This window comes from Durio zibethinus, chromosome 2 (genome assembly GCF_047325235.1).
Source record: "Durio zibethinus cultivar Kanyao isolate XHJ-2024 chromosome 2, ASM4732523v1, whole genome shotgun sequence".
NCBI classification, from domain to species: Eukaryota; Viridiplantae; Streptophyta; class Magnoliopsida; order Malvales; family Malvaceae; genus Durio; species Durio zibethinus.
The window spans coordinates 8,437,207-8,708,764 of record NC_143163.1 but is presented as its reverse complement, the minus strand read 5'-3'; the positions used below and the strand labels follow the sequence as shown (position 1 = coordinate 8,708,764).

The 271,558-nt window shown below is 31.5% G+C and overlaps 32 protein-coding genes, 1 long non-coding RNA gene, 1 other non-coding gene and 6 pseudogenes across 54 annotated transcripts; 20 read left to right on the top strand and 20 right to left on the bottom strand.

The window, feature by feature from the left end:
• Positions 1-21: 21 nt before the first annotated feature.
• On the bottom strand, positions 22-1,338 carry LOC111308410 (uncharacterized). The gene is made up of 2 exons (XM_022906735.2): positions 858-1,338; positions 22-712 (listed from the first exon to the last, which is right to left on the bottom strand). The coding sequence occupies exons 1-2, from the start codon at positions 1,233-1,235 to the stop codon at positions 203-205; spliced, it is 888 nt and encodes a 295-aa protein (XP_022762470.2). The 5' UTR covers positions 1,236-1,338; the 3' UTR covers positions 22-202.
• A 4,213-nt stretch (positions 1,339-5,551) lies between these two features.
• Positions 5,552-8,496, top strand: LOC111309222 (Metal-dependent phosphohydrolase). Of its 2 annotated transcripts, none has more exons than XM_089749567.1 (7): positions 5,552-5,730; positions 6,031-6,061; positions 6,149-6,167; positions 6,373-6,470; positions 6,688-6,786; positions 7,119-7,291; positions 8,195-8,496. In XM_089749567.1, the coding sequence occupies exons 1-7, from the start codon at positions 5,566-5,568 to the stop codon at positions 8,231-8,233; spliced, it is 624 nt and encodes a 207-aa protein (XP_089605693.1). In that variant the 5' UTR covers positions 5,552-5,565; the 3' UTR covers positions 8,234-8,496. The 2 variants fall into 2 exon arrangements, with proteins under 2 accessions (XP_089605693.1, XP_022763934.2); XM_022908199.2 differs by lacking the exon at positions 8,195-8,496 and adding an exon at positions 7,434-7,844.
• Positions 8,497-8,599: 103 nt separating this feature from the next.
• Positions 8,600-11,244, bottom strand: CYP86B1 (cytochrome P450, family 86, subfamily B, polypeptide 1). The gene is made up of 2 exons (XM_022906734.2): positions 9,920-11,244; positions 8,600-9,166 (listed from the first exon to the last, which is right to left on the bottom strand). Exons 1-2 carry the CDS (start codon positions 11,156-11,158, stop codon positions 8,762-8,764), a joined length of 1,644 nt encoding a protein of 547 aa, XP_022762469.1. The 5' UTR covers positions 11,159-11,244; the 3' UTR covers positions 8,600-8,761.
• Positions 11,245-36,936: 25,692 nt separating this feature from the next.
• On the top strand, positions 36,937-41,615 carry LOC111308408 (serine carboxypeptidase-like 35). 2 transcript variants are annotated; one of them, XM_089742669.1, is made up of 8 exons: positions 36,937-37,377; positions 38,903-39,010; positions 39,081-39,296; positions 39,422-39,510; positions 39,652-39,933; positions 40,017-40,153; positions 40,979-41,071; positions 41,163-41,615. In XM_089742669.1, exons 1-8 carry the CDS (start codon positions 37,095-37,097, stop codon positions 41,419-41,421), a joined length of 1,467 nt encoding a protein of 488 aa, XP_089598795.1. In that variant the 5' UTR covers positions 36,937-37,094; the 3' UTR covers positions 41,422-41,615. The 2 variants fall into 2 exon arrangements, with proteins under 2 accessions (XP_089598795.1, XP_022762467.2); XM_022906732.2 differs by having other exon boundaries at positions 36,940-37,377; positions 39,108-39,296; positions 41,163-41,614.
• A 21,123-nt stretch (positions 41,616-62,738) lies between these two features.
• LOC111308407 (C5orf35) lies at positions 62,739-65,496 on the top strand. Its single transcript, XM_022906731.2, has 4 exons — positions 62,739-62,884; positions 63,160-63,254; positions 63,341-63,600; positions 64,359-65,496. The coding sequence occupies exons 1-4, from the start codon at positions 62,855-62,857 to the stop codon at positions 65,162-65,164; spliced, it is 1,191 nt and encodes a 396-aa protein (XP_022762466.2). The 5' UTR covers positions 62,739-62,854; the 3' UTR covers positions 65,165-65,496.
• A 7,433-nt stretch (positions 65,497-72,929) lies between these two features.
• Positions 72,930-77,596, top strand: SCPL34 (serine carboxypeptidase-like 34). Its single transcript, XM_022906730.2, has 10 exons — positions 72,930-73,451; positions 74,832-74,939; positions 75,066-75,161; positions 75,250-75,342; positions 75,524-75,612; positions 76,181-76,468; positions 76,579-76,715; positions 76,840-76,932; positions 77,038-77,146; positions 77,250-77,596. The coding sequence occupies exons 1-10, from the start codon at positions 73,157-73,159 to the stop codon at positions 77,397-77,399; spliced, it is 1,458 nt and encodes a 485-aa protein (XP_022762465.1). The 5' UTR covers positions 72,930-73,156; the 3' UTR covers positions 77,400-77,596.
• Positions 77,597-77,997: 401 nt separating this feature from the next.
• On the bottom strand, positions 77,998-78,070 carry TRNAE-CUC (transfer RNA glutamic acid (anticodon CUC)). The gene has a single exon. It is a non-coding gene; the product is annotated as a tRNA-Glu (tRNA).
• Positions 78,071-81,116: 3,046 nt separating this feature from the next.
• Positions 81,117-84,457, bottom strand: LOC111309219 (porphobilinogen deaminase, chloroplastic). 2 transcript variants are annotated; one of them, XM_022908194.2, is made up of 5 exons: positions 84,110-84,457; positions 83,007-83,412; positions 82,508-82,714; positions 81,607-81,784; positions 81,117-81,485 (listed from the first exon to the last, which is right to left on the bottom strand). In XM_022908194.2, exons 1-5 carry the CDS (start codon positions 84,319-84,321, stop codon positions 81,373-81,375), a joined length of 1,116 nt encoding a protein of 371 aa, XP_022763929.2. In that variant the 5' UTR covers positions 84,322-84,457; the 3' UTR covers positions 81,117-81,372. The 2 variants fall into 2 exon arrangements, with proteins under 2 accessions (XP_022763929.2, XP_022763930.2); XM_022908195.2 differs by having other exon boundaries at positions 83,007-83,417; positions 84,110-84,249.
• Positions 84,458-86,504: 2,047 nt separating this feature from the next.
• On the bottom strand, positions 86,505-87,473 carry LOC111309221 (nicotinamidase 2 pseudogene; annotated as a pseudogene). The gene has a single exon (XR_016330803.1). The product of XR_016330803.1 is annotated as a nicotinamidase 2 pseudogene (transcript).
• A 5,999-nt stretch (positions 87,474-93,472) lies between these two features.
• Positions 93,473-94,431, bottom strand: LOC111308405 (nicotinamidase 2-like). The gene has a single exon (XM_022906729.2). It carries the CDS (start codon positions 94,240-94,242, stop codon positions 93,637-93,639), a length of 606 nt encoding a protein of 201 aa, XP_022762464.2. The 5' UTR covers positions 94,243-94,431; the 3' UTR covers positions 93,473-93,636.
• Positions 94,432-96,579: 2,148 nt separating this feature from the next.
• Positions 96,580-103,930, top strand: LOC111309218 (thioredoxin-like protein YLS8). 3 transcript variants are annotated; one of them, XM_022908192.2, is made up of 3 exons: positions 101,794-101,933; positions 102,199-102,256; positions 103,459-103,930. In XM_022908192.2, exons 2-3 carry the CDS (start codon positions 102,236-102,238, stop codon positions 103,765-103,767), a joined length of 330 nt encoding a protein of 109 aa, XP_022763927.1. In that variant the 5' UTR covers positions 101,794-101,933; positions 102,199-102,235; the 3' UTR covers positions 103,768-103,930. The 3 variants fall into 3 exon arrangements, with proteins under 3 accessions (XP_022763928.1, XP_022763926.1, XP_022763927.1); XM_022908193.2 differs by lacking the exons at positions 101,794-101,933; positions 102,199-102,256 and adding an exon at positions 96,580-96,823; XM_022908191.2 differs by lacking the exon at positions 102,199-102,256 and having other exon boundaries at positions 101,664-101,933.
• A 469-nt stretch (positions 103,931-104,399) lies between these two features.
• LOC149519965 (receptor-like protein 15) lies at positions 104,400-107,684 on the bottom strand. Its single transcript, XM_089752041.1, has 2 exons — positions 107,339-107,684; positions 104,400-106,446 (listed from the first exon to the last, which is right to left on the bottom strand). Exons 1-2 carry the CDS (start codon positions 107,682-107,684, stop codon positions 104,522-104,524), a joined length of 2,271 nt encoding a protein of 756 aa, XP_089608167.1. The 3' UTR covers positions 104,400-104,521.
• Positions 107,685-109,087: 1,403 nt separating this feature from the next.
• LOC149519964 (uncharacterized) lies at positions 109,088-111,384 on the top strand. Its single transcript, XM_089742668.1, has 2 exons — positions 109,088-109,480; positions 109,604-111,384. The coding sequence occupies exons 1-2, from the start codon at positions 109,114-109,116 to the stop codon at positions 111,382-111,384; spliced, it is 2,148 nt and encodes a 715-aa protein (XP_089598794.1). The 5' UTR covers positions 109,088-109,113.
• Positions 111,385-114,088: 2,704 nt separating this feature from the next.
• LOC149519963 (chaperone protein dnaJ C76, chloroplastic-like) lies at positions 114,089-116,027 on the bottom strand. Its single transcript, XM_089749507.1, has 4 exons — positions 115,671-116,027; positions 115,312-115,568; positions 114,898-115,069; positions 114,089-114,829 (listed from the first exon to the last, which is right to left on the bottom strand). Exons 1-4 carry the CDS (start codon positions 116,025-116,027, stop codon positions 114,203-114,205), a joined length of 1,413 nt encoding a protein of 470 aa, XP_089605633.1. The 3' UTR covers positions 114,089-114,202.
• A 182-nt stretch (positions 116,028-116,209) lies between these two features.
• On the bottom strand, positions 116,210-120,663 carry LOC149519961 (porphobilinogen deaminase, chloroplastic-like). Of its 2 annotated transcripts, none has more exons than XM_089749542.1 (2): positions 120,044-120,659; positions 116,210-116,346 (listed from the first exon to the last, which is right to left on the bottom strand). In XM_089749542.1, the coding sequence occupies exons 1-2, from the start codon at positions 120,253-120,255 to the stop codon at positions 116,328-116,330; spliced, it is 231 nt and encodes a 76-aa protein (XP_089605668.1). In that variant the 5' UTR covers positions 120,256-120,659; the 3' UTR covers positions 116,210-116,327. The 2 variants fall into 2 exon arrangements, with proteins under 2 accessions (XP_089605668.1, XP_089605665.1); XM_089749539.1 differs by lacking the exon at positions 116,210-116,346 and adding an exon at positions 119,229-119,356 and having other exon boundaries at positions 120,044-120,663.
• LOC149519962 (succinate--CoA ligase [ADP-forming] subunit alpha-1, mitochondrial-like) lies at positions 117,262-119,160 on the top strand. Of its 2 annotated transcripts, none has more exons than XM_089749512.1 (4): positions 117,262-117,665; positions 117,992-118,201; positions 118,483-118,651; positions 119,020-119,160. In XM_089749512.1, the coding sequence occupies exons 1-4, from the start codon at positions 117,393-117,395 to the stop codon at positions 119,079-119,081; spliced, it is 714 nt and encodes a 237-aa protein (XP_089605638.1). In that variant the 5' UTR covers positions 117,262-117,392; the 3' UTR covers positions 119,082-119,160. The 2 variants fall into 2 exon arrangements, with proteins under 2 accessions (XP_089605638.1, XP_089605636.1); XM_089749510.1 differs by having other exon boundaries at positions 119,017-119,144.
• Positions 120,664-122,419: 1,756 nt separating the features above from the next.
• Positions 122,420-123,352, bottom strand: LOC149519960 (nicotinamidase 2 pseudogene; annotated as a pseudogene). Its single transcript, XR_016330775.1, has one exon. The product of XR_016330775.1 is annotated as a nicotinamidase 2 pseudogene (transcript).
• Positions 123,353-129,373: 6,021 nt separating this feature from the next.
• LOC149519959 (nicotinamidase 2-like) lies at positions 129,374-130,566 on the bottom strand. The gene has a single exon (XM_089749520.1). The coding sequence runs from the start codon at positions 130,146-130,148 to the stop codon at positions 129,543-129,545; it is 606 nt and encodes a 201-aa protein (XP_089605646.1). The 5' UTR covers positions 130,149-130,566; the 3' UTR covers positions 129,374-129,542.
• Positions 130,567-132,550: 1,984 nt separating this feature from the next.
• LOC149519956 (thioredoxin-like protein YLS8) lies at positions 132,551-152,417 on the top strand (annotated as a pseudogene). The gene is made up of 2 exons (XR_016330790.1): positions 132,551-132,810; positions 151,874-152,417. The product of XR_016330790.1 is annotated as a thioredoxin-like protein YLS8 (transcript).
• LOC149519958 (thioredoxin-like protein YLS8) lies at positions 138,749-141,041 on the top strand. Of its 2 annotated transcripts, XM_089749528.1 has the most exons (3): positions 138,923-139,044; positions 139,310-139,367; positions 140,570-141,041. In XM_089749528.1, the coding sequence occupies exons 2-3, from the start codon at positions 139,347-139,349 to the stop codon at positions 140,876-140,878; spliced, it is 330 nt and encodes a 109-aa protein (XP_089605654.1). In that variant the 5' UTR covers positions 138,923-139,044; positions 139,310-139,346; the 3' UTR covers positions 140,879-141,041. The 2 variants fall into 2 exon arrangements, with proteins under 2 accessions (XP_089605651.1, XP_089605654.1); XM_089749525.1 differs by lacking the exon at positions 139,310-139,367 and having other exon boundaries at positions 138,749-139,044.
• On the bottom strand, positions 141,619-144,879 carry LOC111309216 (receptor-like protein 15). Its single transcript, XM_022908189.2, has 2 exons — positions 144,455-144,879; positions 141,619-143,515 (listed from the first exon to the last, which is right to left on the bottom strand). The coding sequence occupies exons 1-2, from the start codon at positions 144,798-144,800 to the stop codon at positions 141,633-141,635; spliced, it is 2,229 nt and encodes a 742-aa protein (XP_022763924.2). The 5' UTR covers positions 144,801-144,879; the 3' UTR covers positions 141,619-141,632.
• On the top strand, positions 146,198-148,255 carry LOC149519957 (receptor-like protein 14; annotated as a pseudogene).
• A 436-nt stretch (positions 152,418-152,853) lies between the features above and the next one.
• LOC149519955 (uncharacterized) lies at positions 152,854-156,161 on the bottom strand. Of its 2 annotated transcripts, XM_089749484.1 has the most exons (3): positions 155,816-156,161; positions 153,737-154,876; positions 152,860-153,550 (listed from the first exon to the last, which is right to left on the bottom strand). In XM_089749484.1, the coding sequence occupies exons 1-3, from the start codon at positions 156,159-156,161 to the stop codon at positions 153,006-153,008; spliced, it is 2,031 nt and encodes a 676-aa protein (XP_089605610.1). In that variant the 3' UTR covers positions 152,860-153,005. The 2 variants fall into 2 exon arrangements, with proteins under 2 accessions (XP_089605608.1, XP_089605610.1); XM_089749482.1 differs by having other exon boundaries at positions 152,854-154,876.
• A 108-nt stretch (positions 156,162-156,269) lies between these two features.
• On the top strand, positions 156,270-160,224 carry LOC111309217 (uncharacterized). Of its 2 annotated transcripts, XM_089749495.1 has the most exons (4): positions 156,270-156,410; positions 156,936-157,158; positions 157,669-157,958; positions 158,096-160,222. In XM_089749495.1, exons 3-4 carry the CDS (start codon positions 157,877-157,879, stop codon positions 159,874-159,876), a joined length of 1,863 nt encoding a protein of 620 aa, XP_089605621.1. In that variant the 5' UTR covers positions 156,270-156,410; positions 156,936-157,158; positions 157,669-157,876; the 3' UTR covers positions 159,877-160,222. The 2 variants fall into 2 exon arrangements, with proteins under 2 accessions (XP_089605621.1, XP_022763925.2); XM_022908190.2 differs by having other exon boundaries at positions 156,936-157,958; positions 158,096-160,224.
• Positions 160,225-162,588: 2,364 nt separating this feature from the next.
• LOC111308404 (chaperone protein dnaJ C76, chloroplastic) lies at positions 162,589-164,642 on the bottom strand. The gene is made up of 4 exons (XM_022906728.2): positions 164,211-164,642; positions 163,853-164,109; positions 163,439-163,610; positions 162,589-163,370 (listed from the first exon to the last, which is right to left on the bottom strand). The coding sequence occupies exons 1-4, from the start codon at positions 164,565-164,567 to the stop codon at positions 162,744-162,746; spliced, it is 1,413 nt and encodes a 470-aa protein (XP_022762463.2). The 5' UTR covers positions 164,568-164,642; the 3' UTR covers positions 162,589-162,743.
• A 1,137-nt stretch (positions 164,643-165,779) lies between these two features.
• On the top strand, positions 165,780-170,276 carry LOC111309215 (succinate--CoA ligase [ADP-forming] subunit alpha-1, mitochondrial-like). Its single transcript, XM_022908188.2, has 7 exons — positions 165,780-166,202; positions 166,529-166,738; positions 167,020-167,190; positions 167,933-168,056; positions 168,216-168,277; positions 169,351-169,432; positions 169,875-170,276. The coding sequence occupies exons 1-7, from the start codon at positions 165,936-165,938 to the stop codon at positions 170,012-170,014; spliced, it is 1,056 nt and encodes a 351-aa protein (XP_022763923.1). The 5' UTR covers positions 165,780-165,935; the 3' UTR covers positions 170,015-170,276.
• Positions 170,277-173,353: 3,077 nt separating this feature from the next.
• Positions 173,354-183,213, top strand: LOC111308098 (lysine-specific demethylase JMJ29-like). The gene is made up of 13 exons (XM_022906432.2): positions 173,354-174,660; positions 174,767-174,882; positions 175,126-175,225; positions 175,318-175,462; positions 176,184-176,247; positions 176,356-177,112; positions 177,575-177,904; positions 179,107-179,601; positions 180,160-180,232; positions 180,321-180,406; positions 181,274-181,393; positions 182,127-182,188; positions 182,818-183,213. Exons 1-13 carry the CDS (start codon positions 173,728-173,730, stop codon positions 182,843-182,845), a joined length of 3,309 nt encoding a protein of 1,102 aa, XP_022762167.2. The 5' UTR covers positions 173,354-173,727; the 3' UTR covers positions 182,846-183,213.
• Positions 183,214-186,625: 3,412 nt separating this feature from the next.
• Positions 186,626-190,272, top strand: LOC111308403 (protein TRANSPARENT TESTA 16-like). Of its 2 annotated transcripts, XM_089749451.1 has the most exons (8): positions 186,626-186,715; positions 186,897-187,152; positions 188,398-188,464; positions 188,581-188,745; positions 189,035-189,076; positions 189,180-189,221; positions 189,328-189,538; positions 189,949-190,272. In XM_089749451.1, exons 2-7 carry the CDS (start codon positions 186,965-186,967, stop codon positions 189,523-189,525), a joined length of 702 nt encoding a protein of 233 aa, XP_089605577.1. In that variant the 5' UTR covers positions 186,626-186,715; positions 186,897-186,964; the 3' UTR covers positions 189,526-189,538; positions 189,949-190,272. The 2 variants fall into 2 exon arrangements, with proteins under 2 accessions (XP_089605577.1, XP_022762460.1); XM_022906725.2 differs by lacking the exon at positions 186,626-186,715 and having other exon boundaries at positions 186,848-187,152.
• A 20-nt stretch (positions 190,273-190,292) lies between these two features.
• LOC111308402 (Pentatricopeptide repeat (PPR) superfamily protein) lies at positions 190,293-192,009 on the bottom strand. The gene has a single exon (XM_022906723.2). It carries the CDS (start codon positions 191,932-191,934, stop codon positions 190,492-190,494), a length of 1,443 nt encoding a protein of 480 aa, XP_022762458.2. The 5' UTR covers positions 191,935-192,009; the 3' UTR covers positions 190,293-190,491.
• A 1,853-nt stretch (positions 192,010-193,862) lies between these two features.
• Positions 193,863-197,413, bottom strand: LOC111309214 (E3 ubiquitin ligase BIG BROTHER-related-like). The gene is made up of 7 exons (XM_022908185.2): positions 196,966-197,413; positions 196,483-196,858; positions 196,353-196,393; positions 194,625-194,666; positions 194,428-194,549; positions 194,245-194,353; positions 193,863-194,173 (listed from the first exon to the last, which is right to left on the bottom strand). Exons 1-7 carry the CDS (start codon positions 197,167-197,169, stop codon positions 194,126-194,128), a joined length of 942 nt encoding a protein of 313 aa, XP_022763920.2. The 5' UTR covers positions 197,170-197,413; the 3' UTR covers positions 193,863-194,125.
• A 1,475-nt stretch (positions 197,414-198,888) lies between these two features.
• On the bottom strand, positions 198,889-201,751 carry LOC111308097 (uncharacterized; annotated as a pseudogene).
• Positions 201,087-205,166, bottom strand: LOC111309213 (Tetratricopeptide repeat (TPR)-like superfamily protein). The gene has a single exon (XM_089749435.1). It carries the CDS (start codon positions 204,919-204,921, stop codon positions 202,360-202,362), a length of 2,562 nt encoding a protein of 853 aa, XP_089605561.1. The 5' UTR covers positions 204,922-205,166; the 3' UTR covers positions 201,087-202,359.
• An 8,043-nt stretch (positions 205,167-213,209) lies between these two features.
• LOC149519954 (uncharacterized) lies at positions 213,210-214,194 on the bottom strand. Its single transcript, XR_016330735.1, has 3 exons — positions 213,776-214,194; positions 213,574-213,654; positions 213,210-213,510 (listed from the first exon to the last, which is right to left on the bottom strand). It is a non-coding gene; the product is annotated as an uncharacterized LOC149519954 (long non-coding RNA).
• A 4,696-nt stretch (positions 214,195-218,890) lies between these two features.
• Positions 218,891-221,187, top strand: LOC111308401 (sugar transport protein 10-like). The gene is made up of 4 exons (XM_022906722.2): positions 218,891-219,234; positions 219,340-219,665; positions 219,759-220,388; positions 220,500-221,187. Exons 1-4 carry the CDS (start codon positions 219,102-219,104, stop codon positions 220,959-220,961), a joined length of 1,551 nt encoding a protein of 516 aa, XP_022762457.2. The 5' UTR covers positions 218,891-219,101; the 3' UTR covers positions 220,962-221,187.
• A 672-nt stretch (positions 221,188-221,859) lies between these two features.
• On the bottom strand, positions 221,860-222,497 carry LOC111308400 (thioredoxin X, chloroplastic-like). The gene is made up of 2 exons (XM_022906721.2): positions 222,165-222,497; positions 221,860-222,066 (listed from the first exon to the last, which is right to left on the bottom strand). Exons 1-2 carry the CDS (start codon positions 222,495-222,497, stop codon positions 221,860-221,862), a joined length of 540 nt encoding a protein of 179 aa, XP_022762456.1.
• Positions 222,498-238,841: 16,344 nt separating this feature from the next.
• Positions 238,842-243,263, top strand: LOC111309211 (E3 ubiquitin-protein ligase RING1-like). 4 transcript variants are annotated; one of them, XR_002692378.2, is made up of 3 exons: positions 238,884-240,054; positions 241,184-241,320; positions 243,017-243,263. XR_002692378.2 is itself a non-coding variant. In XM_022908180.2 (2 exons), exon 1 carries the CDS (start codon positions 239,033-239,035, stop codon positions 240,047-240,049), a length of 1,017 nt encoding a protein of 338 aa, XP_022763915.2. In that variant the 5' UTR covers positions 238,842-239,032; the 3' UTR covers positions 240,050-240,054; positions 243,017-243,263. The 4 variants fall into 4 exon arrangements, 2 of the variants coding, with proteins under 2 accessions (XP_022763915.2, XP_022763914.2); XR_016330731.1 differs by lacking the exon at positions 243,017-243,263 and adding an exon at positions 241,490-241,565 and having other exon boundaries at positions 238,915-240,054; XM_022908180.2 differs by lacking the exon at positions 241,184-241,320 and having other exon boundaries at positions 238,842-240,054.
• A 1,043-nt stretch (positions 243,264-244,306) lies between these two features.
• Positions 244,307-246,366, top strand: LOC111308395 (uncharacterized). 2 transcript variants are annotated; one of them, XM_022906715.2, is made up of 3 exons: positions 244,307-244,542; positions 244,852-245,016; positions 245,680-246,366. In XM_022906715.2, exons 2-3 carry the CDS (start codon positions 244,911-244,913, stop codon positions 246,027-246,029), a joined length of 456 nt encoding a protein of 151 aa, XP_022762450.2. In that variant the 5' UTR covers positions 244,307-244,542; positions 244,852-244,910; the 3' UTR covers positions 246,030-246,366. The 2 variants fall into 2 exon arrangements, with proteins under 2 accessions (XP_022762450.2, XP_089605550.1); XM_089749424.1 differs by lacking the exon at positions 244,307-244,542 and having other exon boundaries at positions 244,691-245,016.
• A 9,918-nt stretch (positions 246,367-256,284) lies between these two features.
• On the top strand, positions 256,285-258,422 carry LOC111308399 (transcription factor TCP21 pseudogene; annotated as a pseudogene). The gene has a single exon (XR_016330728.1). The product of XR_016330728.1 is annotated as a transcription factor TCP21 pseudogene (transcript).
• A 2,323-nt stretch (positions 258,423-260,745) lies between these two features.
• On the top strand, positions 260,746-262,536 carry LOC111309209 (prefoldin subunit 5-like). 2 transcript variants are annotated; one of them, XM_022908177.2, is made up of 4 exons: positions 260,746-261,177; positions 261,290-261,395; positions 261,516-261,593; positions 262,118-262,536. In XM_022908177.2, exons 1-4 carry the CDS (start codon positions 260,981-260,983, stop codon positions 262,199-262,201), a joined length of 465 nt encoding a protein of 154 aa, XP_022763912.1. In that variant the 5' UTR covers positions 260,746-260,980; the 3' UTR covers positions 262,202-262,536. The 2 variants fall into 2 exon arrangements, 1 of the variants encoding a protein (XP_022763912.1); XR_016330727.1 differs by lacking the exon at positions 260,746-261,177 and having other exon boundaries at positions 261,260-261,549.
• A 2,404-nt stretch (positions 262,537-264,940) lies between these two features.
• On the top strand, positions 264,941-267,579 carry TRM11 (tRNA modification 11 protein). Its single transcript, XM_022906718.2, has 6 exons — positions 264,941-265,265; positions 265,357-265,568; positions 265,772-266,089; positions 266,211-266,285; positions 266,390-266,464; positions 266,913-267,579. Exons 1-6 carry the CDS (start codon positions 265,040-265,042, stop codon positions 267,456-267,458), a joined length of 1,452 nt encoding a protein of 483 aa, XP_022762453.1. The 5' UTR covers positions 264,941-265,039; the 3' UTR covers positions 267,459-267,579.
• The last annotated feature ends 3,979 nt before the right edge of the window (positions 267,580-271,558 follow it).

Below are 271,558 nucleotides of genomic sequence, written 5' to 3'. Positions count from 1 at the left end.
CAATTAAACAAGAACACCAAATTGGAACAACTCTACTTTGATTCTAGAAGACATTGACCCCACATTTTCATAAAAGTTTACAACTAAATTTTCATTGCTATAATTTACACAAAATGCCCTTCAGGCTCACTATAGCAAAACATATATAGTTTCGTCTAATGTGCGCATCAAAATCAAAAGGAAAATTGTTTGTACAAAAGTTTCATAGTGTAATCCGGTGGTTCCTCTCAAGCAACCCCTCCAACACCACCTTCTTTTTGTAATCCTCCGAATCCAAGTCTAAATCATTTGAATTGGCTGTGCTTTTAACAGTAGTGTCATTATTGTTAATTGTGGGCCGAAAACTAGGGCAGAAGTAAAACCATGCCGACGTACAAAGAATGGCACATAATCGACCCCAAAGTAACATTATTATCAAGGTCACCATAATAATAGACATACCCATCATGGAGTCCAATTTTTCAACCACCTCGTTGTTTTTCCGTTGGAGCTCCTTTAAGTTGGTCCGAGCATGAATCCGGGGATTTCCCACCCGTTGGTTCCCTTCTAGGACCGGTGACGAAACCGTGTGGAACAACTTGGTTTGAGTTTTGGGTTGGGGTTTGGTCTTGAACATTTTCGGTGAACCCGGTAGGCTTGACCCTGTGCTCGTTGGGTCCAAAAGTTTCCTGTTTCCGGGGATGATATTCGGTTCAGGTCCCTGCAGCCTTGTCTGAAAATAGTGAAATCCAAAAGTAGAAATGTAAAACAAAAAAGTTGCAAGTGACGACATAGATGACCTTTTTTGCCTACATAATAATGCTAAAAGTGATATTTAGCTAAAAGAAGCTTAGGATTTCAACACTTTTTACACTAACCTCTTTTGGTGTCTCTCTCGCAGCTCGATTGGAGGACGTCAGTTGCTGTTCAGCTTTGGAATTTTGACGTGAAGGTTTATGATTGGTAGGGCTCTGAGGTTTAGAGGAGAGCTTACCATCCGATTTCTTCTTGATCAGCTTTGGTGTATGGCTATGATCAGCCTCCGCCTTGTCGGTGTTATCCACAGGCACGGTTTTGGTACGGGACTTCCTCAAGCTCAAACGAAACATTGGCCAAGAGAGCGAATGGGGATTCTTTTTGGTACCGGTTTGGATGGGTTTTTCGACGGGTTTTTTCTGGCCGGAAAACCCAAAACAACCGAGAAAGCAACTGCTTCTGGGGTTGGTTTGATGGGTTTTCTTTAGGGGCTCGGCCATGGAAGAGAGAGAGGGGAGAAAGTAGGCATGGAGGACTTTCAATACCCCAATGGTTGGCTCTCTTATTGGGTCGCTATTACTAAATAATATAGTAATGACAACTATTATTCTATTCATAAGAAAATAAACTTACCCTTTGTTTTTTTTTTCCTCATAAGTAATTTAGGTTTGATTTGGAAAGAAGACCTGGACTTCGTGGCCCAGTTTTTGTTCTTACACGTTTTCACCTTGTTCACGCTTTCACCAATTCCACTACCAGCTTCCTTAATACACAATACAAACAATATGTCATATTGATTTAATAATAAAATTTTAAAGGACCAAAATCAATTAATTCATTGGCTAAAAGTAATATTTAAATAATTTAAAATATATAAAAATTAAAATTAAATAAAAAATAATTTTCATTCATTTTTAAATATTTCGAATTGAATTAAGTTGAAACTAAACTTCAAATCTCTTATCTAATATCTTACTTGAGTTAGATTAAATAAATAACGTAATTCTTAAACAGATTTATTTTTCTGGTGACAAAGGTACCAGATTGAATGGAAGGCTTTTCATCTTTAATTTTATTTTATTATTTGGTATTTATCCATTTCCTCTAATTGCCATTGATTTGACGCATGCGAAATTAAGCCATATATATAGGTCACGTACATAGGGCGACCACCCTAAAATATATATAGTTAATTCTTTTATGAACTTAAAAAATATATAGTTAAATACTGTATCATTAACTGATCAATATATAGTCATCAGTATAGAAATAAAAACATTGATGAAAAAATTTATATAAATTCAATTGAACATCTCTAAAAGCTCGTAAGTTGAATTAATTAAAGAGATTCAAAACCTAACTTTAATTAATACAATTAATTAAATAAAACTTTATAAGCCGATTAAAAGAGATGTCGTGATGGTAGCTAGGTTATCATATGCATGGCAGCGACGTACGTGATCCCCTATTTAATAGTGTGGGATTAATATGCTAGGTGACATAGGAATATACAGCATGAATAATATTAAATAATGGGACGGATATTTATCCAATAATAATAATTGATAAATAATGAAGCCTGCAGATATATGCATGTTTTATTTTAATTTCCATTTTATTAGGTTTAATAAGGGAATGAAATGTATTTATATTCATTTCTTTTTGAACTTTAGTTCTTTTCAAGTGACCCCCCTCTCTCGCTAGCTAGCTGAACAGAGATGATTAATTTAGATAGCCAAAATGAATCGTCAAGTATCATCCATGCATTAGCTTATGGTAGATTGACTGATTATGTGAAAAATATTATATATATTAAAATTTTAATATCTGAAGCTTATAGTGGCCAAAAAAAATCTGAAGCTTATATATAGTTATATATTAAACCTCTTAAATATTAATTAGTTAGACCAAAAACAAAAAAAAAAATGTATATATATTTATATATACTGAAGATGGTTCTTTTAATTTTCTTGATTGAGAATATAAACTTAATTTCCTCTTCATGGAAAAATATAAAGATAACAACAATCTTCTGAGTGGACTCGACATATACATAAACACGCGTTTTTACCTGCTCCATGCTACCTTTGTTTGCTTTTATTCAACTCTTGACTTCAAAATTTTCTCAAGTCTTAACCTTCTATATATGTATACATGTTTTTATATTTTTAATATTTTTATTTAGGCCCTAGTATTTTTGCATCAAAATAATAAACAAACTAAAATGGAAAAAACAAAAGCAAATGAGTTTCCATGGTTTCCTTAAAGATGAAATATAGATACCAACAGCATAAGAGGTTAGTCTAGTTAGCAAGGCGAAGAACTCTTTTTCCTTATCAATCTGATTCTTATGAAAATCTCTCTTTAAATAGAACCCAAAATACATTAGATTAATACGGGAAGTGCACTCTTAAAATGGTTGGGAGAAGAAATTAGACTTAGATAAAGCCTGGAAACCCCCAGCATTTTTTTTTTTTTTTTTGTAAAAATGAGGAATAGTTGTAACTAATGAAGTCTTGTATACGCATAAGTGAAACCAATTGCTTTATATAAATAAGGGAAGACTAGCTTTATTAATTTGGGATTTCTAATGTTCACAATTAACATACAGACTTATAAAACTAACGAAAAAGCCATAGTAATTGGATCGAAATTCAAATGATCTATCATCCATCTAGTCTTTTAAATGTAGACGCTTGTAATGTATAGTAAAATTTTGAGAAGTTTCCTACGAAGGTTTATCGGATGGAGTCTTTTTAGAAAATTATGAAATTAAAGCTTGTAAAAGTACTAAAAGAAAATGTACGCACCTTTGAGGCGTGCGTTTTCCTAATAAATAATCCTGATGGCCGCAAAAATAGAAACCCAACGTCATGATTCCCATGTTCCTATGTAAAAACTTACATATCATATATATTTTGATCAAATATGAAAACAGTTACTCTATATGTGAAAGAATGTCTAGTGCAGTTGAAGTTGCTTCCATGTTTGAAAGAGAAAGGGATAGCGATCAACTAGTTTTTGATGCCAAGAATTTGCTATGTACTTTCGCAAAAATAAACTGGTCCACCTAATTATTTTTCTAAAAAAGTATGCTCCCTCTTTTTCCTTGTTTCCTTACAAAATTGATTTAGGAGTTCAATTAAGGGCTCTTAAGAATTCAATCATAAAATGCACGTATTGATATCAATTGGAATAATTTAAATTTTTAAGCTACTATAAATGTAAATAAACTTTTAATAATTTACTTTTTAAAGCTACTAAATTTAATTTGCAACGCGGATTAGCAGTCATCTTCTACAATATATAGTTATTGTGGATTTGGAAACTTTTAAATCTACATTTATACACGCCTATAATATTTGAATTAGGAATTACAACAATGCGCATGCATGATCAGTGAAGTCAAGAGCGTGGATTCTTCATGAAATTCATACAATGTACACAGATTAAATTGACGATTATCGGCTAATTAATTAACCTTTAAATGTCTAATCATGATAAACTGTTTATGTCAATATGTCATCGTTGACAATCAGTGAAACATATGTTTGAAGTTTAATTAGGTAATGAAACTAAAATGTGCCCTGTTAAAGGTTGAAAATTTCAACCAAAATAATTTAGTTGTGTTTAATTTTCATTCGTTACTTTGACTCTTAAAATCTCATTAGAACCTGCCGATTCTATAGTTGGATGTTAGGGGCGGCTTAGCTGAGACATTAATGAAACGAAATTATTAAAAATTGAATTCTGATTATTAATATTAAAAATTTAATATTTTATCAAGAGATTACATGACTGTTTACAATGATAATGATAAAACATTTTGGATCCACCTTTTGTCTTTTGTTCTTAGTTGTCAATTCCAAATTTACAAAACCCTCCAAAAATCCAATTCCTCTAATCCCGGAAGCAGTTGCAATTTAAGGATTTTTCTATTCAAAATCACTTTAAACAGCTTCTATATGTATTAAAAAAAAAAAAAGAGAAAGAGAGAGAAACAAAGAAATACAACAATTAATCATTATTATGTTATTTAAATATCTTCCTCTATGGATTGATGCCATTGCCAATGATGGTATGGCTATAGATAACCTGCAATTGGAGGAAAGCAAATCAGCTATGACTTCATGGTCGGATACATAGAGAAAAAGGCAAATCCTTATTTGTTTGTATTTGCTATATTCTTTCAAAATTTGAGTTTTGCTCCACAACTTATTTTCCAACACGTTGCACTGGTTTTCGATATGTAATCCATTTGTTTACAACATTGTTAGTTGGTCATTTTAATTTAGTGAGTACTGACGTATCTTGAGTTAAAAGCTGTTGTTTTTCATTGGATTATATTTGATGTGTTTTTAATTGAGTATTATATCAGATTTGATACAAAAAGCAGATTTTGCTGCTGTTAAGTTTGGACAGTTCCCGAAGGACCAAATGAAGCTGCCAAGTAGAACTGGTCGCAACACAGCCATTTGGATTCGCATTGTGATCAAACACTCAACAATGAATCGTTCACTGTTTTAATTTTTTTTTTTTTTGAATGTTTATTTATTTATAAATTGAACCATCTAATGATCTCACATTAAAGTAGTTGATTTCTTTTTTTCCCAAATAAAACCGTTGACTAAGAAACCTGATAGCTGGTTTGGGTTTATGAGATTTGGTCCAATTGCTTTGTTTTACTCGCAATTCAGTGACCACTAAGCTATCATAAAGCCCATCTCAAACAGAGTTCGACCCACCACTGGCCACCCTAAAGACTGAAATTACCAATTACAATGTATATATGACAGCCAAGATTGGGCAGTTGGGTAATCGAGGGAGGGAATGGCGGGCGGAAACACGGTGAAAAGGGCAGAGCAGCTGGTGGAGAGAGCAATGAAATGGAACGATGCCTCCCATGATGCCTCGCACGTGTGGAGGGTCAGAGACCTCGCCCTCTCCCTCGCACGAGAGGAAGGCCTCTCCTCCAACCCTGACTCCATGGAAATCGTAAATGAATATATATTTTGGTTTCCAGTTTACTTCCCTCTTTGTACTGAAAAAATTAGTTCAAGTCTTGAAACTTATTTTTGAGGCTCCAAACTCTGAGCTATTTCTCTGAACTGAACAATTGATTGGGGATTCTGCTCTATTTTATTTATTTGATCTTCTACTGGAGTTTAGAGGCCTTAGAATCTGTTTCATGTGTTTAATTCCAAAGCTAAGGTCTTTCACTGTTCTTCAACTTTTCACTTCCCTTCTGTTGATTTCCTTCTAAATTTGTCTTCTGCCTTTGATTTTGCATGGCAGGTAGAGCTAGCTGCACTGCTTCATGATATAGGTCCTCTTCTATTCCTATTCTCAAAACCCTTTTCGTCCCCAAAATTTACTGATCATTAATAAATGTTGGTTTCTTGTTCTGCTACAGGTGATTACAAATACTTGAGGTTTGTATTTCTAATATTTGCATAAGTACCGCGTAATGTGTATTAATTAACTCCTATCTGGCATTAGAGTTGCTTTTCTGTTTCCTAAATACAGTCCATTAGTGCATTCCTTCTTCTAGTTAAGTTAGCTTTAGTATTGCGCTACCCAAAGACTGTTTTCGTTTTTCATTTGCTCTGATGTTTGAGTTCCTTCATTGGCATGCAGGGATCCATCTGAGGAGAAACTTGTTGAGAATTTTCTTGAGGAAGAGGGCATCGATGACAGCAAAAAGATAAAGATATTAAGCATCATAAAGGGAATGGGTAAGTATGAGGATTATTGTTTAGCTAATCTTGTGCCATTTCTGCTTTCATATATGTGACCCTACTATCTTAGTCACTAAAGTATCCTCATATCAATCCTATTCAATAATTGAATGTCAAGTAGGCTTCTCCTTGTACATTACCAGTGTTCTAAGTATCCTTTATTATGAGCTCCTTGGTTTAAGAAATGAGTATGACTGATGTCCTGTTTTTTCAGGGTTTAAAGATGAACTTGCAAGGCTAGGAAACGATGATTTTCCCCCTGAATTTGGGGTTGTGCAAGATGCTGATCGTCTTGATGCAATCGGTGCAATAGGTAATTTGTGTGTTATTTACCTTGTTTTATTCAGTTTGTGTGTTAGCTTCTGAAGGAAAATTCCTCACCCATGATCTGATACGAATGTTATAAGCTCGAATTTTAAATAGTTTCATAGTGTATACTTGGCTGACATGAGAAGAAATTATGTCCTCAACATTTCTTTTGCCTGTAGGGTGGTTTATATAACACATTGCTGGCATAATTGCTCATATGCATGCTCACATAAAGATATCTGTACCTTTTTTATGCTCTTTTCTCCTCTACGAATGTAGCTCACACAAATAAAATACCCATAAGTCTTGTGCTGAACTCAAGTTCTTTGATTTCAGGAATTGCTCGCTGCTTTACTTTTGGTGGAAACAGAAACAGAGTGCTTCATGATCCTGCCATCCAGCCACGATCAGACTTATCCAAGGAACAGTACATGAAGAAAGAGGAGCAGACTACTGTGAATCATTTCCACGAAAAGCTTCTCAAGTTAAAGGATTTGATGAAAACTAAGGTAATCAGATGTGTAAGGCAGTCCTTCTAGCCATAACCATGATTGGGTGCATGATATTACTTTAGTTGTCCATATATGTGCTATCGCAAGTATTCTTAGCATCTCTTGTGCCATTGAGTTTGAGAATTGATGGAAATTTCAGGCTGGGCAAAGTAGGGCTGAGAAAAGGCATAAGTTCATGGAGGAATTCCTTAAAGAATTTTATGATGAGTGGGATGGGAGGGCCTGAATGAGGTGATTTCCAGCACCTAGATGCAGTATATAATTGAAGAGAGAAAAATGAGAACATAAAGGCACAGAAATTACCTTATGAATTTTCTGTTTCTTACTAATTTAAATTTCAGCATTTTTCTTCTAGTTAGCCTGCTACAGGAAGCTGGCTTGTACTATCCTACATTTCAAAATTACTTGTGACCCATGAACAACGTTTTGTGGGAGGGCTATTTTCATTTCTGAATGGACCAATATATCTACTGATAATGTGAGCATGCTGTACCTTATTAAACAATAAACAGGTTGTTGGTGAAGTCACTTCTATGTAACTATTTCCTTATTTTCTATCTTCAAATCATGTTGAATGCCTATTTATACCTGAGCCAACACTTATCATTGTTCCGAACTCAATTATAGGATGTCTATTTTGATAAGGCTTTCATGCTTTTTTTCTACGATATGTATAATGTTCAAGCTCATATTTGTACCGTAAATATGTCAGATAATACATGGACAGGCTCTTATGCAGCGGTGCTGTATATATTATTCTTACTCATTTCTTTTGCCATATTTCTCACCTATACCTTTATCATCCACCAAGGACAATGTGAGCCTTTCTTGTCCAATTCTCACCCTAGTCAATATTGCTGATTTTGAGTATGTTGCTCGGCCTTGATGAAACGTGTGTAGGTGATTGGAGGTTCAATTTTGTTCGTTGATTTTGATTAGGAATGAAACCATTCAGGTTTGATGAGCGATCAGGGCTAATCCAATAATGTTTGGATAAAAAAGCAGCGCGGAAGATAATCTGCTTCTTGCCTCCAAAATGGGCAGATTTTCAGCCTCTGAAGCATCGTGAATATTGGTAATCCCAGAAACCTCATTTGGAAAGCAGAACATGTAGGACTTTTTGCAGTAAAAGTGATGGAAGGATTGACTGAATCTTTGATGGACAATGAATTTTTAATGGGAAGGCAGTGTTTTTACAGGCCTTGTTACTTGAAACAAATGTCATGTTTGATTTATTCATATGTAGCTTTAATGGCTCAGATGACCGTAGAAATACTTACATAGATCAGTAGTTACCAAATAATGAACAATCCAATATATATATATATATATATATATATATAACAAATCCATTATTGCACCATCCTAAACATAACCAAATGTATATGGTTCAATAGCATCAGTGCATCTGGAAAAAGAAGAAGACTGAGGAAACATAATTATTAACAGAAGGCTTATTCAATATATTCAAGTATGCGTCTTCAGGTAGTTTTGAAGCTCTGATTCGTGGCGCTCGATTAGGTTCACCTTAAGGCCATGCTTCATGTACATGGTCAATGCAAGTTTTGGTGCAACAAGATGATCTTTCACCACCTTCACGCGGTAACGGTATATGATTGAGGCAGCAGCAAACTTCATCTGATAATAAGCAAAATCTTTTCCTAAGCAGAGCCGAGGACCTCCATTGAAGGCAGTGAATTTGTAGGCCGACTCACTCATATACCTGCCATCTCTTAGCCATCTCTCTGGTTTATACTCCCTGCAATCTTTTCCCCATATGGCTTCCATTCTTCCCATTGCGTAGATTGCATAAATTACTTTTGTTCCTTTTTTTAGCACTGTTCCATCTGGAAATACTTCATCTTCAACAACCTGAATGATCAATAAATCAATGTTTAAATGACAGAGGATAAGTTAATAATTAAGGGGAAATAGGGTTTAGAGAAATAGGTAGAGTTTCAGTCACAAGTTTCTAAGTTTTTTTTTTTTTTTTTTTTTTAATAAAAAACCACGAAAGAAAAAAATTGTGAGTATTGATATTTGAATTTCAATTCTGCTAAATATTATATTTTAAAGATAATTATATAAATCAACCGAATTAAATTTCGTTTTAAACCTCATATAGTCTTCACTTAAATCTAGGTGATCAACTTATTATTTCATTTTAACTATTTGATACTCCTAGGTTATGTGTCTTGACCATAATGTGCGGTTAGGTGAACAACAAACTCACCAAAATCATTCCTAGGCCACGACAAACCAAGAGATTAGCATGAAAATAATGTAGCCTAAGCTTTGATGATCTAAAACTCAGAATATAACTCAATTAAATTATACAATTATTATTAAGAAGTAGTATCTTGTAAGTTTGAGATTTAAATTTTAATATATGCAATTCCTTACCCTATCCCAAAGTATGGTCTCTTCCTTAAAAAAGAAAGTTTTATGATTTAATAAAAAAATAATAGCACTAAAGTAAAATTGCGGTAACTTGAATAGGAAGAATTATGGCAAAAGCAACCTGAACATAGCTTTGGTTAATTTCATATTCCGATCAAAGAAATTAGTTATGCCAATAACCCGCCAAAGATGAAAACTAATCATTGATGATTAAAAGGTAGATACCTCCTTGTGATCAACAGGGACGGAAGGATACAATCTCAAAGCCTCTGATAATGCAGCTTGCAAATAATCCATCTTCTTTATCTCCTCTGCTCTAAATATCAACGGCCCGTTTTGCATCTCTTGTCTCTCATTAATAATTCTGCATATCTCTTCAAGAATTTTTTCCTCCACCATTGGGTTCTTTTCCAGCAACCAGAAAAACCAGCTCAATGCCACCGAAGAAGTATCTCTTCCGGCAAGTATGAAGTTCACACAAATATCGCGCAGGAACTTGTCTGAAAATGGCTTTCCTTGTTCATCTTTCAACCTCATAAATACTGTTAACAAGTCTGATCTCTGCTTCTTCTCTTCTGTTTGTAAGGACAATTCCTTTTTCCTTGTTCTGATAACTTCTTCAGCAAATTGGTCCACGCCCTTTATCGATCTTTTCAGCTTCTTTTCTGTTCCCAAATCAAGGAACCTCATGGTTTTCCATATACATGTTGGCGTAACGAAACGTAGCAAAGTAGCCTCAGTTGCGTCCTCAAAGGCTCTGGCGAATGGTATTTCGGGCAATCCAGGACGTAGACACCCGGGGTCAACCCCAAAGGCTATCATGCAAACATTATCAAAAGTTAACCTCAACAGGACATCTTGGAGATCAATGGAGATTGATTTGTTCACTGCGTTTTCCAAGACAGGCAAGAGCCTGGCATGAACAAGCTCGAGCAATGAGTCGATGGTCAATTGCCTGAACTTAGCCGAATGGAACTCAATGCTAGCTGTTTTCCTCTGTCGTTGCCAGGTATCATCATCTGCACTAAATATCCCATCTCCGAGGAGATCACGAACGGTGTCACGGAAATAAGGCCCTTTGGGGAAAACAGAGAATTTGGTCTTGAGAAGATGCTCAAGGTTCCTAGGATCAGCAGTAACCACGCAATTGAGACTACTAAACCATGGACCTTTGAACTTGAAAGTACCATTTTGCTGGCAAAGTATATCGGAAATCCATTCGTACATGTCGGATTGAAGACCGGACACTAACGATGGTAGCATACCTAGGAATGGCCACACAGGCAGGCCATAACGTCTTTTTTGCCTCAAGGAATTTATAGTAATAAAGATGATAAGCGAAAGAATTAGCTCCAAAACTTGAAGATCTCGTAAGAAAAACAGCCGCCCGGAAACAAAGTTTCCAAGAAAACTATCATCGGAGGAAGAGGAGGAGGAAGTTAGATTGCTGCTAGGGTTGATCATGGTTTTTGGATGACAAGATACGAAAGGAAAATTGGCTAATTTTGCATGGGGGAGGGGTGGGGGGCAATGCGTTATAAGGGATAGGACATTTGTTTCTTGGCGTGCATGTTTTGGCCCAATTGGTTTGATTTGGTGAGCTGAAATTTTTGTGTAGCTGCTTCACCCAATCTGTGACTCGTAACAAATTCTTGTGAGCGGGCAATTTCTTAAAATTGGGAGTTTTAACAAAATCCAGGGCTCATCCGGAAGTTTCTCCCGCTTATGGAATGTTTGGGCAAAGAGTAATGAGAATGGGAACAACGCTACTTGGTTGAGTGTCAAAGGCGAGTTTCTACAGATACAATTTACAAATGTTTTGTGAGATGGGGTGCAAATTTGGAGCATGATAAAAAGTGGGTGGCGACGGATAACCTAAATGCAACTATTTTTCGCAGGTTTCTTTTAAGGTTGTTGCTTGCAAGCTGATTATAATAAAATTGAATAATCGTAGTGTGGCGTCGGTAATTTGGTATGGTTACTTATCTACTACGCCTAACCATAAATCATACCACTTGGCAAACAACCTAGCCAATATTTTGATTACTTGAAATAGTGCTTTACGGTGTTTTGAAGCCTTTTCTTCGAAGAAAAAAAAATGTTGATTTGGCTGATTAATCTTTCTCGAACTTTAATCCATTATTACACTTTTTTTTGAGAGATGATGTAATTCCACAAAATTCGATTCTAAAGTTTCAGTTTGTTTATAAAGGGATTAATTAGCATTAAATTACATATGGTCAATATTTTAATTTTAGGTTAACTTTTTTAATATAAAAGAAATTATATTCTAAGAATTAAAAAAAAATACAAAATTAAGTTTTAAATTTTAAATCTGTTTGATATCACATTTTAAAAATATTTATATGAATCAATTAAATTAAGTTTCGAATTCATTTTAATTTCACGTATATATAAATCAAATTTAATTACTTTATTTATTTAAAAATTCTTTTCATGATATTGAAATGATCAAATATTGAAGTTCAAGCACATGATATACCTCTTATTAAATTATCGTTAAGTTGTTTCTGACTAGCTAATTTGGTTACTTTCATGAGATATTGAGAAGGAAATCATTGGATCAACTTGGAGTGAAAATTATGGTCAATAAAATTTGTATTGGTATGCTAGAGGTGAAATGCTCTCTTTTTAATTAGCTTGGTGGCAAATAAAATAAATATTATTATAAAATTATAAATACAAAACGAAAATATCAAATTCAGTACCGTGCTCCACCAAAGCTCCGCCCAAAATTTGACATGTAAAAAGCCCATTGAAGATTAAGCCTCATTATGAAAAAATTGAGCCTCAGTAGAGGTGAACAAAAATTGATATAAATTGATTAAATCGATTGAAACAGAGTGAATTTGATTGAATTGATTGAATTTATTTAATTTTAATTATAATTGATTTTTTAAATTGATTAAATTAATTAATTCAGTTGATTTTAGATTTTTAAAATTAATAATCGTATTGATCAAATTAATCAATTTTTTAATAATTAAAAATAAAAAAATTGAGATAAATATTTTTATTTTTTATTTTTTGTAAAATATTGTTAAAATTATTAAATTTTTTAGTAATTTTGTTTGAATGATACTAGAGTTTGAATTTTATTGAATTAAATTTATGATTAAATAATTATTCATAATAAAAAATAATAATAAAAAAATATGTTATTTAATCAAACTGATCGAATCGAATCGATTTTAATCGATTCGATTATAATTAATTATTTAATAATATTCGATCAATTCAATTATTTGTTAAATAAAAATCGATTAAATCAATTATTAATTTTTTTAAATCAAATCAATCATTTACTCACGCCTAATTAATAGATCATTCTTTAACCGGAGTTGCTCTTTGGCTCTTGCTTCGATTGTATAATTCGTATTGCTGTCGTCACTTTGTTTAATTATTGCATCGTTAAAGATTTAATCTCAAACAAATGCGATGACGTAATAAAAAATTTTCATCCACAATTCAAATGAAACCTCTGTTATTACATAGTTGTGGTTTTTTTGGTTTTATCAAATGCATAGTTGTGGTTAAATGCAGCTTCAAGTTATTAACATTTTTGGTTTTTTTTTTAATTTAAATTTGAATCTTTTAAAAGGATGTAGAAAATAATTTTTTAAAAATTCATTAAATTTGATATAAATAAACTTGTACCAACATGAATAGAACATTTATAATATAATCATTTTTAGTTAAATTGATAGCACTTAACATAATGGGGCTACACCATGTCCCATCGTTTACTCTAAAATCACCTCATCATGACCTTCCACTAAGGTGTATTTGTGAATAGCCTTAATTTCAATTATTTATTTATTTCATTCTATATTTTTTTAATCAAATTATGTCATATGTCTTTGTATTTTTGTTAAAATTTAAATTTTAATAAATATACTTAATTCATATAAATTTAATTTTCATAGTATTTTGATTTAATAATTTTAATTAAATCATTACTTTTGTTAATTTTCTACCTATAAAATTATTGATTTGATCGTTGACTTAATGAGATAAGCATTGACTTTGTTCACATGATATTGGCTTTGCTAACATGATAATTTGGATGAATAAAATTAATTATTAAATTATGCAAATGACCCTACACTTTTATGAAATTTGAAATTTAGTTCTTATATTAGCACAAAATTTAAAATTTAATCAGTTAAATATAAATTTTCAATATTTCAAAATTTTTTTATAAAATTTCTATATATTTTTTAAATATTAAATTTATTTTTTAATATTTTAATATTTTAATATTATTTTTTGAAAGTTTTTGAAAATTTCAAAATTTAACATTTTTATTTAAATAAAATATTTCATTTTATTATTTTTAATTTTTTAGAATATTTATAAAATTTGCTAGATATTTTTAGTTTTTTATTTTTTTTTATAAATTTTTATACTATTTTATATTTTTAAAAGAGTTTATAAATTTTAAAAACTTTTATTTGTTTTTTTATCTTATTTAAGTGAAAAATAAATCGAAATTTGAAACTCTTATGGTTTTGCTATTTCTCTATTTCACTTCAAATTTTTATACTTTTCCATCTCAAATATATCAAAAAGAACAAATTCTAAAAACTAACGTCTTCTTTATAATTTATTTATAAATTTTTATGCTTTTTCATCTCAAATATATCAAAAAGAACAAATTCTAAAAACTAGCATCTTCTTTATAATTTATTTATTTATTTATTATTTAAACATTAAAAAATTAAAAAAGTAAAATAAAAAAAAATAAATTTCATATTTTTCAAAATTAAAAAATTTCTTTAAAATTTATAATATTGTTTATATTAAAGGAACTAAATTTCAAATTTCTAAATTTTGTATGAATATATGGATTAAATTTGAAATTTCATTTGAATACATAGACCATTTGCATAATGTAGCAATTGATTTTACCACCCCAGTTGTTACGTCAACAACTTAACGCAATGTTAATAAAGTCAATACTCACGTTATCAAGTTAATGGCTATGTCAATATTTTTAATAATATAAATTTGATAAAATTAGTAATTGGACTAAACTTATTAAATAAAAATAATATGAAAACTAAATTGGTATGAATTATAGTATAAAGACTAAATTTTAAATTTTCTAAAAATATAGAGACTTATGGTATAATTTGATCTTTTATTTATTTTCAATTTAATTGCATTATAATCATTATTATACATTATTTGTACACAAAATCATTTTTAATGTTACTATAAATTTTTATCATAATAAAAATGGAAGAAAATTTTATTTATTTGATCCTTTCTTTTTTATTTTTTTATTTAATTTTAGTGACATCGATATAAAAAATTACAAATAATTTTGAAATAACATATATAATTATATATAATTATTTTATTTTTTAAAAATTAAATATAGTCAATTGATCTCAACACACAACGTGCCCTTATTATTATTATTATTATTATGGAAATCACTTTATTTATTCTGAGCCTTTCAATCTTTTACTCATTGCATCCCCCACAAATTAATTTCTCCTTCGTTTTAATTAGTTTTCCTAGTTAGTGACACTATAATCATTATTATAGCATGGTTTGCACCCAAAAATGTATATCTACTCTTATATAAATATATAAAAACCAAAATTTTTAGCAAAAATGGAAGGATTCTACGTGAACGGCTTAAAATATTGACATATGAAAAGTCTTAAAAATCACCATGTGATATTTAATAAATGCATTTTATTTTATTTAATACATTTTTAATTTAAAAATAATTCAAAAAACTAAATTGATTATATTTATATTTTTATTATTAACCTTAAATCATTCTCAATTCAATTTATATTAAAAGTACTACAATTTTAAAAATTTCTTAATTTGACAAATTAAATCAATCAATATATAATTAATCAATTAATAAATACTATAATTACAATTATAAAATAGTTGATTTTTTAATTAATTATTTGATATATTTATATTTAATTAAATATAGTATCCATTTGAGTAATTGATGTATTTCATATATAAATATATAAAGCAAATATATCAAATTAATTCTCCATAATTAAATTAATAGAATAAAATATTTTATTATTTTATATTTGATTGATACATTTATATTTCATTAAATATGATTTCATTTGATTTAATTTGATAAAATATTAATACACATTGATTTCATTTGTTTTAATTTGTAACATTTTATAATTTTATTATTTCATATTAATGCATGATGATTGTAGACACCCAATTAGGTCCAGGCCCAGATCAATTGGGCTTGGCCCAAATGGGTAAGGTCCAATCCAATTTTATCCTGTATTATTATTATTTTTTTTCTCTTTCTTTTGTATTTTATATATTTTATTATTTATTATTATTATGTATTAATATATGTATATATTTATTTATTTATTTATTCATTAGATTAGATTTATATGTATTTTATTTATATAGTTATATATTTATTATTATATTATTATTATTATTATTATTTTGTAATATATTTTTGAGTTTATCTTATTTTATTTGTTATTATTATTTTTTAAATTATCTGCCAATTTTATCTGATTTTTTCCCGATTATCAGATATTATTTTTTATTTTTTTTATATATAATATCTTTTGATTTATCTTTTCTAATTATCTAGTATTTTTTTTATTTTGATTTTATTTTGGAGGGCTAAGATTAAAAGTTGAAGAATCCCACTGTGGAGGGAAATTCAATCAGAAGAGTCTAATTGGATTCAAAGATTGAATCCCCGTCCAAGGAGGAATTGGGATTGATCAGGAACTCCTGATCAACCCCTATAAAAAGCACATCCTGGAACAGATGAAAAACAGAGAGAAAACAGTAAGCAAAGCTACTGATTTGAGAGAAAAGGAGGCGTATAGGAAGCTAAGAAAAGTTTAGGAGTGTTCTGGGAGTGAGAAAAAATTTTTAGAAATTTTTGGCGAAAATTTTTTTTGAAAATTTCTGGGAAATTTTCAGATTCCGGTGACTTTTCCGATGAGGGTTGAATTTTTCGACGAAAATTTCGGCCAACCTTGAAGTTTCCGGCGACCAACCCAGTTTCCGGCGAAGAATCCCAGAAACCGGTGATCTTCCGACCAACTTCCGACTAAATTTCCAGATTCCGATGACTTTTTTCAGAATTCGACGAAAATTCCATCGGTGTTCTTCAGTTTTTAGAGAGAAGGGAGAGAAAAAAAGAAGAAGAGAGAGAGAGAGGAGAAGGGTTCTGCCGAAAAACGAAGGGAACTACCTTTTATACCCTTCCAAAACAACGTCGTTTTGGCTTTAAGTTAATCAGAGGATCCGCGCGTTTTGTCGAAACCCGACCCGAGCGTCGACCCGCTTCCTGACCCGCGCGTGCCAGCCCCCCTCCGAGCCGAGCCGAACCCAGCCAAGCTGCCAAGCCGCTCCCCCGAGCCGTTTCCCTGCATTGAGCCGAGTCGATAGCCGAGCCGCTCCAGGTTTTTTTTTTTTAAATTAATTAATTTATTTATTAGATTAAGTTTATTTAATATTCTTTTTATCTTTATTTTATTTTATTTTTTTACTTTTCTTTCTTTTTTATTTTATTTTATTTTTATTTATTTTTTTATTATTTTATTTTCTTTAAATAAAAAAAAATTCCAAAAAAAATATTTTTAGGGAAAAGTTGAAACTATCAATTTTCCTTAAAAATAAATTTCAAAAAGGGTTTTTGAGGAAAAGTTGAAAGTATCAATTTTCCTTAAAAATAAATTTCCAAAAAATATTTTTGGGGAAAAGTTGAAAGTATCAATTTTCCTTAAAAATAAATTTTCAAAAAAAAGATTTTTGAGGAAAAGTTGAAAGTATCAATTTTCCTTGGAAATTAAAGTTTCAAAAAAATAATCTTTGAGGAAAAGTTGAAAGTATCAATTTTCCTTAAAAATAAATTTTCAAAAAAAAGATTTTTGAGGAAAAGTTGAAAGTATCAATTTTCCTTGGAAATCAAAGTTTCAAAAAAAAATATTTTTGAGAAAAAATTGAAAGTATCAATTTTCCTTAGAAATAAATTTCAAAAAAATATTTTTGGGGAAAAGTTGAAAGTATCAATTTTCCTTAAAAAATAAATTTCAAAAAAATAATTTTTGGGGAAAAAGTTGAAAGTATCAATTTTCCCTACACAAGAACAATCATTCTTTCCTTCTTTTCTATCTTAATTTTGATTTTGTTTTTTTTCTTTAAATAATCCGACGACGGAGCCTCTGCAAGTGAAACAATAGTTTTTCTTGCATACTCTTGAGGTGAGGGAATTTTTTCAATTTTCTGCTAAAATTATTAGAGTCAATTGAGAAAATTTTCAATAATTAATTACTTGGTAAAATTTTAAGGCTTTTGGATAACACAAATTTAAGCTGGTACCATCTTTTGATTGGTGTTGTGAGGGTGCTATAACCTTCCTCACACGTAACCGAACTCCCGAACCCTGTTCTGGTTTGTAGACCTGAACCTATTCTTCTAGGGACCCTTAAACTTAGGTGTTCCCTAAAAGGACAGATTCCATAGGTGGCCAATCGCACCTAAATAAAAAAGATTGGTGGCGACTCCCTTAAAAGTCAATGTCTAGCGATAGATCCCTAGATCTAGACGTTATGACAGCTTGGCGACTCCACTGGAGACTTTGAGAGTCAGGCCAGCAAATAATTTGTGTTATCCAAAAGCCAAATGAAATTGAACCTTGTTGTATATATGTGTTGTTATTCATTCATGTTTTATTTACTTTGTTAATTATGTCATTCATGTGCATGTGAATAACATGAGCTCTACACCCGAGCTCCGTCCCTCTAGGAGGGAGTAAAGTACCTATTGCTTTCGTGAGGTCTAATGCCTCCGCAATGGCTAGCGAAATAATCCCACTCAAATTGAACCTTTTTCGCTTGTAGCCTATAATGGGTGAGGATTAGGGTGCCTTACTAGTCTGTGATGGACAAAGATGTAAGGAGCAATTTGAGAACCTTTAGACTCTGACCTTAAAACCGCATATAGTGAACCTTAAGAATGCCTAACCCATAGATAGAGCCATCACTCTTCCCTGATAGAATTAACCAAAAGCATAGGATTCATCCCTTTTACTTTGTGTGATGTTTAAATTTATTTAGTTATTTACTCTTTTTCTGGGTATACTAACCTTTTTTTTTTCTTTTGCATTGGTTCATGCGCATATCATAAAGTTGCATAAAGAACATTTGCCAGAAAAACGATCTTCAACAAAATTTTTTTCATGGACACCAATGAACGCTTAGTTTACTCTTCATTAGTATTAGTACCCTGTAGGACACCTAATGAAGTAAGGGCCCTGTCAGAAAAGACTCAACTGAAGATGGGAGATTACTTGCCAATTGGGTATGAGTCTACTCTGTCTCAAGAAACATCTATCCTCATCAAACAGAATAATTTAGAAGATTTAGTGCATATCTGGAAGAAGATGAGTCCGTCAAGACAAAAGCAGTTTTGCCAGAAACATGGGCATATAGCACACCTTCTAGCAGTGGCTATTGATGATCAACTAATTAGAGCTGCAACACAATTCTGGGATCCTGCATACGAGTGTTTCATCTTTAACGAAACTGATATGACTCACACCATAGAAGAATATTCGATCTTATTGGGTTTGCATCTAAAGACTCCTGACAAGATATATGTTAAAAAATATAAGTCAGGATTTCGTAAAAGTCTGGCTCAACTTATGGGGATAAACAAAGAAGTTGTGGATTCTCATACAAAGAAGAAACAAGAACAGGTTTGCCTACCTTGGAAGTTCTTTCATGAGTTTTTGATGCAACACGTCAATAAAGAACGGGGGTTAGACATATTTGCCTTGGCTATATACGGACTGGTAATCTTTTCAAAAGTTTTGGGATATATTGAGATAGCAGTGGTTGATTTCTTCGAGAGTGTGATCAATGGCTGTAATCCTTCAATGGTAATATTAGCAGAGACTATCAGATCTTTGAGTTATTGTCATCGGAATGGAGGCCGCTTCATAGGATGCATACAGTTATTGTACGTATGGATGAAAAGTCATTTTGAACAAGGAAATGGTGCTTTCTCGAAGATTTACATCCGTAATCATTTTTCGATCAAAGAATTCTATAAAAGTGGGTGGTCAAAGCGAAAGTCTAAACAAGAATGGATAACTTTCTTACAAAAATTAGAAACTGCCAGGGTAAGATGGTTAGCCCCATGGATGAATCGTGAGCCTATGTTATACCAATGTGGGGATAGTACAGTGGTTCTGCTTCTGGGTTTATGGGGAGTGACGAATTATGCACCACTCCTAGTGAGAAGGCAATTGGGAGGAGAACAGTTCATTCATATGACTTATGGGCTTCATCAGTTAGATTTCTCTTACAGTGAGCCTAAAGTATTTTAGAGGATGAATGAAATGATCAAAGCATGGAAAAATCCCCAAAGAGTGAGTCCTGGACCATTCACTGAAAAAGTCACCCTAGGTTACTTGGTTTGGAGAACAAAGAGAAGATAAAAAATGGTATTCACTTATGAATCTCTCAACCACCAACAGAAGAAAAACTTAAAGAGACACCATCAGAGTTAGAGCTGGCAATAAAAGAATTTGAATTTGAAAAGATCAAGTTAAAGAAAGAGATTCAAGAACTTCAAAAAGAAAAAGCCCAGTGGAAAGGTAGAGCTGAAAATTATGAAGTTAAAGTTCATAAGATTGCTAGAGAATGAGATACAGCTACTGAAGATCTAGCAAGGTTACACCAGGAGCAGAAGAGGCTATGTGTGAGAGAAAAGACCAAAGAGATAACCATTGTCGAGCTGACTGAGGAAAATACAAGACTGAAACAAGAGTATACCGAGTTGGAAGAAGAAAGTATTGAAGCACAGGCAGAGATTAACATGCTAAACAGTTATTTGAGCAGGCTAAGTCAAAGGTTGAAAGAACAAGGAAACCACATCGCTGCATTGGTTAGAGAACATAGAGAATTATCATACCAAGTCTGATGTGGTAAAAGAGAGAACCTAGGAAGGCAGAAATACATTGAGCACTTAACAAGTCAAATTCATAAAGGGGTGTATAAGGCAAGAGAGATGGTGGAAGAGGCAGAGGCATTAAGACAAGTGGTGGCCCTAGTAGGAGAACATGGACAGCATCTCTTGAACTTCATAGAAGAAGCCAAGGCCCAGTATGAACAGATCAAACAATTTTATGGCTATAATGCTAGGATGATAAACTCAATGTAGATCAAAGTTTTTTAGAATAAATGAAATTTTTTAGTTGAATACCGTTTTAAGGTAAATGTTCTTTGCATACATGTATTTTTCATTCATTGCATTCTCATTCATTACACTTAACAAAATAACCATGTGATGATCATGTAAATTTACTAATTCTAAGATATGGTACTCAAGGTTCCAGGATAGCTCCATCTAGCGAAAACCCTGCTCATCCATACAACACAAGATTCAGAGCAAGGCAAATGGAGGAAAAAAGTTCCCATAGATTTGAAAAACTAGAAAAAGCACAAGAGAAGATTGAAAGTGAGCTGAGCAAGATTCTGGAGGCTCTTAATAACATGAATAAAAGAAAAAGGAGTTGAAAGAAGTACAAGCCAGCAAATTTCCCCATTACAAAAAATAGCTGACCCCCTGTACCCTCCAGGTTTTGGCCCACCTCAAGCTCAGTCTGCTCAAGAGGTCCCACCATAACACTTCGCATATCCAATATATCCTGGAATGCCATCAGCTTTCAACCCAGGGTAATATAATAGCTATATAAATCTTGTCTTCACTGAAAAGACAGCAGAACCAATTCCTGATCTAGATGATTTAAAAAAAAAAGAAAAGGAAAAGATAAGGGTGAAAGCTGAGGAAAGTTCCAAGATTAGCATGCTAGAGCAAAGGCTAAGGGCTGTGGAAGGATTTAGCTTTTATGGGTCAGTTGATGCTGCTGGGCTTTACCTAGTTCCTGATGTGGTTATCCCCCATAAGTTCAAGGGACCAAAATTTGAAAAATATGATGGTGCAAAGTGCCCCAAAACCCACATCACCATGTATTGCAGGAAGATGGTAGCTCATGCACAGGATGAGAAACTCTTGATGCATGTTTTCTAAGACAGTCTTACTGGCTCTACTGCCAGATGGTATGTTCAGCTGGATAGGACTCGCATTCGCTCTTGGAGCGATATGGCACATGATTTTATCAACCAATATCGACATATCATCGATTTGGCTCCTGATCGTTTGTCTTTGCAGAACCTAGAGAAAAAGGCAAACGAGTCTTTTAAAGAGTATGCCCAAAGGTGAATGGATGTTACTTCTCAGGTACAACCTCCTCTGACAGAGAAAGAAACTACAGTGCTGTTTGTTAGCACTTTAAAACCTCTCTATTATGAAAAGATGATAGGGAATGCAACAAAGAATTTTACTGATATGATAATCTCGGGAGAGATCATTGAGAGTGCCATCAAGAATGGCAAGCTAGAGGGAAATGAAACATCTAGCAAAAGAATCCTGAAGAAAAAAGAGATTGATGCTCAGGCTGTGAGCTTTGATAGACAGCAAGTTAGAGGTTATTCACCCTACCACCCACCAGAATATCTGCCATATCATCATGCTGTAAATAATACTTCCTTTCACCCATATCAACCATTTACACAACCACCATACCCCCAAACATATCAAACCTCTAATAGACCCATGTACAGTTCTAACACTCAACCTAACCCAAGACCCCAAAATCGCCCAACTAACCCTATTAGTGGCTCGCGAGAGTAACGAACCACTCGTGAGAAGCCTATTTTTGACCCTATTCCAATGACCTATACAGAATTGTATAAAGAGCTCTACAACAATCATTTGATTGCTCCAAGTAAATTAGAACCCCTTAAACCACCTTACCCCAAGTGGTATGATCCCACCGCTCACTGTGACTACCATTATGGAATTGCCGGTCCCTCTATCAAAAATTACACTACCTTGAAATACAAAGTGCAACGGTTGATCAAGGATGGGATGATTTGCTTTGACACTGGAGGGATAATTGCACCAAATGTTAGTGGCAATCCTTTACCAAATCATAATGTGAATACTATAGGTGAAGAATGGGAGCGCCATGTGAAGAAGAAAGTGGTAGATATTAAAACACCTCTCGATCAATTGTTGGATGTCTTACGAAAAGCAGACATGATACAACTGGTAAGTCCACACAGCTATCATGAAGCATATATAGTTGGTACTAGTTGTAAGTATCATAGTGGGGCAAGAGGCCACTCCATTGAGACCTGTAAGCCGTTTCACCGAGAGGTGCAAAAACTCTTGGATTCACATCAGATGGAGGTCTACGAAGAAAAAAAAGGCTTGAAGAATGCTGAGGTGTACATGACTGATAGGCCTGAAAAGTTGTTTCTCAAACCAGTGACAATTCGATGTGAAAATAAACCAAAATCAGTCATAGACAAGCTCTTCCCTAGGCCGGTAACTTTTAAAGTCTCGACTCCTTTTCCATACAAAGATGATAAAACTATGCCCTGGAGATATGGATGTGACACTGTAGTGCAGGGGCAAAAAGAAGAGGTCTCCAAAACCGATGCTTCCAATATTACTGGTGTAGGAGGCATTACTCGAAGTGAGAGATGTTACACCCCAAAAAATTTTAGAGAAAACTAGAAGAAAGAAGGCTAAAGAAAGAGAAAGACAGAATAATCCAGAGATAGAGCCTGAAGAAGATCAGCCAAAGCCAGTATCAAAAAGGAAGGTTTGTGAATTCCTGAAGCTGGTAAAACATAGCGAATATTCAGTTGTGGAACAGTTAAATAAAATGCCAGCTCGAATCTCATTGTTATCACTGTTGCTGAATTCAGAGCCACACCGAAATACCTTGCTGAAAGTGTTGAATCAGGCATACGTGGCACATAACGTGTCTGTCGAATATGTGAATCACCTGGCTGGAAACTTAGTCATGCCAAATCACATTTCATTCAGTGATGATGAGATTTCTTTGGAGGGAAAGAGAAATGCTAAGGCTCTGCATATCACAGTCAAGTGCAAGAGTCATATCATAGCTAAAGTCCTTATCGATAATGGTTCTGCCATCAATGTCATGCCTATGTCAACTTTGGTAAGGCTACCCATCGATTATTCTCATATGCGGGATAGTCAAATGATTGTGAGAGCCTTTGACGGGACTAGAAAAGAAGTCATGGGGATATTGAGATACCCTTACAAATTGGGCCATGCATCTTCAATGTAAAATTTTAAGTGATGGACATCTCTCCGTCCTACAGCTGTTTATTAGGAAGACCATGGATTCACATGGCAGGAGCTGTGCCCTCTACTTTACATCAAAAGATCAAGTTCAATGTAGAAGGTCAATTGGTAGTAGTAGTTGGAGAGAAAGACATGCTGGTGACTCAACCATTGAACACTCCATATGTAGAGGCTACTGAAGAAGCATTGGAATGCTCCTATCGATCTTTTGAATTGGTCAATACTGTAGGTGAAGGAGTTCAAAGTCAACCTTTTTCAAAGATAGTGGTGAGCCAAATCATCAACAAAGGTTAGTATCCAAGACTTGGGCTAGGCAAAAATTTACAAGGAATTAAAGAACCTCCGACAATAACGGACAATAGCGACAGGGTGGGCCTAGGCTATGAGATGGCAGAGTGGGAAGTCAAAAGGAGGCCATCAAGAAAGATGCCAAGACTGATGTTTATTCCACATTTATATGAAACCTTCAGACTTGGAGGATTCATGAACCCAGATGCAAGGAAAAGTGTGGAAGATGATTTTGCCCAGTTAGCCATTAATGCTATTGAAGATGAAGTGAGGGTTAATCAAGAGGAGTGGGTTTGCCTTTGTCTATCAGATTATGAGCTGAACAATTGGAGTGCCATCAAAATACCTTTGACTTTTGATTTTGACACAATGTAATTGTAACATCTCAATAGCTTTTGCCCAAGGCTATGGGGTGATCCTTTTTGTTTGGGCCATTCATCATTTATTATTTTTAATAAAAAATAGAAAGGATGCATTTTCATTCATTTCTTCTTATGCCTTCATTATTTCCATCTTTCCAAGCACATCTTGCCAACATATCCCATTTCATTCAATTTCAGGTCTTTAAATGAATATGAAGATAATCATGATAACAATCAAGAGGTTAGCTTTGAGAATTCGATTAATACTGATAAACTTGACAATGAAGAGAATTCTAAAGAATATGTTATGCCTCCGGACCTAATGAGGATAATTGAGCAAGAAAATAAGCCAATTGAGCCTCATCAAGAGGTAGTGGACTTAGTAAATCTGAGAGATGAAAAAAATAAGAAAGAGGTCAGAATAGGTACTTCACTTTCGTCGGGAGATAGGCAACGATTGGCAGACCTACTTCGAGAATTTGTAGATATATTCGCTTGGTCTTACCAGGATATGCCAGGACTGAGCTCAGAGATAGTAGAGCACAGATTACCCCTAAAGTCAGAATGTAAGCCAGTTCAACAAAAACTGAGACGGATGAAGCCCGAAATGCTGCTAAAGATTAAAGAGGAGGTGAAGAAACAATTTGATATAGGTTTTTTACAAGTGGCTAAGTATCCAGAATGGATAGCCAATATAGTCTCGATTCCTAAGAAAGATGAAAAAGTATGAATGTGTGTGAACTATCGAGATTTGAATAAGGCTAGCCCAAAGGATAACTTTTTTTTGCCTCATATTGACACACTGGTAGATAACACAACTAAGCATTCGATTTTCTCTTTTATGGATGGTTTCTCATGATATAATCAGATAAAGATGGCTGCAGATGATATGGAAAAGACTACTTTTGTGACTATGTGGGGAACCTTCTGCTACAAAGTCATGCCTTTTGGGTTAAAAAACACTGGGGCAACATATCAAAGGGCCATGGTAACACTCTTCCATGATATGATGCACAAAGAGATTGAAGTATATGTAGATGATATGATTGCAAAGTCTTATGGGGACAAAGATCATGTCACCAGCCTTAAAAAGTTATTTATGAGGTTGAGAAAGTTTCAGCTCAAATTAAACCCAGCCAAGTGCACCTTTAGGGTAAAGTTAGGAAAGTTGCTAGGCTTTGTGGTCAGTGAAAGAGGAATTGAAGTCGATCCCGATAAGATACAGGCCATCCAGAATTTGTCACCTCTCAACACATCAAAAGAAGTTCGAGGTTTTCTGGAGAGATTGAACTACATTTCTCGGTTCATCTCTCAGCTTACTTACAAATGTGATACCATCTTTAAACTTTTTCGTAAGAATAATCCTGGGAAATGGAATGAAAAATGTCAAGAGACGTTTGATAAAATTAAGCAATATTTATCAAACCCTCCAGTATTGGCGTCACCTGTTCCAGGGAAACCTTTAATCTTATACTTAACTGTATGTGAAAATTCAATGGGATGTGTGTTGGGGCAGCAAGATGAGGCTAGCCGAAAGGAGAGAGCTATTTACTATCTGAGTAAAAAGTTCACGGAGTATGAATCCAAGTATTCTTCATTGAAAAAAATGTGTTGTGCATTAGCGTGGATTGCCAAAAGACTCAGACAGTATATGCTCTATCACACTACGTGGCTTATAGTGAAACTGGATCCAATTAAGTATATCTTTGAGAAGCTTTCTTTGTCTGAGAGAATCGCTAGATGGCAAGTAATGCTCTCGAAATATGATATTATATACGTGAGCTAAAAAGCAATAAAAGAGGGCGCTATAGCAAAATTCCTTGCAGACCGTGCTACTGAAGAGTATGAGTTGATGAAGCTAAAATTCCCTGATGAAGATCTAATGACTATTTCTCAACCAGAGGAAGGGGAGTATGTAGAAAAATGTTGGAAAATGTACTTTGATGGAGCTGCTAATGCCTTGAGGTATGGAATTTAGGCAATTTTGATCTCTCCAGAAGAACAATACTATCCTATAACAGCGAGGTTAAATTTTAATTGCACAAATAATATCGCTGAGTATGAGGCATGTGTCATGGGCCTGCAAGCTGCTATAGATAGAAGAGTGAAGTACTAAAAATGTTTGGAGACTCAGCTCTAGTCATTTATCAGTTGAAAAGAGAATGGGAGACGAGAGACTCAAAACTCATTCCATATCATAAGTATATTCTAGAGTTGATAAAATAATTTGAAGATGTCCAGTTTGACCACTTACCCCGGAAAGAGAATGTGATTGCTGATGCATTGGCTACTATGGCTGCAATGATTCAAATTAATGATAATACCGACATTTAGCCTATCAAGTTAGATGTTAAAGATATACCAGCGTATTGTTTTAATGTAGAAAGGGAAGAAGATGGAAAACCATGGTATTATGACATCTTACAGTATGTCAAGCAGCAGCGGTATCCAGTTCATGCAATAAAAAATGATAAAAGGGTCATCCGAAGATTGGCTATGAGCTTTTTCCTGGATGGGGATATCCTTTACAAAAAAAGCAAGGATCAAGTACTATTGAGATGTGTAAATGAGACTGAAGCGAAAAAAATCATTGAAGAGGTGCATGATGGAATATGTGAGGCACATACTAGTAGACATATGATGGCAAGATAGATTATGAGAACAGGATATTACTGGTTGATAATGAAGAATGATTGCATTAACTATGCTCGTAAATGCCATAAATGCCAGATATATACTGATAAGATTCATGCTCCGCCGTCTGCTTTACATGTTATGGCACCACCATGGCCATTTTCAATGTGGGGCATGGATGTCATTGGTCCAATCACCCCAAAGGCTTCTAACAGGCACAGATTCATTTTTGTGATGATAGATTACTTCACAAAATGGGTAGAAGCAGCTTCATATACAAATGTGACACACTCCGTGGTTTGCAAGTTCATAAAAAAGGGAGATCATCCGTAGATATAAACTTCTAGAAAAAATCATTTCAGACAATGCCAAGAATCTAAATAGTAAGATGATGCAAGAAATATGTGCTCAATATAAGATCAAGCATCATAACTCGGCACCATACCGTTCGAAAATGAATGGGGCAGTTGAGGCAGCTAATAAGAACATAAAGAGGATTTTGAAAAAAATGACCGAGACTTACAAAGATTGGCATGAGAAGTTATCATTCGCATTGCATGCATATCGAACGTCAGTTCGCACCTCTACTGGGGTAACCCTATTTTTTTTAATTTATGGGATGAAAGTTGTACTACTAGTGGAAGTAGAGATCTCCTCTTTGAGAGTCTTAAAAGAAGTCGAGTTGGAAGAAGCCGAATGGATTCATGAACGTTATGAGCAGTTAAATTTCATAGAAGAAAAGAGATTGACTGCACTGTGCCATGGTCAACTATATCAAAGGAGAATGATGAGGGCTCATGATAAGAAGATTCGACCCTGTTGTTTTCAGGAAGAAGAGTTGGTCTTGAAAAAAATTCTCCCAATCTAACACGATAGTAGAGAAAAATGGACTCCGAATTGGGAATGACCGTATGTGGTGAAACGAGCTTTTTCGGGTGGAGCACTGATACTAACTGAAATGGATGGAAATGATTTACCCCATCCTATAAATTTTGATGCTGTGAAGAAATACTATGCTTGAAAAAAAATGAAAAAAATGAAAAAAAAAATGGAAAAAAATGGAAAAAAATGAAAAAAATGAAAAAAGAAAAAGTGAAAAAGGAGGACTCAAGGCGAAAACCCCAAAAAGGGCGGTTTGAGTCATAGGGGGTTTGTCTAAGTTGAAAACCTGAAAAGACGGCTTAGATAAGGAGAATACAGCATCGAATTTAAAAGTTCGCTGATATGAAGGCTAGCAAATTCGGAAGAGTTCCAAGTTGTTAAATACATCAGAGGGTTGGGTTTTCAGAAAAGACTTTGAGAGGTGTTATCATGATTATCTGATTGATCATTTTGGGCTTTGTCCCCATACCTATCATTGTAGTTCTTTCTTGGCCAAAGTTTGCCAATATTTTGCTAATAAAAAAACATTTTATCTCATTCTTTGTGCCTTTTTTCGATGCTTGTTTCCCAACCATTCATATTCCTTTCTTCTTAGCAACCCACCATGAGAGAAATATGCAAATGCATTCTTACTTTTTGAGTTTGAAATAATGATTGATGAATGAATAACAACATAAAAAGATCTTTACATTACATTGAATAAGTCAAAAATGAAAAAGGCAGAATCGAGATGTTCAGCTCCTGATTAGGACATTGAATCTGGAAAGAGATTTTTAAGTGGAAGAGACAATTGAGAGCTACACTGGTTCAATCTTAGAAGAACAGTGTAATTAGATCTCTGAAGAATAGAAGGGCTTGATGCCTAGAAAAAAGCTTGAGAAATTTGAGTACCATACATTGAACAGGAATTAATTGACCAACATTTGTATAGCATGCATTGAAATTCATATGCATTTGCATAGCATACACTACTTTTAGGAAAGTATAGTGTATAAATTCAAGAAGCAATGGTGTTCCAACATCCCACATGGAGAAGACAGATATGAAGATATTTTACAGAATTGAAAGAAAAAGCTTGTCAGATAAGTTTCTAATCCTTGAAATAGGATGTCTTTTGGTATCAGGGTTGATTTATAAGACCTTTGGGCATAATCTCCTAAAATTCCTTCAAACACAACTTTCAAACTCCTTTGGACATGATTGTCAAGGAGCAATTTACTTTTCAAAGTCGTGGTGCCTCTGTTTAGATGAGCAATTTACTTTTCAAAGTCGTGGTGCCTCTGTTTAGAGGAACAATTTACCTTTCAAAGTTGTGGTGCCTCTGTTTAAAGGAGCAATTTACTTTTCAAAGTTGTGGTGCCTCTGTTTAGAGGAGCAATTTACTTTTCAAAGTCGTAGTACCTCTGTTTAGAGAAGCAATTTACCTTTCAAAGTCGTGGTGCTTCAGTTTAGAGGAGCAATTTACTTTTCAAAGTCGTGGTGCCTCTGTTTAGAGGAGCAATTTATGTTTCTCAAAGTCGTTGAGCCTCTGTTTAGAGGAGCTTTGGTAAAAAAAAAAAAATAACAAAAAAAACAAAAAAAACAAAACAAAAAAAAACAAAAACAAAAAAACAAAAAATGACAATGTTGAGTTGAGTCTTAATTGGGTGTCTACGTCTTTGCGTAATTTCTGTTTCATAGAAAATGTGCAAAGAGGGGCAGCTGTAGACACCCAATTAGGTCCAGGCCCAGATCAATTGGGCCTGGCCCAAATGGGTAAGGCCCAATCCAATTTTATCCTGTATTATTATTATTTTTTCTCTTTCTTTTGTATTTTATATATTTTATTATTTATTATTATTATTATGTATTAATATATGTATATATTTATTTATTTATTTATTCATTAGATTAGATTTATATGTATTTTATTTATATAGTTATATATTTATTATTATATTATTATTATTATTATTTTTTGTAATATATTTTTGGGTTTATCTTATTTTATTTGTTATTATTATTTTTTAAATTATCTGTCAATTTTATATGATTTTTTTCTGATTATCAGATATTATTTTTTATTTTTTTTATATATAATATCTTTTGATTTATCTTTTCTAATTATCTAGTATTTTTTTTATTTTGATTTTATTTTGGAGGGCTAAGATTAAAAGTTGAAGAATCCCACTGTGGAGGGGAATTCAATCAGAAGAGTCCAATTGGATTCAAAGATTGAATCCCCGTCCAAGGAAGAATTGGGATTGATCAGGAACTCGTGATCAACCCCTATAAAAAGTACCTCCTGAAACAGATGAAAAACAGAGAGAAAACAGTAAGCAAAGCTACTGATTTGAGAGAAAAGGAGGCATATAGGAAGCTAAGAAAAGTTTAGGAGTGTTCTGGGAGTGAGAAAAAATTTTTAGAAATTTTTGGAAAAAAAATTTTCTGGAAATTTCTGGGAAATTTCCAGATTCCGGTGACTTTTCCGACGAGGGTTGAATTTTTCGACGAAAATTCCGGCCAACCTTGAAGTTTCCGACGACCAACCCAGTTTTCGACGAAGAATCCCAGAAATCGATGATCTTCCGGTCAACTTTCGATAAAATTTCTAGATTTTGATGACTTTTTCCAGAATTCGGTGAAAATTTCACCAGTGTTCTTCAGTTTTTAGAGAGAAGGGAGAGGAAAAAGGAAGAAGAGAGAGAGAGAGAGGAGAAGGGTTCTACCGAAAAACGAAGAGAACTACCTTTTATACCCTCCCAAAACGACGTCGTTTTGGCTTTAAGTTAATCAGAAGATCCGCGCGTTTTGTCGAAACCCGACCCGACCCGTTTTATGACCCGCGCGTGCCAGCCCCCCTCTGAGCCAAGCCAAGCCGAGACGAACCGAGCCAAGCTACCAAGCCGCTCCCTCGAGCCGTTTCCCTGCCTTGAGCCGAGCCGATAGTCGAGCCGCTCCAGGTTTTTTTTAAAAAAAATTAATTAATTAATTTATTAGATTAGGTTTATTTAATATTCTTTTTATCTTTATTTTATTTTATTTTTTTACTTTTCTTTCTTTTTTATTTTATTTTATTTTTTTATTATTCTATTTTCTTTAAATAAAAATAAAAAATTCCAAAAAACATATTTTTAGGGAAAAGTTGAAAGTATCAATTTTTCTTAAAAATAAATTTCAAAAAGGGTTTTTGAGGAAAAGTTGAAAGTATCAATTTTCTTTAGAAATAAATTTTCAAAAAATATTTTTGGGGAAAAGTTGAAAGTATCAATTTTTCTTAAAAATAAATTTTAAAAAAAAAGATTTTTGAGGAAAAGTTGAAAGTATCAATTTTCCTTGGAAATCAAAGTTTCAAAAAAAATATCTTTGAGGAAAAGTTGAAAGTATCAATTTTCCTTAAAAATAAATTTTCAAAAAAAAGATTTTTGAGGAAAAGTTGAAAGTATCAATTTTCCTTGGAAATCAAAGTTTCAAAAAAAAATATTTTTGAGGAAAAGTTGAAAGTATCAATTTTCCTTAGAAATAAATTTCAAAAAAATATTTTTGGGGAAAAGTTGAAAGTATCAATATTTCTTAAAAAATAAATTTCAAAAAAATAATTTTTGGGGAAAAAGTTGAAAATATCAATTTTCCCTACACAAGAACAATCATTCTATCCTTCCTTTCCATCTTAATTTTGATTCTGTTTTTTTTCTTTAAATAATCCGATGACGGAGCCTCTGCAAGTGAAACAGTAGTTTTTCTTGCATACTCTTGAGGTGAGGGAATTTTTTCAATTTTCTGCTAAAAGTATTAGAGTCAATTGAGAAAATTTCTAATAATTAATTACTTGGTAAAATTTTAAGGCTTTTGGATAACACAAATTTAAGCTGGTACCATCTTTTGATGGGCGTTGTGAGGGTGCTATAACCTTCCTCACACGTAACCGAACTCCCGAACCATGTTCTGGTTTGTGGACCTGAACCTATTCTTCTAGGGACCCTTAAACTTAGGTGTTCCCTAAAAGGACAGATTCCATAGGTGGCCAATCGCACATAAATAAAAAAGATTGGTGGCGACTCCCTTAAAAGTTAATGTCTAGCGATAGATTCCCGGATCTAGACGTTATGACAATGATTTAATTAAAATTTAATTTGTTTTATTACCATCATTAAATATAATAATTTTATTTTATTTTATTATTATAAATTAAGGGATCTCTAAATGTTAATAACAGAATAAAATATTTCAATATCAATCAATTTGTCATTATTAGACCATTATTTACTCATAATTTTTATTATTTCAATATTAACTTTCATAATTTAAAATTATCTTATTAAATGACTATATTTATATTTTTATTATTGACTTTAAATCACTCTTAATTCAATTCATATTAAAAGTATTAAAAATTTAAAATTTTCTTTATTTGACAAATTAAATCACTCAATATATAATTAATAATTTAATAAATACTACAATTATAATTATAAAATAATTGATTCTCTAATCAATTATTTGATACATTTATATTTGATTAAATATAATATCCATTTGAGTAATTGATGTATTTCATATGTAAATATAGAAAGTAAATATGTCAAATCAATTCTCCATAATTAAATTAATGGAATAAAATATTTTTTTAATTTATGTTCCATTGATAGATTTATATTTCATTAAATATGAGTTCATTTGATTTCATTTGGTAAAATAGTAATTTGTGTTTAATTTCATTTGATAAAATATTAATACACTTGAATTTCATTTGATTTCATTTGTAACATTTTATAATTTTAAAATCTAGATATTAATACACATTGATTTAATTAAAATTTAATTTGTTTTATTGTCATTATTAAATATAATAAATATAATTAGTTTTATTGTTCTAAATTATGAAATTTTCAATTGTTAATGGCAGAGTAAAATATTTTAATATCAATCAACTTGCTATTATTTGACCATTATTTACTTACAATTTTTATTATTTCAATATTAACTTTTATAATTTAAAATTATCTTATTAATTAACTTACAACACACTTTTTTTTTAAGCAGCTCTAGGTTAAGTATAATGTATCTTTAATCACTTTTCACTAATTTTATATCCTTTGACCACTACTCAATTTTATTTTAATTTTCTCTTTAATTTTCACTTTGCATTATTTCTTGATTTGTGCTGCTAAAAAGTTATTCTCTTTTTATACTTATATTTTATATCTCTGTAACTATGATATTAGTTTTCTTTTTTTAATATTTTTTGTTGATAATTGATTTAAGGATGATTGGGTATATACAGGGAAAGTCTTTCACCAATAGAGTCATTATCATAAAAGTTGATATCACTTTTGGTTGATACTATATGTCATGTGAGTGTAACAAGAAACTGTATGAATTTATGAGAAATTTCAATGTTATTCCTGCAATGTTGATGTCCCTAATCCAACTCAAGATAATTAGTATTTATATTTTTTTTATTTGATACATAAAAAAATTATTATTGTATGATGATAATAAAATTACTTTAAATTATTATATTATATTTATAATAATATAATTATATATTTTTATAGATAAAAGTTGAATATTGAGACATATGATAATTCTAGAAAGACGATATTCGTACAATTTAATATAAAAGCTAAAGATTTAATTAATAGAGATATTGATGATCTTTATGAAATATCTGTTAAAATATTGAGTTAAAAATTATTTTAATATTATTTAATATTTAAATTAATTGAATGATATATTTACACATATGATTTAGGAAAATGAAAATTATAAAATCCAAAAGATATTTGAAGATTTCAAAGGTAAAATTTGTGTATTTGAGATGCGGGTAATCAAGTATAATCTTGAGAAGTAGTACTAAACTTACAATGAATAAGGTGTATGATTTTGATCATAAGCTTGAATGTCAAAAATTATTGGAAGAGGTATATATAAGCTTATTATAATAATTATATTTGTTATAAAGTTATATAATTTAGATTATAACTCAACTATTATCAAATTACAAATGGATGTTTTATCTATCTCTTCATCTCAATCTATGAAATCTATTAGCTTATCAAGTAAAATGATACCCGCTTCAAAGATAGCAAAAAATACTGAAAAATCAATTACAACATCTTCACTTCAATAATAACTTATGAAAGAATCTATTGTATGCGAGATTGATTTTAAGAATAAAATTTTTAATTTCTTGAAATCGAAAACATTATTGTTTTTTGTTTAAAGATTGTTTGGATTTAATAAATTATAGTTTGAGTTTTCTTTAGAACTGATGATAATTGTATAAGTATATTTAATATACTTATTAATTAATATTATTATATTAAAAAATATAAATTTAAGTAAAAATGATTATATAAGTTATAAGTTGTTTATAAACTTAATAGCTTATATTATCATTTAAAAAAATTTATATTTATATAAGATTTATTGATATATGAAATATTTTTATACATCACATAGGTTTAAAACTAATTTATTAATAAATTTTATAAACATTAAATAATTTAAAACTTTTATTATATATAATTTTTAATTTAATATCTTTAATTATTATTATTTTTTCATTATAATTCATTTCATTGTCATCATTACTTTTGTATCTAAATATATATCAAATCACTGATTTTAATCTTATAGCAATACTAACTAATCTCACATCCGATTTTGTTTTTAATCTCACTGGAACTAATCTCAACACTATCCAAATGGACCCTTAATATAGCTTATAGAGTTAATTGCACCCGTGATTTCTAAACTTTGAGGTAAATTTTATTTTGGTTTCTAATCCTTAAAAAGTTCTAATTAGATCCTCAATTACTCAAAATTATTCTATTTTAGTCATTCCATCTATGAAACCGTTTAAATTAACGGTAAGTGCCAATTGATGTTACGTGAATGGCATCAGCTAGAATCTTACGTGACAAATGAAGGAACTAAAATAGAATTTCACTCAATGTTTAGGATCAACGATGCTACTATCTTAAATTTTTATATTTCAAATATATTTTATAAAAATATTACATTTAATATAATATTTTTTTATATTTTTATTATAATTTAATTTAATAGTTAAATATTTTTATTTTAATAAAAAATAAATTTCAAAAATTAAAATAAAATTAAAAATTTCTAAATCCTTTTCAAAACATATCATTTTAGAACATTAAGAAAAATTTTTTATATCATTTTAAAAATTAAATTTCTATATCCTTTCATCTTTTCAATACTTATATATTTCTTGGAAATAAGCAGAACCGACCGTAATAAATTGCGATATGGTCCACAAAGAACAGTCCAATTGATAAAGAGGAGAATTTCCTTTTTTTTTTTTATTAATCAAAGTTTGATTTTTTAAAATGTGAGAACAAAATTATGAATGTACCAAATTGATGTATTCATTTTTAACATTTCATAAAAAAAAATTAGGTCTGAACAAAGAGTTAGGATACTTCTAACCACATAATAATAATAAAAAAAATCATTCTTGAAAGCTATTCTTAGAGAAGGTAAAAAAATCCATAATCGACGGGTTTTAATTTGACCCGATCTTTTAGAGTTGATTTTTTTTTTTGAAAATCGGGTATCGGGTCGGGTTTTAGGCAAATCCGATCCTATCCGACCCGATATATATAAATATTTTTTTAATTATTTATTTAATTTTATAATTATTTTTATATATTTTTATATATTTAATTTTATATTTATATTAAAAATAATATTTTATTAATTTTGGATCAAGTCGCGTCGGATATGATTTTATATAATGTCGGGTCGAGTTCGAGTATAAAAAATAATAAAAAATTTATCATGTCGAGTCGGATCGGATATGATTTTATATAATGTCGGATCGGGTTCGGATATAAAAATAATAAAAAATTATCAGATCGGATCAGGTTCGGGGCGAGCAAAAACCCGACCCGACCGACCCGTTGTCATCCCTAGCTATTCTAGATATTTCGATTTTGTTTTCTAAATTAAACAGTTAATCGGAGCAACAATGAATGAATGATGTGCCTCAACAAGACCGTGGGAGCAATATACTAATATATTGCAAGCCTGAGGATCTAAATCAATTTTCAATTTGCAAAAATCTTTTGACTTCAATATGCAAAAATTAACAAGATCCTAAGAGCAATATATAAACAAAGTAATTAATTCTAACTAATTCAACGAATTTTGATTTGCAAAATACACTTTTTTATATGCAGATGATTTAACTCGAACATATGCACTTTTCAATTTGTAATAATTATTTAACTAAAAAGCCACTCAATTAAATAGCATGTTACTCATTCTTTAATTTAAAAAAAAAAAAAAAAAAAAAAAAAAAAAAAAAAAAAAACTATGCTTTTCACATCCCTTACATAAAAGAAGGCCTTGCAAAAGTATTCAAGTTGCCAAATTCCCCGCAATGTTTCACAAAAATAAATATAATATTTAGTAGACTTTGACAATTGTTATATTTTTATCATGTGAAATATTAAAATTTATATATTTATATTATATTTTATATAAAAATTATATATTATAATTCGTATTATTATAAAAATATAAAATTTATTTATTTATTTTTATTTAAATTTTAAAAAATTTTATTTTTATTTTTTATATTATTTTTATATCGCATCGTTATATTATATTTTATATTATTAAATCTAATATTTAGTAATAGTAGTTTCAACCTTATATAGTAAAAAAAAAAATAATAGTTAATAAAAAATTGAAAACGACCCAAGAAAATAAAGGACAATAGTATAGTATTAATATTGTGCCAACCAAACATAAATAATTAGTGCTGAGTTACCACGCTCATGGCTCATTGGTCATGGATTCAGGATCTCTTAGCCATGCCCCTAACACTCTTATATAAAAAGCGTACCCGCTTTTCTACTGGCTCACCTTCTTTGTCTTCTCTGTCTTTTTTTTTTTTTTTTCACTATTAGGAAAGTTCCTTAATTCCCTTGCAGCTGGTTCCCAAGCAAAGCTTAACTTCAATGGCAAAGCGCCAGAGCACCTGTTTTTTCCTATGCTGTTTTCTGTTCATTCTTGTTTACACCTCTGCCCAAAGCAGACAACCTTACGGTGAAGAACAGGTGGTACGGCAGCAGCAAGAGGCTGACAGAGTCACAAACTTGCCTGGACAGCCAGCCGTGAAGTTTAGGCACTTTGCTGGGTACGTGAAACTCCGGCCTCAAGACCAGAAAGCGTTGTTCTACTGGTTTTTTGAAGCCCAAAATGGGGCTGCTCGCAAGCCTCTTGTTCTTTGGCTTAATGGAGGTTGGCATCTTCTTTCTATGTGTCTCTTCAACGTTTTTTTTTCCTCTTTCTCTTTCTCCGTAATTCACTTGTTAATTGCTAGCAAAGACCAAAAACGAAACAGATTTCAAAGTATTTTTGTCGTGTAAAAACCCTTGACAGGAGCGGATGATGACTGGTCAAATTTTTTCCACAGTAAGGGATGAGAATATTTGAACCGTCATCACTTTTCAACGGCTAAGTGAAGAAAAGAAAAAACAAAATATTTTAGGGAATGTATGTGACACTGTACACTGTACATCTACACTGATGTTGCTTCATATAAATTTTTTTTAAAGTTGATATTGTCTAAATTTTAAATTTTATATGTTATTTTTAAATTACGATCTTTTAAGAAAAAACTGCGCTGTTTTTTCAGGGCAATAATCATTTGTTCGTTTGTGTGCCGAAAAACTTTAAAAAAAAAAATACAATTAGTTTTGGCCATTTTTGTATTTTCTTTTATTTTAGTTTGAATGTACAAAATTTCTGCAACCTTTCTATATCAAGTATTTGATTGCTTATTCTTGCAGGTATATATTTGTGTATTTATTTATTGTTCAGTTTGTCACTTCATTGAGAGGATTTAAACCTTTCAAAATTGGGTTTTTTATGCATGATTTTCATGATTTGTTAAACAATTTCAATTTCATTATCAGAAACTACTAATAATGAATGAAGATAAATGACCCATACAAAATTGATTGCAAGAAAATCTATGGGTCACATAAATTTCGATAATTGACTACAAAAATTTTCCCTACCATCTGTACTAATACGTATTACACTAATACAAGTTTGAATTTGGCCCAAAATTTTTGTTAATTTGAAAGAAAAAAGTCGCGTGCATACATTCGTTGCACGCCTTGACCCTACCTATGACCTTTGAGACTTTAACTGGATAAGGACATCTACTATTGCATCAAGAAATATCAGCCGTCTAAACAAGGGCCAACTTGTGTGATGCATGCTTTCACTCTTCTTCTGCTGCCCTTCTTTTCTTTGTGAAATTGCTTCTTCTCTTTTGCCTAGGAGGACAAATTAATTCTGGGTCCCCTGCTTGCGCAACCTGACGGACAATTCTCTCCTGTCAAAATTTCGGGTTGGGACCCAACTGCTCCTCCAATTCTAATAATGCATCAGCCGTATTCACTTTTTTCCCCACTCGTTCTTTTCTACACCACAGCTTTCATCTTTTTTTAACAAACATCTGTTTATTTATTTATTTATTTTTTAAAAGTTATAGCTTAGCGACAAAGAAAGAATTATAAATATTAGAATTGAAATGTTTAATTTATTAAATATTTAAAATTAATTGAATTAAATTTTAAATTCATGTCAGTTTACGTTTCATAGAATTGATTATTTTTCTTGCAGATTAACTAGACAAATATGGATTAGAATCAATAATTTAACATAGTTTAGATCAAAAGTAATTTTAAGGATGAAATGGTTATTTATTTATACTTCTCTATACCATTAGTAACCAAATTGACAATGTTTTTAGGACCTGGCTGCTCATCAGTGGCCTATGGAGCTGCACAAGAACTTGGTCCATTCCTTGTTCGTAGCAATGGCACTCAGCTTAGATTTAACAAATTCTCTTGGAACAAAGGTAGTCAATTTGCTACAATGATAAAGTTTCATGTACTTCCATTCAGATATATTCTAAATCTCGATTTCAGATACTCACACCTCGTTGCTATGGTTAGTTGCAAATATACTGTTTTTGGAGGCACCAGTTGGAGTGGGATTTTCGTACTCCAACAATTCTGAAGATGTACGTAAACTTGGTGATCAAATTACAGCTGCTGACTCTTACACTTTCTTAATTAATTGGTTCAAAAGGTTTCCAAACTTCAAGTCCCATGAATTTTACATTGCTGGAGAGAGCTATGCTGGTATGGGTACCTTTAACTTTGTGCTAAATGTCCTGTCATTTTCCGTAGATTTCTGGTCTCCTCTCCTCTGGTAACTTTTTTCTTCACCATAGATGAACATGCACTTTTTCTTTTGCTTCTGTCAGGTCATTATGTTCCCCAGCTGGCTGAACTCATTTTTGAGAAAAACAAAGGATATGGGAAAGACTCCTACATTAATTTCAAGGGATTCATGGTATAAAATTGTTGTTCTCCTATGTTCCCCAGCTGGCTGAACTCATTTTTGTTCTGCTAGTAGTAAATGCTATTTGTAAACTTTTGAGATATTTCAACATGAACGGTACCGCAATGATTAATTCTTTTGGTTAAAATCCAGATCGGCAATGCTGCCATCAACGAACCAACTGACACCATAGGCCTTTTTGATTATGCTTGGAGTCACGCGATCATTTCAGACCAACTCTATGATAACATAAACAAGGATTGCGGTTTTAAAGAAAGCAGTAACCAAACTGACCAATGCGGACAACATTTGATGAGATTCATGGAAGCTTATTCTGACATTGACATGTACAGTATCTACACTCCCGTTTGCCTTGACTCCCCCGGAAGAACCTATCCCAAACTCCTAGTTGCTCCTCGTCTCCTCACCCAATATGTAAATCCCAACAAATTTTGTTATATTACAATTTTTATATGCACAGTAATTTTGCTAACTTAATATAACTTGATTTGATTTAGGAGCTTTGGCATAAGCTACCATCAGGCTACGATCCCTGCACAGAAGATTATGTAGAAAAATATTTCAACAGAAAAGATGTTCAGAGTGCCCTGCATGCTAATCTCACAAAGCTTCCCTATCCCTACGCTACATGCAGGTAAAACTAGACTACCCCATCCATATTTTAAAATTAATCTCTCTCTCTATATATATAAGATTATTGTTTGTGAAACATAATTACTCTGCTTGACAATTTCGTAATTTACTTTCAAAAATGTGTCAAATTAACTAACCTATAGTACATGACAATTTCAAATTTACTAGTACTACTACTACTGTACCATATTCGTTCTGCTCTATGTAAAAAAAAAAAAAAAAGCCTCTTAGTGTACCCTGAGAGAGAGAGAGAATGGTGGCCAGCGAATCCTGGAACTTTCGAGCATTTAATGAGAGCATGTGTCAAATCATCCAAGTCGAGCTTTCTTTCTGTTAGCCTGCCACATAAAATTTAAAGAGTGAGAGACAACAGTGGGATTTTTTACCTTTCCTTTACACTTTTTGTTTATGGCACCCAAACTACTCCTCTCAATCGTTCAGTCTGTTAATGCCCCAAACACCCCCCCCCCCCCCCCAAAAAAAAAGAAATATATATATATATATATTCAAACTGTTAGAAAGTAAGAAAAACACAAAAAAAAAAGTTAAATGGTTATTCTATGCTAGAACATAAAGTTATATGTGGGGTCAATGGGTGATCCTTGTTCATGGGAGAGTTGAATTTCAAAATTTTACCTTCGGTTTTTCATTTCTCTAATCCCAAATTTCAGAACCGTCAGCTTTTATATGACATTTTGGATTAATATCAATGTCTCTCATGGCACTTCAACCAAAAGTAAAATTAATTTTATTCTATTTCCCATCACTCTATTTATCAAACCCGAATACCTAGAGTATTGACTTTTCTGTAACTAAATATGGGCAGTGATGCAATCGAGGACTGGAATGACTCTCCCAGTTCTGTGTTGCCCATCATCCAAAAGCTCCTCAACGCTGGCTTTCGTATTTGGATATACAGGTACATCATATGTACAAACATTTTCTTTCCAAGCAAGGTAAACGGAATTCAGTCAAGTTTGGGTGTGATCTAATGTAATTTGTGGTCGCAGTGGTGATACTGATGGGAGGGTGCCAGTCACATCAACGAGGTACAGCATAAACAAGATGGGGTTAAAAATTAAAGAAGAATGGAGGGCATGGTTCCACAAGAGCCAAGTCGCTGGATGGGTAGAGGTGTACGAAGGAGGCCTGACGTTTGCCACGGTGCGCGGTGCGGGTCATCAAGTCCCGATCTTCGCACCTGATCAGTCCCTTTCTCTACTTGCCCATTTCCTGACTGCCAACATCTTGCCATCTTCACGTTTCTAGCTACCCGGCTGCTGCCTAGCTTAGACTATATAGCCAGTAGGGCAGTAGCTAGCCATTTGTGTTGCTGCTTGCCATTATGTTCAGCATAGTTTGGATGGTTCTATCATAATTTTTCTTAATTTCTAAAAGAATTTCTATAGTAGATATCTTTATATTGCCTTACAAAAATAATCAAGATCAAGTAAGCCAAGAAAAATCATTAATGACTTTTTTTTCTTTTCTTTATGATTAATTAAGTTAAATATGTAATTTAGAATTAATTGATAATAAATAAAAAAATTAATTTGAATATAAAATTAAAAAAGTTTAAGATTTAATAAATATAAAATAATATCATTTTAACATACTCCCATTTACAGATAATAAATTAAAAAAAATATAGGCAGTAATTTTAACAAGCCTCCATCAATAAATGTAATTTTCAAGAAGAGATATAAAATAAGACATTAACAAAATAAAACCAGAACTTTAATACCGAATTAATTAAGCATCCATCTTATAATAATACATGGCATTGAGCTATCGTTTTCTTTAATCCTGATCCAGGGTGGGCAGATTTTGTCTTCCACAACAGGTTAGATAGAAGACAGTACAAAGTGCAATGTCATATTTTAGCAAGCTGCGTAAAGTAATTGAGGGGATTTAGTAAGTAGTGGGTGCAGCAATTTTTAACATTGAGAAATGCGTAACCTTATCCAAATAATGAGAATACTTCCCCAAAAGCCATACTTTTATGACAAAATTGGATGTATAATATTGTCATGTCTGAATCCTGATACGGCAAACTCTTTCTTATTAACAATCGCAAAGCAAATGAGGTTATATAAATATTGGAAAACCTCATCACTTAAGAAAGATACCATAGACAGTGATATTATCTATTGCAATTGTCGAGCTTTCTTAGTTGTCGGATTGAGCTGACTTTTGTCTCTTTTTATGATTTTTATGCATTTGTTATAACTCTTGCTTAGACAGGTGAAGCTTTTCCTTGGGTAATATGTCGTAATGTTCATAAAAAAATCTAGATGGTAAAATTTGTTGTCGAGCTTTATTGGCTATCGGATTGAGCTAATCTTTGTCTCTTTTTATGATTTTTATGCATTTATTATTACTTGCATAGACAGGTGAAGCTTTTCCTTTGATAATGTCATAATGTTCATAAAAAAATCTATATGGTAAAATTTGTTGGATAAACTTTAATCGTTCCATCATATATATATATATTCACCCATCTTGAGGTAGCATTAAAAATTCCTCATTTTCTTTGACCATTACTTGATCTTGCAACTATACACATCTCTTTAGAGAAATTAAAAAAAAATCTTTATTTTTTATTTAAAATTATCAAAATTTATACCTTAATATAAAAGATGTTCCCGTTTGGTATTGAATAGACAGATAAGCAATGTAAAAAAAAAAAAAAAAATTAAGGGATAATTTTGAAAAAAATTCTCCAGAAGGTTCCAGTTTGGTCAAGCTTCTGGAAGCTTCTCTAAAAGCTACCGGACGATTCCCACATAAAAACTTATCGGCCACCCACCAAAACCCATTCAATTACCCTCAACCCTGAGCCCCCTGCACCTCAGCCCATTCCCCTCACCATTGAAAATCCTTAGCCCCTCAACTACCCTAAACAACCTTTTCTTTCACCATCATACCTGAAACCAGGCCACCCTAAAACAAACCAAAGTTGTCAAAGAGGAAGCTGTAAAAAACAGTTCAAAAAAATCACCTATAAAAAGTAGGAAAAACCATATCCCCAATGTGGAGAAACAGTGCCATAAACAGCCAATAGGAAAAAAAAAAAAAACAAAAAGTGTGAAAGGGTGTTAGTTTTGAGGATTTTTGGGTGATTTGGAGATATTTTGTAAGAAAAGGAAAGTGAGGCCATTTTTGGATCGCAAGCAATGGCACAACCCACGTGAATTTTTGGGGTGATCGGGAACAGTGAAAATGAAGAGTGAGAAGAAAGTAGCAATATACTAAAATTTTAAAAGAATCATATTAAGAAAAGAGGATATTTTAAGGCTTAAAAGTTTAGGTTTTAATTTCAAATCTAGGCTTTTAGGGATTTTTTTGAAAAAAGGGAGTTAAAAACTGTATTAAGGGGTTGAAACGAGTCGAGGGTGAAAATTTGGGGGGAAAATGGTGCCAGTTGATAGCGGCAAGCTTGCCAGAATCTGGGTCCGGTGAAAGCTTTTATTTTTTTTTAAAGAGAAAAAAGTTTTTTTTTTTAAAGAAAAAGTAGGAGAAATGAAAAAAACAAATTGGGTTTTATAAAGTGTTAAAAAAAAAAACCCGACCTAAATGCCTCTTCCTCCACAAGATTTTTTCTTTTTTTACTATTGATGATATTAATAGGTTTTCAGATCATGTGACATTGCATGGAGATAAGAAATGACATGTGTCATGTATTTGTCAGAAAAATAAATAAAAGAAAGGAGTAAAAAGTTCGTGATCTTGGATTTCTTTGTGAAGAAACCTTTGGATTATCGTTCAACAAAACTTCTATAAAACACTCGGTAAATATTTTCAATGGATGAATCTTTCATGTATTTTTATGCAAATGGATGCATGCTTTCTGGAGTAATTTAATTATCTATGATTCTGTGTGACTTTACTGTAGGTGGATTGATCCTCTTAAAGCCTGATTGTGGTTGACCACTCCAGTTTGCAACAATAACATCTTTCTTGAGTAAATTATACAACGACTATCTTACTCTTTTTCGTAAATCTGGTTGGAATTGTACCAATGATGTTTTTTTTTTTGAAATATTACAGACCTTTTCCACTTCTCATGCAAGTCGATGTTGGCCACTGGAGTCAAAGAGATTCATTGCAGAAAACAAAAGAAACTAATCACTCTGCTCTTTTTTTGTGCAGAACATTGTTGTTTTTAGATATGTTTGTTGTTTCATCAATTGTTTCTGTTTCTCATGCATTGTTAAGATTGCTGGTTTTAGTTGTCATTGGGTTTTATGGATATCAATTTTGTGTTTGATTTTTTTTTTTTTTGGTTATGCATGATGTGTTTTTTTTTGTTAAGCTATTTTTTTTTATATGGGTTAGTAAGTGTCAGTTGTGAATTAATGGAAACTATTAATTTTATGTTTAATTTTTTTTTCATGTATGTTGTTTTATGGGTTTTGAACTGGTATTATTGTGATGGTGGCCAATGTTGTGTTTGCTAGAGTAATCTAAAGGCATAGTAAGATAAATTGTGATATTTGTTAGGGGGCCCTTAACTTTAATTAAATATGGTTGAGAAGTTTGAACTCACATTAATTGAGATAAGTTAATTTCTCACATGTAAATGATTGTATTTTATTGAAATTGACATCTATTAATATTTTGTTGTATTCACATACTCATGGTATTAATTATTTTTAGTCATTTGCTTATTTGGTAATTAAATATTTTTTATTTAATTAATTGCTATATGATATTGGATGGAAACGTTTAATGTGCAATTGGATACAAAATTGGTTATTTGCTTTTATAAGAAATGATTTTAATAGAATAATGGAGTTTTTATTGGCTTTTACATTATTTACTAATCTTATTTGCTTTTCTTCTTAAGATTTGTGTGGATTTTGTGATTTATAATACTTGAATGAATAGCATATATGTTTTGCTAAAACCTATTTACAGTTTACATGTTTAAATCCCTAATGATTTGCTAAGGTGAAGACGGGATGTTAAGTAGGGTTTTTGTATCCAATGATGTTATGTAGTTGCTTTTTGTTGTTTTAACTAATCTGGGTATTATGCCACCTAATTGGAGGCCAATTATGGATAAAATGAGGAGGAAAGGATTGAGGCTTAACCATTGAATGGTTCAAAGTTCAATGGTTTACTGGCAGACCCATAAAAAAAATTCAGGTAGCTTTTGCAATTGATGGAGTCCTATTCCTGACTACACTTTCCATTGTCAAAGCACTTTTTCTAGTATTATCACTTTATCATTTCCTACTTTTGTATGGTTAAGATTCTATATAATACTGTTGTCATAATATATAGATCAATAGATCTACTGTTAAATATATATTTTAAGAGTCATCATCAATTTTATTTTATTTAGATGTAATTGGTCATCTAACTGAATCTGTTTTATTTTAAAGAGAAATCTCAAACTTGATTCGAGTATTTTTAAAAGGTAGATTCTAGTATATAAAACTAAATTTTAAGTTCAGGAGTGTGGTTATATATGAAGAAAGTTATAGCACATTCTCAACACCCATCTAAAAGATAGTACTAGTTTGATTTTAAATTATCCAATCCATAAAGTCTATTGTAATTTCACCAAATAATTTAATTATTGAAAATTGATCTTAAGATTACTCTAATAGTTTAGTAGTAATTTAAGATAATTTTTTTACTTCAGGAGTGTTCATGGAGACTAGTGTTCCACTTTAAAGAAGCTCCATTGTCATATTCATTTAATATTTTTTGTTGTTAAAAAATTTTTAGTTATGAAAACAATTTATTCTTAGAAATATCTTTCAATATGTTGGTAAAATTTTTTGTCAAAAATTATCCTCCAATATGTTTGTAGGATTTGAATTTTTTTTTGTGAAAATAATTTATTTCCAGAAATATCTTTCAATATGTTGGTAAGATTTTTTGTTCAGAATTATCCTCCAATATATTGACAGGATTTGAAAATTTATTTTGTCAAGAAAATTCATTAAGTCCTCTAATAGTTTGATAAGACTTAATTCAATATTTAAATCCTTCAATAATTTGGTAAGATTAAAAATCATTTTTTAAAAACCATTTTTTAAATTTAAGATAAAAGAAAAAATTAAAATAAACTAAAATTATCATGCAATATTATGCAATAATATAGTATATCAATTACAAATTATCATGCAATTAATTAATAATCATGCAATATCATGCAATAATATAGTATATCAATTATAAATTATCATGCAATTAATTAATAATCATAAAAAAATAATAATATTATTAAAAATAAATAAATAAACAATGCATCATAAATAATATTACCAAATTTTCTTTTTTTTTCTTCATTCCTTAATCTAATAATAATAATAATAATAATAATAATAATAATAATAATAATAATAATAATAATAATGAAAGACATAAAAAATCAAAAAATGAAAATATATAAAAAGAAAAAAAATAAAAAAATCACAAACAAAAATAAGAAAAAGAAAAAAAGAAAACCTGCCAATTAGGCTAGTCACCAATCAGGTCAAGGCGCGGATCCACATGGGTCAAATGGGTTAGCTCGTTTTTTCCAAACTGGTGTTGTTTTGGTGCTATTATAAAAGTAAAAAAATTATCAATTTCTTCAGATGGCTTTGGTTCTCTCTCCCTCTAACTTAGTTTTTCGTTAACTTTTTTCTGTAAGTTCATTAAAAAATCATCCAAATGCAAAATCCGGCTAAGAAACCCAAGTTTTGGTGCCAAGATATCCAACCGACATCGAAAAAATTGAACTTTTCTAGAAATAGCTCAAAATCCCAAATTCAGCCTACTGTCCAATCTTTCAGCCACCGTGAATGTTATAATGATTTTGAGACTATTAGATGTTTAATTTTAAAATCGAAAAAAAAAAAAGAAAAGTTACCACCAATCTTTTTGTCAGGTGCGATTAGTCACCTAAAATGTTTATCTTTTTAATAAAATGATAAAAAATGGATTTAAAGCTTATCAAAAAGATAATTTTTTATGTACGAAAATAGAATTGGGTTTAAGAATAAGTTACGTGTGAGGAAAGATTAGCACCCCTATAGCGTCTTTAAAAATTGGTACCTATTAATCATATCTTATCTTCGAGGTTTAATAAAATGGTTTTGACTTAAACTTTAATAATAATTCTCTTCATTTTTTGAAAAAAAAAAAGAAAATTAATGTTACTAGTCCTATATTTAAGAGTATTGCAAAAAAAATTTTAAGTTAAAGAATTATCTTTGAATCCTCCAATATATACACAGAGTTTAAAAATAGTTCTTTTCACCTAAGATTTATTATAACATTTTTTGAAAATAAAAATAACACTTTTTTAGAATATAATTGTTGGTGACTTTCCAACATCTAGGTAGAGTACCAATAATTATTCCCTTCAAAATGCTATTTTTGTCTTATTTTATAATTTCACATTTTTAAACTACATTTAAAAAAAATAAACATTTTTATGCAAAAAAATTGATGATGGTACAATTAGCTAGCAAACGATAATTAAAAGTGTAAACATGTGAAACAAGTACAAACAATAATGAATAGATGCATGTATGCCAATGGATGTTATGCAAGATGATGAAATGCAATTTTGACATTGAGTTCTTAAATACAATAAGACCAACCGGGCTCCCTAGCCTCTAGGTAGAGTTTGAGTGCAATTATTTAAATTTAAGATTCTACTATTATTTTTTTCTTTTATTTAATCTCATTATTATTGTTGGTTAAGGACTTGTATGAAAAACTTAATGAAATAAAATTTTCTAAATACCCTATCTTTTAGGTAGTATTCGAGAAGAAATTACTTCACGTAAGATTTTCAAATGTATCTGTAAGACTTTAGGGATATTTTGGATATTGGTTTAGGTCAAGGTTTTAGGGTTTGAATGATTTTCGGGTGATGATTTTAGGTTACTAGTCAAATTTAGGGTTTGGGTTAAGTTTAGGGCCTTGGTGGATTTTTAAGACATAAGGTCTTGTTTTAAGGTTTCAAAGTTTTAGGATTTTGGGTTTTATGGTCTTGAGATTTATGGTTTAGCGTTTTGAGAGTCTTAAAGGTTTTGAGGGTTTTGGGGGTTTTAAGGATTTTGAAGTTTTAAGATTTTAAGGTTTCAAGGATTTTAAGGGTTTTAGGGATTTTGAGGGTTTAAGGTTTTGAGAGTTTTGAGATTTTAGGTTTTTAGGGTTTCAAGAGTTTTGAGGGTTTTACGATTTTAAGCATTTTAGTGTTTAAGATTTTAAAGATTTTAAGGTTCGGAGTTACAGGGATTTTAAGGTTTGGAGGTTTTTTTTTCTCGACAAAAATGAGAATCCTTGATAACTCAAACTTCATCAATTATCCTCAACATTTAGGCACACTTTCAAAGCAAGTTTGATTTTCGTAATTTCCCTTTTCCTTTGACAATTTTATATCGATGCAATACAAAGCAAATAAATTATACACATGAAAGCTAAACTAAAACAAAATAAAATAAAACAACCAATTTAATCAATTTTTTATTATTTTATTCCTTTTTTTTTTACCATTTTTCTCTAAAAATTAAAAATGGAATAAATTTCACTTGTTATTTAATTTACTTACAAAAATTTTTGCCCTATATTTTGGATCCTAATTTAATTTAACTTAAGTAAAATTTTTTATATATTTTTTATTCCCCAATAATTATTTTTTAAAGAAAATTTTTTTAAATAATAAAATTACTACCTTTTACCTTTTGTTTGATATCCATTTTTAATTTATTAAATTATCCATCAATTAGCTTTCAAAAATATACCTAGATGTATTTTACACTAAATCCAATCATTATTTTTTATAATTTCTAGGACAATATTAATAAACATGGACAAGCATAAACATATTGAAATATAATAAAATAAATAGAAAAAATAAATAAATAAATAATTAATTAATTAATTAGAGAAAGAAACATTCCTAATTGAGGTTTCAGTAACAAAGTCTAAAAACCATACTCAACTAAGCCCAACAAACCAATTTGCTAGGCTAAAAACTTGAGCCCTATAAAAAAAGAGTCAAGTGTGAATTAGGCATGGATTTCGTTTATAGTTGCAAGGATGGTTGTGTTTTGAACTGGGTTAAACCCGATCCACCTTTTTTTTTTTTTTTTTTACAAACTATAAATATAAAAAAAATTTAAAAAAAATTCATTTCATTATCCATTAAAAAATCATTTTCTTCTTAAAAAAAAAAAATAGAGCCCTTACAAATGCCCAGTTTTTGGCAGTACGCTACCACTATCACTGTCATTCCATCACCTGTGCCACTGTCAATTGGTGGTTTTTCGCCCCCCAAATTCGAATCACAACTTCCTCTTTTTGCCCTTTTAACAAATTTAGCCTTCATTTTTCACAAAAACATCGTAAAAAACCTCAAATCTGAGCTAAAAGCCAAAAATTTCAAGCCATTCAAAATCACAACCCCACTGTCAAACCTTCTAGTTTTTGTATATATTGTTCATTTTCTTCTACCCTTGCTTATCACCATCATCGTTCACCTCTTTTCTTTCATTTTTTTATATTTTTTTATGAAATTGATTTTTTTATGACATAGTGCCGTTCCTTCAATCATCGATTTAACCAAAGCTTGGGCCACTGCTCGCGTTGCACCTTTTTTCCTTTTTCTCTTTTTTTTTTTTGCTAAATGGGTTCTTTTTTTATTTTTTTATAACCCAAATCTGACCTTTATTATTTTTTCTTTTATTTTTTAAAGTCAATCTTGGCACTAGGTTTCTCACTAGATTATGGAGGACTATAATTTTTTTTTTGGTTTTTTTGGTTTCTGATTTGGGTTTTTTTTTTTTTGGTGTTGGATGGTTGTCTGGGTTTTTTTGCTTGTAAGGTTGGTAGTGGGAGTTTCAGGTAGGTTGAAGGGTCGTGAGTGTTTAACGGGTGGTGCTTGTGTGCTTGGCACTAAGTTGTTAGTGTAGTTTGGGATGTGGTTGAGGTGCTTGGCTAGGTGGTGCTGTTGTTGCCAATTTAGGCTCTTAGAGGGACTGGGTATCAAGTACGTAGTGGGGATTGATTTTTTTTTTTTTTTGCTTGGGTTGATTCTGGAGGTGTCTTCTTTCTTTTTTAGTTAAATTGTTGGAGGTGGTTTTGTAGCAAAGTCAAGATGGGGGTATTAGGTTATTTTTCCTTTGTCCATCATTGAATTTTATTAAAAAGGCGATTGAGGTTTTTGGTTGGTTATGGCAACAATGGCTGTTGTGTTTCTTAATTGATGGGTTTAAATCATTCTTTGCAATAGTGCTGGAAGTAAAATTGGAAAGGTAAAACAGATTAAGTTAGAAATGGGGTTGACAATTTGGGGGGACGAAAAAGAATTTAGGGAGAAAAGAAAGTGATAGGAGGCTGTTGTCCTGGCACCAACCCTCTAATCCCATTTTTTAATTAATTTTTTAGTTTTTTTTTTAATTATTATTTGAATTAATTAAGACAATCAGATTAATCATGAAAATGAATAATTTGGGATTAAAGATCAAATTTTAGCTTTATGGGCCTTCAATGCCCCAATGACCTAAATTAGGCTTCAAGAAAATCGAACTCATAACTGGACTTTAGGCCTTTTAATTAGGCCCTCCAATTTGAATTCAACATTAAGTTGATAACTGAATTAGACCTAAGCTTACATAAAAATAATCTCAAATCAACTAACCCAAATGGGTTAAATCAAATTAAACGTAAAAGTCAAGCAAACTCAAATTGACTAGGACAGAATTAGGTGTCTATAGTGAGAATTGTCATAAAAATCAAACATTTAATCGAAAATTTTAATAGAACCTAGAAATTCAAACATTCAAACTAAAACCAAAAAATGTTCAAAACAATCAAAAAATTCAAATCGAAAACTCTAACAATTCCATGATTAAACAACCAACCCAAAACCAAAAAAAAAAAAAAAAAAAAAACTCAAAACAAATCAAATAAAAAAAAACCAAAATTTAAAAGACACCCAAAATCAAGCCCAGAAACAAATTCTAGCTAGAAACTGATTTCAATAATACCAAAAACACAAATCCAAAACCAATACTAAAAAAAACTCAAAATCTTTTTTAACACTCAAATTGATTGTTGTGATTCCCCTTCCCTTACGCGTGCTTGTTCTTGGTTTATATAGGGATTTAATCCCTTTCAATTTGAAAAATTCAATTGGTTAATTTCATTGATTTTTGGGATTTGATTTTTGAAATTTTGATTTTTTGTATCTTTATTTTTTCATGAAGATTAAGATTCTCAAAATCATTTCATCATAAAATCCATTAATCTACAAATTTGATGTTAATGATTTCTTAAATTTCAAACATGTTTTTCCTTTATTTATTTTTTCTAATTTTCCCATTTTTTATGAGATTTTTGACTTTTTTTTTTTTTTAACTTTTGACCCAATTAGATTAAAAACAAAATAATATCAAAATTAAAAACTTAGGCTTTTATCTTATTAGGCCTAAAGTTTCCCAATCGAGCCCATTTTATAGTTGAAGGCTGTTTTCGATTTTGAAAAAAATTTTGGACAAAATGGGGTATCCACAGTTACTTCTTATTGCACAATTTCTATAAAATAAAAATTATTCAAAGATATAGATACCCATTACATATGGGCCCAAATTAATCAATTTTTTTTTTTAAATAATCCTCTAAATAAAGGCATGCGACTTTTGAAAAAAGAAAACTTTCAAATAACTCTTTTAAAAAGAGGTTCAACAATTTTAAATTAAGAAATGTCTTCCTCTATATAGAGGTTAAACAACTTTAAAATTTTTAAATAGGAAATGTTAAAAGACATCCATTTTGCTTGAGTTCAAAATTTTTAGCTTGAAATCTAAATATTCACAATTTGAAAATTCAAATGTTCACAAAATTACAAAGATACGCTAGGTTCCATAACAAAAATTAAAAAATTCCAAGACTCCAAGTTTCACAAAAAATTTGCAAAATTTTCAAAATTCACAAAAAGTTAAGATTCACAAAAGTTTGCAACAATTCCAAGTTTCGCAAGGATTTCAAAAGTTCATAAATAATTCAAGATTATCGGAGGTTCTAGATTCACAAAGATTTCAAGTTTTGTAGAGGTTCTGGATTCGTAAAGGTTCCAAGTTTCACAGGGATTCCAAATTCACAAAGGTTTCATGTTTTGCAAAGATTTCAGATTCGCAAGGTGTCAACTTTTGCAGAGGTTTCAAATTCACAAGGTTCCAAGTTTCACAAAGATTTTCAGATCTGCAAGAATTCAAATTCGTAAGAATTTTAGTTTTGCAAGAATGAAAGATTTGCAAAAATTTTATATTCGTAAAAATTAGAACTTTGTCATTGCCAAAATTCCTAGATTCAATGATTCGTAGTCAATAGATTTTTATTAGTGGTTCACATCAAAGGTTTCGAGGCTTACATTTAAAATTCATAGATTCTTATTCGAAAAAATTTTAAAGATTTACATCAAAAGGTTCTCTTTTAAAAACTTTATGGCTTCACATCTAAAATTTTAAATTTTAGAGATTCTTATTCGAAAAATTTTAGTGATTATGCTCGGAGGTCTTATAAATCGTGATTATTTTGAAAAAGCTCATTTAAATAAAGGCTCTATAACTTTAAAATTTTGGAATGTTTTTCTTGTCAAGAAAAGTCTCATCATAAAAGATCTTCCTCATTCAAGGATTTAAAAGTTAAAAATTTTTTCCAATCAAAGTTAAATTTTGTATGCAATAAATGTCAATGCAAATGTTTTCTTCATGTTGTAAATGTAATAATCTAGAATCTCACTAAATAATGCAAATGCATGTCTTAATCAACAATGCAAAAGCCATATCATGATTCAAATATTCATTACATGATACAAATATATGCCCCAACCATGATGCAAATGCAATTATCAAAACAACGATTCAAATGTACTTATTCAAACAACAATGTGAACACAATGTATGTAATGTAGATATCACTAAATTAATACCATGAAATTTCAATTATGGTAATAAGATTATCAAGACTCTACCATCTCATATATTCCTTCTTAACTCCTCATCATTAATGATCTCAAAACAAATTTTGTAAACTGATTCATGTTACTTTTCTCATTTGTCCCAACTTATAAGTTATATTAACCAATCCATCATTGTGTTTATCATTGGATCACCTTATTTGCCCCTTTTAAATCATTTTCTCAAGCTTATTTCATTTCTTTCATTTTGGATTTCTTTCAAAAGAATAGAAAACTTTTTTTATGGACATTGTCTTTCACTTATTTATCACCATTCTAATTCACAAAAAATATGATATATTTTCTCAATTCATTTAGGGGATACACATTTAGTAAAGAACAAGAAAATTTGGTATTAAAAAAAACAAATAAAAAATAAATAAAAACAAAATATTGTGGCTATTTAAATGAGGCATTAATTTATAAAATCTGACTATTCAAATAATTTTGAATTCTAACTCAGAATTCTTTCTCAAGAACACATTCCATTGATATTGTCAATCCATATTCTTGATATTATTAAATGAAATTGTTTTTTCGAATCTTTATTTTTACTTAAACTGGCCTTTCGAGTTTTTAATTTAAGTTTTCTTTTTTTTTATTTTTTTGTTTTTTCATTTTTTTGCACATCTTTTTCTCATCATTTCTTTTTTTCACTTCATCTATCTGTAACACTTTAATAAAAAACTTAAACAATTAAATGGTAAATCTATCTTAGTTCAATTCATAATTCTTCAATTCGAGTATTTATATTCGATCAAAATGGACTTTGAAGAAACATAACGTAAGCTAAGCTAAAGGCTTATGAAAGAAATGGATAAAACAAGTCCAAACTATGTTTGTAGGATAATCAAACTAAAGATCATTTTGTTTCATATAGAGCACCTTAACATCATTAAGGATCTTCACTTTTCAAGTTTTTCAAACTTTGCTCCTAAATATAGAGGGTGATCCTTAGTTAGGATTACTTCAAAAAAAATTTTAACAGGCTCAAATGAGGTAGCAAAGGATAATTTTACTTTTTTTATGAATGGTACAAGAAAAATGATCAGTTTTCATCTCAAATATGAATATTTTCAATGAAAAACATTCATTAACTAAGAAACAAATATCACATTTTGCATCAACTCATCTTTTATATCAAATATGAATACTCTCAACAAAAAAACATTCATTAACTAAGAAACAAAGATCACATTCTGCATCAACTTCATCTTTCAGTGAATGAATTTCTTTACCATATTTATCTTCTTTTATTCAACAATCACAATGAATCAACAATCTTAATTTATCAACATGAATGTCCTTTTCAAAATCAAATCCTGAATTGTTGTCATGATTATTTGAACACTCATTATTTGGAATTTAAGAATGGATATAAAAAAAGATGTAAGAAGACACAAACATAAAATTATTATTCACACAAAAAAAAAAGTCCTAAAAATGCATCATATATGCCACTTTCATTAAAATGATAAAAAATAAAATGAAATCCTATTACAATAAAAGAAGTTTATTATTTTTAAAAAAAATCCTAAAATGACAAACAGTTTCAATCAGCCTTTTCGTATCCTTTCCAAAATTATTTCTCTGAGTGATCAAGTTAAGGGCCTTTATGGATTCAGCTCTTCTGATTTATTGAAGATCATTAAGTCTGCTTGAATCAAATTTTACACCTTATGCTTGAAAGCAGGGCAAGTTTCTATAGATGATCAACATTCCTATTATGGTAATCATATATGGCATTAACATTATACCATTTGGAATAAAAAACTTTGGTGGTTCCAAAAGAACTGGTGATACCAGGTCATTCTTTATCAATTTTGGGAAAAACTTAGTATAGGTTATGTGAATAGAATCAATACGAGCTCTCTCTTAGTTGCCTTGAATTTTTTCAAATCACTCGCTTGATTGTTAGGCTTTGAAACTAGTGTAGTGACAAGATTAGACCCATATACAAGTGCTTGAAAAATTGGTTGATGAGGGCTTGTGTAAATGTTATTCATGGATGGGTAAATATGGCTACTAAGGAAATTGTACAATATTATTGATTATAGGGTAATAAACAGGATGAACATATGGTGAATATAAAGCATAACCTCTGAATTGTTACCCTTTAAAACTCACGACTCGGGTTTCAACTTTTTTTTTGACATCCTACCTTTTTTGGTACTATTGGCTTCGTTTTCCATAAGCTTGCCACTCTTAATAGTATTTTCAATAATCTCCCCTAAAATTATCATGTTAGCAAAGTTTTTTATTATGTTCCCTATCATTTTCTCATAATATGGTGCTTTTAGGGTGCTAATGAACAGTACTGTCATTTTCTTCTCAGTCAATGGTGGTCAAAATTGAACAATTATATTATGCCATCATTGGACATATTTTTTAAAAGATTTCATTACCTTCTTTTTCATGCTTCATAAATAAAAACAATCAAGAGTCAAGTCAATGATGCATTGATGTTGGTTGATGAAAGAACAAGTCAAACTTTCATGATTATGTATGAGTTCTGTCCAACTAGACATACCACCTTACAATGGTTACTAGTCAAACTATCTTGAAATACATGCATAAGCAGTTTCTCATTACTGATGTAAATTATCATCTTATGATAATACATTGTAACATGTATGATGAGACATTTTCTACCGTCATATTTCTCAAATTTCAATACCTTAAATTTTAAAGGTATAACCACATTTGGAACTAGACAAAACTCATGGCATCTATGGAACCTTAAAAATCAATACATTCTATAGCTCGCAATCTTTTTTTTTTAATATGTTCATCTTGTAATCAACTTCAGAGTCCTCCAAAGACTCAGCCACCTTCAATTTTAGTTTCTCTTTTGGGTCATTCTAATTGGAAACTTAGACCAATTCAACTACCCTTTTAGTGAATACATGATTAGCAAAACTTTGAAATTGCCCTTGAGTTAGTGCATATGGCATTCTTGTGTAAGTATACCCTGTAAGAAATATGAATTGTTGTGATAAAGTGCCTTGAATGGACCGGGCCTAACATAGACCATAACTATGAAGATATAAAGGGTCAATAATATCCTGCAATAGATGATCTTTAGGTCTAACATCTACTTCTATAGTATTTCTTTATTCAATTTGCCAAATGCTTCAAGGATTTTGTTCAACTCTTATTTAGTTTCCTTTTGAGCCCTCCCTAACTTCTTAACGCAACTTACATTATCTTGTTTCATTCTTCTGGCTTGGTCTCAAGCATTATTCTTGTGATAAGTTGGTGAGCTATCTTTAAACCTAGATTTATCACAATGAGGATGCATGTTTAGAATGATGTTCAGGAAACCAATAAATGATGCATAAGAATAAATATAGAAATGCATAAATATAACAAGGAGAATTTACTACATAACAATTGTTAACAAATAAAATCTTTATTGAATTAAAAGTTATTCTAACCAAATCCAATATTATATCCATGAAAAGACTAGAATTTATTGAGGAAAGAAATCTCTAATTTGTCGATACTTGTTTTGTGCTTCATTAAGAAAATCTAGCAATTCTTAGCTATGTGCTCTCACTGGTGTCACCCTTGTTTTCCATTCTTCAACCCTTTCTACCATTCCTTGGTTTTGTAAGCAGCTATAGTGACTTGGTCAAGCAAGGATTCCAACCGGTTATGCTTTTTCATATAAACCTCATTTAATTGCTCACACTCTTCATTCACAACTCTCATTTGTGTTCCAACTTCAATCATAACTCTATTCAACATTTGAATATACTTTTATGCCTCAGAGAGCGCTTTTTCTTTTTCTTATAGCTCTGTTTACGACTGTCCATTTTCTCTCAAAGTTAGGTCAGTTCTTGATTAATGGATAATCGTGTTGTGTTAGGATCAGTGAACAAATTCTTCCATTCATCTTTTTCTTATTCGAGTGCTTGAACTTTCCTTTTTAACCTTTTGTCAACAAGTTTTAACTCTTCATATTCCTTTTTTAAACTAGTAGAAGACTTTGCTAAACCCTCTATAGATGTAATTGAAACTTTTCTTATTAAAATTATTTTATGGCAATTACTCTTTATGATAGATCCAATTATGTGAATGCATGTATAGTAAAACAAAAAGGGTTAATAGACATATAATATATACAAGGAAAATATATAAATACAAAGAATAATATAAATGGTTAGTATAAAAAAAATAATACATAAATTTACAAACAAAATAAACATCACATCATATGTCCTATTTAGGATTTTCTAACACAAATGAAGGTATGGCTCTAATATAGGTTCGAACCCTTAGGGTTTATTTACATGCTAGGTTCAAAAGTTTGACAATTTAAGGGTTCTCAAATTATTCCTTACATCATTGTCCATTACAGACTAGTAAGGCACTCTAATGATCGCCGATTATAAGCGAAAAAGCGAAGACATGAAATTTCATGAAAGCATAGATACTTTACTCTCTCCTAAGGGATAGAACTCGGGTGTAGAGCTCATGTTAACATATATGAAAAATAAATAAATAAATAAAATACAAACAAGGGAAAAAAATCTTAAATTAAGTTAGGCTTTGATAACAAAAAATCATTTACTAGCCTAACTCTTGATCTCTCCAATGGACTCACCAAACTGTCATAATGTATAAATCTATGGATCTACCCCTGGACATAAACTTTAAAAATTATCACCAATCTTTTTTTGTTTAGATACGATTAGTCACCTAACTAATTCTATCCCATTTTAAAGAGAAATCTCAAACTTGATTTGAGTATCTTTAAAAAGTATATTCTAGTTTATTAAATCAAATTTTATGTTCAAAAGTGCGGTTACACATATTGAAGGTTATGACACCCTCACAGTGCCTATCCAAAAGATGGTACCAATTCGATTTCAAATTATCAAAGCTATAAAGTCTTTTTGTAATTTTATCAAATAATTTAATTATTGAAAATTGATCTTAAAATTACTCCAATAGATTGGTAGCAATTTAAAATAATTTTTTCACCTCAAAAGTATTCATAAAGACTAGTGTCTCACTCTGAAAAAGCTCTATTATCGAATTTATTTAATCTTTTTTGTTGTTAAAAAAACTTTTATTTGCGAAAACAATTTATTCTCAGAAATATCTCTAATATATTGGTAAGATTTTCTATCAAAAATTATCCTCCAATATGTTGGTAGGATTTGAAATTTTATTTTTTTGTGAAAATAATTTATTTCCATAAATATATTTTAATATGTTGATAAGATTTTCTATCAAGAATTATCTTTTAATATGTTAGTAGGATTTGAAATTTTATTTTTTCAAGAAAATTCATTAAGTCCTCTAAGAGTTTGGTAAGACTTAATTCAATATTTAAATCTTCTAATAGTTTGACAAGATTAAAAATTATTTTTTAAAACCTTTTTAAATTTGAGAGAAAAGAAAAAATTAAAATAAACAAAAATTATCATGCAAATAATATCATGCAATAATATAATATATCAATTATAAATTATCATGCAATCACATAGTAAATTAGTTATAAATTATCATGCCATTAATTAATAATCATGCAAAAAAAAAAACAATAATAATAATAATAATATTATTATTATTATTATTATTAAAAATATTAAAAATAAATAAATAAACAAAACATCATAAATAATATTACCAAATTTTATTTTTTTTTTCCTCATTCCTTAATTTAATTAGCAATAATAATAATAATAATAATAATAATGACATACATAAAATAATCAAAAAATGGAAAAAATAGAGAAAAAAATCAAAAATAAAAATAAAAAGAAAATGAAAAAAGAATAACTTGCTAATCGGGTGGGTCACCAATCGAGTCAAGGCATGGATCCATAAAGGTCAAATAGGTCAACCCGTCCTCTCCAAAATGGTGCCGTTTTGGTACTACTATAAAAGTAAAAAAAATTTCAATATCCTTATATGGCTTTGGTTCTCTCTTTCTCTAACTTAGTTTTTCTCTAACTTCTCTCTAGAAGTTCACCAGAAAAATCATCCAAATACAGAATTCGATCAAGAAACCTAAGTTTGGCATCAGGATATCCAACCGGCATTGAAAAAACCAAACTTTTTCAAAAATAGCCTAAAATCCCAAATTTAGCATGCCGTCCAATCCTCTGGCTATCGTGAGAACCACTGGAAAAACCAAGCATTTAACCGAAAAATTTTGTAAAACTTAGAAATTCAAACATTCAAACTAAAACCCAAAAATTTCTAAAAGAATCCAAAAATTCAAATAGAAAACTCTAACAATCCCAGGATTAAACAACTTACCCAAAACCCAAAAAAAAAAAAAAAAAACTCAAAACAAATCAAATAAAAGAAAAACAAATTCTAAAAGACACCTAGAATCAAGCCCAAAAACAAATTCTAGCTAGAAACTGATTTCAATAATACCAACAACACAAACCCAGAACCAATATCTATTAAAACTCAAAATCTTTTTTAATGCTCAAATTGATTGCTGTGATTTTCCTTCCCCTTGCGTGTGCTTGTTGTTGGTTTATATAGGGATTTAATATGCTTCAATTTGAAAAAATTCAACTAGTTAATTTCATATGATTTTTGAAAATTTTATTTTTTGTATCTTTTTTTTGGTAAAGATTAAGATTCCTAAAATCATTCCATCATAAAATCCATTAATCTGCAAATTTTATGCTAATGATTTCCCAAATTTCTAACATGTTTTTTTTTCCTTTTTTTTCATGTGAATTTTGACTTTTTTTTTTTTATTTTTTGACTTTTGACTCAATTGGATCAAAAATAAAATAAAATCAAAATTAAAATTTTAGGTTTTTATCGTATTAGGCCTGAATTTCCGATCAAGCCCATCGAAAGCTCATTTTTTATTCTGAAAAAATTTTCAGACAAAATTAAATATCTAACAATTGTTTTTACAATATTATAGCATTGATAATTGCATGATATGACATTACATAGGACATTACCTTAAATCTATCATTATTATCATTTCTTACATGATGGAAATCAAGCCAAGATATCAAATGATTAAGATTCAATCAATTAAGAGCCTAAATCAAATCTAAAACATTATTACAGAGTTGGATTAAGTTCCTATTGTTTAGGATTGACATTTCCAACAATATTATTTTTCGTAAATTATCTTCAATTTGGTTTGATTATGAACATAATTGCCAAAGATCGAAATGATAACAACTATTTGATAACAGGTAGTTTACAACTTTAGATGTGCTTTGTTTGTGGTTATCCTACTTTTTCGTGTGATTTGGGTTGTTATTTTGTATTTCAATGTACTGAAAATTATTTTAACTAGGGTGAGGGTTCTTTTGGCATTACCAAGCCAGTGACATTACCTCATCATTGGGTAAAGGCTAAAAACTAAAAATCTCTTTAAGATCTTGGAAGGATTACGGTTCCAACATCTAAAAGATCTACAAACTTTGGATTTATTCTGTTTGTTCATTCTTCGTACACCTAAATTCTCAATTTTGTAATTTGTTAATAGTATTGTTATTTGTGATGACCAGTTCTATAGCAATTTCACCTTTTCAAGTGGGTCTCTAATAATATTGCTATTTGTGATGATTAGTTCCATAGCAATTTCACCTTTTCAGGTGGGTGGTGTGTGTTGAAGATGGACCATCATTGTGTGGGTTGTGAATTGTGTTGGTGCATTAGATTACAAGTATTTCCTTCTTTTTTTAGTATGTCTGTTTTATTTTCGAATTAGTTTCTTAACCATTTTATGTTTTACAAGTTCTAATTACTTTGTTCATCTTAGACTCTTTAACTATTTGTACTATTTTCATGTCTAATGTTAGCTATATCATTGTTTTGATGTAATTGTCAAGCTTGCAAGATCTCATTAAGGGTAGCCAATTATATATGGAAACTTGGCTTAATATATAAAGTGGAAGTCTTTCGTAGAATTGTGAGAGTTTAAATTTAAAGCATAGAAGCCGAATTTGACTTTAATAAATTTATATACTAACTTCTTATATAATAGTTAAATTTGTAATCTTCTTATTTACAAGTACGTCGGAATCTATTTATTTAATTTATTTAATATCAATTTAATAAAAAATTTATTTTCTGTGTATTGTTTGTATGATTGGACATTTCATCTCTGGGTTTGCTGGATTTCTTCATTCTGTGATTTGGGATTGAGTTTAGAAGGCATTGAAATTGATTCTTGATAAACTTCAAAAGTGACTCTTGAACCTTCTTTTCTCTCCTCTCTGTTTGTTTTTTTTTCTTCTCAACTTAGTGTTGGTTATTCTGAGTTGGGTGTAAATTGCTGCAGGAAAGACACTTATGGTGTGTTTGCTGAATCTGTTGATCTTGAGAAGCTAAGCAGCATTTATTGAGGAAGTGCTTTTGGAGTTTGATTTCATTTATCTTAGTAAGTTTTGAAGGGTTTTGCAGCTTCCTGATTACCATGATGTAATTGAGCATCCAATGGACTTTGCCACAATGAGGAAGTCGGGCAATGGGATATATTCTGCACTGGAACAATGTGAGGTATATAATGATGTTTCTAACAGGCTTGGTTTATGTAGTTGAAGTTTTCTTGGGGTAAGGGGTTTTTCTTGGGATAATTCCAAAGTATATTTCAGATGTTTACAGTTTAGTTTTTATGGTATTTCATTGGTTTCGTAATTCCATTTTTCTTGTGACTTGCATCAGTGCTTCTAAGGAAGTGTTACTTTCTTTATCAGCTAAGGTAATTAATTGTAAGATGCTCTTTCTAGAAGATAAAATATCAAAAAATCTCACCACTTTATGTATCAATGTCAGGTATTTGGGGTTGCTCCCACATACACCTGCCTCCCCCTTCGACAAAGACGGCCTCCCCCAAATTTCTTGACACCAATCTCCTTGACGAAGAGACCATCGAGATTGAGACAGTAATCTTTTTTGCTCACCTTTGTAAGAGCTGTGTTGGAGATGACTTTGTAGATGGGGCCATTGATTGCAAAGTATATGGGTTTTGATGGGTAGTTGACGCTCGTTGATTGCAAAGTATATGGGTTTTGATGGGTTGTTGACGCTGAATTCGTAAGTCTCTTGCTTGGGTGTTAAGTCAAATCCATTGAAAATTAGGTTGATGTGGCAAACCTAGAACCAAAGGAAAATAGTGAAGAACAAGATCTCGGCAGTTTTTAACGCACCCAGAGCCAAAAAAATCTGCTTTACCTCGCATTTTTTTGGATTAGTTTCAGATCTTCTGAGTTAAAAAAGTATAATGAGGATTGTAAAATTTTGAGATTTGAAGGTACAAATTTTTTTTATATTTTTCATTAGATAGCAAACACAGAAAAATAACTTTCAATGAAGTTACAAAACTATAGATTTTTTTTTTTTTGTCTAAAAGTTCATTTCCATTAAAAATATTTTCTATTCGGAAGCTCATTTCCGGTTACCAAACTGAGCCTTAATTGTTATGCTATCTTATCTTATAAATGAAGCTCTGGGCCTCCCCCGAGCCCAATCCGCTTTAATGGAGCTGAAATGTCATGCCATTGAAACCTAAGTTGAAAGCTTATTATCCCTGACAGCCCAATCAAACTTAACCCAACCCAAACAAAGCACAAACCTAAATGCCCCAAAATTGGCCGACAGACTTTCCCACTTCGACTTCCTTCCGCTTCTGCGTCTCTAATCGGAAAACAGGGCATAGCCAAGCTGAGCAAGGCATAGAGAGAGAGAGACTCAGGGGGGGATTTGTTGGCAGCTGCTTTCTCAATGGCTTTTCTTTTCAACAAATTCCAAGATGTAAGTACCTTTTCTCTCCTACTATCCATTTTTTATTTCCATTTTTCCCTCTAAATATACCTTCTCCATTTCAGTGTTCTTTCATTTTTCTTCATTTTAGCACGTCAAGTTACTGAATATATTACATTTTAAGCAATTATTTTTGCAAATGGAAGATGATATAAAACCAGGATTTATGTCAAGTCATTTGTGAAATTGGGTAATGATGAATCAAAGGTGGAGCTTGACTCAGGCCATTTTATGCATAAAATAAATGTTTCTTATTGATATTCCAGGCTGTCAGAACCCTTGCAAAAAGCCCCACTTTTGCTAGGGACCCAAGGAAACTCCAATTTGAAGCTGATATCAACCGCCTTTTCCTGTATACCAGGTTGGTGGTCTCCGATACCCATACCCTTTTTCTCATTCATCATCATTGTTTTAGTCCAATAATTTGATTTTTTGTGCAATGTTCAGTTACAATCGCTTGGGAAAGAATGCTGACGAAGCTGATGCGGAGGAGATCATTGACATGGCTAGTAAAGCCTCTGTTGCTGACCAACAGAATCAAGTGCAAGAAAACATTCATTATCAAATTAAAAACCTCTGCACTTCTATGGATGGAATTCTTCTTCCTGATATCAATGAGCCACAGGAATTGCAATCGAATGCTAATCCTTCCCGAAGTGGTCTTAGTTTTGCCGTTGGAAGGAATGGCCCAATTACTAACCGTCCTGGTAAGGAGATTTCTAGTTTATTTTGTTTTCAGTATAATTGAGGACTGCCTGTTATGTATCATCTATGGGATGTTTGGTATCTTTAAATTTTTATCTCTTGAGCTTTCTCACTATCAGGTTTAAATTACTGAGTTTTGTTGAGTAAACAACCTACATTGTCAAGGAAATTGGGCTTTCACTGTGTTTATAGGAGTTTGCTTTGTTCTACATCTTACTGTATTGCGACTGTAATTTAATGATTTTTGGTTTTGGAAATAAAAATGTGAATTAGTTTTATACTTTCACTGCTAGTTTCAGTTGCAATACAATTTTTTTTGCTTGGCAACCTTCACTTAGGTAGGAGAATGGAGTCAATGCTCACAGAGGGACCAATTTTTTTTTCTGTATTACTTTTTTGATATGGCTTTGTTTGTTTGTTTTTGTTTTAAGAAAATTGTGGTAGTTACAAAATAAATACATTAAACATTGATCTTTTTATAAATATTATGAAAAGATAAATAGGTAATTGCTAATATATATTATTATTATAATGAAATACAGACAATTTAACTGAACATTATTATTGATGCTAAATTTGTGATGAATCTGTACAAAAGCAACAAGTGTTTGGACCATGAATCTTTTGATCCTTTATTTGACTTTGATGGCATATGCCTTTGCTCCCTAATTTCTATTTTGTGCCCGTAATAGTAGATATAAATGGAAGGCCACTGATAATCTCCTTCTCAGTTCTAAGTATCTATGATTTTTCAGTGCAGCTGTTCCCGAGACAAGGCCATTAAAGCGCTCTGAACTCTCACAGAGGTTGAAGGATTCCATTGGCTACACCCTTGATGTCAAACCATCTCAAATACCCCACAGTGAAGCTGGACAAGGCTTATTTTTGAATGGTGAAGCTAATGTTGGTGCTGTAATTGCCATATACCCTGGTGTTATATACTTCCCAGCTTATTACCGATACATTCCTGGATACCCAAGAGTTGATGCTCAAAACACTTATCTGATCACAAGATATGATGGGACTGTCATCAATGCCCAGCCTTGGGGTTATGGGGGTGAAACACGTGAATTGTGGGATAGCTCCACAATGGAAGATATGAGGCCCAACACAGATGTGACTGAGAAAGGTTCAGATCGGCTCTGGAAAATGCTTAGTAAGCCTCTGGAAAGCTCACGAGTGGGGAGTGGTGGGGAGATTTTGGAGCGTAGAAACCCTTTAGCTTTGGCACATTTCGCTAATCACCCTGGTAAAGAAATGGTGCCAAATGTGATGGTTTGCCCTTACGACTTCCCACTGACTGAAAAAGACATGAGAGCTTACATTCCAAATGTATCATTTGGAAATGCAGAAGTAAACATGAGGCGATTTGGCAGCTTTTGGTTCAGATGGGGTTCAAGAAATAGTGGGACAGATGTTCCAGTTTTAAAGACTCTTGTTCTGGTGGCTACTACAGCACTTTGTGATGAAGAAGTGCTGTTGAACTACAGGTTAAGCAACTCAAAGCGAAGACCATCATGGTATACTCCTGTAGACGAAGAGGAAGATAGAAGGAGATGGAGCTAAATTCTGATAGCTGAGGTATTGAAGGTCAGACACCTAAATGGAAGACCAGTCAGTGTAGATTGGATGGTGAAAATTGTTTTGAACCATGCAGCTAATTTTCAACACATGTTCAATGCATTCCTTGGAAAGGAATTTTCTTCTATTTTTATTACAACGCTTTTAAAAACCGAATGCCTTGACCGAAGTTAAGGTCCCTACAATGTAAAGCACTAGAATGTGCTATACTTTGGTCATTATTTTTAGGGAGGATAAAAGTGTAATGGAGTTGACGAATTTTGGTAACATCAAATCGAATTTTGGAGTCATGAAAAAAAATGAGGGAAAATGAGGAAGACAGGGAAATGTTCCATTATTTTTTGGTATCAGACGTTCAGACTGAAAATGAGTTTGTTCAGACATTGAAGGAGTGCTATATTTCTCGTCCCATGAAGGTTGTTGTTTTACGTTTTCTACAACCTGATTGGTCAAGCACAATGCATTAATCTTCAGAAATTGTAGAAGTTAATTTCGAAGAGATCATATATTAAACCCTTTAGCCGTCTTGGACGTGAATCAAACTTGGTCTTACAATCTCAATATTCGAATTTTAGCAACTCATCCAATCTCCGCTGCTATCTTTAAATAAATATTGATAACATGACATTAAACAAAAGAAAGTATTCAAGGACTGACGTGAAAACAAACCAATATTAATTGCAAGTCCTCAAGCAAAATTTTCTCGTTCCCATTTTCTGTTATCCTTGGTTGAGGTTGCATATGCAATAACCCTGCTTTTAAAAGCCAAATGGATTACAATGTCCGTAGCTGCAATAGTTTCCCTTTGTCCAGCTTTTAAAAAGCCAAATGGATTCTATCCAGTATTACAGTCAAATTTGAAAACAAATTTTACCTGCTTCTTTGGCAGCATATATACAACATACTCAAAAACTTTTGTTATTATCTATATTTTTGAATCACTAGTAATGATAAGGTTTAAGATTATTATTATCTTATCTTATATACCAAACATAATCTTAAAATATGATCAAATATTATAGCATTACATAATTTGTTGTTTCCAAAAATGCATATTATAATTGCTAATGCATGCTTGCTTATGTAGGAAGAAGGAAAAAAAATGGACAAGTCCAATATTTCAGAGCCTTCCAAGAACAGACAGGATTATTGGAAGAAAGCCTTCATTTTCTTCATCTTGCTTGCTTCCGATTCATGAGACTTGACTAACTGACAGGAGATAGAGAGTGGAGATGGAAGTGGAAAAAAGTATACATTTGCTCTAAAATTACATTGGCAGGATTATATATATTGCTCAAACCTCTTTTCCCGAAAAAAAAAAAAAAAAAAAAGCAAGAAAATATATATGTTGTATGTCCAATTTAGTTACCACACTGGGAAAAGAAAAACTTACAGAAACTCATATCTCAATCCTAGTCAATTTCTTACTGTCTCCATTTCTTGCATTACGGACATCAAATTTTCTCTAATTGATGACTTTGTTTCAAACATGATTTTCTTATGAAGATCATTGAAGATGTGTTATTGCTAGTGCAGTTAAAATCGGTTTAATACAATTCAATTTGAACAGTGTAAAATTTGACGTTTACAGAAGGCAACCCAAGATTCATTAAAACCCAGCGAAGGAAGTCTCGATTAATTCGGTCATAGTCCTTTCATGGGTCCACTTGTTTGCCAATCCTACCACTCTCGTTCCTAAAAGAATGTACATCTTCCTCAACGATAACAATATGGATCTTTCTATTTCCATCCAAAAAATACTGATACAAGTCTCATCACTAAGTACACCCCACATTTAAAACTTAAAATTTAATTTTTATTCATTACACTCACTCAAACCAAAAAAACACATTTTCCGCAAACACCTCTCACACTTTACTCCTAACCCATTTCAAACCCTAAAATGACTCACCCAAACCCTGAACTCTTACCTTTTTTAAAAATCTTTGATTCATCTTAAAATCAATCATATTAAAATCACTAAGTTTCAAAACTAATCAAGCCACCAAGAAATAAATTATATTTGATTTTGTGTGATTTTGGTTAAATGCTAGTTAAATTAAAATTTGGTAGAGTATTTTTTTCATTATCAATTTTAGATTTTAATTTTTGAAAGTTTGAAAAAAATTTCGATTTTGTAAATTTAAAAAAAAATTACAAACTTTTAAAAATCCAAATCTTCCAGTTTGTACTGTTGTTTCCTATTGTCTCGACCCTCGTTCCCTCTAAAGAGCCCATTAAATGGCAAGCACTTCGGACACTATAATGACCTGTTTTTGTGTGATGCCATACCAGGATGTCTGGGAGACCACTGTAGCTCACTAGGATTGCTAAAATATCCATAATTGTTTCTGCATCAAAATGTTCCCTCAAATTTTCCTCATCCCAATAGTTTAGCTATAGTAGGTCAGCAACAGATTCAAGCCTTGGGTTTTAGTTTTCCTTTGGCTTCGGTTTGAAACAGCCCTCCTTGGGATCCAGTTTTCTAACCACGTGTTGATACTTAGTCCATTGCCTACCCGCCACCTGGTGCCTAGCTGCAACACTTCCTTTACCATCCAAATACTTATCCATGTAAATGAAGGTGCCTTCCCCAGCTTTGCTTCTAGAAAAAAGGTATTTGAAAAATTCTTGGCCTGGATAACTCTATGCATAAGAGAAGTCCGGTTGTGTAGGAGTCTCCGTCCTTGTTTTGCAAGCAATGTTTTGTTAAAACACTCTATTTCCCTGAAACCCATGCCTCCAGCCTTTTTAGCCTTGCACATAAAATTCCAGGATTTTCAGTGTATTGCTCGTCTTTCACTTGACCTTCTCCACCAGAACTTGCTAATAATCATGTTAATGTTGTGGCATAGGCCTTTTGGAAACAGAAAACAATACATAGCATATGAAGAAGCCACCTACAATATTGATTTTACAAACACCTCCTTCCCTCCTAGGAACAACCATTTGTGATTCCATTTCTTTATTCTCCTTTCTATGTTTTCTAGTATTTCTCAAAAAGCCTGTTTTTTCCTCTTCCCAATAAACATTGAGGGTCTCAGGTACTTCTCCGAACTTGTGGTTACTTGTATCCCGAATTGCTTTTTACCATCTCTTTAGCCTCTAGTTTGGTATTTGTACCGAGAATAAGTCAGACTTGTCATAATTTATTTTCGACCTAGAATCTTCCTCATACCAATTTAGCAAGTCCCTCACTTTTTTTGCTTTCCTGTTGGTTTGCTTTGAAGAAAAGCAGACTATCATCAACTAAAAATAAGTGAGTGATTCTAGGACCCTGAACACTTGCCCTTACTCCTTTTAGCAAGCCCTCTATTTGCATTTTTGTTAATAGTGTCGACAAACCTTCAATACACATCAGAAATAGATATGGGGATAGAGGATCCCCCTGTCTCAGCCCCTTTTCCGGATGAATAGTATCGCAATCAAACCATTGGTAACCACGTTGTATGTAACAGACTGAATGCATTTCCTAATAAGTGAAATCCACCTTTTATCAAAACTTATTCGCTCCATTACAGCACTTATGAAAGGCCACTCCACTCTACGTAGGCCTTGCTCATATCTAGCTTTAAAGCACACCACCCATCTTTCCCCGCGTTCTTGTGTTTCATTGTATACAACAGCTCATAAGCTATAATCACATTATCATATATCAAGCGTCCTGGAACAAAGGCACTCTGACTTTCGCTTATATACTTTGGTAAGACCCGTTTCAGTCTATTAGCTATGGTCTTCGGAATAAATTTGTACAAAACATTGCATAAGCTAATAGGCTTGTACTAAATAATTTTCCTAGGTGTTTTGTCTTTTGGGATGAGAACAATATAAGTATCATTAATTCCCTCCAGACTTTCCCTTCCGTTTAGAACCTGAAGACAGAGCTCGGTAATATCCATTCCTACAATATCCCAAAATTTATGGAAAAATATAGTCGGCATACCGTCGGGACCAGGGGCTTTTGTAGGATGAATCTGTTTCATGGTACTGTGGATTTCTTCCACTGTAAAATCAGAGATAAACCCGAAATGCATGGAGAAATTGACTTTATTATCCTGTCCAAATTTGAAACACCGTAGGTTTTGAACAATTCTTTGAAGTAATCCACTGCATGTCTTCGAAATCTGTAAGTCATTTTCAAACCACGCCTCATCTTCCATCCCATATATTCTATTTTTTTCTTCTTCTTTCAAAAGCCTGACTATGGAAAAACCTTGTATTTTTATCGGCCTCCCTAAGCCAATTTGTACGTGCCCGTTCCTTCTGATCTAAGAGGGCATTTAATTCCTCTTTTAGCTGTAATTCTTTTATCATCACCACCTCACTTGTGACCCACTTTTGTACCATACTCAGGTCATCATAAAGTTTCCCAATCCTTATGCTAAGTTTGTGGACCTTACCTTTACTCCACTTTTTTAAATTGTCCAGCACGTGTTCAACCTTGCAACGTATGGTATTGTCATCCCCTATTATCTACCTTTCTTCAATAGTTTTTGTACAAATGGGTTTTGCTAACCACGAGGCCTCCAAAAAACTTCATGTCTTCTTATGCAACTGTTGCCTTTTTGGTTTTATCCCTCTCGTGTCCACCATTATGGGGATGTGATCTAACACTATACTAGATAAATGTTTTACAAGGTGATATGGAAATAACTCGCACCATTCCTCAATTGCCACTAGGTAAATGTTTTACAAGGTGATGTGGAGCTCTGATTCCAAATTGGTGTTGCTTTATTCTTATGCAAGCCTCCCACATTTTCGTACCCACCCTTTACTTTCTTTAGTTAACTTTTTTTTTTTTTAACTTCTTGGTCCATCCTTGGACCTGGGCCCCCCAATCTATAACATCTGCAGCTGCCCCTTTATTCCAATCCATCCCTTTTGGCCCAAATCATTTTCCCCTACAGGTACATATCAACCTCAACTATGGGCCCAAGTCTATTCTTATTAGCGACAGCTCCAGTCATGCAGACCGCTCCTTTACACGATTTTTCTTGTGTGTACGTTCTCAAATTTGGTCCCTGACAATCACGTTGCTTTGCATATAGTTTGCTTGCTAATCCGTGCCTGTTACTCCCCTTATCTCGAGAATCTTGCATGTGATAATTATCCACTCTTCTTCCATATCCAGCTTCCGTGCTGCTCCTTCACCGGACGCCACCGTTCCTTCGGATGCTTGTTGCCCGAAGAAGAATGCTATTTGAGATAAAAATTAAATTCGCTAGGTTGACAAATGTTTGTATTAACAATCATCTTATCAACAATCATCCCGTTTAATCTAAACGCATTTATTTGTGAAACAAGAAGATAAGGGATTACGACTTTATTTCTAAGTTTTTTTTTTTTTTTGATATATGTATAAAGATATTGATTTTATAATTTAAAATATTTTGAATTTTATGTTGAATATAAAAATTCATAGTCTTATGCATATATTTGCATAAATTGCTTATGCATATTTAAGAACTTACTAAATAACACATGTTATTTCAAAATTGTTCACATGCCAATTAACATATAGTATAAAACGTGATTAAAATGATCACATTACTATATATGTATATTCGGTAGGTTTTGTATATTTTTGGATATACATTTTCAATAAATTTTTTATGTTATCGAATATGCTAATATGATAATATATTATTGTTTTCGAATATACATTTTTAGTAAATTAAAATACTTATCATATATGTATTTTTAATAAATTAAATAATTTATCAAATATGTATATCTAAAAGTCACTTTATATTTTCAGATATACATATTAGATAATATAAAGAACTTATTGAATGTGCATATCCGATAATGCATTATTATTTTTGAATATGTTTATTTGGATGTTTTGGGGTAAGAGAATAGAAATGATATATAAAAGGCAAAAAAGAAAATTTTTTAAAAATAATTAAATAATTTCACTTAAGGTATTTTTGTAAAGAAAAAGAAAAAAGTGTAAAGAGTTTCAATGGGATGCATTTAGAAATTCCCTAACAATCTATCATTAATACGACGCCTATGAATGAAACTACGTTAAGGCTGTGTATCAACCGTAACGCACCCTAAGAGGTACAATTGCTGTAAAAAATTGTGCCAGTTGTAGCTTTAAAATCCAAAATAAGGTTATGTTGCGGTGTGATTTTTTGTCGATTAATCAGTGAAGGTTGAAGATTCCAGTCCACCATCGCATTTCCTTTAATTTTCTTTTATTCTTCTTTTTTTTTTCTTCAAGTTAACAACTCCATGTCATTTTTTTTATTCATTTTGATTTTTTATTTAAAAATTATTAAGTAATTTTCTTAATTTAATGTATGAATAAATATTATATATAATAAATTAATATTTAAAAAAGTATTATTATATAATAAACTAACAAATAAATTTTAATTCTTTATTAATAAAACTATTATTTACACTTTTTCTTTTATTTAAATATTTATGCTCTTTAATTTAAATAAAAGCAATAACACTACAGGATAAACAAATATTTATTAAAGGTCTATCTGATTTCGATTTACTTTTTTTTTTCTTTTGATTTTTTTATAGGATTTGAGAGAATTTTCGGTTACATAGAAAATCTGGATGTTATTTGGTTGAGTACAATATTTAGATTTTATTTAACTTTTATTTTAGATAAAATTTATATATTAGAATGATCAAATTTGATATACTTAACAAATAAATAAATAAATAAAACTAATTAATAAAGTGCATATTAATCAAAATTTACATTAGCATGTGAAATTTGTTTCATGTAAAATATATTAAATTAACAAAAACTTTATAACTTTTTAAGGTTAATGGTGAAAATAAAAACTTTAAAAGATAATTCAATATAAACTTTAACTTTTTTATTATCAAATAAATCCATTTACATTTTAAGATTAATAAAAAAAATTACAACTTTGAAGATAAAGAAATTCAAAGTAAACTTTAAGTCTTTTGTATTAATTATAAAAAAAATCTATTTAACGAGAGTCTTTTAATAAAATTAGAATTCTTATTTATAAACGGAATAAATTATATTAATAATAAAAAATATTTACAATCACAATTTAAAAATATAGTAAATAATAATATTTTTTTGTCTATTCAAATTAGAGTTGATAATTTTTGTGTTCGTTTATGTAAAATATTGATAATTTATGTATTTATATTGTATTTTATATAAAAATTATGTTATAATTTGTGTCAATACGAAAATATAAAATATTTTTTATTTTGTTAAATCTATATATGATTTATATTAAAATTTTAAATCGCATCACTTTCGTATTTTTTTTCATGTCATATTTTAGATTATCATATATAATTCAAATCAAAGTTTTGTTTGTCAAAAAAAAATTGCTTTTCTATAATAAAAGGTTATTAGAGCACCTGAGATATGGGAAGATGAACAAATTTTGAGCCCTCCTCTTCCAAATTTTTGTAAAAAAATTTATTGAAACTCTTTCTCTTTTATATTTGTATAGCAAAACCAAAAAAAAAAAAAAAAAATTCTCAAGTTATAAAAATGGCAAAAAATTTATTGCAGAAAATTAAATGGTAGGTTCAACGGCAATATATTTTATTAGCATATTAGTTTAGCTTCTACGGAAATCACAGATCCTAATAAGGAAGGGTTATAATATACAGTGGCAAAAGGCTGTCAAATGTTCCTATCCAACGCAATTGACCAAAAATCGGCCCTCTTTCCTTCACTGCCAATTATATCCTATCCATTTTCATTTTAACCCCAAAATTCTCGTCAAAGCAACAAATATACTATTGAAGTTCCTGAGAAGTGGAAAAATAAAATCATATCTAAATTATAAGATTATTCACATCTTTTTTTATTTTCATTAAAAATCTTTTAACTAGTTACAGATTATTCTTATCAGTCCTTGATTATCTGAATATCATTCGTCCTATATATATATACACATCTTAACACCACACAGGATACATATCAAGAGAGGAAGGAAGACAGGAGAGTCTCCAATGGCATCCAATGCAGCTCTTTCTTTGAGTTTTCATTTTCTTTTGCTTAGTATAAGCGTAGCTATGGCTAGAGTAAGTTTCAGTACCGGCCATGGTGGTCAGCTGAGCCGCGATGTTTTGGCTCGACAAGAAGCTGACAGGGTCATCAAGCTTCCAGGTCAGCCTCCGGTGGATTTCAAGCAATATGCAGGGTATGTTACAGTGAATGAGAGTCATGGAAGAGCCCTGTTCTATTGGTTTTTCGAAGCCACAAGCAAGCCTGAGAAACAACCTCTCCTCCTCTGGCTCAACGGAGGTAATTAACTCTTAAATCCCAGAGTTTTCTCTTTCAATTCTTGTCTTTTCTGTTTACCCTCTGATTGCCAGTTGCTGTAGAGCTGTTTTGGATTTTTTTTTTTTCCCTTTTATCTTCAATCATTTATCCAATTCCAAGTGGCTAGTAGGGAGAAACAAAGTCAATTTCAGACTTGAGAGTGAGACAACGCGTTATCGTCGGTTTACTTGGTTTTCGCATTCATCACCACTCCTTTTCATGTCTACGAGCTTGGCCACGCCTGGCCCATAACTTTCTTTCACAACATTACTATATGAAATATATATATGGAGATTTTATTGCTTTTGGCCATATTCACATTGTTCCGAATTGTCATCCTCACCTTTTCCTCCTACAGCTTTGTCACTTCTTTTGTTTTGAAGAAAGTTGCCTTTTCCTTTTCTTTTTCAATGATAACCAATCTAAGTACATCACATTCATCTATTTGTATTTTTTTTTTTTTTTCCTTTCAAATTTGTCAAATTTTCTTCTAACGTTTTTGGCTGATCTTAAGTGTCTCCTCTAATTACATGGATCATCTTAATTAAATCTCTTATGATGATTACTTTTAATTAATAATAATCACCACCGTCACAACCTTTGTCAATAAATCATAACATAATATTTTATTGTATTTTTTTTTTTTTTTATACTTCGAATTTCAACAGAAACAGATTCTAGAATGAATTATAAAGATGCATGCCTGGTTGGGTAAGTTCAAAAATGCAATATAATAATGGGAAGAATATGTAGGTGTAACTGCCTTACAAGCTGTCAAACCAAATTATCATGGATTTCTTGAATATTAATTAGATTCAACAACCCCTATAATAACCATGATGACTTCTACCAATTTTGGATCCACCATTGATTTACTTTTTCGTCTTCTATCACACATAATTTGTTAATTTTACAAATTTTTTTATATAGTCACCATCCAAAATTAAGGAAATGGATTGGAATTTAAATCTTAAATTTGAATTTCATCTTAAGAAATTGAATGAATCAATTAAATTAAATTAAATTAAATTTTAAATTCAATAGTTTATAATTTTGAAAAGCAGTATCTTTATATTATAGTCAAGATTATTATTGCTACCCATTTAATATGTTGATATATGCCATTTTTTACCATTTAAAACACAAATAAGGTAAATAATTAATTCCGACGTATATGGAATGCAAAAAAAATAATTACCAAATACGATTTTTCAAGTAAAAAAATAATATCTTAATGCACAAAATTTGGTGCATGCACGTGCATTAATTGGAAACTGTAAATTCGATGACATAATATAATAACTAGATTGTAAAGCATGACCAGTTAATTTTTATCTAATCTTAAATTAATAAAAATTGCAGGTCCTGGGTGTTCATCAATCGGATATGGAGCAGCAGAGGAGCTGGGGCCTTTTTTCCCTCAGAAAGACAAAACAACGCTAAAGCTTAACCCACACAGATGGAACAGAGGTATATATAAACAAGTAACCTGTTTGACTTTGTGGTTTCAATAGTTTTATGTTTGGATTCGGGGATTGTATTTCTTCTTTGACCAAGTAATATGAGAGTTTTCCGTTGTTTTGTTTTCTCTTCCAGCTGCCAACTTGTTGTTTGTTGAATCTCCCGTTGGTGTTGGGTTTTCATACACCAATAATAGTAGTGATATCCATCAACTCGGTGATGAGATTACAGGTAAAAAAAAAAATCCTTCTAATGCAACAAAACTTCAAAGATAATTCATCTCCTTTCCTGATCATTCCTTGTTTTCTTGAATGATTAGCTAAGGATTCCTACTCATTTCTTGTCAACTGGTTCAAAAGATTCCCACAGTTCAAGTCCCATGACTTCTACATTGCTGGAGAAAGCTATGCTGGTATAACAAAATTTCCCTTACACTTCCATATTTTCCTCCTCAAACCTTCTGTCTGTCTTATCATTTATTTTCTTGGGTTTCCTTTTATTCTTCTGCCTATCACTTTTGTGATTTGATCCAGCAGTTCTAATAGTACTCTCTTGATTATACATGTTTATTCGGTTTTTAATGAATTTTTCAGGCCACTATGTTCCACAGCTAGCCGAGGCCATCTTTGACAGCAACAAGCATGTTCCCAAGTCAGATTACATAAATCTAAAGGGATTTATGGTAAGGATTTAATTGCACTAACATTATTTTCTGTAATTAGACCTTTTTTTTTTTTTTAATTTGGATACATTCAGTCTGTTTTTTTATTACTTCATTTTCACAATGCACCTGTCATTTATTAGCTTGCCCGGTCCCTTATTTTCTATTTACAAAGAAGGCCGCCCTTTAAGGAATAAGCGTAAAAATTGCATGTATTTGAATTTCAGATTTGTAGAATATCACCTTTTAAAGTTAGTTGCATTAACAAAAAGAGCTAAACTCTCAGTTTATCGTGCCTTACATTTTTAAAATGAGAGGATTTGACTTTTAATAGTATACGGCAGCTATATATATATTTTTTAGCTTAAACCTTAATCAACAGAACTTGGAGTTTGCCAGCTTTTGCTTGATCAACAAAGCCTTTTTAAATGCTTTGAAAAATCATTTGTGTACCCAAAAAAGCTTGCACAAAACAGTTTAGATGGAAATGAAGTGTTTGATTGTTGATTAATCTGGCAATTCTGTTTAACAAAGAATACATAAAATTATAATTAACAACATAGCTCCTCTGCTAATGAACTTTATGTAGATTGGGAATGCATTGTTGGACGATGAAATGGATCAAACAGGAATGGTCGATTATGCATGGGATCATGCAGTGATATCTGATCGAGTTTACAACGATATTAAAATCAAATGTAACTTCAGCAGCCCACAGCCAACTAAGGATTGCAACATAGCCCTCAGAGCTTACTTTGCTGTGTACAGAATCATTGACATGTACAGTTTGTATACTCCCAGCTGTATTAGTAACTCCAGCAGTAGCAGACAACGCCTGGCGATTCAAGGCATTGCTCCTCAGATATTGTCCAAATTTGTAAGTTCTTTGCAGACTCTGGATTTCAGCAACTAAATCAGGATTAATTGCTTTTAATGCGTTTTAATTCAAATTGAATCCGGCCTAAACTGCTATCTGATTTTCTACAGGATGGATGGCTCAAGAGACCAGCAGGATACGACCCTTGTGCATCAGACTACACTGAGGTTTATCTTAATAGGCCCGATGTTCAAAACGCACTTCATGCCAATGTTACCAAAATGTCCTATCCATGGACTCATTGCAGGTCTTGAATTCATTACCATTGCCAAAAATACGAATTTTAAGCCCTAGTAAAATATGACTGTTTTGGACATAATCAACAACCATGTGAAAATACGTGCGTATGAGGTTGTTTTTTTGTTCTCCAGTGACACTATCTCAATTTGGAAGGATTCACCAGCATCCATGCTTCCAACAATTAAAAAGCTTATAGCTGGAGGCATTCGCATATGGGTTTTCAGGTAAAACTCTTACAAACATTATTTTAAAAATTAACTTTCTGGTTGAACTTTTGAATATAGACGTTTCATTTGTCAATTTATTATTATTATTTTTTCTATTTGCAGTGGAGATACTGATGGGAGAATTCCGGTTACTGCAACTAGACTTACCCTCAAAAAGCTTGGATTAAAAACAATTGAAGAATGGACACCTTGGTACACCAACAACAAACAGGTGATGCTTTCGCCTTTGTCTTTCTTCACGCTCCAGTTATTTAACATGAAAATATATAGTTTCAGTACCCTTCTCTAAGATTTTTTTTTTTTTTTGTTTACAGGTTGGTGGGTGGACCATAGAGTATGATGGGCTTATGTTTGTCACCATTAGAGGAGCTGGTCATGAAGTTCCAACTTTTAAACCAAGGCAGGCTCTTCAGCTTGTTAGGCATTTCCTGGCCAATAAGAAATTGCCACCTAAACCATTTTAGTTATTGTTAGATGCATTTTTCTTTGTTCTTTTCACAGGCAAATTAATTGGAAGAAACTTTTTTTATCAGTTCTTTTGTAATAAACAATAGCTAAAGCATCTGTCAGGATTCTTGACAGGAAATTTGTACAGCATTGTTTCATTTATCGCAGCACCTTTTAGAACGAATTAATGCTATGTTCAGATGCCACATCATTTGCATGATATATGTCAACAATCCAGAAGTTGATCGATTGATGAATTGAAACTGCATTACCAAGAACTGTGAATAGAAAATTGAAATTTGATCACAATGAGGGTGTTTGCAAATTGCAATTCGTAGTAATACTATAAGGTTTATATATAAATAATTAAAATATAATTCTAATTGTTCACCTTCGTATTGGCGATGCTCGAAAAGAAATTTCTGCCAATTTTTCAGTTCTTTAAAAAGAAAATTGTAAAAAAAATTGTATACATCAACAAACAAAGCAGACACAGCCCAAGAGCTAAAGGCCTATCAATAAAAAGGCACAGCCCAAGCTCCAAAGACCTAAAAAGATCTATCAATGAAAAAAGTCCAAGTAAAAAAAAGAAAACAAAAAAGGCCTAAAGCCGGCTTCCGTTGCCGGGACTTGAACCCGGGTCTTTCGGGTGAGAGCCGAATATCCTAACCACCTAGACTACAACGGAAATTGAGAATTGCGAAATAGATTTTTATTGTTCAGTCAAATTGAATTCAATTTGGTTTTTTTAATAACATATAGTATTATAAATTTTTAAAATCAAATCGATCTTCTAAAATCATCCAAACAAATTTTATCACTTCAATTCATTAATTTTTAAAATTTATTTTTTTATATATTATTTTAGTATAATTTTTAATATATTTATATATAAAATAATTATTCTTATTTTATAAAAATTTAAAATATATCTAAAACCTAATAAAAATAAATAATTTGATTTAGTTCAATTTTTTTTTTTATTCCAAATTAAATTCTGATTCAAACTTAATAAATATATTTAATATCCAACCTTGAGCCGAATTGAATAATAAGAAAAGAATTGATTTTATGGTTTTAAATTAGTTTCAATTTTCTCGATTTTTTATCTCACCGCTACCCAAAACCTTTTTTTTTTTTTTTTTTATAATTAGGGATGTCAATAAATAGGTTATAGATTGAGTAGAATATTTTCCATCCTCATCTTTAGTTTTTAATATTACATCCATCCTTATACTTATATTCAACGAGTATTTCATTCTCATCTCTATGGATATTTAATAAGTATTAGTAATCCCTATACTTATGGCTTTATAAAAAATAAAAAATAAAATTTATTTTTAAAATTTTTAAAATTTTATTTTTATCTTAGATATTTAAGTAATTTTTTTTATAAATATGTATATATATTTTTAAATATGAATATATTAATTATAATAAATCTAAAATAAAAAATAAATTTTAGTTTTTTAGTTTTTATTTTTTTATTTTTATCTTTCACATTTAAGTAATTTTTTAAAAATATATATTTTTAAATACAAATATACTAACTATAATAAATCTAAAATAATATTGTTATTATTAAATAAAAAATAATTTGTTAAATATATAAAAGTATATAAGGTACAAGTACAGAATGAATGCTATATTATTCATTTTCATATTCATATTCAATAAAAAATTTTAAATCATATCTATTCTCATCTTTGTTTTCAAAATTTAATATCTATTTCCATCTTCATTTTCATTAGAATAAAAAATTAAATTTTTCATTGAATTTATATAAAATTGACATCCCTGGGATAAAGACCCAACTAGTAAAGGATATGGCGTGAATACATTAGCACCTTTATTGAGGACAATTTTAACTGCAGGAGGTGGATCATAAAAGACATTCAAATCAGTAGGTTGATCGAGACTCCATTTGACCATCCAATCTGCAACAAAATTATTTTCTCTAAGAACATGATAAATAATCCATTCCCAGCAACCTTTGAACACCTCTTCAATGGCTTTCCAAATTTACCTCATCCAAACAAATACTTAACAATTTAATTCATTTAATAATATAACCAACTATTTCAATTCACCAACAATTGAATTACTATACTAACAAACATTCAATTCATCTAATAATCTAACAAATATCGATCATTTGATATCAAATAGTGAACAATACCAATCCAACACAAACAAAATTTACTCCAAGTAATAATAATACAAAAATCTAACACATTTTTAACTTATTATTCAAGCTTTTATTGATATAAAAATAAATTTTCTTCATTTAAAATTAAGGTTTATTTGATTTGATTACAAAACTCTTTTATGTTTACTATTTTAATGTTTAATGGTTGAGGAAGCTACGAGCTCGGTTTGTCATAAAACAAAAGCAAAAATAACTATTCATTTCAACCATCAAGACTAGGGCATTAATTCCATTATCCACTAATTATTAAAATTGTGAAATTCTCTCTCCAAATATAATTTATAATAGTTTAATTTTCATATTGTTTGAATTTGATAACGTTAGTTTAATTTCAACTCGTCAGTTAATCTATGTGATTTTGACTTTAATGTTGTGGCATTTATTTTATTGATTTAGTAAATAAATAGATTAATGAAATTTGGTTATGATTGGACCAAATGCTTTTACAAACATATCAGACACTGCACCATCATCTTTACATAATAAACCATGTCTTTTAAGTTTTTAATTTGGACTGCATTTCTAATGTTATTCAATTTGGTCAATATTCTAAAAAGATCATTTTGATCACACTAGTTTATATATGAATCTATCACAAAGAGTTTTAAAAAGAAAAAAAAAATCTATCACAAATCATTATTAATTAATTGAGTTTACTTTAAAAAATGATTTAGTGTATATATTCTACATGAGAGTATTTTGACATGTGATTTTATGAATATTATTATATTTTTATTTTTGAAGTTACATGTACAATTAGATTCACCATCACAACCAAATAACTCTTAACATGTAAGACATTATTACTATTACAGTTTGTATGAAAAACTAAGATGAAGTAAACTATATAATTAATAACTAAATAAATTAGACTATAACTGAACTAAGTTTAGCTCAAAATTAGATCAAATTGACACATAATGTGACTTGAAATTAAGACTTAAATGTTTTAGACCTTCTTGTTTGATTGTTGATTGTTGTGATCTATGTATCAATTATTCATGTTTGTCGTTACCTCGTCTTTCCTTACACATAATTTTAATTTTAATTTTAAGTGATGCTTAAGTTATTTATCAATCTCATCACTTATTTACCAAAATTTAATGGATAATTTATTGATTTTTATAGTAAAAAAATAGATTGTAGATTTAAAAAAATTTAATTAGTGTTTTACTTTTACATGAAGATTGAATAAGAATATTGACAATCCTGATGCCCAAATATCATCTCTTATTAATTTTAATTAAATACAATAGTTTAATTACTCGTAATCATTTGTTCAATTATAAATTAGTTTTGATAATTTTTTATTTTTTGTTAATATCAATTACATATCACTACAACTCAAAGCAAAGGGAAATATTTTAGAAAAAAAAAAAACCCTTTCAAACATAGATTAAATGTTCCACTAGCTGAAATATATTATATATAACATTAATTTAACTTAATTTTATTTTTTAAGTAATGTAAATAATTATCTATACAGTTTATGTTTTACATTAAAAGTTATTTTTTTGCCATCCCATTAAAAGTTATTTACTATTATTACTTTTTCGTCCGCATGCAAAGCACGCACAACAAAGACTAGAATAATTAAAATTACACGTAAAAAATCCAACCTTCTCACATCATTCACCAAAAATTACCAAATAATAGCTATTCCTAGAAATACAACAAGCAATGACTCAGAAGAATGAATGAAGTTGATTAAGACAAATCCTAAAAGTAAAACCAGAAGCCTCGAGCTTTCCTCTTTTTACCCCGCATTGTTGTCAAATTACTCAAGAATCAAAGAAGCTTGGACCTGCCCTAGACAGAAGTTCCTTGCCAGCATCCTTCCCCATCATAACCATATCTTCAAAAACGTATAGGCCTTTTCTAGATGTTTCAAGCACTGGAATATGTATAGATAGGGAAGAAATGACAGCGTTAGGAGGGAAAGCAAACAATGTGATTCGCATAGCAGAAAGAAGATAAACAGAAATTTAGGAAATGTTTGAGAGCAATGGTCATACCGCGTGCTCCATCAGGAGACGCCACTAATCCTTTAAATATGCAATTACCATCCTCATCTTTGTAAGCATAGCCAGCAATAGGAGTACGGCACGACCCATCCAATTTCTCCAGAAAGGCCCTCTCACATGCAACTGCCAGTCGTGTTTCCTCATGATTTAATGAAGCTAGGTAATTGGCCTATATAAATTAGAACCAACCAAATCAAAGGATGAAGAACAATTGGAGATCAAAAGCGATTTGCAGAACCACAACTTAAAGTGATTGTTCAGATACTAATAAAATTTTCAAGATTATATCTGACATAGAAGACATAAATCATTGGAGAAACTTTAATTCACAGACATATCCAGAACATATTCAATTGTCCAAGAGACGCTTTAGATGAGCATCTGAACCAAGGCCCAAATAGGCTGTCTTAAAATTAACAGCATGGTGTTCTAATCTTCAATTAAATAAGAGATCCTTGCATCAGTATTTTCTGTCCTGCAACACTATATACCTCAAGTTTCTGACTTTTGGCTTTTTAAGCATTTCTAATACCAATTACCAGGTTGCAAGATTCAATTTAATCCGTCCAACCCAAAAATGGGAGGAAAAATTAATTTGGCCAGCACTAACATCAACGGACTGTAAAACTTCTTGAGCCAATGGCATTTTTTTCTTTTTTGTTTCCCATAAATTTTGTTTTTTATTTTTAATGCCATCATTTGTTAATCTGATGATCAAAAGTACCATATTTTCTCTGTTATTAAGCTCTTCGAGGCCGCAGGTCACAAAAATAACTCCAGGGTGTGATAGAAATTTGAGGTCAGACAGAATAAAAATAAAACATACCATTTTTTCATCATTGCTTCGACATGCAATTCCAATAGCAAAATCAGAATAAAAATAAAAACATACCATTTTTTCATCATTGCTTCGACATGCAATTCCAATAGCCCCCTGTGCAACTGCTGGAAGCATTTCATCAATTGAAAGAACCGAAGTAACGTTTTCTGTCATGCTCAAGCGTCTGAGTCCAGCTAATGCTAATAAAGTAGCCTGGACCAACCCTTCATTAAGTTTTCTTAATCGTGTCTGTACATTGCCCCGGAAATTCTCCTCCACCTACAAAATGGCATAGAAAATTATAACTAATTTGGAATAGAAAAAGATATGAACAATTTTGTATGTTTGAATTTTAAGCCAATGTGCTCTGTTGATCATGGCTGTGACATTGACATTTTAAATGCAATGCACCAATAGATCCGACTTTTTAGAAACAGAGTCATTTTCATATCTCAAGTCAATTGTATAAGATCAGCACAGAAGGAAAGTTATATTTCCAACAAAGAGTATCTTAAATAACACTGCTAATTCTTCTAAGAATATAATCAGATAACATAGCAAAGTAACTTACCTTGAGCGATGGATATCTGTGGAGTATTTGTGACTTTCTTCTGAGTGATGCAGTACCAACAACACTCCCAGCAGGAAGCTCAGCCAAGGAAGACACACTCAATGAAATAAATGCATCACGAACATCCTCACGTTGAAGGTTGCAAGGTAGAATCGTCTTCTCTGGTAAATAAGTCGGAACATCTTTCATTGAGTGGACAGCAATGTCAATATCACCATTTATTAAAGCCTCATCAATTTCTTTTGTGAACAAGCCTTTCCCACCAATGTCTGCAAGGGGCTGACTCAGTATTTTATCACCAGTTGTTTTTATTACAACAATTTTGATAGCCCCTTCTTCAGCTAATTCTGGGTGGGAAGCCATGAGTTTGTCACGTGTCTCGTGAGCTTGAGCGAGTGCCAAAGGGCTGTCCTACACATGGAAAGAACATAAATAGCAAGAAGAGATTCAAGATATCTTTCACAAAATATAAACAAGAAAAAAAAGAAAAAGAACAAGAAAAAGTCATGTTAAAAGTGATGGATACAAAAATGCTAAAATAAACTGAAGGCTATGCATCAATATTAAAGAAATGAAATAAGTTTCAGTTCTTCTACAAAGAAAGTCCCTAAAATTGTTCTGAATTTTTCCAGGAAATGAATTGCAGTAATCTTAAAATGATATTTTTTCAGCCAAATGAAAGAAGACCATCAATTCACTACACTGCCTAAGAAAGACAGCAAGTATTTTAAAAGAACAACTGAAACTAACAAATATTAAACAACAAAAAGGCCAATGACTGATGGAATGAATCAGAGTCAAGCAGGCTATATTTACCAATCAAACTGAACATTGAGGAAGAATGCATGTATAATACTACAAAAAATTACAAATTAGATTAGTAATTTACAGAATTTTCCAAAATCAAAGCTAGATTTAACATATCAAATTAAACCAAGAGAAAACCACCCAAGTATTCAAACAAATTAAAAAGATTACCACTTTCCAGCATTGAAATCCAAACCCATCTGAATTCAACAACCAAGGGCATCAATGATCCACATTACTAAGCAACAATTCAGAAACACGCTAGAGGACAAACAACAGAAGGCAAAAGAAAGTACCTTCCTCTAGTGCCAATTCTGAGAAGTGCAACTTCTGTCTTGGCAACAGAAGCCTTTATGACCCCAAAACTCTGCCTTTTTTTAGAATCAGGAAGGGGTTGAGTCTTGAGATGTTGGAGAGGGAAGCCAAGAACAGCGACGGAGCCACCGCCACAAAAATTGACTAGGCCGCCGCCGTGGGTTGCGCATAAAGAAGAAGATAGAATCTCCATTGGCAGCTTGAGAATTCGATAGGGAGGGAAGGAAGGAGTGAGAGAGAAGAAGAAGAAGTCAAAAGCAAGACAGAAAGATTGAATTGGCTTTGAAGGTATTGTTGTGCTGCTAGAAAAGAAAAAGAATTGGGTGAGAAAAGAGCAGATACTGGATAGGATATTGGGATTACAAAGGTTTTGATCCCCTACAGTTTCCTACCCTACAGTTCTTTACCACTCTTTTGACTTTTTATTGTCTGACTGCGCCGATCTTTTTACCGAGAATTTGAGAATTGGAAAATTTATTAAAAAAAAGGACTGTTGACTGTTGTGTTAGTCCATCAAGAAAATGTAAGGACTCGTTTGGTAGTTTCATTTTTTTTTTATTTTGTTTTTGTTTTGTTTTAAAATTTTTAAATTTATAAAATATGTTTTGGTACGTAATGTTATTATATTTTTAAAATAAATATTTAAATTTTTGTAAATATAATATTTTAATAAATAAAAATAATAGTATTTATTAAATAAAATTCAATTATTTAAGTGACATTATCTACATACTATTATTTAATAATACTATGTAATAGTAATATTGTTATTTAATCATATTCAAGTTTAATAACATTTAAATAATGTTATAATTAAATAATGTTAAGAAATTAATTAAATTATTATTAACAAATTTTTTATCTTTTAATTGATGGATTCTACAAAAAGAATCGTAAATTAGTAAGTATATTCATTAACAAATCATAAGAGTTTAAACAAAATGATAAAAAAAATTTTACAAATCGATGAATTTTTTTAAGAGAAGCAAAATCTTGATGAAAATTGAAGAATTAAAAATAGGTCATTTTTTTGAAGGTTTCCTTATAAAAACTTTTGGAATATTAACAACATTAATCACTAAATGTATAATAGATTAATAGAAAAATGGTTAAATAAGGAAAAAAAGATATTGCATCATTTTTGGATTGAATAAATTAAACTTTTCACCTTTTTTTTCATAAACAGATTAATTGTGATATTGGAGTAAAGAAACTGATAATTGCTGAAATTGAATGCATTGTGATTGGGACATTCTTTCGGAAGATTAATCACTAAATGGGTAATAGAATGAAAGAAAAATGAAAAAGATTTTATTATCTTTGGGTTTAATAAATTAAATTTTCACTTCCTCTTCATGAATGAAGTAATTATGATAATGAAGTGAAAAAATCAATAATTGTTGGAAGAGCACTTTGAAATGCAAATTTTAATTTGTCAGTTGAAATGTCAAATTAAAATTTGAAGTTATACAATTAAATAAATAAAAAAATTTCCTCAAAAAATGAGAGAATAGTTTATTTATGAAATTGACACATGGTGACTTCTCAATTAATTGTAAGTTCAAATAAAATTATGTTAGGTTGTAGTATTATTATTCAATCATAATCGAGTTTAATAACATTTAAATAATATTATAATTACCTAAATTATTAAATAATATAAAATAAAATTAATTAAATTAATATAAAAAATTATTATCATATATAGAACTTAAGTATTTTAAAATAAATACCAAATTTTTAATTGAATTCTGAATATAATTGTCTGGTCTAAAACTTCATAAAAAGTGATGTTGGAATAAAGCTGTGTCATCAAGAGAATCTAAAACATTGTTTGACAATTTTAACAAAGATGTGCTGTATACGTTGAAAAAACCATTTGGTAGTATTTTAATAAGCTTTTAATAAATAAAAAAATTAAAATAACTAACTTTATCGAATGAAATCTCAAAATTTTAGATAAAAAATAAATAAAAGAATATATTTTTGTTTATTATAATAAAAAACAAATGAATTCAATAAAAAAAAAAAAAAAAAAGCAAAGCCTTCTAATAATTTTGTGAATTATTAAGAGTAAAGTAAAATATTAAAAAATTCATTAAATATTTATTATTATAATTAATATCTTTAAAAAATTTAATTTATAACTTTATATAAAAATTCAAATAAGTTTTTCATCTAAATAAAAATTTTTAAAATTTTGAAAGTTAAACATCTAAGTTTTACTTTTGTCATAAATAATTTTCTTGTAATAAAATGAGCCAAACACTAATTACGTCTGTATGATTATTTTTAAAAATGAAAAAGAATGTTTCTCTTGAATTATGAGTAACGCGCTCTAATGCCAATATTATTTAAAAAATGAAAATGACAAAATAAACCAAACCAACTAATTATCATTCAAAACCTCAACACACATATATTTACAGAAGTGATAGATAAAAAACAAAAGGAAAAAAAAAAAAAAAGGACAAGCAATATTGACACCGATTACTACTAGTAACATGCAATTTCTTAAACAAAATTACTTTATCTAGTCAGGGAATAACCCCTGCTGAAGCCTCTTGCAGTCGATGAGGTAAGCAAACCCGAAAGCCATGTTCTTCAAAGTAGCCTCATGCAACTCCAAATCCAACGCTGCCGTAGCATCCGTTGAAAAAAACACCCTAAACCCTTTCCCAAACGCATCACGCGCCGTCGTTTCGCAGCACACGTTCGTCGTAACCCCCGTAATTATAACCTCCTCCACCCCTTTCTCCACCAACATCTCCTGCAGGCGCGTCTTCTCAAACGCACTGTACGTCGTTTTTTCCACCACCTCGTCGGCTTCCGCCAGCCGTCCGATCTCGGGGATTAACTCGGAATCAACGGTGCCGTCCAAGACGATGTCGTTGTCCCACCACTCCCCCAGCATGCCGCTGTCGGCGGGGGACTTGAGGCAGAGGCGAGCGAAGAAGACAGGGATTGAAGCTCGTCGGCAGAGGTCGATGGTAGTGATCGTGTTGCTGAGAATAGGGTTGGCGTAAGACGAAAATTTGTTTTGCATGTCGATTACTAATAAAGCAGAGGTTTTGGGGTTTGGTTCTCGCTTTCTGATTTCGTATTTCTTGTATGAGGAGCAATTTAACGAGGAATCCATTGATTTTGGTTTCCGAGAAAGATTTTGAAATGGGGTTTCTTCACTTTATCTTTTCAGAGGAAACAACTATATATATCCAAAAGAAAAAAAGTTGGATGCTAAGGAGAGGCCAATCAGATGTCTACATCTGTGTAACAAAACAAGCAAATGGAGCAGAGTTATGGACGGTATTGGCTGGCTTCTGGGCCGTTCATATTTGAAGATATCGACTGCTATGTCCTTTCAAAACTTGTTCAATTATTTTGTGGCAGCTTGTAATTTTCACTTGATCCAGGGGCCCTTTTCTTTATTTTACTATTTTTCTCTTGGGAAATTAATGTAAGTAACAATACTCTAATTTTTTTTTCTTCTAAAGTTTGATTGCAAGCATGTTCGTTGTACACTAGCGAATATATGGAAATTGGAAACGTCAAAGTTTAAAATGAATTATTACAATTTTATCAAAATTTACACTGTTTTTATTGCTATCCTTTTTTTTTCTTAAAGGTGCTTCTGTTTGCCTTTTTTTTTTTACATTTATTTTTTTATATTTAATATAGTATTAATATATAAATTTTATATATTATCAGTAAATTAATTGATATATCTTATTAATAAGATAAATTAAATAATTTTACTTCATTAATGAGTAAAATTTTTATAAAAAATTAATTTTTTATATATTTATTTTAATAATTGATATTCACTTCATTAATAAAGTGATATGATTAATTTACTAATAATATAAAAGATTTATATAATAATAAAGAATCAAATGAAAACTCCACCTTTTAAAATTATCTTTAAATTGAATTATTTAATTATCCTTTTTCATATCAATTTTAAAGTCTTTATATATACATATTCAGTAAAATTTATAACTATTCAATAATTATAAAATTTATCGAATATGAATATTTAATAATTTATATAATTTATTAAATTTTTATATTTGATAAGTTACATTTAGGGTTTTGAGAAAAAAATTAGTTAAAGGGAACATTTCATAAAAATTTTCACAATATTATAAAGAAAAAGCAAATTTTGATTACAATAATTATTAGCTCATTTATAAATTGATCAACAAAAACTATGCATGTGGATCTGTAGATTCTTTTGTGATTTAAATGATACGAGACAGAAATTTTTAAAAGTTTTTAAAAACTTTTGAATATATCCAAAAAAATTTTAAAAGTTTTTTGACTTTGTAAATCCAAAAATTCAAAAGTGGAAAGTAATTTAAAATAAGGAAATTAAATAATTTTATTTAAAAATTATTTTTAAAATGTATAAAAAATGAATGCAAATAAAAATTCTTTTTCTTTCATATTAATAATAACGTCGCCCCACGCTAAAATTGAATTTTGAACTTTTTATCCATTTAAAAAATATATGTTTTTTAAATAGATTTAAAATTTCTATAATTCTTTTTGTTGATTGATAGTAAGCGCTAGGGGTGTAAATGATACATTAGTACTCGCAAGCTACTCGGGTTCGATTCGAAAAAAACTCGAATTCGGTTCGATTATTGTCGAGTCGAGCTCGAGCTCGAGTAGCTCGACTTATCGATCGAGCCGAATTCGAGTATTCTTATATCTGACTCGAGTAGCTCGCGAGCCTAATCGAGCTTTTATATTTAAATATATTTTTATTTTTTTTAATTAAAAAAATATTTTGAATCCGAGTTCGAGTTCGAGTTCGAGCATGAATAATCGAACTCTTGTCGAGTATACAAATCGAGCTTATTTTTACATATTAATCGAGCTTAACCGAGCGAGCTCGAGTAGCTCGAATTCGATCACGAATCGAGCTCGAGCTTGAAAAATAAAACTCGATCGAGCTCGAGCCGAGTATCGAGCCCCGAGTTGTGAGTCGAGCTCGAGCTCGAGCTTCTCACTACTCGGCTCGGCTCGGCTCGTTTACAGCCCTAGTAAGCGCTACTTTAACCTAAAAATTTTGATTTGGCCTGGAAAAAAAAACCTAAAAGATTTGATCTAACAATTATGAAAATGAAAAAAAAAATGAAACAATTGTAATCTTGATTAGAGGTGTACGTATAAATGAGCAATTTGTCGATTCGATATATTTTTTAAATTAAAAAATAATTGAAACTAATCATCCATTCCTAATAATAAAAAAATAATGAACCGATATAGATCAATTGGTATCAAAAACACCATTTTTTAACCACCAATTTTGCAATAAGTTTCGCCTAATAGAACTCACCCAAAAATTTTGCCCCAAAGTCATATTTTGTTATTTTTAAAAATAAAAATAAAAATATTTATTTTATTATATATAATATATTTAAAATTTTATTTAAAATATTAGTTATTTTTAATCAATTCAATTATTAATTTTAGACACTAAGAACCAATTGATTAGTTAAAAAAAAAATTAAATTCCAAGATATTGGTTAGTAGTACCACAAGTAGAATGAATTTAAACTTTTATTATTAGACACTAATAATAATAACTCAATTTTGAATTATTAACCTTTAAATACTAAATTTAATTGGTAAAAATAAATTATTTTTATGTGTCTATTAAATATTAATAAATTTTATTTAAATTTTAGAAATTAGTGTGATATATTACATAAGGTGGATGAATTTTTATACTTTTAATAGAGTTTTAAATATCTAAAACAATGAAACATAATAAAACTTTACCTATGCAAATATAGAAATAATGACTCTTCAACAAAAAGGATTGGGATCTCTCTTATAAATTATGAATATAATAAACACATGGTCATAATAACACTAAAAGCAATTATAAATCTCTTACAGAAAAATAAATAAATATTATATGTATTATATATTCAATTATAATATTAAAAGTTTGGTTTAATCTATTGATATCATCAACTTAGTTAAAATTTTAAAATATATACATTAATTGAAGGTTTAAATAGAAATATATCTTCTTATATTCGTAATATTTATTATTATGAAAGGTTAAAAATTAAGCACTAATATTCTAAATTATGAGAGATTGTTAGTAGTTTAAAATATGATGCATCTTACAGTGAATAGAAAGATTTAATTATTGATAAGTAAAATTAATTTTCGTATTAATTTTATTTATATTTTAAATAATTATATTTAAATAAAAATAATTATCATATGACAAATTATCATAATTATTTAAATATTAATAAAATATTATTAAAAAAATTATAATTATCTGAATAAAAATTTATATATATTCATTTATTATAAATAAATATTTCAATATAATTATTTTTATTATTTTTAATTAAAAATTTAAAAATTTTATTATATTTTAAAAATATAATTACTTTTAAAATAATATTTTTCATGCTTCAAAATCAATTTTTTTTTATTATTTCTTTTTTTTAATTATTTTTCCTAACAGTCCGATCTCGGGTATTAACTCGGAATCGGCGGTGCCGTCAAAGATGAGGTCGTTGTCCCACTACACCGCCACCATGCGTAGTCGGCGGGGGACTTGTGGCAGTGGCGAGTGAAGAAAACAGGGATTGAAACCCGTCGGCAGAGGTCGATGGTAGTGATGACGTTGCTGAGTATAGGCTTGGCGATAGACGAAAATTGATTTTGCATGTCGATTACTAATAAAGCAGAGGTTTTAGGGTTTGGGTCTAGCTTTCTGATTTCGTATTTCTTGTATGAGGAGTAAGTTAACGAGGAAGCCATTGATTTGGGTTTATCAGAAAAAGATTTTGAAAGAGGTTTTTCTTATCCTTATTCTTTCTCATAAGAAATAATTACATCCAACCAAAAAATAAAGTTTGGATGATAAGGACGGCAACCAGATGTCTAGTCTGTGGGACAGAAGGAAGAAAGTAAATGGTGTGGGGTCCTGCGGGGGAGTAAATTACACAATTGGTGACCGAACTCTGGGCAATTTTAGATTAAGTCACTAAATTTTAATTTATTTTCTTAAATTATTAATTTTTTTATTTCAAAATTTTGTTTTTGTTTTGTTTTAAAAAATTTTAATTTATAAAATATGTTTGGTAAGTAATGTTATTATATTTTTAAAAAATATATCTAAATTGTAGTAAATATAATATTTTAATAAATAAAATTAAATTAAAGAATTAAATAAAAATAATAGCATTTATTAAATAAAATTCAAATTTTAAGTGACATTATATATAACATTAAAAAACTAGTATTTAATATAGTATTATTTAATAATAGTATTTAACTACGTAATTTCTCGCATGTTGTTGCAGTTTAACAACAAAACCAATTAAAAACACAGAAACCATATTTATTGTAATGATATACATCTAAATATAAATGTAAAAATCCGTCGTAAAAAATTAAAAAAAATAACTTTGTTTCAAAGTTTTAATCTAAAACTTTAACTTCTACTAAAAAAATTAACATAGTCATAATATTTTATCTATTTTCTTAGGCAAATTGTGGCTAAATGCATTGTGATTACAGAGATTCTATAAATTTTATCAAGAATGCAAGTAAAAAATGAGTTATCATATTATAAACTTACCAGTCATATATGGGATTGTCCATAAACCTACATTCATATTTGATTGTTAGTGAATTTATTCTTTTTTTCTAAACAATTATAAATTTAAAATGAACAATGTTATTTTGAAATTTTTTTACCAAAAAAAAGAATTGAAATGGATTAAGAATTTTGTAGCACAAAGCAACAAATCCATGATCACATTCTTTCAATGCCTTTCGAATTTATAAGTTAGGTTTTTAAATCGATGAATTTTGTAAAATAAAATTGTAAATTAGTAAGTATATTCATTAACAAATCATAATAGTTTAAATCAAATGATAAAAAAATTACAAATCAGTGAGTGTTTTTTAAAAGAAGCAAATTTTGGATGGGAATTGAAGGATTAAAAATGGGTAATATATTTTAAGGTTTCTTTACAAAAGCTTTTGGAATATCAACAACATTAATCATTAAATGGATAATAGATTGATAGGAAAATTATTAAATATGGAAGAGAAAGAGATTTTATTATTTTTAGGTTTAATAAATTAAACTTTTCACTGTCATGAACAGATTAATTGTGATAATAGGGTAAAGAAACCGATAATTGTCAGAATTGAATGCTTTGTGATTTGGACATTCTTTTGAAAGGTTAATTACAAAATTGATAATAAATTGACAAAAAAATGGTTGGATATAGAAAAGCAAAAGATTTCATCATTTTAGGGATTAATAAATTAAAATTTTCACTTCCTTTTCGTGAACGAGATAATTGTGATAATGAGACAAAAAAATCGATCATTATTGAAAGAGCACTTTGAAATGCAAGTTTTAATTTTTAAGTTGAAATGTCAAATCAATTTATTAAATTGTACAATCAATTAACAAAAAAAATTTTCAAAAGTTGAGAGAATAATTTATTTATGAAATTAACACACGGTGACTTCTAGGTTCAAATAGTATTATATTAGATTGTAATATTGTTATTTAATCATATTCAAGTTTAATAATATTTAAATAATATTATAATTAAACAAATTATTAAATAATATAACAAAAAATTAATTAAATTAATATAAAAAATTATTATCATATATAGAACTTAAGTATTTTATAATAAATACCAAATTTTTAATTGAATTCTAAATATACTTGTTTGGTTTAAAATTTCTACAAAAACGGATGTTGGAATAAAGCTGTGTTAAAAAGAGAATCTAAAATAGTATTTGACAAATTCAATAAAGACGTGTTGTATAATGTTGAAAAAACCATTTGGTAGTATTTTTATATGTTTTTAATAAATAAAAATATAAAATAACTAACTTTATTGAATTAAATCTCAAAATTTTAGATAAAAATAAATAAAAGAAGATATTTTTGTTTATTATAATAAAAAACAAATGAATTCAATAAAAAAAAACAAAGTAATTTGAAATAATATAATCCTCCTAATAATTTTGTGAATTATTAAAGAGTAAAGTAAAATATTAAAAAATTTATTAAATATTTATTATTATAATTAATATCTTTAAAATTTTTAATTTATAACTTTATTTAAAAATTCAAATAATTTTTTCATCTAAACTAAAATTTTGAAAGTTAAACATCTAAGTTTTACTTTTGTCATAGATAATTTTCTTGTAATAAAATGAGCCAAACACTAATTACGTCCGTATGATTATTTTTAAAAAGAAAAAAAAAATGTTTCTCTTGAATTATGAGTAACGCGCTCTAATGCCAATATTATCTAAAAAATGAAAAATGAAAAAATAAACCAAGCCAAATAATTATCATTCAAAACCTCAACACATATATTTACAGATGATTATAGATAAAAAACAAAAAAAAAAAGAAAAAAAAAAGACAAGCAATATTGACACCGATTACTACTAGTAACATGCAATTTCTTAAACAAAATTACTTTATCTAGTCAGGGAAAAACCCCTGCTGAAGCCTCTTGCAGTCGACGAGGTAAGCAAACCCGAAAGCCATGTTTTTCAAAGTAGCCTCCTGCAACTCCAAATCCAACGTTGCCGTAGCATCCGTTGAAAAAAACACCCTAAACCCTTTCCCAAACGCATCACGCGCCGTCGTTTCGCAGCACAGGTTCGTCATAACTCCCGTAATTATAACCTCCTCCACCCCTTTCTCCACCAACATCTCCTTCAGGCGCGTCTTCTCAAACGCACTGTACGTGGTTTTTTCCACCACCTCGTCGGCTTCCGCCAGCCGTTCGATCTCGGGGATTAACTCGGAATCAACGGTGCCGTCAAAAATGATGTCGTTGTCCCACCACTCCCCCAGCATGCCGCTGTCGGCGAGGGACTTGTGGCAATGGCGAGTAAAGAAGACAGGGATTGAAGCTCGTCGGCAGAGGTCGATGGTAGTGATCGTGTTGCTGAGAATAGGCTTGGCGAAAGACGAAAATTTGTTTTGCATGTCGATTACTAATAAAGCAGAGGTTTTGGGGTTTGGGTCTCGCTTTCTGATTTCGTATTTCTCGTACGAGGAGCAATTTAACGAGGAAGCCATTGATTTTGGTTTCTGAGAAAAGATTCTGAAATAGGGTTTCCTTTACTTTATCTTTTCAGAGGAAACAATTTTATATATCCAAAAGGAAAAAAGTTGGATGTTAAGAAGAGGAAAACCTGATATCTACATCTGTGGAACAGAAGAAGCAAATGGAGTGGACTATTGGACGGTATTGGCTGGCTTCTGGGCTGTTCATATTCAAAGATATCGATTGCTATGTCCTTATTTTGTGGCAGCTTGCAATTTTCACTTCATCCAGGGGCTCTTTTCTTCATTTTACTATTTTTCTCTTGGGAAATTAATGTAAGTAACAGTACTCTAATTTTATTTTTTAAGTTTGATTGCAAGCATGTTCGTTGTACGCTAGTGAATATATGGAAATTGGGAAAGTTAAAGTTTACAATGAATTATTACAATTTTATCAAAATTTACACTGTTTTTGTTGCTCTCCTTTTTAAGGTGCTTCTATTTGCAATTTTTTAATATTTATTTTTTTATTTATATTTAATGTATTATTAATATATAAATTTTATATACTATTAATAAGTTAGTTGATATTATCTAATTAATAAGATAAATCAGATAATTTTATTTTATTAGTAAGTAAGATTTTAAAAAATATATTAATTTTTTATATATTTATTTTAATAGTTAATATTCACTTCATTAATAAAATAATAATATTACTAATTCACTAATAGTATATAAAATTTATATACTAATAGAAAATCAAATGAAAACTCCATCTTTTTAAGTTATCTTTAAATTGAATTATTTAATTATCTTTTTTCATATCAATTTTAAAGTCTTTAGATATGCATATCCGATAAATTTTATAAGCATCCAATAAGTTATAAAATTTACCGAATATGAATATTCGATATTCGGTAAGTTACATTTAGGGTTTTGAGAAAAAAATAGTTAAAGGGAAAATTTAATAAAAATTTGCACAATATTATAAAGAAAAAGTAAAATTTGATTACAATAATTATTAGCTCATTTACAAATTGATAGATAAAAATTATGCATGTGGATCTATAGTTTTTTTTTTTTGTGATTTAAATTATATGACACAGAAATTTTTAAAAGTTTTTAAAAACTTTTGAATATATCAAAAATTTGTAAATCCAAAAATTTAAAAGTGAAAACTAATTTAAAAGAAGGAAATTAAATAATTTTATTTAAAAATTATTTTAAAAATGTATAAAAAATGAATGCAAATAAAAATTATTTTTCTTTCATATTAATAATAACGCCCTACGCTAAAATTGAAATTTGAACCTGTTAATCCATTTAAAATATAAATGTTTTTTAAATAGATTTAAAATTTCAATAATTCTTTTTGTTGATTGATAGTAAGCGCTACTTTAACCTAAAAATTTTGATTTGGCCTGAAAAAAAAAACCTAAAAAATTTGATCTAACAACTATGAAAATGAAAAAAAAAAAAATGAAACAATTGTAATCTTGATTAGAGGTGTACAAATATATAAGATGAGCAGTTTGTCGATTTATTTTATAAAAAAATAAAACATTAAACTAATCAATTTAAAAAAAAAATCGATTGATATAGTTTTAATAATAAAAAATAATTGAAACTGAATCATCTATTCCTGATAATAAAAAAAATAATGAACCGATATAAATCAATTGGTATAAAAAAATTTTCACCATTTTTAAACCACCAATTTTGCAACAAGTTTCGCCTAATGGAACTCACCCAAAAACTTTGCCCCAAAGTCATATTTTGTTATTTTTAAAAAATATAAATAAAAAATATTTATTTATATTATATATAATATATTTAAAAATTTTATTACAAATGTTAATTATTTTAATTAGTTCAATTACTAATTTTAGACACTAAAAACGAATTGAATTATCCATCTAAATCATTTTCTTTAATAGATCATTGTCAATCATGCTAATGTAATGAAATCTAATCAATTTCAATATTAAAACCGACTTGTAGTCACCCTTATATAAGTAACGCTTGTTAAGCTTTCTTAAGCCCTAATCTTAGGGAGCTCATCCATATTTGTCCGTCGATTTTTAATTTTAAAATGGTACTTAATATATTTTAGAATGTAATTTTAAATTAAATTTTAATTAATCAAAATAAAACTTGGGGCCGCACTTAGAAGTGACTAGAACTTAATAATGGTCCTGAGTCAAGCACATTTATTGGGAGATGCGAATAATAAGTTAGACACGTGGCACTATTTTAGTGGGGGGAATTGGAAACCATTTTGCCAAATCAGCAGAAGACTCGGGGCCTTTCCAGAGCCTTCGTCGCCGTCCGCCATTCTTTAAATCATTAAATATCACTAATAACATCAACCTTCTCCATCTACTGTTAGATTCGTTTCGGCTTCAAACCTAAAGCAAGTTCGATGCAAAGGCAAAGGGTAGAGAAGCTGAAAACTTAAAAGCAAGAGAGAGAGAGAAGAGGACATTTCTTACCTGTTACCTCACCTGCACTCTGGGAAGGCCGTCGATCAGGCCATCCTCGCAGAAGAAGAACGTGTTGTTATTATCCGTTTCGACCGTGATTGAGAGTTTGAGACGAAACTTGCATGCAGGTACACAACTACTCATGATTTATTCTTTTTTTTTTCCTTCCCAAAAAATTTTAAGTATGATTTAAAGTACCTTTGCTTGGATAATAAGTTTAATTATAGTTATATTTAAAAAAAACGATAATGAATGTAAAATTAATTATTATAATTGTGAGATTAAATATTATGATGAAATTAAAATTATAGATGAAATACATATTTGAATAAAAAATAGAGATGAATTGTAATAAAAAATTTATTATTAACAAAAATTTTAAATTATTTAATACTTATAAAATTAATTAAAATTTTATTTATTTATTAATTTGTAAAATTATTATGTATTTATATAATTATATTTATTTATATAAAACGATCCTTAAAAACCTTTTTTTTTTTCCTTGTACTGCCTCTCTTCTGTCTCTAAACTCTCACTTTCATTTTCTTGTCGTCTCGCGGCATAAACTTGGTCAACGATAGAACATTAGCTGACGGCTCCTTATTATTTTATTTTTTTCATTCCGTTTCTTTGTTTCCTAAACATTAAAGAACTCTCCCACTACACATTTTTGTGCTCAAAAAAAAAAAAAAAACTCAAAACTCATAACCACCACCGTGCTATTAGAGGTTGCTCCAATGATGGTTTCCCTCTCTTAGTTTTTCTAATCAAAGAGACTTTGAAATTTCCCTTTTACCAAACATCTCGATTTACCTAATTAAACCCATCTTCACCAATATTTTTGTTTTTTTTTTTTTATTTTGCTAGTTTTTGGTTTTTTTTTTCTTGGTTTATTTTGAGATGAATTCTTTTTTTTTTTTAAATTTTCTTAGGTTTTGGAAGTTGTGTTTATAGAGTTGGAATTTCTCTAAATTTGGTTTTTAGTTTTGGTTTGGATTAAATACTCCATCCCTTGTTAAATATATTTTTTGTAAATTTAGTATGTAAACATTTAATTTTGTCAAAATTAATTTAAATTAATTTAATTTTCAAATTTAATCTAAACATTTAGATTTATACTAACTTAAATATTTTAATTGAATTTACTTAATTAAGCTTGATTTGATTTTGTTTCAGATTAATCATTATTGGACCATTTTCTCTTGAACTTAAGCTTAATTCAATTAAATTATTGAGTTAATTTTGAATTAAGATTTGAAAGTCCAGTTAAAAAGCCAAAATCAAGTCACTTGGGCTTGAAATCCAATGAAAGTCCAAATTTAATTTTAAAGTCCATGTCCATTTTTAAAATGCAAAAAAGATAAGAGTTGATTGCTATAGCAGGCTTTCCTCCCCTAAATGACGAGATCTTTCCCTCCATACTTCCCATTTATAGCATTTTTTTTTAGTTCTGCTTTTACCTTTTGACCTTCAACACAAATTCATCAAAGGTTCTAAACCCCAAATGCAGTAAGCCATGTTGTCTTTGTTGTTACAAAATTCCAAAAATCAAGTCTTTAAAAAATTTTCAAACTTTCCTAATAAGAAGAGAGCTCTATAATAATTGGGATCCTTTTTATAAAGGTGAAGAACTAGAGGATAAAAAGGAAAGACATCACCATGGGGCAAAAGGGAGCCAATTTTTTCACAAACTAAGATCTTAGGAGCTCCATATAGAAACTACCTAAGGCTATCGCCAACCATCATCAATCCAACACCAAAAGCCTAAACTTCACTACTCCAACCTTTGACCAAAAATTACCAAAAAAAAGAAGAACAGGACCAAAAGCCCAAAGCCACCTTCTATTGCCATTCCCACCGAGACCATTACAATCACCCATGAAACACCAAAGCCCCGTATTATTGCCTAGAGTCAAAACGACACCCCAGCCGAGAACCTAAACCCTTTTTTCTACCATTTTTTACTTCAGCCGAACCAACTACCTCCCATTTCCCTTTCCATTTTCTACATGTCCAGCTTAACCAGCATCACCATCCCTACTTCAACTTGCCTTTCATGCCTAAGCCATAACTATTTGGCCATCCCTACTACCATCCACCAACTGAACCTAAATAGCTTTTCCCTTTAACCATCATTAAATGACCCACCATAACACTAAGCCCATTTTGCCTTTCCTAAATTGTCATTCCTAAGTATAGGGAACACAACGTAAAAAAATAACAATAAATAAAGTTACAGTTTTCATAGATTGTGAGGAACCCAGCAACAAAAAAAGGTAAAAAAAAATGATAAAGGCGGTTTGCTGAAGTGGGTTTCGGCTAAAGAAAGAAAAAAAAAAGGAAAAGAAAAGAGAAAAGAGTGCCGAAGCCACCTGCAACGGTGGCATGAGAAGGTTCAGTTTCGACTGAAGAGGAGAAAGGAAGATGTAATGATGGGGAGAGATGACAGAGAAAAAAAAAGAAAGGGAGAAAAAAATAAAAAAAGCTTTGGTGGCGGACGGCAAGGTGTGACGATCGACACGGTGCAACAGTTGGCACGATCATGAAACATCGAAATTTGGGTTGACAAAGACCTACCATTTTTTTACTTCAAAGAGACATGGTTTTTTTTTTTTTTTTGGTTTGAAGGGAATGAAATGAATAAAAAAATTTAAAGGCTTTCTTAGGTGAAAAAAAGGCTTTTACCCGTAAACTTGTCTACTCAAACCAAATATGTTGACGGGTTCGCTTCTGTACCAACCTGGTCTAGATCAAGCCCAATCAGCAGCCCACTAAATTGGTTCCACTTGGGCATTAGGCTTTACTTTGGATTCAAAGCCGAAAGCTTCATTTAGATATATCTCTTTCTTGTATGGCTATTTATTTGTTACAATTTGTATTTAATTGTTTTAATGTTTGTAATTATAATTTTATTATTTAAAAATATGTTTTTAGGAAACAATTGTTTATGAATATTTTTATTATTGTAAAATTGCTATTATGAAATATTAGTAATTGAAAATAAATAGAGATTTTTTCAATTATGGGAATATGAAAGTTCAAATGGTGATTCTAACGTACTTATTAAGTGAAAAAAATCTTTTAAAAAATTTTAAAATATTGAAATGTTTAAAAAAAAATTTTAATACAAATATTTTTATTTTTCTCTTAATTTGAATAATTTTTAAAAGAAATAAAAACATAAAATATTTATAAAATATATATTGTAAAAAGATAAATTAATGATTAAATTTTGAGCATCATATTATATTATTATATGCATTATAAATATTGATTTTAAAGATAAATATGAATCTTGAAAAATTTTAATAGTAATTCTTAAGAAATTTTTAAATGAGAAAGCACATTTTAATATTATCAAAGTATTGAAATATTTTTAAAAATTTTTTAATATGTAAAGTTCTTATTTATCTTTCAAGCAAAAGAAATAAAAGATGTTTTAATTGCAATAAATTAAGAAAATCATTTTTAAATATCAAAATTAAGATATTTTTGTCAAAATTAAAAGATAACATGTGGTTAATTGGTACCGTTTTTAAATGGATGTTGTAGTTGTGTTAATCATTCATTACTCGTAATCATACTTATGAAATAGAATTTGATTTTTGTAAATCAAAATTATCTTTTTAATAGATTGTAATTAATTTTAAAGTTTTATTAAAAAGATAAAATTTTTAAATGATAAATCACATCTAGTTAAAAAATATTTATGACGATTTTTTTATTTGGATATTTTTAAAATTTTCGTCTAATAATTTTTAAAATTTTTATGACATAAATATTTAAAACAATAAAATTGTCAATTTGATGTAGACCTAGCAATTAGTATATTCATTTCATGTAGAATATTAAAATTCATTTATCCATTTCATATTTTATATAAAAATTATATCTTACAATTCATGTTAAAACAAAAATATGAAATATATATATTTTTTAGTTTTATTACATATATATAGTTGTTATTAAAATTTTAAGTCATGTTATTTTTGTATTTTATTTTCATATCGTATTTATGTGATGTCATTGTATCGTATTTTTTATTATCAAATCTAATTTGATACTCTCAATTTTTATTTCGTCATCCACTTTAATATTTCGTATTAATGTCGTGAGTTCACTTGTTAATGTGACATGAAAATTCCATAAAATGTTAACATTTATCAAAAAAATATAGTCAACATTATATTATCAATAATCACGTTAATATTAAATGAAAATTTTTAAAAAATTAAAAAAATAAAAATAAAATATTTAAAAATTTAAAAAGTCTAAAAATTAAAAAAAAATCCAAAATAAATTGGTAGAATTAAAAAAAAGGAATATTTGAATAAAAATAAAATTTTGTTAAAATTCAAAAAAATTCACTAGAACTTAAAAATCTAAAATTAAAAAATATTTTAGATTGCTAAAAATTTATAAAATTTTTTAAAATTTTGTTTAGAATTTTGATTTTTTTAAAAATTTCGATGTTGTATTAATAATGTAATGTTGAGTGATTTTTTTTTTTTTAAATGTGTCAATAGTCTGTATATTAATATTACATCAATAAATTAATTAGTTGGATAATAAAATGGGAATTAGAGTACCAATTTTTTTCTAAAATTTCAAATTGATAAAAAGTATATAGGTTAAGGGGAAATATGTATTTATTCCTTTTTGGTTCTATTAATTTTATAACTTTTTCTTTGGGAGGTTTTCTGATGTTTTTTGTTAGTGGTAAAACTGATTGTTGGATTTTTTTTTTTTTAATTCTTTTTGTTTGCTACGAAATTAATTGTCTCGACGGTGAAATCTCGTGCAATAGGGTTTAGGGTATTGGTATTGAGCATGTCCAGTTTATTGGAGGACCCATGAGCCATGAGGCCCATGACCCATCAAACCCAGGAGACTGAACGCTTCGTTTTGATTGGCACGCACCTATCCAATTTGCTACTCATGCTAGCTATATGGCGTTGCGTGTGGTGAACGCATGGCCAATTTACTGAACATTTCCAGATGTTTGGTTTATAAATTAGGGTTTGAGAAATAAATTTTGTAGGGATCTAAAGCATTTTCATTAGCGAAAAAAGGAAATTTAAATTTCAGGGGGAAGTGAGGGGTAACGATCTAACGATGTCGTATCTGCTACCACACCTGAACACGGGATGGGCTGTAGATCAGGCCATCCTGGCGGAAGAAGAGCGTCTCGTGGTCATCCGATTCGGCCACGACTGGGATGAAACTTGCATGCAGGTGCTGTGCACTGCATCGTTCTCCTCTCTCTCTTAATCGCTTATATTTTAAAGTTTACTTTGACCTGTGGAATTCCTACCCTTCCTGGATCTTCTGTTCATAGTATTTATTTCAGGTTTCATCACTAAAATTTTGAGCAGTATTTAATGGACCCTATGTTCACTATAGATTTTGAAAATTTTCATCAAATTTAGAACAGAGCATGATTGAAATTTGAGGAGAACATATTCTGTTGTGAAACTGATTATTTCTTTCTCGTAATCAGCAACTTGTCAGTTGGGATATTCTTTAACTAAATTTTAATGGAATCGAGACTTTCACAGGTGAGATAGGTCTTTCTAATATACTACTGTTAGTAGGGTGGTTGTTTTCAAATGCTTTAATTTGCTTTGTTATACCTTCTTTGTAAATTTTTCAACAAAAGCCCTGCCTTGGGCCTGGTCTTCAATCCAGTTGAGCTGCTAGCGAGCATCCTTTGTTTTTTTTGAAGCGTTCATTGGTTACAAAGGTGACTTGGTTCAGAAAAGCTTTTTGATCTTGGTTCTTAACGATGTCTTGAGCCCCCTTTTATGTTTTTTGTGTACCGTAGTCCGTAGGTTGCTAGTTAGCTAATTTCTTTTAAGTGTTTTCTTAAGTAGAATGTCTAATATTTATTATGTTGCTTTTCTGACATTCTTGCTCAGTTTTGATACCTTATGAAATTACTCGCAAATTTTAATGCTAGATGAACTATTTTCTGAATAAATTTATTCTTAATTGTTGCGAGTCAAATTTAAAATATTTGGAAGTAAAACAAAAATTGATACTATATTTGGTGTTTCAGTTTGAACATGGCTTGTGAAATTCATTCTGTCATCTTCCTGTTCAGCCAATGGTTTAGCTGAGTAGGAGGTTAGAATCTTCACCAAGTGAGCAAAAAAAGGAAAGATGGCCAGAGCTTTTGATAATGACTTACTGTTTTATATTCTGAAGTATTGTTCCATTTACTGAACTAAAGTTTCCACCTGTTCATTGAACTTGAATGATAATGAAGTAGTCAGGAAGTTCTATTTTCACTTTTTAGTAACATACGGGCTTTCTCCTTATTTTTATGCCCTCTAGTCAAGTCCTTAAAGCCCGAATATTTTTTTGTTCCAACTTAAAGACTGAAATTATTATCTTACTTGGATGAGAGTTATATTTGGTGGCTGTTTAATAATGACTTTAAGTGGATTGTTAGGTTGGGCTTATTCACATAATAGAAAAACAGTTTTTGTTTTGCTAATATTCAGGTTGTTACCTTTGGGGTGTGTGTATGTATGTACATGGACTTGGACTTTAATAGCTTTTTGATAGCATTCTGCATTTTTCCTTTTTCTTTGGAGTCCTGCATATCTGGAAGCTGCAATTTCTGTCATTCTGTATTCAATATGAAATGAATGATTTATTATTAACTTGCTTTTACTTCCTTTGGAATGAAAAGAGTGTTGTTGTTATACTTATACTTAATCCATGGTTGGTTAGTTAATTTGATTTATGTTTTCAGATGGATGAGGTGCTTGCTTCGGTTGCTGAAACAATAAAGAACTTTGCTGTGATTTATCTTGTGGACATAACGGAAGTACCTGATTTTAACACAATGTATGAGCTGTACGATCCATCCACAGTCATGTTCTTCTTCAGAAACAAACACATCATGATTGACCTTGGCACTGGAAATAACAACAAGATTAACTGGGCTCTTAAGGACAAGCAGGAGTTCATAGACATTGTTGAGACTGTATATCGTGGGGCAAGGAAGGGTCGTGGTCTGGTAATTGCTCCTAAAGATTACTCTACCAAGTATCGCTACTGAGTATTCTTGCAAGCAATTGTTTAATCAGGAAGATTTCTGAACATCTTCTGCAAATTTGATGCAGACTATTTCATTAGAAATTATTTTGATGCTTATATGAATGTGAAGGATACTCGACCTTTAGCAATATTTGAGATGAAAGTTTCAAACATATATTTATGTATTTGTGATGCGTGTTTACCCAAAGCATCTTGCACTTTAGACACTTGAGTGCTGCATTGCTACCAAACTATGGTATGGTTAAATGTTGGTTCTGTTGTCGCTGGTGAATATTAGGCCGATAGGGCCCGGTTGTAGTACAATGTGAAAGATATTTTGGAGATCATGTCTGTGTGCAAGCTTTCATTTATAAGATCATGCCTGCTTTGTTCTAGGATTATTTTCTCTCCTTAGATTCGGAAGTCAGCTTTAATTTTCAAATTTGAAGTGTAAAAATAATTCAATTGGGTGAGCTGGGAATGTTTATTTCGAATGGACCTGAAACCGAGGCAGAGCATGAAATAAGAGCAACCAAACTAAGGAACAGCTACTTCCGAACTAGATCAGGTGTCGAATAGCCCATTCTGCTGAGTCAAACTTCTTGTTAATAATTATTAATCACTCTGTATTTGTTGATGGGTATATTTACTGAATATGAAGCCTAAATTCTTGTAATAAAACTGGAATATTCGCTTATTCATCTGATAAGTTTACATGGTTCTTAGATCCATGAATCAACGGAAAAAATGAAGCCTATGCAGTTTCAATCGTACTCTTAATAAAGAAAAAAAATGACACACCAAAACAGCAAAGTATATCCAGTAGCAGTATCTGTGAAGAGACAAACTGATGTTTCTGCACTTACGTAAACTGGTGCTGTCTCGGCGCATTGCCTTCCAACCGGAAGGCCGCAAAGGCCTGGATTTCCTAAATAACTGTCACTTGTAAATGTTCCAAATTGGGCTACTACTGGTATCATGCCTGATAGATTGTTGAAAGAGACGTTAAAAAGCGCGAGAAATTCAAGAGTAGTTAGTTCTAGGGGTAAACCACCGAAGAGATTGTTTTGTGAAAGATCTAGGCTTTCTAGTTGTGCCAAGTTTCCGGAGGGTGAAGGTATTTGACCCGTGAGAAGGTTGTTGGACATGTTCAGAAAATGAATCATCTTCAATCGTGTCATTTGGACGGGAATTTTACCAGTTAGTCTATTGAAAGATACATCTATTCCCATAAAATCAAAATTGAGAGCCTCAAGAGTAACGGAGAAACCGTTGATTATGATATCAAAAGAGCTCCGGTGATCATTTAGAAGATAAACACGGTAAGAACTATCTGTCCAAGAAGTAATGTTGCCAACACAGTCGGGAATCTCACCTGAAAGACTATTTCTCGAAATGTCTAAAAGTTGCAAATCCCTCATTTGGCAAACTTGCAGTGGTATTTGCCCGTCGAAACGGTTTCCTCCGAGGAGTAGTGCTCTTAACTGAGGGAGCACAGGCAAGTATAATGAAAGCTCACCTGACAAGCTGTTACGCCGAATGTCAACAATTTCCAAGTCCATGCTCTTCCCGAGGGTATCTGGGAATGTTCCAGACAAGTAATTTTTGTTGAGATAAAGCCATCTTATCTTAGGTAAACTTGAATTTTTGGGAAGTGCATCTCCTCTCAGATTGTTTCCGGATAACCTCAAATATTCAAGAGAAGTCATATTTCTCGTCATACTATAGGGAATTTCTCCTTGGAACTGATTGTTTGATAAATCCAGTTCTCTCAGAATTTGGCTACCAAGGGATTGGGGGAGGTTGCTATTGAAGCTATTCATGGAAACATTCAAAAAGCGCAATCGTGGAAAATTCAGGTCGATATCTTTGGGTAATGGCCCATGCAAGAAATTGTCAGAGATGTCAAGAACAGTAAGTTGAGAGCTTATGTTTTGAAAAGTCCTGGGGAAGGAACCGGACAAGTTATTGCCTCGTAGCCGTAATTCTGAAGTAATATTGCACAGCATCCAAGAAATGTTCCCAATGAGTAAATTGTATGATAAATCTAGGGATAGAAGGTGGTGCTGTGTTGAGAGGAAGCTCGGAATATTCTTGAGGTCACAACCACTTAAATGTAGAACATTTAGGTTGAAAGATGGAGACCAACTTGGCGACTCTGTTTCAACTTCCAAGTGGTTGTATGAAATGTCAAGGCAACGCAGCCTCGACAAATTGGCAAAAATGGAGAGTGAAATCATGCCTTTGAACTCATTTCTTGATAGAATAAGTGAATCAATACTTGTCAGGTTGCTGATTAGCTTAGAAGGAAAAGAATCATTGAATTGATTGCTAGAGAGATCCAGATGTTTGAGTGAAACCATATTACCCAAACATGAACCGATGCTGCCATGAAGATTGTTATCAGACAGAATCAATTCTTTGGAAAAACGGTTGTCACACAGGCATTCTGGAATGTTACCATCTAACTTGTTACCAGACAAATCCAAGGAATAAAGAAAAGGAAATTTCCTTGAGCAGAGACCATCAGTAGTAAACTTGTTATAGGACAGATCTACTGAGTAAATGGATGGAAATTTCCCCCACCAGAGATTAGAGCCATTATGTATGGAATTGTCATGGAGATTCAACTTCCGAAGACGCTTGAGTTTTATAAATGCTGCGGAGATTTTTCCAAAAAAAAAAAAGTAGGTATTTGATTGTTTACATTAATTAATTAGTAGGTTAAGCTGTAAAAGAAAAAAAAAAAGCTAGTGCATGATAAATAGGTTTGCAGGGAGGGAACGAGTAAATCCACCTCACCTTTTTTCTCTCTATATTTATTTTTTTTTAATTATTTTTAAGTGAAATTATTTTAATATTATTTTTAAAAATCTTCTAATATTCATATCAAATAAATTTTGTAATTTTCCGAAAATAAATTTTAAAAGTGTTTTGATTTTTCGAAAATTCATTTTCAAAAAATGCAAACTTTTCAAAAATATTTTTTTAAAAAGTAATAACACTTTTCGACAATATATTTTTTTATAATACTTGGCGTGAAGGTTTGTGAAAAATTTAAAAAAAGAATTTTGTTAAAATTTTTATTAATTTGTGTAATAAAAAAGTTATTATTAAAAAAATCATAAATTTAAAAATTAATAAATTTTAATGAAAAGTATTATAGTTTTTTAAAAATTTATTTTTTTAAGAGTCATTATTATTAACACTTTCAAAAATACATTTTTAAAAAGTATTAACACTTCTAAAAAATGATTATATGTATTTTCAGAAGTGTTATATCTTTTCGAAAATGTATTTTACAAAAATGATAAAATTTATTGGATATGTTGAATGTTTGTAAAAAAAAATGTATTTTAATAATTTTACTTATAAAAATTTTTGAAAAAAGAAAGTATGTAAAGAACAAAAATGAAGGTAAATTTAAAAGCATTCTTAAGTGAATCAAACTTAATTTATATAATCATTTTTACAAAATTAACACTCTTTTAAATTTCAGCATTTTTAACCTTTTTTCTTATCTTCCACTACCACGTTCTACATAAAAATAAATAAATAAATAGGTATGGTAGGAGTGAGGTAACACTGTTTACCATGAGGTGAAATGAATCCTCCTATCTGATTCCCGGGCAGTTCAAGTTCTTGCAAGTCCTTAAACTGAGCAAATAAAGTAGCGTTTGGATACCACAAATCAGGCAAGCTCCGATCCCTCCAGTAGTGAAAGAAGATCTTACTAATACGATTTGTAGATGGATCACATTCAACTCCCTCCCACTGGCAACACTCTTGTACATACCAGTTTGAGAAAGCACCTGGATCTGGACTGTTAAATGAAGCTTTGATTTTTAGAAGAGCATCTCTCTCTTCCTCCAAGCACCCTTGGCAATTAAAGCATATAAGCAAAAGTAAGAAATATGTATAGAAAGCGGTAATCTCCATGGTGAGCCTAGCTGCCTTGTGTTTTATTTTATCAATGAATTAGCTGCAATCCCTTTGGAATTTATAATTGCCATTTGCCACCGCTGCTTTCCACGGGACAAGTGAAATTTCTTCACCATGCTTGCAAGAGCGCTGAAGTTTCAGTTGTCCGTAACATGGTCCACATGAAAAGAGGAGGAAGAAGAAGAGAAAGTAGTGTATACCGGATTGTCGTCAACACTCAACATAACCGTTCCAACACGATAAAAGGTCGCTATCAATTGATTCGACGAATTAGTTTGTTTATCTGTTTGAATCAGCACTTTTTTGGTCTAACCGTGTCGCAGGGATTGGTGGAGTTATTCCCACCGTGTCCGTCTGGGTTCCTGCTTGAACCCTCCAATGAACAACCAAGGGTTTTTATTCTCAATTTTTTTCTTAGAGCACTCAATTGTTCTCGACCATATCACTATTTTTTACTATTTTTTTCATCCAAATACATATTTCATTAATAATTTTATTCTCATTAATATAGTATTTAATTTTACTAAGATAATTAATCTCATCATTATCACAATAAAAAATTTTACTATCCATTCAAATGAATCATAAATCAAAAGTACATTGCAAATATTTGCATGCATATTAGTATATCATTGAAAAATTTTAAAAAGAAAATTTTAATTTTTTTCACTGAAATTAAGAAAATTATTTATTTTTCTAATTATATTTCAAAATTATAATTCGTTCAATGTTATCAATAATATGCAACGTATATGACCATTTTTGAGCAGACATATAGGCCACTTTGCTTTCAAGAGGGATGCAACGTAGACCGGGATTGCCTGAATTGGTTGAAAGAAAATAAGGATTTGGATGGTCTATTTGCTTTAGCACTGAACTTTCGGTTGTCTGTGTTAGATGCAGTTGGTCAAGAGAGGAAAGTGAGAAAACGTTTTTCGCACCAGAAAAAGAACAACTTACTCTACCGCCAAGTAGTAGCTAATTGCTGAACTTGTAAGTTCGACATGGAAAGTTTCCCAGCAAATTGACGTTATATATATTTTATTATAATCAAAGAGACATTAATGGCAAAGAAATTCAATTGGTAAGGGAAATTTCTTGGGTGTTCTCTCTGATCGTACCCCATAGCACAGGTTTAACTTTGACTATGGAAGTTTTTCTTGGAAAATTGTGTGTAAGTAGGACTACAAGTTGGTGACAAAGTATGTCTGTGAACAGGATGCCATTTGTTTTGTTTTTATTTTAGTTCATGGACCGTTGTTTTGAACAATTAGGGTGCTTTCCAATTTCAAATCTCACAAGTTTGCCTTCTAGGCAAATTCAATTAGGTTTCATATGCGAGATAATACAGAGTTGAAACTTGAAACTTCCTAAAAGAGAAAACAAGTTACAGAATTTAGTTGTTAGAATAACTGGGCACATCAATATGAACAATTTCTCTGCTGATAGCGGCATGCTGTTTTTGCTTATAACCACGATAATCTGCTGCAACTTTGGATGCAGCCAAGGTTGTCTGGATGATGAGAAGACAGCTCTTCAGCAAATAGGACAATCTCTGGGCTATGGATATGAATACTTTTATCCAGGCAGCTCTGATGACTGTTGCCGGTGGGATGGGATTTACTGTAGCCCCACAACCTCTCATGTGATCAGAATTTTCTATGACTATATCAAGGAAGATGAAGATCCAGGGTTTCCTGTCTTCCTTGATATGAGTTTGTTTTCTCAACTCAAGGAACTGCAGGAATTGCATCTCCGAGGGAATAATATTGGTGAACTGACTAATCCCGAAGGTGAGATTTTCGGTCCTGCTTTACGTTAATCTAAGTCTTTGCTGCCATTGAATTAATGGCTATATATATATATATATGTATGTATTTGATAATTTCTGAAAAGGGTCCTGGCTTGTCATGCAGAAATATGTAAACTCGTTCACTTACAATGGCTGGATCTTTCAGCTAACTCAATTGAAGATGCTGTGCCACCCTGTTGGGGCAATATGCCATCGCTCAGAACTCTGAACTTGTCAAAGAATAGATTTCAAGGAAACCTTACCTCCTTCCTTGCTAATCTATCAAAAATTGAGTCTATTGACGTTTCTTATAACCTTTTTGAAGGTCTGCTGTCTTTTTCTATCTTTGCAAATCATTCAAAGCTCAGTCATCTAGATCTTTCCTACAATTACCAATTAGAAGTTGAAACTGAAAATCCAACTTGGCATCCTTGTTTCCAAGTACAACATTTGCTTTTGGCTGGATGCAACCTCAACCGTCAGGGTGGTCACATAATTCCTAGGTTCCTTTCTATCCAATATAACTTGCAAACCCTGGATTTATCCAGCAACTTACTGGTTGGCAGCTGCCCAACTTGGTTGCTTCATAATGTTTCTTCTGTATTGAGCCTGAGAAGCAATTCTTTTGTTGGTCAATTTCCTCAAGGCCACCAAAAGAAATCTACACTGTCTAAGCTAGATATCTCTAACAATCATTTTGATGGGCATCTACCCATAAATATTGATCTATTCCTCCCTCAGCTGAAAGGATTCAATGCTTCCTCCAACCAATTTTCTGGTAACATTCCCCCTTCTGTAGTTAAACTGAAATATGTAGAAAGCTTGGATTTGTCTAGCAATCTCCTCTCTGGGGTAGTCCCAGTTGGTCTAACCTACAATTCACCATTATGGTACTTGAATCTGTCAAACAATAGCTTGGATGGTGAGCTGCTTCCAGAAAACTGTAGTATGCCGAATTTGACATGGTTGCTGCTTCATCATAATCTCTTTGTGGGGAATATTCCAGCTTGCTTATCCAAAAGTTTGTCTTTGAAGCTGATAGACGTTCGACATAACCACCTGTCAGGAACCATCTTAAGTCTACCTGTTTTCATGCAATTAGGAGCCCTTCTTTTAGGAGAAAATCAATTTAGAGGACCTCCTCCCCGGCAATTATGCCAAATGCAAATGTTGCAGTTCTTAGATTTCTCAAATAATAATTTTTCAGGGAACATTCCTTCTTGTCTCAATAACAATTCAGTCTGGAGAAAGAAGTTTCAAGCAAACTCTTGGGTTCCGGTTGATTTCACCACCAAGGGGAAATCATATTTGTACCAGGGTATCCCCCTTACTCTCATGACAGGGATTGATTTTTCAGCTAACATATTGGCTGGTTTCATTCCAGATGAAATTGGTGAATTAGCAGAACTGCGTTCTTTGAACCTCTCACAAAACCTTTTAACGGGTCATATTCCAAAATCTTTCAAAAATCTCACAAATTTGGAGAGCCTTGATCTCTCCCACAACAACCTAACAGGACAGATACCTCCTGAAATTGTCCAGATCGATTTTCTCACAACTTTTTTTGTTGCTTTCAACAACCTCTCAGGGAGGATCCCATCTAATGAACACTTTTCAACAATATTCTCTGAAAGTAGCTTCGAAGGCAACCAAGAACTTTGCGGAGAACCATTACAAAGAAAATGCTCAGGAAATGACAATGAAGACGATGGAAGAAAAGAAAATCCAAAAGAAAATGCAGAGGAAGGCCTCGTTGATAAACCCTTGTTTTTCTATTCATTTGTGTTTGTATCATATGCTGTCGGATTCTGGAGTGTCATTGCACCACTTTGCATCAGTGCAAACTGGCGAAGAAAATACTTTGCCACCATAGATGGATGGATTGAATATCTTTTGACAAGATAAGGTCCTTAGTTTACCCCAAATTTTGTTTCAACTTATAGTCTGTAACTCGTCAGTCATCAATGATGAAATATACTCAATAATGAAATGTTGTTTCGACAATTTTCACTTTTCATTTCATATCAATTCGTGTTGCTTTGCCTTTGTTTTTTACATTAAAAGACTGTTGCAGCAGCCAAGTATTAAGTCAATCACAACTTCTAGCCAGAGAGAAAAAAGTCATGAATATAGAACCCAAAATCCATCTTTGAAGTTACATTTTCCATTAATAGCTTGTTTAGAGTCCATGCACGTTTTATGGGCTTATGGAATTGAATAATAGCTTGTTTAGAGTCTATACACCTTTTTCATTTGTCACGTCCCGAGATCAAGATCCAACATGGTCATATTATCTTGAAAAAAACTCCAAAGTAATATGAAGCTTTCTTTTTTAATCATTCTAAAATTCTTTTAATAACCTGATATAGTCTGTCAAGTAAAATTCATATTTTAAATCCAACTGATGATGCATCTTTATATATCCAAATATAAACCATATAAAATATAAAATTGTCTCTTAAGATCTCATTGACCAACATATTCTTCGACGACTAAGTAATATTTCTCATTTCATCTTCTAGCTTTATACAAGACTAACCAAACTTATCACTTAATCATCTATAAAGAAAAAGTAAAAAGAGAATGAGCAAACCACAACTCAGTAAGTATAGGCTCACATACTTTATCGGATCAAGCATAATTTTCATACATATCATATAAATTATTCCAAACATTCACCAAATCATAATGTCAAAACATTTCAACCATCATCTTTCTATTAAACATTTCGTAAATTCATAAATCATTGTAAAATATATTACTATTCAAATATCATAATCAAACCAAATAATGGATCAATCATTAAAAATCATTGTAAATCATCATTATTATAAATTATCATTATAATTCGTTTATCATTAGCTACAGTCATTACTATAATCCGTGATATTAGCCGTATCGACAATTTCATCATTATGATCACTGCTAACTATTATAACCCGCTAGTCAGAGCCTTACGCTAACTAATAGAACCTATTAGCAAGATCGTAGAACTAGTTCTGGTGTCGATGATTTCACTTCCCAGGGATGTAAAAACGTAGCCATCACAAAATCATTCTTTAAACATAAATCATTTTCTCATTTTATTCATAAGCATTATCCATCATTTATATAGAGAAATACAAAGTAATCATATGCTTAATCCTATTTTCATACATCGAAAATAATGAAATAAAATATTCATTCATTTAGAAACATACATATATACATAGATTTGGAAATAAGCAAAGTATGTGAGATTCTACTTATCTCATTCCGATTCCACCACCTAGTTTTTCTCCCTCAATAATTAATGACTTATTCAAGAAAATTTCAATATAACAGTAATTAATCAACCCATTTGAGACCGTTTATACTAAAACAATTAAGCTAAACAAGAAATAACTCGAGTAACTAATTTTGACAGCCTGCATTACTTTTACTAAAATGACCATATCTCAATATATCCAACTCGAAATTAAAATCTTTTTAATGCGTTAGAAACTAGACTCGACAAGCTTTCTAACCATATATGGTCCATCTCGTGATTCCTTGTGGATTAATTATAACAATTTTTGAAATCCACATCATATGTTGTTGCCAGACAGCCTGTATACCTTCTCCTAAAAATCATGTATTAATTCATAAGAAACTCCAAATTCAATTCTGCTTGCTCTGTTAGAAAGCAGACTCAATAAGCTTTCCAAACATATATGGCTTAATCTGTAATTTCTTGTATAAAAATTAAGACAATTTTCGTAATTTAACCCTGATGCTTTTACCTTACAGCTTGCATATCTTTAAAGTAAAAATTAGACAACTCTTCATAAAAAATTTGGATTTAACTTTCATTTATTTTATTAGAAACTAGATTCAACATGCTTTCTAAAGATATATAATAATCACAGCAATAATCTATCTATTAATACAAAATTCTATTTTAATTCATTATTACATATCATAATATCTCATCTAAAAATAGAATTTCTCATTTAATAATTAAAACTAAAATCCCCACTTTTAGCTTTTAAACTTCATTCAATAATCATCAATAAATCTTAAGAATATGAAATAAACAAAGCTCAATAATTTACCCAAGCAGATCAAGAAGATTAATGACAGATTTCATAATTTTTCTTGATTTTGCTCTCAAAACTTCAACTCCAAATAATAGTAATTAACTTGGTATTTCTTCTTAAATAAAAAGAGAACATATACTTAACTTTAAGGGATTAATTTGATTGTAGCATTTGATTTTGAATTGCCAACTTGATTTTGAATTGCCAACTTGATTTTTTATATTCTCTAACTCCAAAGAAGATGAAGAAGAAGAACTCTCATTTCCTTTTTGTTTCTCGATGTTAGGTTGTTTCTCATTTAATAACTCAATTTCTTTTTTTTTTTACTAATCAATCTTTTAATAAACTGATGTATTTTGCTATTAGTCTAATCCAATTATCATTTGGGCCGGGGCACTACACCATTAATTTCTCTACTACCAGAAAAATCAGATTGAGCAACTCTCTATTTATTTCTCCTTGTTCAATACTGATCTTTCAATTCCCATCCGCATTAGAGAATAAAAAAGGTGAAAAAGAAATGAAAAGCTATTTATAGGGTTCGTGCAGGCTGAATAAAAATGTATACAAATTTATCAATATCAAATTTTTATTATACAAACAAACTATTCGCCCATTTTATATATCAATCAATGAAAATTTCCTTTGTTTTCTGTGTAACTCTCTCACCTATTCCTAATAAATTCTATTAGCTCCACCATTGCAGATCCAATTAAGTACCATGTAATCCCTGCTAAAATAACCTGTAGCCAAGCGCTATTAACCATTGTTAGTGCCAAAGAGCCGCCTACGTGTTCTGTGATTTCACCAACCACTTTGTCTCCAACTTGTAGCCGAACTATAGCAGCAGCAATTGTTGCAGCCACCACTGGAATTCCCCACTCTATCCAGTTCCTCTTCCTTCTATATATTTCATAAATTTGGTCGTCTGTTTCCTTCTTCTCATTAGTTTGCAAAGGCTTTGAGGCAACTCTAGAGCTGTAGCTGTTATTACTTGAAGCTGGAAGAGCTTGTCTTGATGGGATCCAATACTCATCATCATACATATAACTTGATGGGATACGAGCGCCAGTGATTCTTGAACTCTCTCTTACCTGTTTTCTAGCAGCAGCAGCATCACGGAGCTTGTTAATGTTCGGTTCTGATGACTTACGAGAAATGTGTGTCAAGTTTCGTTGAGACTCCCCCAGTGGTGCTCCTGCATTGGGTGATTGCGCCCAATACCACCATTTTGAAATAGATTTGATCGCGAGAATTGCTGACATCCTTGCTTCCCTACGGAGCTCTGCCTCCTGACATGTGACAGCAAAAGTAATTCAAAAGATTCATTTCTATAAAGAGAGTCTTGATAGGCTCATACCTTGGATTCTTTGTCCATGGCATCAACAAATCTCGTTTGAAATTTCTTAACATCAACAAATATGTTTGAGACTCGTGCTCCCACCGTGTTGCCTACACCAACTCTAACATTGCCTTGAGGTTGCTTGGACATTAAAAATTCCAGCGCCGCGAGGTCTGACCTCTCCACAATGCTGTTGTTAAATGATATTCCACAGAAACAACAATGAAAACTAAAGAACTAAACTCTCAAAAACTGAATAAATACATGATAATCCATATCAATACCATCCCCTGTGGTAACAATATTGTCATTTTTCCTGTCAGTTATCTTTCTTATTAGTATTAAGACTTATAGATTGAACTGCAAAATTTTGAAGCAAGAGTAAATCGATTAGTGCTATGCTAAAAGCAAGATCAGGTTCAAGATCCTTACGAAATGCAATCAACAGGGCAAGCTTCAATAGCCTCCAGGATTTTGTGTTCAGAATCAGCCCATTGAGCCACAACTCGAGCTCTTCCATAAACAGATTCGATAGCAAAAGTCTTGTCCGCAAACAAGGCACATTTTAAGCAACCAACACATTTGACTTCGTCTACAAAAACTGCTCGTTGCTCAGTTTCTGATCCAAGCCACACTGAATATAGAGGTTTCCCTGTATAACCCCTCAGCTCTGCCATCTTTGCTTGTTCCTGCACTTTTCATTGATTCCCAATCAATTTTTCCTCAAGAAAATTATGCCGTCTTAGGATTGGCAAGATGTGAAGAGAAATCCTCGAAATTGGGTAACTAACCTTGTCATAAGCCATACGAGAACCAGTGTCAGATAAAACTGAATAAGCTTCATTGAGAATGATGGCCATGTCATGCCCTGCTGGTCCAGCAATGTCAGGGTGGCACCGCTTTTGCAAGGCACGATAAGCTGTTTTAATCTGTGATTGATTGGAGGAGCTATCAATGCCTAGAAGATCATAGAGGTCAAAATCCGTGATGGAAGAAGAGGGCGAAGCTGAAGCTTTGCATGTAAATGAATGGTGATATATTGGCAACTTCTTAGAAGTTGAGGTGCTGAAAGAGGAAGGTTTTGGGGTTGAGCTTTTGGTTATGATTGAAGTTGCAGGTGTGTACAAAGGGAAACATGTTGCAGGCATTTTTTTAAAAGTTTTTTTTCAATTGGTTTTCCCCTCCATAGAAGTATAAGAGAGGAAGATGAAGTTTGTGTCGTGAAAGAAGATATTTTATGCGTAGAAGTGGACATGGATAAGATATTTTTGGTATGAAAATATTGAATTTGGAAATTTCAAAGTCTCCAAGCTTGTTGGGACCTGGAAGAGTCGTGCAAGGGATCCTCTCCAGTCGCCAGTTTAACACTCAACCTCAACCTGCTTCGAATTGATTCACCTGGACCCATGGGCCTACTCCTTTGTTTAGGAAAAATATGGATCAAGAACTCAAGATGGCTTCAATGGCCTACAAAAAGCACTCCACTCTATTTGCTTGCTTCGTTTGTTTTAGAAAATGATGCATTTTAATGTTGATGGATAATACTAGTTTTGGAGTAAAAAGATAAAATGAAAATAAATGTACTAAATTTCTTTAATGTTAAAATATTAATTTATTTTAAATAATCTTTTTTTTCTTAAATAAATTTTTATAATTTTATTATATTCGAATAAATTATTATCCTTTAATTTGTATACAAATAAATATTTATTTCAAATGAATGATTGATTTATATTAAAATTTTATTTTAGTATAAATTAAAGATAAAAATTTTATTTTAATAAAATTGAAAATTAAAAAATTATTGGAAGTGTAAATTAAAAATTAGTAACTTATTTAAGTACATCAAAAACATAAAAAATTATCTAAATAAATTAAATTTTAAAAACTTTTTTGTTGTTTTAATCATTTTTAAAGTCACAATAACTACTCTTTTAAGTAAAATTGAAGTGTGCAAAAATAGATAGAGAAATTGGAGATTTTCCAAAAGAAAGAAAATGCAAGTAATTTCTCTGTCATTACAGTTTCATCTCAATTTTTTTTGTTTTGGTTCATAACAATTGGCTAGAACTATATTTACCAAACAATATTTTCTACTAATAGAATTAAACAATGCCAAGGATTATAAATCTGAGTAATTCTCCACTTAAAAAGTATCAACCATTATTATTATATATTAATTGTTTGAAACATTGCTTTTTTTTTTAAGACAACATTAGTTGTTTCTAATATTTTATTTAATTTTTAATTTTTTATCATAACTTGGGTTCTAGGGGATACTTTCGGCTGATAGCCCCCAATTTAGACCCAAGATCTGGTCCATTAAGAAAAAAAAAGGAAATGGAAAAATAATTAATACAGAGAAAAATTTTGGAAAGAAAGTGTAAAGCTCTAAGCTGGCCAGAATAGGTTTTGGTTTTTCTACAGCAATATTTTGGTGGAGCATATGTTTTTGCATTTTGCAGCGGAAGAGGCAAAGGAGATCCGATACTGAATCAGTAGCAGCAGTAGCCATGACTAGACGAGCCTCACGACTCATCCATTTTTTGTCTTCCAAGATTTCTTCTCACAAGCTCCAAATATCCCCACTCAGTCTCTTCTCCTCCTCTTCCTCTTCCTCTTCCTCTTCTTCTCATTTTTTGACTCAGTCACGGTCTTTCTCGGCCGCTCCAGCGCCTCCACCTGCGGTTTTCGTAGACAAGAACACTCGCGTTATTTGCCAAGGCATAACTGGAAAGAATGGCACTTTCCACACCGAGCAAGCCATCGAATATGGCACTAAGATGGTACTTCGAATTTCTATTAAACTTTCACCTCCTTTTTTTCATGGATTTTTTTCTGAATCTGTTAAATGGGGTCTCTTTGCTTCACTGCAATACCTGATTGGTTATTGAGAAAATCCAGGAAAAGTAAGAACTTTATATGATTTGTTTATATATGTCAGAGAACTGGGTTTCTGTTAGTTTTGTAAGATTTTATGTGAATTTCTGCATATCATAATGTTTACAATTGTCGATTGTGTCTGCATGAACTCTGGGATTGATTCAAGGTTGCTTATTAGTCATATTTTCTTTTTTAGTCCTTTAGTTTTGCCTAATTTTTCTTTTGATAGGTTGGTGGAGTTACACCAAAGAAGGGTGGCACAGAGCACTTAGGACTTCCTGTTTTCAACACAGTTGCCGAAGCAAAGGCTGAAACCAAGGCTAATGCTTCTGTCATTTATGTTCCTCCACCTTTTGCTGCAGCTGCTATCATGGAGGGTATGGAAGCTGAATTGGATCTTGTTGTTTGTATCACGGAAGGGATTCCTCAACATGACATGGTAAACGAATCAAAGGCACCTTAGAAGGAAAGCTGTTTGTTTAATTGTGTGTTTAAATTTGTAATTCTGCTTCCTTATCTCTCGGAATGAATTTGTATTGTGGTTTTCATTTTAGAAGTGATTTTAGTCAATGTTATTTGCATTATGTGCATTTCCAAGGTAATGACTGCAATAAGCACACTTGGGCTGTGTCGCTGTTACTCAAATTACAGTTTAGTTCTTCCTTCCAAGTGATTGTTGTTTATCTTTTTGAGATCAAAGCTGATATTTTTTTACTGCAGGTTCGTGTGAAGGCTGCCCTTAATCAGCAATCAAAAACTAGGTTGATTGGTCCAAACTGCCCTGGGATCATTAAACCTGGGGAATGCAAGATTGGAATTATGCCTGCATATTCACAAACCAGGTCGCATAGGAATTGTTTCTCGATCGGGCACTTTAACATACGAAGCAGTAAGATCTTTTATTGTTCTATGTTTCCTTCATTTGACTTTCATATTTCTGTGTATTAGTCAGGTTTGTTGTATCTTTATGCCTGATGGTACATCTTCACATGCTTGTTTTCTAAACCTCCTAACTCCTACCAGGAAAAAGGCATTTTTTCTGTTGTCAACCTTTATTTTTGGACTTTAGTTTTGGACTTAGACAATGTCTAGGCACTTCAATAGTAGCTACTGCAGTTAGTTTTTTCACTAGTTCTATTTCTCATAGCTTGAACAAAATTGTGCAAGATGGGGTTTTGATCTTCTGGCATAGCGTGTTGGCAAACTACATGTCTCTCTAATTTTCTTGTCTCTGTTCCATTCACATGGTCCCAGCAGGAAGCTCAGCCAAGGAAGACACACTCAAGGAAATAAATGCATCACGAACATCCTCACGTTGAAGGTTGCAAGGTAGAATCGTCTTCTCTGGTAAATAAGTCGGAACGTCCTTCATTGAGTGGACAGCAATGTCAATATCACCATTTATTAAAGCCTCATCAATTTCTTTTGTGAACAAGCCTTTCCCACCAATGTCTGCAAGGGGCTGACTTAGTATTTTATCACCAGTTGTTTTTATTACAACAATTTTGATAGCCCCTTCTTCAGCTAATTCTGGGTGGGAAGCCATGAGTTTGTCACGTGTCTCGTGAGCTTGAGCGAGTGCCAAAAGGCTGTCCTACACATGGAAAGGACATAAATAGCAAGAAGAGATTCAAGATATATTTCACAAAATATAAACAAGAAATAAAAGAAAAAGAAAAAGTCATGTTAAAAGTGATGGATACAAAAATGCTAAAATAAACTGAAGGCTATGCATCAATATTAAAGAAATGAAATAAGTTTCAGTTCTTCTACAAAGAAAGTCCCTAAAATTGTTCTGAATTTTTCCAGGAAATGAATTGCAGGAATCTTAAAATGATATTTTTTCAGCCAAATGAAAGAAGACCATCAATTCACTACACTGCCTAAGAAAGACAGCAAGTATTTTAAAAGAACAACTGAAACTAACAAATATTAAATAACAAAAAAGGCCAACGACTGATGGAATGAATCAGAGTCAAGCAGGATATATTTACCAATCAAACTGAACATTGAGGAAGAATGCATGTATAATACTACAAAAACTTACAAATTAGATTAGTAATTTACAGAATTTGTCGAAATCAAAGCTAGATTTAACATATCAAATTAAACCAAGAAAAAACCACCCAAGTGTTCAAACAAATTAGAAAGATTACCACTTTCCAGCATTGAAATCCAAACCCATCTGAATTCAACAACCAAGGGCATCAATGATCCACATTACTAAGCAACAATTCAGAAACACGCTAGAGGACAAACAACAGAAGGCAAAAGAAAGTACCTTCCTCTAGTGCCAATTCTGAGAAGTGCAACTTCTGTCTTGGCAACAGAAGCCTTTATGACCCCAAAACTCTGCCTTTTTTTAGAATCAGGAAGGGGTTGAGTCTTGAGATGTTGGAGAGGGAAGCCAAGAACAGCGACGGAGCCACCGCCACAAAAATTGACTAGGCCGCCGCCGTGGGTTGCGCATAAAGAAGAAGATAGAATCTCCATTGACAGCTTGAGAATTCGATACGGAAGGGAAGGAAGGAGTGAGAAAGAAGAAGAAGAAGTCAAAAGCAAGACAGAAAGATTGAATTGGCTTTGAAGGTATTGTTGTGCTGTTAGAAAAGAAAAAGAATTGGGTGAGAAAAGAGCAGATACTGGATAGGATATTGGGATTACAAAGGTTTTGATCCCCTACAGTTTCCTACCCTACAGTTCTTTACCACTCTTTTGACTTTTTATTGTCTGACTGCGCCGATCTTTTTACCGAGAATTTACAATCGAGAATTTGAGAATTGGAAAAATTATTAAAAAAAAGGACTGTTGTGTTAGTCCATCAAGAAAATGTAAGGACTCGTTTGGTAGTTTCATTTTTTTTTTATTTTGTTTTCGTTTTGTTTTAAAATTTTTAAATTTATAAAATATGTTTTGGTACGTAATGTTATTATATTTTTAAAATAAATATTTAAATTGTTGTAAATATAATATTTTAATAAATAAAAATAATAGTATTTATTAAATAAAATTCAATTATTTAAGTGACATTATCTACATACTATTATTTAATAATACTATGTAATAGTAATATTGTTATTTAATCATATTCCAGTTTAATAACATTTAAATAATGTTATAATTAAATAATGTTAAGAAATTAATTAAATTATTATTAATAAATTTTTTATCTTTTAATTGATGGATTCTAAAAAAAAAATCGTAAATTAGTAAGTATATTCATTAACAAATCATAAGAGTTTAAACAAAATGATAAAAAAAAATTTACAAATCGATGAATTTTTTTAAGAGAAGCAAAATCTTGATAAAAATTGAAGAATTAAAAATAGGTAATTTTTTTGAAGGTTTCCTTATAAAAACTTTTGGAAATATTAACAACATTAATCACTAAATGTACAATACATTAATAGAAAAATGGTTAAATAAGGAAAAAAAGATATTTCATCATTTTTAAACTTTTCACCTTTTTTGCATAAACAGATTAATTGTGATATTGGAGTAAAGAAACTGATGATTGCTGAAATTGAATGCATTGTGATTTGGACATTCTTTTGGAAGATTAATCACTAAATGGGTAATAGAATGAAAGAAAAATGAAAAAGATTTTATTATCTTTGGGTTTAATAAATTAAATTTTCACTTCTGAATGAAGTAATTATGATAATGCAGTGAAAAAATCAATAATTGTTGGAAGAGCACTTTGAAATGCAAATTTTAATTTGTCAGTTGAAATGTCAAATTAAAATTTGAAGTTATACAATTAAATAAATAAATAAATTTCCTCAAAAAATGAGAGAATAGTTTATTTATGAAATTGACACATGGTGACTTCTCAATTAATTGTAAGTTCAAAAAAAATTATGTTAGGTTGAATATTATTATTCAATCATAATAGAGTTTAATAACATTTAAATAATATTATAATTAAATAAATTATTAAATAATATAAAATTAAATTAATATAAAAAATTATTATCATATATAGAACTTAAGTATTTTAAAATAAATACAAAATTTTTAATTGAATTCTAAATATAATTGTCTGGTCTAAAACTTCATAAAAAGTGATGTTGGAATAAAGCTGTGTCATCAAGAGAATCTAAAACATTGTTTGACAATTTTAACAAAGATGTGCTGTATATGTTGAAAAAACCATTTGGTCGTATTTTAATATGCTTTTAATAAATAAAAAATTAAAATAACTAACTTTATCGAATTAAATCTCAAAATTTTAGATAAAAAATAAATAAAAGAATATATTTTTGTTTATTATAATAAAAAAAACAAATGAATTCAATAAAAAAAAAAAGCAAAGTAATATAATCCTTCTAATAATTTTGTGAATTATTAAAGAGTAAAGTAAAATATTAAAAAATTCATTAAATATTTATTATTATAATTAATATCTTTAAAAAATTTAATTTATAACTTTATATAAAAATTCAAATAAGTTTTTCATCTAAATAAAAATTTTTAAAATTTTTAAAGTTAAACATCTAAGTTTTACTTTTGTAATAAATAATTTTCTTGTAATAAAATGAGCCAAACACTAATTACGTCTGTATGATTATTTTTAAAAATGAAAAAGAATGTTTCTCTTGAATTATGAGTAACGCGCTCTAATGACAATATTATTTAAAAAATGAAAATGAGAAAATAAACCAAACCAAATAATTATCATTCAAAACCTCAACACACATATATTTACAGAAGATGATAGATAAAAAACAAAAGGAAAAAAAAAAGACAAGCAATATTGACACCGATTACTACTAGTAACATGCAATTTCTTAAACAAAATTACTTTATCTAGTCAGGGAATAACCCCTGCTGAAGCCTCTTGCAGTCGATGAGGTAAGCAAACCCAAAAGCCATGTTCTTCAAAGTAGCCTCATGCAACTCCAAATCCAACGCTGCCGTAGCATCCGTTGAAAAAAACACCCTAAACCCTTTCCCAAACGCATCACGCGCCGTCGTTTCGCAGCACACGTTCGTCGTAACCCCCGTAATTATAACCTCCTCCACCCCTTTCTCCACCAACATCTCCTGCAGGCGCGTCTTCTCAAACGCACTGTACGTCGTTTTTTCCACCACCTCGTCGGCTTCCGCCAGCCGTCCGATCTCGGGGATTAACTCGGAATCAACGGTGCCGTCCAAGACGATGTCGTTGTCCCACCACTCCCCCAGCATGCCGCTGTCGGCGGGGGACTTGAGGCAGAGGCGAGCGAAGAAGACAGGGATTGAAGCTCGTCGGCAGAGGTCGATGGTAGTGATCGTGTTGCTGAGAATAGGGTTGGCGTAAGACGAAAATTTGTTTTGCATGTCGATTACTAATAAAGCAGAGGTTTTGGGGTTTGGTTCTCGCTTTCTGATTTCGTATTTCTTGTATGAGGAGCAATTTAACGAGGAATCCATTGATTTTGGTTTCCGATTTTGAAACCGGGTTTCTTCACTTTATCTTTTCAGAGGAAACAACTATATAAATCCAAAAGAAAAAAAGTTGGATGCTAAGGAGAGGCCAATCAGATGTCTACATCTGTGTAACAGAAGAAGCAAATGGAGCAGAGTTATGGACGGTATTAGCTGGCTTCTGGGCCGTTCATATTCGAAGATATCGATTGCTATGTCCTTTCAAAACTTGTTCAATTATTTTGTGGCAGCTTGTAATTTTCACTTGATCCTGGGGCCCTTTTCTTTATTTTACTATTTTTCTCTTGGGAAATTAATGTAAGTAACAATACTCTAATTTTTTTTTTCTAAAGTTTGATTGCAAGCATGTTCGTTGTACACTAGCGAATATATGGAAATTGGAAACGTCAAAGTTTAAAATGAATTATTACAATTTTATCAAAATTTACACTGTTTTTATTGCTATCCCTTTTTTTTCTTAAAGATGCTTCTGTTTGCCTTTTTTTTTTACATTTATTTTTTTATATTTAATATATTATTAATATATAAATTTTATATATTATCAGTAAATTAATTGATACATCTTATTAATAAGATAAATTAAATAATTTTACTTTATTAATGAGTAAAATTTTTATAAAAAATTAATTTTTTATATATTTATTTTAATAATTAATATTCACTTCATTAATAAAGTGATATGATTAATTTACTAATAATATAAAAAATTTATATAATAATAAATAATCAAATGAAAACTCCACCTTTTAAAATTATCTTTACATTGAATTATTTAATTATCCTTTTTCATATCAATTTTAAAGTCTTTATATATACATATTCAGTAAAATTTATAACTATTCAATAAGTTATAAAATTTATCGAATATGAATATTTAATCATTTATATAATTTATTAAATTTTTATATTTGATAAGTTACATTTAGGGTTTTGAGAAAAAAATTAGTTAAAGGGAAAATTTCATAAAAATTTTCACAATATTATAAAGAAAAAGCAAAATTTGATTACAATAATTATTAGCTCATTTCTAAATTGATCAACAAAAACTATGCATGTGGATCTGTAGATATTTTTGTGATTTAAATGATACGAGACCAAAATTTTTAAAAGTTTTTAAAAACTTTTGAATATATCCAAAAAATTTTAAAAGTTTTCTTGACTTTGTAAATCCAAAAATTCAAAAGTGGAAAGTAATTTAAAATAAGGAATTTAAATAATTTTATTTAAAAATTATTTTTAAAAGTATAAAAAATGAATGCAAATAAATTTTTTTTTCTTTCATATTAATAATAACGCCTAAAATTGAATTTTGAACTTTTTTAATCCATTTAAAAAATAAATGGTTTTTAAATAGATTTAAATTTTCAATAATTCTTTTTGTTGATTGATAATAAGTGCTACTTTAACCTAAAAATTTTGATTTGGCCTGAAAAAAAACCTAAAAGATTTGATCTAACAATTATGAAAATGAAAAAAAAAATGAAACAATTGTAATCTTGATTAGAGGTGTACATATATATAAGATGAGCAGTTTGTCGATTCGATATATTTTTTAAATTAAAAAGTAATTGAAACTAATAATCTATTCCTAATAATAAAAAAATAATGAACCGATATAGATCAATTGGTATCAAAAACACCATTTTTTAACCACCAATTTTGCAATAAGTTTCGCCTAATAGAACTCACCCAAAAATTTTGCCCCAAAGTCATATTTTGTTATTTTTAAAAATATAAATATTTATTTTATTATATATAATATATTTAAAATTTTATTTAAAATATTAGTTATTTTAATCAATTCAATTATTAATTTTAGACACTAAGAACCAATTGATTAGTTAAAAAAAATTAAATTCCAAGATATTGGTTAGTAGTACCACAAGTAGAATGAATTTAAACTCTTATTATTAGACATTAATAATAAAAACTCAATTTTGAATTATTAACCTTTAAATACTAAGTTTAATTAATAAAAATAAGTTATTTTTATGTGTTTATTAAGTACTAATAAAATTTATTTAAATTTTATAAATTAGTGTGATCTATTTCGTAAGGTAGATGGGTTTTATATTTTTAATAGAGTTTTAAATATCTAAAACAATAGAAACATAATAAAACTTTACTTATGCAAATATAGAAGTAATGACTCTTCAACAAAAAAGATTGGAGTCTCTCTTATAAATTATGAATATAATAAACACATGATCATAATAACACTAAAAGCAATTATAAATCTCTTATAGAAAAATAAATAAATATTATATGTGTTATATATTCAATTATAATATTAAAAGTTGGGTTTAATCTATGGATACCATCAATTTAATTAAAATTCTAAAATATATACACTAATTGAATGTTTAAATCGAAAATATATCTTCTTATATTCATAATATTTATTCGTGTGAAAGGTTAAATATTAAGCACTAATATTTTAAATTAGTGAAAGATTGTTACTAGTTTAAAATGTGATGCATCTTACATTAAATAGAAAAATTTAATTATTGATAAGTAAAATTAATTTTTGTATTAATTTTATTCATATTTTAAATAATTATATTTGAATAAAAATAATTATCATATGACAAATTATCATAATTAATTGAATATTAATAAAATATAATTAAAAAATTATAATAATACAAAAAATTATAACTATCTGAATAAAAATTTATATCTATTTATTTATTATAAATGAATATTTCAATATAATTATTTTTATTACTTCTAATTAAAAAATTAAAAAATTTATTATATTTTAAAAAAATAATTACTTTTAAAATAATATTTCTCATGCCTCAAAATCAAATTTTTTTTTTATTATTTCTCTTGTTTTAACTATATTTTCTAACAGTCCGATCTCGGGTATTAACTCGGAATCAGCGGTGCCGTCAAAGATGAGGTCGTTGTCCCACTACACCGCCACCTTGCGTAGTCGGCGGGGGACTTGTGGCAGTGGCGAGTGAAGAAAACAGGGATTGAAACCCGTCGGCAGAGGTCGATGGTAGTGATGACGTTGCTGAGTATAGGCTTGGCGATAGACGAAAATTGATTTTGCATGTCGATTACTAATAAAGCAGAGGTTTTAGGGTTTGGGTCTCGCTTTCTGATTTCGTATTTCTTGTATGAGGAGTAAGTTAACGAGGAAGCCATTGATTTCGGTTTCTCAGAAAAAGATTTTGAAAGAGGGTTTTCTTATCCTTATTCTTTCTCATAAGAAACAATTATATCCAACCAAAAAAAAAGTTTGGATGATAAGGACGGCAACCAGACGTCTAGTCTGTGGGACAGAAGGAAGAAAGTAAATGGAGTGGGGTCCTGCGGGGGAGCAAATTACACAATTGGTTACCGAACTTTGTGCAATTTTAGACTAAGACACTAAATTTTAATTTATTTTCTTAAATTATTAAAAATTTTTATTTCAAAAGTTTGTTTTTGTTTTGTTTTAAAATTTTTTAATTTATAAAATATGTTTGGTAAGTAACGTTATTATATTTTTAAAAAATATATCTAAATTGTAGTAAATATAATATTTTAATAAATAAAATTAAATTAAAGAATTAAATAAAAATAATAGCATTTATTAAATAAAATTAAATTTTTAAGTGACATTATATATATAACATTAAAAAACTAGTATTTAATATAGTATTATTTAATAATAGTATTTAACTATATAGTATTATTTAATAATAGTATTTAACTATGTAATTTCTCGCATGTTGTTGCAGTTTAACAACAAAAACAATTAAAAACACAGAAACCATATTTATTGTAATGACATACATCTAAAAATAAATGTAAAAATCTGTCGTAAAAAATTAAAAAAAAATAACTTTGTTTCAAAGTTTTAATCTAAAACTTTAACTTCTACTAAAAAAATTAACATAGAGTCATAATATTTTATCTATTTTCTTAGGCAAATTGTGGCAAAATGCATTGTGATTACAGAGATTCTATAAAATTTATCAAGAATGCAAGTAAAAATTGAGTTATCATATTATAAACTTACCAGTCATATATGGGATTGTCCATAAACCTACATTAATATTTGATTGTTAGTGAATTTATTCTTTTTTTTTTTTCTAAACAATTATAAATTTAAAATAAACAATGTTATTTTGAAAACTTTTTACCAAAAAAAAAGAATTGAAATGGATTAAGAATTTTGTAGCACAAAGCAACAAATCCATGATCACATTCTTTCAACGCCTTTCGAATTTATAAGTTAAGTTTTTAAATTGATGGGTTTTGCAAAAGGGAATCATAAATTAGTAATTATATTCATTAACAAATCATAAGAGTTTAAATAAAATGATAAAAAAAATAATCACAAATCAGTGAGTGTTTTTTAAAAGAAGCAAATTTTGGATGGGAATTGAAGGATTAAAAATGGGTAATTTTTTTTGAAGGTTTCTTTATAAAAGCTTTTGGAATATCAACAACATTAATCACTAAATGAATAATGATTGACAGGAAAATTATTAAATAAGAGAAATAGATTTAATTGTCTTTGGTTTAATAAATTAAACTTTTCACTATTTCTTCATGAACATATTAATTGTGAGTATGGAGGTAAATGATACATTAATATTCGTAAGTTATTCGAGTTCGATTCGAATAAAATTTGAATTTGGTTTGATTATTATCGAGTCGATCTCGAGTTCGAATAGCTCGACTTATCGATCGAGTCGAGTTTGAGTATTCTTATACCCGATTCGAGTAGCTCGCGAGTTTAATCGAATTTTTATATTTAAAATTTTTTTATTATTTTAATATATTAATCGAGTGAGTTTCAGTAGCTTGATTTCGATCACGAATCGAACTCGAGTTAGAAAAATAAAATTCGATCGAATTTGAATCGAGTATCGAGCTTCGAGTTGAAAATCGAACTCGAACTTTTCATTGTATCAATTCAAATTTGAATCGAGTATCGAGCTTCGAGTTGAAAATCGAACTCGAACTTTTTATTGTATCAATTTGATTCGATTCAGTTATACCCCTAATTGTGATAATAGGGTGAAGAAACCAATAATTGTCATAATTGAATGCTTTGTGATTTGGACATTTTTTTGGAAGATTAATCACTAAATTGATAATCAATTGACAAAAAAATGGTTGGACATAGAAAATGAAAAGATTTCATCATTTTAGGGATTAATAAATTAAATTTTTCATTTCCTCTTCGTGAATATGAGATGAAAAAATCGATAATTGTTGAAAGAGCATTTTGAAATGCAAGTTGTAATTTGTCAGTCGAAATGTCGAATTAATTTATTAAATGGTACTGTCAAATAAATAAAAATTTTTTCAAAAAATGAGAGAATAATTTATTTATGAAATTAACACATGGTGACTTCTTAGTTAGCTGTAGGTTCAAATAGTATTATATTAGATTGTAATATTGTTATTTAATCATAATAATATTTAAATAATATTATAATTAAATAAATTATTAAATAATATAGCAAAAAATTAATTAAATTAATATAAAAAATTATTATCATATATAGAACTTAAGTATTTTATAATCAATACCAAAATTTTAATTCAATTCTAAATATAATTGTTTGGTTTAAAACTTCTACAAAAACGGATGTTGGAATAAAGCTGTGTTAAAAAGAGAATCTAAAATAGTATTTGACAAATTCAATAAAGATGTGTTGTATAATGTTGAAAAAACCATTTGGTAGTATTTTTATATGTTTTTAATAAATAAAAATATAAAATAACTAACTTTATTGAATTAAATCTCAAAATTTTAGATAAAAATAAATAAAAGAAGATATTTTTGTTTATTATAATAAAAAACAAATGAATTCAATAAAAAAAAAAACAAAGTAATTTGAAATAATATAATCCTCCTAATAATTTTGTGAATTATTAAAGAGTAAAGTAAAATATTAAAAAATTTATTAAATATTTTTTATTATAATTAATATCTTTAAAATTTTTAATTTATAACTTTATTTAAAAATTCAAATAATTTTTTCATCTAAACTAAAATTTTGAAAGTTAAACATCTAAGTTTTACTTTTGTCATAGATAATTTTCTTGTAATAAAATGAGCCAAACACTAATTACGTCCGTATGATTATTTTTAAAAAGAAAAAAAAATTGTTTCTCTTGAATTATGAGTAACGCGCTCTAATGCCAATATTATCTAAAAAATGAAAAATGAAAAAATAAACCAAGCCAAATAATTATCATTCAAAACCTCAACACATATATTTACAGATGATGATAGATAAAAAACAAAAGAAAAGAAAAAAAAAAAAAAAAAGACAAGCAATATTGACACCGATTACTACTAGTAACATGCAATTTCTTAAACAAAATTACTTTATCTAGTCAGGGAAAAACCCCTGCTGAAGCCTCTTGCAGTCGACGAGGTAAGCAAACCCGAAAGCCATGTTTTTCAAAGTAGCCTCCTGCAACTCCAAATCCAACGTTGCCGTAGCATCCGTTGAAAAAAACACCCTAAACCCTTTCCCAAACGCATCACGCGCCGTCGTTTCGCAGCACAGGTTCGTCATAACTCCCGTAATTATAACCTCCTCCACCCCTTTCTCCACCAACATCTCCTTCAGGCGCGTCTTCTCAAACGCACTGTACGTGGTTTTTTCCACCACCTCGTCGGCTTCCGCCAGCCGTTCGATCTCGGGGATTAACTCGGAATCAACGGTGCCATCAAAAATGATGTCGTTGTCCCACCACTCCCCCAGCATGCCGCTGTCGGCGAGGGACTTGTGGCAATGGCGAGTAAAGAAGACAGGGATTGAAGCTCGTCGGCAGAGGTCGGTGGTAGTGATCGTGTTGCTGAGAATAGGCTTGGCGAAAGACGAAAATTTGTTTTGCATGTCGATTACTAATAAAGCAGAGGTTTTGGGGTTTGGTTCTCGCTTTCTGATTTCGTATTTCTTGTACGAGGAGCAATTTAACGAGGAAGCCATTGATTTTGGTTTCTGAGAAAAGATTCTGAAATAGGGTTTCCTTTACTTTATCTTTTCAGAGGAAACAATTTTATATATCCAAAAGAAAAAAAGTTGGATGTTAAGAACAGGAAAACCTGATATCTACATCTGTGGAACAGAAGAAGCAAATGGAGTGGACTTATGGACGGTATTGGCTGGCTTCTGGGCTGTTCATATTCAAAGATATCGATTGCTATGTCCTTATTTTGTGGCAGCTTGCAATTTTCACTTCATCCAGGGGCTCTTTTCTTCATTTTACTATTTTTCTCTTGGGAAATTAATGTAAGTAACAATACTCTAATTTTATTTTTTAAGTTTGATTGAAAGCATGTTCGTTGTACGCTAGTGAATATATGGAAATTGGGAAAGTTAAAGTTTACAATGAATTATTACAATTTTATCAAAATTTACACTGTTTTTGTTGCTATCTTTTTTTTTTTTAAGGTGCTTCTATTTACAATTTTTTAATATTTATTTTTTTATTTATATTTAATGTTTTATTAATATATAAATTTTATATATTATTAATAAGTTAATTGATACTATCTAATTAATAAGATAAATAAGAGAATTTTATTTTATTAATAAGTAAGATTTTAAAAAATATATTAATTTTTTATATATTTATTTTAATAGTTAATATTCACTTCATTAATAAAATAATATTATTAATTTATTAATAATATATAAAATTTATATACTAACAAAAAATCAAATGAAAACTCCATCTTTTTAAATTATCTTTAAATTGAATTATTTAATTATCTTTTTTCATATCAATTTTAAAATCTTTAGATATACATATACGATAAATTTTATAATTATCCAATAAGTTATAAAATTTACCAAATATGAATATTCGATAATTTATATAATTTATCGAATTTTTATATTCGGTAAGTTACATTTAGGGTTTTGAGAAAAAAAATAGTTAAAGGGAAAATTTCATAAAAATTTGCACAATATTATAAAGAAAAAGCAAAATTTGATTACAATAATTATTAGCTCATTTACAAATCGATAGATAAAAATTATGCATGTGGATCTGTAGTTTTTTTTTTGTGATTTAAATGATATGACACAGAAATTTTAAAAGTTTTTAAAAACTTTTGAATATATCAAAAATTTTTTAAAAGTTTTCAATTTTGTAAATCCGAAAATTTAAAAGTGAAAACTAATTTAAAAGAAGGAAATTAAATAATTTTATTTAAAATTTATTTTTAAAATGTATAAAAAATGAATGCAAATAGAAATTCTTTTTCTTTCATATTAATAATAACGCCGTACGCTAAAATTGAAATTTGAACCTTTTAATCCATTTAAAATATAAATCTTTTTTTAAATAGATTTAAATTTTCAATAATTCTTTTTGTTGATTGATAGTAAGCGCTACTTTAACCTAAAAATTTTGATTTGGCCTGAAAAAAAAAAAACCTAAAAGATTTGATCTAACAACTATGAAAATGAAAAAAAAAAAATTGAAACAATTGTAATCTTGATTAGAGGTGTACAAATATATAAGATGAGCAGTTTGTCGATTCATTTTATAAAAAAAAATAGAAAATTAAACTAATCAATTTAAAAAAAAAAAACAAAAATGGATTGATATAGTTTTAATAATAAAAAATAATTGAAACTGAATCATCTATTCCTAATAATAAAAAAATTATGAACCGATATAAATCAATTGGTATAAAAAAAATTTTCACCATTTTTTAACCACCAATTTTGCAACATGTTTCGCCTAATGGAACTCACCCAAAAACTTTGCCCCAAAGTCATATTTTGTTATTTTTAAAAAATATAAATAAAAAATATTTATTTATATTATATATAATATATTTAAAAATTTTATTACAAATGTTAATTATTTTAATTAGTTCAATTACTAATTTTAGACACTAAAAACGAATTGAATTATCCATCTAAATCATTTTCTTTAATAGATCATTGTCAATCATGCTAATGTAATGAAATCTAATCAATTTCAATATTAAAACCGACTTGTAGTCACCCTTATATAAGTAACGCTTGTTAAGCCTTCTTAAGCCCTGATCTTAGGGAGCTCATCCATATTTGTCCGTCGATTTTTAATTTTAAAATGGTACTTAATATGTTTTAGAATGTAATTTTAAATTAAATTTTAATTAATCAGAATAAAACTTGCGCCCGGACTTAGAAGTGATTAGAACTTAATAATGTTCCATGAGTCAAGCACAGGCATCATTATTGGAAGATGCGAATAATAAGTTAGACACGTGGCACTATTTTAGTGGGGGGAATTGGAAACCATTTTGCCAAATCAGCAGAAGACTCGGGGCCTTTCCAGAGCCTTCGTCGCCGTGCGCCATTCTTTAAATAATTAAATATCACTAATAACATCAACCTTCTCCATCTACTGTTGGATTCGTTTCAGCCTAAAAACTAAAGCAAGTTCAATTCAAAGGCAAAGGGTAGAGAAGCTGAAAACTTAAAAGCAAGAGAGAGAGAGAGAGAGAGAGAGAAAGAGAGAGAAGAGGACGTGTCTTACCTGTTACCTCACCTGCACTCCAGGTGGGCCGTCGATCAGGCCATCCTCGCAGAAGAAGAACGTGTTGTCATTATCCGTTTCGGCCATGATTGAGACGAAACTTGCATGCAGGTACACAACTACTCATGATTTATTCTTTTTCTTTTTTCCTTTCCAAAAATTTTTAAGTAAGATTTAAAGTACATTTGCTTGGATAATAAGTTTAATTATAATTATATTTAAAAAATGACGAATGTAAAATTAATTATTATAATTATGAGATTAAATATTATGATAAAATTAAAATTATAGATGAAATATGTATTTAAATAAAAAATAGAGATGAATTGTAATAAAAAAATATATTATTAACAAAAAATTTAAATTATTTAATACTTATAAAATTAATTAAAATTTTATTTATTTATTAATTTGTAAAATTATTATGTAATTATATAATTATATTGATTTATATAAAACGATTTGAATATTTTAAAATTAAAAAAAAAAAAGAAAACAAAGGTATGTGATAAAGATATTTATGTTATAATACAGTAATAAGTAAGGTGAAAGAGTTAAAAAAAGTTTTTGAAACATGCTTTGAAATAGAAACAAAGAGTTACAATTGGGGGAAAAAAGTCTTACCGGACCCCTTAAACTCCAATAACTCACTGAAGATTCAGTAAGATGGCTGAAGTTAAATAGCATAGGAACTTGTTATTCAAACAAGCTTTCGATGTGATTGAGTGCTCTAATTGTGCCGCACTGACGGTAACTGCCAATCCAAAAGGTCGATTTGAATTTTAAATTTAATATAAATTATGTCATAAAATAAATATAAATAAAATTTTATGATTGTTGAAGAATTATTTATTGATGATATTTATTTATTAAAATCGTTATACATTATTGTATGTTCGTTTTTTTGTTATTTTTTAAAGAATATAAATTGATAATTTTTGTACATAATGTGTCATATTATAGATCTTGTAAAGAATATATTAAAAAAAATGAATATAACAAAAACCAAAAAAAAAAAAGAAAAAAATAGAATGCTAAAGGATTTTACATTTTTTCCATCGTGGATCACTTGAATTTTGGATTTATTAGAGTTGTAGATAAATTAATATGGTGAAATAAATAAATAAATTCAAGAAGAAAAATGGTACTAAAAAAATTATGCCTCAAAATATTCTTTTACTTTTGTATTGGAATTAATCTCGGATATTTTGAACTTTAAAATTTTGTATAAATCTGAGTCTTTATTTTTTTAATTATCAGTAATAATTTTTAAATTATAATTAAATATTTAATATGATATTTAAATTATGATATAATTAATTTAAAATAATGATAAATAAATAATTTTTTAAATATTTTATTAATTAATTAATTTATAATGCATATGATATGTTATAAATTTTTTAAATTCAAATGTTTTATTATAATCTAAAAGTCATTTAGGCGATTAATTTCTTTCAAGGATTTCATAAAATCCTAAAATTGATCCTTAAAAACCTTTTTTTTTTCCCTTGTACCGCCTCTCTTCTGTCTCTAAACTCTCACTCTCATTTTCTTGTCGTCTCGCGGCATAAACTTCGTCAACGATAGAACATTAGGTGACGGCTCCTTATTTCATTCCGTTTCTTTGTTTCCTAAACATTAAAGAACTCTTCCACTATACATTTTTGTGCTCCAAAAAAAAAAAAAAACTCATAACTCATAACCACAACCGTGCTATTAGAGGTTGCTCCACTGATGGTTTCCCTCTCTTAGTTTTTCTAATCAAAGACACTTTGAAATTTCCCTTTTACCAAACATCTTGATTTACCTAATTAAACCCATCTTCACCAATATTTTTGTTTTTTTTTTTATTTTGCTAGTTTTTGGTTTTTTTTTCTTGGTTTATTTTGAGATGAATTCTTTTTTTTTTTTTTTAATTTTCTTAGGTTTTGGAAGTTGTGTTTATAGCGTTGGAATTTCTCTAAATTTGGTTTTTAGTTTTGGTTTAGATTAAATACTCCATCCCTTGTTAAATATATTTTTTGTAAATTTAGTATGTAAACATTTAATTTTGTCAAAATTATTTAAATTAATTTAATTTTCAGATTTAATCTAAACATTTAGATTTATACTAACTTAAATATTTTAATTGAATTTACTTAATTAAGCTTGATTTGATTTCGTTTCAGATTAATCATTATTGGACCATTTTATATTGAACTTAAGCCTAATTCAATTAAATTATTGAGTTATTTTTGAATTAAAATTTGAAAGTCCAGTTAAAAAGGCAAAATCAAGTCATTTGGGCTTGAAATCCAATGAAAGTCCAAATTTAATTTTAAATTTCGTGTCCATTTTTAAAATACAAAAAAGATAGAGTCGATTGCTATAGCAGGCTTTCTTTCCCTAAATGACAAGATTTTTCCCTCCATACTTCCCATTTATAGCATTTTTTTTTTTTAGTTCTGGTTTTACCTTTTGACCTTCAACACAAATTCATCAAAGGTTCTAAACCCCAAATGCAATAAGCCATGTTGTCCTTGTTGTTACAAAATTCCAAAAATCAAGTCATTTAAAAATTTTTCTAACTTTCCTAATAAGAAGAGAGCTCTATAATAATTGGGATCTTTTTTATAGAGGTGAAGAACGAGAGGATAAAAAGGAAAGACATCACCATGGGGCAAAAGGGAGCCAATTTTTTCACAAACTAAGATCTTAGAAGCTCCATATAGAAACTACCTAAGGTTATCGCCAACCATCATCAATCCAACACCAAAAGCCTAAACTTCACTACTCCAACCTTTGACCAAAAATTACCAAAAAAAGAACAGGACCAAAAGCCCAAAGCCACCTTCTATTGCCATTCCCACCGCGACCATTACAACCACCCATGAAACACCAAAGCCCCGTATTATTGCCTAGAGTCAAAACGACACCCCAGCGAGAACCTAAACCCTTTTTTCTACCATTTTTTACTTCAGCCGAACCAACTACCTCCCATTTCCCTTCTCATTTTCTACATGTCCAGCTTAACCAGCATTATCATCCCTATTTCAACTTGCCTTTCATGCCTAAGCCATAATTATTTGGCCACCCCTATTACCATCCACCAATTGAACCTAAATAGCTTTTTTCCTTAACCATCATTAAATGACCCACCATAACACTAAGCCCATTTTGCCTTTCCTAAGTATAGGGAACACAACGTAAAAAAATAACAATAAATAAAGTTACAGTTTTCATAGATTTTAAGAAACCCAGCAATAAAAAAAGGTAAAAAAAAATGATAAAGGCAGTTTGCTGAAGTGGGTTTCAACTAAAGGAAGAAAAAAAAAAAAGAGAAAAGAGGGTCGAAACCACCTGCGACAGTGGCATAAGAAGGCTCAGTTTCGATTGAAGAGGAGAAAGGAAGATGTAGTGATGGGAAAAGATGACAGAGAAAAAAAAAAGAAAGGGAGAAAAAATAAAAAAAGCTTTAGTGGCGGATGGCAAGGTGTGACGATCGAGAAAAGAGGGTGCGACAGTGGCATAAGAAGGCTCAGTTTCGACTGGAGGGGAAAGAAAGATGTAGTGATGGGGAGAGATAACAGAGAAAAGGAAAAGAAAGGGAGAAAAAAATAAAAAAAGCTTTGATAGCGGATGACAAGGTGTGACGGTTGACACGGTGCAACGGTTGGCACGATCATGGAACATCGAAATTTGGGTTGACAAAGACTTACCATTTTTTTACTTCAAAAAGACGTTTTTTTTTTTTTTTTTTAGTTTGAAGGGAATGAAATGAATAAAAAAATTTGAAGGCTTTCTTAGGTGAAAAAAAGGCTTTTACCCGTAAACTTGTCTACTCAAACCAAATCTGTTGACGGGTTCATTTCTATACCAACCTTGTCTAGATCAAGCCCAATCAGCAGCCTTTACTTTGGATCCAAAGCCAAAAGCTTCATTTAGATATATCTCTTTCTTGTATGGCTATTTATTTGTTACAATTTGTATTTAATTGTTTTAATGTTTGCAATTATAATTTTATTATTTAAAAATATGTTTTTAGGAAACAATTGTTTATAAATATTTTTATTATTGTAAAATTGCTATTATGAAATATTAGTAATTGAAAATAAATAGAGATTTTTTCAATTATGGGAACATGAAAGTTCAAATAGTGATTTTACGTACTTATTAGGTGAGAAAAATCTTTTAAAAAATTTTAAAATATTGAAATGTTTAAAAAAAATTTTTAATACAAAGATTTTCATTTTTCTCTTAATTTGAATAATTTTTAAAAGAAATAAAAACATAAAATATTTATAAAATATATATTGTAAAAAGATAAATCAATGATTAAATTTTGAGCATCATATTTTATTATTATATGCATTATAAATATTGATTTTAAAGATAAATATGAATCGTTGATGTGATTTTTGAAAAATTTTAGAAGTAATTCTTAAGAAATTTTTAAGTGAGAAAGCATATTTTAATATTACCAAAGTATTGAAATATTTTTAAAAATTTTTTAATATGTAAAGTTCTTATTTATCTTTCAAGCAAAAGAAATAAAAGATGTTTTAATTGCAATAAATTAAGAAAATCGTTTTTAGATATCAAAATCAAGATATTTTTGTCAAAATTAAAAGATAACATGTGGTTAATTGGTACTGTTTTTAAATGAGTGTTGTAGTTGTACTAATCATTCCTTACTCGTAATCATACTTATGAAATAGAATTTGATTTTTGTAGATCAAAATTATCTTTTTAATAGATTTTAATTAATTTTAAAGTTTTATTGAAAAGATAAAATTTTTAAATGATAAATCACATCTAATTAAAAAATATTTATGACGATTTTTTTATTTGGATATTTTAAAATTTTCGTCTGATAATTTTCAAAATTGTTATGAGATAAATATTTAAAGCAATAAAATTGTCAATTTGATGTAGACCTAGCAATTAGTATATTCATTTCATGTAGAATATTAAAATTCATTTATTCATTTCATATTTTATATAAAAATTATATCTTATAATTCATGTTAAAACAAAAATATGAAATATACATTTTTTTTAGTTTTATTACATATACATAGTTGTTATTAAAATTTTAAGTCACGTTATTTTTGTGTTTTATTTTTGTATTATATTTATGTGATGTCATTATATCATATTTTTTATTATCAAATCTAATTTGATACTCTTAATTTTTATTTTGTCATCCACTTTAATATTTCGTATTAATGTCGTGAGTTCACTTGTTAATGTGACATGAAAATTTCATAAAATGTTAACATTTATCAAAAAAATATAGTCAACATTATATTATCAATAATCACGTTAATATTAAATGAAAATTTTTAAAAAATAAAAATAAATAAAAATAAAATATTTAAAAATTTAAAAAGTCTAAAAATTTTTAAAAAAATCCAAAATAAATTGGTAGAATTAAAAAAAGGAATATTTGAATAAAAATAAAATTTTGTTAAAATTCAAAAAAATTCACTAGAACTTAAAAATCTAAAATTAAAAAATATTTTAGATTGCTAAAAATTTATAAAATTTTTTAAAATTTTGTTTAAAATTTTGAATTTTTTTAAAAATTTCGATGTTGTATTAATAATGTAATGTTGAGTGAATTTTTTTTTTTAAATGTGTCAATAGTCTGTCAGATATTAATATTACATCAATAAATTAATTAGTTGGATAATAAAATGGGAATTAGAGTACCAATTTTTTTCTAAAATTTCAAATTGATAAAAAGTATATAGGTTAAGGGGAAATATGCATTTATTCCTTTTTGGTTCTATTAATTTTATAACTTTTTCTTTGGGAGGTTTTCTGATGTGTTTTGTTAGCGGTAAAACTGATTGTTGGATTTTTTTTTTTTTTAAATTCTTTTTGTTTGCTACGAAATTAATTGTCTCGACGGTGAAATCTCGTGCAATAGGGTTTAGGGTATTGGTATTAAGCATGTCCAGTTTATTGGAGGACCCATGAGCCATGAGGCCCATGACCCATCAAACCCAGGAGACTGAACGCTTCGTTTTGATTGGCACGCACCTATCCAATTTGCTACTCATGCTAGCTATATGGCGTTGCGTGTGGTGAACGCATGGCCAATTTACTGAACATTTCCAGATGTTTGGTTTATAAATTAGGGTTTGAGAAATAAATTTTGTAGGGATCTAAAGCATTTTCATTAGCGAAAAAAGGAAATTTACATTTCAGGGGGAAGTGAGGGGTAACGATCTAACGATGTCGTATCTGCTACCACACCTGCACACGGGATGGGCTATAGATCAGGCCATCCTGGCGGAAGAAGAGCGTCTCGTGGTCATCCGATTCGGCCACGACTGGGATGAAACTTGCATGCAGGTGCTGTGCACTACATCGTTCTCCTCTCTCTCTTAATCGCTTATATTTTAAAGTTTACTTTGACCTGTGGAATTCCTACCCTTCCTGGATCTTCTGTTCATAGTATTTATTTCAGGTTTCATCACTAAAATTTTGAGCAGTATTTAATGGACCCTATGTTCACTATAGATTTTGAAAATTTTCATCAAATTTAGAACAGAGCATGATTGAAATTTGAGGAGAACATATTCTGTTGTGAAACTGATTATTTCTTTCTCGTAATCAGCAACTTGTCAGTTGGGATATTCTTTAACTAAATTTTAATGGAATCGAGACTTTCACAGGTGAGATAGGTCTTTCTAATATACTACTGTTAGTAGGGTGGTTGTTTTCAAATGCTTTAATTTGCTTTGTTATACCTTCTTTGTAAATTTTTTAACAAAAGCCCTGCCTTGGGCCTGGTCTTCAATCCAGTTGAGCTGCTAGTGAGCATCCTTTGTTTTTTTTGAAGCTTTCATTGGTTACAAAGGTGACTTGGTTCAGAAAAGCTTTTTGATCTTGGTTCTTAACGATGTCTTGAGCCCCCTTTTATGTTTGTTGTGTACCGTAGTCCGTAGGTTGCTAGTTAGCTAATTTCTTTTAAGTGTTTTCTTAAGTAGAATGTCTAATATTTATTATGTTGCTTTTCTGACATTCTTGCCCAGTTTTGATACCTTATGAAATTACTCGCAAATTTTAATGCTAGATGAACTATTTTCTGAATAAATTTATTCTTAATTGTTGCGTGTCAAATTTAAAATATTTGGAAGTAAAACAAAAATTGATACTATATTTGGTGTTTCAGTTTGAACATGGCTTGTGAAATTCATTCTGTTATCTTCCTGTTGAGCCAATGGTTTAGCTGAGTAGGAGGTTAGAATCTTCACCAAGTGAGCAAAAAAAGGAAAGATGGACAGAGCTTTTGATAATGACTTACTGTTTTATAGTCTGAAGTATTGTTCCATTTACTGAACTAAAGTTTCCACCTGTTCATTGAACTTGAATGATAATGAAGTAGTCAGGAAGTTCTATTTTCACTTTTTAGTAACATACGGGCTTTCTCCTTATTTTTATGCCCTCTAGTCAAGTCCTTAAAGCCCGAATATTTTTTTGTTCCAACTTAAAGACTGAAATTATTATCTTACTTGGATGAGAGTTATATTTGGTGGCTGTTTAAGAATGACTTTAAGTGGATTGTTAGGTTGGGCTTATTCACATAATAGAAAAACAGTTTTTGTTTTGCTAATATTCAGGTTGTTACCTTTGGGGTGTGTGTATGTATGTACATGGACTTGGACTTTAATAGCTTTTTGAAAGCATTCTGCATTTTTCCTTTTTCTTTGGAGTCCTGCATATCTGGAAGCTGCAATTTCTGTCATTCTGTATTCAATATGAAATGAATGATTTATTATTAACTTGCTTTTACTTCCTTTGGAATGAAAAGAGTGTTGTTGTTATACTTATACTTAATCCATGGTTGGTTAGTTAATTTGATTTATGTTTTCAGATGGATGAGGTGCTTGCTTCGGTTGCTGAAACAATGAAGAACTTTGCTGTGATTTATCTTGTGGACATAACGGAAGTACCTGATTTTAACACAATGTATGAGCTGTACGATCCATCCACAGTCATGTTCTTCTTCAGAAACAAACACATCATGATTGACCTTGGCACTGGAAATAACAACAAGATTAACTGGGCTCTTAAGGACAAGCAGGAGTTCATAGACATTGTTGAGACTGTATATCGTGGGGCAAGGAAGGGTCGTGGTCTGGTAATTGCTCCTAAAGATTACTCTACCAAGTATCGCTACTGAGTATTCTTGCAAGCAATTGTTTAATCAGGAAGATTTCTGAACATCTTCTGCAAATTTGATGCAGACTATTTCATTAGAAATTATTTTGATGCTTATATGAATGTGAAGGATACTCGACCTTTAGCAATATTTGAGATGAAAGTTTCAAACATATATTTATGTATTTGTGATGCGTGTTTACCCAAAGCATCTTGCACTTTAGACACTTGAGTGCTGCATCGCTACCAAACTATGGTATGGTTAAATGTTGGTTCTGTTGTCGCTGGTGAATATTAGGCCGATAGGGCCCGGTTGTAGTACAATGTGAAAGATATTTTGGAGATCATGTCTGTGTGCAAGCTTTCATTTATAAGATCATGCCTGCTTTGTTCTAGGATTATTTTCTCTCCTTAGATTCGGAAGTCAGCTTTAATTTTCAAATTTGAAGTGTAAAAATAATTCAATTGGGTGAGCTGGGAATGTTTATTTCGAATGGACCTGAAACCGAGGCAGAGCATGAAATAAGAGCAACCAAACTAAGGAACAGCTACTTCCGAACTAGATCAGGTGTCGAATTGCCCTTTCTGCTGAGTCAAACTTCTTGTTAATAATTATTAATCACTCTGTATTTGTTGATGGGTATATTTACTGAATATGAAGCCTAAATTCTTGTAATAAAACTGGAATATTCGCTTATTCGTCTGATAAGTTTACATGGCTCTTAGATCCATGAATCAACGGAAAAAATGAAGTCTATGCAGTTTCAATCGTACTCTTAATAAAGAAAAAAAATGACACACCAAAACAGCAAAGTATATCCAGTAGCAGTATCTGTGAAGAGAAAAACTGATGTTTCTGCACTTAAATAAACTGGTGCTGTCTCGGCGCATTGCCTTCCAACCGGAAGGCCGCAAAGGCCTGGATTTCCTAAATAACTGTCACTTGTAAATGTTCCAAATTGGGCTACTACTGGTATCATGCCTGATAGATTGTTGAAAGAGACGTTAAAAAGCGCGAGAAATTCAAGAGTAGTTAGTTCTAGGGGTAAACCACCGAAGAGATTGTTTTGTGAAAGATCTAGGCTTTCTAGTTGTGCCAAGTTTCCGAAGGGTGAAGGTATTTGACCCGTGAGAAGGTTGTTGGACATGTTCAGAAAATGAATCATCTTCAATCGTGTCATTTGGACGGGAATTTTACCAGTTAGTCTATTGAAAGATACATCTATTCCCATAAAATCAAAATTGAGAGCCTGAAGAGTAACGGAGAAACCGTTGATTATGATATCAAAAGAGCTCCGGTGATCATTTAGAAGATAAACACGGTAAGAACTATCTGTCCAAGAAGTAATGTTGCCAACACAGTCGGGAATCTCACCTGAAAGACTATTTCTCGAAATGTCTAAAAGTTGCAAATCCCTCATTTGGCAAACTTGCAGTGGTATTTGCCCGTCAAAACGGTTTCCTCCGAGGAGTAGTGCTCTTAACTGAGGGAGCACAGGCAAGTATAATGAAAGCTCACCTGACAAGCTGTTACGCCGAATGTCAACAATTCCCAAGTCCATGCTCTTCCCGAGGGTATCTGGGAATGTTCCAGAGAAGTAATTTTTGTTGAGATAAAGCCATCTTATCTTAGGTAAACTTGAATTTTTGGGAAGTGCATCTCCTCTCAGATTGTTTCCGGATAACCTCAAATATTCAAGAGAAGTCATATTTCTCGTCATACTATAGGGAATTTCTCCTTGGAACTGATTGTTTGATAAATCCAGTTCTCTCAGAATTTGGCTACCAAGGGATTGGGGGAGGTTGCTATCGAAGCTATTCATGGAAACATTCAAAAAGCGCAATCGTGGAAAATTCAGGTCGATATCTTTGGGTAATGGCCCATGCAAGAAATTGTCAGAGATGTCAAGAACCGTAAGTTGAGAGCTTATGTTTTGAAAAGTCCTGGGGAAGGAACCAGACAAGTTATTGCTTCGTAGCCGTAATTCTGAAGTAACATTGCACAGCATCCAAGAAATGTTCCCAATGAGTAAATTGTATGATAAATCTAGGGATAGAAGGTGGTGCTGTGTTGAGAGGAAGCTCGGAATATTCTTGAGGTCACAACCACTTAAATGTAGAACATTTAGGTTGAAAGATGGAGACCAACTTGGCGACTCTGTTTCAACTTCCAAGTGGTTGTATGAAATGTCAAGGCAACGCAGCCTCGACAAATTGGCAAAAATGGAGAGTGAAATCATGCCTTTGAACTCATTTCTTGATAGAATAAGTGAATCAATACTTGTCAGGTTGCTGATTAGCATAGAAGGAAAAGAATCATTGAATTGATTGCTAGAGAGATCCAGATGTTTGAGTGAAACCATATTACCCAAACATGAACCGATGCTGCCATGAAGATTGTTATCAGACAGAATCAATTCTTTGAAAAAACGGTTGTCACACAGGCATTCTGGAATGTTACCATCTAACTTGTTACCAGACAAATCCAAGGAATAAAGAAAAGGAAATTTCCTTGAGCAGAGACCATCAGTAGTAAACTTGTTATAGGACAGATCTACTGAGTAAATGGATGGAAATTTCCCCCACCAGAGATTAGAGCCATTATGTATGGAATTGTCATGGAGATTCAATTTCCGAAGACGCTTGAGTTTTATAAATGCTGCGGAGATTTTTCCCAAAAAAAAAAAAGTAGTTATTTGATTTTTTACATTAATTAATTAGTAGGTTAAGCTGTAAAAGAAAAAAAAAAAAAGCTAGTGCATGATAAATAGGTTTCCAGGGAGGGAACGAGTAAATCCACCTCACCTTTTTTCTCTCTATATTTCTTTTTTGTTTTTATTATTTTAAAGTGAAATTATTTTAATATTATTTTTAAAAATATTCTAATATTCATATCAAATAAATTTTGTAATTTTCCGAAAATAAAATTTAAAAGTGTTTTGATTTTTCCAAAATTCATTTTCAAAAAATGCAAACTTTTCAAAAATGTTTTTTTTAAAAAGTAATAACACTTTTCGACAATATATTTTTTTATAATACTTGGCGTGAAGTTTTGTGAAAAATTAAAAAAAAGAATTTTGTTAAAATTTTTATTAATTTGTGTAATAAAAAAGTTATTATTAAAAAAATCATAAATTTAAAAATTAATAAATTTTAATGAAAAATATTATACTTTTTTAAAAATTTATTTTTTTAAGAGTCATTATTATTAACACTTTCAAAAATACATTTTTAAAAAGTATTAACACTTCTAAAAAATGATTATATGTATTTTCAGAAGTGTTATACCCTTTCGAAAATGTATTTTACAACAATGATAAAATTTATTGGATATGTTGAATGTTTGTAAAAAAAAATATATTTTAATAATTTTACTTATAAAAAATTTTGAAAAAAAAAGTATGTAAAGAACAAAAACGGAGGTAAATTTAATAGCATTCTTAAGTGAATCAAACTCAATTTATATAATCATTTTTACAAAATTAACACTCATTTAAATTTCAGCATTTTTAACCTTTTTTCTTATCTTCCACTACCACGTTCTACATAAAAATAAATAAATAAATAGGTTTGGTAGGAGTGAGGTAACACTGTTTACCATGAGGTGAAATGAATCCTCCTATCTGATTCCCAGGCAGTTCAAGTTCTTGCAAGTCCTTAAACTGAGCAAATAAGGTAGCGTTTGGATACCACAAATCAGGCAAGCTCCGATCCCTCCAGTAGTGAAAGAAGATCTTACTAATACGATTTGTAGATGGATCACATTCAACTCCCTCCCACTGGCAACACTCTTGTACATACCAGTTTGAGAAAGCACCTGTCTCTGGACTGTTAAATGAAGCTTTGATTTGTAGAAGAGCTTCTCTCTCTTCCTCCAAACACCCTTGGCAATCAAAGCATATAAGCAAAAGTAAGAAGTATGTATAGAAAGTGGGAATCTCCATGGTGAGCCTAGCTGCCTTGTATTTTATTTTATCAATGAATTAGCTGCAATCCCTTTGGAATTTATAATTGCCATTTGCCACTGCTGCTTTCTACGGGACAAGTGAAATTTCTTCACAATGCTTGCAAGAGCGCTGAAAGTTTCAGTTGCCCGTAACATGGTCTACATGAAAACAGGAGGAAGAAGAAGAGAAAGTAGTGTATACCGGATTGTCGTCAACACTCAACATAACCGTTCCAACACGGAAAAAGGTCGCTATCAATTGATTTGACGAATTAGTTTATCTGTTTGAATCAGCACTTTTTTGGTCTAACCGTGTCGCAGGACCGTGTCCGTCTCAGTTCCCCTCCAACGAACAACTAAGGGTTTTTATTCTCATTTTTTTCTTAGAGCACTCAATTGTTCTCTACCATGTCACTATTGTTTACTATTTTTTCCATTCAAATTCATATTTCATTAATAATTTTATTCTCATTAATATAGTATTTAATCTTACTACAGTAATTAATCTCATCATTGTCACCATAAAAAATTCTACTATCCATTCAAATGAATCATAAATCAAAAGTACATTGCAAATATTCACATGCATCATTAGTATATCATTGAAAAATTTTAAAAAGAAATTTTTAATCTTTTTCACTGAAATTAAGAAAATTATTTATTTGTATAATTATATTTCAAAATTATAATTCATTCAATGTTATCAATAATATGCAACGTATATGGCCATATTTGAGCAGACATATAGGCCACTTTGCTTTCAAGAGGGATGCAACGAAGACTGGGATTGCCTGAATTGGTTGAAAGAAAATAAGGATTTGGATGGTCTATTTGCTTTAGCACTGAACTTTCGGTTGTCTGTGTTAGATGCAGTTGGTCAAGAGAGGAAAGTGAGAAAACGTTTTTCGCACCAGAAAAAGAACAACTTATTCTACGGCCAAGTAGTAGCTAATTGCTGAACTTGTAGTTGTAAGTTCGACTTGGAAAGTTTCCCTGCAAATTGACGTTATATATATTTTATTATAATCAAAGAGACATTAATGGCAAAGAATTTCAATTGGTAAGTTAAATTTCTTGGGTGTTCTCTCAGATCGTATCCCATAGCACAGGTTTAACATTGACTATGGAAGTTTTTCTTGGAAAATGGTGTGTAAGTAGGACTACAAGTTGGTGACAAAATATGTCTGTGAACAGGATGCCATTTGTTTTGTTTTTACTCCAGTTCTTGGACCGTTGTTTTGAACAATTAGGGTGCTTTCCAATTTCAAATCTCACAAGTTTTCCATCTAGGCAAATTCAATTAGGTTTCATATGCGAGATAATACAGAGTTGAAACTTCCTAAAAGAGAAAACAAGTTACAGAATTCTGTTGTTAGAATAACTGGGCACATCAATATGAACAATTTCTCTACTGGTAGCGGCATGCTGTTTTTGCTTAGAAAGACGATAATCTGCTGCAACTTTGATCCAGCCAAGGTTGTCCGGATGATGAGAAGACAGCTCTTCAGCAAATAGTAGAATCTCTGGGCTATGGGTATGAATACTTTTATCCAGGCAGATTCTCTGATGACTGTTGCCGGTGGGATGGGATTCAATGTAGCCCCACAAGCTCTCATGTGATCAGAATTTTCTATGACTATATCAAGGAAGATGACGATCAAGGGTTTCCTGATATGAGTTTGTTTTCTCAACTCAAGGAATTGCAGGAATTGCATCTTCGAGGGAATAATATTGGTGGACTGACTAATCCCGAAGGTGAGATTTTCAGTCGTGCTTTAATTTAAGTCTTTTGTTGCCATTGAATTAGTGGCTATATATATATGTGTATATATATATATATATTTGATAATTTCTTAAAAGGGTCCCGGCTTGTCATGCAGAAATATGTAAACTCGTTCACTTACAATGGCTGGATCTTTCAGCTAACTCAATCGAAGATACTGTGCCACCCTGTTGGGGGCAACATGCCATCGCTCAGAACTCTGAACTTGTCAAAGAATAGATTTCAAGGAAACCTTACCTTCTTCCTTGCCAATCTATCAAAAATTGAGTCTATTGACGTTTCTTATAACCTTTTTGAAGGTCTGCTGTCTTTTTCTATCTTTGCAAATCATTCAAAGCTCAGTCATCTAGATCTTTCCTAAAATTACCAATTAGAAGTTGAAACTGAAAATCCAACTTGGCATCCTCGTTTCCAAGTACAACATTTGCTTTTGGCTGGATGCAACCTCAACCGTCAGAGTGGTCACATAATTCCTGGGTTCCTTTCTACCCAATATAACTTGCAAACCCTGGATTTATCCAGCAACTTACTGGTTGGCGGCTTCCCAACATGGTTGCTTCATAATGTTTCTTCTGTATTGAGCCTGAGAAGCAATTCTTTTGTTGGTCAATTTCCCCAAGGTCACCAAAAGAAATCTACACGCTCTAAGCTAGATATCTCTAACAATCATTTTGATGGGCATCTACCCATAAATATTGATCTATTCCTCCCTCAGCTGAAAGGATGCAACGCTTCCTCCAACCAATTTTCTGATAACATTCCCCCTTTGTAGGTAAACTGAAATATGTAGAAAGCAAGGATTTGTCTAGCAATCTCCTCTCTGGGGAAGTCCCAGTTAGTCTAACCCACAATTCACCATTATGGTACTTGAATCTGGCAAACAATAGCTTGGATGGTGAGCTGCTTCCGGAAAACTGTATTATGCCGAATTTGACATGGTTGCTGCTTCATCATAATCATTTTGAGGGGAATATGCCAGCTTGCTTGTCCAAAAGTTTGTCTTTGAAGCTGATAGATGTTCGACTTAACCACCTGTGAGGAACCATCTTAAGTCTACCTGTTTTCATGCAATTAGGAGCCCTTCTTTTAGGAGAAAATCAATTTAGAGGACCTCCTCCCCAGCAATTATGCCAAATGCAAATGTTGCAGTTCTTAGATTTCTCAAATAATAATTTTTCTGGGAACACTCCTTCTTGTCTCAATAACAATTCAGTCTGGGGAAAGGAGTTTCGAGCAAACTCATGGGTTCCGGTTGATTTCACCACCAAGGGGAATTCATATTTGTACCAGGGTATCCCCCTTACTCTCATGACAGGGATTGATTTCTCAGTTAACCTATTGGCTGGTTTCATTCCAGATGAAATAGGTGAATTAGCAAAACTGCGTTCTTTGAACCTGTCACAAAACCTTTTAACAGGTCATATTCCAAAATCTTTCAAAAATCTCAAAAATTTGGAGAGCCTGGATCTCTCCCACAACAACCTAACAGGACAGATACCTCCTGAAATTGTCCAGATCGATTCTCTCACAACCTTTTTTGTCGCTTTCAACAACCTCTCAGGGAGGATCCCATAAAATGAACACTTTTCAACATTCTCTGGAAGTAGCTTCGAAGGCAACCAAGAACTTTGCGGAGAACAATTACAAAGAAAATGCTCAGGAAATCACAATGAAGACGATGGAAGAAAAGAAAATCCCAAAGAAAATGCAGAGGAAGGCCTCGTTGATAAACCCTTGTTTTTCTATTCATTCGTGTTTATATCATATGCTGTCGGATTCTAGAGTGTCATTGCACCACTTTGCATCAGTGCAAACTGGTGAAGAAAATACTTTGTCACCATAGATGGATGGATTGAATATTTTGACAAGTTAAGATCTTTAGTTTATCCCAAATTTTGTTTCAACTTATAGACTGTAACTCGTCAGTCATCAATGATGAAATATACTCAATAATGAAATGTTGTTTCGACAATTTTCACCTTCCATTTCATTTCAATTCATGTTGCTTTGCCTTTGTTTTTTACATTAAAAGACTGTTGCAGCAGCCAAGTTTTTTACATTAAAAGAGTATCGCAGCAGCCAAGTATTAAGTCAATCACAACTTCTAGCCAACAGAGAAAAAAGTCATGAATATAGAACCCAAAATCCATCTTTATGGGCTTGTTTAGAGTCTATATATGTTTTTTGGGCTTATGGAATTGAATAATAGCTTGTTTGGAGTCCACGCACGTTTTCCAATAATTTCTCTACTACCAGAAAAATCAGATTGAGCAACTCTCTATTTATTTCTTTTTGTTGAACACTGATCTTTCAGTTCCCATCCGCATTAAAGAATTAAAAAGGTGAAAAAGAAATGAAAAGCTATATCAAATTTTTATTATACAAACAAACTATACATCCATTTTATATATCAATCAATGAAAATTTCCTCTGTTTTCTGTGTAACTCTCTCACTTATTCCTAATAGATTCTATTAGCTCCATCATTGCAGATCCAACTAAGTACCATGTAATCTCTGCTAAAAAAACCTGTAGCCAAGCGTTATTAACCATTGCTAGTGCCAAAGAGCCGCCTCCGTGTTCTGTGTTTTCACCAACCACTTTGTCTCCAACTTGTAGTCGACCTATAGCAGCAGCAATTGTTGCAGCCACCACTGGAATTCCTCACTTTAACCAGTTCCTCCTCCTCCTATCTTTCTCATAAATTTGGACGTCTGTTTTCTTCCTCTCATTAGTTTGCAAAGGCTTTGAGGCAACTCTAGAGCTGGAGCTGTTATCAATTGAAGCTGGAAGAGCTTGTCTTGATGGGATCCGATACTCATCATCATACATATAACTTGATGGGATACGAGTGCCAGTGATTCTTGAACTCTCTCTTACCTGTTTTCTAGCAGCAGCAGCATCACGGAGCTTGTTAATGTTCGGTTCTGATGACTTCCGAGAAATGTGTGTCAAGTTTAGTTGAGACTCCGCCACTGGTGCTCCTGCATTGGGTGATTGCGCCCAATACCACCATTTTGAAATAGATTTGATCGCGTGAATTGCTGACATCCTTGCTTCCCTACGGAGCTCTGCCTCCTGACATGTGACAGCAATATATAGTAATTAGTAATATTGAACCTTCTTCATCTCATTTCTACTGCACTTGCATAAAACTAAAAATTACTGGAGAAAATCTTTCTAAGTTCTTAATTTAACATCTGGTTTTGTTTAATGAATGAAACGGGAAAGTGGGACTGAAAAGCCTATCGTTGCCTTCATTGCTGGACTAACTGCTCCTTAGGGACGGCGTATGGGTCATGCTGGAGGCAATACATTGCTTCCATGTTTTGTTTGTTAGGTTTATGATTGCAGTTATACGTATTTTATATCTCTTGTATGCACTCTGGCATAAGCTAAAATATAGTAACTGTGCAACCCTCTGTACTAGAAAAAGGAAAATGTTCAGCCTATAATACTCCTGCCTATAACTGTGAAACCCTCTGTACTGGAAAAAGGAAATTGGGATGATACACAATTGAAATTGATGATAGTGGGACAAGGTCATAGCGATGAGTTTATCGAGGCCAGTGTGTATGGAATTTTTTTCCATGTTTGATGGTTTCATTGTGTTAATAATACTCTTCTTCAAGTGGGGATTGTTCTTGAAATAATATAGCCATTCTTGCTCTAAAATGTCGTATTCAATTACTTATTATTCTTTCTTTTTGCTTATATTCTAATTTTGTACAAGCAGCAATTGTATCCGGGAACACCAATTGTATTCGGGTTTCACCACTAGAATTTTGAAAAGTATTTAATGGACCCTATGTTCACTATCGATTTTGAAAATTTTCATCAAATTGGGAACAAAGCGTGATTGAAATTTGAGTGTGAAACTGATTATTTCTTTTTCATAATCAGCAACTAGTCAAATCGGATAATCTTTAACTAAATTTTATTCAAAATTCGAGACTTTCACAGTTGCGATGGGTTTTTCGAATATACTACTAGTGGTATGGTAGTAATCTTCAAATGCTTTAATTTGCCTTGTCACACTTCTTTGTAAAATTTTCAACAAGAGCCCTGCCCTCGGCCTGGTCTTCAATCCTTTTGAGCTGCTAGCGAGCATCCTTTGCTTTCATTGAAGCGTGCTTTGGTCACAAAGATGACTTGGTTCAGGAAAGCTGCTTGATCATGGTTCTTAACGATATGTCCCCTGCCCCTTATGTTTATTGAGTTAAAAGAACTTATAAAATGGAAAAAAACCAGGTTATATTTTTATAAGTTAGATGAACTTGTGAACTGTAGGTGGCTAGTTTGCTAATTTCTTTTAAGAGTTTTTTTTAGGTAGAATGTTATATATCAATTGGGTTGCTTTTCTGACATTCTTGCCCAGTTTTGGTCCTTTATTAAATTACTCATAAATTTTAATGCTACATGAACCATTTTATGTATAGATTTATTCTTAATTGTTGCAAGTTAAAATACTTGATCGTAAAACAAAATTTGATACTATTATTTGGTGTTTCAGTATGAAAATGGCTTGTGAACTTCAACTGTATTCTCCTTGCTAAGCCTATGTTTTAACTGTGTAGCAGGTTAGAATCTTCACCAAGTGAGCAAAAAAGGAATAAGAGAGCTTTTGATAATGACTTATGTTTTACCGTCATCTTCTTGTTGAGCCCAGTTGTTTACCTCAGTAGGAAGTTAGAATCTTCTACTAATGAGCAAAGAGGAAAGACAGATAGCTTTTGATAATGACTTAGTTGTTCCAATAACTGGACTAAAGTTTCCACCTGTTCACTGAAATTGAATGATATTGAAGTAGTCAGTTAAGTTCTATTTTCGCTTTTTAGTAACATACCAGCTTTCTCCTTGTTATTATGCCCTCAAGTCCTTAAAGACTGAAATTTTTTTTGTTCCAACTTAAAGACTGAACTTATTATCTAACTTGGATGAGATTTATATTTGGTGGCTGTTTAAAAATGTCTTAAAGTGGATTTTTAGGTTGTGCTTAGCTTATTGACATAATAAAGAAGCACTTTTTTGTTTTGCTAATATTCAGGTTGTTACCTTTGGGGTGTGTGTATGTAAGTACATGAACTTGGACTTTAATAGCTTTTTGATAGCATTCTACGTTGTTCACTTTTCTTCGGAGTCCTGCATATCTGGAAGCTTGTTTTCTGTCATTATTTATTCAATAAGAACTGAATGCTTTACTCTTTACTTGTTTTTCTTTTGAATGACTTTTTTCATTTCTATACTTACAGTTAATCTACGGTTAGTTAATTTGATTTATGTTTTCAGATGGATGAGGTGCTTGCTTCGGTTGCTGAAACAATAAAGAACTTTGCTGTGATTTATCTTGTGGACATAACGGAAGTACCTGATTTTAACACAATGTATGAGCTGTACGATCCATCCACGGTCATGTTCTTCTTCAGAAACAAGCACATCATGATTTACCTTGGCACTGGAAATAACAACAAGATTAACTGGGCTCTCAAGGACAAGCAGGAGTTCATAGACATCGTTGAGACTGTATATCGAGGGGCAAGGATGGGTCACGGTCTGGTAATTGCTCCTAAAGATTACTAAGTATCGCTACTGAGTATTGATGCAAGCAATTGTTTAATCAGGAAGATTTCTGATCATCTTCTGCAAATTTGATGCTGACTATTTCATTAGAAATTATTTTGATGAATCATGAATGTCATTTGCAATGCCTGCATGAATGTGGAGGATACTTGACCTTGAGGCTTGAGTAATATTTGAGATGAAAGTCTCAAACATATATTTGTGTTTGTGATGCATGTTTACCTCAAAGAATCTTATACTTTAGACATTTCAATCCTGCATTGCTACCAAACTATCGATGTGATAAAATGCAGGTTCTGTTGTTGGCGGTGAATATTAGGCCGATTGAGCCTGATCACATATTACATATGTGAAAAATAATCTGGAAATCATGTGGGTGTGCAAGATTTCATCTAAGACCATCTGCATTGTTCTAGTATTATTTTCTCTCCTTGGATTAGGAAGGCAGCATTAGTTTTGAATTTTGAAGTGTAAAAATGGTTGAATAAATAGTATTTCTAGCCCAATCCATCCAGAAAAATTCTCATGGGTGAGCTGGGAATGTTTATTTCGGTTGGACGTGAAACCGAGGCAGAGCATGAAATCTCAAACAAGCTGATAATAATTATCAGTCAGTCTTTGTATATATGCTTGATATGAAACCAAATTGCTGTTATAGAACTGTAACTCTGGAAGATTCTCCTATGCAAGTGTAAATAGGTATCATTTCCTCTTCAATGATAAACTTTACATGGTTCCTAGGACTTAGATCCATGAATCTAACATCCTTTAGTCTCTGTGCTGCAATGAGAAATGGGGAAAGAAACGGAAGGGAAAAATTCAAACCTGTACCGTTTCAATCTTATTCTAAACAAAGAAGAAAAATTACACACCAAAACAGCAAAGTACATACAGTAGCAATATCTGAGAAGAAACAAAGTGATGCTTCTGAACTGTCATCGCATTTGCTTGAAAGTGGAAAGCCGCAAAGGCCTGGATTTCCTAAAAAACTGTCGTTGCCAAATGTGTTGAATTGTTTCCCTTGTGGTATCATGCCTGAAAGATTGTTGAAAGAGACGTTAAAAAGCTCGAGAAATTCAAGAGTAGTTAGTTCTAGGGGTAAACCACCGAAGAGATTGTTATGTGAAAGATCAAGGCTTTCCAGGTTTGCCAAGTTTCTGAAAGATGAAGGCATTTGACCTGTGAGAAGGTTGTTGGACACGTTCAGAAATGTAATCCCCTTCAATCGTGTCATTTGGTCGGGAATTTTACCTGTTAGTCTATTCAACGATACATCTATTCCGCTAAATTGAACCATGAGAACCTTAAAAGTAAAGGATACGCCCCTGAATATGATATCAAAAGAGCTCCAGGGATAATATTGAAGATAATCACCGTAAGAACTATCTGTCCAAGAAGTAACGTTGCCAACACAGTCAGGAATCTCACCCGAAAGACTATTTCTCGAAAGCTCTAAAACAAGCAAATCCCTCATTTGGCACACTTGCAGTGGTATTTGCCCTTCGAAACGGTTTCCTCCGAGGAGTAGTACTCTTAAATGAGGGAGCACAGGCAAGTATAATGAAAGCTCACCTGACAAGCTGTTATGCTGAATGTCAACGATTTCCAAGTCCATGCTCTTCCCGAGGGTATCTGGGAATGTTCCAGAGAAGTAATTTTTGTTGAGATAAAGCCATCTTATCTTAGGTAAACTTGAATTTTTGGGAAGTGCATCTCCCCTCAAATTGTTTCCGGATAACCTCAAATATTCAAGAGAAGTCATATTTCTCGTCATACTATGGGGAATTTCTCCTCGGAACTGATTGTTTGATAAATCCAGTACTCTCAGAAGTTGGATACCGAGGGATTGGGGGAGGTTGCTATTGAAGCTATTCATGGAAACATTTAAATAGCGCAATTGTGGAAAATTAAGGTCGATATCTTGGGGTAATGGTCCATGTAAGAAATTGTCAGAGATGTCAAGAACAGTAAGTTGAGAGCTTATGTTTTGAAAAGTCCTGGGGAAGGAACCATTCAAGTCATTGCCTCGTAGCCATAATTCTGAAGTGACGTTGTACAGCAGCCAAGAAATGTTCCCAATGAGTGAATTGTATGATAAATCTAGGGATAGAAGGTGGTGTTGTGTTGAGAGGAAGCTCGGAATATTCTTGAGGTTACAACCACTTAAATGTAGAGCATTTAGGTTGAAAGATGGAGACCAACTTGGTGACTCTGTTTCAACTTCCAAGTGGTTGTATGAAATGTCAAGACAACGCAGCCTCGACAAATTGGCAAAAATGGAGAGTGAAATCATGCCTTTGAACTCATTTCTTGATAGAATAAGTGAATCAATACTTGTCAGGTTGCTGATTAGCATAGAAGGAAAAGAATCATTGAATTGATTGCTAGAGAGATCCAGATGTTTGAGTGAAACCATATTACCCAAACATGAACCGATGCTGCCATGAAGATTGTTATCAGACAGAATCAATTCTTTGAAAAAACGGTTGTCACACAGGCATTCTGGAATGTTACCATCTAACTTGTTACCAGACAAATCCAAGGAATAAAGAAAAGGAAATTTCCTTGAGCAGAGACCATCAGTAGTAAACTTGTTATAGGACAGATCTACTGAGTAAATGGATGGAAATTTCCCCCACCAGAGATTAGAGCCATTATGTATGGAATTGTCATGGAGATTCAATTTCCGAAGACGCTTGAGTTTTATAAATGCTGCGGAGATTTTTCCAAAAAAAAAAAAGTAGTTATTTGATTTTTTACATTAATTAATTAGTAGGTTAAGCTGTAAAAGAAAAAAAAAAAAAAGCTAGTGCATGATAAATAGGTTTCCAGGGAGGGAACGAGTAAATCCACCACACCTTTTTTCTCTCTATATTTCTTTTTTTTTTAATTATTTTAAAGAGAAATTATTTTAATATTATTTTTAAAAATATTCTAATATTCATATCAAATAAATTTTGTAATTTTCCGAAAATAAATTTTAAAAGTGTTTTGATTTTTCCAAAATTCATTTTCAAAAAATGCAAACTTTTCAAAAATGTTTTTTTAAAAAGTAATAACACTTTTCGACAATATATTTTTTTATAATACTTGGCGTGAAGGTTTGTGAAAAATTAAAAAAAAAGAATTTTGTTAAAATTTTTATTAATTTGTGTAATAAAAAAGTTATTATTAAAAAAATCATAAATTTAAAAATTAATAAATTTTAATGAAAAGTATTATAATTTTTTAAAAATTTATTTTTTCAAGAGTCATTATTATTAACACTTTCAAAAATACATTTTTAAAAAGTATTAACACTTCTAAAAAATGATTATATGTAGTTTCAGAAGTGTTATACCTTTTCGAAAATGTATTTTACAAAAATGATAAAATTTATTGGATATGTTGAATGTTTGTAAAAAAATATATATTTTAATAATTTTACTTATAAAAAATTTTGAAAAAAGAAATTATGTAAAGAACAAAAATGGAGGTAAATTTAAAAGCATTCTTAAGTGAATCAAACTCAATTTATATAATCATTTTTACAAAATTAACACTCATTTAAATTTCAGCATTTTTAACCTTTTTTCTTATCTTCCACTACCACGTTCTACATAAAAATAAATAAATAAATAGGTTTGGTAGGAGTGAGGTAACACTGTTTACCATGAGGTGAAATGAATCCTCCTATCTGATTCCCAGGCAGTTCAAGTTCTTGCAAGTCCTTAAACTGAGCAAATAAAGTAGCGTTTGGATACCACAAATCAGGCAAGCTCCGATCCCTCCAGTAGTGAAAGAAGATCTTACTAATACGATTTGTAGATGGATCACATTCAACTCCCTCCCACTGGCAACACTCTTGTACATACCAGTTTGAGAAAGCACCTGGATCTGGACTGTTAAATGAAGCTTTGATTTTTAGAAGAGCATCTCTCTCTTCCTCCAAGCACCCTTGGCAATTAAAGCATATAAGCAAAAGTAAGAAATATGTATAGAAAGCGGTGATCTCCATGGTGAGCCTAGCTGCCTTGTATTTTATTTTATCAATGAATTAGCTGCAATCCCTTTGGAATTTATAATTGCCATTTGCCACCGCTGCTTTCCACGGGACAAGTGAAATTTCTTCACCATGCTTGCAAGAGCGCTGAAGTTTCAGTTGTCCGTAACGTGGTCCACATGAAAAGAGGAGGAAGAAGAAGGGAAAGTTGTGTATACCGGATTGTCGTCAACACTCAACATAACCGTTCCAACACGGAAAAAGGTCGCTATCAATTGATTCGACGAATTAGTTTGTTTATCTGTTTGAATCAGCACTTTTTTGGTCTAACCGTGTCGCAGGGATTGGTGGAGTTATTCCCACCGTGTCCGTCTGGGTTCCTGCTTGAACCCTCCAATGAACAACCAAGGGTTTTTATTCTCATTTTTTTTCTTAGAGCACTCAATTGTTCTCGACCATATCACTATTTTTTACTATTTTTTTCATCCAAATACATATTTCATTAATAATTTTATTCTCATTAATATAGTATTTAATTTTACTAAGATAATTAATCTCATCATTATCACCATAAAAAATTTTACTATCCATTCAAATGAATCATAAATCAAAAGTACATTGCAAATATTTGCATGCATCATTAGTATATCATTGAAAAATTTTAAAAAGAAAATTTTAATTTATTTCACTGAAATTAAGAAAATTATTTATTTGTATAATTATATTTCAAAATTATAATTCGTTCAATGTTATCACTAATATGCAACGTATATGACCATTTTTGAGCAGACATACAGGCCAATTTGCTTTCAAGAGGGATGCAACGAAGATCGGGATTGCCTGAATTGGTTGAAAGAAAATAAGGATTTGGATGGTCTATTTGCTTTAGCACTGCACTTTCGGTTGTCTGTGTTAGATGCAGTTGGTCAAGAGAGGAAAGTGAGAAAACGTTTTTCGCACCAGAAAAAGAACAACTTACTCTGCCGCCAAGTAGTAGCTAATTGCTGAACTTGTAAGTTCGACATGGAAAGTTTCCCAGCAAATTGACGTTATATATATTTTATTATAATCAAAGAGACATTAATGGCAAAGAATTTCAATTGGTAAGGGAAATTTCTTGGGTGTTCTCTCTGATCGTACCCCATAGCACAAGTTTAACTTTGACTATGGAAGTTTTTCTTGGAAAATTGTGTGTAAGTAGGACTACAAGTTGGTGACAAAATATGTCTGTGGACAGGATGCCATTTGTTTTGTTTTTATTTTAGTTCATGGACCGTTGTTTTGAACAATTAGGGTGCTTTCCAATTTCAAATCTCACAAGTTTGCCATCTAGGCAAATTCAATTAGGTTTCATATGCGAGATAATGCAGAGTTGAAACTTGAAACTTCCTAAAAGAGAAAACAAGTTACTGAATTTAGTTGTTAGAATAACTGGGCACATCAATATGAACAATTTCTCTGCTGATAGCGGCATGCTGTTTTTGCTTATAACCACGATAATCTGCTGCAACTTTGGATGCAGCCAAGGTTGTCTGGATGATGAGAAGACAGCTCTTCAGCAAATAGGACAATCTCTGGGCTATGGATATGAATACTTTTATCCAGGCAGCTCTGATGACTGTTGCAGGTGGGATGGGATTTACTGTAGCCCCACAAGCTCTCATGTGATCAGAATTTTCTATGACTATATCAAGGAAGATGAAGATCCTGGGTTTCCTGTCTTCCTTGATATGAGTTTGTTTTCTCAACTCAAGGAACTGCAGGAATTGCATCTCCGAGGGAATAATATTGGTGAACTGACTAATCCCGAAGGTGAGATTTTCGGTCCTGCTTTACTTTAATCTAAGTCTTTGCTGCCATTGAATTAATGGCTATATATATATATATATATATATATATGTATGTATGTATTTGATAATTTCTGAAAAGGGTCCTGGCTTGTCATGCAGAAATATGTAAACTCGTTCACTTACAATGGCTGGATCTTTCAGCTAACTCAATTGAAGATGCTGTGCCACCCTGTTGGGGCAATATGCCATCGCTCAGAACTCTGAACTTGTCAAAGAATAGATTTCAAGGAAACCTTACCTCCTTCCTTGCTAATCTATCAAAAATTGAGTCTATTGACGTTTCATATAACCTTTTTGAAGGTCTGCTGTCTTTTTCTATCTTTGCAAATCATTCAAAGCTCAGTCATCTAGATCTTTCCTACAATTACCAATTAGAAGTTGAAACTGAAAATCCAACTTGGCATCCTCGTTTCCAAGTACAACATTTGCTTTTGGCTGGATGCAACCTCAACCGTCAGAGTGGTCAAATAATTCCTAGGTTCCTTTCTATCCAATATAACTTGCAAACCCTGGATTTATCCAGCAACTTACTGGTTGGCAGCTTCCCAACTTGGTTGCTTCATAATGTTTCTTCTGTATTGAGCCTGAGAAGCAATTCTTTTGTTGGTCAATTTCCTCAAGGCCACCAAAAGAAATCTACACTGTCTAAGCTAGATATCTCTAACAATCATTTTGATGGGCATCTACCCATAAATATTGATCTATTCCTCCCTCAGCTGAAAGGATTCAATGCTTCCTCCAACCAATTTTCTGGTAACATTCCCCCTTCTGTAGTTAAACTGAAATATGTAGAAAGCTTGGATTTGTCTAGCAATCTCCTCTCTGGGGTAGTCCCAGTTGGTCTAACCTACAATTCACCATTATGGTACTTGAATCTGTCAAACAATAGCTTGGATGGTGAGCTGCTTCCAGAAAACTGTAGTATGCCGAATTTGACATGGTTGCTGCTTCATCATAATATCTTTGTGGGGAATATTCCAGCTTGCTTATCCAAAAGTTTGTCTTTGAAGCTGATAGATGTTCGACATAACCACCTGTCAGGAACCATCTTAAGTCTACCTGTTTTCATGCAATTAGGAGCCCTTCTTTTAGGAGAAAATCAATTTAGAGGACCTCCTCCCCAGCAATTATGCCAAATGCAAATGTTGCAGTTCTTAGATTTCTCAAATAATAATTTTTCAGGGAACATTCCTTCTTGTCTTAATAACAATTCAGTCTGGAGAAAGAAGTTTCAAGCAAACTCTTGGGTTCCGGTTGATTTCACCACCAAGGGGAATTCATATTTGTACCAGGGTATCCCCCTTACTCTCATGACAGGGATTGATTTTTCAGCTAACATATTGGCTGGTTTCATTCCAGATGAAATTGGTGAATTAGCAGAACTGCGTTCTTTGAACCTGTCACAAAACCATTTAACGGGTCATATTCCAAAATCTTTCAAAAATCTCACAAATTTGGAGAGCCTGGATCTCTCCCACAACAACCTAACAGGACAGATACCTCCTGAAATTGTCCAGATCGATTTTCTCACAACTTTTTTTGTTGCTTTCAACAACCTCTCAGGGAGGATCCCATCTAATGAACACTTTTCAACAATATTCTCTGAAAGTAGCTTCGAAGGCAACCAAGAACTTTGCGGAGAACCATTACAAAGAAAATGCTCAGGAAATGACAATGAAGACGATGGAAGAAAAGAAAATCCAAAAGAAAATGCAGAGGAAGGCCTCGTTGATAAACCCTTGTTTTTCTATTCATTTGTGTTTGTATCATATGCTGTCGGATTCTGGAGTGTCATTGCACCACTTTGCATCGGTGCAAACTGGCGAAGAAAATACTTTGCCACCATAGATGGATGGATTGAATATCTTTTGACAAGATAAGATCCTTAGTTTACCCCAAATTTTGTTTCAACTTATAGTCTGTAACTCGTCAGTCATCAATGATGAAATATACTCAATAATGAAATGTTGTTTCGACAATTTTCACTTTTCATTTCATATCAATTCATGTTGCTTTGCCTTTGTATTTTACATTAAATGACTGTTGCGGCAGCCAAGTATTAAGTCAATCACAACTTCTAGCCAGAAAGAAAAAAGTCATGAATATAGAACCCAAAATCCATCTTTGAAGTTACATTTTCCATTAATAGCTTGTTTAGAGTCCATGCACGTTTTATGGGCTTATGGAATTGAATAATAGCTTGTTCAGAGTCTATACACCTTTTTCATTTGTCACGTCCCGAGAATGCAACATGGTCATATTACCTTGAAGAAAACTCCAAAGTAATATGAAGCCTTCTTTCTTAATCATTCTAAAATTCTTCAATAACCTGATATAATTTGTCAAGTAAAATTTATATCTTTAATCCAATTGATGATACATCTTTATATATCCAAATATAAATTATATAAAATATAAAATTGTCTCTTAAGATCTCATTGGCCAACATATTCTTCGACGACTAAGTAATCTTTCTCATTTCATCTTCTAGCTTCACACAAGACTAACCAAACTTATCACTTAGTCATCTATAAAGAAAAAGTAAAAGGAGAATGAGTAAACCACAATTCAATAAGTATAGACTCACACACTTTACCGGATCAAGCATAATTTTCATACATATCATATAAATTATTCCAAACATTCGTCAAATCATAATGTCAAAACATTTCAACGATCATCTTTCTATCAAACATTTCGTAAATTCATAAATCAATATAAAAACATGTCAATTCATAAATCATTGCAAAATATACTACTATTCAAATATTGTAATCGAACCAAATCATGGATCAATCATTAAAAATCATCGTAAATTATCATTATCATAAATTATCATTATCATTCGTTTATCATTAACTACGGTCACTGCTATAACCCGTGATATTGGCCATATCGACAATTTCATCCTCATGATCATTGCTAACTATTATAACCCGTTAGTCAGGGCTTTACGCTAACTAATATAACCTATTAGCAGGGTCGTATGATCATGTCTTTGCTAACTACTATAACCTGTTAGCCAGGATCGTAGAACTAGTTCTGGTGTTGATGATCTCACTTCCCAGGGATGTAAAAATGTAGCCATCACAAAATCATTATTTAAACATAAATCATTTTCTCATTTCATTCATAAGCATGATCCATCATTTATATAGAGAAATACAAAATAATCATATGCTTAATCCTATTTTCATACATCGAAAATAATGAAATAAAATATTCATTAATTTAGAAACATACATATATACATAAATTTGAAAATAAGCAAAGTGTATGAGATTCTACTTACCTCATTCCGATTCCACCACCTAGTTTTTCTCCCTCAATAATTAATGACTTATTCAAGATAATTTCAATATAACAGTAATTAATCAACCCATTTGAGACCGCTTATACCAAAACAATTAAGCTAAACAATAAATAACTCGAGTAACTAATTTTGACAGCCTGCACTACTTTTACTAAAATGACCATATCTCAATATATCAAACTTGAAATTAAAATCTTTTTAATGCATTAGAAACTAGACTCGACAAGCTTTCTAACCATATATGGTCCATCTTGTGATTCCTTGTGGATTAATTATAACAATTTTTGAAATCTACGTTATATGTTGTTGCCAGACAGCCTGTATACCTTCTCCTAAAAATTATGTATTAATTCATAAGAAACTCCAAATTCAATTCTGCTTGCTCTGTTAGAAAGCAGACTCAATAAGCTTTCCAAACATATATGGTTTAATCTGTAATTTTTTGTATAAAAATTAAGACAATTTTCGTAATTTAACCCTAGTGCTTTTGCCTTACAGCTTGCATATCTTTAAAGTAAAAATTAGACAACTCTTCATAAAAAACTCGGATTTAACTTTCATTTGTTTTATTAGAAACTAGATTCAACATGCTTTCTAACGATAAATAATAATCACAGCAATAATCTATCTATTAATACAAAATTCTATTTTAATTCATTATTATAGATCATAGTATCTCATCTAAAAATAAAATTTCTCTTTTAATAATTAAAACTCAAATCCCCACTTTTAGCTTTTAAACTCCATTCAATAATCATCAATAAATCTTAAAAATATGAAATAAACAAAGCTCAATAATTTACCCAAGCAAATCAAGAAGATTAATGACAAATTTCATAATTTTTCTTGATTTTGCTCTCAAAACTTCAACTCCAAATAATAGTAATCAACTTGGTATTTCTTCTTAAATAAAAAGAGAGCATATACTTAATTTTAGGGGATTAACTTGATTGTAGCCTTTGATTTTGAATTGCTAACTTGATTTTTTATATTCTCTAACCTTAATAAATATGAAGAAGAAGAACTCTCATTTCCTTTTTGTTTCTCGATGTTAGGTTGTTTCTCATTTAATAACTCACATTTTTTTTCTTTTTACTAATCAATCTTTTAATAAACTGATGTATTTTAGTATTAGTCTAACCCAATTATCATTTGGGCCGGGGTACTACACCATTAATTTCTCTACTACCAGAAAAATCAGATTGAGCAACTCTCTATTTATTTCTCCTTGTTCAATACTGATCTTTCAATTCCCATCCGCATTAAAGAACAAAAAAGGTGAAAAAGAAATGAAAAGTTATTTATAGGGTTCGTGCAGGCTGAATAAAAATGTATACAAATTTATCAATATCAAATTTTTATTATACAAACAAACTATTCACCCATTTTATATATCAATCAATGAAAATTTCCTTTGTTTTCTGTGTAACTCTCTCACCTATTCCTAATAAATTCTATTAGCTCCACCATTGCAGATCCAATTAAGTACCATGTAATCCCTGCTAAAATAACCTGTAGCCAAGCGCTATTAACCATTGTTAGTGCCAAAGAGCCGCCTACGTGTTCTGTGATTTCACCAACCACTTTGTCTCCAACTTGTAGCCGAACTATAGCAGCAGCAATTGTTGCAGCCACCACTGGAATTCCCCACTCTATCCAGTTCCTCTTCCTTCTATATATTTCATAAATTTGGTCGTCTGTTTCCTTCTTCTCATTAGTTTGCAAAGGCTTTGAGGCAACTCTAGAGCTGTAGCTGTTATTACTTGAAGCTGGAAGAGCTTGTCTTGATGGGATCCAATACTCATCATCATACATATAACTTGATGGGATACGAGCGCCAGTGATTCTTGAACTCTCTCTTACCTGTTTTCTAGCAGCAGCAGCATCACGGAGCTTGTTAATGTTCGGTTCTGATGACTTACGAGAAATGTGTGTCAAGTTTCGTTGAGACTCCCCCAGTGGTGCTCCTGCATTGGGTGATTGCGCCCAATACCACCATTTTGAAATAGATTTGATCGCGTGAATTGCTGACATCCTTGCTTCCCTACGGAGCTCTGCCTCCTGACATATGACAGCAAAAGAAATTCAAAAGATTCATTTCTATAAAGAGAGTCTTGATAGGCTCATACCTTGGATTCTTTGTCCATGGCATCAACAAATCTCGTTTGAAATTTCTTAACATCAACAAATATGTTTGAGACTCGTGCTCCCACCGTGTTGCCTACACCAACTCTAACATTGCCTCGAGGTTGCTTGGACATTAAAAATTCCAGCGCCGCGAGGTCTGACCTCTCCACAATGCTGTTGTTAAATGATATTCCACAGAAATAACAATGAAAACTAAAGAACTAAACTCTCAAAAACTGAATAAATACATGATAATCCATATCAATACCATCCCCTGTGGTAACAATATTGTCATTTTTCCTGTCAATTATCTTTCTTATTAGTATTAAGACTTATAGACTGAACTGCAAAATTTTGAAGCAAGAGTAAATCGATTAGTGCTATGCTAAAAGCAAGATCAGGATCAAGATCCTTACGAAATGCAATCAACTGGGCAAGCTTCAATAGCCTCCAGGATTTTGTGTTCAGAATCAGCCCATTGAGCCACAACTCGAGCTCTTCCATAAACAGATTCGATAGCAAAAGTCTTGTCCGCAAACAAGGCACATTTTAAGCAACCAACACATTTGACTTCGTCTACAAAAACTGCTCGTTGCTCAGTTCCTGATCCAAGCCACACTGAATATAGAGGTTTCCCTGTATAACCCCTCAGCTCTGCCATCTTTGCTTGTTCCTGCACTTTCATCGATTCCCAATCAATTTTTCCTCAAGAAAATTATACCGTCTTAGGATTGGCAAGATGTGAAGAGAAATCCTCGAAATTGGGTAACTAACCTTGTCATAAGCCATACGAGAACCAGTGTCAGATAAAACTGAATAAGCTTCATTGAGAATGATGGCCATGTCATGCCCTGCTGGTCCAGCAATGTCAGGGTGGCACCGCTTTTGCAAGGCACGATAAGCTGTTTTAATCTGTGATTGATTGGAGGAGCTATCAATGCCTAGAAGATCATAGAGATCAAAATCCGTGATGGAAGAAGAGGGCGAAGCTGAAGCTTTGCATGTAAATGAATGGTGATATATTGGCAACTTCTTAGAAGTTGAGGTGCTGAAAGAGGAAGGTTTTGGGGTTGAGCCTTTGGTTATGATTGAAGTTGCAGGTGTGTACAAAGGGAAACATGTTACAGGCATTTTTTTAAAAGTTTTTTTTCAATTGGTTTTCCCCTCCATAGAAGTATAAGAGAGGAAGATGAAGTCTGTGTGGTGAAAGAAGATATTTTATGCGTAGAAGTGGACATGGATAAGATATTTTTGGTATGAAAATGTTGAAGTTGGAAATTTCAAAGTCTCCAAGCTTGTTGGGACCTGGAAGAGTCGTGCAAGGGATCCTCTCCAAGTCGCCTGTTTAACACTCAACCTCGACCTGCTTCGACTTGATTCACCTGGACCCATGGGCCTACTCCTTTCTTTCGGAAAAATATGGATCAAGAACTCAAGATGGCTTAAGTGGGCTACAAAAAGCACTCCACTCTATTTGCTTGCTTTGTTTGTTTTAGAAAATGACGCATTTTAATGTTGATGGATAATACTAGTTTTTGAGTAAAAAGAAAACAAGAAAATAAAGGTGCTAAATTTTTTTTAAGGTTAAAATATTAAAAAATTTTAAATAAACTTATTTTTCTTAAATAAATTTTTATAATTTTATTTTTTTGAATTAATTATAATCCTTTAATTTGTATGCAAATAAATATTTATTTCAAATGAATGATTGATTTATATTAAAATTTTATTTTAGTATAAATTAAAGATAAAAATTTTATTTGAATAAAAATTAAAAATTAAAAAATTATTTGAAGTGTAAATTAAAAATTAATAACTTATTTAAGTACATCAAAAACATAAAAAATTATCTAAATAAATTAAAATTTAAAAACTTTTTTGTTATTTTAATCATTTTTAAAGTCACAATAACTATTCTTTTAAGTAAAATTGAAGTGCGCAAAAATAGATAGAGAAATTGGAGATTTTCCAAAAGAAAGAAAATGCAAGTAATTTCTCTGTCATTACAGTTTCATCTCAATTTTTTTTGTTTTGGTTCATAACAATTGGCTAGAACTATATTTAGCAAACAATATTTTCTACTAATAGAATTAAACAATGCCAAGGATTATAAATCTTAGTAATTCTTCACTTAAAAAGTATCAACCATTATTATTATATATTAATTGTTTGAAACATTGGTTTTTTTTTTTTTAAGACAACATTAGTTGTTTCTAATATTTTATTTAATTTTTAATTTTTTATCATAACTTGGGTTCTAGGGGATACTTTCGGCTGATAGCCCCAATTTAGACCCAAGATCTGGTCCATTAAGAAAAAAAAGGAAATGGAAAAATAATTAATGCAGAGAAAAATTTTGGAAATAAAGTGTAAAGATCTAAGCTGACCAGAATAGGTTTTGGTTTTTCTACAGCAATATTTTGGTGGAGCATATGTTTTTGTATTTTGCAGCGGAAGAGGCAAAGGAGATCCAATACTGAATCAGTAGCAGCAGTAGCCATGACTAGACGAGCCTCACGACTCATCCATTTTTTGTCTTCCAAGATTTCTTCTCACAAGCTCCAAATATCCCCACTCAGTCTCTTCTCCTCCTCTTCCTCTTCCTCTTCTTCTCATTTTTTGACTCAGTCACGGTCTTTCTCGGCGGCTCCAGCGCCTCCACCTGCGGTTTTCGTAGACAAGAACACTCGCGTTATTTGCCAAGGCATAACTGGAAAGAATGGCACTTTCCACACCGAGCAAGCCATCGAATATGGCACTAAGATGGTACTTCGAATTCCTATTAAACTTTCACCTCTTTTTTTTCATGGATTTTTTTCTGAATCTTTTAAATGAGGTCTCTTTGCTTGACTGCAATACCTGATTGGTTATTGAGAAAATCCAGGAAAAGTAAGAACTTTATATGATTTGTTTATATATGTCAGAGAACTGGGTTTCTTTTAGTTTTGTAAGATTTTATGTGAATTTCTGCATATCATAATGTTTACAATTGTCGATTGTGTCTGCATGAATTCTGGGATTGATTCAAGGTTGCTTATTAGTCATATTTTCTTTTTTAGTCCTTTAGTTTTGTCTAATTTTTCTTTTGATAGGTTGGTGGAGTTACACCAAAGAAGGGTGGCACAGAGCACTTAGGACTTCCTGTTTTCAACACAGTTGCCGAAGCAAAGGCTGAAACCAAGGCTAATGCTTCTGTCATTTATGTTCCTCCACCTTTTGCTGCAGCTGCTATCATGGAGGGTATGGAAGCTGAATTGGATCTTGTTGTTTGTATCACGGAAGGGATTCCTCAACATGACATGGTAAACGAATCAAAGGCACCTTAGAAGGAAAGCTGTTTGTTTAATTGTGTGTTTAAATTTGTAATTCTGCTTCCTTATCTCTCGGAATGAATTTGTATTGTGGTTTTCATTTTAGAAGTGATTTCAGTCAATGTTATTTGCATTATGTGCATTTCCAAGGTAATGACTGCAATAAGCACACTTGGGCTGTGTCGCTGTTACTCAAATTACAGTTTAGTTCTTCCTTCCAAGTGATTGTTGTTTATCTTTTTGAGATCAAAGCTGATATTTTTGTACTGCAGGTTCGTGTGAAGGCTGCCCTTAATCAGCAATCAAAAACTAGGTTGATTGGTCCAAACTGCCCTGGGATCATTAAACCTGGGGAATGCAAGATTGGAATTATGCCTGCATATATTCACAAACCAGGTCGCATAGGAATTGTTTCTCGATCGGGCACTTTAACATATGAAGCAGTAAGATCTTTTATCGTTCTATGTTTCCTTCATTTGACTTTCATATTTCTGTGTATTAGTCAGGTTTGTTGTATCTTTATGCCTGAATATGCCTGATGGTACATCTTCACATGCTTGTTTTCTAAACCTCCTAACTCCTATCAGGAAAAAGGCATTTTTTCTGTTGTCAACCTTTATTTTTGGACTTTAGTTTTGGACTTAGACAATGTCTAGGCACTTCAATAGTAGCTACTGCAGTTAGTTTTTTCACTAGTTCTATTTCTCATAGTTTGAACAAAATTTTGCAAGATGGGGTTTTGATCTTCTGGCATAGCATGTTGGCAAACTACATGTCTCTCTAATTTTCTTGTCTCTGTTCCATTCACATGGTCCTTTCCTTTTAGGATATCTATATTAGAAAAAACTTGTTGTGGTTCTCAAATAAAAATTTTCTATTTGGTAAAGAATAGTTTCAGAGAAGAAAGTTTACAAGCGATCAATTTGATTTGACAGAAGTAGTTGAAAAGTATGAATAGAATTAACCCTATGAAGTTTTGTTGGATAGTTAAGATAATATCTCCCAATATTCAGTAGGTGTATACATAGGCGCATAGCTATCGGATTTGAATTACCATAGAATTCAAGAAACTCATATAAAGTAGTGTCTTACACTAAACTAACACTGTTTTGCATATGCTGATGGGATGCTGTACTCCTTTTTAGTAATTATATTTGTAAAAATATTTGTCATTTTATCTTGTAGGTTTTCCAAACAACTGCAGTTGGTCTGGGGCAATCAACCTCTGTCGGAATTGGTGGGGATCCTTTTAATGGAACCAACTTCATTGATTGTGTGACAAAATTCCTTGCTGATCCTCAGACAGAAGGTAATATTTTCCTGATTTAGATCATAAGAGGGAGTTTCTCTCGTACAATCATTAATCCTACTGCAGTTATTAAACTAAAAGGTCTTTGTTACTATGCGGCTGTCTCTTGTCTATGGTGAATTGCAATGCATACCATCTAATTATTTCAATTGTATTCAGGTATCATTCTAATTGGTGAGATAGGGGGCACCGCAGAAGAAGATGCTGCTGCACTAATAAAGGTAATGTTAACACTTTAGCATGAAGAAACTAAGGACACCCAGAGAGTGATGATTCGTACTCACTAGTTGCTGCTTGTAGTACATATGTGGGGAAAAAATAATAGACTTGCATGCATATTCTCTCTTGATTGATAGTAAGATCAATTTTACTTTGTAAGAGCTTGTTTACGGTTTATAGTTCTTTGCACCTTTGCAACTAAAAAAATTTGATTCTCTCCTCTGCCACAAGTGGGATAAAATTGAAGCATAAGAGAACCTGAAATCTTCAACATTTTATATGATATTCACTGAATTATATTTTAGCTCGTAATTGTCTCGGCAATAGTTCTATTTTGGATAGCTGATAACATCTTGATAATGATAGGGTTTAGGATTCATGTTTCTGTGGTCTGTTTCTCTTAAAGAAATCATCTACCCCCTTGACCAAAAGTAAATTACCTTTGGATAAAGGAACATGAACAAAGAAATATCTGGTTGGAAGAGAATAAGGAAACTACAAATATCTAGAGCAACAGCCCTTTTATAATGCAAGTATAAGCTTAAGGTTGCAATATGGTGGGAATCTGGAGTATGTTTAATTTGTAAAATTATACCTATTTCCTGACTGTAACTTATGGCTATATTATACCTGGACTGCATCTTAAATTTTTTTGTTGAGGCCTGCATCCTTTTTATGTATTTGATTGGATCTCTCGCACATAATTTGGGTCAGTGATGAACCTATAATTTTGTGATCTGTGGATCCACAAATGAATTTGTTTGTGCTCATATATGCCTATATGGTGAATATATAATTTTGACCCTTTATCCTTTCGGTCCTATATGTTATATGTTTGTGCTTCTGTGAATACTAGCTTAATTGGTTTTTTACCAGGCTGCCTTTTTTTACTTCCATAGATACAATAGGCATATTTACAATTTATATGCTTGCTGATAGAGCAATATATAGTAATTAGTAATATTGAACCTTCTTCATCTCATTTCTACTGCACTTGCATAAAACTAAAAATTGCTGGAGAATATCTTTCTAAGTTTTTAATTTAACATCTGGTTTTGTTTAATGAATGAAACAGGAAAGTGGGACTGAAAAGCCTATTGTTGCCTTCATTGCTGGACTTACTGCTCCTCCGGGACGGCGTATGGGTCATGCTGGAGGTAATACATTTTTTTCATGTTTTGTTTATTAGGTTTATGATTGCAGTTGCAAGTATTTTATATCTCTTTGATGCACTCTTGCATAAGCTAAAATATGGTAACTCTAAGACCCTCTGTACTGCGAAAAGGAAAATGTTCAGTCTACAATACTCAAACACATCACTTTTTCACAATTTAGATGACAGGTAAATTATTATCTTTGTTCTTAATGTGTGTATGTATCGAAATTGGGTATGATAGTGGGACAAGGTCATAGCAATGAGTTTATTGAGGCCAGTGTGTATGGTGTTTTTTCCATGTTTGATGGTTTCATTGTGTTAATAATACTCTTCTTCAAGTGGGAATTTTTCTTGAAATAATATAGCTATTCTTGCCCTAAAATGTTCTATTCATTTACTTGTTATTTTTTGTTTTTGCCTCTATTCTATTTTTGTACAAGCAGCAATTATATCCGGAGGCAAGGGCACGGCTCAGGACAAAATCAAGACTCTAAGGGAAGCTGGAGTGACAGTTGTTGAATCACCTGCAAAGATTGGTGTGGCAATGCTTGATGTCTTCAAGCAAAGAGGTCTCGTGAATTAGTGTTTTTTCTAGAAAACAAAAAAAAAAAAAAAAAAGAAAGATGAAAACGATTTCCTGAACTAGTTTCAGGTTGACTTCTTTGATATTTTCATTGTTTTGTCCAAAATTATTTTACATTGAAATGAGGGAAAATCTTTTTACCCTCGTTTTAATTGTGCCGTTGTTGCGGAAACCAGATTTGGCATAAAAAAGAGCTACATTTTGGTAGTTGCGTTGATACAACTATATTAATAAAAAAAAATTCAACATAATTTGTTGGTTACTATAATTTTTTTTTTTTAAATATAAATTACTTGAATATGTATTTTAATGAAAAATATGTGTATTTATTTTATTTGAATTCAAAATTTCTTGTTAGAAATTATAGATATGATGAGCAAGATACTCTCAAATGCAAATTATTTTGATACAAAGGATATTTTAATTTTGAGAATAAAATGAAGGATTTTAAGTATTAAATTCTAAATTTTAGATAATTTGTTGGGATTTGTTTGAAATCTCATAATTTTATATCAAAAATTAAGTGAAATTATAAGAATTTGAGTTTGTCTTATATTTCACATTAGGAGTGAGTTTAATAAAGGTGTTTAATAAAGGTATAAGAGTTTTATTTTTATAAATAAGATATTTTTATTTTAGTTTGATAATTTCAGATTGTTAGATATCAATAAAATAGTTAAATGAATAGGTTATTAAAATAGTGTAAACGGGTTTTTGGATAGAATAATTAAATGAGTAGATTATTAAAAAGATATAATCAAGTTTTAGATTAAGTTTTGAATAAAAAATTTTGTGATTTTTTTCATTTCAAAAGTCTCGTAGTTATAAAGATTTTATTTATTTGTGAATTAAGTTGGGAGTAAACTATTTTGAATTATTCTTGATTTGAGCTTATTATTTTTTTTGTGGGTACTGTGTGTGTTGAATAGTATCAAAGTTATGATGATTCTTAACAAATAATATCAAAGGGAGGTTTGGGAAAATGAAAAGCATGTCTAAGAGATTGTGAAACAAATATTTTAAGAAGTTTGAATAAGGTATGTTTAGTATGACTATGCTCAAGTTTGAGAGTCCATCAAAGAATAAGCATGCCCAAAATATCGTGAAGTAAGTACTTTAAGATATCTGAATAAAGTACATCTAGTATGATTAGTATGATTATGTCCAAGTTTGAAAGTTTGTTATTTGATGAAAAGAGTAATTTTATGTTATGTCAAAGTACGATTTAAAATCTATTATTATAATAAGGGTTTGATTAGGCATTAAAGAGTAGTAAGTCTAAGGAAATGTCTGATAGTAATTGGAATAGAATTCAGAAGAAAGCTGTTGGTACTATTAGATTGACAATATCCTCAAAGGTTAAGTATAATGTGTTGACTGAGAGTACTTTAAATTTTTTGTGGGATTCGCCTAAGGGTATTTATGCATCGAAGTCGTTGACTAACAGATTATTTTTAAATATGAAAGAAGGTACAAATCTTCATAATCACCTGAATGAGTTTAATATATTGGTTTCTTGATTTTTGATAATTTTTATTGATGAGTTAGAAGATGAAAATGATGTTTTAATTTGCTGTCATTTTTGGCAAAATCCTATAGACCTTTAGTTTAGACTTTGTTGGTGGTTGAGGCTACTTTAAAGTTAAATTAAATGATTGTCTTGTTGTGTGAAAACAAAATGTTTATGGGAATACATAACTCATTACTTGAAAGGAGTACACTAATTGTAAAGTGTTTTGGTTGGTGAAGGATTTAAAAAATGATGGATGGATTAAGAGGTTGATCCAAGTCAAGAGATAGATATTATAGTGACATAGAATATTATTATTGTGGTGAAAAGTGACGTATTCAAATGTGCTGCAATAAGTTTAGAAGGAATATGATTGCTTTCAAAATGGTTAATAATGATAAGAAATCAGATAAAGAAAACAATGGTACTGCCACTGTTGTGTTTGATGATGATGATGTCATTTTGATAACTTGTGTGGATGAGATTCAAACTTTAAAAAGTGATAAAAATTGGATTTTAGATTCAGTTGCTATAGTCTATGTTTGTAATAATAGGAGTTGCTCTGTAGAGAGTGGAAAGAGAATAAGAAATATGAGAATATTATAGTTGCCAACAATGAAAAAGTATAGATTCAAGGCATTAAGAGTGTTCGCCTTAGATCTCACAATGGTGTTGTTAAGATGCTTCATCATGTAAGATATGTACAAAGCTATAACTATAATTTGATTGCTTTAAGTGAATGAGCTTCTTAAGGGTACATATATTATAGTAGTAATAATTGGTTGCAAGTGTACAAAAATGGTAATGTGATTCTACAATGAAATAAAGTTAAAAATCATTTATACATACTTGATGGAGGTTCAGTTCTTGATATTCCTGTGACTAAAGAAAAGAAAAAAAGCAAGCGTATCAACTTTGTAGATATTGTTAAAGTATTTGAAGATTTAAAAGGATTTGTTAGAATTTACTTTGAATCTCATAATCCCATATCGAAAGTTAAGTGAAATTATAAAAGTTTGAGTTTATTTTATATCATATACTGAAAGTTTAGTAAATGTATAAGAAATTTTATCTCTATAAATAAATTGTTTTGGTTTTATTTTAGTAATTCCAAATAGATATCAAGAGAATAGCTAAGTTTTGGTTTTGGTAATTATATCAAAAGAATAGGATTTGAAGTAGGAGGTTATTTTGAATTAGATCGAAATAAAATATATTTATGTGTTTTTATTATTTATTTGAGCTTATTATTTTATGTGTAGATATTACTTATGTGTTGTTTTCTCAATAAATATTAAATGTTACAAGATAAGAGTTAAATTATGAGACTTAAGGCAATTTTGATGATTGAAAAAGGTTTCTTAATGCCATTAAGCTGTCTCATCTAAATCAGATACTACTTTTAGGAGTTATGGGTATAGTTGGGTCTATCACCTATGGGATATAAAGCTAAAGGATGAATTAACGCAGAGATGTAAGCCTAACGTCCAACATGTTTTAGGGGAAAATACTTACTCCTCAAGTCTCCCAAAAAAAGAAACAAGAAAAAAAAGGATTGGGATCCATAATAAGTAGGAAACAACTTGGGCGGGACATTTGGACAAGCATCCTGATTCTCCGACTCTTGTTCCATAGATGTTTTTACAGACGGACATTCACTTCCAAGTCCAAGTCCACCCCAACCTTTTTCAAGGTCTGTCTTGTCTGGACCCCCAACTCCAACAGTTGCTACCGTAAAACCAGAAATATTCGCCCAAACCCAACTTTTAAGTCCAAAACTCACTTCCAAATTTCCAGCTTATTGATTGGTTTCCCATTTTTCGAACACTGCGCGAAGACCAGACAACATCCTAACTTACTAGCATCACTTCATTTCACATCATACAAGTTTTATTTCCCTCCCAAATTTTGATTTTTCATGTTTTTAAGTTTTAACCCACAGTTTCAATATCAAACCGGAATACCATCATTCCATATTTTGAACCTTTTATTATTGCCCGATGGCGCCATTCTCCTTTTATTAGTAAAATAATCTTCTACTTGTACTGAAACTCGTTTTTAAACTCCTAGTCAAACAAAAACAAAGAAAAAATCCTAGGCTTAATCTTGTTTTATAATTTTAAAGACTAATCCACGGAAGTGGCTGAAGCCGGAGACAGCGCCTGGAATCTACCAAGGAGTGTCACAAAGCGACGGTGAAGTTATGGGAAGTAGAGAAAATTGCGGTTCTTTGGAGGATCAATTTGAAGGGAGAAACGGGGAGGGACAAGAGGAGGACAATGGTTATATGGTTGGAGAGAAAGCACGGGGAGTGGAAGGAAAAGAGGAAGGAATTGAAGGGAAGGAGAAGAAAAGTGGGGATTTGGAAGGGGTTGCTTTAAAGAAGCCTAATAAAAGAGGTAGAAAGAAGCAAGAGACAAATTCTTCGAAAAGGGTCAAAAAGGAGATTGTGGAAGAGGGAAATGTCGAGGGAAAAAGTTCAGATTTTGCGGTTGAGAAAGAGGAAGATGGTGGAGAGAAATTGGAGGAGGAAAATGGGACTTTTGTTGGGAATCCGGGGATAGCAAATGTAGAAGATGGAGCTAGTATGACAGAGGAAGTTGATTTGGGTGCTGCTGGTAATGGCCAAGGAAATAGGGGGGGCGTTTTGAAGAGCAGACTGAGAGCAGTTTCTAAGAAGGTTAATTATGCTGATGTTGTAGAATATGAAGATGAAGGGTACGTGTCAAAGAAGCGTAGGCGAAAGGGTAGGCAGAAGAGGAAAGTTGTTAAATCTGAAGGTCAAGAAGATGATTATATTGAGAATGGAGATATTGGGATACCTGCAAAGAAGCGAGGAAGAAGGGGTAGGCCAAGAAAACAAGTTTCCGAAAGTGAAGGCACTGAAAGGAAAGATGTAAAGGAGGAAGGTAAAGAAAAGCAAGGCGGTAATTTAGGTGTAGATAATGGAAAGAAGAGGGGTCGAAAAGGGGCAAAGAAGATGGATAAAGAAGTTGTAGGAAATGGGAAAAGTTCGGAAAAACAAGAGGAGTCTTTGGGAACCAACGCTAAGTCAAAATATTCGTTTAGGTCCTCAAGAGTTACCAAGAAAGAAGAAGAGCCCTTGCCATATTCAAAGAAAAATAAGGATGCTAAGGTAAAAATTATGCTTTTTAATTGTTGCGTTATTTTTACAATGTCTTTTTAATTTGGGTTACATGATTGATTGAAGTGTTGATGTGTTTCTTTTTTGCCTTCAACAGTGGATTGCAGAAGAATCACTGATGTGCCATCAGTGCCAGAGGAATGATAAAGGCAGGGTTGTGAGATGCAAGCTTTGCAAGCGGAAACGATATTGCATCCCCTGCTTAACAAATTGGTACTCTTATTGGAGCATTAACTCTGTCTACTCTTTCCTTAGAAACTACTAGATGTTCTGAATTTCTTTAACCAAGGTTGGTTTCTGGCAAAATGTATGTGCATTGCTTCTGTTTTGTATTGCATGCATTTACTAATTACCCATGAACTTTGCTGCTTTTTCTCTCTGATTGTTGTTATCTTAATCATAAGTGAATATTTTGTTTTTCTTCTAATGATTATGTATTTGTTTTTCTGGGACTAGGTATCCCAAGATGTCAGAGGATGCAATTGCTGATGCCTGCCCATTTTGTCGAGATAATTGCAATTGCAAGTCATGCTTGCGCATGACTGGCCTTGTTAAAGTTAGCTCTTAAATTCATGGCCTTACTGCTCCATTTGATGCATGTATAATATTATACTTGATTTATGATGTTGTATACTTGATGAGTTGTAGAAATTGGGAAAGACACTAAATTTGGAGTTCAGTGATGATGAAAAAATTCAGCACTCTAGATACTTGCTTCAGACACTTCTTCCATACATTAAACAATTTAGTCAAGAACAAATGAATGAGGTGGCCATTGAGGCAAAAATTCAAGGTATGTATACCTCCATGCGAACATGTTTTGTTGCAAACTTAGTGACATTCTCTGTGCAAGCTAACTGGGGTCTAATGTGGGGTCATGCTTACGGTCTAATAATTTAATGTTGAAATTCATTTTAAAAATAATCGTTAAATTCCATTAAGAGAAGGATCTTAAAAATAATGTTGAAATTCCCTTTCTCTTGTTGATGTAGATACGAAATATGGCTCTTTGTTTTGTTTGGAGCTTACTATCCTTTTCTTTATAGGAAAAAAGCTTGAAAATGAAAATTCCAGATACCATGCTGGCATAATTTGTTGTTAGGATGACAGATTTTTTTGATTTGGCTTCCTTTTGGTATGAGAAGTTCATTTGACTGTACTAGATTTTAAGGGATCTGCAACTGAGGCATCTTCATGGCAGCAGGACCTATTAAACCTACTCTTCTGTCTTTAGTAAATTAGGGCATCATGTGAAAGCTTTTTCATTACAATATTAATTTTCGCCTTAATTTGGTGGCAGTGTACTGGTTTGTTTATTAAGAATTATTTACCCTACCATCATTTCACCAAAATGTTATTTCTTGAGCCCTATCAATAGCAGGAAACTGAACCAGTGATCAGGACTATAAATTTCTTGTTATCTTAATATGTATGTGGCATGTTAGAATGTTGCTATTTAATGAATTTTTTTTTCTAATAATTTATTTTTAACACTTGGTTTTTGGATGAGTTAGGGGTGCTCCCTGAACAAATACAGTTTACGCAGGCAGTTTGTCCTAATGATGTGCGTGTATATTGGTAGGTTCTTATTGTTATTGTTGTGATGGTGAAATTAAATGGGGATATTTTGTTCGTTGTTGGAACTCATTTTAATCAAGTTCCTTATGCCAATACATGTTTTTGCAGTAACAACTGCAGAACTTCAATTGTGGACTTTCATAGAAGCTGTCCTAATTGCAACTATGATCTGTGCCTTACGTGTTGCTGTGAATTACGTGCTGGACATTTGAAGGGTGGACAAAAGGACGTGATTATAGAATATGCTGATAGGGGTTTTGATTACTTGCATGGAAAAATTCAGTGCTCTTTGTCTTCAGAAATGGGGAATACTTTGGAGGATACCCCTGGGGAAACTAACTCTAAAGAAAATAATGCTGCAACTTCTGGGTGGAAGGTAAATGAAAATGGTAGCATTCCTTGCCCCCCAAAGGATTTGGGTGGGTGTGGTAATGGCCTTTTGGAGGTAAGGGGTATTTTTACAAAACATGCTCTTGTTGAGTTAACAGAAAAGGCTGAGAAAATATCCAAAGATCTCAATCTTGAGCATGTTTTTGAATTTTCTAACCAACAGTGCACTTGTTACAATTCAATTGGAGAAGTTGACATTGGTAGTAATAAGTTAAGGAAAGCAGCTTCTCGAGGAGATACCACTGACAACTATTTATATTGTCCAAAAGCTAAAGATATTCAGAGTGGAGATTTCAAACATTTCCAAAGGCACTGGGCTAATGGTGAGCCTGTTATTGTCAGCGATGTACTTGAGAATACATCTGGTTTGAGCTGGGAGCCAATGGTTATGTGGCGTGCTTTTCGTCAGATTACTAATACCAAACATGAACAACAGTTGGAAGTTAAGGCACTTCATTGCTTAGATTGCTCTGAGGTCAGTTTTGTTATTGACTGTACTAGTTCTTAGTATTAGCATATGATGCTAAACTTGATTATGCACTTTTTACTGTACCGATATGTGTTAATCAAACTGATTACTGCAGAAATCAAATTAATCGTTGATCTTACTGCAAAGGACTTTCTTATTACAACACGTTTTGACTACAGCTGTCATGTTTGAAAAATAATTATTTTCTTTATGACTTCCAATTGTTTGTAATTTAGTATCCTGTAGAGTGCAGACATGTTCACATCTCAATGTCTTTTTAACTTGAAGCAAAGAGAATGGGATAATGTGTCCATATTTATACTTTGTTGCTTTTATAATATCATTGCCATTTTACTATCTCATCTTCCAAGAATTTTGGCTTGTATAAATAAATATGCTTGTCCTTTCACAATTGCTTTTTGGCCGGATTATCTTGGTCCTAAAATCAGCTCTGTTGATGAATTGTAGGTTGTGGTCAATATACACCAATTCTTTAAAGGGTATACAGATGGTCGTTTTGATGAAGAATCATGGCCTCTGATACTGAAGCTGAAAGATTGGCCTCCATCTAATGAATTTGAGAAGCTCCTTCCACGTCATCATGCCGAGTTTCTTTGTTGTTTGCCTTTTAAAGAATATACCCATCCTCAAAGTGGGCTTCTTAATATTGCTACCAAATTGCCAAAGAATTCTCTAAAGCCAGATATGGGGCCAAAGTCATATATTGCATATGGAGTTGCTCAAGAGCTTGGGCGTGGAGACTCTGTAACCAGGCTTCATTGTGATATGTCTGATGCGGTATATGCTCACAGTTTTTCCTTTATTTTTTAATAACAACTTTAGTGCTAATAGATAGTTGATTATTTATTCAGGTGGAATAAAAAATGTTTATTAGGTTGGGTAGCTAGAAAGAACTTTCTTTCTGTGCCTACTTTTTTTTTTAATGAGTTATTGATATATCTGATAATCATGTGCCAATGACATTTAAATTGGTACATAGGTGTTTATGGTCATTATCATAATGTTGAACGGATAAAATAGATCATATAACTGCTTTTCTAATGCTATCTTATAGTACATAGGTGTCTTTCGGTTCTAGTAACCAGTAACTTTGACATCATTTGGATCAAAGGCCATTATCACATTGGTTTATTTTGTTGGTTCGAGGTATAATCTCAACAGGTTTTCAAAAAGGAAAACTTGCAGCTTTGAATGATAGCTTATTCTTTCAGTTTTACAGTTGATTGGATCTTGTCTTTACTTATTCATCTTTGATGCTTGATTCTTAAACAATTACTGTTCTTTCTATGCCTTTCAAAGACATAATTAGAGCCAGCATAACTTCTTCTAACAATGATTTTGTTTTTATTCAAATTTTATGTTTACATTAACTCCTTATTTTTGCTTTTTCCTTTTTCATATTTTGGGTGGTGGTCTTTTCCTTGGGAAGTGGGTGTATGGGTTGTAAGGGCACTGCATTGACAAAATTGACTGCAAAAGCTAGTAGGTAGACTTTTAGATGTTATAAGTTATAACTCAGGGATCAGATTAATTAATTTGTATGGGTATGGACTCCTAAACTATTTTTTTGGCTAACATACTCAACTGGTATGTCTGAACATACCGATATATCTATGGTTGTTGGTTGGGCAGTGGCACATCCTAGTTGGTCCACATCTCGAGTCTTGACAATGGATCTCTCAAGTTCAAATCCCCACTTCCCCTAATAATTAAAAAAAAAAAGTATTTGGGTTCAAATATTGTATGCTTTAAGTTATTGTTTTTTCATTAATTCAGGACGTCAGGTTCTCTTTAAACATCTGTTCATGAGATGTGGAAAAATGAGCTTAAGTTGCCATGCAAGCAGATAGAAGTCAGTTGTGGCTGTGGCTCTGTTTGCCTTTTCCCCTGTGCTTTGAAATATCAAACTAAAACTTTTGTAGTTTTTGTCATTAGATAGTTCCTAAAGTATGTTTATTTGTTTTTAAATTTCTGTCTAGGTGAATGTTTTAACACACACAGCTGAGGTGCAGCTTACACCTGAACAGCTTGCTAGCATTTCTGTGTTAAAACATAAGCACCATGTGCAAGACCGGCAGGAACTTTTTGGAATAAGTTCAAAGGTTGACAGGAAAAAGCCTGGTGATGGGTCTTTTGACAACTCTACCTGTAATAAGCGGTCTAGTGATAGATGTGGTTATCAAGAAGGTGAAGTTATTGTTGAACAAGGTCAAGATGGTTATTCTAGCCTGAATAGCAATAACTTAGTGAGGGAATTTGAAATGGAAGAGAGTGGGAAGGCAAAAGTGGATCAAGAATGCAGGGAGAATGGCAGATCTTTTGAAACTTCTGGGGATAAGATTGAAGAGCTGGAGGCTGTTGAGGGAGGTGCTATCTGGGACATTTTCCGGAGGCAAGATGTTCCAAAGCTGCAGGATTACCTTAAAAAGCATTTTAGGGAGTTTAGATATATACATTGTTGCCCAGTGTCACAGGTAACTTTTCTAAATTATGTATTGGGCCTGACACTTTATGTTTCCTTTTTTTTTTAATTGAATTATAATATTCTTAGTAATGGAGCTGCAATACTTTCTGTTGATTGGATCTTCATAAATGATTATGAACCCTTGTTTCCCTTTTCATTATTTTTAAAAATGAACTAATCTCAGAGCTGTAGCAAAAAATGGATATCAATTGCTATTTAAGATGTGCCTATAATGGTTCCTTAGGCACAATGAAAGAAATGGGATTGTTATTTAGTGTGCGTGTGCGCACAAATGTACAAGAAAAGCAGTAGAATCTAAAGTAACAACACTTAATACTTAGACAGATTGGTGACTGCTTCCACATCATATGTACTGTCCAATTGAGCTGGGTAAAGAATATAATCTGACAGGAATTCGCAGAGAGGTTTTTTGAATTAGGCTATTTGTTATTAGCATATTTATATGCTATAGATTTTAATACATTAATTGTTTTAGGCAATTGATTCTTACCTTCATGTCTTTGATGAGTCATTTATACTGTACTATTATTGTTTCTTGATGATATAGGTTTTTCACCCTATACATGATCAGTCCTTTTTTCTGACTATGGATCATAAAGCAAAGCTTAAGAAGGAATATGGTATGTTAAAATGTAAAGTAAATATTATTGGACATCTCATACAAAAAGCCAGTCTTTGATTATGGTTAAATGAAATGCTGTCTTGCAGGAATTGAGCCATGGACTTTTGTTCAGAAACTTGGGGAGGCTGTTTTTATACCTGCAGGTTGTCCTCATCAAGTCAGGAACATTAAGGTAACACAAATCACTTGTTGCAATTTTTTGTTATGCTTTTGTTTGAAAAAGGTTATGAATCTCTAGTGTTTTCAACATTACTGTCATATTTGTTTTTGAAAGACATTAATGTCATATTTTAATTGTGTACCAAATCTTTTGAATATTGTGAAATATATATTGTAAAGATGTCAGCATCTGGCATGTAAATTTCATTGGGACATTTAAGGAAAAAGGATTGCCAACTTTAATTGTGTCTTTAATGTTTTTATTGGCATGCCTCTCATCTAGTATATGCTTTTTCAGTTTAAGAGGGAAATAGGTTCTAATTCAAATTATCATCTTAAAATTGCCTAAATTTTGCAAATTTAAACTATCTTGTTACCTAAGTGGTAACTTATGTAATGTTGTATCCAAATTTGAGCAAATGTCTCAAGTAGCAATCCGTTGTGCAAATACTTGTAATCATTAACATAGTGAACATAGCGATTAGAAAAAGATTTATGAATCATGCTCTCTAATTAATTTGAATTGTATCTAGATTTGAGATGCTTGTGAGTGGTTTGACATATCAGTAGGGAAGCAATATTGCGACATTTGCGAAACTCTGAAGTGTTTTTGTTTTCTTGGTGTCTTGTCTAATATCCTTGATGGATTCTTGTGTGTTTGGTCATACATTCTGTTTTGAAACCTGAAAACCTTAATTGCTCACCAAGAGATTTTAGAACTTTGCTTTCCAGTCATAATGGCTATGTCCAGTAAAAACAAATAATGCTGTAAGCTTCCTTCCTTTAGCAACTATGCATAGAGTTGATTACTTGTGCTGATGATTCAATATGCAAAGGCTTATCTGTGTGACACTCTTACCTATGTCTTTATGTATGACAGTCTTGCATAAAGGTTGCTCTTGATTTTGTTTCACCTGAAAATGTTGGTGAGTGTGTTCGCTTGGCTGAAGAATTTCGTGTACTTCATCATGATCATAGGGCAAAAGAGGATAAATTGGAGGTATGTGCATAGTTCTTGAGCATTATAATGTTGATGCTATGATTTCTCTGCATTTCTTTTAGCCCCTATAGTGAGAGGGCCAGTGGATAGCTTTACTGGTATCTTGCACTTTGGAGACTTTCAGTTATCTAGTTGATATAGATCCTCCAGTTTTGCATATATCCATAATTAACATTACGATGGATCATTGTTACTTAAACCCATGCAAACATTAGTTGCCTGTTCCAATGATCAATGGATACTGGCAGAACCTAATCACTGCAGCACCACATACACAGAATTGCAAGACTCCATTACCTACACCTGATCATTGTGACATTTCCTGATCTCTATTGCATTTGCTTTTTCAGCTAATCATGGTGATAAAACATTTTTTGTACGTTTGACTCTACTTCCTCCTTCTTTGGCACTTTAATAAGTCCATATCTGTTTTGGCTCTCCTTGCCATGTGAATTATAGTCCATGAATTGGCTTCTATCCGATTTTTTTACCCATTTGCAATATTTTTTTATAGTTGTTGCTTAGATTGGCCTTTGTTCATTTCATTTTATCCAATGTGGTTATTTGAGTTTGATTGAGGTTGATGCACTGTTAAACAAGTAGTTAGGGGTTTAGTATATGTCGTCCAAAAGTTTCATACTTTGAGCTTTTCTTTTTTTCTTGAGGTATTTACAAACACTTTAGTTTATTGATCTTTTGAATGTTGATTCTTTATAACTGCCATTTGTAACAGGTGAAGAAAATGATTGTACATGCAGTGTGTGAAGCTGTGAATAACTTGGATGAAAATGCAATGTGAGGCACTTCAGATGCTTGCGACTGTTGTTTGATTCTGAATATTAATACTATGTTATTATTATTATTATTATTGTTATTATTTTGCTTTAAAACTTTCTTATATAACTCCAGTAACTTCTTTCTTTCCTTGAAATATGATAAGATATGATCCTGAATTTGCTTCTTTATGGTTCTGCTTTGCTATAGAGTTAGGGAAGTAAATGTGAAATGTTGGTCCTTTAATGCATTTTTAATGTGAAAAAAGAACTAAAGCAATCTTGCAATTGTATCATGTGATGGTACCTTTAAATACCTGTTTGATGATCTTGTATTTAACTGCATCTTATGTTGGGAAAACTGGTTTGATTAAATTTTCTAGCTTTGAGTATATATCTGCTGGAAACCCTTCAACCATATTTTCTATACACCCTTGTTTCTGCATCTATCAGTTTAGTGAATCTAATCATATAAGGATCCATGTGGATATCTCTGTTTTCTTTATGGTAGTCACCTTACATCTGATTATTTTTTGCATGAACATGAAACTGATAAAATTGGTTTATGATACCGCTCTATATGCCTTTTAAGTTTTGCATGCTGGTTATCTAGTAAATTAACTCTTATAGTTGTTAAATTGCTTGATTCAGGATTCAGCTTGCTAATAAAGTTAAATGAGTTGCAACAGTGCTTGCATCTTAGCTGAAGGTTACCCTTCCAAATCGGGCAAACTTTTTGGAGTTTTGTTTCTGTATATTAGCTGAAGGTTTATCTGTAGCATCTGGTAAGGTGTAGAACATAGCAACTGTAGTCTGTTTCTGTAATTATATACCCCTAAATCCTGCTTGCCTTTTATTCTGTCAGCCGGAGCCTGGTGATATGTGTAGGTTGTGTATTTTTGTTTCAAGTGCTATTGATAAACGATTCAGGCAAAGCACAACCTGATTTTTGTAGATATTGTAATGTTTCCACCACGTAGTTATATTGTGTTTCATTTTTAAAATGGCAATGAAAGATTGAAGGGAGTAATGGTTTTACTTCACCAATGTGAATTTTAGCGAAGGCAACTAACTTGCTTCTCATATTGATAGTTGTTTTGTTTTTGGGAGTTATGGCATATGAAATTGAACAAAGTGTCATTTTTTCCAAAAATAAAAGCTTATGGACATTTTTTCTTGACCTGCAATTCTCAGGAAATTCCTAGACCTTCATTGACGGTAATATGAGTGAAGAATTAGCGTAGCATGCATGTAAAAAATTTTTTTTTGAATGACAGTATTATGAAAAATATATATAGATTATCAAAATGCTTTTTTGGGTGCATATACATACATATTAATGTTAAAAGAAGTAAATTTGGTCAAACTAATCCAAGGAGAGATGGTAATTAGTCTCACATAGTTAGGCCCAAAGGATAAATTTTAACCAGTGTTTGTGCATGATGCCATCTCTCTGGGCTACCATTTTGCTTTATTTAATACTAATCATGATGAAACATCATGCAAAATTTAGATGCCTGGCAAGGGCCATGTGAATCTGAGCTTTAAATGAGGGCTGAAGGGACCTAAAGCCTCTTCTGCGAGGCGTCCCATTTTTGGTAAGCCCCATGTTCTCATTTCGTTTTTTCTTCAGTTTCTACAACGGGTGACCTTCACTGAAATGGTCTCCCACATTTTATTTCAAATTTACATATAAAAAAGAAAGACCCCACTTTCAATAGTGCTAAAAATAATTAAATAATTGTAGTATTCAACTTGCTGAGGAGACTATGATTTCAACCTATTCTAAAAGATGAGAGAGAGAGAGAGATTGTTTCACTGAATATGGCTGGTAACTGCAGTTTATCGTGAGCTAAGTGGGATATTATGATGCTGACTTGCAATGAAATGGCAGACAAACTATGGGGGGACCAATGGCTAGCCTTAGCATCCTCATTTAGAAAACCTTGTATGTATTGCCTGTCTAGGGCTTGTTACTAAAAATAGACTAAGACAAATGCTGATTAAACAACAAAAACCCTCATCGGTTCAACAAGAATCCGAAAAAGATAATTGAAAACCAAGCAGTTCCAATTTTCTAACTATAAGAAATTAATATCACTGCTCTACTTGATAAAATGATGGATGGAGTTAACTGCAGATATACAATGAAACAGCATTTACTACATATTGCTCTTTGGAATATCACTTCTTCTTGTATCAATATGGTAATACATGTCTATGCATTCTCAGGATTTGATATTAAAAAGCACTGGAAGTACTGATGGAATTTGTAAAGGCTGTTAAAGAACTTTTTTTTTTTTTTTTAATGCTGATGATAATATATAGTTGAATTGAAACATTTTTTTTAAAGGAAGGAAGCCGCTCTTTGAGAATAGGAAAAGAGGTTATAGGTGTTGATATTTGAAGTCCAAAATTTATTAGATGACTGTGGCTATCAATAAAACTGGGTTCAACTGAAACTGCTTTCTTAGCTTCTATATATCTAGTCCGTGCTAGATCAACATTTTGTAGAATTAAAATGAGAAAAGGCCTTATTCTACATTACTCTAAGACATCTTCAATGTAATGAGAAAGCAAAAATGATGATTTTTTTCCTTGTTCATTTCATCAAAGTTTGGTGTTTCAACACAATGACTTTTGAATCTTTTGATCCTGATGATCAGATTGCGTGTGGTGAATACTTGCCGCATTACCATTTTTTGCAGTCAAGAAAGGATAGACCAGACAAAAAAGGGGGTTTGATTAGTGCTTTCAAAGGATCCATTTACACCAAAAAAAAAAAAAGGAGATTTAGGTGATGCGAGAAAAAAGGGGATTTAATTACCCTTTCATCTGAAGGTTTAAGCGCAAAAGAATTCACTTCCACTTTATCTCTAATTTTCTTCAAGTTGCTGTGATGCTCAATGACCATACCATGAACTATGCATACCAAGTCTTTCTCATGGGATTGTTACAGTTTGTCGTTTCCCATTAGGGGCCTTTACGATTTTGGCGGACCCCCCACCCCCTCTTTAATTCCCATTTCTGATTGCCATAGTTTTCTACCCATTGTAAAAAACTTTCTAAATTTGATTAATTTCAGGTTGCTTGGCAGATGAGATCAGAAGAGTGGTTAAGAGTCACAACACCCTTTTGTCTGTGTTTCCGCATAGGACAATACAGGAATACTTATTGCAATTAAATTACTGATAATGCCACTGCTCCTAGCTCATGAAATCATTGTTAAATTGGTGTGGTGATCCATTGAGACTAATGAACCCCTCCCTCGCCTGGAACACAGAAGAATTTGAGTGCTGCAAGCAAGGGATTTGTCTTACACAAAAAAGAATTACGAGGAAATTAAAATCTGAGTGAAATAAGATTAGCAGTGTAAATAGTCCATCACAATGCTGAATCTTGACATCTAATTTTGAAATGATCAATTAAAATTATATAATATATATTTTTTATTTGTTATGTTAATCGAATTTAAGAATAAATATTAAATATGAGAATATATTCAATAGGGATGTACTCATTTATTTAAGATTTTTACATATATTTGGATTGTTTGAATTTCATACTCATATTTATCAAACACACACATACACATACACATATATATATATATATTCATATATAAATACTTCAAGAAAAATGAAAAATTCGAGTAATTAACATAGTTCATTTGAAGTTATATCAAATAAAAAAATAAAACAGTAACAATGATACGAGGAAATAAGTGTAGTTAGCTAAAAAAAAAAACACTTTTGGTATTCGGTTTAAAGCTAAGAGGTTAGATTTTTTTTTTTTTAAATTTGAATGTGTTTGATTTTAAATTTATGATAAATCTATTACTTTTAAAAATTTGTGAATATTAAATTTGAATACGATAAATAGATAAATAATAATGTAATTTTAGTTCATCTTAAATTAAAAGCATAAAATTAAATTAAAAATTAACAAATAATAATTATAAAATGAGAATTAATTTAATTATTTTAGCCAATAATATAAATGAACTAATTATATGATGATATAATATATATTAAAGGATTTTAAAAACTTTTGGGGAGAACAGGTTACAAAGACGGTCTGCCAATGGTCTGTGAATATGTCTAATTTTTAATTAATTTATTAAACTTAATAAATGATCACTAGTAATATTTTATAATTTATTAATTAAATGAATATATTATATACATAATAAATTCGTTTATATTCAAAATGTTCAAGTAATAGTTCATAAATAAATTCAATTTTTATTCATTTATTTAATAAAATGATTATGAATAAAATTTTAAAATTAATTAATTAATTTGATGAACAAAATATAGATATAACAAAATTAATTTATAATTAATTTTTTTACACCTTAGCAGTTAGACTTTGATCTCTTTCTATCTTTGTTGTGAGTGGGAGATGAGGATGAGGAAGGTGCAATTTTGTAGTTTTGCCAAATGAGATGGGGGGTTTTTAGAAAACGCAAAGCAGCATGCTTATAGAATAAATTCCTTGTTCCTACACGCTTCACCAAAAGAGCAGCAATTTTGCGAGCAGGGAATAGGTAAACTCATAGTCATCGAACTTTCTCTTTCCTTTTTTTTTTTTTTCCTTCTCTCTTCCCTTCCTGTTTTTATGAACTACAAACGATAAACAAAGTTCTTATTTTAGGTTGCAGAAGCTTTTAGTTTCCATTATTATAATTTGTGACCTAAATGCTTGTGCACCTTTTTTGTGGTTTTTAGAAGTGATAAAAGAGTGTCTTTCCCCAACTAGAGATATATAGACAAGAGATTAAGGTGTTGGGGTAATAATGGGACGTGGAAAGATACCGATCAAGAGGATTGAGAACCAGACAACTCGACAGGTCACCTTTTCAAAGCGGCGAGCTGGGCTTTTGAAGAAGACCCACGAGCTTTCTGTGCTTTGTGATGCTCAGATCGGGCTCATCATCTTCTCTAGCACTGGCAAGATGTGCCAGTACTGCAGTGAGCCCTATAGGTCTCTCTCTACCCTTTTTTTATTCATCAACTTGCTTTTTTTTCATTTCATTTCATCTGTTGGATACGTTTGCACGATCAATATATCCATATTGCTTAGAACAAAGCTAACCTTTTTTTTCCCATGATCCGATGACTTGGCATGAGACCTGAATCTCTCTACCTTGGCCAAAACATGCATGAGAATTTGATTTGAGCAAGATTGGGTGGTTCTGGTGTGCTTCTTCATCTGCCATGGTTCTGAAAAAAACTAGCTAGGGTTTCTTTCAAGGCTTCTCTTCAGGCCTAAGTCAACTTTTCTGATGGTTAAGTTTCAGTTTCATGATCTGCTGATCTCTACATGATAATCACCTACAGTCCATAATTGACTTATTACAGTCTTAAATCTTTGTTATAATCATGCGGGTTTCAATTTCCTGCTCAAAATATCATTCAAATTCATTTTTCTCTCCTTTTATTAATATTTTTTCGAAAACCATTTTTTTTTTTAATTTTAGAAAAAGAAATAATCTGAGATTTATATATCCTCAATTAATAAAAATAACTCTGGCTATATGATATATATAGTACTATAGAATTTAAATGCTGCCTAAAACATTTTTTAATCTTGGCCGACTTAATTTTTTTGTTTCATTCATATCCTTCTCTAAAAAGATGTGAATGAACTTTTTCTCATGAACATTTTCTAAAACCATTTTATTTAGAATTAAAAAGCATCTGATCAAAGTTTCTAAAAGTTCTGCCTTAGATGCTAAATGATTATGCATCTAGACATGCAGGATCAACAATATTGGATGCCAAATATTCCATGAGGTAGAGCCTTTTTACAAGCAAATCCAGGAAACAAATTATAATTAAAAAGATAACAATGCCACAAATCAGTTTATTAGGAAAATATTGAACTCTTAATTTTATTGATCAAAATTCAAATCTTAATGATATTAAATAAAAAAATACCTAAGGCCATCCAAGTCTAACAAGGCAAGAAAGAGGTTTTAGATATATAGGGCAGTTATCATGCTTCAAATTGATATACAAGACTCTTCATATAGAGAGGCAGAAATTCAGTTCAGTGGTGCATATGGAATGTGCAAAAGTTAATTTGTATGCTAATTTATTAATGTCTAAAAATTGCAATGTCACATAAAGATTTAATAAGTTTTTTTTTTTTTTTAATTTAAAGATTCTAATTCCTACCTTTGCTACATATATATATATATATATATATATATATATATTGTCACAGGATGGAGCAAATCATAGAAAGGTATCAGAAGGTCACTGGGACTCGCATTCCTGAGCATGACAACCGGGTAAGATTCATTACTATTATTGTTTAGGCCATTATAAAAAAGAATTTAATTTGTTTCATAGAAGAAGGTATTTGGAAAATTTTCTTGTCTTACCATTTTCTACAACATATATATAGGAGCATTTGTACAATGAATTGGCAGTCTTGAGGAAAGAAACCCGTCGTCTTCAACTAAGCATGAGACGCTACACTGGTGAGGACATGAGCTCTATACCTTTAGAAGAGCTTGATCAACTTGAACAAGAACTTGAACGCTCTGTCAACAAGGTCCGGGACCGAAAGGTACTGTTCATCATCTTCCATTATCTACTAATCAATCTTAATTTCCCACTCTTCTCGCCTCCTACACATCCAAAATCAACCTTTCGCAATGATATTAACTTATTAACTAAAGGAATGTCCGATCCATAATCAATTTGTGTTCAAAGTTGAACAAAGTTTAGAAGCAGCACTTCTCTTTTCTTTCAACTTATTAAGATTTCTTAAGAACCGACTCCTTGGTTTTTTTTCTTCTTTAACTACATTATTTGCCATTGCTGTTTTTCATTCGTTTGGCTTGGAATACTGGCAGAATGAGCTCTTGCAGCAACAGCTCGATAATCTACGTAGAAAGGTGACGCAATAACACTTTCTAAAATTTTCCTCACACGCACAAGCATATGCCGTATGCACTCACATACAATCAGATGCTAATTCAATATACTTTGGATGTGTAGGAGCGAATACTAGAGGAAGAAAACAGCAACATGTACCGCTGGGTAAGTAAATAATTCAAGTCAACTTATATTAGGGAAAGAATTATTGAACAGGAGCTTTGGGAGATAAAACATTGCTATATGGATTGGTTTCCTGGTGACCATTCAGATTCAGGAACACCGAGCAGCAATAGAGTATCAACAGGGAGGATTAGAAGCTAAGCCAGTGGAGCATCAGCAAGTTCTGGATCAATTCCCCTTCTATGGAGAACCTAGTAGTGTGCTTCAGCTTGCAACCATTCCTCAACAGTTCCACTCCTATCAGCTCCAGCTTGCTCAGCCCAACCTTCAAGATTCAAATGTCTAGCATTGCAGATATGGTATATTCATCACCATTTTGTCATCATGTTTGTTACATCAAGCATCTAGTAGTCTCAATCCTGGTTTTTTCATAGTGTTCTGAATTTACAAGTTTAGAGTTTATTACAACAAAATCAGTTGGCCTGTTGAAACCTTAAAAACAGTGTGGACTAGTTTAAAGTGGTAGACAAACAGGCAATTGCTCAGTAAACTGTAACTACATTATTTCCCTAAACAAAATGTTTGAAAGAGAATGCATCTGAATGGATCCTAACTTCCTTATTAGGAGTAGTAAAGAAAATGTATCAAGTGACAATCAGTTATCCAAATGCTTTATCAGTCATCCAATCCATGTCTCTTTTCAGTTGTTTGCAACTTGTATCCATTATCAAGACATCTTTTTGACAGTCTTTTGATTACAATTCTGCAGAATGAGAACTGAGCAGGTTTTCTGAGAAGAGTTTCCTGGATGAAAAGAGGATGTATACTTGGAAAGAGTCAGCATTGTTGGGATGAAGTCTGATGTTTACAAATCTATTAGAAACATATTTCTGATATATTTGGTTTAGGGAGTGTGCTTTGCTTTCATGTTTCGGAAGTTAAAACATTCAACTCAAGATTAATACCCCTTTCGGTGTGTTTCTGATTTTTTTTTTTTTTTGGTCTTTTTTCATGTGCTACGCTATTGAGTACTGACAGAAGTATGAATTATTAAAAGTTGAATAAATACTATTCGCAGTGGACCTTCTGAGTGAAAGAGAGAACACATTCAACTCAAGATAAACATTCTTTGGGGAAATTTATTGAAAAGATAACATGCACTCAACTACATTTCATTTCATAAAAAGATATTTTATTGATTATCCTTATTAACATCACGTTTCATTTGGCTTACAATAAATTTTAGCATTTTATAAATTTGTTCCGAATTTGGGTGTGTTTCATCGTGAGCTATAAAACTGTAAAGAGCTCCTCATATCTCCACACAACTAAATCCAGCAGACTTCTTCACTCCTCTTCTCTCCATGGCCTCTCTCATTGTTCTTGCTTCATTCCATCGCTTGGCAGTAGCATAAACATTTGACAAGGCAATATATCTACCACCATGATCTGGTTCTAACTCAATTAGCTTCCTTCCTACTATTTCTGCAAGATCAGATTTTCCATGTATTAAGCACCCATTTAGCAGAGCACCCAGCAATGATGCTGTTGGCTCCATGGGCATTTCACATAGAAATTGGTATGCCTCTGCTACCTGCCCTGCTCGAGCCATGACATCCACCATGCAAGCGTAATGCTCACTCTTAGGAGACAAGCCATATTTACCAAGACACTCAAAGAAGTACCAAGCTTCCTTCACTAATCCACCATGAGCACAAGCACTCAACAAGCACAAGTACGTGATCTCATCCGGGACAATCCCAACTATTTGCATTTCAGTAAACAATTGAAGCGATTCTTTAACCAATCCATAAGTAGCAAACCCTCCAATCATAGCATTCCACAACAACACATCACTCCTACCATTAGAAACCCAACGAAAGACATCCAGAGCTTCCTCTATTGCCCCACATTTAGCATACATATCAACAAGAGAAGTACGTAAAACCAAAGTCATTGGTAACCCGTTGTCCATCACATAACAATGCATTAACCTCCCTTGATCAAGAGCACCCAGATGCGCACAAGCGCACAACACACTCACCATAGTTACCTCATTAGCCTTGGGACCCAAGACCCGCATTTCCTCGAAAACTGCCAACGCCTCCTTATAATCCCCACTCTTAACATACCCATCAATCAAACTGCTCCACGAAACAACGTCCCTTTGAGGCATCAAATCGAAAACTTGACGCGCCAAAGCCATATCCCCACACTTAGCATAACCATCTAACATAGCATTCCACGAAACAATATTCTTCATGGGCATTCCATCAAACACTCGACGAGCGTAAACTATGTCACGACAAGATGCATACATATGTATCAAAGAGTTGTTTATAAACTTATCTAACTCCAACCCATTTTTTAACGCGTGGCCATGAATTGCACCACCAAGTTCTGGCTTTAAAAGGCGTGCAGATGCCTTGGCCAGAAAAGGGTATGTTAAATAATCAGGGAAGACTCCGGCTCTCAACATTTTAATAAAAACTGAAAATGATTTGTTTGGATTTTTACTGTTGGAGTAACCTCGGATAATCGTGTTCCAATTAAAGACTGTTGGGGTGGGTAGCCTGGAAAAAACCCGGTTTGCGTAATCGATGTTGCCTGTATCGGAGAAAGCAGAGAAAAAGAGAAGTTTTGATAACATTGGGTCATCATGACAGAGGCCAAAAGTTATTAGCAGAGCATGAATTTGCTTTAGTTCAGAGAATGATTTGCATTTATTAAGGACGGTAATAAGAGCTTGGAACATTTCACATTTACAGGAACGCCAACTTGAAACTCAAAAGCATTTTAGTTGTCTTCAGATTCAGATTTCCTACATTCTTGGGCTAATGTTGTTGGACAGTTTTGAATGAAGCCCAAACAAAAACAAGACCCACTTGGGTCTTATGAAAAATAATAATCTTTATTTTACAAAATCGAAACAATTTTCTTATTTTGTTAGAATAAGGTGTAATCTTTTTTACAATGAAAAAAAATCCATATCAGATGAGTTTTGATCGGTCTTCATCTAGTAAAAATATGTATTTTTTTTTTAAATGAAGGTAAAATCGGATTAGGACAAGATTTTCTTTTCATTTTTTTTTTTAAAACTTGAGATCGGTCAAATCCTGTTGATTGTCATTACTTTTTGCCTTTAGTTTTTTTTTTTCCTAATAGTTCATGAGCCACTATCGAATGGAGAATCCAACAGATCCAAGCATCAAGTCCAAGACTCCAAGTCTTTGACCAGCAGCTGAAGTACCCCTTAGGCGAAAGACCAATGCAATCTCACTTTCATATTGGCGCAAAAATGAAAGAAACAGCATTTGATTGATTCATTCCTTGACCAAAATGGACTATAATATACTTGCATGTTTCCATTAGAAATAACAAGCATTATGTTCCAAAGATTTTCATTGCTGCTCCTTTTTTATGTGATAATTAGATTGTGATTGGTACACAAATCTTTAAAATTTATAATATATATGAAATTCATACATACTACTTTGTCATTAAAAAATCAACTTTTTAAAAATAATAAAAAAATTATATATATTTTTAGATTTTTTATTTACAATAATATTTCTACACATGTGAGATTATATTAAATAAAAATAAATTATGTCATTCTAATAAAAATAAAAATATATATTTTAAATGATGAATTAAATAATAAAAAAATATTAACATACTTTCACTTTTATAATCTTGATTAAATTGCTGTACAAAATATGAAAAATATTAATAGATATGTGAAAAAATAAAAAATAAATTAAAAAAAAAATTTCATAAGAAAGAAATTACAAATAACAAAAAAAAATATATTTAAAAAAGTTATAGACAAAAAAATAAATTGCAATAGTAAAAAATATATCTTGAAAAAAAATTACAAATTGAAAAAAAAAATTGATAGAACACATTACATTTATAATTTTAAATTTGTAGAACAATTCTTTAGTGACAATTGGGATTAAATCAATAAATTTTAAATTAATTTTTAAATTGAAAATGATATAATAAGTAATAAAGATGAAATCAAATTTTTTTACATATATTTAAAATATAAATTTGATAATTAGAGTTGAGATGGATGTAATCCCTTTGATGGTCTTTTTATTTAAACATTTAATAAAAAAGTTATTTAAAACTTTAATATTTTGCCTAAAAAATTGTTAGAACTTTCAATATCTTAATAAAATTTTCAAAGATATAATTTTTTATCTATTCAAATTAAGAGAAAAACAAGATTATTGAAAGATTTAAATAAAGTTAATCTTTGTAATTTTTAACCATATTTGAAAAATTTTGATAATTAAATAATTTCTTCAATAATGCTATTTGATAAATAACTAAAATTATTTATTAAGTAGATAAAATTCATATTTAATATTTTTAATTTTAACAAATACACTTTTAAATTGATTTGATTTTTAATTATAATTTGAATAATTTGAATATTTGAATAAATTTAAAATTATCTAATTTATAATTAAAAATTTATTTTTCTTTTTTAAAAACTATCCTATGAATCATTTAAAAAAATTATCCACATAAACTTCTATGTGACAAATCTTATGAGGTCTCTATGCATGTTGTGAAATATATATATACATATGTATGTATGTATATATGATTCCTTCACCGAAAATATACAGACGCAGATGCAGATGCAATTTCAGTTTCTTTGTATTAAAATTGAAGATCTTCAATGGCTAGGCATTTGGTATATTAAGAGAAAAATAAACAGAGATTGGTGAGTAAGATGGTCACTTGTCTAAAAAGCACGGCTCGTGGCCATAAGAGAGACAGTAAACAGATTCCAAAGGGGTTACAGCACAGAATGGATAGAGAGGAAGATTTGTTGATAAAAGTATTTTCCCCCATAAAGAGATGGTACATTCTGCGTATTAAAACAAGCAGGTGGCTTAAGGCTTGAGGAAGAGGATTGTCCAAAAATACTAGCTCTGCCCCGAGGTAGAGACCTCAGCACTGCAAACAGGACAGACCTGCAGTAACACAGGAATACATTATTTGGTACCCATTGCATTGTAAAATGTCAGAATGTAAATAAGCATACCTTGTTTATTTTCAACCAATTATTTATGCACTCACGATGATATGAATGCTTGCAAGAAAGCACTGTCAAGGAGTCCCCATCCTCATAGTCTACACGGCATATGACACACCTGGAAACAAGGATACAAACACAACCATCAACTTAAAAAAGTTCAGGCATAAAAAACTATGGCATTCAACTTACGAATCATTGCTGCCACTCTGACTGCTTCCTGCCTTGTATGTTACTGAAGGCAAGGAGGCAAGTGAATCAGCTGAAAGCCCTCTGCTCTCAGTTCCAACTACTTCACTGAGTGCAAGGAGTTCCTAAATGATAGAATCAAGCTTAGTAAGAATGTCGAAGGAAAATGTCAAAGAACTAAAATCCACAAGGCAGCTTACCTCATATGAAAGCTCATCAGGATCAACTTCCTCCCATGTATCCTGCAAACGCATGTCAACAACAGACTAAGACTTGAAAAAAAGTGAAATAATATGTTCCAGCACTGCTTAAAAGAGAGAGAGAGAGAGAGAGAGAGAGAGAGAGAGAGAGAGAGAGAGAGAGAGAAATCATGTTCTATCCTGCATGCCAAATGTCAAGGTAATCGTACATGGATTTTCTATTTCATAAAAATTCATAGTCAAATCTCATTAAGAGCACTGTAGAACAGAACTAGCTTCTATTCTCCAATGGACTTGATATCTGACAATGGCTATGGGCATAGAAAAATATATAATACAACAGTGGGTTTCAAAAAAAATTATTGAGGACTACAACATATGACAACTACAAATTGTGAACCAATCACAACATTATCCTCACTTTCAAGCTATGCACAACAAATATTCTCAGCACTGTTAATACACAAAAAGGTCGACCGTCGTAAATAATCAACACAGATTCTTTATTCCAATATATCACCAGATCAATCCCAATAAAAGCAATTCTAAATGTAAAAGAACAACCATTACATGTAGAACCCTAAAACAGAACCAGACATCATATTATCAACCAAGAATATGAAGGGACAGACATAACCACAGAGATAGAGAAAAGAGAGGGGATTGTCAAGTGTGGAACCCTGCTTATAACAATTTAAAAGTAACAACCAAATGGATGATTCACACTTTTTCTAGTTGATCATATGAGATGACCACCAAGATGGAATCAAGTGCTAACATTATTATGTGCATTTTACCTAAAAACTTAAAAGCTAATAGAAATCAGATAACTTAATGGCCATTGTGATTTAATGAAGGAAAGAGGAGTAAAACCCAAATGTAGCATCCCAGGCATTAGATTGGAAATAACTTGCTAAGGTTTTAGCTTTAGTGCCATTCCGGTAAAAAGTCTTGTTCAATATATAAAGTTTTAACGCACAAGCACACATAACAATACAAAAAATCCAAAATTTTCCAATTCAAAATCTTTGTGATCAAGGAAGTGAAAACCAGACATGCTACCTGATATACTATTCCAGTTTTCAATCTTTCAGGCATGTAGGAAAGAAAGCAAAGTAAGAATAGTTGACCCTCTAAGTATTTACAAGCACATGTGCAAGCATGTAAAATTATATATGTCACATACATCAGTTCATGTTTCTTGTTTAATAGTGAAGGAAAAAATAAAATTAGACAAACAGGAAAAATAAAAAAAAGATGACCAGATTCAAAGAGGCAAACAACTAACTTATTCCTCTGATAGATATAAGGCATATGCACCAAGTAAAACAAACCCTTCATATAGGTAGGACGACAAATAGTAATACAGGTTAACCTGCTCACCATAGCAAACGTTACCAACAAGCAAAAATTCTTAACCATAATACACTTATATGGAGACCAAAGTCCAGATAAACACAAACCATCCATTTTAAATCAGTTTTCAAATGCAATAACGTACTGATGACAACTTTAAATCACCATTCCAATATAAGAAAGTCAGCCAAAGAGGTATCTAAGCAAAGAAGTCGACATATAGGGCACTGAATTGAGATATCAATAACATACCCTATGTTAGCAAACTATTTATCTGATCGAAAATTTTTTCCATCAAGGAACCTAGAGATTCACACACACACACACACACACACATATGGGTTGAGAACTCATATGTAAAAGAATCCATACCTGAGAGTTACCGCCATGATCCTCTAAGGTAACAATTCCTCCTGCAAATTAGTAAAACTTTAGTAAACACTCTTAACATTGACGTAAATTTGAAAGTATTAACAAGAATCTCATAGTAATAAACACTCACTATCATCAATCCCAGCTAAGGCGAACAATCTAGCAGCCATTTCTCTTTCTTCGGCATCCTGAAGCGCTCTAGCATACGCCTCATCACTGGAAAAAACAGCTGGGTCGTATTCAACACCAGGGTTGTTATCCTCCTCCCCATTCTCAGTATGAGCATGCACATCAAAGGCATCCACATCATTATCAGCATCAGTGCCATCATATTCCCCCTGATCCTCCTCCTCCTCCTCCTCCACATCATCATCATCATCGCCATCAGTATCATCATGATCATGGGGATCCCCGAAATCATCATCATCATGTAAATAGCTTCCAGCCTCCCAACTTCCATAATCACTCCCATCATTGTTCATCATAAGCATCATATATGCCCTTTCCTACAACACATGGTAAAAAAAAAAAGTAATTTTACAAATAATCCCACAAAAATTAATAAATTTTAAAGTAATAAACCAAAAATAATAAAAAAATTTTAAAATTTTACCTGTTCTTGGAGGGTTCGAGCAAGAGCCAGGTCAGCATCGACCTGACTGAGATTAGTGAAAGGAGTTCTTGTCGACGACTGACATGGAGCCTGTTCTTCTTCTTCTTCTTGTTGTTGTTTTTCTTCATGTTCACTTTCACCGTTTGAATTATCCCTATCGTTACCCTTCGGGTTAGGTTCTTGTTCTTTCTGTTCCGTCGACATTCTTTGCCGTCTTCCCTAAATTTCGTTTCGCTGTTCCTTGAATAAAAACTATAAGATCAGAAAAGAGAAAAAAAAAAGGTGGTTTACTGAAAATATAAAGAAGAGAGAGATCGAGGGTGGGTTCGAATTCGATCGAATCCGCTAACAATCCAAGAATCTAAACAAATATAAAAGAAGGAAGAGAGAGAGGCGAATGATTGGAGAGAGGAAGGAAGGAGGGGGTGGGTGGAGTCTTTCTTTATTTATTTCTTTGATTGAAAAACTTGAAATAAATAAATAAAGTACTGAAATAAACTTTGGGCTCCGATAAGGCTTAAGTTTAAAACTCTTAACTCCAATATGGGCCTTTATTGAGTGAACAGTCGTACTCTTTCATTGTCAAATTCAATTGGTTTCATCATGATTGAAGGAAGAAATCAAAACAGAAGGATGAGATCATGAGTGGGTTTCTCTTCCTCGGCCACAAAGACGTTCATTCCTCTCCCTGCATGAATTCCAAGTTGATCATTAAAAAAATGATTGCCTTGCTCTATTTTTTGATTTTACAGCTCCCCAACTGGGAATTTATAGTTTAGCAATTTTGTGATTTTTACAGAAATCGTACAAGTAGGAAGAATCATATGTCAAGGACCTAAGGGGAAGTTCTGAATCCCACATCGAACATAATAGGAGGGTCCCTGAGGTATAAAAGGGTTCACACCACCTCTTCCTTTTGAGGCGACTTTTGTAGACAAAACCGTGAGGCCAGAAGGGGTCAGAGTGGACAATACCTCACAAGGGTGTGAACCGTGATAAGTAGGCTGATCTGGGACGCCGGAAAGGTGAATGCCCGGGTCCCGGAACTGCACGAGTTCGAAGCTTAAGTCTTGACCTGTGATAAGTGGTATCAGAGCCAGCTTTAAACCGTTCGATCCACGCCAAGCACCTCGAGGGAGGCAGGCAGGGTGGCCAACCTCCGTGACGAAGGCGTCACGAGGTTGGGTGCGGGAGAATGGCCAACCTCGTGACGCCGTGAGGTGCGGGAGAATGGCCAACCTCGTGACGCCGTGAGGCCAGAGGGGGCCAGAGCGAAAAATACCTCACAAGGGTGTGAACCGTGGCAAGTAGGTTGATCTGGGATGTCGGAAGGGTGAATATCCGGATCTTGGAGCCGCGCGGGTTCGGAGCTTAAGTCTTGACCTGTGACACATACACGTTGCTGCACCTTCGATGTCACATGCTTAGCAGTTCGAGAGAAATGCAAAAGCTGATCCGAAGAAGCTGTGAAACTGAATCCACGCTTAAGGCAATTTGAAGGCAGTTGATAAAATAAATGGCAAGGATCAGAATTTTTGTAAGACGTCCTTTAAGGTAACATGAATTATTTTGTCATTGTGTAAATTTTCTTTTGGTTTCCCAACCAACATTTTGTGGATTAACTTGAGATATGTTACTCGGACTCGGGTATACTCAATTTTTTTTTTAGGTTTTTCCATATATTTAGAGGGTTGGATCTTTGTATCCATGTTCCTCCAAAGGTAAATGAAGTGTCGGAACAACATAGAACTTTGGGAGTTGAGCTGCTGTACCTTGTGTCTTGAATTAATCACATCTAAATGGCAATATTCCACGGTTGTTGAACAAAAAGAAAAAGGTAATCCATTGCAGGTTAACTGAGAGTACTTGGAACACGAGTACTATTCAACTGTAAGTTACAGAACATCGTGCCATGCTCTGTATCTATGTAACTAGATCTCGAGTAGATTGTTACCAGCGATCATAATATATTCGGAGATTTGGCCAATCAGAGATGGATACAGCGTAGTCCTGAAGCCAATTGGTGAGGATAACTTCTTGATCCATTGCAGGAAACCTGGAGATTTCTTCATCCATTGCATTCTCTATGTCTGCCTTCTGAACACTCGTTAAGACAGGATAGGCAAGACAATTGCTTGCATGGCAAAACAATGGAATCCAACCCTCCAGCAAGCGGAATTTCACTTGCCTTGAAATCTCTAAATCTTTTCGAGTCAGCTCCCAAAATAAAATGTCTGTAGGGGGAAAAACCCTTCGGTGAACGATTTGGTACCAGAAATATTTTAATTTCTATAGTTTAGACTTTAGCCTATATGGCTTGGAGGGTATAATGTGCTTAATTGGAGCCTAAAAGAGGGACATGACCAGAGATCTTAACAATGCAGCCCTGAACGCTGGGACTATCTGTGAGGGATAGAAAAGCCAAACCGGAAGCAAAACTCCACCGCACCAAAGCCTCATTAACATCCCCATAACTCCTAAGCTTGTTAGCTATCCACACTAACTCTTGTGCTAACTTCTCAGCCATCACCACACCGTACTAATCCTGTCCATCACATGATCTAGCTATTCCCGATTCCCTCCTCTGCAAACGCCCTGTGGCACTGTGAAACCAAGAAAATGTTGCATTCAATCATAGGCTTATGCCCTTCATGTATGATGCTATGCAGGAGCCGAAAGGGATAGCCTTGATGGCGTGCATATGCCGCGAGTCACCGTCCTCTCCTGATGGCGTGCTTTGGAGTTGGAGGGATCGAGCGGTGCAGCAGGGTGCATGTACGTGTAAAAGATGAAGCTAGAGCCATTCAATTAACATGGAGAAGCTTCGCGTGGTCGTCCCTTTGCGTTATCTTCCATGATCTTGTCAGCCATCGCCATTGTAAATTGGTATTTTCTTGGTGAAGCCGGTAACTCGTTGAGTAGGGCCAAAATCTGCTAATTAAACAGAACATTTTCAATTTTCCTTTATTAATTTGTAAATCTGGAGCAGAGAATCACCATTTTAATAATAACTAATAAGTACAAATTAATAATTTAATATTACAATCTCACACTTGAAAGGGTGAAGAAATAAAAGGGCTGTACCCACTGTGGCACACCCAAGAAAGCTTTTGCAACTTTGGCATGCTGGCAGGCTACTAGTCTCTAGGGTGATCGAGGATGTGTTACATTAGTACAATTTTTTTATTTAACAGCAGGGGAATTTTAGGCTTCATCCAGTACTTTCTTTTTTCGAGTATCGGTACAAACAAATTTATTTATATCGGACTTAAATTAAAAAAAAAAAAATTTTTCACAACTTTTTAACTTGTTCGAATCTATGCAATAAATAGAAAAGCACTCTCTTTACAATTTAAGCCAACCTACAGTTTTACAAGGCAATGGTGCCAGTGTTTTTCATCAATAGATTGCAGAGAGGGAAGCAACTTGGATTTCTGAAACAGAATAATTGTCGTGGGCGGGTCAGTAAGCTGGCACTGAAATCTGCCCCAATTTTCTCAGGATTAACAGGGAAAATGTCAATTATTATTGAGAAAATGAAGCAGAGAACCTTTTTCTAATCAGAAAATGACAAAGGGGAGGAGGGAGCTGAAAGAGGCTGCCTGATAATCATTTGGGTTTTGTCTAGAGACCAGTCCCTTCCCGGGTGCTCACTGCTCTGTGCGAAGAAGCAGCTCTGCTCATGATACAGATGGTGCGGTGCTTGTAAAATTCCGCATGCCAAGACCACATCCACATGTTTCTCTGTTGTTTTAAAAGACGGATACGTTGCATCGCATCCATTTTATTGGACTTGAACCTTTCTGTATGTCACCTTTCCTCTCATTTTCTATTTCGTTTCTTCTTGCTTTTTGATACTCCTATATTTTACAAGTATTGTGATATTGTCACCTTCTTTTGTTCCTTATACGTTGCATGCTTGAAATGCTGAAATGTCTGCTCGGCAGGTGCCGTTTGCTCCCTCCCAAACGCACCCTTACTGTAATTTGTATAATTATACATTCCTAATTGTTTAAAACTTGAATATTGATAATAAGGGGGGAAAACCATTGGTAAATCACTTTTGTACTGATAAAAAGGGAAGAAAACAGTAATGAAAAAAAAAAAAAAAAAACTCTGAACACTGCAAAGATCTTCCAACCAGTCAATAAGGACTTAAATGTTTTTTGTTCAAAAGAGGACCTTGTGGTTCATTGGTGACATAACATTATGGGTCTTCAAACCTATCATAGACGGTAAAACTTTAAAAAAAAAAAAAAACATTTGGAGGAGAAAAATATTAATGGCCTAAAAAAAGGGATAAGTTCTAAAAGATCTCTTTGAAAAATTTAAGGTTCCAGGTGGTGGATTGAAGTTGTAGACTTACATGAGTTAGTGCTCTTTCCAGGGCTTTAACAGATGGTCCATCAACCCCGTCGTGAAGTATCAAATTCAATGATAAACTAGAAGATGACAATGTTTCTGCTAATGATGATGAGTATGGAGCTAGCTGGAATGATCTAACAGACGACAAGGCACCAAGCAGATAGTCCAGAGAAGAACTCAGAGAGCAGGGGAAATGATCCATCAAAAACCTAAGAACCCACACCATCAGCCAAGTCATTAGCATGACCATGAACCTCAAATGATCTTTTGGCTTCCACTTTTGTGTGTTCTCAGCTTTTATGCTTGAAGCCACCGAGACAAGCATCTTTGCTGCCATGTTGACTGTGGACATGAAGATGGAATTCACCAGGCTTGAAGGCCTGGCTGTATAGCCATATTGCCTATCCAAATCTGTTGGCATGGTTCATAAAAGATATCCACCTTGCTTTCTCTCAGGTGTGCAGGGGATAAAGGGCTTAAATGGGGAAGGGGTACTTTAAAAAGGATGGATACATGGAGGAGGGTCCTGTTTCTTCTATTGACGGCTATCAAAATATTAATGACAAAAGGTTATTAATAAGGGGTTAAAGTCTCTGTATTTTGGGAATGTGTCCAAACTGCCATTTGACAGTTATGTTTCCTTCCACACTTTTAGTTCTTGGAGTTGCAGATTGGACCTTCCTATTCTTTGCATATTGAACCAAGGGCACTTACTATTGTCATTTTGTAGGGCCCTAAAAACCTGCAAATTACATGTATAGGCATGGCAGCATGTCATGTCTACCTTTTAGACTAACTCCAAAACATTGTTAGTCGGATCCCATCAACCAATATCAAGATTGAAGTATTATCGATTAAGTTCTAATTTACAATGGCTTACAAAGAATGGAAGGAATTTACCTCATTTCATTATGCTGGATCTGATAACATAACACCGGATATAGATGATGCGACTCAGAAAACAATCATTGCTCCCATGACTAAACAAATTCTCTTTTAATTTTAACTGTGATCTTACCTGACATTGGATCAAATAGAGGGCTTATGTATACCTTCATCTCCTTCTGAGAGACTGACATCTGGAATCCTGCCCTCTTCTATAAGATCTTTTATGCCAGAGGATGTTCTGGCATGTTCTGACAATTTACAAATTGCATCTCTTATGATAAGATAGTTCTTACCTAGTGGATCTGGTAAATTTCCTACATCAACCATCTCTTTTATCATGTCAAAAACAGAGGGTAAATTTGTGTCTGATAGAAAAGCACTTATTAGTGCTATATAGACATAGCTGTCAGGTCTCATTTCCTTCTCTTTCATCTCATTGAAAAGAACTAGAGCTGCAGAGGACCTACCACACTTGCAAAGTCCATTTATGAGAGCATGATAAGCAATTCTGTTCGGAGCACAACCTTTTCTCTTCATTTCACTCCATAGCTTTAGAGCGTCATCAGGTCTTCCAAAATTGCATAATCCATCAACTAGAGTTGCATATGTAATGACATTTGCCTCCCTCTCTTTTCCAAACATCTTGGAAAGGCAAAGCATAGCTTGGTCAATCTCACCATTTTTGCACCAGCCATCTATCAAAAAATTATATGTTACTGTTGAGGGAACAAGTCCCTTCAGCATCATCTCATTCAGGAGATGCTCAGCTTCTGCAACTCTTTGCACCTTACATAGCGCTTTTATCAGTATGTTATAAGAAATTACATCAGGAAAATACCCACGAGCACAAATATCTTGGAATAGCTCCAAACCCTTATCCACTGATTTAATTTTGATCAAACCACTCATTGCAGCAGAATAGGTAATTATATCAGGGAGAAAACCTTCTTGTACCATTTCAGTGAGAAATTTACAAGCTTCCTCTGCCTTCCCATGTTGACACAAGTTTTTCACGAGCAAGGTAGAATATTTTATCCATGGTTCATGGCCATAAAACCGCATTTTTCTCACCAAATCAACTGCTCCATCAACATCCTCTCTCCGACAAAGACACCCAAATATGCAATTGTGTGTAAACTGGGTTGGTTCAAGCCCCACTTCCTTCATCTGTCTCAAAAGCTCATAACTCTCTTCCAGTCTATTTAACTTGCACAGTGCATCAATCAAATTGTTATAAACTAACAAAGTTTGATTACAACCAAATTGAATCATTTCTCCGAAGAGAGTTAGTGCCATATCCATCTTACCAGCATCAAGCAAGCCATTAATAACAATAGGAAATGAATTAGTTTTAAGGGTAATTATTTCTTTTTTGTCCATAAAGTACTTAGCAATAATACTATCACCATTGCTGTCGTTCCCCATTACTGCTCGAAGAAGATTGTAAGCTATATCTATTAAGCCATTGCGAACAAGGCCTTCCAAGACAGAATTGTAAAGCAGGTTCGTAGGCTGTGAATTCATATCTTCCCAGCATTCTTCAAGCAATCGTTCCAACTCTCCTTCTTTAGAGAAAGAACATATTAGCTTTGTCAGTATGCCAAAATCAGGATTAATTCCCAACTCTTTCATTTCTGAATATAAAGACAATGCTTTCTCAAGCTCATTATTCATACAGAGCCCTCCAATCATCACATCAAAAAGTGAAATACTAGGACAAAACTTCAATTTTCGCATTTTATCAAACAAGCAAAGAGCTTTATCCATTCTACATTCCCTCACAAATCCATGAATTAAAACAAAAAATGTCTTCTCATTCAACCTCTTATTGCGCTCTTCCATTCTATCGATCAATTCAATTACCTTATCAACTTCACCCCACTTACTAAAGGCAACAACCAAGATGGAAAAAACATGTTCATCAACCCAACCCCTTTCAAACATCTCATTGAACACACTCAAAGCTTTATCAGACTGCCCAGCATTGCAATAAACCTGCAAAACTGGCGTCAGCGTGTACTTATCAAATTCCAACCCCAAACCTCTCATCTCTGTCAATCTGACCTCAACCAAATCAATCAAACAAGATTTGGCCAAAGCTTCTAACAAACAATTATAGCTATAACTATTTGGTATGCACAGACCGACTCTTTTAACCTGATCAAACAAGTTATTAGCTTCATCAACCAACCCAACACTCCCCAAACACCTAATAAAAAAACCCAAAGCCCCAGGATTCATAGAACAATGGGAATTCAGGACATCCAAAGCCAAAGTCTTTATTAGGGCATTTTGTCGAGCACGTGATAGAATTGAGGCCATGGCATTGTAAGCATAAATATTATGCTTATAACCATGTTGACTTGAAACCCACATGAAAAACAGATGAGCTACTCTCCAGTTCTTGATGGATGTTAGTACGGCTTCGACAACTTTATTGGTGAGTAGTGGTACGAGGTTTTTGAGCTCTGGGTTATCTGGAGAAAAAGGTTGCTTGATTAGGATTGAAATGAAGGCATTTGAGATGTTAATCTGATCTGGTGAGAGAAAATTGTCGTTTTGAAGTTTGGTGCAAATGGGTCGTTGTTGATTTGAGGAAAAAAACAGGTTTTTACGGGAGACTAGTGACAAACAATTTGGTCTAATTGGTTTGGTAGATTTGAAGAGAATTTGATGGGATTTTATGATTCTCGACAAAGCCATGAGAAACGAAACAAAGAAAGGATCTAAGAGGGAATTTTAGCTTATCAGGATTCTACAATGTTTGGAGGAGTATGAAAGTCTGGCTAAGATTAAGGTGGCAAAATCGCCCGTCTCCCGTGGCTTTTACAAGTTTGCCTCCAACTCACACCAGAATACAGAAACCAATGTAGCGTTTTATAGTTACTAGGGTCGGAGCCCGGCTCCACCCAAATTCTTTTGTTTGAAGTACAAAATCTTTAAAGAGATCATAAAAAAATTGATTTTTAGTTTAAGTAAAAATATTTTAAATCTCTTTTTCCTTCTTGGTTTAAACTTAATAATTTGATAAACGGAGATTAAATCAAATTTTCATATGGTTATAGAATTATATATATATATATATATATATACATTTTTACGTTTCCAACATATTTGTAGCTTTGTCCTGTAAGTCAATATAATTTTTTTTTAATTATTAAAATTAAAAATTCCAATTCCTTCAATAAATTATACAAATTATTCTTATAATTTAATGTTAATTTGTCTTGTAACCCAAAAATATTAATTTCTCTTTGCTTTTATTTATGAAAAATTATTTGATATGTTGACAATAAAAATTTTTAATTTTATAAACATGATTAAGATAATGACAAATGTTTTATTTTTTTTTAAAATTAATTTTTTTTATCATTTTAAATATGCAATAAAAAATATTTATCATCAACTTAAACCTCAATTATAAAATTAAAAAATTTCATGATCAGTATATTTAAAAATTTATTTTTATTTATTTGTGTTACCCTTTCACAAGTCCCACTATATTATAGAACAAGTGTCACATGATTATAATAGAATAAATAATGAATAATAAATAAATAAAAACTTTCATAGTAACGTAATCAAAACTAAACAATAATTGATCTAAAATTATTTTTCGAAATAAAATATAAATTTATTATTTTACTTAAGATGATTTTATTGATCAAATTTATCATTTATTTTTAAATAAATATAATTTTATTATTTCATTTTTAATTTACTTATAAAATGATCAAAAGTTGACAAAAGAAAAATATTTCTTGAGAGAATAAATATATATTATACGTTTATAAAATATTTGAACTTTTGAATTTTTTTGACCAAATTAAAAAAAAAAAAAATCAATGATATAATTATATCTATTCAAAAAATAGAAGAGGATACCTCCCATTGCAGCAATTATACAAGTGATCAACAAAGGTGGTGACACGACCTTCATAATTTCTTCCCTGGCCTGAGTTGAATGCCTCTTTAGCATGCCTGTAAAAGCTGAAGAAATCTTGATGACTTCGTTACAAAATAGGATGAACTATGTCTATTTATCTGCTCAGGCCTTGGCCGTTGGCCGCTTTCATTATCTACTGTTTTTTTTATTCAATCATACCGTTTTTTCCTGTGAAACGTGGTATTGTTAATTATGGCGATAACAAAGGTTTCTTTTGTATTTGGATGGATGAGCCTTTGTCCAAGAAATTGGTTTTTGGATGAAAATATATATATATATATATATATCCACTGTGTATAGTCATCTGTTGTGCTTTGTTGGTAGAATTGTAGACTTTTAATTTCAATGATTATTAACCTTTACAGCCTCAAATATCAGAAAAAATATATCAACAGCGTAGAAATAGAAAATTATAGTAAGTATTTTTTTAGTAGTTCTCTGCAAAAATGGCAAAAAAGTTGGCTATATAGAGATTCTAAAATGGATGAAATTTAACATTTTCATTTAAAAAAAGAAAGACCATGTAGCTCTGTCTGAATTGAGACGTTTTTGCTGTTGGTAATTTATAACTGATCCTCCCATAAAGAGTGCAAGACAGGTATCATGGACTCTCCAACAAGGACTTCATCCACCACAAAGTCGTCATTGCAGGCGAATTAAGCTTGAACATACGACAGGCTGCTGAAGCCCTTGAGGGAGAGTGAATGCGAGTTGCCTTGTTAGATATATTTTGCATATACCTATCACTAATTGCCTCCTGACTCTGAGTCTGAAAAAATTAGGACACAGGAGACTTGCTTATATAGTCTCAGTCTCACAGATGCATCACCCCCAGTCCTTTACATTTGGTTGTGTTACTTGATCACACCTCCCTTTTTGATACCATAACAGATTCTGATAAAGATTAAAGAATAAGTTCTGCTTCTTTTCAATTTTCAGATCAAAGAGCATCTTGGTACGATCCATCTCTTAAAGAAAACAAACTTGTCCATGACAATGCCCCATCTGAAAGTAAAACGTTTCACGTGGCTTGAGCCTACACTGCTCTTATAGTTCAACCATAAGCATTCATGATCATATATCCATAGATCCCTTAGTATTCGTCTCTTTTCACTTTAGGATATTTATTTTCTGACTTTTATCAGTTATCCATTTGCATGAGAGTAAAATTTTGAAGTTCGACCTGCCTCTCGAATCAAGAGTTGTTAAGAGCTAAAGAATCCAAAGATTTGAAAGAGTAAAGTGAATAGCCAATAATATTCTTACTAATCAACCAGGCCAATAATGTTATGCCACTATATGATTATATTTCTAGTTGGCTCTTGAATGAACTTAAGAGGTAGGCGCCATGACAGTGAAAGTTCAGTTTCTCTAGAAGAAGGAATATAGAACTGGATGAGAATCATAAGCTTCCGTACTACATAATTAATCTAAGTTGACATTCCATTGAAGCTAAGAGTGATATAGTAAAAAATAATAGAAGTTTATAGAACTAGAAACTATATATAGAAACATATGTATGACAGTAATATGATACTATTACTATAGTCTATTTATGTAGTTTAAAATGTTTGACAAAATTCACTGTATAATTACTAGTTCGATTTTTCTAGGAAAGGTATAAAGCTTCATATTGGTTCTGTCAAAGATGGATGCGGGTGCTTATATTGATGGTACTGGAACGAGGCATTACGATAATGAACTCACTTTCTTTGTTATAGTGAGTTGTATGGTGAAGTCTCATCTTTGGTTATGATCTTTGAATTTCAGGTAAAAATAAACCTCTTTCTTGATTTAGCATAACTACCAAGATTCTAGAGCTGCCCAGATGCTATAGGATGATGATGATGATCTAATAACGTTCTTATGATTGCAATTTTTGCAGGAGGGGTGACCACAAAGGAAGAATTTCAGAAGTTGTTCTTCCCGTCAGTTTGAGAAAGAAATGTAAAATCTGGTCTTGAGTAACTTGGAGATAAAGTCTCGTAGTTTTATCTTACAAAAAAGATCTCATAAGTTTGAAATTAAATCTCAACTTATATATATCATAACAGATACTTAAAATATTTCGATGTGAGATTGGGATATTATAAAATTTTTCCAATAAAATTAGACGTCATCGTCAAGCCCAACATAAAGCACACATAAATAACATGATCACAACCTGACTATAATACTACTACACATATATAACATGATCACAACCTGGCTATAATACCATTTGGAGACCTACACCTAACTTACAAGGTATTATACGCTTTGACTCAAAAGTCATACAATTTTGTCCTACAAAAGGTGCTTTATAAGTTTGAAATTAAGTATCAACTTATATGTCATAATAAATCCTCAAAACATCCTGATGTGAGATTAGGACGTTACAAATTTTCCTTTGTTAAAGTTTGATGTCCCAGTCAAGCTCAATACGAAGTACATAGAAATGTTTGGCAAGCTCAACACAAAGTACACACAGATCACATGATCACATATTTGTGAAGATCTGCACATAACCTGCGAGATATTATCTACTTTAACCAAAAAGTCTCATAATGTTATTCTATAAAAGATATCTCACAAGTTTAAAATTAAGTCTCAACTTATATATCATAGCATATCCTTAAAGCATCCTGATATGGGATTAGGACATTATAAATTCCTCCGTTAAAATTTGATGTACCTGTTAAACCCAACACAAAACATATGCAGATCACAGGCAGATGTTAAGATTCTAAAAGTGACTCTTATCATGTAGCACTTATCTCTAACAAGATTTTAGAGGTGGCTCTTATGGTGTACCACTTAATTTCTTATCAAATTAGTGACCGTTCTAATACCATTTGTGAAGATTCGCACATAATCTATAAGAGATTATTCGTTTTAACCTAAAAGTCTCATGATTTTAACTTATAAAAAGTATATCATAAATTTAAAAATAAGTCTTAACTTATATATTATAACAAATTCTCAAAATATTTTGATGTAAAATTGTGGCGTTAGAAGTGGTTGGTGCAAATTCGATAGCCAGCTCAAGATCCTGACATTTTTTATCTCTTCCCTATATCTTGCTGCTCAAGTAGCTTCCTTCTTCACTTTTGTAATGACGAAAAATTTTGTTCCAAAAAATGTATGCTATTTGGAGGTCTTTAGGTTTTTTCATTGGTACTATCATGAATCGATTGTGTGCTTCTTGCTTTAGTATCATCATGTCTACACTCTACTTCTCGAAAAAGTCAAGCATGACTCTGTTTATTCATGGCAGTCTCTATCACAAATGGCCCCAGCCAAGGATCATGAGCGCTCAACGCGGGCTTTCAGATGGCAATAACAATTAGGATTCTAGTATCAAATCTAGTGAACTATGGAACGAACAAAGCAAGGGTGGATGGGATTGGAGACGTTCCTTAGGCCTTATAGCTGTCCTTGCAATAGTGATGACTGTTACCGAATTCCCTCATTGAGAGAGGCTGCATTGATAGGCCCAAAAAAATTGCTGCAGAAAGATTTCGGGCTCCAACAATGTGTGGATGAGGAGTTTCGGAGTCCGATTCCTCGTTACTTTTTTTTTATTATTAATTTTAGTCATTATTTAAAAATATAGTTTTCACAATTCATGAGTGAATATTACACGTATAAATGATTTATGAGTGTTTTGATAATTAATGAATAAAATCAAATTTAGAGTCAATGGTGGATTTTTTTTTTTTCAGTATCCGCTTATAATATATAAAAAAATTATACACAAAATTTTAAAATAATATTGTATTATTTTATTATAATTAAACACTATTAGTTTAGTGGTTCTCATATCTTAAAAAAATGACAAGTGTTAGTACTATCAAAGACATTTTTCTTAATATATATAATTAAATAATCATTTAACAAGAATTAAAAATTTTGAGAGTATCCAAAGATAATTACGAGTGTCTAAAAAAATTGAGCTTTCAAAATTTTTTATTTTTTAATTTTAAGGGATGTCAATGATACCTAACATTAACACTTGCATCAACCTTATGAGTTATTATGTCAAATTCTTAATTAATAAAACCCACACTCTTTTAAACATAACTCCTTATCATAAAATTGATTGAAATTCTAATGCTAATTGGTAGACATAACAAAAGTTTTAAAATTTATATTATGATATAATAATAAGATAAATTTTAATGAAATCACGTATCATATAAATATCCATTAGCATATAAAAGGATTACTTCATACTCTATTTATTAGTACTAATTATTTTATGAGTTTATATATTATACAATATCAGTGTATCGATTTTATATACTATCAGTGAATCAAATTATGATAATTCATTAATGAGATGAATCAAATAATAACATCTCATTAAAAATATTACTTTAATCTCTATTTATTAGCACTAATTATTTTATTAGCTTGTTATGTGAATGTGAGGTGAAAAAATGGGATGATATCTCTTTGCAAATGCAGTACTATACACATGAGACAAAAAGCAAAAATAAAGGTAGCATGCGACATAAAAAGATTTCGATGCAAGAGCTATCTTAATTCTAGCCTAAACAATTGGATATATGGATGTATTTGACGTACAAGATTATAATAAGATATAGTAAGATGATATTATAAATAAAATAAAATTAAATATTTTTATCTTATTTTATGTTTGATGTGTAAAAATATTAGGATATGATAATTTATTTATTGATCAAAATTATCCTTCATCAAAATTTATACAATTTAAATTATTGATGTAATTTTTAAGGGTATAATAAAATATGTAAGTTCAATCTTATGGATTAAAAATAATCCTCTCCACTTTGGGAGGATTGAATCATCTTATACAAAAGAATGATTAATCTCCTTATAATCCTATTCATTTTTTTAGATATAAACTAAAATAATATAAAATGATTATCATCTTATTCTATCCACATTCTATGCACTAAACATGACCATATGTATATATATATATATATATACACATATATATTATATCCTCATTATGCATATAAAATTTTAAGTTAATTCGATTTATCATCATTTTGATAAAAATAATTTTTTTCAATATATATTAGTTGTTGAAATTATATTAAAAAATAATTAAATATTTTCAATTAACTTAAAATTTGACATGTATAACTTCTGTGAATAGAACATAAAATTTAGCAAATGAATTAATATAATATTAGTAGGTTGCCCTCGTTTTGTTGATGGTACAACATTTTTTTATTTTTAATTCATTATTTTATTTTTTTATGCTAACATGCAATAAGCAAAGAAGTTTTTGATGTAGAATTGAATTTATGCAATAAGATAAGAAGTTTTTAAGAAGACATAGAATTGAATTTATGCATTATCATTTGACAGTCAATATAACATCAACAGCTTCAAAATTTAACTAGATGAAAATTTGCTTGAGAATAAGAGCAAACAAATCTGAGGCTTTTCCTTAGGTATAGCCTGGCACCATTAAACCAATAAAGCTTTGTCCTAAAGTGTAAGGTTTTTAATCAGATTTAGTTTTCAATCAAAGAAAAGAAAGTCAATGATAAAATTTCAAGTAGGCTGAATAAAATAAAATGAAAGGCAGATCTAGCACTATCAAAATCTTCTCTACCTAGCACCATTACTTGAAAGAGAAATGATAGAAGCCTATTAAAGTTATATAAAAAAAAAAAAGAAAAATGGTTATAGTGGTGACTAGTGTATAGAAAAATAATTCATTCGGTCAAATAGACGTATTTGTGGAATTATAATCCAATTTTAATCCCATTTCGTTGATTTTTGTAAAGAATGCCTTCTTTCACATTATTAGATATATTTCATTATTCTCTAATTGAACCACCGAAAACTACAAGGAATTAAAAATAGAAATGAAATGAAACATTAAATAAAATTTCAATTATATGTACATATGTATGTATTTTCTATAAATTTTTATAAGAAGAAACCAATCTAACCAATAAAATTTTTTCCTATTATACTAGTTTTAATTGGATTTCTCAACTTTAATTAAATTATCAAGTTTTTTTTAACAATCAAAATATATTCTCTCAGATACAAAGTATAATAAATTTTAATGAGCCAGCCAATCAGTATTTCTGTTTTTTTTTTCCTAAAAATTTGTAAGCAATCAAACAACATTCTAGAATCAAGCCTTAAACCATAAGAAAAATTCAAAAAAAATTTCGAGAAGGAAAAAAATTGGATAAAGAACACAAATTTGAACATGTAATCAAAACATGGCAAAAATTATAGGTGAAACTATCATAATTATCAACGACGATAATGGAATTCTTGCTGTTTTTCTTATTATCCAAAACTAAAGAGGTTGAGTCCGATACAACAGATGCTAACTATACTATTCCAACAATCCTAATTCTCTTTTTTAGCAAAAAACAACCCCTACGAAACACAGAAAAAAGAAAAAAATATCCTTTGATATTTTATACACAAAAAAAATCCTAAAAAAGAAAGAGAAAAAAAAAACTTAATGGAAGATATAAACACCCATTTTATCCGAAATTCTTTGTTAATTGAAATCAATCCAATCTTGATTGTATGAATTTTTATTTATTTTTATTTTAGATTTTTATTTCGTATTTATTATTTTTTTATTTTATGATCTATCTATTGTTTATTTTTTTTTCTTTTTTCATTTTCTGATTAAAAAAAAAAGCTGAAAAATTAAGATTAAGCTTGGTGATGATTGTTATCAAAAAACATAATTAGATGCTATTATTTAGTTTTGGATGCTAATTAGAATTGAACTGAAATTCTATAAGCATAGTTTTATATATCATTGCGATTCACATAAATGGGAACGGGAACAAGAGTACGAAGATTATGGAAAGATCACAGAAAAAAAAGCAAAAATACGCAGCACCACCAGTTCCCATCAAGCCAATTTTGCTGCCATTTCCACATTGTTATCCTTCTATCATTGGCAATCCACGTCGAAACAGCCTAGCCTTGAAACTCAATATCGTCTCCATTACCAGTATAGACCCTACTCGTTTTGAACCCCACCATTAACGGCCACTATCACCAGCAGCACAAACACACAGAGGTAAAATCCACAGTCCCATTTGTACAGTAACGTTCAAACAGGGAGAAACCATACAGATGAGCTATAATGTTCGAGTAGTAGGAAACTATGAAGGTAATAATTCTAATTCCTATTTCAGCTACCAAAAATCACATAATAAACAGAAACAATTTCATTAACAAATAAGAGAAATCCCAATCTGGCAGCATCAGTGCCAATTCATCAAGCCATCACTTTCAAAAACCAGGTGCTTGACCTTATCTTCATCCAAAGCGCAGATTCAAAAGCCTTATACCATTGTCGGCCATAACCCAATCCCCTGTAAATTAATTCTCAGAATGTAATCACAAGCAGACCACAGAACATAGGTTAGAAAACTCACATTTCTAGTTAACAGACTTTGTATTCAGCTATCTTCAACACTATCCCCATCCATCGACCATCAACTTACCACCATCAGTTTCTGGTCCACCATCAGTCAGTCGCCCAAACACAAATTTAGAAAATAAACAAAGCCAAGTCAGAAACTAAAAGAGATCAAAAATAGAAAAAATAAAAAATAAAAGGGGAAACCCGAAACCTACCCTGGTGGCAATAGACGATGATCGATACGACTTCTGGGAAATCCTGACGGTGAAGACATGGAGCTTGACGAAAAAAATTACATACTGAAAGTTGGGGAAGATCCGACGGTGAAAGTGCCTGAAATAGAAAAAAAATCGTAACTTGAACGCCAGATTTACGCCTTTAATAAGTGATTTACAAAAAAACAAGCTCATATTTGAGACGAGGAGAACAAAAAGTAATGATGGGTAGAATTTTGGCTTGATCAGTCGTCAAACGGTGGCGGAGTACGACGGCACCGATGGTGGATCACGACGGCATCTGGTGCAAGAATATGAAAACCTTTAAAGTTTTCGATCAGTTTTTTTTGTCCCTAGAGAAAGAAAGACAGAACGAAAATTGTAGAGAGAGAAAATGATAAAATGAAAAGAAAAGCTTAAGAGTAGGCTTTTATAGGATCAATAAAATGGTGTCATTTTGGCTAAGGAAATCGGGTTCCCTTTGACCCGTTTTAAGGATCCGCACGTCAAACATTGAGCGATTTGACCCAGCCGCTTAGCCCGATCTTTTGTTCCAGTCCAGCTTCACACCATTTGAGCTCCAAGTCGAGCCGTGGTGATTTTTTGGAGCCACGCCGCGAATTATTTTAGTTATTCTTTGTTCATTTTTGTCATTTTTGTCATTATTTGTTATTTTTTTTGAATGAGTAAAAAGGGATAAATGAATAAAAAAAATTTTTCAAAAAATTATTTTTGAAAAAAAGTTGAAAGTATCAATTTTTTTTGAAAATAAAATTTTTTTAAAAAATTATTTTAAATTTCAAAAAAATATTTTTGAGAAAAAGTTAAAAGTATCAATTTTTCTTGAAAATAAAATCTTTTTAAAAAAAATTTCTAAGGAAGAGTTGGAAGTACAAATTTTTCTTTAAAAAAAAATATTTTTAAGAAAAAAGTTGATAGTATCAATTTTTCTTGAAAATAAAATTATTCAAAAAATATTTTAAGGAAAAGTTGAAAGTATCAATTTTTCTTGAAAATAAAAAAATTAAAAAAAAAGGTATTTTTGAGAAAAAGTTGAAAGTATCAATTTTTCTTGTATAAAAGCATTAATTTTTTATAAAGTAAAAAAAAAAAAAAAAGAGATCCCCATGAAAGGTTAAGAATTATTCTTTTTTTTCTTGGATTTTTTTTATGTTAAATAATTCGACGATAAAACCTCTGTAAGAGAAACAATAGTTTCATTGCATACTTTTGAGGTAAGAAAATTTTTCTTAATTTTTTGTCAAAAGTATTGGAGTTAATTAAGAATAATTTTTAATAATTAATTACTTGATAATTTTTAAGGCTTATTGAATAATACGAAATTAAGCTGGTACCATCTTTTGATGGGCGTTGTGAAGGTACTATAATCTTTCTCACTCATAACTGAACTCCCGAACCCTCTTATGGTTAATAGATCCGAACATATTCTTTTAGGGACCCTCAGTTAAGCTTAGGTATTCCTTGAAAGGATAGATTCTTTAGGTGATCAATCACACCTAAACAAAAAAAATTAATTTTGACTCCTTAAGTCAATGTCTAATGATAGGTCTACGGATCTAAACATTAAGACAGAGGAGAGAGCCAGGATAGGTAAGACAGATATCGAAATTAAGAGTAAACTAACATGCCGTATAAATCATGGAGAAATACTACTTAACTAACCTGCCACCTTCAACTAACCGTTATGCAACTTTATCCAAAAATCTTGAACCCTTTGACTTCCATGTAGAGCAAATCCCACAAATTCTAGAGCTTTGAACTATGACAGGGAAAAATTAGAGGTAAACACTTATGAACTTAAAATAAATATCTCATCTAAGAACATCTTTTTTTTCATAAAGAGTATCATGAGAATGGAGAAGTTTTTGGAAGTTTTTACCATAATTTTAGTGATGAAGCATTCGATAGTTGTTAAACAGAAGCTATTCAATAAGAAGTGATTTTTATCTAAAGGTAGGTACTAAGGGACAAGGGAGTCAACAGCAAGATCTTTCTTTCATATGACCTAAAAGACAAAATGAAAATAGTCACTGGTCATATTCCATTTCCAATTAAAAAGAAAAAAGGGAAGAACGGGGGAAAGAAGTAAATATTCACCTCAAAACCAGCCTTTTTTAGAGTATCTAGGCACTGTCTAGTCAACCTATGTTTGGAAGACCATTATTGATCTCAATTTCTGTTTGTATAAGTAAAACTTTCATGTAAGAACAACTAATGGATACGTAATAAACCAAGGATCATTTTAATGCACTTTAGATTCTCACCTTAATTTTCTAATGTTCTTAGTTATGTGGATCACAAGAATCAGTCATGCACCAATCATACGTAGCAATGCACCAATCATACGTAGCAAAACACTAACCAAGCTTTAGTACTTTGTAAATCTCTTTGTAGCATCCATACTACAAAACAGAAATAACAATCAAATCAAATCAAACCAAAACAATTCAATATATGATAAAAACTTCTTAATCCATTCCAGTCGAGATGAAAATAATGATTGAGATGGAAAAATTTTAAATTGACATACAGCATCTAGTGCATAGCAGGTAGCTTCGATTGCATAAATTACATCAAAGTTGTTGTCAAGAAATGGCATCTTCATAAAGTCAACCTGCATTAGACAACAACAATAAGAAATCAATTATTGAATGCCTTTGCAGTTTTCTTATCAACAATTTTACGACATACAATATTGCACATTTGTGGTTCTCTCATTAGAAACTGTAAACAAATAATCCTATCAATCATTGAAAACCAAAAGACAAAAAAAAATCATCTTGGAGTTCAAATTCATCACATAAGGAGAGTTTTTAATTCGATCACCGTGAAGAACTTTCCTAAGATTCTCTACATTGTCAAGTATGTGTTCAAGCTGACAATAGGGTAGGGAATGGGAGGAATAAAGAAGTAGGGATAAAAACCTAAACCCAAAAAGAGAAAATAGAAAAAATATGAAACTCTTTCTATTCACATTCCATTTTTCAGGAACCAAACAAAAAATAAAAAAAAATTAAAATTGAACAAATATATGTTACCGTGTTTGATGGAATAGAGAAAATCCTTGCATGAGAACCATATATTTGAGTTTGTGAAATTGCCTAAGGGCAAGAGAACATTTAAAAACAAATAGGTGTTTAGGTTCATGAGAAGATTGAACTGACATAAGGTAAGCTCCATGTTGAGGGGAAAATGATTCATAAGATAAGACAGAAATCCTTCAACAGGATAAGAAATTGGAAAGATCGACAAACCTGAGAGGGATCCAAAATCTGAGGAAGTGGCTGGAAAGAAAGCAACTAGGCTAGACTACTGATCTTTTAGAGTAATCTTCCCTTGGGAAACATAGTGTAATCATCGTTGAGAATTTTATAGTAACAAACTCATAAGCAATTCGATAAAGATAATGGACATGATGCTAAAATTAACTAACATTTTCTCAATAGTAGTATCATCTTCACTCAAATTCTCCTCATTCATTTCATCATCGATATTTCTACTTATGAAAAAATGTGCTTCTCCTCCAGATTTCCCAAGAAACCCATTGGGAAGGCTTATTTCTACAATGATATTGAAACAGTAAATAAGTACAAACAAAGAAAATGAATGCATGCATGAGATTTTGATCTCCAAACGCCCTTTAGATCCAAGACAAAATATTAAAAAAAATGAATAAAAGACTTTTGCTTTCAAAGTAGTAAATGCGAGAACTTGTGCATGAAATTCCAAAAAGAAATAAAATTTTCAAGTTTTTTTCTTCCCCTTTTAAGCACATTTTCTGAGTAACCAAACAGAGTCTTGATTAACTGAGAAGAATAAAAAATACATAAGACCAAAACCGCAACAGAAGCTTCCAACATTGTTTAAAACCGAAAAAAGAAAAGCATGATCTTAAAGGAACAACCCAATATCTATAATATATTTAGAAGGATGAGAAGTTAACAAACAAAAGAAAGGAAGAGAGGAAAGCTGACTTTGGGTATCTCGAGACAGGCATCGTTCTTCACAGCCTCAAATCAGAGAAACAAATAAGGATTGGAAAAGTTGATTTAAAAATCGAAAGAGGAGCCAGACCCAAAGTAAAATACAGTTGCTGAGCTCAGCTCTATGGCCCTGCTCGACTCTCCCTCCCTTCCTCCCCTTTACGTCATCTCACATTCCTTATCATCATTCTCTTTAACTTTGCCTCCTATTTCTTTTTTATTTTTTTTACTGTTTGACTTGAGAGATTTAAAAACTTTAATCTTGGTTTTTTCAATTATGAAATAGATCGATAAGCTTCTGGGAAGTTTTCTATAAAGAGACAAAAATTATCCAAAATTACGCCATTTTTTTTTGTTTACATTGCTATGCTGTCTCCTTCATCACAAATAGGCGATAACTTTTATATTAAGATATATATATATATATATAATATAAGTATGATCCGAACATAAAATGATCCAATATAAATCCATCCGTTTATCACCTATGCCTTTACATATGAATCGTGAATTAAAGCTAATTGATAAATGTATGGAAATGATATATACATGGAACGTAAGTCAACTAAAGTACAATTGTAATTTGGCCAAAAAAAAAAGGGTACAACTGGATAAAAAATCTTACAGGATTTGGATTTGCTCCACTTAGACCAAAGTTTAAAATTTCCTTGTTTAGTCAAAAAATGATCTTATTATCACCGGCTAGAATTATCTGGACTAAAATCTTACAATTTTAGAAGAAAATGAAAAAAAAAAAACCAAAGAAAAAGGATAATAAGAACAATTATCTCAACCTTTTAGCCATAAATATAGTGGTCAAACCGTTAAAATTGGTAGATTTTATGGACACGGATTTCAATTGCAGAAAAAAAAAATGAGGAGAATGGAAAGAGATTACACAGAAGCCAGTGGTAATCGCAATGTTAGGAGTCTATATATGGAAATTTTCAAAGGTTTGGATTTAACAAAAGATAGAAAAGATAGCTAATGATAAAATATATATATATATATATATCCTATTTTTGCAACAATGTTGTTAGAATTGAACAAGTTTTTAGGATCCAAGCAGGAGTTGAGCACATATATAAAGCCAAGCTTTTCATCCAGGATCAAGCATAGGGTAGTCAGAGCGTTTTATTCCTTTCCTTTATTCGGTGGTATGCGGGACTTGTGCAGGCAAATTCCTTCGAAAGATTCAAAAGCACACCAAAAAAATCCTCAGTAAATCACCATACAGTAAAGGGAAAAAACTAGCTCCTTATTTACATTCCTTTCACTTAATTATATAAAGGCCAAAGCGAGTTACAGTAGTTGATTGAGAGATGGCAGGAGGAGGATTTGTTGCTCAAGGTGGAGGGTTCGGCTATGAAGGTCGTGTCACGACCTTTGTGGTGTGTACTTGTCTGATTGCTGCCACTGGTGGTCTCCTATTCGGTTATGACCTTGGAATCTCAGGTTCAGACGACTAAGATTGCCTGTTCTTGTCTTGTTATACTATCATTTTATGTTTTCCAAGATTCTGAAATATTGGTTTTTTTTTTTTTTTTGGAATCTCTGCAGGAGGGGTGACATCAATGGAGCCGTTTCTGAAGAAGTTCTTCCCATCTGTTTTAGAAAAACAGAGTGATGGAGCCAAACACGAAAGCGAGTATTGCAAATTCGATAGCGAGCTGCTCACTCTGTTCACCTCTTCCCTCTACCTTGCTGCTTTGATCGCTTCCTTCTTTGCCTCAGTAGTAACAAGGATCTTTGGCCGAAAAATTTCCATGTTCATTGGAGGCCTTGCTTTTCTCATTGGTTCAATCTTAAATGGCATTGCCATGAACGTTGCACTTCTAATCATTGGCCGTTTGTTGCTTGGTGTGGGCGTTGGGTTTGCTAATCAGGTGAAAGTTCTTGCTTTGCTGGGTACTCCTTTATTTTGTCCTCTTTTCTATCTCAAAATACTTACAGTTGCATGACTTGTTTATCTACCAAAGTCTGTTCCAGTCTACTTATCCGAAATGGCACCTGCGAGGATTAGAGGAGCTTTGAACATTGCTTTCCAAATGGCCATTACAATTGGAATTCTAGTCGCAGGCCTTATTAACTACGGCACGGTAAAGATCGAGGGCGGATGGGGATGGAGAGTTTCTCTAGCTCTTGCAGCCGTTCCTGCCATAGTGATGACCGTCGGATCATTCATTCTACCGGACACTCCCAATTCTATTCTTGAGAGAGGCCATACCGACAAGGCAAGAAAAATGTTGCAAAAAATTCGCGGCACCCAACACGTTGATGCTGAGTTTCAAGACCTTATTGATGCCAGTGAAGCTGCCAAGAAGGTGGATCACTCATGGAGGAACATTCTCCAACCAAGATACAGGCCTCAACTTGTCCTCTGCATTCTCATTCCATTCTTCCAACAGCTTACCGGCATTAATGTCATCATGTTTTATGCACCTGTTCTCTTCAAGACATTAGGTTTTGGTGATGACGCGTCACTCATGTCTGCGGTTATCTCTGGCACTGTGAATGTCGTTGCCACAGTTGTTTCCATCTATTCAGTTGATAGGTTCGGAAGAAGGATTTTGTTCCTTGAAGGTGGCGTACAAATGATTATTAGCCAGGTAATTAATCCTTTTATCATCATATAAACTCCTCAAGACTCCTCTCTCAATTCTAACTTCTACCATTTTTTTGACAATGTGACTTTTTTTTTTCTCTCTATTTTGCTACAGATCGCAGTAGGAATCATGGTTGCCGTGAAGTTTGGTATCAATGGCGATGGTGACTTGACAAGGGCCGATGCCAATTTGCTTTTGTTCTTGATCTGTGCATATGTTGCAGCATTCGCATGGTCTTGGGGACCACTGGGATGGTTGGTACCCAGTGAGATCTGTCCTCTAGAGATCCGATCAGCTGGACAAGCCATCAACGTTGCAGTAAACATGATCTTCACTTTTATCATTGCTCAAGTTTTCCTCGCCATGCTTTGCCACATGAAGTTTGGCCTCTTCTTTTTCTTCGCTGGCTTTGTTATAATCATGACTATCTTCATTCACTTCTTCTTGCCTGAGACAAAGAACGTCCCAATTGAAGAGATGAACAAAGTATGGAAGCAACACTGGTTCTGGGGAAAGTACATCCCAGATGAGGCTGTCATTGGTAAGAACCGCAAAGTTGAGCAAAGGGATGCTTGAAAGCAAGATCCAACAAATGGACTTTAACAAATAGTTTACGTTAAGGTTCTGGTATAAAAAACAAGGAGAAATAGCAGAATGACAAAATGCAAAAGCTTTGTACCGATTATTACCTTTAATATGATATGCCAGAACTTTTACCATACTTTCAATCTTTCTGGAAACGATCCATCTTCTGACCAGATAATCGTGCTCCTCAATTAAATGTTCTAGTAAGTTTTTGGCGCACAAACACACGCACACTCGAGTAAAGAAGAATGTTAAGATAAACAAAAAAAAAAAAGAAAAGAAAAACCAGCTTATTTCGTTGTTCAATACTTTTGTCTCGTAATCCCAACCATAACCCAGCACCAAACAGTAGCGACAACCCTAAGTCTCACTGCCTCAGATCCTAGCCATCAAAAGAAAGAGGTTGGCATGCAATACGTGTTTGACAATTCCTGTAAAATATAAAAAATTATTATGTCACTTTCATTTTGGCGTCCCAAGTATATACCATATATTTTGATTTTTTTAAAATTTTAAATTGTATTTTTTTATATTTTTTAATATCATTTTCGAATTATATCCGAAATTATCAGATCAAAATCTACACCTCTAGACATAATGTACATAGAATCCTTGTATATATAGTTCTGATTCAATGAAAATGGAGCAACTACGACTACCCATATCCATAACTGGAATGTGTCTGAGACAAGTATTTCATTTGAAAAAAAAAGAAGAAAGATGGAGCAACATAGCTTTGAACTTCCCTCAATTATAAGTCAAGAAATTTCTAGGTATTTCATAGCTAAAAAATTATATAAGAAATATACAAACCCCGATACAAAAATTAATAACAATAAAAACCAGAAAAAGGATGGAGATGTGTCAAAAAAAAAATGGAGAAGATCTATTAAGCAACAGAAATTGTCTCCAAGAGAGCATCAAGATACTCTTCAAGCTTGGGCTTTGTAATCGCACCTTCTCTCCTGCTTTCTGCCACTTCCTGCCCATCCTTGAACAGAATCAAAGTTGGCAATCCGTAAACTTTGTACTCTTCAATCAGTTGTGGATTCGCATCATGATCAATTTTTACTACCTCTAGTCTCTCTCCATATTCCTAAATTTGATGACAACTTTTTTGAAAAAAAAGAAAAACCCTTCTAAGCAACTAGAAATGGATGATTAATTAGATGGAAAAAATGGAAAAACAAACACTTGAGCCATGGATTCCATGGCGGGAGAGATTAAGCGGCAAGGTCCACACCAAGTAGCAACGAACTCGACGAGAACCGGACGGTTGGATTCCAGCACCGTGCTTAGGAACTCGCTCTCTTTAATTTCCTTAATGCCTCCACCGCACCGTATCGAAAATTTAGGAATCGTAGAGGAAGTAAGCGATTGCTGGTTCCTTCGAAGGCCGTTAATGGAAAGAGCGAAACCGAAGCTTGCCATTGCGGAGTGGAGTTTAGATGGGGAAGTAATTGTGCGGACCGGTGGGAGACATGACAGGACCGCCAAAGACGAAGAACTTGAGAGAAGGGTGTCCATGTTGAGGGTTGGTTAAGGGTATTTGTGTGTGCTTGTGATGGAGAAATAAAGAGCCTGTGGCCCGGTCATACGAGTAATCATGAATATCACATTAACTATGTATTAAAATCTGATGATAAGATGTAAATATTTATATTATTTTTTTATTATGAGATATATTTTATGAGTTAAAATTATAAAATTTAATAAATAAAAATAAATAATATTTCATGAGTTATTGAGAATTTTGTGTTAAGACTGACTTAAGATACAAAAAAAAATCACCCCCAAGCAACGAGACCTGAAGTTTAAATCTCAACACATGATAATTACACTTTCGGTCTGCCCGGAGCACCCATTGTTTAATTTGTAGCCATTGCCCAAGGTTTCTCACGTAAATGCCACGTGATTCCTATCTTCTTTTTCTTTTTAGTTTTTTACGAAAGAAATCATGGGATAGAAAAATTATAATTGACCAAATTTTAATTTTAAATATGTGATGATATTAGATTAAATTTAATTTTTTTAAATAATACATAAAATTATAAATTTTTAAAATTTGATTTGAATTTGAATTGTTATTTTCTTGAAACCATGAATCAAATTTTATCAATTTGATTTAATTTATCGATTTTTAAATTTTAATTTTAGATATTATTTTAATATAATTTTTAATATATTTAAACAAATTTAAATATAAAATTTTAAATTTTAAAAAATATATAAAAATTAATAAAATATATAATTGAGTTTTTTTTTTATTTTTTATTTTTTGTTTCAAAATTTGATCAAAACTTAATATATACATTTAATATTTAAATTTAATCTTACCAAATAAAAAAATTGATATGAATTTGAATATTATAATTTTGAATCAATTTTTTTTCCTCAACCCTAGAGACATCGTCCCATGTATTTTATTAACTGAAATATATCTTCAATTTACAAGACATTAGATCAAACTCAAGAGTAGCAATGACAACTCTCTCTCGTGAAGAACAAGAGAAGCTTCAACGCTGCCTAAAGAAAATAAAGGATCATCATCCTGAGAATGTAAAGCTCGAATCAGAAGCAAGTGGGCAAAAACTCTAATTGTCAAAGTGTTTGGGGGAAATGTTGGTTATCAATTCCTGATCTTCAAGCTACATCAAATCGCGAAAACACAAGGTAAATTCTTTGTCATCGGTCTAGGTTGTGACTACTTTTTGATTAAGTTCCAAAACCTGGATGACTACGATTATGTCATTAAAGGAGGGCCATGGTTTGTGGGTGCCCATTTCCTTGCTATAAGGAAATGGTCACCAAACTTTAAAGCCTTTGAAGCATCTTTTTCATTAGTGGCAGTATCGGCCAAACTTCTTGAATTACCTATTGAATATTATGATCCTGAGATTCTAACGAAGATAGGGAAGCATATTGGAGTTCTCCTCAGAGTCAACAGTCACACACTTGCAGAAGAAAAGTTTGCAAGGGTGTGTGTCCAAGTGAACCTTGATAAACTGTTAAAGAAGTTTGTAATGGTCGAAGGCAAAAGGCAGTTCATCATTTATGAACGGATCAGTATGCTTTGCTTCAAGTGTGGCAAGATTGGGCACAAAAAATAATTTTGCCCCGAAACTGCATTAACTACAAAATAAGCTCATCTGGAACATGTCGACTAGGCCATGCACAAGCCGCAAAACTTGCCCCAGAAAGTTGAAGAAAAAAAACCAGATTGTTATCGGCGTGGAAGCTGATCCAAAGGAAAAAGCCAAAAGAGAAAACAAAAAGTTGGCAAGAATCAGACTATCAATCAGAACCCTATTCCTATTAGCACAGATAAAGGAGGGGCTCAAGATAAGAAAGCACTGAACTTACCCCACAAAAAACATGAAACAGGAGGAAAAGACAACCATAGGCTGTTATGAGGACCGAAAGAAACGTCCCTTTCAACCTCGGACAGACCAACTGATAAACAAAAAGACAAGGCTCCTACGACCCGGGTAAAAAACAATCTTAACTGGCAGGTGAAAAAAGATCTTGTCGTTGACAATCAAAAGAGGTAGGGAAAGAAAACCCCACCAGAGGAATGCCACTCTGCAAATTAAAGAGAGTAGCAAAAGTCTAGGCAAGCACAAAGACTTGGGAGTGACCCTAAAAACCCCCAGAACTCTTTACATGAAAGCCAAAAGCCCCATGCATGTGAACATGCAAATTGACATGATGTGTCCTGTTGCTCCAAACCTTCAAACGTAGGCTTACGAGGGCAACAATTACAAAACTTCCCTACAACAACCCTAATCTGAATCCAAAGAATCAGAGGAAACCCAGACAAGCCAACAAGTCAACCCCATGGAACCACAGTCACTCCCAGATACCAGAGTTCAGAGGCTTCAATGCCAGCCAAAGAATGGGGGTATATCTGAACAGGCGAATGAGAAGAAAGAGTACAATAGGTGTATCACAGAACCTCCCCCCAAGCTGCTTCAAGTTCAGCTTTGGCATCTCTGAGCTACAACCAGACCCACTTCGACAACCCCTCAGTGAGATCAGAATGATGGAAGACTCCACAAATCAATTCCCCACGTGAGAGACTCTACCAGAGAGACAATTATGGAAGGGAGACCGACTCAACCAGCAGCCACAACAAGACTCTAGAACATTCCACCTCTCCTAATTTATCCTCCTCTTATTTTGCTTTACTGCACCAAACGACTCACTTCTACGAGACAATGGATCCTTCCAAATTTTTGGCATAAGAAAATACACAAATGTGGCCACAATGGACTGTAGAACTACCGACAGCCCCACTCCATCTAAGAACTCTAGAGATACACTGCAAAAGCACCCAAACCTCAGCAATGAAAATTATTATGGACGGGTCAATACACAATTTCAAGATGTATGTCTGCTCCCTGGTTATACAAGGAATCGAGAACCTGTTCGACAAAATAGAAGTGATACCAAAACTTGAAAGGGAGACAACCCAAGCTTGGAACATGAACCTGCTCACAACATTCCCAAACCGTCACATTCAACGTGATCCCATGTCGATTATTGTATGGAACTGTAAAGGGGCTCGGCACCCTGATTTTGTAAGGACGTTAAAGGACTTGGTTAACTTCCATCAACCTCTTATTATAGTGATTATTGAAACAAGAGTTCGTGGGCGAGATGTTCGGCATATTATTGACCGTCTTCCTTTCGACGCTTGGAAGGACAAAGAGACAATTGGATTTCAAGGCGGCATCTGGATGCTATGGAGTTTTGATCTGGTCACAGTCCACGAAATCTGCAACACTAAACAGGAAATTCATGCTTTTGTCAAGGTAAGAGCCTCTAACTCTTCTTGGTTATTTTTAGTTATATATGCTAGTCCTAGATTGAAAGAAAAAGAAATTCTCTGGGAAAACCTTAAGACTGTTGCCTTCAAACACTATTTACCTTGGTTAGTGGCAGGTGATCTTAATGAAGTCTTGACATTGGACGATAAGAAAGGGGGTGCACCCATCTCAATGACTAGATTAAGGAAGGTTCACTCATGTTTAAACCACTGTAACCTCATTGATACTGGTTTCAAAGGACCAAAATTCACATGGTCAAATTTGAGAAACGCCCATCAACTCATCCAGGAAAGAATAGATCATGTATTGGCCAACCCTGCCTGGAAACTTTCTCACCCCGCATTGATCTCCCATTTGCCTAGGGTCAGATCTGATAACTGCTCTGTCCTAATTACTTTTGGCGGAATCTTGGATTAAAAAAAAACTGTGATACATGAAAAATGTGATATCCAGGGTTTTTTTGTTATTTTTCAAGTATCCAATATTCAAATTCACTCATTTTGGTTAGGAAAAATCTACGCATATTAATTCCTGTTAATTACCATAATCTTCTTGAATAATCCTGTAAAGTAACACCTTAAATAATCTTTTTATTTTGTTTTATAAATAGATCATTTAATAAATATCCTTTAATTTATAAAAAGATTATTTAAAGTGTTTTTTAATAAAAAATACTTATAAAAAATACTTTAAATAATCTTTTTATAAAAAAATAAAAATACTCCAAATTATAAAAATATAAAAGGATTATTTAAAATATTTTTGTATAGAAAATACCTTAAATAATCACTTTATTAAAATATAAAAATACTCTTATATTCTAACAATATAAAAAGACTATTTAAGACGTTTAGAAATAACTTAAATAATCCCTTTAAAAAAATTAAAAAAGGATTCTTTTTTATAAACGCTTTAAATAGTCTATTTATAAAAATATAAAAGATTATTTAAAGCTTTTCTATACAAAAAAATCTTAAATAATTCCCTTATTTAAATATAAATTGATTATTTAAGGTATTTTTTATATAGAAATACTTTAAATAATCTTCTTATTTAAATATAAAAATAATTATTTAAGGTATTTTTCATACAAAAATACCTTAAATAATCTTTTTATATAGAGAAAGCGCCCAAAATAATCCCTTTATTTAAATATATAAAGATCATTTAAGTCATTTTTCATACAAAAACACTTTAAATAATCTTTTTATAAAAATATACAATGATTATTTAAGGCATTTTTATACAAGAAACGTATTAAATAATTCTTTTATTTAAATATATAAGGATTATTTAAAGCATTTTTCATACAAAAATGCTTTAAATAATATATTTGTAAAAATTTACAAGGATTATTTAATGTATTTTTGTATAGAAAACGCTTTAAATAATCCTTTTATATTTTTATAAATGGATTATCTAAAATATTTTTGCATAGAAAATGCCTTAAATGATCAATTTAAAAGGTTCATTCAATGTTTTTGAACCTTGAAAAACCAAACGACTAATATAGTAAACAATAAAAAGCTTCATTGTGTGTAAACCCCTAAACCCATCAACTTATTTAGTTTGCCTTTTGGTTTCTTTATCATTCTCATCGTCGTCAATTGTCAATTACTCAACACTACCACACTTTTTTTTTACCAGTATGTACATATTTTTATTATTTTTGTGCTATTTATATTCTTCGATATAAGTATTTTTCTTCTTCCTTTACTTTATATATATTTTTGTGTTTTTTTTGCATATTATACCATCACCTACATTGTCCAAGCTTCCTTCATTGTATGCATAGTGTTTCTCTATTATTTGGTTTTAGTATTATGGTTTGCTAAATGATTTTATGAAAATTAGTTGTTATATTTATACTTATTTATTTTGCATGGAACTCTTATTTAAGGTGAGAATCATAATATGGCTTGTACCCATAAAATATTATTGGTTTAGAATGTTTTATGTATATTAGTCTAATACCTATAATGGATATTGGTTGTTTTTTACTGTGTGATATTTAAAAAGATAGTTTGACGTATTTTGTATAATTATGATCAAAATTACAGATATTATGAAATTTGAAGAACATATGTCTCATACTACTGAATATGAAAAAGACATACCCATAGTGAAAAAAGAAAATCAAGGGGATATGGTAAACAAATTAAAGCAATTGACATGAAAATTCACATTCAGTTTAATCAAAGTAGGCAGCTTGTGTTGGATGGAGCTGCCAAGTTGGCTAATCACATTGGAGTAATCATTCGTAGTAGTATTTTTATTATGTACCATAATTGACGAATGGTTCCTAATGATAAAAAAGATCGAATATAGGAGTCGGTTGTGGTATTTTTATTCAACAATGTCCAAAAATTTGTTAATTTGAAAATTTAATTGAAATAATTTGTTCATACTAATTATTTTAAATTTATTAGAAACTGTTTGACATCCCAAATGAGTATAAAAAGTTTTTGTTACAATCAACTGAGAAAGTATTTAGAGACTTTAAGAACAGATTGATAAGCCAATATATTTTACTATTAGTTAATGATAGTGATTTGTTGGCTGATCTTCCATCATCATATATAGATGTTATCAGTTATCAAGAGTGGATGCATTTTGTTCGAGATCGTCTATTAGAAAAATTCTCAGTATTATACATACCTAGTATGTTAATTGTTTATAATATTTTATATAATATATTCAATATCTTAATATGTAATTTATTTATTTTTTCAAAAAATCAAAGAACAACAAAAAAACATTTAGGCCAAATAAGTATATCACCATCGGACATCGAGAAAAGGTTATGCAAATGCCAAGCATGATATTGTAAGTATTCGCATGCTTGTTTTTAACAAATATTTATGAACATTCATTTAATAAATTTTGATTCTTATATCGCTTTAATTTATCAAGAATCATCTAGTTCTGGAATTGAAGTTCTTAGATGAAATGTGTGAAAATAATGACATATACGAAAGGATGGATCACTCGTAGATAAAGCAACTAAAGAAGTGGCTAAAAATATTGTATGTATTACTGATTACTTTATCACATATGATTGACTTTGTGCTTATATGCATGATTATATATTAAATAACTTTATTGTTATGCACCATCATATTATGTTTCTGAATGAATTTGCTATTAATTTAGAATTCAGTGAATTACCAATCGATTAAGGCAAAGATCTCTTGTCTTTATCATTAGGATCCAAAAAAAAAAACATGGTATGAGTTTGTAAGTTTGGTAGATTTGTTTTACCATCAAAATTTTTCAATAATCAAACCCAAACCCGAAAAATAAAAAATATGAAGTAATCAATTTCAGTCCTAACAGTGCTTGTAGGACATGCAAACCATGGTTAATGATAATGACAGATAGAGTTAAATATGGAATCAGAAAACAGCCCCTAAACTTAAATTCTTCACGTGGGAATATGCTAGAATGATACTGCCCACTAGATCCTTCCTCAAGTCAAGGGGTATGAATGTCCAGGATTCTTTCCCTTTTTGCAACGGACACAAAAAAAACCCTCATTCATTTGTTGGCTGAATGCCCTGTGGTCAAGCCATGGTGGGTTCCCTTAACCACCTGATTCACCCCAACCTTAACAATAGCATTGCATAAGAAAGTTGGCTAAAAACCAACATATTGGATAAATCTTGGCTTCCCAGAAACTTGGCTCCATGGAGTATAATGTTTGTTTTCCTTCTATGGGAAATATGGATGATGAGAAATTGATATTTGAAGGAAAACCCATTAGCAATAAAGCCACTGAAAAAGCAATGGAAAGAGCTATTAAATACAACACCCTGGTAAAGAAAGTTAAAAGGATTCCTTCACCTACTTTCATGGATGTCCAATGGAAACCACCAGCTCCAGGTTGGAGCAAACTCAACACTGATGGATCCTCCCTTGCTAATCCGAAGAAAGGGGGGCGGCAACAATTTTTAGGAACCATCAAGGAGGATGGATCAATTGTTCGTCCAGACATATACCGAATGCCACAAGTGTTGAAGTTGAATCATGGGCTTTTCGGGATGGTCTAAACCTCGCAAAATAAGAGGGAATTGCAAAGCTTGAAATTGAGCTGGATACCACTGTTGTGATCACTTTAATTACAAATGATAATGTGGTTAATTTTCGACTTAACACCCTCATTTATGATTGCCGGACTCTGTTGAAGAGTTTTCAACAGACTACGATGAAGCATATTTTCCGTGAAGGCAACAAGTGCGCGAACGCCCTGGCAAGATATGGCAGCAATGATAATAACTTTGCCATGGAAGACATGCTTGGTGCTTCTTATTTTGTTGTCTTTAATGATATTCCTGACTATGTTTCCCCTTTGTTAGCTAAGACTAATGGGGATATTTTCCATCGTACTTCTTTTTAAGTTATTAATGGATGCTTTGTTTATAAAAAATAAATAAATAAATCTTCAATTTCATACTCCACTCTTTTTTTTTTTTTAAGTTGCACCCATAATCATGTATAATATCCATATAATCAATTGAATAATTAATTATTATATCATAATCAACTAATAAACTATAACTTAATTAAACAACTAGAACACAGTAAAACTTAAATTTAAAACTTTATAATTTTAATATATATTATTACTAAAACTAAAATTATTACGTCATTAAATTTGAAAAGAAAGGTATCTCTAACTTTTTCTAATAACTAGATTTAAACCTATGCGAAACTAGGGTGATAATTTTAAATCATAATAATTTTTAAAAATAAAGTAACAATATAAAAAGAGTTTGAAAAAAATTAAATTTTGTGCATGTTGAACAATATCTTTAAATTTTTGATAACTGAAAAATAAATAATTCTAAGGAAAGTTTATTTATTATCAATGTATAAAACAACTAATTAAAAAATAAAAAAAAAGTAAATAATTGAACTATTAACATGCAACAACAATTCAGTTACAGTAAAAAACTAATATAAAATTCAACTTCCAAAAAATTCTATTAAACGAAGCCAAAAAAAAAAAAAAAAACCGTTAATGAAAAATAATTATGGAAAAATTTAAAAAGGAGTTATATCATTAAATTGCCCCATGAAAAAGTAAATTTTATAAACCTTTTTATTCTTCAAAACTTATCTGCTTGTTTCATTCAATAAAAGAACCCACGTATGTTAACAAATGCAAAATCCATACCTTTTAAGTGGTACCTTTTAGAACCATGCAATTGGAGTTAAAAATTGAAACTTTACATCCAATGTTATTTTATTCATTAATTGATTTTTTATTAAAATTTTAAAATTAAAAGTTGATTAAAAGAAAATACATAAAAAATAATTGCATCCAATATAAAATTATTATCATAAAAAAATCACATATTGAGGAATAACTCAATTTATCAATACCACAAAAGATTTGAAACAAAATTATAAAAAAAAAAGACAAAAAATAGTTAATAAATTAAATTTTCAGTTTGTTAATTGATTTTAAAAGAAAGAAATTAATAAATCAAATAAATGTGTATCTAACATAATGAAAAATAACATTTCAATCGATCAACATAATTTAATGAAAGAAAACTATGTATTAAATAATTTAAAGGAGATCATTGTATTATATGGATGTAGTTATAAATATGTATTGTATAAATCAAATAAGAATAAAATAATGGATTAAGAGAAATATTTACTAAAAAAAATCAATAGGAATTTGAAGTTTTAAGTTAAAATAAAATAGTTGGTAGCATTGTTGGCTGATACGTATAACAACATGTAACTAGGAAGGGTTTTTTCTTGATGTAAAGGTATTGACTTTGACGTAAAGGTGAAGATAGGGCAAACATAATAGTCTTTTGGTTAAGATTTCTATAGTAAGAAAAGGCCTTAACTTAAACATGTAACAATCAATTATGTTAGAGATGGATACAAAATTTTAGTTGATTTTTTGAAGCAGGTTGTTTCCAATGCTCATCCTTTTACATTGATAATGTAAGGCAATGCAAAATATTTTACTTTATCGAGATAAAGTAAAATGTAAATATTAGATGCTAATGATTGACTAACAATAATATTGAATTAAAAGTAATTCCATAAAAAATGTTCCAATTAGTAATAATGTTCATTTAATATATAAACACTCCTAAAATTATAAAGGCAACGAAAATAGAATTAATAAAATTTTTTATTGAGAGTTGATTATGCATATAAATTATGTGTATATATTAAGTTGTAGAAAAAAAAAAGTTGCATGTGTTTTAAATACATTAAATCCAAATGATAGTGCATGTTTTTATAAATTATATGAAACTCAATTTTTGTAGATCTTTTAAAAATTTTCAAACACCTTTTAAAATATTGTAAAAAAAAAAAAAAAGAGAAATAGCATGATAAAATGTTGAATGAATTATATTAAATCAATGTTTTTGAAACCTGATAACACTTATCTTGTTATATATAAAAAAATGGAAATTAAAAAACTATTTTTAACAATTTTTATTTATGTTTGCACAGTAATTGGCTCAACTTTAAGGTAAATCAAGAAAATGATAATGTCAAAACAACAAACATATCGAATGACTAAAACCAAAAATCAAAATACTATCTTAAATAAGATCATTTCATACAAAAAATAAAAATAAAATACATTGCATACTTGATACATATGAAGGATAGGTGATAGGTGATCACTTTCTTCTATTTTACTTCTTAACTTGCTTTCTTATTTCATGATCCAAAAAGAGAAAATTAATGGAAATTTCTCTATTTTACTTCTTAACTTGCTTTCTTATTTCATGATCCAAAAAGAGAAAATTAATGGAAATTTGATATATAAATCAATACCATAACAAAAACTTATAAAAATGTATAAAATAATATGTACAAATATATGCATAATTTAAACTGCAATAAAACTAATAGCAATAGTCACAACATAAAAAAAAAATCCAAATCATTAAATTTTCAAGAAATTTTCTTTAATTCTATTGGAACCCAAACATATTATTTTGAAGGGAATCTCTTTTCAAAATGATTTAAAAATAATAATAATAATAATTTATTGTACAATTATGTTGAAACATGAATTTGAAAGATCTTAACTCAAAAAAAAAAAACAAGCAAAAACTAAAATAATACAAAACCAAACATAAAGTAATAAAAAAAAAACTTTAAGAAGTAATTGATTATACTAAATTTTGTGCATTTAATTTGCCAGCATATATAACATCACAAAGAAAAAAAAAAAGAAAACTTAAGCTATTTTTACTTCATGGCAAAAGGAATAGCAAGACAATGGAAAAAAAAAAACTATTGAAATAACTCAATCTATTTCTTAATCATCTCAAAACATCCTTACTTAAAGATGAGTCTTGAAATTATAAAATGATTTGTAACTTTTGAATGACTAATGGGCTAAAATGATTATACTAAAATGAATTTCATGGTAGATATGGTGCTTTGTCTTTAATTGGTGGTGGTAGTTTTGGGTGGTTCCTAACTTTATTTATAATCATATACCTCAATGTGAATATACGCCTTTTGGTTGGATTAACAAAAGATAGATGGCTGTCTGTGTGAGGGCCTATTATTTGGTCCTTGTGGTGTGCTAGAAATGAATTTGTTTTTGAAGGTAAGAAATGGAAAGGGGATTAAATGTTATGCATTATTATTAAACCAAGAGCCTTTTGTTGTATCAAAGCCATTGAAAGGAGTACATATATTCAGGAGGCAAGTTGGTGGAATAAGCCTACCAATATGAAGATTTGGAGGGAGAGGTTGGAGCCTATAAAAAGGATTGTCTGGACAGCTCCTAGAGGAAATGCGTTGAAATTTAATGTTGATGGTGCAACGAAAGGTAAACCTGGAAAGGCAGGATGTGGGAGTGTAATAAGAGATGCTACAGGCTAGGAGTTATTTTGGGTTATTTTTTGAACCACTTGCTATTCTGGTTTCTACTGTGGCAGAGTTAATGTCGATTAGCTTTGCCCTGAAGATGTTTTCCATGTCAACTACTGTCAAAAATAGGTCACTGATTGTGGAATCAGATTCGAAGATCGCTATTTCTTGAGTGTGCAACTTTGAAGAAAGACCAAAGACAGAATGGCAGATTTTCAATGAGATTGACAAATTGAGAAGATAAATCGAAAACGTTTCTTGCACAAATACATTCAGGGGAGAAAATTGTTTGGCTGATTCATTAGCAAAGGTGGGTGTGGGGAGGGAAGAATCATTCATGGCCTGGATGTAGTGTTTTTAATATTTTGGGGTGCTAATATCTTATTATGTTTCTTATGGTTTTGTAATGTCCATAACCGATCCACCCGTTGGGATCCCAATCTATTTTTGGCTGATTTACGAATAAAATAAACTTTGTTTGAGAAAAAAATAATTTAAGAACCATATCAAGATCAATAATAATATTTAAAATTGAGAATAATTTATACTTAGTAATTAGAATAATTAAACATATTGGTTGGGAGAAATGAAAAAAAAGATTTTGAAATTAATGTAATAATGATAATGAAATTTATTTGATTTTATACATACGAAAATTAATTTTAATTAATTTGATGGTTTATTAATTATTTTAAAATCAATATATACATATTAAACGCATATGCATAACTTAAATGGAGTAAATAAATAGATTATAGGTTAAAAAATTGGCAATTGAATTTTTTTTATGCAATTGTTATTTAAAAGTTGAATATTTAAAATTGAAAAAGAAGGTTACAAAATTATTTTATGATGATGGCAATTAAAATTTTATTACTCTTAATATGAATTTAATTAAGATTGATTTAAAATAAATAATAAAATATAAAAGTAATTAATTTATTGAAAAACACGTAATAATTTTTTAAAATTATCCATATGTTAATAATATAAGCAATCTAAATTAGAAATTTTTTATCAAAAATTTTTATTTTTATATATTTATATAAGATTCTTAGTAAGCGACAGTGAAGTAATGTTTCATTACAATGGACAGAGCATCTCCTTCCAGAATAATGTTTATGAATCCCCTTTCTTTGGCAAACTTTAAACCCCGAGCTGCTGCCATAGCCATCACACAGAGGGCATCAATTTTCCATGGCACTATTTCTATACAGGCTCCCCTTACTTGACCCGCATCATCCCTGACCACCATTCCAAATTCCTCCAAGCCTCTTGTTTCCATCAACCTCACCATCGAAGTTTACTTTGAGCTGCCTCCTCTCCAGTGGCTTCCATTTAAGCTGAGGCTGATCCTCCCTTGTTGCTTGCTGCTCTTGTGCCTGTAAGAATTCATTTAGGTAGTTTTTAACAAATGAGGCTGTCAACCTTGCCTCTCTTCGTCCTTCCCCATGAATTTCCCTGTTCCTATCATATCATATAGTTACGGTTTCAAATAGCGGATGTATAGCAAAATAGTAATTATGAAATTACGAAAGCATCACCACCCACTATCATTATTGAAAAAAATATACCTTAAAAATTGAATCATACTTAAAATAATATGTAACGACTACTAAAAAATGATGTAATGAAAAATAGCGATAATAATGAACTGTTATTACCGTTATTCTTGTTTTCTTAGTTATTGGTTCAAATTAAACAAAAAAAACTTCCATCAACAATAACCTTAACTCAATCTACAAATTACTCAAATTCAAATCAGTTTCAAGATTAAATCAATAATTAAAATAAAAGAAGGTAAAAAAAGTTAAATTATCTTTTTTTGGTAAAATTTTTATAAAATAATGTTTATCTTTATGATAATCTGAGAAAGATGAGATCGAGATACTCTATAAATAATGACATTGATGAGGATACGCAAGAGAGAATAACAGATAAAAAAAAAAAAAAAAGAGAAGAAAAAGACACGAAAGAGTTGAGCACGAGGTTTTCTGCCTTTCTACTAATCAAAATTTGGGAGAAATTTTGCGAGAGGGGGCTGTCTGTTATTGAGGGGGACATGTGGGTGGGGTGGGTTACGGTGGGGTGATGGATTTTTATTTATTTAATTTTATTAAAATATAAGTTTGAAAATTTATAAGTTTTGAAATTATATTTATATATGAATTTTAGGTAAAAATTTTAATAAAATTTTTTGATAACTTAGATGAAAAATAATTAAAATTAAATAGTATAATTTGATTTTGTTATTTATTAATTTATTATTTTGTATTTGAAATTTAATATTTTTTTTGTTATTTTGGTATTTATATTATTATCAATTCTTTTGTTATTTATCAATATTTATTAATTTATAATTATAATTGATGGAATTTAAAATTATTATATTTTTAAGTTTGTAATTTTATTGAATATAGATGCTTGATATTTAACGTATTATGTTTGATTAATATTTTAATTTGTCAAAAATTAATTTTGAATATGAACTTAATTCAAGTAAAAATTTTGTTGCTAAATCAAATATAAATACGTTATTATAATTTAAATAAAATTATGAATAATTTTTTAAAAAAATAAAAAAATAGTGTCATTAATTACTTTTAAAAAAATTAAATAAAATTTTTTATAATTATAATTATAATTATTATATTTTATAACAAATTATGTAAAATTAAAAAAATTTATGATCGCATTATATTTAAAAACATAATAAATACGATGCGACCAAAAATAAAATTACAATCATTATTTAAATCCCTATAGCCCCAAATAGCAATCATGAATAAATGAAATTTCAGCTGCTCATATTTCTCTAGAACATGGATCAACCATCCCCGCGTACTGAATACCTCTACATTTTCGTCCCAGTTGAAGTCCAAGTGGTGCCACACATCCTTAGCGCAGGAAGAACTTATTCCTCTGCCACTCCACATCTTAATGCGTGTGGTTCCAGTAATTACATGTTTCCTTGCAAAGTTTTGGAACACTGGAATTATATTCTTGCTAATTTTCCATAACAGTAATTTAACCTTTGCTGGCATTTTCGCTGCCCAGAGGATCTGTCAAAGCTTCCTGGATCGCCCTTCATTATCCTCCTCTCCATTCTCTTGTATATTGTAATAATTAAATCTATAACTTAAATTTTAAGAACTAATAGAATGCTTTTGTAGTGTCAGGTGGCACACTCTTGTTATTTTTTTATATTAATTATTTTTTAAAAAATTATTAAAAAATAAATAAATATTTTTTAAAGATTTTTTTTTGTTAGTGGATTAACTTGTACTAAATTTTATTTTTGCTTTCCCCTTTTACCCTTCATTTACTTTTTAAAAAATATTTAATAAATATTTTTTAGTATTTAAATTTATTTATGTGTAATCACTTGATATCAAAAGTATATTATATTTTTTTATTTTTTATATATTTAATAAATAATTTTTAGATTTTAATTTTTTTACTCACTCGATATCAAGATTATACCATATGCTAAGCCATTGGATTTTATCTTTTTTTTTTATTTTCTCTATTTATATTTTTCTTTTTTATATTTAGTAAATGTTTTTAAATATTTTAAAGTTTTTTTAAATATTAGGCCCTTTTGATATTATTATTAAAAATATATTTTTATTATTTTTTAATTTAATAATTTAAAAAAAAAACCTATTAGCAAAAGTAGCATGTCACATTCGAATTTGATTTTTTTAATTTTTTTTAAGTTTTTTAAAAATCAATGATATAAATTTTTCAAAAAAATTTCATCATTGTTAATCTTATGTGACAACTCAAAATTTTTTTTAGATTTTGTTAATATTAGATTATTTTTTTAAAAAGCCAATAAATATTTACACAGCATTTTATTTCGTTTTTTTTGCCTTTCATTTTTTTTCATTTTTTAATAAGATAAATTTTGCACCGAATAAAACTGGTTTATTACATAAATTTTGGTAACTTTAACCCCTCGTAAAATTTGCCACCAATAACCCCCTTTTCCCTTTTTTTTTTATACCTTTTTTCTAAATTTTTTATTTTAATTTATTTTTCCTTTTTTTCACATATTTAATTAATTATCTATTTAAAAAAAACATATGTGGTTTATTTTATTTTATGGATTAAAAATATTTTTAAAATATTTTTTATAATTTTTGAGTTTTTTGTTTTTAATTAATTATATAACTTGCACATTTTAACTATAAAATGATTTTTTACGTGTCATCCCGATCTAATAGAAGTGGTTTTATTTAATCCAAGATTAAATCAAGATGAATGATTTTATATAGATATATATTCATCGGTTTTTTGTTGAATGCTTTATATTAAGTGAGTCGTACACATAAAAATTAAAATAAAAAAATTATTTTTTATAAAATACATTTTATGAGAATAAAAGACTAACTTTACACGCATATTACTTCCATTAAAATTTTTTGTATCTTTTGAACTTTTTTAATTAAATAAATTTTTAATAAAAAATAAAAAAAATTTAAAAAAAATTGACAATGGAAGGGCATCGTCGTATTGGTTTGTAAATTTTGGTTGATTTTTTTTCAATAAAATTGGTTGAACAAAAGAAATATAAAATTAAGGGTATAAGTAAATAGAATTTTTAATGAATCGATCATGAATATATTTAATTTATATTCATTTATTAAGTTTAATAAATAATTTTGAATACTATTTATATTTTTATTTATTAAATAAATTGAACCTAAATAATTGTTCATTCATTTATTTATGTTCACGAATAAATTTATTTATAATTTATTTAAAATTTATTTGTTTATTATTTGTTTAGTTTTTATTTATTATTAATTTATAATAATACTAATAAAATTATATTTTTATTTTTATCTTAATTATATTTTAAAATTTATTTATATTTGTTAAAATTTGTTTATATTCATTTAAAATTTATTTGATTATAATTTATTTATTATTCATAAATATATTAATTTTTATATATTTATAAATATATTCACAAACATATTCATTTAATGTTTACGAATGAACTTATTTAATTTAATTAAATAAATATAAATTAAATATAAATAATTTATTATTTAAATAAATAAATAAAAATAAATAAAATAATTATTTTAATAAATATAAATTAAATACAAATAGTTTTAAAAATAAATAAATAAATACAGATACATATTCTTTGGTTTACGTTCGATTAGTTTATAGTCGTATACAAAATTAAATGTAGCTCGAAAACTGAAAACCCGGTAGACCTTCTAGAAGCCTCTAATGAAAATTTCTCTCCATAAAATACATGTTTCTTAAAAAATTAAAAACCTCAAAAATCAAACTTTATTTCTCTCTCTGCCTCTCCCGTTGAAACCATCCCAGTCCTGAAAAATGTCGCTCGACGGGGACGTCAACAGCGGCGGCGCTAACACCGTCGGTGTGACCAATAAGCTTTTCTTTTGCTATCAATGTAACCGTACCGTCACCGTAACTGTCTCCCCTTCATGTGACCCTTCTTGTCCCATATGTAACGAAGGCTTCGTCGAAGAATACGAAAACCCTAACCCTAATCCAGGCTCCGCCTTCCAAAACCTGAACCCATTCACCGAACCCTTTGTGACGCTATCGGATCCGTTCTCTTCCTTCCTCCCGCTCCTTTTTCCTTCCTCTTCTTCTTCCATTACCACTTCATCGTCATCCGCTGCTTCCGTTGACCTTAACAACCCTAGCCTATCCGGGTCTAACCGGTCAGGCCGAGGCGACCCTTTCAATCCGTTTACCTTCATCCAAAATCATCTCAACGATCTCCGTTCAAGCGGGGCGCACATCGAGTTCGTGATCCAGAACAATCCGTCGGAGCCGGGCATTCGGCTTCCGGCAAACATAGGGGATTATTTCATCGGACCGGGCCTCGAGCAACTGATCCAGCAGCTGGCCGAAAACGACCCTAACCGGTACGGGACCCCACCGGCATCAAAATCAGCCATTGACTCGCTACCTTCGGTGAAGATAACGAAGAATCACTTGAATTCGGAGTTCAACCAGTGTGCAGTTTGCATGGACGAGTTCGAGGAAGAGACTGAAGCGAAGCAGATGCCCTGTAAGCATCTTTATCATAAGGATTGCATATTGCCGTGGTTGGAATTGCATAATTCGTGCCCCGTGTGTCGTCATGAGTTACCTACGGATGATCCTGATTATGAGAGGAGGGTTCGTGGGGCGCAGGGGACGGGTGGAGGTAATGATAGTGGTAGTAGTGGTGGGGGTGATAATGGGCAGAGTTCTGTCGGGGATAATCGGACGGTGGAGAGGAGTTTTAGAATATCGCTGCCTTGGCCATTTGGGGCTCGTGGTTCGGCTTCAGGATCAGGTGATAATGCGGAGACCAGGCAAGAAGATTTGGATTGAGAATTGTGAGTAATTTTTTGCCTCTTTTAACAATTATATGTATTATTTTATCCCCTTTTACTCGTACTCTCTTTATATTGGCCTACAATTTGGAGTATTTGAAAATTGGGATTATAGCTCAATTTCTTGTGTACCATGTGTGGTGTTCAATGGTCATCACATTAGTTTATCAGCCAATACAATGAAGTTGGTCATTTGAGCTTTGGGCATTTTTGGTTACAGGCCTTTTGTCCATCGTAGCGTATGGCAAAATCATACAGTACTGTGGAGAACAGAATGAGAATGCCTGCTAAGCACAACACGATATCGAATTTTTCATCCTTTTGTCAACAAATTACACCAATAATTTATGTGAATTTGATAGGAAAGCATTAGTCAAACTAATAAAATATATGCATTCTTTCCTTGGAAGCCCCTGATAGTCAATGTTATGCCTACATGGCTTTTCAGATTATTTCCTTGCATTTATTGTTGATGTAATTGAAACTATGGTGATGCCTCTTAAACCTTCTTAATCTTTTTTTTTTCTATTTGTACAATATCACTAATTAGAGTCACTGAGCTAGAGCTAGAATTTGAGATTATTATTACTTCATTTTATGAGCTCACTGTACATACAATTTGGTCATTATCTATAATAGGAGTGTAGTTGCTATAATTATGAAGGTGGAGGTCAAGACTTCTTAGGTTTTTTGTGCTCACTAGACATATTTAATCCCTATCTTAAGTGTTCGAGGGAAAGAAGGAGAAGTCTGAACTTGCTTAAGCATCAAAAGATTTCTTGTCATGTTCCGTCCTTAATCAAATTGTAGCTTAACTGTCTATATGAAAATTATAAATTATGATATTAACAGACGGCTTGTATGTGTCTTTTTAACGTAACCTTTCACACATGTCAGCTACCTGCATATGGTTGCTAATAAATTTGCATATGTTGGTCAAGGGTGCATTTTTGTGTTTGACACTTTTGTTAGATTCTAGTCTTCTTTATATGGATGATGGCCATTTGATTGTGGAAGGTATTATAATTGGTTTGTTTTGTAAAACACAATGCTTCACGGCTATTTAGTTACTAGTTTTTGTCAGCAATTTATTTCTCATGTTAAATGCTTTTAGTTGGTATATCTTTTGAAGAGTCCAGCTGATGTTAGCTGTGAAAGGCTTGGTGGTCATCTTGGAAGGTTGAGGTGGTGGGAAGTGATACTATATAAAGATTGAATACCAAGCTGGAGCTTTCTACCCGTGATAATAGTTCTCTGAGCTTAGTAAAGGTAAATTCTCAGGGGCATTGAAAGATGTGGTAGCTGAAGCAAGATCTGCTTTCAGAAATATTTTGAAGTAGAAAGATTATAGGACCATATGATTTTCTTCTGGAATTCTGTAACTTATTGAGGCGTTACTCCAACTTAAGACTATAAATTAGATTATCTTTTTGTTTAGGTGATAAGGTAAAGGAAAGCATGTAAAGAAGTTATGGGTAAAAGGGGTGGTGGCGAGTCACATGAACAAAAAAGTAGAAAAGTAAGTTCTTTATATACTTCCAGTCTATGTCTTGTGGCACTAACATCATATTCACTGGAAGAAACTCCTGGCAAGTTCTAATGCTCATGTATGTCTAGGTTGTGTAATGTGTTGCCATTCAATATTTCTATCTTAATTTTGTTCCATTATTACGCTGTCCGAATAACCTTGTGGTCCTAGTAGCTGGGGTGTCAAGCCTTTTTTTATTTTTCGTGGGTACAATATCTGGCTGAAATGTCATAGACATATTGATACTTAGACTGGCAAGGGCTTTTGATTGTTCATTTTTGGGTTAATGTTATGAATAGTCCTTAACCTATAGTGAAATATTTAATGTGGTACCTAAACTATAAAAGTCTCTAATGTGTTAGCTGAACTATGAATCTATTAACTAATGTGATAAATGGAGGGTTGTTTGTCCATCATGTGTCATCATTTGAAACTAATTACGTTAGAGGTGAGTATCACATTAGTTAACAAATTTGTAGTTCAGGTATCACATTAGAGATTTTTTAAAGTTCAGATACCAAATTGAATATTTCACTATAGTTTAGAGGCCATTCATGACATTAACTCTTCACTTTTAGTGCTGCATGTGTCATTTCTTGCTTTAGATACTGGCCAATGTCAATCGGAATGATTCTTGAATCCTGTTGAAATATTGATAAATGAATCAATTAGGACTTGAAATACAACAAATATTCTTGGTTGAGTTGACATTTTTTGATAATCCCTATTTGCTTGACAAGCCTACCTCTTGATGCATCCTTCGTCCCCTAAGTGGCTTGTAAGGAGGTTGAACCTTATTGTTAAGTAAAATGTTAGGCTGCTGTGGATCTGGAATAGGTTTAGGTTCAATTTATACCAACTGAAAAAAAAGATGTATGTCGCAAACTTCAAAATAGATTAAAATTTTGTTATCCATTTTTCTAAAAAGACGAATTGCTGCAGTCATTTCATATTACTTACTACTAATACAACTGTCACAGTTTCTACTTGTTTTGATTTGTACTTTTTCAAAGAATCAGGTATTTAGCAGATTCAGTGTATTAAAAGCAATTTTATTGCTCTAAAAAGACATAATGTTAATCATCAAAGCCTGCATACGTTTGCATGCTTTCAGTGCTCGTGCATAAGGCTATGCTTGATGGAAAGTTGGAAAGATAGAAGGGTGGTTCTGTTATTTAACTAGTGGAGTTAGAAAAAATCATAGTTACAGAACTTATGGTTTCTTGACTCGTTAAGTATATTGTGATGTACACGAATCAGAGCTACTTTCTTATGGTGGCACACATGTTTACATGGTGCTGTAGTACTTTCATTCAATTTTTGTTTTATATAATATATATATATATATATATATATATAACCTGCCTGCATTTTCATTGTCAAATTGAGCTTGCTATTTGTATTATGGCATCCTAACTTGGATTTGATTTTTGGCAGCTTGAAATGCAGCAAAATATCAGCATTTCATGAGACATGGTGATAAGACAAGACTGTCCCAAAGTTGGGAAGCAGAGTTATGTGTAAACATGGAGAACTAAGATTAGTGTGGTTGCGTTTTGAGAAAGTTTTAGTTTTGTTGTTGGGTATTATATGTACATCTGAATTTTTTACAGCTTTGTTTGTCTATGACAGCTTCATTTACTCTTTCTTACATTGTTGTATAAATTCTTTGGTCCTTGCTCAATCTTCACCCCTTTTTATCTGCAAAATGTTACTATATGAGAACAAACAAGCGTCTCCAAAGGTATCGTTTATCCGCTGGAACGCATAATTGAACCCTTTGTCTGAGAAATAATGTAGAAGGGCAAATTGTTTTGAAGCATGTTTCTTTGGTTTTTTAATACCTATCATCATATAAAGTTCATTCGTTGCATGTTTAGTGTATGGCTACCGTGCTAGTATTTTTATTTGTCTGCTTCATATTTTTTATGCAAGAGCAAAGCCTGTTGAATTTCAAATCTTCTTTTCAGAAGGTGGGAAGTGGGAATCATTTGTGGTGTGAGAGGATGATTAGTAGTATAGCGTTTTATTTCACAATGTTCAGATCTAGGTCTCACGAACGCCTGATTTTTTCTTTCCTTTCGCCAAAAGAACAAGCCACAGATTATCCTGGCTTGATTATCATGTATTGAAATAGAAGGCTATCAAATGGAAGATCAACTTGACTTGGTTATAATATATGATTGCAATGAATTCGTTGATGCGCACAATTTGTAAATATTTGTCATACTATTATTTATTATATGTTTCGTAAAAAAAGGGATTTACTTACGTTAGTATAAGTTTTAACAATTTTTTATTATTGGAAATAAAGTAATTACATATTTAATTTTAATCTAATAATAAAAAAAATGTAAAACTTACATTAATGTAAGTAAATTCTTATTCATTGATAGAATGTTACTTTTTTTCTTTTGAAATAGTAAAATATTAAATTTTTAATTTTTAATTTTTAATTTTTAATTCTATTATCTTAATTTTATTCTTTACGGACTCAAATAAAAAAAAAATTAAAATCTACGATTTGATTATTTAATTAGAGTTGACAATTATCCAAACTTAGTATTCGCAAACTCTAATTCAGATTCGAAGCTTCACTTTATTGTAATTATACAATTGTGGAGTCGAGTAATGTAATTTAGATTCGAAAGAATGGACCTCGATGGATTGATGGACCCATTGGCGGTTGCCCATTGATAAATTAGTGAAAGGTGGGCAGGTTCAGTTGAGCTAACCTTGGGTTGGCTAAACCGCAAACACTTGGTGGTGGCACTTGTCGGTGTGATTTTCCAGTATCCAGCAAAAACAGAAGGAAGGCAGGCAGGCAGGCAGGCAGGCAGGCAGGGATAATAGAAAGAGAGAAAACAAATACCAGTAGTATAGCAGTAAGCATGTAGCGGTGAAAGAAGAAGGGTCCAAAACACTAACAATCGATTCCCCCACCAATTCCCAGCAAACCACTGGTTTTTCTTATTCCCTCTACTGTCTTTTATCTTAATTTCCTCTTTGTGCATTTTCATGATTATCTTTACTACTTTCGCTGGCACAAATAATTGAAATTCTACCATCAGTGAATTTTTACTATCTTGGTTCTCATTTAACAGCTAATCTTTTTGATTCAATTCATCATATTATTGATTTAATTAAAAATATTGTCAGTTTGCACCAATTCTTTTCATTATTGGTTGTGGAACTGTCTTCATCTGCATATTCAGGTCATTTCATTTTATAAATCTAATTAGTATTGTTGATCATGCTGCGTGCATTTTCAGTTTCTGAGGATGATGAAATAGAATATTCGATCAAACCAGAATTCTTGACCCAGAGCTTGATGATAAAGATGAATTATGGGTTCAGAATAAAAGGAAGGGCCGTATTTCTGATGCTGTGCTTAGCTGTCCTGCTTGTTATACCACCCTCTGCCTTGAGTGCCAAAGGTATGTGCATTTGTAGGTTAAAGGAAAATCAAGAAATTGATATTGGACTAAGCATTAGTCTTTGATTATTATGTCTAGGTAAATCACGCATGTCAACTTTCAAGTCATTTTGATATGTTTCACTGTTCCATCTTTGCAAGTTCCCTGCGTTATACATTTGCTTTAGACAGTTTTTGTGATTTGTGAATGACATTATTGCAAAAGAAATGGACGTTTTGTATAAATGTCATTTCAATTTGAAATTTGGCATGTGTTCATAGTGCTCTGTTATCTTACCAAATACTATTCATAAATAAGATATGCATCGAAAAAGCACTAAAACTAACTTCTGGGTAATAACTTATCGCAATAAGATATGAGTTCAAGCCATTTCTTCCATGCATCAAGTTGTGGTTTTTTTACCGCAAAGAGGGAAGGAATATGTCTTGTGTCATGTACTGGAGATGCATGCTCCAACATGAATGTGCAATGTTATTTTTTCCTGCTAATACTTGTTATTAGTAATTCAAAATGCTTTTTGATAAAAAAAAATGGTTTTCTTTATTAACAGATGCAACTTTTTTACTTTTGTTTTGGGAGAATAATTGTTTTGCAGCTTTAAGTTGTTTTGTTAATGTAAGAGTTAAATATAAAATACTAATATCTTTTAACTGGGATGTACAGATTCTATTTTTGTTCGTGGTATCATCGAGAAGTTTGTGCTGGGATCAACATGTGCATTTGTTCTTGCCATAACTAAGCTTAATTTGTGCCTTGCACGCATGAAAAATATGACTCAATACAGGGCAATTTTTGTTGTAAACTGCAAGATTGAAAATGAAAAAGTCAGGCAAGAAAGGGTAAAACCAAAAAAAAACAAGAGAAGAAGAGAATCTAGTGAGAATGAAGCAGTTGCTGCTGGTGGGGAAGTATTCAAGCCAGTGTGCTGTTCTCTCTGCTCAACGGAGGTTGGTGTCATTGATGAAGATGAGATCACTTTTTCAATGTTCTTCCAAGTGAATTTTGAATCTTGACTCTCAATTGCTGAGGCTGCAAAATAGTTCACTGAAACTCATTTTTAGTGCTAGACAAGGAAATTTTACCTGAAATTGACTATACTAACATTATCATTGCCTGCTTTGTTTCTCTCCCTCCATTTAAAACACGTCGGGGTGGTTCTGTTCTGCCTAGGGAGATGAGGAGAAAGTTTGTTGGTCATGAATGATGTAATGTAAATGTTGCTTCAATAGGACATGGGAGGCTCTCCCTCTCCCAATCCAAAATGAGCAGGGATCTATCTTGCATTTACAAGGAGTATGCTGCTTAATAATTGAATAGCAAGTGATTGATCAGTGTTATTTATTACTAGTATATGATTATTATTGATAAGTGTTATTTGTTACCAGCATAAGGAGTATGCTGCAAGAAAAAATTGATTTATGTCTTTTTTTTTTTTTTTGGTAGCCTTCATTCAGTTGAACCCTTGCATTCTTTCCCCATAATGAGGGGGAAACTCCTGATTTGTGCCTTAAATCTTCATCTGTGGCTCCAAGGCTCAGGCCACTGATCAGGTAACTCTATAGGGAGGATTTCTAGTACAAGGCTATGGTTCAAACCTGAGCCCATTAATACCAACACCCAAGTATACAAAAACCTCCATATCCCGATTTGGGATCTCAAGTGATTGAATTTAACTTTTTACCAAATGTGAAAAAAGAAAAAGAAGAAAACAAAACGATTTGCCCTCATAAAATTTGAGTGTTATACCAGAAGGGCAAATCATCATAATAAAAAGGTACCCAAGTGTATGGCCAAATGATTAGGGCCAATGTTGTAAAGAAGTGATGTGTCGCCCTGCCATTGGTGTTTACATCAGCGTAATATCTAATTGTATCTCATTTTTCTTGAAGAAGAAAAAAAAGATGATAAGATTATATATATATATATATATATAGATATATATAGATATAGATATCGTGCCAATGCCTGACAGTCCTTTTCATATATGGCTCCAAAAACAGGGGGAGATGGGCTCCAGCTGTTTGGCATCCTGATGATTTTATGGCTTCAAATACGTTTCCTGTTCCATCACCATCTCACTCTCCATATATACCTATATTATAACTAGTACTAGTATATATACAAAAAAAAAAAAAAAAAATTGAGGAGTAATGATACCATCACCAATATATATAAAGCCTTTGGACAGAGAGTTGGGAACAAGAATTGACCTTGGTTTCTTCTTGTTTCCTCACTGTTTCACCCTTACTAGTAAAAATTTGCTTCCCTTTGCTCTCTTTCCCATATTAGGTTGCTTCATGGGCTTTCCTTAAGAGTTTCCATTTATTAATTTTGTTTCTTTATTTTCTTCTTTCATTATAAAAGAAAGCACAACCAGTGATGAAAAACTCACACCGGATCTATCCATCAGATCAGTTGAATTGGAAATCCATGACCTGTCCCATCTACCAACACCTATAAAATCAAATATACATATATATATATATATATATATTGAACTGATCAAGAATTGGTCATATATCCAGTTAAATCCAGTTAGATCAAATTGGTTTGATATTCAATCGATTTTAAGTAATTAATTTATTATTTAATATTTCTTTTTTTTCTAAATGATATTATTTGAATCTTTAACCCTTTATACTTAGCTTATTAACTAAATCATTGAGTCAAATATTTTTTTTATTAAATGTTTATTGCATTTAATACTTATTTAATAGTAAAAATCAAACTTTTAATGAAAAAATCTTTCTTTAATTGAACTTGCTGGTTGAACGAGGGATCCAGCATTTCGTCGGTTCAACTTCGATTCGATTTTTAAAACATTGAGCAAAAGTATTTTATATAAAATATTTTTTTTATAAGAACGAATAGTTTTAATCTTTGGCCAAAAAAAGAATAATTTTAATCTAATTTTGCATAAAACAATTATATTCAATTTGATTTCATTTTTTTTTCATATTTTTTTTTAGTGTTTGATTTTTATTTTTACCAAGTTTTAAAGTAGTAAGATGTAAATAATAAAAAGGAATTAAAACTATTATATTTCCTCAAATCAACTATTATAAAATGGCAAAATCTTCTTTTTCTTTTTCTTTTTTTTTTCATATAGATTGATATCTTTAATTTAATTCATTGTTACCTTAAATTTTAGGGTAATTCTAGGAAATTTTGTGAGATTAAGGTCAAATTTGTTATATATTATGGGTTAATGTTGAATTTTGTTATCATACTTTAATTTTATTAACCTTTATCATTACATTTTCAATTTTATTAATTTTGTATAAAAAAATAACAGAATTAACAAAAATTGATTACTTACACTAATAAAATATTGCGTGAAATATTTTAATTTCATTATTATTGTTCAAAAATTAAAATAATAATAATACAATGAAAAAATAATAAAATTGAAGTACATTGATAATATTTAATATTAAATCATAATATAGAGACATATTTAACCTTAGTCCCACGTTTTATCTTTAAGAAGCTTTTACTAAGTATTAGGGATCATGATTAATTTGTTGCTAATGGAAAAAAAATCATGTAATTAAACCTTATGTTAAACGTGCTTTTTATTGAATTAGCAGCCATTTTATTAGGATAATTGTACTTGATTAGAACGGGTATCCTTTCACTGACAAAAGTACTGCAAGTTTTAGAAAGTTCTTTTTTTTTAGCCAGGACTGGAATAAATCCAAAGTTTTCCTCGACAATTAGGTGTAAAAAAAAAAGTTGTTTAAGATTCTTTGATCTTTCCGATGAATCATTCCTATATATTTTTGTCAGCTATTTTTTTTCAACAAAGTGGTGAAAGTTTCTTACTGGCTATGGCTCTTCTCTTTCATTTAGACTCCATTTTCAAGACGATTGCTTCCATAGTTCCATATGTTGTTTTTTGTATGTTCTTTCGCTTTGTCCTTTAGCCTGCGAACCTCTCTAGTCTTGCTTAACAAACAAATTAATTAAAACCACATTAAAAAAAATTAAGAGTATCAATATTTTACGTATCCAATAAGAAATTTGATTTTATAAAGGAATAAAAATATGAATGATTATTAAATTTTGAAGATAAGAATATGTATAGTTTTAAAATTTTTATTGAATATAAAAAAGAATAATATAATATATGGCCCGTTTTTGTATCATATATATTTTTATATATTTAAGAAATAATTTTTTATTTTAGATTGATTAAAATTAATATTTTTATTTTAAAAAATATGGTAGGGATTAACTTACACAAAAAAATTTTATATTTTTTTTAATTATTGATTTTAATATATCTAAATGATGAGATTAAATTTTTTTTTTTACTTATCTCTCTCACTTCTTTGATATATTGAAAATAATAGTTAAAAATATATATTAAATTAAAAAATTTTATACTATTGTAAATTGATCCTACTTCAAAAATATATATTAATATATATTTATAAAAAAATTGTAAGATAAAAATTAAAAATAAGCTAAAAATAATTTTTTATTTTTTTTAAAGATATAGGTATAAGAATTATTTGCACCCATTAAATACTTATTATAATTAGGATAAATTTGAAATAGTTGTTAGGTATGAGAATGAATATATTTATAATATAAAAATTAAAAAATAAAAATAAAAATACTTTGCTCACCTCACACCTTACCATTGATATCTTTTAAGAAAACTTTAAAAAATAATTAAATAACCATTTAAAAAATTATAAGTATTTGAATTTGAATTTTATACATGTTAAATATCACATTTTGAAAAATAATTAAATAAATCATCTAAATCAAGTTTAAAATTGAACCGAATAATAATTTTGACCAAAAAAAAAAAGTATATGAAGTGAGACATAGAAGGCATGAACCATTGTCCAAGGATAACAATATGTAAAAGAACCCTAGTTTTATAGGGCCCGTAGTGGGAATAAAGTAATTGGAAATGGCACCATATAATAATAAGATCATGATCAAGTAGTATAATGGGCTAACTAAGGAATGTTCTATAATTAAAGTTTTTCTAAAGAAAAAGATGTAATCAAAGTATGATAAAGTATAGGGCAAATCTTTGGCACCATTATCGATTATCATTTGGGTTAATTATTACTATTATAATATGATAATTGTAGTGGTTAGGGGAAAAATATGTATACCATATATTAATTCAAATCATTGAAGATTAAGTTATCAACGCAACCCCTTTTATATTCCCCTCCCTCGTGTGCTAGTCAAATTTTTATCGTATAGCATCTTATATATATGTGTGTCTTGTTTTGTTGTCGAAAACGCGTTTTATGGGCCCATTGATTGGAAAATTTTTTTATAAAAGTCAAAAAGAAAAAAAATTAAAAAGTATTTTACTTTTGCAATACTTAGTGATTATTTGGATTAATCAATCGAAAATGACATCATTTACGCCGTGAACTAATGGGTTTGAGCTTATTAGCTAAAGTTTAGATTAGTTAATTAAAAAGTTTTTGACCTTAGCTTCACTTTTTTTTTTTTTTTTCTCTATGTAGGGCACATATTAGGCCCATGTAATTTGAGGAGGTAATCTAATTCTAAAATGGTGTGCTTAAATTCTAATGAGGAAAAATGGGTCCCCAATTTTGACCTTTTTATTGGATTAAATTGAAGAGATGCAATCCAAGCATTTTTGTTTTGGTGGGGAGGTCAAAGAGCAAGTGTAACTCTATCTATTGCTCAACTCTCATTTGAGTGGATCTTCATAGGCCCCAATTATGACCAATTTGAAAAAATTTCTCACCATTTCCAATTTGTTTATGTTTTCTACAAAATTCATGCCATGGAGATTAAAATAGAAACAGCATGTCCAAAATAAACATGTTTAATGGTCGAACTATCTATCAAGTTCACTGGTTTGATGTCACATGAGTTCCTAAATTGATGTTCAACTTGGATCAGTTTGAGAATAATTTTATTGTATTTTAATTATATTTTAAAGAAATAAAGATTTACTAACACCAGTATAAAATTAAAGATTTTTTTTAGATCAAATTAAAAATATTATTTTGATTCAAATTAACCATGAATTTATTTTGATTTACAAATAAAAAAATAGAACTTTTTAATTTTATATTAATGTAAATAGATCTCTTTTTATTTTAAATATTAAAAGATTTACATGAAATATAATTTTAAATATCTTAATAGTAAATATAAAATAAATGGACTCTTCAAGCGTGAGCTGTAACCTAAGTTTCTAAATGTTAATCAAGCCCATTTTGACACAGTTCATTTTGACACTTTTCCTTGTAAGAATGCAAGATGAACCAAATTTAAACATGTCCAAATCATAATAAAATACATATTGATTTATGTATTTATCCGCTCACATCCAAAATTTTGAGAAAAATAAAGATGCTACCATGTTATAAGGTTAGCCAAATTTAGTATGAATTATTTTTTTATTAATGATATTATTTTATATTTAAGATTATTCAAGATTGAACTTTAATAGTTATGATTAAAACTTTCGTTGTTTCATCAATATATCACACATCTTTTTTTTTTACATTTATTAACAAATATAATTTTTTTTTTCAAATGTGGGCTAAGAAGATAATGATAAGCCTAAATACTAGATTTATTGATGGTAAAATGTATTTTGTTCTTCTAATAATGAAATTATAAAACAATTTATTTCTTCTTTCTTTTTTTAATTTTCCAGCTATATATAACAAGAACCAAGTAAAGTTGTCTCCAAGTCCTGCTTAGAGAGAGGTATTTGTTTCATATATATATATAATTGATGAACAGGTTAGGAAAATGTATGATTAGTGAAAATTTTGGTGTCATCTAATTGGTATGATGAGAGGATAGAATAGAGTTGAGTGTTTTGGCTCAGTCCCTTTCTCCATCTTAAAAGCTTGTCACCTACCAGATTAATCAGGAATTTGGTAGGTAGGGAATAGAGATCTTTTTCCTTTTCTAAGGCGGTCCCTATTCAACCAACACCCAAATCTTTAAATTCATTTTTAGTTTTTTTCTTTTTTTTTTCCTTTTATTCATATATCATTCTCAAACCTGCGTTTCAGGGCAGGCAATACTGTTGTTCCTGCTCCAACCAAGGATTAATTGGATTCGCTTTTGTTTCTGGTTTAAAAGCAATTTAAAATCTTATTTTTGATTAATAAGAAAGAGTCTGTAAAAATTTTCAGAAAGAGAGTTTTATCATAGCCAAAAAAAAATTAAGTATTTTTTAATGCATGCATTTTGGATTACACAACGGGATATAGCTGTTGATGGTTAGCAATAAGTGAGCAATCCCAATGAATGGATGATAAGTGGTATTGATGATCAATTGATTATTGTAAAAAAGATGGGACTAGCTAGTTAGAAAACGAAGTCAGAGAATTGGACAACGCTCATTGATTAAGACTCTGTTTGAGACTACGTTTTTTGGTTAGATCCAAAATTAAGTTTAAATAGAAACTGGTAAGGATCATTAAAACAGAAAATAATAGCAAATTAAAAAAAAAAAAAAAGGAAGGTAGAAGGATAAATTTCTTTCACGGCATAAATATTGAACCCATTTTTATTTGCAAAAAATAAAAATCAAATTGATAGACAAACAAATTTGAGCTATTGGGATGGACCGTCGTTGGATTCTTCCAAGCAATTGCCCGTGTAAACTCAAAGAGAAAAATTTTTTTAAAAAATAAATTAAAGGAACTCCTGAGCGTAAAGACAATATGGTCCTTGGTAGACGAGTGATCAAGGATTAAGTGCGTATATGATAAACTGAAACATCACCTACCTTATCCGTTGGATATGTAAAATCAAGAATTCCTTGGCCTTAACCGACGGCACGACATACTCCCACAAATCATTGTCGCGAAAAACAGGGGCCTCCTTGTTGAATTTTGGGGAAAGTGGCAAATTACGTAAATAAGCAGCTGGCTAAATGTCAATTGGCAACGACTGACTCAACTTACTGTCTGACTTCATTAAAGCCATTTCACCAGTTGTTTCACGCGCCTTCACTCCCTCCGTGCACACAACGTTTCTTAAATTCATTTTTTTTTTAATTCTTTTAATTCCTCTACCAATGGGATTATGCCATGTTTTCCATTTTTAATCCCAAAATATCATTGCCTGCGCCCCGTTTTGGATTTCAGTTTTACAGTGTTTAATTAACCCCCTAACGGCCGAGCATTTAGAACAAAAAAATATTGTTAAATTTTTTTTAAAAGAAATAGCTTTGATAACGGCGTTAGGATTGAAAAGCTTAAAATTACTTAAATTAGTAACACAGGCTCCGGTGCGGTTTAGGTGTTAGCTGCAACGAAATGAATCCATTTTTTTTCCTCGACCTACAATTTTTGTTCTTTAATATATTTTTGATATAAAAAATTATTTTTTTATTATCAATAAAACTTTTAAATTCTACAAAAAAATTAATAGAATAAATGTATCATATGACAATCTCTTAATCTTATTTATAAAATTTTTAAAAAAATTCATTATCAATACATCAAAATCGAATTCTTCAACATCATTAACTGATAACTACAAATTTGTTTAGAGGCAAATTTCTGAGATGGGTCTAATTATATAAAGTAGAGACTTTATCTTTTTATTTAATTATGTAATTAAAATTATATTCAGCATATATTTTCCTTTTTTTTTTTTTTGGAAAATGTTATTGAACACAAAAGTGTAAAATTTTATCTATACACCATTAAAAAAGTAAAATTTACCATAAAATTAAAAATTTAAGCTAATTGATACATGTATTTATTATTGAATTAAAAAAAATATCAAATCTAAATGTCAATAGCTTTAATGTGATTTTGATGACAATTTTAACAAGTGACCTTCAATATCAAATAAATGTTTTTCAAACTATGTGCCAAATTAAATATGATCTTAAATAAAAAAAAATTGGTGTATAAGTTAAAATAAAAAGCTGCTCAAATTATTAACCATGAGAATTGAGAACTAGTTTGGTAAATAAAAACAAATTACACGCAACCTTTCTTCATAAAATGATAAGATGCAAATCAATTCTATTTAATAGAAACCAAACAAAGTGTAATAAATGAACGTAGGCACTAAAATTGGTTGTAGCATAATAATAATAATAATAATAATAATAATAATGATTAGAGTGGATTAAAATATTACCTATACATATAGTTGGGAATTGAGGATAATGTTGCTATTTGTCATAATAATCCGTGGTTGAAAGATGCCAAAATAGGATTTGCATCAAATCAATGAGAAAAACCCATCAAATATTTCGTCGTCTTAAAGTACATCAAACCCCACAAAACCAACTTATGATTAATATTTCCCACAAGTCACAAAGGAGAAGAGAGTACACACATAAACAAGACATATGATTTCATCACAAGCAAAAAGAAAATTCATCCCTTCACATCATCTTTCCTCAGGTAAGTTTAAAATTAGAATTCAAAATTTTAATTTAATTGATTGTAATAATTATCTCTAAAAAATTTGGTATTTAATAATTTATAATTTAAATTCTAACATTTATATAAAAAAATTCAAAAAAAATTTAATAGCATTATCCAAGCTAAAGCCACAGTAGCAATTATCTACTCTAGTTCGTGGTCTTAAGGTTTATATCTGTAATCTTTTAAAAGATGTTTAGTTTATAAAATTTTAAATTTTGAAAAGAAAATGATTTTTAGAAAAGTATGATATCTATTCTTTTTTTATTTTTTTGGATATTATATATTCAGATTCATTAATTGTTTGAGAGAAATTCACATATATTAAATTTTTTATAATTATTATAATCTCTTTGATATATATATATATATATATATATATATGAAAGTAACTTTTTATTTTATTTTATTACTAAAAAATATCTTAACAAAAAATGATACATTTAATAATAAAATAAAATAAATATTTTATTTGATTATTATTTTTATTTATAAAAATATCATCAATTGAAGCATTTAGTACTTTTTGAATAATAAAAGTTGATAGAAAAAATCGTTAAAAAAATCAATTAATGTGTTTGTCACTTTTTTTATATCATGAAAAAAATTAAAAATATTTTTTGAATTTTTTTATAAAAAAATCATTTAAGGTATTTCTGCATAATAATATCTTAAATAATTTTTTTATTTTTTTATATTATGGATCATTTAATAATTATCCTTTAATTTATAAAAAAATTATTTAAGATGTTTATGTACAAAAAATACCTTAAATAATTTTTTTATAAAAATATTAATCATAAATCTTAAATCTTAAAATATAACCTATTTATAAAAATATAAAAAGATTATTTAATACTTTTTTGTATAGAAAACACTTTAAATTTAATATTTAAGGTTTAAGATTAATATTTTTATAAAAAAAATATTTAAGGTATTTTTTATATAATATTTTATATAATTATTTTATACTTACTTTTTTCTATACAAAAATTTATAATTAAATTTCAATCACTTACATACATACTTTTTTAAAAAATAATTATTATTTTATCAATTTTTTACTTAAATCAAATTATAATAAGATGAATTTTTTATTTGACACTGAATACCTTGAATCAAATATAAAAATCAAATAAACAATGTGAAGATTTCGAAAAATAATTTATGCCGTCTTATTGATTCTTTCAAACTAAACATCACCTTATTGATTTTTTTTTTTAATATTATTGTCGTCTAGTTTGAGGTTTTTGTTTGACAGAATGATAAAAAAAGGGTAAAAGATGAAGGATACCAAGGAAATAGATTGTCTCCACTTTATCTTTGATTAGGATAGTCATGACTTGAGTGTAGTTTTAGACTAGTTTAGATTTCGTACAAGTAGAGATAACACAAACATTGGTTTACGTAAAAATGTTCAAATTCAACTACTGAAGTTTACGTAAAATTACAAAAAGATTGTGATGTTAAAACCTTGTGTTAGAATCAAACAAGAAAAAAAAGAACCCTTTGTTGGTAGAAGTCAATGACCAAACAGATCCCATTTAATCGAAGGGCGAAGATTATAATCACTGTTAAACAGTGACGTGGCTAAAAATAAATGGATAATGAACTTGCGGCACGTAGATTGGAACCTTCAATTCAAAAGTACGAAAAGAAAGTGGGCCCCACATCCTCCCTTGGTTAAAAAAAAAAAAAGAAAGGAGGCGCGTGGGAATGAAACAGAGAAAGTGGGAAAGAAAAGAGGAGAGAGAGGAGGAGGGCGTGAGCTGTGGGGGATGGTACTGTGGGACCCACCAACCATGTGCCCTTCTTCCTGTCTCCACCAGCTCCTGCCGCTCAATGATTAGCACTCTTCTCCCTCTCTCTCCTCTTCCGTGTAAAAATTTTAATTCCAAATTCTTCTTCTTTCAAAACTTTTGGTGGTGTCTTTTAATCTCCGATAACCCGAAACAGCAGTGGCAATCTTTTTAGTTTGAAGCAAAAACTTAAAGAAGAAAAAAAAAAAAAAAGGTAAAGGGGAATTTGGAGTAAGAGTGTAGCGGTCCTTCCCATGTCAAATTCAGAGGGTGGTGCTACAAACGGAGCTATAATGGACCCTCAGAGACAACAAGCGCCGGGCAACGGTTCCCTCGTCGTCAAAAAACCTCCTTCCAAAGACCGTCACAGCAAAGTCGATGGTCGTGGAAGAAGAATCAGGATGCCAATCATTTGTGCCGCTCGTGTTTTCCAGTTGACTCGTGAGTTGGGTCACAAGTCCGATGGTCAGACTATTGAGTGGCTGTTACGCCAAGCTGAACCTTCCATAGTAGCCGCCACTGGTACTGGAACAACTCCCGCCAGCTTCTCCAGCGTGTCGGCTTCCGTCCGCGGCGGAGCTAATTCTACTTCTTTACCGTCCATGACTTCTTCGTCTTTGGATCAAAAGCCTCTACAAGGCCCCACCCCTTTTATACTCGGGAAACGTGTCAGGTCCGACGATGATAACGCCGGAAAGGACGATTCCGGAGGGGTCACAGTTGGCCCAGGCGTGGGGTCCATTGTGGGACCCGCTGGGACACACACAGGTGGGTTCTGGGCTGTTCCGGCGAGGTCCGACTTTGGTCAATTATGGAGCTTCGCGCCCCCGCCTCCACCGGAGATGGTGGTACAAACGGCTGCTGTTGCTGCTGCGGCGGCTCAGCAACCAGCCGCTGCGTTGTTCGTCCAGCAACAGCAAGCGATGGGAGAAGCGTCGGCGGCGAGGGTTGGCAATTATCTTCCTAGTCATTTAAATTTGTTAGCCTCGTTGTCGGGTCCTCCAGGAAGTTCGGGTCGGAGAGGCGAGGATCCTCGTTGAATTGTGGTGGACCATTTTACCCTTATTGTTGTTGGGAGTATATAAATTTATATGAATATATATAGATTCTATAAATATGTGTATGGTTGTTGTTTTCATGTGTGTGGATGTGGAAGAGGATCTTTAGTTGGAATTTTAGGGTTAGGGGATTAGGGTTTCGAGGGGATAATTTGGATGATGAATGGATTCAAATTAGGGTTTTTTCTTAGCACTTTTATTTGATGTGATTAATTAGGGTTTTAGACCGTTCACAATTGTTTAGGATTTTGAGGGTTTATGTTGGAGAAGGAGAGGGGAGTCAAGAATTAGGGCGTGGGTGACTGAGATTTTGCGACCGGCCGCTTGCTGAATTTGGGGATTTCCAGAATTGGGGATTTCTTTTGTGATTTGTCAAGTTTGGTAATAATTTTTTTTTTTTTTGAGAAAATAGGGTGCTATTATTTCTCTTTGCTTTTGTGCGAGGTCTTGCTGATTTCTTTCTGATTTGAAGAAACCGTGGAGGTTTATTTCCCATGTTGAAAGAGGTTGTAAACCTGTATTTGAAGAATTCATTGCTTTTCCGCGTTGGCAAGTTCTTCCATAATTCATGATGATATAGCAATGATGAACGTGCAAAGCGAGTTGAATCTTAGTTGTGGATTGTGCTTGATTTACACATTATTGGAATTTGAGTTTGTTAACAAAAATTGGATGACCGGGATGCTGAAAACCAGAGCTTTGCTCTGTATGACACCGTGCTTGGCTTGATGTTGTCGACATATGGTCTCCCTAAATATGCTGGAATTCCCTTTATTGCTAATGATGTTTGAGAATTATTAGTTTCATTGCTGCCATGTGGCGTAGCCTAGCATTGTTTATGGTTCTTAAGTGCAAGCTCATGATATGCCATGGACGTGGGTTGATCTGGCCCTTTCTCTTCTGCTTTCACTGTCTATGTTGATCACATGATCTCAAAGGAGACTGCCGTGTGAAAGATAAAGGCTCTGGTTCCTTTCTGTAAGACCTCTGTTTTGGAAAATTTTAGCTGTATTCTTATCCATTTCTTAGATTTATCAGCGTGCAAATAATGTGTTTTCATGTATGTAAGTGGATTGTTTTTGGGTGCCTGTTGTGTGAATAAAAGACCCTTCTGTTTTTCTCAATTTTACTTTCCCTTGCTCATTCTTTCCTTTAGGTGCGTGCTATCATTACCTTCTGTTCTGCTCTACGTAAGAATGCATTTAGTTCTGCTACCAAGCAGTTCAATATCTGGGTTGTGTTTGATTTATGTCTTCTTTCATAATTGGCTCACCCGCTCGTGTCTCTTCAATGGTGAATGTCATCTTTGGACATCTTTAATAAGAATAAGTGGTCCTATCTACTTATTTAATAGTTTGGTTCAGAGGTATAATAATTGGCATGACAACTTGTACTCTTCTTGCTGGGTGTAACCAACAAAACTTATTACTGGAAGTTTGATCACTGTGTAACATATACAGAGCATTGAACTTCATCCATGTAATCAATACTACTTTTGGAAACATTAGAAACTAGAATTGGTTTCTTTGGCTACGCCGATAGAAAGTATAAGCTTTAAAACTAGCTATGATTCTGGATTTTAGTTGTCACTTCCTACTAGTACATGATATTTCTTCTGTGACTTGATTTTAATGACTTTATCATGCTATTTATTGTTCTGTGCAACGTAACTGTATTCCTCAGAACTATGGACTTGCATTGCGTATGCTTGAATAATGTCGTAACTCCTCTTCCTCTTGGTACTTGGAGGGGAGGTAACAAACGCATGCAGCAGTCATCTTGTCGTCCCTCAACCGGAAAAAGAACTGCAGTTAATACAAAAATCTGTGGTGATGGGAAAGAAATCCCTTGAGAGTAAATGTCTGGGCAATTGTACCATTTCGCAACGTGCTGCTTAGGTAGGAAATGTACTACTGTGGATCTTTGAACTTTTACTGGCATGTCAATTGATCTGCTGTAACAAGCATTTTCATGGAAACAATTGCAGAGTTTTCGAAACTTAGTCATCTTATGATTTGAAATGAATTGCTTATCAAAGGAGGGAGGAAGATGGTGACTGAATTGTGTTCCCAAAGGTAGATTGGTAAGGAATTTGCAATTTCTAGGAAAAGAAATGGGACATGTTGATGGATATGGCAGTCCAGATGATAGTATAATTGTTGAACGGAAGAGTTTTTCAAGTCTTGGCAGAAAGAAGAAAAAACAATCAGTGAAGGCAGTAATGAGCAAACCAATTAGTGAGAGATAGCGAGTAAGAAATCATTAATTTCAGTATCCGGTTCTTCCTCTGTTCTCGTATTATGGTTTTCTTTGTAAAAGAAAAAAAATAAAGGGCCCCAATAATTGATGGGGTTCCCACATAGATTAAATGCCTTGTTGAAAAAGTTGGGATGGTCTTATGATGTTTGGACCATCCCAATCTTAATTGCATTTAGAATTTAGACAGGTAAATTTCCCTGCAACAGAAATTAGGCCCTCCATTGCAATTCATTCATGGGCTTGGGACAACTTTACATCGTGGTGGGCTCTTTTAGCAATTGAAGTGGAGCACATGCATGCAAAAGCAATGCAATATCATGGGTCCTCAAATTTCAGATTTGGGTGATTATTCCAAATTTATAGATGTTTTTGTGCTCCCTTTAAGGGAGCATTTTACACGTATAATAATATATATTTAATATTTAGTAGTAGAGTAGGAGGAGGTTACTCTTTTGTTCCTTTTTAGTTTAGGGCCCATAAAACAGTTAAAAGGAGAGGCTGTGCTAAGGCTGATTGAATGGCCTTAACGAAATCTATTTTCTTTACTTTATTATCCCAATTGTAGTAAGGGTTCGTGTGGGTAAGTTCTCGCCGGCACTAATAAAACGCACGCCGATGGGTGGGAGCCTTCCTACCGGAATTTCGAATCAACTGTAAATTATAACACAAACCTTAAAATTTAAATCAAAATTTGTAATTGGTGCTAAACAAAATTGTTGAATGATATGCTGATGTTTACTTTTTTTGATGGTGGATAAGAACAATTACTCTTTCCGGATTGCGAGGCCTTTTTTTCTGTTTCCAATTGGACATTGAACTTTTCACACATAATAGCAGCATGGCAGCCATCTAAACCAAAATCGATGAGTTTTATTTCGATCCCATTTTTTAAGATTAATATTTTAAAAAAATTAAATATTACGTTATGATCAAGTTTTAAGTAAATTTGATCTTATCTAATATATAAAAATTATTTTTTAATTAATTATTTAATTTTATATTTATATTTAAAAAATAATATTTTATTAATTTTAAATTAAATTAAATATAATTTTATATAATATTAAATCAGATCAAATTTAAATATAATAAATAAAAAAATTATCAAATAAAATCGAATTTAAATTTTTTATATATAAAATCAGATCAAATTCGAAATAAATAATAATTTATCTCAATATAATCCTTGCCGGCAATAAATAGTAGCAATATTTCAATAATTTAGGGGAGAAAGAAAAAAATTGAAATGCTCCCTATGCAAGATCGAACTACAGACGTCCTACCGCTGAGATGAAAGCTTTGCTGCTAATCGAACTTTAAAAATAGAAAGAAGATAAAATTTTATTTTTTTATTCGAAGAGGAAACAAGATTTTCCCTTAGAGAAAGAGAGAGGCTCGAACGGCAGAGCGAAAAGCAAAAAAAATGGCGTCGTTAAGAGGACAACAAGTGATAAGAGCGGGGGACATGGAGAAGATGAGCTTGGAGCAGCTCAAAGTACTGAAAGAACAAGCCGATATTGAGGTCAATCTCTTACAAGACAGCCTTAACAACATCCGCACTGCCTCTGCTCGCCTGGAGATCGCCTCTACCGCTCTTCACGACCTTTCACTCCGCCCCCAAGGTCCATCCATTCTACTATCAGTCACCTTCTCCTTCTTCTTCTTCTTCTTTTAATTATAAAATATACTATTATAATACGTCTTTTGATATTTTTGGGTTTTCTCAAAAAATGGGGAAGAAAATGTTGGTTCCTCTCACTGCTTCGCTCTATCTTCCCGGCACCCTCGACGATGCCGACAAGGTTCTCGTTGATATTGGCACCGGATACTTTGTTGAGGTCTCTATTTTTTTTTCTTGATTTGACCAAATTCTCCCTGATTTTACTGCTTTGTTCAACGCTTGTACTGTAGTTTCATCTAATTTGTCTTTGATTGTTTTATGTTGCAATTTTTGCCAGAAATCAATGGCTGAAGGCAAAGATTATTGCGAGCGTAAGATCAACTTATTAAAATCCAATTTGGATCAACTAATTGTGGTAGCCTTATCCTACTTTCTTTTTTTCAAAAAAGAAAGGATTCTGATTGCCCTTTAACTCATCATCTTTTGGTTTAGAACAAGTATATAACTACAAGTCTTATTAATTTTCATGGTTAATGTTGACTTGTACTTGTTAGTTGTTCCCTAGATTTGATTGCTTTAACGGCTTCTGAAATTAATATTGTCACTGTGGGAAAGGAAGGTCACTCTCTCTGTTCATTAAGTCCTATTTCATACATGTGTACGGAGTTTCGTGATGATGCTAATAAAAGTTCTCGTGGTAAAATTATCAATATAACTTATACTTAAAAGACTTGAGCATAGTCAATCAAGTTGAGATGGATTTCCTTTTTACTTCGCTCAGCTAACTATTTTAAATGCTGGTGTTCTTCTTTGGCAAACAAGATAATGTTGCCTTTATTCTAACTATTTGTAAAATGGTTTTGTTCTTTGAATATTTGTTAATTATTAAGGACCCCTTTCTGTCTTTTTGGTAATGGAACTGTCTGATTGAACACATAGGTTGCTTCTAAGAAGAAAACATTAGCAGATGAAGCTGGAGTAGTTTTACAAGCAAGATTGAAGCAGTTATCTCCTTCAAATTAGGAATTACGTGACCTTCTCAGTATCTCATTATCATTGAGTTCTAAAGATTTCTGTGAACGGACTGCTTGAACTTCATTGCTGGTGATGTCAACTTTATCTTCTTACTGCTTTTGTTTTGGATGGCGGGCATGGAGAATGATCTTTCCAGCATTTTAAGGAAATTCCATTGATAATTTAGAGATATTAATGTTGTTGTTTAGAGGTGCATACTTTCCATTTTCTAACAATTTATACTTTTCTGAATGTTTGTGCTGTTAAATTAGAGAAGTTAAGTCGTGGTAGCTCAATATTTTCAAAAAAGGATCATCGGGAAAGTTGTGGCTGCTAATTCTCTCTCCCTTTCTCTTCTAATATTGGTTTTTTTTTTTGCCAATAAAAGAAATTCTAATATTGGTTGGATTACAACACCAGTAGGCCTTTCCCACCGTTCTGCACTGTATCTTAGTGAAATGATCATATTGATAGGTGATTTAGACCTGGAGCTTTGAAGTGATGGAGGTTTCAAATCTACCCTGACTTAGGCAGGCTTCCTTTGGAAGAGCAGTGGGAAGTTTCCCACTGCTCTTCGGAAATGCAAGCTTAATGGATACATTTCATCTTGAGTCCCCAAGGGCCATTATAAATTTAGGGGTTCACACTGCATTTAGTTTTATTTCCTTGTATCTGATTGATCTTTGTATATTTCTAGGATTCTAGGAAAGGAGAATCCAAGTTTATGTTAGGAAGAAATTTGGGAGGGGTGGTTATTTCTTTAGTTATTTTGGATAAATGCTAGTGATTCCCATTTATCCAAAAGAAGCACTGTAACTGCTAAAATTCAACTATCTTCTTATTTACAAAATGGGAGAGGTGTTTATTCTTATATTGGAGACAGCAGAAAATCTGGACTGAGAGAAGCAGTCTCATCAGATTCATGCAAGTATGGAGCTCCTGTCAGAAGAGGTGTTTGGTAGGTTTATTTTCTCTGCATCATTGATTGATAAGTGATAACCTTGTCAAATTTAGAATGTAGGCTTGGGCCAGTATGGCACCAGCTGCTTGTGACAATGTGAGGTGCTTGTATGGCACCAGCTGCATCAATGATTGATAAGTTCGGTTATTTGTATTCAAAATCAAGTTTGAACTCGAATTGGTATATATATATATATATATATAAAGGTAAAATAATAATTTTATAATTAAAATAATAAAAAAAATATGTTAAGATATAAAAGTTTGATATTAACATATAAAAGTTTGATTAGACTTATGAGCTATTTGAATTCAGATATTAAGATGTTCAAATTTGATTCACTTGATAAGTTGGACTGTTCGAATTTGGTTCGACAATGATAATTTTGAGTTTTATCAAAACTGAATAAGAGTAGTTTGTGAGCGGCGCCATCTCTATCCAGACTTCTGAAAACTTTGGATATTGTCATTACTAAAAAGCCCCAAAACGGGGCTTGGCCATCTGGTAGCAGCAATACAGAAAAATTGGTGTTTTGGGTTGACTCTATGCTTGCTTGTGATTGTACTGCCCACAAGTAATATCGTCTTTCATGATATGGTAAACCTTTTTGATCATTCTGACCATGTTTAGACGATGACTACTAGGTCTGTCTATACCTTTTCCAAAGCCCCTGCTAGGATAATTACTGTTGGTCTTGGCGTTTCATATTAGAGATGCCTCAAGTTTAAAACTGTTAGGAATGCATGATATAATGAATCTAAGAAAGGGAAAATTCGTGATAATGAGTGATTTATTTCTACAAGATTAGGTGGTAAGCCGCGGATGAATATTATATCATGAATTGTAGATATTTGCTTCTTGTTAGGCTCAGAACTTGAAGAGGTTTCAATTAGGTGGTTTCAGACATCCTCTACTCTAATGAATGAGAAGCTAATATCATATCTTTTTGGATCAATCTTCATTAAACTCAGCTAATAAAAATTAGTGCTCCTCATCAAACGGTAGACAAAACCCTGTTTAATAAATTTTGAACAATGACAACATGAAAAGAATCCAGACAACACCGTGCCAATTCTCCACTGAATGACTATGTAATTCACTAATTCTTGACTGAGACTAGTACAACGGCATAAAAAGTCTTGTTCCATCAATGTATAATGACTTATGAATTTCTACAACAGCAGTGTTTGCCATTAGTGCAACCATTCAATCAAACAGATTACTGACACGAGCTGTGTTCAGTTCAGAGTAAATAAAACCGGAGTAGAAAACAAGAAAAAGATAACAAGACTTGTGGCCCCTAGAAGGTTTGCTGCTTTCGCTGTGAAGAGGATTGGTATCGACGGTGGGAGAATGTAGTTGACCCAAATTGTCTCCTCATCTTAGCTGAGTGAGTTCCACACCAACTCTAACCAGACTTTTCAAGTTTTAAGCCGAAGTAAATACTTTATGATAGAATTAACAGTTCTGTGTATCCGTATTATATTTATTTTGTATTTAATATATATAAAATAAAAAAATTATCATATAATAATATATATTAATATATCAAATATAAAATATATTTTTTAATTTTAATCAAACTCATTTTGTGAAACTTTAACCATCACATTCATATGTTATTTTTTTATATTATTTTCCTTTGGCGTCGTCAATGTGTTCAAAAGTGTCAAGTTTACTTTTTGATTGGTCTACCTTTTTTTCACGTGTCCAATTAGGAAAGCTTAGGGTTGACTAAACGGCACCGTTCCATTACATTAAAGTGGACTGAAAGAGCGTTTTGGGTTTTAAATTTTAATCATATTGGCCTCCTTCTGCCTCGCTCCAGTTGTCTTTCTTCATCCTTGAGCTTCTCCAAAAGTAAAACTTGTTTCCAAAAATAATCGATGTGGTACCTATGTGTATTTTACCACAGACTTTTGGATTACAGGAAACCGGAAGTTGAATCTCTGGCTGACCTATTCGGAGCTTTTGGAGACAAACAGAGCGCAGATTTCCGGACCCAGAACAGGGTTTTGGAATGGCGGCTTCCCAAACACCACCACCCTGACTCCCCTTTCCATTTCGTTAATTTACCTTCCGAAGACGTCGCCAGGAACGTCGCAAACCGAAGTAAGTACTACTCCCACTGTTCTCTTTTCTTTCACTGCTAAAATTAGTTTTCGTTATTGAAACTTGAGACCCTTTTTTGGGGACATTGTAGGTATACTTGTGAAGGGAATTTATGAACTTTGGGGAGAAGGGAGTAGCTATGAGGAACTTGAAGAGGCGGTGAAAGTCTACCCAGATGAAAGGAAGTTGCCATATTTGGCGTCTGAAAGGACGTTTAAGATTACTGTTGATAGTTTTGGAAAAGTTATGAGTCTTCAGGAACAGAATGAACGAATTCGTGGACTCTCATATATCCCTTTCAAGGTTTGGTTCTTAATATGATTTTGTTGATTATGAAGTTTGCATTGCGTATCAATTTCATTTGAGCATGTAAGAATAGGGGAAAAGGTCATATTTTGGAAATGAAAAGAAGAAGAATTCGAAAAGCTTATTTTGAAAAATTTTGTCAAATTGGTTTCTTGTGGTATCATATTTGCTAATGGTAACACTAATCAACTTGTTTGCAGGGTCGAGTTAATTTAAAGGGTCCAGATCACAATTTCTGGCTCATGGAAACTGATGACAGTGCAACTAATAATGGGCTTCCACCAGTTATGGGAAGGAGAATATTTTTTGGTAGGGAGGTTGGTGGAGCAGACAGGAAGCTTATACCCACGTATCAATTGAAAAGCCGAACTTATCTTGGCCCAACAGCAATGGATGCGGAAATGGCTTTCTTAATGGCCAATCAAGCACAGGCTGCACCTGGGAAACTTGTATATGACCCTTTTGTTGGCACGGGGAGCATTCTTGTTTCTGCAGCTCACTTTGGAGCAATGACAATGGTTTTGTATTTTCTTGCTTTAATCTGAATTATTCTTCACCCAATGCTTTTCTCTTTGAAATCATATGAGCAACTTATGGGCAGTAACTTTTGTCTAATGACAACCGCTTGAATTTGTTCAGGGTGCAGATATCGACATCAGAGTAGTGCGTGATGGACGTGGCCCTGACTGTAATGTCTGGAGCAATTTCAAACAGGTGAATATGCAACATAACAAGCAATTCTTTTTTTTTTTTGGTTTCATCTACCTGCAATAGATCTGCATGGGATATTTTGCTCATTTGCTACAGCATCTTTGTAGTATGGATTGCCAATTCCAATTGCGTTGTTGAGGGCAGATAACAACCTTCCTCCTTGGCGTCCTGGATTAAAGGAGGTAATATCCTGTAAAATTGCTTGCTTTTGAATATGTAAGTGTGTTCTTAATTGTTTTAAATTTGTAGGTGTACTTCCATTTAACATTTTTTCTTCTAGACTTGCTCAGCTGTTATGATTCCTTATTTCTTTCCTCTCGATGTTGTTTTAATTTAAATACACACGCATCACACATGCAACTTGCGTATAGCTGGTACCTTTCCTTAATTTGCTATGTCATCATAATGGGACGTTGATGTGATCTGATGTATAGTCTTAGAAAGGAGGGCTCAATTTCAAAGATTCTTTAAAAAATATTTAGTAGTTAGTAATGAGGGACAAAGCCACAAGCAAGTGCCTAGAAAGGGATTATTTGGAGTTTTAGAAGAGACTTTTGTGGCTTCTTTACCATTACCTATTCTATGTCTCTCTTTTTCGATTTTTAAGTATTCTTTCTTGGTTTTACATAGGTGTTTGATGCAATAATTTGCGATCCCCCGTATGGAGTTCGGGCTGGTGGACGCAAGTCTGGAGGACGAAAATTGCTCAAGGGGGTTGTGGGTCCATACACTGTTCCTGATGACAAAAGGGCAGACCATATACCATCAACTGCATCCTATAGCTTAGTTGAGTGTGTGCATGATTTGCTTGACCTTGCTGCTAAGATGCTTGTAATGGGTGGCAGGCTTGTGTTCTTCTATCCTGTGTTAAGAGAAGATGATTCTGTAGAAGACCATTTCCCAGAGCATCCATGTTTCAAGTTGGTTGCCACTTCTGAACAGATACTTAGCTCAAGGTACAGTCGAGTTTTACTCACCATGGTAAAGACATCCGTATACACTGAGGAGCTTGCTTTGGCAGCTACGATAAAACATTTGGAGTTCAAGGAGAATCATGTCAAGTGGTTAGAAGATGGCAATCTTCACTCTTCTGTTTTCAGTCCAGCAGATGTTGAATCAGGTGATTCAAAAGTCAACAAAGAATCAAAGCCCAAATACAGAGGGAAATATGTTTAGTCTTGCTGCTGTTTAGGGCTCATTAGGTTAGACAACAAATTTATACACTCTTAACTTATATATTATGGTTACTCATCTGTCATTCATGTTTTATTCTGAATGACCGATGAATTTTTCATTATTCTGTTATCAGTGTTATCACGATGGTCGGTGCTGAAGGTTCGTGCATGTAACTTCTGTTGTATTCTAATTTTTCTAAGAGGGAGATCTAACTTCTGTTTCCTTCCAAAAGCTTTCACAGTAAAAAGATTGTTTTGAAATCACTAATTTACGTCAAGGAATGGAGGTTTTACACCCTAATAATAGAGCAATTGCGATCAGCTACGTCAACGCCATAAAAATTTCCAAACCTTGAGGGGCGGGAGAAAGAATCTATGCTCTTACCCCTAAAGCCTCAAACGAACATGACTTAATCAACGTTGGTTATAATGATAAAAAATTTCTGAACTTCATTAAATAAATAACTTTTATATTTTTATTGATAGCATTTCACATACTATTTTGTTTTACCACAATAATGAATTATAAAATTACTCAAATTACAATCAAGAATTATATAGAGATTTATCACTTATAAGTGTGTGAACTCCTCCATATAATATTTAGTGGATTTTATATAATTTTAAATTTTAATTGGTTTATTCTAAGGCAATTATTGTAGGTAATATGCTCTCACTTTTATTACACCTAGATAAGTTCTTCATCTTTATATCTATATAAGTTGTTAAACTTTAATTTGTATCCAAATAACTCTTTAGTCTTTAATTTGTACTTAAATAAATTTTTAATATAAATCAATTTTTTGTTTAAGATAAAAGCTTATTTGGTTAGAATTTAAAGAATAAAAACTTATTTAAGTATAATAAAAATATAAAAATTTATCTAAATAAAATGATAAAGTTTAAGGACTGGTTTAAAATTTTAACCATTACAATTACATTTTGAAAAATAAGTAATCAATTTACAGGAGAAAATCCGTTGCTAATTAATATAAGTTTACATTTGATATATTATAATATATTATGCATAAATTGTATATATTATCAATGAATCAGATAACGCTTCATTAATAATTAAACATGAATTTTTATTAGCCTTTAAGATAAATATACAAAACTTAATTTTTAAAAAAAGTATCATCAACGAATTGAGATAATCTGATTAATTGGTAGTAATATAAAATTTGTACGTTAACAACATATAAAATATAAATTCTACTAATATTAGGTAACCATTTATGAATTAGCTATATGGATAGCAACGGTTGTGTTGGGACAGATTTTTGTTCACCCTAAATCAGACTTGATATTAAAATATTATTTTTTAATTTGTGAACTCCACTTGACTTGCATATGTTTAAATTTATAATCAATTTGATTTGACCTAAAATTAATAAAATATTATATTTAAATATAATATATTATTTTTAAATATAAAGATAAAATTAAATAAATATAAAACATATAAAACATATAAAAATATAAAATTAAATAAAATATATATATATGTTAAGTTGGATCGTGACAAGTTTACATAAAATCCGACTTTGATTTTTTTTTTAAAATATTTGATTTGATTCGAAATTTGATTAAAAAAAATCAACCCTATTGGATCAGATCAAATTAAATTCCATAGGATACAGGTGAGATTGTCAACTCTAACTAACTAATATTGATTTTTTATAAGGAAATGCCAAGCATGCGATGGTTAGAAGCTCTAAAACAGAGGCATTCAGGCTATGTCAAAATTTCAAATTCTTGGTGGTCAAAATTTCATTCAATCATACTACTGGATAAATCATGATTACCTTAATGAGAAACATACAGCTCACGTAAATTCAAGATGACCTAATAACATACCAGAGCATTATATCAACTTTTACTTGTCTATCAATTTACTTGTCTCTCCTCACCAGAAACATTGGGAAAACTCTATAACCTCCGTGGACATCTCATTTTATTCGGATCTTTACATTTTTGAATCTTAGGTTCATGTTTTTTTATTTTCGATCCATTTATTGTTTCTTTAGCTTGATTTAGGAATAGTTAATTTATTTTTAAGCTTAGTTTTGGGTTTTAAGCCCAAAAAAAGTATCTGGTTTACTTTCTTTTTTATTTTATTTTATTTATGATTTATCCTTTGTTTATTTTATAGTTATTATTTACCTTTCCTTATTTTCTTTATTTTATTATAATTTTTGAAATATTAGAAAAATTAGAAAAAACAAAAAACAAAAAGGGGTAAATTCGAAATTGTTTGGGATTAAAAAAATTTTGAAGATGATTTTGAGATTAAGTCTCACATGAATTGAAATTAATGGGAAGATAAAAAAAATTTATCTGAAACAAAATTTTCCTCCCATTTGGACTCTTTATTAAATTGGGATTAAGTCACTTATAAGAGAAAAATTCAACCACAAGAAGGCATAGAGAAAACGGTACACAATAGCGCTGAGAGCCTTCTGTTGTCCAATTGATCCTAGATCACCATTGTCCTCCAACACTCCTACACATTGCTGTTAATTTCATTTCATATTGGTCATACTAGTTAATAATACTTCAATTATATTAAAATATGATACTTTTAAAGATAATTTTTTATACTGAACTTGGTACCGAATAATATCAATTATTTTTGTTTGTTTTAGCTGATTTCGATAGAATAGTTTATTTCGATCGATACATAAGTATAAAATATATTTTGTAATTTTTAACTTATTTTTATTATTTAATTATTTTTAAGCTAATAAAAATAAAACTAACAAACAAAATAACCTTTGAAAGTTAAGTTTTTTTTTTTTAATTTTTCATTGCAATTTGTTTTTTATTTACATTTTATTTTTTTAAATATAAATTCATAAGTATTTCAATCTCTGTCAAAAAATAATTGTACTCTTTCTCTAAAGTTTAAGAATCTAAAGCTAAAATTAATTTTTTTCATTTATTTTTTTTATCTTAATGTATTTTTGCATGAAAAAAATACTTATTTAAATATCATATGATTAGATTAACTGTTTAAAAATATCATGATAAATTGATGATATTATTTGCTATATTTTAAAACTTATTTATTTTATTTTTTAAGATATTGTATATTTGTTTTGTATATTATTAGTAATATCATTATATACAAATTTATATATATTTATAAATATATTTATATTAAATCAAAAAATTTAAAATAATATATGAAAACAATTAATACGTGTATAAACCGTTTTTTTTTTAAATAGATAATGTCCTAAATGGCCTCTGAACTATTATAATTTGTTGGATTCAATATCTAAATTAAAAAATTATTAAATAGGTAACTAAACTATAAAATCGTGTATCAATTTAGTTCAAGAATTAACTCCATTAACCTATACACTGACTTGGCTGTTTTAGCTAATAAAAATCTGCCATGTTGATAAAAAATAACATATAAACATGACATGGATTACTTATGTGGTCAAAAAATTTGAAAACAAATTGAATCTATAAAAAAAAAATCTCCAAATGAATTAATTCCCCCTTAAACGGTAAACCCAAATTTAATATCCAAACTTTAAACCCCAAATTTGAAGAATCCAGAAGAAATTTAAGCAAAACCTAAAAGATATGTGAGCGTCATTTTCATCAGTCTTGGGTTAAGATTTGTTTCTAGCAAGACAAAGTTCATAGTGTGGGGAGTGGAGAGACAAGAGGAGGCTTGTTGGGAAGGAGGGCAACACTGAACAGAACTTTAACACTTATAGGCCAAATATTTTTCTACAACAAAATTTCTCTAAGCAACTATGCATCTGGTCCCGTCTTCCTTTTTCAATGGGCTATCTCCAAAGGGCAATAGTAATTCTGCTGTGACATAAGCACACACGTGCATCTCTGAATTTATACTTAATATTTTCTGTTTCTTCAGTTTCAGGTGCTTTCCTTTATACCTTGATCTAAGATTTTGGGTTTTGAGTTTTTTTTTTTTCTTTTTTTTTTGGGATTTAAGGATATTAACCCTCTCTTTATCTGTTTGCTTAAATTTGCTTAAACAGTGCACTTTCTGTTTCTTTGTTTGCTTAATCAAAAAGCAAGAAAGACAAGAAAACAAGAACTTTGCTTAAATTTCTT

Excerpts from the sequence above, each read along its gene's own strand:
- LOC111308410 (XM_022906735.2), bottom strand. The coding sequence starts at position 1,235 with ATGGCCGAGCCCCTAAAGAAAACCCATCAAACCAACCCCAGAAGCAGT. Across the intron at positions 713-857 it reads CGAGAGAGACACCAAAAGAG|ACAAGGCTGCAGGGACCTGA; the intron begins GTTAGTGTAAAA and ends CACTATTTTCAG.
- LOC111309222 (XM_022908199.2), top strand. The coding sequence starts at position 5,566 with ATGGCGGGCGGAAACACGGTGAAAAGGGCAGAGCAGCTGGTGGAGAGA. Across the intron at positions 5,731-6,030 it reads ACCCTGACTCCATGGAAATC|GTAGAGCTAGCTGCACTGCT; the intron begins GTAAATGAATAT and ends TTTGCATGGCAG. Across the intron at positions 6,787-7,118 it reads TGATGCAATCGGTGCAATAG|GAATTGCTCGCTGCTTTACT; the intron begins GTAATTTGTGTG and ends CTTTGATTTCAG.
- CYP86B1 (XM_022906734.2), bottom strand. The coding sequence starts at position 11,158 with ATGATCAACCCTAGCAGCAATCTAACTTCCTCCTCCTCTTCCTCCGAT. Across the intron at positions 9,167-9,919 it reads TCCCTGTTGATCACAAGGAG|GTTGTTGAAGATGAAGTATT; the intron begins GTATCTACCTTT and ends TTGATCATTCAG.
- LOC111308408 (XM_089742669.1), top strand. The coding sequence starts at position 37,095 with ATGGCAAAGCGCCAGAGCACCTGTTTTTTCCTATGCTGTTTTCTGTTC. Across the intron at positions 39,511-39,651 it reads TTAATTTCAAGGGATTCATG|ATCGGCAATGCTGCCATCAA; the intron begins GTATAAAATTGT and ends GTTAAAATCCAG. Across the intron at positions 40,154-40,978 it reads TATCCCTACGCTACATGCAG|TGATGCAATCGAGGACTGGA; the intron begins GTAAAACTAGAC and ends AAATATGGGCAG.
- LOC111308407 (XM_022906731.2), top strand. The coding sequence starts at position 62,855 with ATGGCTTTTCTTTTCAACAAATTCCAAGAT. Across the intron at positions 62,885-63,159 it reads TTTTCAACAAATTCCAAGAT|GCTGTCAGAACCCTTGCAAA; the intron begins GTAAGTACCTTT and ends TTGATATTCCAG. Across the intron at positions 63,255-63,340 it reads CGCCTTTTCCTGTATACCAG|TTACAATCGCTTGGGAAAGA; the intron begins GTTGGTGGTCTC and ends TGCAATGTTCAG.
- SCPL34 (XM_022906730.2), top strand. The coding sequence starts at position 73,157 with ATGGCATCCAATGCAGCTCTTTCTTTGAGTTTTCATTTTCTTTTGCTT. Across the intron at positions 75,613-76,180 it reads TAAATCTAAAGGGATTTATG|ATTGGGAATGCATTGTTGGA; the intron begins GTAAGGATTTAA and ends AACTTTATGTAG. Across the intron at positions 77,147-77,249 it reads GGTACACCAACAACAAACAG|GTTGGTGGGTGGACCATAGA; the intron begins GTGATGCTTTCG and ends TTTTGTTTACAG.
- LOC111309219 (XM_022908194.2), bottom strand. The coding sequence starts at position 84,321 with ATGGAGATTCTATCTTCTTCTTTATGCGCAACCCACGGCGGCGGCCTA. Across the intron at positions 81,785-82,507 it reads GAAGCAATGATGAAAAAATG|GCCAATTACCTAGCTTCATT; the intron begins GTATGTTTTTAT and ends TAATTTATATAG. Across the intron at positions 81,486-81,606 it reads GTCTCCTGATGGAGCACGCG|TGCTTGAAACATCTAGAAAA; the intron begins GTATGACCATTG and ends TACATATTCCAG.
- LOC111308405 (XM_022906729.2), bottom strand. The coding sequence starts at position 94,242 with ATGGCTTCCTCGTTAAATTGCTCCTCGTACGAGAAATACGAAATCAGA.
- LOC111309218 (XM_022908191.2), top strand. The coding sequence starts at position 101,814 with ATGTCGTATCTGCTACCACACCTGAACACGGGATGGGCTGTAGATCAG. Across the intron at positions 101,934-103,458 it reads GGGATGAAACTTGCATGCAG|ATGGATGAGGTGCTTGCTTC; the intron begins GTGCTGTGCACT and ends TTATGTTTTCAG.
- LOC149519965 (XM_089752041.1), bottom strand. The coding sequence starts at position 107,684 with ATGGAGATTACCGCTTTCTATACATATTTCTTACTTTTGCTTATATGC. Across the intron at positions 106,447-107,338 it reads AGGATTCATTTCACCTCATG|AATCAAATACCTACTTTTTT; the intron begins GTAAACAGTGTT and ends ATTAATGTAAAC.
- LOC149519964 (XM_089742668.1), top strand. The coding sequence starts at position 109,114 with ATGAACAATTTCTCTGCTGATAGCGGCATGCTGTTTTTGCTTATAACC. Across the intron at positions 109,481-109,603 it reads TGAACTGACTAATCCCGAAG|AAATATGTAAACTCGTTCAC; the intron begins GTGAGATTTTCG and ends CTTGTCATGCAG.
- LOC149519963 (XM_089749507.1), bottom strand. The coding sequence starts at position 116,027 with ATGCCTGCAACATGTTTCCCTTTGTACACACCTGCAACTTCAATCATA. Across the intron at positions 115,569-115,670 it reads CTCGTATGGCTTATGACAAG|GAACAAGCAAAGATGGCAGA; the intron begins GTTAGTTACCCA and ends TGAAAAGTGCAG. Across the intron at positions 114,830-114,897 it reads CCATGGACAAAGAATCCAAG|GAGGCAGAGCTCCGTAGGGA; the intron begins GTATGAGCCTAT and ends GTCACATGTCAG.
- LOC149519962 (XM_089749510.1), top strand. The coding sequence starts at position 117,393 with ATGACTAGACGAGCCTCACGACTCATCCATTTTTTGTCTTCCAAGATT. Across the intron at positions 117,666-117,991 it reads TCGAATATGGCACTAAGATG|GTTGGTGGAGTTACACCAAA; the intron begins GTACTTCGAATT and ends TTCTTTTGATAG. Across the intron at positions 118,652-119,016 it reads GCACTTTAACATACGAAGCA|CAGGAAGCTCAGCCAAGGAA; the intron begins GTAAGATCTTTT and ends ACATGGTCCCAG.
- LOC149519961 (XM_089749539.1), bottom strand. The coding sequence starts at position 120,255 with ATGGAGATTCTATCTTCTTCTTTATGCGCAACCCACGGCGGCGGCCTA. Across the intron at positions 119,357-120,043 it reads AGAATTGGCACTAGAGGAAG|GACAGCCTTTTGGCACTCGC; the intron begins GTACTTTCTTTT and ends TTCCATGTGTAG.
- LOC149519959 (XM_089749520.1), bottom strand. The coding sequence starts at position 130,148 with ATGGCTTCCTCGTTAAATTGCTCCTCGTACAAGAAATACGAAATCAGA.
- LOC149519958 (XM_089749525.1), top strand. The coding sequence starts at position 138,925 with ATGTCGTATCTGCTACCACACCTGCACACGGGATGGGCTATAGATCAG. Across the intron at positions 139,045-140,569 it reads GGGATGAAACTTGCATGCAG|ATGGATGAGGTGCTTGCTTC; the intron begins GTGCTGTGCACT and ends TTATGTTTTCAG.
- LOC111309216 (XM_022908189.2), bottom strand. The coding sequence starts at position 144,800 with ATGGAGATTCCCACTTTCTATACATACTTCTTACTTTTGCTTATATGC. Across the intron at positions 143,516-144,454 it reads AGGATTCATTTCACCTCATG|CATTTATAAAACTCAAGCGT; the intron begins GTAAACAGTGTT and ends AAATCTCCGCAG.
- LOC149519955 (XM_089749482.1), bottom strand. The coding sequence starts at position 156,161 with ATGGAGATCACCGCTTTCTATACATATTTCTTACTTTTGCTTATATGC. Across the intron at positions 154,877-155,815 it reads AGGATTCATTTCACCTCATG|CATTTATAAAACTCAAGCGT; the intron begins GTAAACAGTGTT and ends AAATCTCCGCAG.
- LOC111309217 (XM_022908190.2), top strand. The coding sequence starts at position 157,592 with ATGAACAATTTCTCTGCTGATAGCGGCATGCTGTTTTTGCTTATAACC. Across the intron at positions 157,959-158,095 it reads TGAACTGACTAATCCCGAAG|AAATATGTAAACTCGTTCAC; the intron begins GTGAGATTTTCG and ends CTTGTCATGCAG.
- LOC111308404 (XM_022906728.2), bottom strand. The coding sequence starts at position 164,567 with ATGCCTGTAACATGTTTCCCTTTGTACACACCTGCAACTTCAATCATA. Across the intron at positions 164,110-164,210 it reads CTCGTATGGCTTATGACAAG|GAACAAGCAAAGATGGCAGA; the intron begins GTTAGTTACCCA and ends ATGAAAGTGCAG. Across the intron at positions 163,611-163,852 it reads TGCCCAGTTGATTGCATTTC|CATTGTGGAGAGGTCAGACC; the intron begins GTAAGGATCTTG and ends ATTTAACAACAG.
- LOC111309215 (XM_022908188.2), top strand. The coding sequence starts at position 165,936 with ATGACTAGACGAGCCTCACGACTCATCCATTTTTTGTCTTCCAAGATT. Across the intron at positions 168,278-169,350 it reads ATGCTGCTGCACTAATAAAG|GAAAGTGGGACTGAAAAGCC; the intron begins GTAATGTTAACA and ends TGAATGAAACAG. Across the intron at positions 169,433-169,874 it reads GCGTATGGGTCATGCTGGAG|CAATTATATCCGGAGGCAAG; the intron begins GTAATACATTTT and ends TTGTACAAGCAG.
- LOC111308098 (XM_022906432.2), top strand. The coding sequence starts at position 173,728 with ATGGGAAGTAGAGAAAATTGCGGTTCTTTGGAGGATCAATTTGAAGGG. Across the intron at positions 175,226-175,317 it reads GCATGACTGGCCTTGTTAAA|AAATTGGGAAAGACACTAAA; the intron begins GTTAGCTCTTAA and ends GATGAGTTGTAG. Across the intron at positions 179,602-180,159 it reads ATTGTTGCCCAGTGTCACAG|GTTTTTCACCCTATACATGA; the intron begins GTAACTTTTCTA and ends TTGATGATATAG.
- LOC111308403 (XM_089749451.1), top strand. The coding sequence starts at position 186,965 with ATGGGACGTGGAAAGATACCGATCAAGAGGATTGAGAACCAGACAACT. Across the intron at positions 188,746-189,034 it reads ACAAGGTCCGGGACCGAAAG|AATGAGCTCTTGCAGCAACA; the intron begins GTACTGTTCATC and ends GAATACTGGCAG. Across the intron at positions 189,077-189,179 it reads TCGATAATCTACGTAGAAAG|GAGCGAATACTAGAGGAAGA; the intron begins GTGACGCAATAA and ends TTGGATGTGTAG.
- LOC111308402 (XM_022906723.2), bottom strand. The coding sequence starts at position 191,934 with ATGTTCCAAGCTCTTATTACCGTCCTTAATAAATGCAAATCATTCTCT.
- LOC111309214 (XM_022908185.2), bottom strand. The coding sequence starts at position 197,169 with ATGTCGACGGAACAGAAAGAACAAGAACCTAACCCGAAGGGTAACGAT. Across the intron at positions 194,354-194,427 it reads CAGAGTGGCAGCAATGATTC|GTGTGTCATATGCCGTGTAG; the intron begins GTAAGTTGAATG and ends CCTTGTTTCCAG. Across the intron at positions 194,174-194,244 it reads ATTGGTTGAAAATAAACAAG|GTCTGTCCTGTTTGCAGTGC; the intron begins GTATGCTTATTT and ends GTGTTACTGCAG.
- LOC111309213 (XM_089749435.1), bottom strand. The coding sequence starts at position 204,921 with ATGGCTTTGTCGAGAATCATAAAATCCCATCAAATTCTCTTCAAATCT.
- LOC111308401 (XM_022906722.2), top strand. The coding sequence starts at position 219,102 with ATGGCAGGAGGAGGATTTGTTGCTCAAGGTGGAGGGTTCGGCTATGAA. Across the intron at positions 219,235-219,339 it reads TTATGACCTTGGAATCTCAG|GAGGGGTGACATCAATGGAG; the intron begins GTTCAGACGACT and ends GAATCTCTGCAG. Across the intron at positions 219,666-219,758 it reads GCGTTGGGTTTGCTAATCAG|TCTGTTCCAGTCTACTTATC; the intron begins GTGAAAGTTCTT and ends TATCTACCAAAG.
- LOC111308400 (XM_022906721.2), bottom strand. The coding sequence starts at position 222,497 with ATGGACACCCTTCTCTCAAGTTCTTCGTCTTTGGCGGTCCTGTCATGT. Across the intron at positions 222,067-222,164 it reads CCATGGAATCCATGGCTCAA|GAATATGGAGAGAGACTAGA; the intron begins GTGTTTGTTTTT and ends CATCAAATTTAG.
- LOC111309211 (XM_022908180.2), top strand. The coding sequence starts at position 239,033 with ATGTCGCTCGACGGGGACGTCAACAGCGGCGGCGCTAACACCGTCGGT.
- LOC111308395 (XM_089749424.1), top strand. The coding sequence starts at position 244,833 with ATGCTGCGTGCATTTTCAGTTTCTGAGGATGATGAAATAGAATATTCG. Across the intron at positions 245,017-245,679 it reads CTCTGCCTTGAGTGCCAAAG|ATTCTATTTTTGTTCGTGGT; the intron begins GTATGTGCATTT and ends TGGGATGTACAG.
- LOC111309209 (XM_022908177.2), top strand. The coding sequence starts at position 260,981 with ATGGCGTCGTTAAGAGGACAACAAGTGATAAGAGCGGGGGACATGGAG. Across the intron at positions 261,396-261,515 it reads GCACCGGATACTTTGTTGAG|AAATCAATGGCTGAAGGCAA; the intron begins GTCTCTATTTTT and ends AATTTTTGCCAG. Across the intron at positions 261,594-262,117 it reads ATTTGGATCAACTAATTGTG|GTTGCTTCTAAGAAGAAAAC; the intron begins GTAGCCTTATCC and ends TTGAACACATAG.
- TRM11 (XM_022906718.2), top strand. The coding sequence starts at position 265,040 with ATGTGGTACCTATGTGTATTTTACCACAGACTTTTGGATTACAGGAAA. Across the intron at positions 265,266-265,356 it reads CAGGAACGTCGCAAACCGAA|GTATACTTGTGAAGGGAATT; the intron begins GTAAGTACTACT and ends GGGACATTGTAG. Across the intron at positions 265,569-265,771 it reads TCTCATATATCCCTTTCAAG|GGTCGAGTTAATTTAAAGGG; the intron begins GTTTGGTTCTTA and ends ACTTGTTTGCAG.